Source organism: Bos indicus x Bos taurus, chromosome X (genome assembly GCF_003369695.1).
Source record: "Bos indicus x Bos taurus breed Angus x Brahman F1 hybrid chromosome X, Bos_hybrid_MaternalHap_v2.0, whole genome shotgun sequence".
Classification (NCBI taxonomy): Eukaryota; Metazoa; Chordata; class Mammalia; order Artiodactyla; family Bovidae; genus Bos; species Bos indicus x Bos taurus.
In genome coordinates this window covers 67,959,864-68,248,221 of record NC_040105.1, presented here as the reverse complement: position 1 = coordinate 68,248,221, position 288,358 = coordinate 67,959,864, and the positions used below count along the sequence as shown (strand labels likewise).

General features: G+C 38.9%; 1 protein-coding gene and 1 pseudogene across 2 annotated transcripts; one reads left to right on the top strand and one right to left on the bottom strand.

The window, feature by feature from the left end:
* The first annotated feature begins 71,021 nt into the window (after window positions 1–71,021).
* Window positions 71,022–280,044, top strand: NEXMIF (neurite extension and migration factor). Of its 2 annotated transcripts, none has more exons than XM_027533474.1 (4): window positions 71,022–71,093; window positions 268,475–268,600; window positions 269,299–273,189; window positions 274,268–280,044. In XM_027533474.1, exons 2-4 carry the CDS (start codon window positions 268,522–268,524, stop codon window positions 274,288–274,290), a joined length of 3,993 nt encoding a protein of 1,330 aa, XP_027389275.1. In that variant the 5' UTR covers window positions 71,022–71,093; window positions 268,475–268,521; the 3' UTR covers window positions 274,291–280,044. The 2 variants fall into 2 exon arrangements, with proteins under 2 accessions (XP_027389275.1, XP_027389274.1); XM_027533473.1 differs by having other exon boundaries at window positions 269,299–273,670.
* Window positions 119,271–120,961, bottom strand: LOC113886867 (annotated as a pseudogene).
* Window positions 280,045–288,358: the final 8,314 nt, after the last annotated feature.

Here is a 288,358-nt window from a genome sequence, read left to right as displayed (position 1 = left end):
CTAATAAAAACATGAAAAGATAGTCATTAGAGAAATGCATATCAAAACCACAAAGAGATACCACTTCACACTGACTATAATCAAAAAGAAAATAATAATGTTGCAGAAATGTGGAGAAACTGAAACTCTCATACATTGCTAGTAGGAATGTAAAATGGTGTGGCTGCTATGGAAAACAGTCTGACAGTTCCTTAGTAACTTAAATAGAGTTACTGTATGACCCAGAAGTTCTACTTCTAGATACATTACCCAAGAGAATTGAGAATATATGTTCACACAAAAACTCATACATGAGCATTCATAGTAACATCATTCCTAACAACAAAAAATGTAAACAACTCAAATATACACCAATTGATGAATGGTAAATATAATATTTTCTACCCAAACCATGGAATATTTTTATTGTCATAAAAAAGAACAAATCCGTGTTACTTATGGATGCTTCCCACATATTGTATGCTTTCATTCTAGAACATGCAAATCTATAAAAATAGAAGGTAGATTAGTAGTTGTTCAAGCTGGTTTTAGAAAAGGCAGAGGAACCAGAGATCAAATTGCCAACATCCGCTGGATCATGGAAAAAGCAAGAGAGTTCCAGAAAAGCATCTGTTTCTGCTTTATTGACTATGCCAAAGCCTTTGTGTGGATCACAATCAACTGTGGAAAATTCTGAAAGAGATGGGAATACCAGAACACCTGATCTGCCTCTTGAGAAATTTGTATGCAGATCAGGAAGCAACAGTTAGAACTGGACATGGAACAACAGACTGGTTCCAAATCGGGAAAGGAGTTCATCAAGGCTGTATATCGTCACCCTGTTTATTTAACTTATATGCACAGTACATCATAAGAAGCGCTGGACTGGAAGCTGGAATCAAGATTGCCAGGAGAAATATCAATCACCTCAGATATGCAGATGACACCACCCTTATGGCAGAAAGTGAAGAGGAACTCAAAAGCCTCTTGATGAAAGTGAAAGTGGAGAGTGAAAAAGTTGGCTTAAAGCTCAACATTCAGAAAACGAAGATCATGGCATCCGGTCCCACCACTTCATGGGCAATAGATGGGGAAACAGTGGAAACAGTGTCAGACTTTATTTTTCTGGGCTCCAAAATCACTACAGATGGTGACTACAGCCATGAAATTAAAAGACTCTTACTCCTTGAAAGGAAAGTTATGACCAACCTAGATAGCATATTGAAAAGCAGAGACATTACTTTGCCAACAAAGGTTCGTCTAGTCAAGACTATGGTTTTTCCTGTGGTTATGTATGGATAGGAGAGTTGGACTGTGAAGAAGGCTGAGCACCGAAGAATTGATGCTTTTGAACTGTGGTGTTGGAGAAGACTCTTGAGAGTCCCCTGGACTGCAAGGAGATCCACCCAGTCCATTCAGGAGATCAGCCCTGGGATTTCTTTGGAAGGGATGATGCTAAAGCTGAAACTCCAGTACTTTGGCCACCTCATGTGAAGAGTTGACTCATTGGAAACGACTCTGATGCTGGGAGGGATTGGGGGCAGGAGGAGAAGGGGACGACAGAGGATGAGATGGCTAGATGGCATCACTGACTCGATGGACGTGAGTCTGAGTGAACTCCGGGAGTTGGTGATGAACAGGGAGGCCTGGCGTGCTGCGATTCATGGGGTCGCAGAGAGTTGGACACGACTGAGTGACTGCTCTGATCTGAGAGATAGTGTGGTGGGGGTGTAAATGGGAAGTTACTGATAACGGATACAGGATAAGTGTATTGACTATAGCCTGTGTTGTGTGGTTCATGACACAGATGTGTTTTGTACATATGCTGACCCTGTAGTGTGTTGCTAGTGTTTTACTTCTGTATTTCAAGAGGTGCATTGAAGTAAGAAATCAGTAGCCTCAGTTTTTCTTCTGGTCTCAGTTATACAAATCTTCAACTGCTATTTCCAAAGGTTCATTTACCTACTTAAAATATTGATGATATATTTTTTTTAAAAAAACCTCTAGTATCGTACATCGAACCTGGACTGGCAACTCGTTTCATATATGATATTATACATGTTTCAGCTGGTGCACTGGGATGACCCAGAGGAATGGTACGGGGAGGGAGGAGGGTTCAGGATGGGGAACACGTGTATACCTGTGGCGTATTCATGTTGATATATGGCAAAACCAATACAATATTGAAAAGTTAAAAAATAAAAAATAATAATAATAAAGCATCAAAAATATTTCAAAAAAAAAAAGCTTCTACAGATGCTGCCTTTAACAGTACTCATGAAACATGAAAAACAAACCCTTCTCCCACCAGTAATATTATATGCCAGGTTGTCTATAAATAAAAGCCACTACATAAATTAGATGCTGTAAGTTTAAAAATAGGATGCAATTATAGTTAATACTTTCAAAATTAATAGTCTCATAGTTATATAGATGATCAGAATTTGATGAAATCTCAGGTGGTTTAGTCCAGAGTTCAACAAACTTTTCCTGTAAAGGCAGTATCTAAATATGCCACACTCCTGAAATTTTCTGGTTTTTCCCATGTTTGACTCCCGTAATTTAGTTCATAGGTTTTCTAGCCTTGTATGTTCCCACCTTGTGTTTATTTTTCTTTTAATGCAACACATCACTCATTTGTACAATAAATAACTGTCACTAAAACAGTGAACCTCAGGGTGGTCAGGAATTGTCATAAATACATGAAATTCATAAAAAAAATTAAGTCCCATTTCAATTTCCTATCTACCACCAGATTTATTAACATATGAAAATCAGTTGCTTATCGTTTCTTTTATCTCACTTTAGCCTAGTGATAATGGGGGGGGGGGGGAATGACAAAATGACCAAAGGTCAATACACAAAGGAAGAAGTTTAGGCATTGATAATCTGAGAATAAAATTTTCAGCTATAGAATAATTAGGAATTAACTAATTGAGTACTTAGTTGAGCCAGTTGTTCTCCCAACTGACTTCCCTTCCTGTTAAAACTCTGGTGTTAAGGCTTTTGTAAGCAGAGCACTCAATGAAAAGAACAGCTTTCTAGACTTGTTGCTGAGTGTCCTTTTCAAAAATAATATTTCACTACAGGATTTTGGTTTCCCTAAGGAAAAAGCAAGAGATTTCCAGAAAAACATCTGTTTCTGCTTTATTGACTATGCCAAAGCCTTTGACTGTGTGGATCACAAGAAACTGTGGAAAATTCTGAAAGACATGGGAATACCAGACCACCTGACCTGACTCTTGAGAAACCTATATGCAGGTCAGGAAGCAACAGTTAGAACTGGACATGGAACAACAGACTGGTTCCAAATAGGAAAAGGAGTACGTCAAGGCTGTATATTGTCACCCTGCTTATTTAACTTATATGCAGAGTGCATCATGAGAAATGCTGGGCTGGAAGAAGCACAAGCTGGAATCAAGATTGCCGGGAGAAATATCAATAACCTCAGATATGCAGATGACACCACCCTTATGGCAGAAAGTGAAGAGGAACTAAAGAGCCTCTTGATCAAAGTGAAAGAGGAGAGTGAAAAAGTTGGTTTAAAGCTCAACATTCAGAAAACTAAGATCATGGCATCTGGTCCCATCACTTCATGGCAGATAGATGGGGAAACAGTGGAAACAGTGTCAAACTTTATTTCTGGGGACTCCAAAATCACTGCAGATGGTGATTGCAGCCATGAAATTAAAAGACACTTACTCCTTGGAAGGAAAGTTATGATCAACCTAGATAGTATATTGAAAAGCAGAGACATTACTTTGCCAACAAAGGTCCGTCTAGTCAAGGCTATGATTTTTCCAGTGGTCATGTATGGATGTGAGAGTTGGACTGTGAAGAAGACTGAGCGCCAAAGAATTGATGCTTTTGAACTGTGGTGTTGGAGAAGACTCTTGAGAATCCCTTGGACTGCAAGGAGATCCAACCAGTCCATCCTAAAGGATATCAGGCCTGGGTGTTCATTGAAGGGACTGATGCTGAAGCTGAAACTCCAATACTTTGGCCACCTGATGTGAAGAGCTGACTCACTGGAAAAGACCCTGATGCTGGGAGGGATTGGGGGCAGGAGGAGAAGGGGACGACAGAGGATGAGATGGCTGGATGGCATCACCAACTCAATGGACATGAGTTTGAGTGAACTCTGGGAGTTGGTGATGGACAGGGAGGTTTGGCGTGCTGCAATTCATGGGGTCACAAACAGTCAGACACAACTGAGCGACTGAACTGAACTGAACTAAAGGTCCTGCCATTTCTATCTGCATTTTTAAAAAAGAAATGAAAAGTGTAATAATATCAAGTGAAGCTTTCATAATAATTTCAAGTGGTTATGCCCTCTGTAAGGTCTCAGAGGTATTAACACTATTCTTCATATTTTAAGATCACATGAAATCTATTAGTGTATCATTTAACCTCTAGCTCAGAATGCGTCTTGTTTGTGTGGTCTCTGCCTCCATTTGTGTAGCCATCCTAATTTAATGTTTAAAATTATAGTTAATGTTCTAAGATGATTAACATAACCAGCTCTAACACAAGTGTGGTAAAGTGTTTTAATGAACTCCTCCTGGTTAACAATGAAAAGTTTTCAGGCCCTGGTAAATAGGGTTTGTGTGAATATCACTCATTCATTAAATATGACAGAAAAATGTGAAAACGTGAGGACAGACACAAGGAGAACATAGCCATTTGATGACAGAGACAGAGATTAGAGTGATGACACCTGCATGCCAAGGAATGCCCAAGGCTACCAGAAACTGGAAAAGGCAAGACAGAATCCTCTCCCAGAGGTTTGGGAAGGACCATGACACTGCTAACACTTTGGTTTTGGACATCAAGCCTCCAGAACTATGATGAATTTGAGATCTTGAATCACTGAACAACAAGCCCAGAGTTAGCCAACTGAAAACAAACAGAGCTAGAATCTGCTCCACATCAGTTCAGTTCAGTTCAGTCACTCAGTTGCGACCCCATGAACTGCAGCACACCAGGCCTCCCTATCCATCACCAACTGCCGGAGTCTACCAAAACCTGTGTCTATTGAGTCGATGATGCCATCCAACCATCTCATCCTCTGTCATCCTCTTCTCCTCCTGCCTTCAACCTTTCCCAGCATCAGGGTCTTCAAATGAGTCAGCTCTTCGCATCAGGTGGCCAAAGTATTGGAGTTTCAGCTTCAGCATCAGTCCCTCCAATGAACACCCAGGCCTGATCTCCTTTAGAATGGACTGGTTGGATCTCCTTGCAGTCCAAGGGACTCTCGAGAGTCTTCTCCAACACCACAGTTCAAAAGCATCAATTCTTCAGCACTCAGCTTTCTTTATAGTCCAACTCTCACATCCATACATGACCACTGGAAAAACCATAGCCTTGACTAGATGGATCTTTGTTGACAAACTAATCCACATCAAATGATCCGCTAAGGCTATTCAATTACGTTGGAGTCAAGGAGTGGTTCTCAACTCCTTCAATCCTGGATACATATCTGAAGAACCTAGGACAAATAGGTGAGAATTTCCAAGGACAGCGTCAAAATATGAGCAGAAACCACTGGGGAATTCTGTTTTCAGTACATTCAGAAAGCATCATACTGCAAAATTAACTAAGGTTTTTTCACAGAAGTAGAACAATGCTAAAATTTGTATGGGTCCACAAAAGACCCTGAATAGCAAAAACAATTTTGAAAGAATGAAACTGAAGGCTTTTCCTGATTTTAAATCGCCACTCCAGTACACTTGCCTGGAAAATCCCATGGATGGAGGAGCCTGGTGGGCTGCAGTCCATGGAGTCGCTAGGAGTTGGACACGACTGAGCGACTTCATTTTCTCTTTTCACTTTCATGCACTGGAGAAGGAAATGGCAACCCACTCCAGTGTTCTTGCCTGGAGAATCCCAGGGACGGGGGAGCCTGGTGGGCTGCCATCTCTGGGGTCACACAGAGTTGGACACGACTGAAGTGACTTAGCATAGCATAAAAACAAACATGTAGACCAATGGAACAGAATACAGAGCCCAGAAACATACCCAAGCATATATGATCAACTGATTTTCAACAAGGATGCTAAGAATACACCATGAAGAAAGAACACTCCCTTTAATGTTAATAAATGGTGCTGGGAAAACTGGATAGCCACATGCAAAAGAGTGAAATTAGACCCATTCTTACACCATACACAATAATAACTACAAAATGGATCAAATACTTAAGTGTAAGACCTGAAATCATAAAACTCTTAAAAGATAACATAAGGAAAAATCTTCTTGACATTGGTCTTGGCAATGATTTTTTGCATGTGGCTATCCAGTTTTCCCAGCTTTATTCTTTCTCAATTGTTTTTGCTATTCAGGGTCTTTTGTGGACCCATACAAATTTTAGGATTGTTCTATTTCTGTGAAAAATGCTATAAGACTTTGTTAGGGATTACACTGAATCTGTAGATTGCTTTGGGTAGTATGGACATTTTAACTATTAATTCTTCTAGTGCCTGAAAACAGATACCTTTACATTTATTTGTGCCTTCTTCAGTTTTGTCACCAATGTTTTTTGGTTGAGAGTGAACAGATATTTCACCTCCTTAGTTAAATTTATTCCTAAGCTTTTTGTTTATTTTTTTGGATGCTATTTAAATGGGATTTTCTTCCTTTTCAGATTGATCACTGTTGGGTTAAAGAAATCCAACAGATTTTTATATGTTGGCTTTTTATCCTATGACTTTACTAAGTTGGTTTCTTAGTTTTAAGAGTTTTTAGTGGAGTCTTTAGGGTTTTCTATATATAAGGATTATGTCATCTGCAAACAGATAATTTTCCTTCTTCTTTTCCAATTTTGATGCCTTTTATTTCTTTTTTTTTTTTTTTTTTGGTCTGATTGCTCTGCTAGTACTTTCAGTACTATATTGAATGGAGACTGGGCATCTTTACTTTCTGATTTTCCCTAATTATGATGTGAGGTTTTCATAAATGGCTTTTATTGTATTGAGGTAAGTTCCTTACATACCTATTTTTTTGTGAGCTTTTATCATGAATGGATGTTGAAATGTGTCAAATAATTTTGCTGAACCTATTGAGATGATCATGTAGTTTTGATTCCACTAATGTAATGTATCTTATTGATTGATTTGCATGTGTTAAACCAACCTTGAATCTCAGAGTTAAATCCTACTTGGTCTTTTTTTATGTGCTATTGAATTTAGTTTGCTAGTATTTTATTGAGAACTTTAACATCTACATTCATTTTTTTAAATGTGGACCATTTTTAAAGTCATTATTGAATTTGTTACAATATTGCTTCTGCTCTGTGTTTTGAGTTTTTTTTTTACTGCAAAGCGAGTGGGTTCTTAGCTCCCTGACTCAGGATCAAACCTGCAGTCCCTGCATTTGGAAGGCAAAGTCCCAACCACTGGACTACTAGAGAAGTCTTTCTTCTTTTTTAATGTAGGCATTTTTCACCATAAAATTCCCCCTTTGTACTGCTTTTCCTGCATCTGATACATGTTGGTATCCTGCATTTTTATTTTTGTCTCAAAATCATTTTTAACCTTTTGATTTCCTACTTGACCCAGTGGTTCTTTAAGAGTATGTCATTTAGCTTCCAAATATTCATGAATTTTTCCATTTCTTACTGTTACTGATTTCTAGTTACATTCTACTGTGGCTGGAAAAGATACTTGGTATGATTTCAATATTCTTAAACTTATTAAGACTTGTTTTGTGGCATAACATGATCTGTCCTGGAGATGTTTCATGTGCACTTCAAAAGAATGTATTCTGCTGTTCAGTAGAAAGTTTTGTATACATCTGTGATGTCCATTTAGTCTATAGTGTTGTTTAGATAAACTGTTTATTTTCTGTCTGGATATTCTATTCATTATTGAAAATGAGTTATTGAAATCTACTATAATTGCATTGCTGTCAATTTCTCCTTTCAGATCTGTCAATATTGCCATATATACTTAGGTGCTCTGATGTTTGGTGCAAATATTTATATTTGCAATATTTTCATTTTGAATTGACCCTTTTATCATCATATATTGACCTTTGTCTCTAGAGACAGTTTTTGACTTAAAATATTTTGTCTGCTGTAATTGTAGTCACTCCTGCTCTCTTTTTCTTACCATTTGCTAAGAATATAATTTTCCTTCCATTTACTTTCAGCCTATGTGTGTTCTTGAATCTAAAGTAAGTTTCTTGTAAGCAACATACAGTGAGATCTTGGTTTTTTAGTCCATGTAATCACTCTGTATCTTTTTATTAGGTATTTTAGTCCGTTTACATTTAAAGTAATTATTGATAGGAAAGGATTTACTATTGCCTTTTGTCTTGTTAACTGTTTTCTGATTGTATTGTAGTTCTTTTATCCCTGTGTAGGGGGCATGATCAGTCCTTGTAGCCTGGTGGGCTACAGTCCATGGGGTCACAAAGAGTCAGACACGACTGAGTGACTAACATCAATGAATAGTAAGGATTGGTTAATTAAGGATTAATTGTCTGCTGAAGCCAAGTGGCTCATTGTTGAATTTTATCCATGTTGTTTTCTACCTGGTATGGGCAATATTGCCTCCCAATCTGCCCTGTTGTTCCTTTGGGTAATTTGAGAATTTTCTTTTTGGTGCCCACGGCAGTGAATGACTGCTAGTAGTTTTGGCTTTTTGAGCTGCTTCTGGGAGATGTAAAATCTCAGCCCCATACAGAGGAATTTTGTGTATTTATTTTTTTTTTTTAAATTTTATTTTATTTTTAAACTTTACATAATTGGATTAGTTTTGCCAAATATCAAAATGAATCCGCCACAGGTATACATGTGTTCCCCATCCTGAACCCTCCTCCCTCCTCCCTCCCCATACCATCCCTCTGGGTCGTCCCAGTGCATTAGCCCCAAGCATCCAGTATCGTGTATCGAACCAGGACTGGCAACTCGTTTCTTACATGATATTTCACATGTTTCAATGTCATTCTCCCAAATCTTCCCACCCTCTCCCTCTCCCACAGAGTCCATAAGACTGTTCTATACATCAGTGTTTCTTTTGCTGTCTCGTACACTGGGTTATTGTTACCATCTTTCTAAATTCCATATATATGCGTTAGTATACTGTATTTATGTTTTTCCTTCTGGCTTACTTCACTCTGTATAATAGGCTCCAGTTTCATCCACCTCATTAGAACTGATTCAAATGTATTCTTTTTAATGGCTGAGTAATACTCCATTGTGTATATGTACCACAGCTTTCTTATCCGTTCACCTGCTGATGGACATCTAGGTTGCTTCCATGTCCTGGCTATTATAAACAGTGCTGCGATGAACATTGGGGTACACGTGTCTCTTTCCCTTCTGGTTTCCTCAGTGTGTATGCCCAGCAGTGGGATTGCTGGATCATAAGGCAGTTCTATTTCCAGTTTTTTAAGGAATCTCCACACTGTTCTCCATAGTGGCTGTACTAGTTTGCATTCCCACCAACAGTGTAAGAGGGTTCCCTTTTCTCCACACCCTCTCCAGCATTTATTATTTGTAGACTTTTGGATCGCAGCCATTCTGGCTGGTGTGAAATGGTACCTCATAGTGGTTTTGATTTGCATTTCTCTGATAATGAGTGATGTTGAGCATCTTTTCATGTGTGTGTTAGCCATCTGTATGTCTTCTTTGGAGAAATGTCTATTTAGTTCTTTGGCCCATTTTTTGATTGGGTCATTTATTTTTCTGGAGTTGAGCTGCAGGAGTTGCTTGTATATTTTTGAGATTAGTTGTTTGTCAGTTGCTTCATTTGCTATTATTTTCTCCCATTCTGAAGGCTGTCTTTTCACCTTGCTAATAGTTTCCTTTGATGTGCAGAAGCTTTTAAGGTTAATTAGGTCCCATTTGTTTATTTTTTATTTTATTTCCAATATTCTGGGAGGTGGGTCATAGAGGATCCTGCTGTGATGTATGTCAGAGAGTGTTTTGCCTATGTTCTCCTCTAGGAGTTTTATAGTTTCTGGTCTTACGTTTAGATCTTTAATCCATTTTGAGTTTATTTTGGTGTATGGTGTTAGAAAGTGGTCTAGTTTCATTCTTTTACAAGTGGTTGACCAGATTTCCCAGCACCACTTGTTAAAGAGATTGTCTTTAATCCATTGTATATTCTTGCCTCCTTTGTAAAAGATAAGGTGTCCATATGTGCGTGGATTTATCTCTGGGCTTTCTATTTTATTCCATTGATCTATATTTCTGTCTTTGTGCCAGTACCATACTGTCTTGATAACTGTGGCTTTGTAGTAGAGCCTGAAGTCAGGTAGGTTGATTCCTCCAGTTCCATTCTTCTTTCTCAAGATCGCTTTGGCTATTCGAGGATTTTTGTATTTCCATACAAATTGTGAAATTATTTGTTCTAGCTCTGTGAAGAATACTGTTGGTAGCTTGATAGGGATTGCGTTGAATCTATAAATTGCTTTGGGTAGTATACTCATTTTCACTCTATTGATTCTTCCAATCCATGAACATGGTATATTTCTCCATCTATTAGTGTCCTCTTTGATTTCTTTCACCAGTGTTTTATAGTTTTCTATACATAGGTCTTTAGTTTCTTTAGGTAGATATATTCCTAAGTATTTTATTCTTTCCGTTGCAATGGTGAATGGAATTGTTTCCTTAATTTCTCTTTCTGTTTTCTCATTATTAGTGTATAGGAATGCAAGGGATTTATGTGTGTTGATTTTATATCCTGCAACTTTACTATAGTCATTGATTATTTCTAGTAATTTTCTGGTGGAATCTTTAGGGTTTTCTATGTAGAGGATCATGTCATCTGCAAATAGTGAGAGTTTACTTCTTCTTTTCCAATTTGGATTTCTTTTATTTCTTTTTCTGCTCTGATTGCTGTGGCCAAAACTTCCAAAACTATGTTGAATAGTAATGGTGAAAGTGAGCACCCTTGTCTTGTTCCTGACTTTAGAGGAAATGCTTTCAAATTTTCACCATTGAGGATAATGTTTGCTGTGGGTTTGTCATATATAGCTTTTATTATGTTGAAGTATGTTCCTTCTATTCCTGCTTTCTGGAGAGTTTTTATCATAAATGGATGTTGAATTTTGTCAAAGGCTTTCTCTGCATCTATTGAGATAATCATATGGTTTTTATTTTTCAATTTGTTAATGTGGTGTATTACATTGATTGATTTGCGGATATTGAAGAATCCTTGCATCCCTGGGATAAAGCCCACTTGATCATGGTGTATGATCTTTTTAATGTGTTGTTGGATTCTGATTGCTAGAATTTTGTTAAGGATTTTTGCATCTATGTTCATCAGTGGTATTGGCCTGTAGTTTTCTTTTTTTGTGGGATCTTTGTCAGGTTTTGGTATTAGGGTGATGGTGGCCTCATAGAATGAGTTTGGAAGTTTACCTTCCTCTGCAATTTTTTGGAAGAGTTTGAGCAGGATAGGTGTTAGCTCTTCTCTAAATTTTTGGTAGAATTCAGCTGTAAAGCCGTCTGGACCGGGGCTTTTGTTTGCTGGAAGATTTTTGATTACAGTTTCAATTTCCATGCTTGTGATGGGTCTGTTAAGGTTTTCTATTTCTTCCTGGTCGAGTTTTGGAAAGTTGTACTTTTCTAAGAATTTGTCCATTTCTTCCTCGTTGTCCATTTTATTGGCATATAATTGTTGATAATAGTCTCTTATGATCCTTTGTATTTCTGTGTTGTCTGTTGTGATCTCTCCATTTTCATTTCTAATTTTATTGATTTGATTTTTCTCCCTTTGTTTCTTGATGAGTCTGGCTAATGGTTTGTCAATTTTATTTATCCTTTCAAAGAACCACCTTTTGGTTTTGTTGATTTTTGCTATGGTCTCTTTTGTTTCTTTTGCATTTATTTCTGCTCTAATTTTTAAGATTTCTTTCCTTCTACTAACCCTGGGGTTCTTCATTTCTTCCTTTTCTAGTTGCTTTAGGTGTAGAGTTAGGTTATTTATTTGACTTTTTTCTTGTTTCTTGAGGTGTGCCTGTATTGCTATGAACTTTCCCCTTAGGACTGCTTTTACCGTGTCCCACAGGTTTTGGGTTGTTGTGTTTTCATTTTCATTCATTTCTATGCAAATTTTGATTTCTTTTTTGATTTCTTCTGTGATTTGTTGGTTATTCAGCAGCGTGTTGTTCAGCCTCCATATGTTGGAATTTTTAATAGTTTTTCTCCTGTAATTGAGATCTAATCTTACTGCATTATGGTCAGAAAAAATGCTTGGAATGATTTCTATTTTTTTGAATTTACCAAGGCTAGCTTTATGGCCCAGGATGTGATCTATCCTGGAGAAGGTTCCATGTGTGCTTGAGAAAAAGGTGAAATTCATTGTTTTGGGATGAAATGTCCTATAGATATCAATTAGGTCTAACTGGTCTATTGTATCGTTTAAAGTTTGTGTTTCCTTGTTAATTTTCTGTTTAGTTGATCTATCCATAGGTGTAAGTGGGGTATTAAAGTCTCCCACTATTATTGTGTTATTGTTAATTTCTCCTTTCATACTTGTTAGCATTTGTCTTATGTACTGTGGTGCTCCCGTGTTGGGTGCATATATATTTATAATTGTTATATCTTCTTCTTGGATTGATCATTTGATCATTATGTAGTGACCTTCTTTGTCTCTTTTCACAGCCTTTGTTTTAAAGTCTATTTTATCTGATATGAGTATTGCTACTCCTGCTTTCTTTTGGTTCCTATTTGCATGGAAAATCTTTTTCCAGCCCTTCACTTTCAGTCTGTATGTGTCCCCTGTTTTGAGTTGGGTCTCTTGTAGACAACATATGTAGGGGTCTTGTTTTTGTATCCATTCAGCCAGTCTTTGTCTTTTGGTTGGGGCATTCAACCCATTTACGTTTAAGGTAATTACTGATAAGTATGATCCCGTTGCCATTTACTTTATTGTTTTGGGTTCGAGTTTATACACTGTTTTTGTGTTTCCTGTCTAGAGAATATCCTTTAGTATTTGTTGGAGAGCTGGTTTGGTGGTGCAGAATTCTCTCAGCTTTTGCTTGTCTGAAAAGCTTTTGATTTCTCCTTCATACTTGAATGAGATCCTTGCTGGGTACAATAATCTGGGCTGTAGGTTATTTTCTTTCATCATTTTAAGTATGTCTTGCCATTCCCTCCTGGCTTGAAGAGTTTCTATTGAAAGATCAGCTGTTATCCTTATGGGAATTCCCTTGTGTGTTATTTGTTGTTTTTCCCTTGCTGCTTTTAATATTTGTTCTTTGTGTTTGATCTTTGTTAATTTGATTAATATGTGTCTTGGGGTGTTTCTCCTTGGGTTTATCCTGTTTGGGACTCTCTGGGTTTCTTGGACTTGGGTGATTATTTCCTTCCCCATTTTAGGGAATTTTTCCACTATTATCTCCTCAAGTATTTTCTCATGGTCTTTCTTTTTGTCTTCTTCTTCTGGAACCCCTATGATTCAAATGTTGGGACATTTAACACTGTCCTGGAGGTCTCTGAGATTGTCCTCATTTCTTTTAATTCGTTTTTCTTTTATTCTCTCTGATTCATGTATTTCTACCATTCTATCTTCTAATTCACTAATCCTATCTTCTGCCTCTGTTATTCTACTATTTGTTGCCTCCAGAGTGTTTTTAATTTCATTTATTGCATTATTCATTATATATTGACTCTTTTTTATTTCTTCTAGGTCCTTGTTAAACCTTTCTTGCATCTTCTCAATCCTTGTCTCCAGGCTATTTATCTGTGATTCCATTTTAATTTCAAGATTTTAGATCAATTTCACTATCATTATTTGGAATTCTTTATCAGGTAGATTCCCTATCTCTTCCTCTTTTGTTTGGTTTGGTGGGCCTTTATCCTGTTCCTTTATCTGCTGAGTACTCCTCTGTCTCTTCATCTTGTTTAAATTGCTGAGTTTGGGGTGTCCTTTCTGTATTCTGGCAGTTTGTGGAGTTCTCTTTATTGTGGCATTTCCTCACTGTGTGTGGGTTTGTACAGGTGGCTTGTCAAGGTTTCCTGGTTAGGGAAGCTTGTGTCGGTGTTCTAGTGGGTGGAGCTGTATTTCTTCTCTCTCCTTTCGAAGAGTTGGGTTGCTTTTCTGGGTGCCTCATGTCCTCTGCCGGCATTCAGAAGTTGTTTTGTGGATTTTACTCAACGTTTAAATGCTCTTTTGATGAATTTGTGGGGGAGAAAGTGTTCTCCCCGTCCTACTCCTCCGCCATCTTGGCTCCTCCCCGAATTTTTTGTATTTAAAAGTCCTCTCTCTTTCCGGATATCTTCATAGGCATGTAAAACAAAGAAGGCGTATTTTGAGTCTGTATATATATGTTTATAATTTTCTCTTCCTCCAAGGTTAAAGCTCAAGTTACAGCTATTAGCTCAGTACTCTGGTCTGAAGAGTTACGTGGCAAAAGTTTTGCTTCTGTAATGCTATAAGCACTCAGAAAAGCATACCTTGCCCTTCTGACTCCATCTTTAATGAAACTACTGCCATTAGTAAACCATTCTTCCTCAGGCTTTTCTATGGCCTGATCTGTTATGTCAGGCCTCTAGGCTTCAAGCTCGTCTAGGATTTCAAGGAATGTGTTAGTTCTGGGCTTTCCAGAGGCATTAGTTTAGCTGGGTTGAGGGTGTGGCAAGTTTTGAGGGTTACCTCTGAGGATTCAAGAAGTAAAGCCTGATACTTATTAAGTCAGTCTCCAGTTAGCCCGTGGTGGCCTTTAATCTCCAGAATCCTTTGGAAGTCTGGACTTCCAGTGGCTGTCCAAAGGTAAGCTTGTTAGCTTCTTCCACTAATAAAGCAATGCCAGCTACTGCCTGGAGACAACCAGACCAGCCTTGGACCATGGAATCTAGCTGTTTGGAAAAATAGCCTATAGACTGAGGAACTTCTAGTAGCTTTTGTACAATGATCCCTAAGACTGTCCCAAGTTTTCAGCCATATACCAAATAAATTATTTTAAATTGGGGAGACCCAGAACAGGAGCTCTGGTGAGGGCTTGTTTGATATTATTTAAAGCCTTTTCTTGTTCTCCAGTCCAAAGTAATGGTTCTGTATCTAGGCGTTAAGTGGATTCATATAGAAGCTTAGCCATTAGTCTGAATCCTGGAATCCAAATTCTGCAAAATCCTGCCATGCCTAAGAAAGTATGAAGGGTATTTTTTTTTTAGGTCTATAGGGCACTTGGGCCTAATATAGCTTGTTTTCTATCTGAAGATGAATGTCAGGGTTTATAATATATCCCAGATATTTAACTTGTGGCTTTGAGATCTTGTGCTTTTTTTTCTGGGAGATCCTATAGCCCTGGGCCTCAAGGATATTAAGAACTTGAATGGTATTCTGATCTGAGGCCTCCATGGTGGGACTACATAATAATATGTTATCTCCGTACTATGTACACCTACATACCCTTTCTTTTATTTGAGTCCTTTTCTTAGGGCCTAGACAAACAAGTGTGGGCTGTCCTGAAACTCTTGAAACAATAATACTATCCAGGTATATTGTTGCATTTGGCCTGAGTCAGGGTTAGTCCACTCAAAGGCAAACAGATACTGAGATGAGGGATAAACTGGTATGCAAAAGAAGGCACCCTTGAGGTCAAGCACAGTTAAAGCATTTGGCATCTCCAGGAATCTGGACTAATATAAGTGTTAGCCATAACAGGATGTATAGGGACCACTGCTTCATTTACTGCTCTAAGGTCTTATACCATTTGATATTCTATATTTGGTTTAACAACTGGTAGAATAGGGGTATTGCATGGAGACTGCTGCTGCTGCTGCTGCTGTTGCTAAGTTGCTTCAGTCGTGTCCGACTCTGTGCGACCCCATAGATGGCAGCCCACCAGGCCCTGCCATCCCTGGGATTCTCCAGGCAAGAACGCTGGAGTGGGTTGCCATTTCCTTCTCCAATGCATGAAAGTGAAAAGTGAAAGTAAAGTTGCTCAGTCATGTCCGACTCTTTGCGACCCCATGGTCTACAGCCTACCAGTCTCCTCTGTCCATGGGATTTTCCAGGCAAGAGTACTGGAGTGGGTTGCCATTGCTTTCTCTGGCATGGAGACTGACAAGGCACTAAAAGAACATGTTGTAAGTATTTTTCTATGAGGGTTTTCAAACCTTTGTTTGATTCCAACTTTATGGAGTACTGTCTCTTGTTAGGACAAGCAAGTTCTGGCTTAAGGTTAATTTTTACAGATTGGGCACTTATGGCCCTTCTGGGAATTCTTTTGTCCCAAACTGCAGGGTTTACTGGGTATAGAATATGACTAGGAATAAAACCTTGCTCTTGTAGATTATTTATCTTAGAGTAAAGAAAAGGGGCTGCTTTGGAGCTTCCTAATTATAATATGGCTCTGAGGGAGTCCAGAAGGTCTCTCCCCACTAGTGGGGTAGGACATTCAGGCACAACTAAAAAGACATGTGAGATCAAACACTCTTTAAACTCGCAAGTGAGAGGCCCAGTGAAGAAATGAATGTGAGGCTTTCTGTCAACACCTGTCACAGTACAACTTTTGGAGGAAAGAGGCTCAGTGAGAAAGATCAGGACAGAATAGGTAACTCCTGTATCAATTAGAAAAGCTGATTTTCTTACCAGCCACATCCAGGACCACCTGGAGCTCCTCAGTGGAGATAGACATCTCATTGGTGGGAGCCACCAGAATCCCTTGGCCACCTCAGTCATCCAGCATGGCTATCTTAGGAGTGGAGGCCCCCCTTCCCTTTGGGACTGAGGACATTTTCCACTTCCACTGACCTGTTTGTTGGTAGAGTGGGCATAGACAGGAGTCTCTTTCTGGCATTTTCATCCCCAGTGGCCAGTTGACGTACATTTGAAGCATTCCCCTTTTCTGGTTTATCTCCAAGCAAATGGTTAAAACTTCCCTGGCCTCCCTGGGTTGTCATGAGGTTGCAAGGCATGGATGACAGCTATGGCCATCAGTTTAGCTTAAGCCCTGGCCTGCCTGTTTTCATGTCAGTTTCTCTCTTCCTCCTCAGCTTGATCTCAATTATTAAATACCCCAAAGGCTACCTCTAGGAGTTGGGGCATTGGGGTTTGTGGGCCTGATTGTAACTTTTGGAGTTTCCACCTAATATCAGGGGCAGAGTGGCTGACAAAATGTTGTCCCAGCATGGATTGATCCTTGGGAATGGACTGGTCAATGTTAGTAAATTTTCTAAAAACTTCCACAAATTGTCCCTAAAAGATGGCTAAATTTTCTTTTTCTTCTTGGGTCACTCCTTTAACCTTATAGTTAACTGGCTTTTTTATATACTTTCTTGTCCCTTCTAATACATATTGGATCATGTGCTTCCTGGCTTCTGTTCTCTCCCAGGAATTATAATTCCAATTAGGCTCCTGAAGTGGGATTGTATCTCTACCCATAAAGCAATATTTGGATTAGTCCTTGGTGAGTTGGTCAGCGTACTCCTGGGCTGCGGCCAAAATTCTCTGTTTTTCCTCAGAGTACAGCAAGTAGATGGCACTATTTGGATATCCTTTCAATTTAAATCAAAGGCCAGAGTTAGGATCTGAAACCCTTCAGCAAACTTACAAGGGTCTTCAGAAAACTTGCCCAGACTCTGTTTGCATTGGGCTAAATCAATTAAAAGGAAGGGCATATGAACATACTCTGATTGTCCCTTTTCCATTTGCCACTTCCTTAAGATAGCATACTTTTCCTGATCCTGGGTGACAGGAAGTTCTGCTAAGAGTTAACCCTGGAGGAACTAGTCCCTCCCTTCTGGAGTAACAGATAAATCCATTTACCTAATTAAATATAATCCAACCTTAGAAAATCCTGACCATATACCTAACTCTTTTCTCAGTGTTCCTCTTCCACAAACCATCTGCAACTTTGAAGCCATACTTTGTCCCTTATTCTTTCCACTTAGAAATAACTGGCTTTAGGACAAAAATCACCCTTTTTTTCCCTTTAACAAAATACTTTTCCATTCCTCCTTTCTGAAAACACAATTCTACTTTTCTTAAGCAACTATGAACTATCTTTTTCATTAGCATCCTATAGATTGGTGGAGAACATCTCAAGGTGGCACAAAACAGCTTAATTTCTCTCTCACAAGAAGACAAAAGTAGGTAAATTTAGACCTGTTAATAATTAAAGTTCCAGTATTTTATCTTATTGAAATGGCCTGGATATTTAATGCATTACTATCATTTTAACTTAGCTTCGATTTACCAAGATTTGGAGAGACTGTTTTAGATGGGCAGTTCCAAAACATAATTATTGCTCTAGAGTTTACCAAAAAGTTCTTATCCTAGTTACATTTACTGCCAGTCCAGGTTCGATGCATGATACTGGATGCTTGGGGCTAGAGCACTGGGACGATCCAGAGGGATTGGTATGGGGAGGGAGGAGGAGGAGGGTTCAGGATGGGGAACACATGTATACCTGTGGCAGATTCATTTTGATATATGGCAAAACCAATACAATATTGTAAAGTTAAAATAAAATTAAAAAAATTTAATATCAGGTTATTTTCCCTGTTGACAAATTTCATAACAAAAATAATGTGCACTTACTGACTTTCAGTAATCATAGGTATAATAAAAGTATTATACTTAATGTTGATGACTCTTAAGACAGGCCTGTATTAAACCCACAAGCTTAAGCTAGCTCTAATACCAGATATTTATTAAATATTGAATATTTACCAGTTCACATGAACACAGAATATATTCTGGTGAGCCTCCTTTATATTTCTGAAAATGTATATAAACACTCATTTCCTTTCCAGTTAAATACTGTCATTTACAAGTTAATTTTTACATAAGGACAGAAAGAATCAGAGATCTCATCGTTATCCCACTTGAATTTGAAACGACCCTTTTCCCCTCCTCAATCTGGGGACCACAGATGAATTAGGTAGTTCCTGAGAGCCCAGGCAGAATAGTTACACTGCAGAAGCAGAAGAGAGAGATACAAGCTCCTGGAGCCCAGGTAGAACAGTTATTAATACATTGTAAAAGCCGAAGAGGGAAAAATGCAAGCTCTTTCTTTTCTATTTATTCTTTAAAATCCTACCAAGCAGCCCAAGGCTAGAATCTCAGGCAATGTGGAGTGCTTTTGTATTTCAAGGTTTAAATGCTCCACTATGCCCACAACTGTGGCAGAGATTTTCAGGAGCAGTTGGACAGACAAAACTACATAAAAGAAAGAAACCAGGACAGAAAGAGGAGAAGATAGAGAAGAAGCAGATTTCAGCAGAGGGCAAAGGACAGGAGGAGGGAGAAGTATTGCCTAAATGAGGGTACTGAGGCCACCAGGAGCCAAGAAAGTAGACTTATCAAATGTGGTGATGTTGAAACAAGGGGTTCAGATGTCACCATGGGGAAGCTGCATTCAGTGCTGCTGGAGGTGGCTAAATTCTTTCCCCAGAAGGGGACACCTGCCTCATGGTGGGTGCCATAAATCAGATATTGGCCAGGGTTTTTGGCTGTCCCCAATCAATAGAAATCAACTAGAGGCCAGACAAGAAATTCAGGCAAGGTTTTATTGAGGTCCCTGCTGAAGCAGTAGGGAGTAAGAACAAGTAACAGTTTCCCTTGCTCACTTGCTAATGGGGAGTATGTGCTTGTTCCTTATGTGGGAAGAAGGTAGGGGTGTCTCCAGGGGTCAGGCTAGAGGAATGGCTTAGGTGGTTTGCTCACCCCTCGGGTGGGTTGAATACAGGGGTCATGCTCAATACCTTGATTTTACTCAAATACCCTGTTTTAGCACCAGGCTCTTCAGAAGTGGCAATAGGCTTTTTTGGTCTTGTTGCACATACATGACATTATTTTTAGTCCCATATAGTTTCTTTTTATTTTGTTGCTCCAGGAGAGTTATGTCCAGGTGCAGGCATTGCAACACTGCAGCAAAGTATGCCAGGTCCCAGTTTACCTCACTCAGACATTATTTGCCTTTTTCATTTTCATCCTCTCCTAAGTATAGTGTTTTCCAGAGTGTACATGATATACAATGACATAATTGTTCAGATAGTTAATGTGTATTTTATTGTGTTTTCTAGAATTTTCTAAGGTAGTAGGTTTAGGATACAAATATGGTTATGTTGATTTGGTATTTATGTTGGTATTATTTGGTATTTATGTTTATCAGTCAGTTCAGTCGCTCAGTCATGTCCAACTCTTTGTGACCCCATGAACCACAGCACGCCAAGCCTCCCTGTCCATCACCAACTCCCGGAGTTTACCCAAACTCATGTCCATTGAGTTGGTGATGCCATCCAACCATCTCATCCTCTGCCATCCCCTTCTCCTCCTGCCTTCAATCTTCCCCAGCATCAGGGTCTTTTCCAATGAGTCAGCTCTTTGCATCAGGTGACCAAAATATTGGAGTTTCAGCTTCAGCATCAGTCCTTCCAGTGAACACCCAGGACTGATCTCCTTTAGGATGGACTGGTTGGACCTCCTTGCAGTCCAAGGGACTCTGAAGAGTCTTCTCCAACACCACAATTCAAGCATGAATTCTTCGGTGCTCAGCTTTCTTCACAGTCCAACTCTCACGTCTGTACATGACCACTGGAAAAACCATAGCCTTGACTAGATGGACCTTTGTTAACAAAGTAATCTCTCTGCTTTTTAATATGCTGTCTAGGTTGGTCATGACTTTCCTTCCAAGGAGTAAGCATCTTTTAATTTCATGGCAGCAGTCACCATCTGCAGTGATTTTGGAGCCCCCCAAAATAAAATCTGACACTGTTTCCACTCTTTCCCCATCTATTTCCCATGAAGTGATGGGACCAGATGCCATGATCTTAGTTTTCTGAATGTTGAGCTTTAAGCCAACTTTTTCACTCTCCTCTTTCACTTTCATCAAGAGGCTCTTTAGTTCCTCTTCACTTTCTGCCATAAGGGTGGTGTCATCTGCATATCTGAGGTTATTGATATTTCTCCCGGCAGTCTTGATTCCACCTTGTGCTTCATGCAGCCCAGTGTTTCTCATGATGTACTCTGCATATAAGTTAAATAAGCATGGTGACAATATACAGCCCTGATGTACTCCTTTTCCTATTTGGAATCAGTTCAGTTCAGTTCAGTCACTCAGTCGTGTCCAACTCTTTGTGACCCTGTGAATCACAGCACGCCAGGCCTCCCTGTCCATCACCAACTCCTGGAGTTCACTCAAACTCACGCCCATCGAGTCAGTGATGCCATCCAGCCATCTCATCCTCTGTCGTCCCCTTCTCCTCCTGCCCCCAATCCCTCCAAGCATCAGGGTCTTTTCCAATGAGTCAGTTCTTCGCATGAGGTGGGCAAAGTATTGGAGTTTCAGCTTCAGCATCAGTCCTTCCAATGAACACCCAGGACTGATCTCCTTTAGTATGGACTGGTTGGATATCCTTGCAGTCCAAGGGACTCTCAAGTCTTCTCCAACACCACAGTTCAAAAGCATCAATTCTTCGGTGCTCAGCTTTCTTCACAGTCCAACTCTCACATCCATACATGACCACTGGACAAACCATAGCCTTGACTAGACGGACCTTGTTGGCAAAGTAATATCTCTGCTTTTGAATATGCTATCTAGGTTGGTCATAACTTTCCTTCCAAGGAGTAAGCATCTTTTAATTTCATGGCTGCAGTCACCATCTGCAGTGATTTTGGAGCCCCCAAAAATAAAGTCTGACACTGTTTCCACTGTTTCCCCATCTATTTCCCATGAAGTGATGGGACCAGATGCCATGATCTTCATTTTCTGAATGTTGAGCTTTAAGCCAACGTTTTCACTCTCCTCTTTCACTTTCATCAAGAAGCTCTTTAGTTCTTCTTCACTTTCTGCCATAAGGCTAGTGTCATCTGCATATCTGAGGTTATTGATATTTCTCCCGGCAGTCTTGATTCCAGCTTGTGTTTCTTCCAGTCCAGCGTTTCTCATTATGTACTCTGCATATAAGTTAAATAAGCAGGGTGACAATATACAGCCTTGATGTCCTCCTTTTCCTATTTGGAACCAGTCTGTTGTTCCATGTCCAGTTCTAACTGTTGCTTCCTGACCTGCATATAGGTTTCGCAAGAGGCAGGTCAGGTGATCTGGTATTCCCATCTCTTTCAGAATTTTCCACCTTTGATTGTGATCCACACAGTCAAAGGCTTTGGCATAGTTGATAAAGCAGAAATAGATGTTTTTCTGGAACTCTCTTGCTTTTTCGATGATCCAGCAGATGTTGACAATTTGATCTCTGGTTCCTCTGCCTTTTCTAAAACCAGCTTGAACATCTGGAAGTTCACGGTTCATGTATTGCTGAAGCCTGGCTTGGAGAATTTTGAGCATTACTTTACTAGAATGTGAGAAGAGTGTATCAGTCTGTTACAAATAATTCCATTTGTTCTCATTCTTTATACTGTTTCTTACTGGCCATCTGTGGTTATGTGCTCAGTTGTGTCCAACTCTTTGTTGCCCCATGGACCTATGGACTATAGCCCACCAAGCTCCTCTGCCCATGGAATTTTCCAGACAAGAATACTGGAATGAGGTTCCATTTCCTACTGAAGGGGATCTTCCCAACCCAGGAATCAAACCTGCATCTCTCGTATCTCCTGTATTGACAGGTGGATTCTTTAGCCCTATTGCCACCTGGGAAGCCCAACTATGGTTATACCTTCAATAATCTCTGTAATCTCCTTATTATCCACCAAATAGTGATTTAAAAATTCTAAAGATTCCCCAATACCTATGTGGAAGCACAAGAAGGAAGTACACTTTCTTTTGTGCAATTAAATTTTTTTAAACTTTCAAAACCTTCTAAATTTTTACATTTTATCTAAAGCTTATTATAGAATGTAATAATATTTATACTATTGGAGAAGGCAATGGCACCCCACTCCAGTACTCTTGCCTGGAAAATCCCATGGACAGAGGAGCCTGGTAGGCTGCAGTCCATGGGGTCACTAAGAGTCAGAAACGACTGAGCAACTTCACTTTCACTTTTCACTTTCATGCATTGGAGAAGGAAATGGCAACCCACTCCAGTGTTCTTACCTGGAGAATCCCAGGGACGGGGCAGCCTAGCGGGCTGCTGCCGTCTATGGGGTCGCACAGAGTCCGACACGACTGAAGCAACTTAGCAGCAGCATACTATTAGAAAGTCATATTTATATTTTTCTTAGTGATGGATCATTGACTTATAATAAGGAGCCTAGTGAAATCACTTTCTCAACCTATAGCTGCTCCAACCATTTCTAGAGATATTGAAAATATTTTTATCTTGAAACTGACATCACAATTGAGTTATAGAGTTTTTTGAGTCAAGGAAGTGAGGACTATACTCCAAAGAAACTAGGTGAAACTGTAAATTAAATATGATGAAAACTGTTTCTCTTGGCATCAGTTCAGTTCAGTTCAGTTCAGTCGTTCAGTCGTGTCTGACTCTTTGCGACCCCATGAAATGCAGCACGCCAGGCCTCCCTGTCCATCACCAACTCCTGGAGCCTACTCAAACTCATGTCCATCATGTTGGTCATGCCATCCAACTATCTCATCTGTCGTCCCCTTCTTCTCCCGCCTTCAATCTTTCCCAGCATCAGCGTCTTTTCCAATGAGTCAGTTCTTCGCATCAGTTGGCCAAAGTATTGGAGTTTCAGCTTCAGTATCAGTCCTTCCAATGAATATTCAGGACTGATTTCCTTTGGGATTGACTGGTTTGATCTCCTTGCAGTTATCATAAACTGACTAGCAAAACACACACAGTAACTAAGAGACTAATTAAGCCTTGTACGGTTGACATTGCTTAATGAATGCCTACTAAATGAAAAGTCAGTAAAAGAAATAGTGGTACAGACACTTTCCAATGATACAGTAAGCCTCCTTATTTATTGCCTTAAAAATGCCTGAATCTAAATGTGGCTGAAGTTGATGAAAATTCATGGAAACACATACAAGTATTAATAATATGGAAGTGCTGCATGACTTTTTTTTTTTTTTTGCTGCAAAACCTTTTTGAGTCTCATGGTTTATCCTAGAACAACCATGTTGACATTTGTCCTGATGGTGCAATAGCATTAGGAGGTAAAACTGCCAGTCCCTCAGCATGAATCAAGACAGTGGCACCAAACTATACCTAGACATTGTATTCTTCATCATGTGCGGAAATAAATGTGCTAGTTTCATTTCAGAATATCCTTAATAAAGTAGTAAAGGTCAGTTTATTAATTCAACCCTTGAGCACAAGTTTTAAAAATATTCTTTAGGATGAAATGGAGAGTATACACAAAGCACTTTCAGTGTACACTGGACTGTGATAGTTGTCTCCAAGAAAAGCACTTTTACACTTATTTGAACTGAGAGACAAATTAGCCACTTTTTTCCCATGGAACACCACGTTTACTTGAAAGAAGGACTGGTAGAACTATGGTTATTCAGATTTGAACATTTGACAGATGTTTTCTTGAAAATTAATAAAGTGATCAAGGAAAGCAGTGAACCATATTTATTACCAGTGATAAATTTTGAGTTTTCAGGAAAAAATTAGAATTTAAAAAAATTATATCTACCACTCTAAACCTGACAGCTTCCCAATACTTAGTGACTTTTTTGATGAGATCAATGGTGATACTAACAAATGTGATATTTTGGATGTTTTTTAATGGAATGTATCAATGTTTGGAATACATGCATAATTCAGTGAACTGATAATTAATATTTTCCATATGAGTGATATAACAAAATCACACATAGGAAAAAGATACATTCAAAGGGCAAGATAGACCAATGGATTTCAGTGTAACTGAGTCTAAATTCATCTATATGGTTTGAGATTCTACAATGTGTCAACTCTAAGAAACTTCTGGGCTTCCCTGGTGGCTTAGTGGTAAAGAATCTGCTCGCCAATGCAGGAGACATGGGTTTGATCCCTGGTCCAAAAAGATCCCATGTGCTACAGAGCAACTAAGCCCATGTACCGCCACTATTGAGCCTGTGCTGTAGTGCCCTTGAGCCACAACTACTGAGCTCACGCACAACTATTGAAGCACACACACCCTAGAGCCCATACTCCACAATAAGAGAAGCCACCACAATAAGCCCATGCACAGCAACTAGAGAGAAGCCCACACAGCAATGAAATCACATCACAGCCAAAAATAAAATTATTTTTTAAAAAAGAAACTACCACTGGTCAAATTTTGTTGTAGAATCAAAAGAGAATATCCACAATTATCTGAAAAAGCTGTTAAAATACTACCCCCTTTTCCTCTGAGTAAGGCTGAATTTTCTTCAAAACAGCATATCACAGTAGATTGAATACAGAGCAGATAGGAGAATACAGCTGTCTTCTGTTAAGCCAGACGTTAAAGAAATTTGCAAAGCTGTAAAACTGTGCCACCCTTCTCACTAATTTGTTGTAAACTATATTTTTCACTACAATGTTATATTATTTCTGTCATGTGATAAGTTTATCATTTTAAAATAAATTAATAAACAGATATATTGCATTTTTCTCAGATTTAATTTCCAATACAGTAAATATTGATAAATATAACCAATATGAACAAAAGCTATTTGGAGTCCTCTGTACTTTTGAGTTCTAAAGTGGTACCGAGACCAAAATATTTGAGAAGTGTTCTACATATAGAATTTTGATTTATGACTTGAAGCTCCAAGCATTATTAGAAATGTGATCTCTTGTCAAGGAAATTGGTTTCTAGACAGAGACGGAGTCATGGTCTCAACAGTCACTTGGAGTGAGCTATATGAACTCTGTGCAAAATAAGTTAATCCTTGAAAATAAGTGTGGGAAAACAAATTTGTGGCATGTGCTGTCTTTGGACAAAGCATATACTCAACATTTTTTAGTGTTTTATCATTAGCAAGGCATTTTCACCCTCATATCTTTCCTTCAAGATTAAAAGTGTTTTTAAGATCAAATCCCAGACTTTCATTTTTATAGATGAAAAAACTCAGGCCCAAGAAGAGAGGTGATTTACTTCAAGTCACACAATAATGTTTGTTCACCATTGTATCCCCAATAACTAGCACAGTGTAGACACTCAACATGGGCTTCCCTGATAGCTCAGTTGGTAAAGAATCTGCCTGCAATGCAGGAGACCCCAGTTCGATTCCTAGATCAGGAAGATCTGCTGGAGAAGGGATAGGCTACCCACTCCAGTATTCTTGGGCTTCCCTGTGGCTGAGCTGGGAAAGAATCCACCTGCACCGTGGGAGACCTGGGTTTGATCCCTGGGTTGGGAAGATCCCCTGGAGAAGGGAAAGGCTACCCACTCCTGTATTCTGGCCTGGAGAATTCCATGGACTGTATAGTCCATGGGGTCACAAAGAGTCAAACATGACTGAGCGACTTTCACTTTCACTTAGACACTCAATATATATTTGCTGTATGCATATCTGAATGAATGAATTATTGAATGAATGAATGAATAAATGGCAAAGCCTGTAAAGGCCAGGACTCATCATGAGTTCCTCCTTTTCTAAATTTTGCATGAAGTGAAGTGAAGTGAAGTAGCTCAGTCGTGTCCGACTCTTTGCAACTCTGTGGACTGTAGCCCACAAGGCTCCCCCGTCTATGGGATTCTCCAGGCAAGAATACTGGAGTGGGTTGCCATTTCCTTCTCCAGGGGATCTTCCTGACCCAGGGATCAATCCCGGGTCTCCCGCATTGCAGGCAGATGCTTTAACCTCTGAAACTTTTGCATAGCCCCTCATAATATTATTCAGAACAAGAGTTAATGTCTATTACTGCAGGAACGACTTAGATTATTCATAGCAAAGAACTTTTTGGCAATTTAAGACTCTTTCTAGACTTTTATCTCAATCAAGATATGGAGTATACCCCCACAACTTTTATGAATAGGAGAATTTGTATTTTATCCTCCTGGAAACCCTACTGGTGTATGTATATGTATTTCCTGGTGGCTCAGACAGTAAAGAATTTGCCTGCAATGCAAGAGACCCAGGTTCAATCCCAGGTTGGGAAGATCCCCTGGAGAAGGGAATGGCTAACCACTCCAATATTCCTGCCTGGAGAATTCCATGGACAGAGGAGCCTGGCGGGTCCATGGGATCGCCAAGAGTTGGACACGACTGAACAACTACCACTTTCACTTTCACATATGTGTGTGTGTATATACATAGTGTGTATACACACACACACACACACACACACACAAATTGTAACCATCCACACACCACATTCAAGAACTTACAGTCTAAAGAAAGAAGAACTGTTTGGTAACCAGATCTAGATTTCCAATTTCTCTTTGTTTACAGGTGTCCTGACTTGGTAAATTGTGAAATTCTAATTTATGTCATGCCTAGCACATAATAGGAAACTCAGTGTGTTGACTGACTAATCTTATAGGGATATGATTTAAACAGGCATCTGGGAAGTAGTAATTACCATATCAAAGTGGGCTCCAGTTTTTAAGGAAAAGCAGCTGCCAAGCTCAGTTTTTGCCCTTCTCTTTGGTGAATTCACAGGGAATATCACACACCTCAGGCTTATAAAGTCCCTAGTAATGGTGGGGTTTATTGGGAATTCAGTCTACAGACACTTCCAAGTCTGCCTAGACTTAAAAATCCATCTCCAATAAATTCCAGTGCAATGTTTTTTTTTTTTAATTTTATTTTATTTTTAAACTTTACAATATTGTATTAGTTTTGCCAAATATCGAAATGAATCCACCACAGGTATACCTGTGTTCCCCATCCTGAACCCTCCTCCCTCCTCCCTCCCCATACCCTCCCTCTGGGTCATCCCAGTGCACCAGCCCCAAGCATCCAGTATTGTGCATCGAACCTGGACTGGCGACTCATTTCATACATGATATTATACATGTTTCAATGCCATTCTCCCAAATCTCCCCACCCTCTCCCTCTCCCACAGAGTCCAAAAGACTGATCTATATATCAGTGTCTCTTTTGCTGTCTCGTACACAGGGTTATTGTTACCATCTTTCTAAATTCCATATATATGCGTTAGTATACTGTATTGGTGTTTTTCTTTCTGGCTTACTTCACTCTGTATAATAGGTTCCAGTTTCATCCATCTCATTAGAACTGATTCAAATGTATTCTTTTTAATGGCTGAGTAATGTTTTTAATATATTTACAGGGACTAAGATTTAGAATGAGCAAAAATGTCATAAACAAAATATAGTTGCGTGTGTGCTCAGTCATGTCTGACTCTTTGCAACCCTCTGGACTGTAGCATGCAGGCTCCTCTCTCCATGGGATTTTTTCAAGCAAGACTACTGGAGTGGGTTGCCATTTCCTACTCCAGGGGATCTTCCCAACCCAGGGATTGAACCTGTGTCTCTTGTGTCTCCTGCATTGGCAGGCAGATTCTTCACCACTGTGTCACTTGCTGCTGCTACTGCTGCTGCTAAGTCACTTCAGTCATGTCCGACTCTGTGTGACCCCATGGACAACAGCCCACCAGGCTCCTCTGTCCATGGGATTCTCTAGGCAAGAATACTGGAGTGGGTTGCCATGTCCCTCTCCAGGTATTCATAGTATTCTCATAATCTTTTTTTTTTTTTTTTTCAGTGAGATAGATAGCAGTTTTCCCCTTTCATTCCTGATTATAGTAACTTGAGTCTTCTCTCTTTTTTCCTTAGTCTATCTAAAGTGTTGTCAGTATTTTGGATCTTTTTAAATAACCAACTTTTTGTTTTATTTTCTCTATTGTTTTTCTATTCTCTGTTTCAGTTATCTCTAATCTTTATTATTGCTTTTCTTATGCTAGCTTTGTGTTTAATTTCCTCTTCTTTTTCTAGTACTTTAAGGTGTAAATTTACATGTTACTTTTAGATTTTTTTTTAAGACATGGGCTATTTGTTTTTGTTTTGTTTGTGCCTCAAGGCTTGCTGGATCTCAGTTCCCCAACCAGGGACTGAATCCACACCCTTGAGAGTGAAAGCCTGGGATCCTAACCATTAGGCCACCAGGGAATTGCCTGAGATCTGTTATTAATGCAGGGATTTGCAGCAATAGATTTCGCTTGGAGTACTGCTTTTTCAGCATCCTCTAAGTATGGGTATGTTGTGTTTTTGTTTTCATTCACTAAAATACATTTTCTAGTTTCCTTTGTTATTTATTCTTTAACCCATTGATTAAGAATGTGCTGTTTAATATACACATACCTGTAAAATTTCCAGTTTTATTTCTGTGATTGATTTCTAGTTTAATTCCATTGTTGTTGGAGCACATACTTTGTGTAGTTTCAGTCTTTTGAAATTTATTCAGACTTATTTTGTAAGTATGGTCTACCCAGAGGAATTTTCATTTACACTTGAGAATAAACATGTATTCTGCTGTTGTTTAGAATATTCTGTATTTGTCCATGTCTATTAGGTTGACTTATAGTGTTGCTTAAGTCCATTATTTACTTATTATCGTATGTCTAGTTTTTCTATCCATTACTGAAAATGGATTATTGAAGTCTTCAAATACTATTGTAGAAATGTCTATTTTGCCCTTCAATTTTGTCAATTTTATTTTATTTTTTAATTTTTATTATTATTAGTTTTTTTTTACTTTACAATATTGTATTGGTTTTGCCATACATCAACATGCATCCGCCACGGGCATACACGTGTTCCCCATCCTGAACCCCCCTCCCACCTCCCTCCCCATCCCATCCCTCTGGGTCATCCCAGTGCACCAGCCCCAAGCTTCCTGTATCCTGCATCAAACCTGGACTGGTGATTCGTTTCTTATATGATATTATACATGTTTTAATGCCATTCTCCCAAATCATCCCCCCTCCCTCTCCCACAGAGTCCAAAAGACTATTCTATACACCTGTGTCTCTTTTGCTGTCTCTCATACAGGGTTGTTGTTACCATCTTTCTAAATTCCATATATATGCGTTAGTATACTGTATTGGTGTTTTTCTTTCTGGCTTACTTCACTCTGTATAATAGGCCCCAGTTTCATCCATCTCATTAGAACTGATTCAAATGTATTCTTTTTTAATGGCTGAGTAATACTGCACTGTGTATATGTACCACAGCTTTCTTATCCATTCATCTGCTGATGGACATCTAGGTTGCTTCCATGTCCTGGCTATTATAAACAGTGCTGCGATGAACATTGGGGTACACGTGTCTCTTTCAATTCTGGTTTCCTCAGTGTGTATGCCCAGCAGTGGGATTGCTGGGTCATAAGGCGATGGCACCCCACTCCAGTACTCTTGCCTGGAAAATCCCATGGATGGAAGAGCCTGGTGGGCTGCAGTCCATGGGGTCGCGAAGAGTTGGACACAACTGAGTGGCTTCGCTTTCACTTTTCACTTTCCTACATTGGAGAAGGAAATGGCAACCTACTCCAGTGTTCTTGCCTGGAAGAATCCCAGGGATGGGGGAGCCTGGTGGCCTGCCGTCTATGGGGTCGCACAGAGTCGGACATGACTGAAGCGACAGCAGCAGCAGCAGCAGCATGGCAGTTCTATTTCCAGTTTTTTAAGGAATCTCCACACTGTTCTCCATAGTGGCTGTACTAGTTTGCATTCCCACCAACAGTGTAAGAGGGTTCCCATTGTTTGTCAATTTTAGTTTCATATATTTGAGGTCTCTCTTGTTAGCTATGTGTATATTTATAATTGTTATACTTTCTTTATTGATTTATCCTTTCATCAACATATAATGTCCTTCTTTCTCTCTTATAACAAATTTTCACTTAAAGTCAATTTTTTCTGACTTTGCTATGGCCACGCCAACCCTCTTTTGGTTACTGTTTGCGTCAGATATCTTTTTCCAATTTTTCACTTTCAACCTATTTATGTTTTTGAATTTAAGTGAGTTTCTTGTAGGCAGTGTATAGTTAGTTGGCTCATGTTTCTTCCTTTTTAACTGGAAAGATTAATTTATTTACATTTAAAGTAACTACTGATAAGGAAGGACTTACTTCCGCCATTTTGCTCTTTGTTTTCTGTGTCTTATGCCTTTTTTTTATTCATTGACTTCAACACTGTCTTCTGTATTTAACTGATTTTTGCTTTGTATTGTAACTTTGATTCCCTTCTCTTTTCCTTTCATGTGTTTTTAGTTATTTTCTTAATTATTACCCTGAAGATTACAATCAATTTCTTAAATTTATCACAATCTAGTTTTAGTTAATACAAACTTTGCTTCAGTCCTACACAAAATTCTCCTCCTATACCACTTCTTCCATCCACATTTATGTTGTTATTGTCACAAACTGGGGCTTCCCTGGTGGCTCTGATGGTAAATAATCCACCTGCAATGCAGGAGACCTGGGTTTGATCCCTCGGTTGGGAAGATCCTCTGGAGGAGGGCATGGCAACCCACTCTAGTATTCTTGCAAGGAAAATCCCCATAAACAGAGGAGCCCGGTGGGCTATGGTCCATGGGATTGTAAAGAGTTGGACACAACTGAGCGACTAAGCACACAGCACATTGTGTTTGCCTATTAACATAGATTTATAATTATTGCTTCATACATTTTCCTATTTAATCATATAATGGGGAAAATTCAGTTTGAATTTTAATGTTCATAACACACACAATTCTTGGGTAGCATGTCTGTATTCTAAATAGTACCTTGCACATTCAAGTCATTGTCAAGTATCACAGTGTCCTTGTCTAGAACATTTGTCAAATCTAAGTTCTTAACACATTTCATACTGATCTGAATAGCTTGTTTAGATCTTCCAAAACTATTACAGTTGTTTCTGATCTCTTTTGTGTCAAGCACACATAGAAAAATTCTAATATTTTCACAGCTTCCTAAGATATGTGACCAAGACAGCTCATAGCTTGAGTCCACTAAGCTTAGGGGCTCATTCACCCCAGACTCTGATTTATCTTGCCAAAGATTGAAGGAATCAATATCTGACCTTACATATTACCTGTTCATGCCATATCAATTGAGAAGTTATGATATATTAATACTTCAGCCTTCATTCTGGATGGAGAATAAGGCATTCAAGGAAAATTAGAAAGAAAAAGTGTGTCCTGTTGTAGGTGGGATTATAAAATATCCCTCAAGATTTCCCTCTCCCTGGTGTTCATGTCCTGAATAGTCCCAAGGACTGTGAAAATGATGCATTTTATGCCTATGATTAGGTTATATCCTATGGCATACTTGATCTTAAATAGGGAGATTATATAGTGGGCCTGTCCTAATCACACGAGCACTTTTAAAAGTAGAAAGTTTTCTCCAAGGAAGAAGTCAGAGAGTGAACTCCAACTTGTCTGGAATAAAGCAAACATCCATGTTGTGAACTGCCAATGGAGAGGGGCAGCTTCTAGTAGCTAAAAGGATTCCCCAGCCAATAGCTAGGAGGAAAATAGGGACTTCTGTCCTATAGCTTCAAGGAAATAAATTCTCCAACAACCTGAATGAGTTTGGAAGCAAATTCTTTGCTCAAGTCTCCTGCCAAGATCATAATTTGAGCCTTTGAGCAGAGAACACTGCCACACTATGTGTGGACTTCTATAGAATTGTGAGGTAATAAATGAATGTTTCTTTAAGTACCTAAGTTTGTGGTAATTTGTTACACAGCCATAGAAAAATCATATAGTCCTTTCCCCCGAGTTCACACTTTTGTCTGTAAGAGAAGACCCTGTTACAGACAAATACGTGAGAACATGCCGTATAACTCTAAGTGATGTTATGGTTACTTTGTGGGATTCTGTAGCAAGAGATCTTAAGGCTTTATGGTACTGCCACAAGCATACTTTGGAGATATTGTAGGTTCCATTCCAGATGACAGCAGAAAAGTGATTATCGCAATAAGGTGTGTCACACCAATTTTTTGTTTTCCAGGGCATATAGAAGTTATGTTTACCCTATACCATAGCTCATTAAGTGTGCAAAACAGTATGTCTAAAAAGCAATGTGCATACCTTAATTTTTAAAATGTTTAATTGCTTAAAAAATGCTAACCATCATCTGACAATGCAGGAATGGCAAAACCTTTCGTTTGTAAAGACTGATATCTGCAAAGCAATAAAGCAAAGTGTAATAAAATGATGACAGCTTACGGTGAACGATGTCGGATTCATGATCTCTGAAGATTTAGCTTCAGGACCAGGGACCAGGCTTGATGACTCAAGAGCTTTTGTGTGAAAGTGAAAGTCACTCAGTCGTGTCAGACTCTTTGCGACCCCGTGGGCTATAGAGTCAATGGAATTCTCCAGGCCAGAAATCAGGAGTGGGTAGCCTTTCCCTTCTCCAGGGTATCTTCCCAACCCATGGTTTGAACCCAGGTCTCCCACATTGCAGGCAGATTCTTTACCAGCTGAGCCTGTGTAGCAGAGTTTTATTAAAGTGAAAAGGGTCAGAGAAAGCTTCTGACATAGCATAAGGGGGATGGAGAGTACCCCACTTGCTAGTCTTAGAAGGGAAGTTATATGGTTTTCTAATTGATTATTACAATAAATCAAAAGAATGTCTCAAGGTTGTAAAAATTTTGCCAGACCCACTCCCACAATTTACATTTTAAGATGACAGGATTAGAACTAACTACAAAGATCTTACCAGACCCATTCCCATAATATACATTTTAAGATAAAAGGATTAGTCAGAAGGTTTTCAAAAAGGAGAAACAGTCCTCAAGCAGGATACATTGTTGTTATATAATCCGTAGTACAGAGTTTAAACAGTTGTTTTGTTGTGTTAAAGAAAAAAAAATTTTATGTGACTAAGACAAAGGACTATGGGGGTGGGGGGGGAAGTTTGTCCCTTTCTCCTTCTTGAGAATTCCAGACCCCTATCTCCTCTTCGAGAGCCCCAGACCCCTCTCTCCTCAGGGACCCTGGACTTCTTATCAACCTACCGAGAAACTGACTCTCAGTGAGGTGTGCTTATGTATTATTGTTCAGGGTCTCAACTGAAGGATGAGAATACTAGTTGTTTTAGTCACCAATAAGTTGTGGGTATAACGTTAGATGGGAAACTATAACTGAGGCCATATAGACTTGAGGGTGTGGAGTACTTGATGGAAGAAAGGAAAGGAATAGGTAGCAGGAAATATAGTGACACTTGCCATATGGAGATTTGGAGGGTGAGTAAATAGTCAAGGTATCTAGGAATTGTGGTAATCACTGTCTAGACGCTTAAGCACAAGTAGCTAAGGAGACAGAATAAAGCATGGGATATGGCTTAAGAGCCTTGTAAGCAAGTTAAGTCAGTTCAGTTCAGTCACTCAGTCATGTCCAACTTTTTGTGACCCCATGGACTGCAGCATGCCAGGCTTCCCTGTCCATCACCAACTCCCGGAGCTTATTCAAATTCATGTCCTTCGAGTGGGTGGATTTAAAAACAAGTTTTTTGGAAGCTTGATTTTTTTGTGTGTATGTTTTGTGCTTCTTTATTTTCCTTGTGTTCTCCCTTCATTTTTTTTTTTTTTGTCTTTTAAAAATTTCAGCCTTTTATAGCTGTGCTAAGAGAAACCAACCAAAGAGAAAAATTTTCACACTTGTACCAGAGACTAATGAGAAAACAGTGTTCCTCTGGAGGTCAGACATGGCAGTTTGATCTGGAAGAGGGATTTCAAGAGAGTATTTCCTAACAGAGGCCACTTCAGAGAGGTTAAAATTTAGTTAAAACTGAACACTTCTGGTGTGACTGACTATAAAAGGGTAGCATAAGGGAACTTATTTCTGGTGATGGAAGGTTTTTGTATCCTGATGGTAGTGGTAATTTTCATGCATAAGATTTCACTTAAAAATATCCAAATAAATGAATGCATGTAAAATTTGATAAAATCTGAATAAAGCATGTATGTAGTTTATAATATTGTGCCAATGTCATTTTTCTAGTTTTGATAATGTACTATGGTTATATAGTATGTTATCATTGGGGAAAGCTGGATGTAGAGTACATGGGAACTCTATATTTTTGCAATTTCTTATAAGCCTACATATTTCAAAATTTAAAATGTTTAATTGAAAAAAACCACCCTTGGATTTCTGACACCAGCCAGAACTTGCTTCTTGACATTGCTAGCCTGATCCAGACTATTAGTCAAATGAATAGTGTTTTTAAAAAATTCTAACAACCATGTGACACCCACTAAACCCCAGCTTATGACAGAATCACAAAGCACCTGGATGTAAGAGACTCTGCCTAAGACTGCTCTGTCAATATCAGGGCTATGAACACATTCTAAAGAAATAATAACCATGTTTCTCAATTGTCTGACTTGCCCTTCACCTTCCATCCCTAAACAAGCCAATTCTCCTATGGGAATTAATACCAAAAATGAAGGGCAGAGGAGGTTAAGCAAAGGCCAACAACACCGTTATTGACCTGATTTCAAGCAAAGCCCTCAGGCCTCTGATTTACTGTCCTGCACTAGTATGTTGTACACCAAATTGCTTTGCTTATTGTCATTTCTCTTGTATCTCTATGTGACTCGATAATATGATGCACTGTCTCAAAAGCTAATACTTGACATAGAAACATTGAGAGACCCAAGTAGCAGAAAGCTTTCTATGCACTAAGCACCTGTTCATCATGGCTACCTCCCTCCACTGAGAGAATGCAGGCACCTAACACATTAGCTTCTTGTTTTACCATCCAAGTGAACCAGTTTTTGTAGATGTCTGCATTTTCTTTCTCTCCATTTCTTTTTATATCTTTAAAAAATATTTATCCTTGCTCTTCTTTAAATCCAGGCTTGAAGATCCCTCAAAACTATGACATTCACCCCTGATTCAAAACAAAGGGAAAAGAAAATGCATTTTAAAGGAAGACAGCAGTGATATAATATCACCCCTTTGCTTAGACTAGTATTGGTTTAAGGTAGTTTAAAAAAAAAAACAGCTTGCATTCTAAACTTAACCAGATGGAAATATGTGCCTGCTGAGAGTTGGACCTAATTAAAAAAAAGATGGTTAGCCAATAGACAATCCAGTTTAGATCAGAATGTGCCAAAAATGGTCAATCAAGTTGTCCCAAGTGTGACTCCCCCAGAGCAGATGTCACACTGTCTCTGAAGGCTTTTGAGTGTCATCATCCTTTAGCAAGAGGTGGTTTTATATGTGTACACATACACATAAATAAAGCTTAGGCCTGTAGCTACCCTTTATTTTATTTTACTGTGGTCCCATCACTCTATCAGAAAAAAAGTGAAAGCCCTCTCCTTCTCTTCTGGCTTTTAAATGAATAGAAATGTTGCAACTCAAACAAAAGCTATGAACATACGCAATTAATTCCAAGCAACTATCTTTACTTTTCTCATTTTTATAGTTTTCTATTGTAATAACAGCAGAAATCTGAGACCATAATTGCCTACTTTCTCATCACCTAATAAAAGTCAATATTTTTATTTGTCCACATTGGCTATTCCTTCCCTTCTGCTTATTCAATTCTGACATTTTCAATTTTCTTTCATATGGATCAGAAATGGAAACTTGCCCTCCTAAAAACAGGAAGGCTCTGCTTCCCCAAATCTGGACAGTAAAGGGATACCCAAAATGCAATGATAACCTTGTGAAAACCTGTAGTAAAATATCTTAGTCTGTGCATGGAGTAGGAGTTGCTCAGTGGATTGGTTCTATGTTGTGTTAATAAACAATATTAAAACAAAAATGTACCTAATGTTTCAAAAGGCCCACTCACATCCATTGCTTCATTACGTCCTTATGATAAGCTTGAAAGGCAGACAGGACTCATGTTGTTTAGTTGCTAAGTCACGTTAGACTCTTTGGGGACCCCCATGGACTGTAGCCCACCAGGTTCCTCTGTCCATGGGACTTCCCAAGAAAGAATACTGGAGTGGGTAGCCATTCCCTTCTCCAGGAGATCTTCTCAACCCGGGGATCAAACCCAGGTCTCCCACATTGCAGACAGATTCTTTACTAGCTGAGTCACCAGGGAAGCATAAAATGAGTAAGTTGGACTATTTCTAAAGCCCTTCACATCTTCAACACTATTTATCATCATCATCTTCTTGCCCCCATCCTGTACTATGCTAACAAAAAAACCCACCTCTGAGATGGTGGGAATTTTGGCTTTTTATAAAGAGAGAAATCAGAAAAAGTGATCACCGGGTCCTAAAATATTTCATCCAGATGAGTAAACTGCAAGTGTTTAAATGAGAACCTGCAAGCTTTCTTTAGATATTCACAACCCCATTGTGATAAAAAGAAATCAATTTAGATGAGAAATCCCAATAATTGTAAAGATGCTCTGGACTGGAGGAAGACCAACTTGCTTTCAAAAACAAAATGACTCCCCAAACCACATGCACACAATTGTGTAGATTATGAAACACTTTCACATTTCAGTCTCACACCAACTCTGTGAGATTATTGTTACTAGCCCCATTTTTACAGATGAAGAAATGAAGACATAGAGAGGAAAATGATTTTTACAAGGTCACACAGCTGGTTAGTAGTAGAGTTAGTACTCAAACCTGGCTCTCTACTATTCTTACCACCACAGATCACTATGTCCACTACATCAATAAGAGATCTAGCAACCAATTAATTTGCTCAATTTAATTTGAAGAGGCAGATGGTACCTGCCAGAGAAATGGCAGCCCATTTGGCTCTCTGTAATTATACCAATAATGATAGTGACAACAGAGCTTTGTGAGAAAGCAGTTGCAACAATTACCAAAAAAGTGAGATCTTTTGCTAATGTGGGAAGTTTCTGCCCTTCTCAATTTGCTTGGAAAATTGAAGGTGGACCCAAGCTCTGTTTGTGTTGAGAACAAGTAGATAGAAGCAAGATTCTGGGTCTTCAGTTAAAATGCATGGATTAATATTTTAAATGAATAAAGAATACTTGCTATGTCAAGAGATAATGTTTCAAGGTATTAGGAGAAATTGACCACCCTTTGTGCTAATCTATTTGCATTCAGCAGACTGAATCTTGCTTTTAAACTTATGTTTTCTAAGTATAGGCCAATGTTTTTAATGAATATAGATGCAAAAATTCTCAACAAAACATTATCAAACTAAATCAAGCAACACATAAAAAAGATCATACACTATGAGCAAGTGAGATTCATCCCAAGTTCACAAGGATGGTTCAATATACACAAATCAATCAATGTGATATACCACATCAAAAGAAGTAAAACCATATGATCATCTCAACAGATGCAGAAAAAGTACTTGACAAAATTGAACATACATTCATTATATTTTAAAAAAAAAACCCTCTTACCAAAGTGGATATAGAGGGAACATAACACAATAAAAGCTATTTATGACAAACCCACAGCCAATAGAATACTCAACCATGAAAAGTTCAAAGCCTTCTTGCTAAAATCTGGACAAGGATTCCCACTTACCACTTCTCTTCAATATAGTATTAGAAGTCTTAGTCACAGTAATCAGATAGGAAAAAGAAATAAATCGTATCCAAATTGGAAGAAAAAAGGTAAAACTGTCATTATATCCAGATGACATGATACTATTTATGAAAAAAACCTAAAGACTTCACACAAAAACTATTAGAACTGATAAATGAATTCAACAAGGTAGCAGGATACAAGATTAAATACAGAAAGCAGTTGCATTTCTTTATACTAATAATTAAATATCAGAAAAAGAATGTTATTTATATTTATATATATATATATATACATATATATATCTTTTAAAATCACATGAAAAAATATCTAGGAATAAACCTGACCAAGGTGGACAAAGATTTATATGCCAAGAACTGTAAAACATTAATAAAGGAAATTAAAGATTATTCAAAGAAATAGAAAGATATCCTATGCTCTTGGATTAGGATGATTAATATTATTAAGATGGCCTGGTAAGAAGTTATATATTACAGGGAGCCCAACTTGGTGCTCTGTGATGAGCTAGAGTGGTGGGATAGGAGATGGGAGGGAGGCTCAAAAGGGAGGGGATGTATGTATAATTATGGCTGATTCATGATGTTGTATGGTAGAAACCAACACAACATTGTAGAGCAATTTTCCTGCAATTAAAAAGTAATTTAGAAAAAAAGATGAACATACTACCCAAAGCAATGTACAGATTTAACTCTATCAAATTACCCATGACACTTTTCACAGAACTAAAACAAATAATCCTAAAATTCATATGAAACCATAAAAGGAAAAAAGAACAAAGCAGGAGGCAGAACCCTCCTGGACTTCAGACAATACTACAAAGTTACAGTAATCAAAACAGTGTGGTACTGGCACAAAAACAGACATACAGATTAATGGAAAAGAACAGAGAGCCCAGAAATAAACTCACATATCTATGGTCAATCTTTGACAAAGGAGGCAAGAATATGAAATGGGGAAAAGCCTCTTCAGCAAGGGATGCTGGGAAAGTTGGCCAGCTGCCTGTAAATCAATGAAGTTAGAACACACCCTCACACCATGTACAACAATACACTCAAAATGGTGTAAAGACTTACACATAAGACATGACACCATTAAACTGCTAGAAGAGATCCTAGGCAAAACATTCTCTGACAGAAACCTTACCAATGTTTTCTTAACTCAATCTCCCAATGAGATAGAAATGAAAACAAAAATAAACAAATGGAACTAATCAAACTTACATGCTTTTTGCAGAGCAAACTGTAAACAAAATGAAAAGATAATCTACAGAATGGGAGAAAATATTTGCAAACAATGTGGCTGACAAGGGCTTATTTTCCAAAATAAACAAATGGCTCATATGACTCAACAACAATAAAAATAAAAAAAAAACTGAAAAATGAGCAGATCTAAATAGACATTTTTACAAAGAAGATATACAGATGGCTAATAGGCATATGGAAAGATGCTCAACATTACTAATTATTAAGGAAATGCAAATGAAAAGTACAATGAGGTAACACCTCACACAAGTCAGAATGGCCATCATTAAAAAGTCTACAAATAACAGCTGGAGAGGGTATAGGGAAAAGGAAACCTTCCTACACTGTTGGTGGGATTGTAAGTTGATGTAGCCACTATGGAAAACAGTATGGAGACTTCTCAGAAAACTAAAAATAGAGTTACCATATGATCCAGCAATTGCACTCCTGGGCATATATCTGAACGAAGCTATGACTCAAACTATACACACACCTCTAGGCTCATAGCAGCACTATTCACAATAGCCAAGACATGCGTCTATACTAAGTCATTGCAGTCATGTCTGACTCTGTGCAACCCCATGTACTGTAGCCTGCCAGGCTCCTCTGTCCATGGGATTCTCCAGGCAAGAATACTGGAGTGGCTTGCCATTTTCTCCTCCAGCCAACACATGGAAACAACCTAAATGTCCATTCACAGATGAATTGGATAAAGAAGATGTCATATATATATATATATATATATATATATATATTACAATGGAATACTACTCAGCCATAAAAATAATGAAATAATGACATTTGTAGCAACATGGATGCAGCTAGAGATTATCATATTAAGTGAAATAAGACAGAAAGAAAAACAAATACAATATAATATCACTTATATGTGTAATCTGAAATGTGACACAAATTAATCTAATCTATGAAGCAGAAACAGACTCACAGAGAACAGACTTGTGGTTGCCAAGGTGGGGGTAGGGTGGGGGTGGGGAAAGGATGGACTGGGAGTTTGGAGTTAGTAGAGGCAAACTATTACATATAGGATGGATAAGCAACAAAGTTTTACTGTATAGCACAGAGAACTATATTCAATATTCTATGATAAACCATAATGGAAAAAAATATGAAAAAGAATGTGTGTGTGTATATATATATATATATATATATATATATACACACACACACACACTCATATATAACTTAGTCACTTTGTTGTACAGCAGAAATTAACGTACATTGTAAATCAACTATGCATGCTAAGTCACTTCAGTCATCTCCGACTCTTTGCAACCCTATGGACTGTAGCCTGCCAGGCTCCTCTGTCAGTTGGATTCTCCAGACAAGAATACTGGAGTGGGTAGTCACTCCCTTCTCCAGGGGATCTTCCCAACTCAGGGATCAAACCTGCGTCTCTTATGTCTCTTATGTCTCCTGCCTTGGCAGATGGGTTCTTTACCAATACTGCCACTTGCAAAGGCCAACAATACTTCATTTTAAAACAGTTATGTTTTCTTACCTCATCCACAGAACTATAAGCTCCCCAAAAGCAAAGAGGGCATCTTCCTCATCTGGGTTCCCTATAGTGGGAATTTGCCTTGAACTTTGCACATTAGAGACACTAGATAAGTAATTACTTATTCAACAAATCAGCCTGCTCTTTTTGTTGGCTACAACTTAAGTCAGTGATTTTCATCCTGTTTCCTATTTTTGTGAAGTGAAATGAAAGGCCATCTTGTTCCCTTCCACAGTGAAAAAAATCATTGAGTGAAATTGTTTGTAACTCCACTTGCATGTGTGCTCAGTCACGCCTGACTCTTTGCAACCCCATGGCCTGTAGCCTGCAGGCTCCTCTGTCAATGGGATTTTTCCAAGCAAGAATACTGGAGTTGGTTGCCATTTCCTACTCCAGGAGATCTTCCCAACCAAGGGATCGAACCTGCATCTCTTGTGTCTCCTGCGTTGGCAGGCAGGTTCTTTACCACTGTGCCACCTGGGAAGCCCCTTATAAATCCAAGTGAACAGCTAAAATCTCTAGCCACCCTCACAGGCTCACATTTGTAGTCTTTAAAAGTTCTGGCCCCTTTTTTGTTTCTCTCTTTATGTAAGAAAAATAAAACAAAGTTTTATGAAAAGGTAAAAACAACAAAAAAAAGGAAGATATGTTTAATTGAGAAAGCCCTACAAAGTGAAGACTCAAGCAGCTCTAAATGACAATGATCATTTGCGAGCTGCACCCTAATAATACCAACCATTATTGATCATTTATTATTGGAAGAAAGTTATCTCACCTAATCCTTATTACAACCCATTTTATAACTAGTAAAACTTTACTTCAGTTCATAAGGAGCTAACCTAAGGTTATAAGAGATCTGAATCTCCAAGACTGATACCAGAACCAGTGACCTTGACTATGCTATATTCCTCTCAAAGCCTTGCTGGAGGTTTTCTACATCTAGAGGAAAGCCATCAGGTGGGAAAATTAACCCTAAAAGAAATCACAAGATAATTGTTTTAAAAGATAATATATCCTGTGTATCAAAAAGTTTGTAACTTTAAATTATAAGCAGCTCAAAAATATTAATTAAATAAAAAATAGTTCAATAGTTTGCTATTTTAAAAGGATTTACTAGAGGTAGGTAGTTTCTGACCTTATGCTAATTTTTCTAATGCAAGATACTATTTGTACTGTTTGATTTGTACTGAGTAGTACTATTAATACTTTATCAGAAAATGACCTTTCCCTCCCCCCTTGTCACTGTCACTTGAAAAGACTTCTTGCATTCTTGAGTGTGTGTTTTTAAAATTATCATTTGGTCCCAATTTTCCCTATTATGAAAGTCCATCTCTGGTTTTGTAATGAAAGACATACAAATGTGCTTTGTAGTAAAGCAGTTTTTATTTAAAATAAATATATTTAAATCACAGGCTAGGAAGACTTTGTTTCATGGAACTATAAAATATTGGCAATGGAAGGAAATAAGGGAAGGGAATGGAAGGGAAATAAGAGGTCATTGAGACCAACCCTCTATCTGTCTGATTCATGAATCAGATTATTAACTACAACATCGTGACATTTTTCATGGAAAAATGTTTTCTTGTTTGCTATAGTATTAACACAGGTTCTGCAACTCAGCAGTAGATGTAGGCTTCATTTTATAAGGTACACACCAAGACACTCTGAAGTAATGACATATTTTTCCTCTTTTCAGATTGATTTTGCACCTACATATGCAAACTATGTGATGAAATTTTTTTTATTTGCTATGGCTAATTGAAGCAGGTACTTGTGAGGTCACTAGGAGACAAGTCATCTACTATTCAACAGGTTAATCATGAATATTGGTGTTATTTTTTGCCAGACTGTATTAAAAAAGAGAATTAAGGTGTTTTATTTCAACAAAAACAACCATATTTTTTTCCCTTTGCTAAAACACATATAATTATTTTAATACAATGTGAATATGAACTCTCAAATTGCTTATTTAATGATTTGTGTGTGTGTGTGTGTGTGTAATTAAGCAAAATTTTATATTTTTTTGCATTTTTATATTTTCAATTCCATTTTTAAAATTAACTTATTTTATTTATTTTTTTATTTATTTATTTTCCGATTTATCATTTATTTATTATTATTATTTTACTTACAGTATTGTATTGGTTTTGCCATACATCAACATGAATCTGCCACGGGTGTACACATGTTCCCCATCCTGAAGCCCCCTCCCACCTGCCTCCCCATACCATCCCTCTGGGTCATTCATCCCAGTGCACCAGCCCCAAGCATCCTGTATCCTACATCGAACCTGGACTGGTGACTCGTTTCATATGTGATATTATACATGTTTCAATGCCATTCTCCCAAATCATCCCACCCTCTCCCTCTCCCACAGAGTCCAAAAGACTGTTCTATACATCTGTGTCTCATTTGCTCTCTCACATACAGAGTTATCGTTACCATCTGTCTAAATTCCATATATATGTGTTAGTATACTGTATTGGTATTTTTCTTTCTGGCTTATTTCACTCTGTATAATAGGCCCCAGTTTCATCCACGTCATTAGAACTGATTCAAAAGTATTCTTTTTAATGGCTGAGTAATATTCCATTGTGCATATGTACCACAGCTTTCTTATCCATTCATCTGCTGATGGACATCTAGGTTGCTTCCATGTCCTGGCTATTATAAACAGTGCTGCGATGAACACTAGGGTACACGTGTCTCTTTAAATTCTGGTTTCCTCGGTGTGTATGCCCAGCAGTGGGATTGCTGGATCATAAGGCAGTTCTATTTCCAGTTTTTTAAGGAATCTCCACACTGTTCTCCATAGGGGCTGTACTAGTTTGCATTCCCACCAACAGTGTAAGAGGGTTCCCTTTTCTCCACATCCTCTCCAGCATTTATTGCTTGTAGACTTTTGGATCGCAGCCATTCTGACTGGCGTGAAATGGTACCTCATTGTGGTTTTGATTTGCATTTCTCTGATAATGAGTGATGTTGAGCATCTTTTCATGTGTTTGTTAGCCATCTGTATGTCTTCTTTGGAGAAATGTCTATTTAGTTCTTTGGGCCATTTTTTGATTGGGTCATTTATTTTTCTGGAATTGAGCTATAGGAGTTGCTTGTATATTTTTGAGATTAGTTGTTTGTCAGTTGCTTCATTTGCTATTATTTTCTCCCATTCTGAAAGCTGTCTTTTCACCTTGCTTAGAGTTTCCTTTGTTGTGCAGAAGCTTTTTAGTTTTAATTAGGTCCCATTTGTTTATTTTTGATTTTATTTCCAATATTCTGGGAGGTGGGTCATAGAGGATCCTGCTGTGATTTATGTCAGAGAGTGTTTTGCCTATGTTCTCCTCTAGGAGTTTTATAGTTTCTGGTCTTAAGTTTAGATCTTTAATCCATTTATGAGTTTATTTTGTGTATGGTGTTAGAAAGTGTTCTAGTTTCATTCTTTTACAAATGGTTGACCAGTTTTCCCAGCACCGCTTGTTAAAGAGTTTGTCTTTTCTCCATTGTATATTCTTGCCTCCTTTGTCAAAGATAAAGTGTCCATAGGTGCATGGATTTATCTCTGGGCTTCCTATTTTGTTCCATTGATCTATATTTCTGTCTTTGTGCCAGTACCATACTGTCTTGACTACTGTGGCTTTGTAGTAGAGCCTGAAGTCAAGCAACTTGATTCCTCCAGTTCCATTCTTCTTTCTTAAGATTGCTTTGGCTATTCGAGGTTTTTTTGTATTTCCACACAAATTGTGAAATTATTTTAATTGGGGGCTAATTACTTTACAATATTGTAGTGGTTTTTGCCATACACTGACATGAATCAGCCATGGGTGTACATGTGTCCCCCATCCTGAACCCCCCTCCCACCTCCCTCCCCATACCATCCCTCAGGGTCATCCCAGTGCACCACCCCTGAGCACCCTATCTTACACATGGAACCTGGACTGGTGATCTGTTTCACATGTGGTAATATACATGTGTCAATGCTATTTTCGCAAATCATCCCACCCTCACCTTCTCTCACAGAGTCCAAAAGTCTGTTCTTTACATCTGTGTCTCTTTTGTTGTCGCTCATATAGAGTTATTGTTACCATCTTTCTAAATTCCATATATATGTGTTAATATACTGTATTGGTGTTTTTCTTTCTGACTTACTTCACTCTGTATAATAGGCTCCAGTTTCATCCACCTCATTAGAACTGATTCAAATGCCTTCTTTTTAATAGCTGAGTAATATTCCACTGTGTATATGTACTACAGCTTTCTCATCCATTTGTCTGCCAATGAACATCTAGGTTGCTTCCAAACATAATTTTAAATAAAGTCCCTTTCCATCCAAAAGACTGAAAGTATTTTCTGAAATGAATACAGTTTTCATCTTTAGCTTCCTATTTGTTCATACATGTGAAATCCTAATATTCTTTTTAAATATTTTTAAAAATTCTTCTCAAAAGTGAATTTGTCTAGTGGGAGAAAATCCCTTTTTATCTGTAGAAGAAGCTTTCTGGTACTAAAATCTAGATCTATCACTGTGAGCATCTGAATCCAGGTGTTCATGAGGTTTCTGTCTATTTGCTAATGTGACTTTGCTGAAAGCCCCAATAATAAGACCATACTGTTTGTTGAAGGATTGATTGTTGACAAAGATTTTCTTAATGTCTGCTTTGTACCAAGTGCTGTGCTAGAGGCTGGGGATGTAAAGATGATTCCAATATACACCCAATTTCCACCACTGAGTTTAGTGGAGAGTCAGAGATGTTAGAAAAGCAATTATAACACCATGTGCTTATAACAGTGAATTGTACATGACATAGAGAACTAACTGATTACCTCAGGCTTGAAAAGTCCTCACAAAAGAAGTGACTTGTGAACTAGAATGATAGATAAATATGAGTTCACCAGGCAGAGACCATGGGAAGGAGATGAAATAAGATGTACAAAGGCATGGGGTATGAATAAGCATAGCATATTAGGAAAATTTAAGAAGGTTGGTGTGGGGAGAGAGCAAATTAGCCAAGATGGTGTGTTCAGGCTCGTTCGCCCCACGTTTTGTAAATAGTGACTAACAACTGAGATCATCTGTAGCACTGCACATGTGTGTAATGAGGTACTCAAGCTTGGTCACGAGCTACTTTGTTCTGTAGGGATATGTGAGCTCCAGCCATAAATCGGCGACATTACTGCTGCGTCACGGTTGTGTCCATTGGGTCAGCCACAAGAGAAGAGATTATAGTGTGTCTACTGCTACAGCTGATACATCAGCCAGGAGAGAATACTGTTATGGCTGCTGTGTCAGCCAGGGAGAGGTTGTGTTCTGTTAGGTTATGCTATGGCTGCTGCTACTGCTGCTGCCTCAGCCAGGAGAGAATAAACGTGTCTGCAGTTCTATGGCTCCTCCAGCCTTCTTCCAGCCTCTTAGCTCATGCCTTGCCTACCGCGGGTTCAGCTAACACTGTGGACAGTGTGAACAGCAAGACAATTGGCATCACAAACAGGATGATCAGCAATACAGTTGATATGACTGGAGGGTATACATGTGGGAATTAAGTGGTAAGGAGAAGAGGTGCTGAAAAGATAGCTAAGATATAGGTCATGTAAAGCTTTGTATGCTAAAGATGTAAGGATGCTTTTACTGTCAGCATTGAAATGCCATTAATGGTTTTTAAACAAGGGAATGATAGGATGAGTTTTACATTTTTAAAAATACCATGCCAGCTGTGATATGGAAAATCACATAAGGTCAACAAAAGCAAAATAGCAAAACTGATGAGGTTTCTATAATAGTCTAGAATCAAGGTCTGACCTAGGGCAGTGGCTGTAGGAACAAAAAGAAGGTGGGAGGTGTGGGGCAGGGAGCATATTCAATAGAGACTGCTGAGGTAGAATAGATTTGGATGAAGGCAAAAGGGAAGACAAGGATGACTCTGACGTTTCTAGGGGACAGGGTAGAATTGTAGAGAAAGTAACAAATTCATTTTGAAGTACCTGTAAGATAGCTAGGTAGAGAGGGCATGTTGGCACATTTATGCAGTTCAGAGATATATTCCAGATAGTCTTATGGCAGGATACTTGCTAGACATTTATGTCAGAGTCTCTCTTTCAGTTTTGGCTAGGACCAACTACTGAAAATTCTGAGAGATAGAGCCACATGCTCTAGTATGAAGGTTCTTTGTAAACTTTTGAGACCTATTGATTTGCTGAGAAAACTTTTCTAAACTGTTTTACTCCGGCTCAACTGGTAAAGAACCTGCCTGCTAGTGCAGGAGCCACAAGAGATGTGGGTTCGATTTGTGGGTGGGGAAGATCCCCTGGAGAAGGAAATGGCAACCTGCTGCAGTGTTCGTGCCTGAGAAATCCCATGGACAGAGGGGCCTGGTGGGCTAAAGTCCACAGGGTTGCCAAGAGTCAGACACGACTGGGTGCCCACATGCACACACAACCCCAATTTGTTCTACAGGTCTCTATGAAAATCCAAGCTGGATTCTTTAGAAAAATTGACAAGCTGATCCTAAAATTCACATGTAAATTCAATGAACCAAGAATAGCCAAAACATTCTTGAGAAAGAGCAAAAGTTGGAGGATTCACACTTTGCAATTTAAAAACTTAGTACAAAGATACAGTATTCAAGACAATGAGGTACTGGCTTAACGACAGAAATGTAGATCTGTGGAATTCATTTGAAAGCCCAGAAACAAACACATTTACACTCACCTGACTTTCAATAAGGGTACCAAGACAAATGAATGGGGTGGGGAATAATGGTGTTCTCAGTACATGGTACTGGGACAAACAACTTGGGTATCCTCCTACAAAAGAATGAGGCTGGAACTCACCTCACACCATATAAAAACATTAACTTAAAATTGAGCAGAGATCTAAAAGTAGGTGCTAAAACTATAAAACCCTTAGAAGAAAATATGAATAAATCTTCATGACCTTAAATTAGACAGTAGTTTCTGAGATAAGACATCAAAAGCACAAGTGATGATGGAAAAAATAGATAAATTGAACTTCATCAAAATTAAAATCTTTCGTGTTTCAAAGGACATCATTAAGAAACTGAAATGAAAACCAAAAGAATGAGAAAATACTTGCAAACCACATTTTACATAGAGAAATCTTACAACACAATTATAAAATCATATAACTCAATTAAAAATGGGTAAAGGATCTGAATAAAGTTTTTTCCAGAGAAAATACACAAGTTACCAATAAGTTCATTAAAAGATGTTCAATGTCATTAGCCACTAGGGAAATGAAATGACAACTACAGTGATATACCATTTCACAGTCTCTAGGATGGCTACTGGCTTCCCAGGTGGTGCTGGTGGTAAAGAACCCGCCTGCCAATGAAGGAGACATAAGAGATGTAGGTTCAGTCCTTGGGTTGGGAAGATCCCCTGGAGGAGGGCATGGCAACCTACTCTAGTATTCTTGCCTAGAGAATCCCATGGACAGAGGAGCCTTGTGGGCTGCAGCCTGTAGGGTCACAAAGAGTCGGACACGATAGAAGCAACTTAGCACAGCACAGCACAGCATGGCTATAATCAAAAAGACAAATAACAAATGTTGGTGAGAATGTGGAGAAATTAGACCCTTCATATATTCCTGGTGGTAATGTAAAATGGTACAGCTTCTTTGGAAAACAGTCTGGTGGCTACTCCAAAGATGTAATATAACCATATATAACCCAGAAACTGTTCTTCCAGATATATACATAAGATAAATAAAAACAAAAACTAGTCTGAATGTTTATAGCAGTATTATTCATAGCAGCCCCAAAATGGAAAAACCTAAATGTCCATCAATTGATGAATGGATAAATAAAGATAAATATCTATACAATGGAATATTATTTATCAACTAAAAGGAATGAAGCTCTGATACATGGTACAGCATGAATGAATTTTGAAAACATTATAGTAAGTGAAAGAAGGCAGTCACACATTGTATGACCCATTTAGTTATATGAAATGTTCAGAATAAGCAAATCTATAGTGACAAAATAGATGAGTGGTTGTGTAGGCTCAGGGGGAGATAAGGGGAAATGGAACATTACTGCTGATGGGTACAGAATTTCTTGTTTCTTCTGTGGGCAATGATAATGTTCTAAAAGTGATTTACATCTCTGTGAATATACTAAAACCACTCAGTTGTACACTTTAAAATGATGAATTGTTGAGGGACTTCCTGGAAGTCCAATGGTTAAGATTCCTTGCGCCCCCTGCAGGGGATGCAGGTTTGATCCCTGGTTGGGAAAGTAAGATCTGACATGTGTGGTGCAGCCGAAAACAAAATGATCAATTGTTATGTTACTTATATCTCAATAAAGCTAATAACCGGTTGAAGACATTTCTCCAAAGAAGATATACAGATGGCTAACAAACAAATGAAAAGATGCTCAACATAGCTCATCATTGCTGATGCTGCTAAATTGCTTCAGTTGTGTCCGACTCTGTGTGACCCCATAGACGGAAGCCCACCAGTCTCCCCCGTCCCTGGGATTCTCCAGGCAAGAACACTGGAGTGGGTTGCCATTTCCTTCTCCAATGCATGAAAGTGAAAAGTGAAAGGAAGTCGCTCAGTCGTGTTCGACTCTTAGCGACCCCATGGACTACAGCCTACCAGGCTCCTCCATCCATGGGATTTTCCAGGCAAGAGTACTGGAGTGGGGTGCCATTGCCTTCTCCGAGCTCATCATTAGAGAAATGCAAATGAAAACCACAATGAGATATCACCTCACACCAGTCAGAATGGCCATCATCAAAAAGTCTACAAACAATAAATGCTGGAGAGGGTGTGAAGAAAAGGGAACATTCTTGCACTGTTGGTGGGAATGCAAATTGATACAGCCACTATGGAAGACAGTATGAAGATTCCTTAAAAAAACTAGGAATAAAACCACCATATGACCCAGCAATCCCACTTCTAGGCATATACCCTGAGGAAACCAAAATTAAAAAAAAACAACAAACAAACATGTATCCCATTGTTCATTGCAGCACTCTTTACAATAGCTAGAACACGGAAGCAATCTAGATGTACATCGACAGATGAATGGATAAAGAAGCTGTGGTACATATACACAATGGAATATTACCCAGCCATAAAACGAACACTTTTGAGTCCGTTCTGATGAGGTGGATGAACCTAAAATCTATTATACAGAGTGAAGCGAGTCAGAAAGAGATAAATATTGTATCCTAACACATATATATGAAATCTAGAAAAATGGTACTGAAGAATTTATTTACAGGTAAACAATAGAGAAACGGACATAGAGAATAGACTTACGGACATGGGTAGAGGGGAGGAGAGGGTGAGATGTATGGAAAGAGTAACATGGGAACTTACATTACCATAAGTAAAATAGATAGCCAACGGGAATTTGCTGTATGGCTCAGGAAACTCAACAGGGGCAGAGGGGTGGGATGGGGTGGGAGATGCGAGGGAGGTTTAAAAGGGAGGGTATATATGTATAGCTATGGCTGATTCCTGTTGAGGTTTGACAGAAAACAACAAAATTCTGTAAGGCAATTATCCTTCAATAAAAAATTAAATTAAAAAAAACACAATCAGTTGAAAGAATGGAAGGAGAGAGATGTGAATGTTGCTGAAAATTGCTGGCATGACTGGGGCAACTGAGGCAAATTGTCCCTGGTTATTACCAAAAGAAACAGAACATCCTAGACTTGGCAAAATAAATTCTACAAACTAAATTACTAGATAGGGATTAGAATATTGTAACCTAATTGTGTTTAGATGTTGCCAAGAAATGTGCTCACAAACACCATCCTTTCAGTTGAAACTTATCTCCACCATTTTCTTCTTCCTCAGGGGACTTAAACTGCAGGCATCTTATATTCCAGAGCTGCTGCAGCCACTGCTGGCATCCCTGTCACCACAGCCAATGTCTGCCAAAGATGGTGCTGCCACCAGGAGCTGATGTTAAGGACCTTATTTTCTGCACCATGAGTCTTCTTTTTTTTTTTAAATATATATATTTTATTTAAGTATAGTTGACTTACAATGTTTCAGGTGCACAGCAAGGTGATTCAGTTATACAAAGATAAATATATTATTTTGAAATCATTTTCTATCATAGGCTATTACAAGATATTGACTATAGTTCCCTATGCTATACAGAAAATCTTTGTTGCTTGTTGCATATCTATTTTTTAATTAGAAATCTAACATTCTATTCATACTAAGTCAAACAAGTGGACTCAAAAATGTCATCAATTTTTTTAGTTAGGCAAAAATTCATAAGTTTTCTAAAATATATATACATATATATATGTATATATATGTATACAAAAGCTTTTCTATTACACCTGATAAAGGCTTGAGAAAGAACATCAAAAAAAAAGAAGAGATTTAGACATTGGAGAACATAAACCAAATTAAATGGGAGCACTGAATAGAAAATAGAAAAAGTGAAACAAGCTAGATATAAAAGTAAACAATCATCATATAGTCCAGTTTTTTAAAACATGACTGCTAATTAGAAACATATCTGGAGCTTTAGAGAAAAAAAGCAATACCTGAGCATTTGTATTGTTCAACTAATATGCATCTGGATTTTAAAAAGTGATTACAGGTTTTTCTATTAGATCCTAATTTTGGTGATATAAAGTTCTATTATTTTTCTGTTGATGAATCATGATACAATGGTATTAAGTGAGTAATAGTTACATAATCACAATAGTAAAAGATGTTTATCAGTTTTCACAATCAATAGCCAGGAAAAAAAGACAGATAACTGCAATTGCAAGCCATTATGGGAACATGATTAACTTAACAATATAAAACAATAACATACAATTTGTGGGGGTGGGTAAAGCAGAGTGATATGGTAAGTGGAAGTTCATACATGCACATGTTTTCATCCCCCCAGTCAGTCTAATCCACTTACATTTAAGGTAATTATCGATATGTATGATCCTATTACCGTTTTCTTAATGTTTTGGGTTTATTTTCTGTAGGTCTTTCCCTTCTTTTGTGTTCCCTGCCTAGAGAAGTGCCTTTAGCATTTGTTGTAAAGCTAGTTTGGTGGTGTTGAATTCTCTTAACCTTTGCTTGTCTGAAAAACTTTTGATTTCTCCATCAAATCTGAGGGAGAGTCTTGCTGTGTAGAATATTCTTGGTAGTAAGTTCTTACCTTTCATCACTTTAAATATATCATGCCATTCCATTCTGGCTTGCAGAGTTTCTGTTGAGAAATCAGCTGACAGCCTGATGGGAGTTCCCTTGTGTGTTATTTGTTGTTTTTCCCTCGTTGCTTTTAATATTTTATCTCTGTCTTTAATTTTCATCAGTTTGATTACTATGTGTCTCAGTGTGTTCCTTCTTGGGTTTATCCTTCCTGGGACTCTCTGTGCTTCTAGGACTTGATTAACTATTTTCTTTCCCATGTCTGGGAAGTTTTCAGCTATTCAAATATTTTCTCAGGTCCTTTCTCCCTTTCTTCTCCTTCTGGGACCCCTATAATGTGAATGTTGGTGTGTTTAATGTTGTCCCAGAGGTCTCTTAGGCTGTCTTCATTTCTTTTCATTCTTTTTTCTATATTCTGTTTTATGGCAGTGACTTCCACCATTCTGTCATCCAGGTCATTTAATCATTCTTCTGCCTCAGTTATTCTATTCTTGATTCCTTCTAGTGTATTATTCACCTCTGTTTGTTTGTTCTTTAGTTTTTCTAGGTCTTTGTAAACATTTCTTGCATTTTCTCAATCTTGCCTCCATTGTTTTCCTGAGATCCTGGATCATCTTCACTATCATTATTCTGAATTCTTTTTCTGGAAGGTTGCCTATCTTCTCTCCATTTATGTTTGTTTGTTTGTTTGTTTTTTCCTGGGATTTTATCTTGTCCCTTCATCTGGGACATAATTATCTGCTTTTTCATCATGATTAACTTTCTCTACTTTGGTTTTTGTTTTAGCTGCGGTGAGACAGTACTTCTTGCTTATTCTGTCTGCCCTCTGATGGATGAGGCTAAGAAGCTTGTGTAAGCTTCTTGATGGGAGGGACTGGTGATAGGAAAAACTGGGTCTTGCTCTGGTGAGCAAGGCCTTGCTCAGTAAAGCTTTAATCCAATTATCTGCTGATGAGTGGGGTTTCATTCTCTCTCTGGTAGTTGTTTGGCCTGAGGCAACCCAGCCCTGGGGAGTCTACAGGTTCTACAGGTTAATGGCAAACTCCAAGAGGGTTTACGCCAAAGGGGACCTTCCAGTGCCCCCATCCCTGTGGTGAGCCCCTGCCAACCCACTCCTCCACAGGAGGCCCTCCAACACTAGCATGTAGTTTTGGTTCAGTCTCCTGTGGTGCCACTGCTCCTCTCCTCTGGGCCTTGGTGCATACAAAATTCTGTTTGTGCCCTCCAAGCCTGGAATTTCTGTTTCCCTCAGTCCTTTGGAAGACTTATAATCAAATCCCACTGGCCTTCAAGGTCAGATTCCCTGGTGATTCCCAGTCCATTTGTCGGATTTCCAGGCTGGGAAGCCTTGCATGGGGTTCAGAATCTTCACAACAGTGGGAGAACTTTTTTGGTATTATTGTTCTCCAGTCTGTGGGTCACCCACCAGGCGGGTATGGGATTTGATTTTATCATGATTGTGCCCCTCTTACCATCTTACTGTGGCTTCTTCTTTGTTTTTGGACATAGGGTATCTTTTTTTTGTGGGTTCCAGCATCCTCTTGTCGATGGTCATTCAATAGCTAGTTACAATTTTGATGCTCTTGCAGGAGGATATGAGTTCATTTCCTTCTACTCTGCCATCTTGAACTGGAAACCACCATGGGTCTTCTTGTAGCTCCATGTTTAGGCTGTATTTAATAAGAAAGCTCCCAAAGCAGGGCTACACCATGTTTTTAAAATCTGCTGTTTTTGGCAAAAGAGCTGTCACTGGTTTTCCTCCCATCACACACTTTTTAAAACTCAGGCTTGAGTGTCCCAAGACCTGGGACAAAGAGCAAACTAAGTGGTAGACACTGCAACTAATGTTCTATTCAGTTTTACCTTTCTCATGCTATCTGTCCAACCTTGTCAGCTTCCATTCTGTTTTTCCTTAGGCTGAATTATTTCCCAGAAGTCTCAATCCCTCATCTAAATAGATCACTATTTATTTATTTATTATTTAGTTTTAGTCTAAAAACACTAATCCACCACTCTTCTAGACATGTCTGAATTCTATGCTAAACAGTAAATGCTAAAATTGAGACCCTTTGTTCCATTCCATAACTGACACAACTTCCATTCAGTCATTCATACCTTATTTACTAAGCTCCTTTTATGTGTCAGGCTCTACTATAGATACTAAGGATATAGAGGTGAACACAGTGTAATCTTTGCTGACATGGAGTGTCTGTCTTGAGAGGGACAGACAACAAATAAGATAGAATTTGTTATTTAGTTAATTGCAAGTGTGTTCTATAGGAAAAGCATAGGCTGTAGTAACAAGATTTGATAGGGTGATACAACCAACATTAAGGCAGCAGGAAATCTTACTTGAGGAAGTGATACTTCTGCTGCATTCTAGAGGTTGTGGAGGAGGTTGAGACATATAGATGAGATTTTTCATACAGAGAGAGCAACAGTCATCATTCAATCATTCATTCATCCCTTCCTTTGTTCAATAAATAATTATTGCAGACTCACAGACATAGAGGACAGACTTGTGGTTGCCAAAGGGGGTGGGGGAAGGATGGATTGGGAGTTTGGGGTTAGAAGATAAAAACTATTTTTCACAGGATGGATAAACAAGGTCCTACTGTATAGCAGAGGGAACTATATTCAATATCATATGATAAGCCATAACGGAAAAGAATGTATACATAAACTGAATCACTTTGCTGTACAGCAGAAACTAATACAGCATTATAAATCAACTATGTGTCAATAAAAAACAAATAAGTAAAGGTAACCATCATACACAAAAAAATAGTTATTGAACACCTATATATATCGGGCAAGATGTTCCAGGTGCTGGGATACAACAGTGAAATCAAACAAACAAACTTCATTCTCATATTGCTTACATTCTAAAGAGAGAGGGACCAAAAAACCCCATAAACATGTAAAACAATTAGTATTAGTAAGTGCTATGGAGGTCAAAAAACAACAAGGCATGATAAGGAGTGCTCATGATAGGTATTGGGGTGGAGGGCAGAGTACAGCTTACAAAGATCAAAGGTAGGGAAGCCCCTACAGAAACTGAAAGTAGGCAAGAATGGCTGTGAGGCCAAGAGTGGATGCTTCTACTGCTCTTACTACTATCTTCTATTTATATATCACTTTGTTTTCATGTACATCATTTCACATACTGCCCAGTCTTGCCCAGTCCTAGGTAACACAGCACAGTTGACCCTTCTTCACCAAGAGCTTTGATTCAGTGTGTTGTGGGGACAGTTTCCATGGAAACATGCTGTTAACTTTATAATGGAAGTCAATAGAGAATTAGAATTTTCTTTACATAAATGTGTTTTTAACCAACTTTGCTGGGTTATAAGTGTGTTTGTGGAAATTAATATTTTAGAGCTTTAGATTATAGCTGATTAGGCCAGACAAAAGTGAAAGCATGTTGGCAGGATGACCAAATGTGCAAAGAAAGAGACTTCTGATTTCTGGAGGAAGACAATATTTGATGACTTCTGCAAAGCAGGAAGTGGTAGATCTAGCTTTCATAGAAGGTGATAGATATGTAGGTGAATGTTCAGAGTCATGTCTCCTCTAACAAGTAGGCTCAAAATCCATCAGCATATCTGTAGAGAATGAGTCTATATTGCATTTCCAGAATGAGTTTCTGGCACAGCTGACTATTGCATGGCATTCAATGAAAAGCACTGAGAAACAGTGCAGGTATTAGGGTTTAAAGTGGAGGAGAAGAGGGACACATTGAAGCTACTGAGAAAACACCTTTTAGTCTGGGCTCTGTCATTTACTACCTATAGGAGTCTAAAAAAGCCTGAGCCTCAGTTTTCTTAACTGTAAAATGAGAATGGAATACACGTTTCACAAGATGCTGTGAAAAATAAATGAGATGGTAAGTGTAGAAAGTATTTTAGGATAACAATAGGTAATTTTTTTGAGATCTTAGTATCTACCAGAAACAATTTTAAGCATTTGACATAAATTAACTCAATTAATCCTCACAACAACCCTAGGACATTGGTACTATTTTTATTCCTCCCACTTTTGAAATGGGGAAACTAGGGCTCTGAAATGTTAGGTTACACAATAAACCAGGTTTAAAATTCCAGAGACCATGCTTCTACTTCTTATATTGTACTTCCTAGGTAGCACTTCAAAGGGTGACAGAGTTAATTCTCAGAAAGAGGATGTAAAATCCAGCTGGTAATGGCAGAACTAGGGTTCAAACCTTGATTTGTCTCTGATGTCTGTGTTTTTTCACTATGCAGCCTCCTGAAAGCACATAATAATAGTAGCTATCATTTGTTGACCTCCTATTTACCAAGCACTTTATGTATAGCACCACTAATCTTTGTAAGGTAAATAATCTTTCAAAGTAGATATCATTCTCATCTTAAACATGAGGAAAATGAGCCTCAGAAAGTTGTTCTATGCCCAAAGTCACACATCTCAGGACTTGAATATATATTTGCCTCACACCAAGAGGCTATGTCAACTGTACCTTGCTACTATTCTTGCAAAGTGTAAAGGGCACAGGTGCTCATTGTTAGTCAGAGTGCATGACTAGAATTCAATGGATATCATTTTACATTAGGATGGCACAATTAGCTAATACCTAAAACATCCATCATCTGATTTAAGGTGGCACATCTGCTTATTTCTGTTACCCCTCCTTCCTAGCTCTTTCTCCCCCCACCCCATCTTTCCCTCCTTGTCTTCTTTCTCTTTCCTTCCCTACTGTCCTTTTTGCTCTTCCTATTTCCTCTTCTAATCTCCCCTCCCTCTCTATGGCCATTTGACTTCAGGAAAGGAGACATGAGGGCATCTTCTATGGGATGGGTTATCTTTAGGGTCACACCAACCCTGGAACTTTACCTCTTGTAGAGACAGTGGTCCTGGTCAGGGTGACCTCATATTGAATGAGGAGCCAGCAATTAGCCCAGCCTTATCTGATTGTTGATATACATGTTTACCAAACTAGGCTCAAAAAAGAATCAACTGTTCTTTGGAAAAATCCATTAGGAGCGCTCATCTGTGTGGCCATGGTTGGTATAAAAGTATGCATAAAGTCTTCAGCTCATTCACTAATTTAAATATTTTATTCCACAAATATATGCCTGAAGAATGGAGAGACAAAGAGAAGGAAGCAAGTTTCCTGCCCTTAAGGAGATAGGAATTCTCAGTTCAGTGTGAGAGTGGACACATGCCCAAATATTTGTAATACACATTTTGCATGGTAGCAAGGTAATGCTCCAAATCCTTCAAGCTAGGCTTCAATAGTACATGAACTGAGAACTTCCAGTTGTACAAGCTGGATTTAGAAAAGACAGAGAAACCAGAGATCAAATTGCCAACATCTGTTGTATCATAGAAAAAGCAGGGAAATTCCAGAAAAACATTTACGTCTGCTTCATTGACTACACTTAAGCCTTTGACTGTGTGGATCACAACAAACTGTGAAAAATTCTTAAAGAGATGGGAATACCAGACCATCTTACCTGTCTCCTGAGAAACCCATATGCAGGCCAAGAAGCAACAGTTAGAACTGGACATGGGACAATGAACTGGCTCACAGTCGGGAAAGGTGTATGTCAAGGCTGTATATTGTCACCCTGGTAATTTAACGTATATGCAGAGTACATAATGCAGAATGCCAGGCTGGATGAATCACAAGCTGGAATCAAGATTGCTGGAAGAAATATCAACAACCTCAGATATGCAGATGACACCACCTTAATGGTAGAAAGCAAAGAGGAACTAAAGAGACTCTTGATAAGGGTGAAAAAGAAGAGTGAAAAAGCTGGCTTGAAACTCAACATTCAAAAAATGAAGATATGGCATTCAGTCCCATCAACTCATGGCAAACAGATGGCAGAAAAGTGGAAACAGTGACAGATTTTATTTTCTTGGACTCCAAAATCACTGCAGATGTTGACTGCAGCCATGAAATTAAAAAATACTTGCTCCTTGGAAGAAAAGCTATGACAAACCTAGACAGCGTATTAAAAAGCAGAGACATCACTTTGCTGACAAAGATCCGTATAGTCAAAGCTATGGTTTTTTCAGTAGTCATGTACAGATGTGAGATTTGGGTCATAAAGACCATTGAGATCCAAAGAATTGGTGCCTTCAAACTGTGGTGCTAGAGAAGACTCTTGAGAGTCCCTTGGACAGCAAGGAGATCAAATTAGTCAATCCTAAAGGAAATCAACCCTGAATATTCACTGGAAGGACTGATGCTGAAGCTCCAATATTTTGGCCATCTGATGCAAAGAGCCAAATCCCTGTAAAAGACCTTGATACTGGGAAAGATTGAGGGCATGGGGAGAACAGAGAGACAGACAGTGAGATGGCTGGATGGCATCACTGACTTCAGTTCAGGTCAGTCACTCAGTTGTGTCCGACCCTTTGTGATCCCATGAACCAACTCCTGATATCCATCACCAACTCCCGGAGTCCACCCAAACTCATGTCCATTGAGTCGGTGATGCCATCCAACCATCTCATCCTCTGTCGTCCCCTTCTCATCCTGCTCTCAATCTTTCCCAGCATCAGGGTCTTTTCAAATGAGTCAGCTCTTCACATCAAGTGGCCAAAGTATTGGAGTTTCAGCTTCAGCATCAGTCCTTCCAATGAACACCCAGGACTGATCTCCTTTAGATCAGTCCTGGACTGGTTGGATCTCCTTGCAGATCTCAAGAGTCTTCTCCAACACCACAGTTCAAAAGCATAAATTCTTCAGTGCTCAGCTTTCTTTATAGTCCAACTCTCACATATATACATGACTACTGGAAAAACCATAGCCTTGACTAGACAGACCTTTGTTGACACAGTAATGTCTCTGCTTTTTAATATGCTGTCTAGGTTGGTCATGACTTTCCTTCCAAGAAGTAAGCATCTTTTAATTTCATGGCTGCTATCACAATCTGTAGTGATTTTGGAGCCCCCCAAAAGAAAGTCAGCCACTGTTTCCACTGTTTCCCCATCTATTTGCCATGAGGTGATGGGACCAGATGCCATGATCTTAGTTTTCTGAATGTTGAGCTTTAAGACAACTTTTTCACTCTCCTCTTTCACTTTCATCAAGAGGTTCATTAGTTCTTCTTCACTGTCTTCCATAAGAGTGGTGTCATCTGCACATCTGAGGTTATTGATATTTCTCCTGGCAATCTTGATTCCAGCTTGTGCTTCCAGCCCAGTGTTTCTCATGATGTACTCTGCATATAAGTTAAATAAGCAGGGTAACAATATACAGCCTTGACGTACTGCTTTTCCTATTGGGAACCAGTCTGTTATTCCATGTCCAGTTCTAACTGTTGCTTCCTGACCTGCATACAAGTTTCTCAAGAGGCAGGTCAGGTGGTCTGGTATTCCCATCTCTTTCAGAATTTTCCACAGTTTATTGTGATCCACACAGTCAAAGGCTTTGGCATAGTTGATAAAGCAGAAATAGATGTTTTTCTGGAACTCTCTTGCTTTTCTGCTGCTGCTGCTAAGTCGCTTCAGTCGTGTCCGACTCTGTGCGACCCCAGAGACGGCAGCCCACCAGGCTCCCCCGTCCCTGGGATTCTCCAGGCAAGAATACTGGAGTGAGTTGCCATTTCCTTCTCCAATGCATGAAAGTGAAAAGTGAAAGTGAAGTCTGCTCAGTCGTATCCAACTCTTAGCGACCCCATGGACTGCAGCCTACCAGGCTCCTCTGTCCATGGGATTTGCCAGGCAAGAGTACTGGAGTAGGGTGCCATTGCCTTCTCCGCTCTTGCTTTTAATGGGCATGAATTTGAGCAAACTCTGGGAGATAGTGAAGGACAGGGAAACCTGATATGCTACAGTCCATGGGGGTTCAAGGAGTTGGGTACAACTGAGCAACTGAACAACAACAACAACAAAATGACTTCTCACTTATCTTTGACAGTAGTCCCTCAGTCACACCTATCTGCAGATGCTTGTATATGACCTCATAAATGTCATATGTGTATATGTTTCCTTTCTGGATAGACACTAAGCTCATAAAGGGAAATATGTATATCTTGTGGATTTATGTATCTCTGTGTCATGCCTAGCATAACAGTTGGCACATAGTCAGTCAGTTAAATATGCTAAAGGAGAAAGTATAGTTTGAATTGGTAATCCTAAAGAAATTCTTGCTGCTTGGATTATAATACTGCAAGGAATAACAACTGCCTCCTGGAGATGGGGGAGCCAATACTTTTCTAGAGGCACTTACTCTACATCATAACTCTGATAAATAGTACTTTATTGCTCCAGCCTGCCTTCCACAGCTGCTTCCCTCTATTCCAGAAGTAAAATGTTGACCATTTAAAAATGTTGACAATAACCAACTGAACATCAACTATATGTCAGGCATTGGGATAAGTGATGACTTACACAGAGATGAATAAGACATAGTCCCTGGCATTGCAAAATTTGCCCCCAGGTCAGAGAGACAGAATTCTATTCACAAACCTCTAATATATATTACAGAATATGATGTATAAGGTCAAAAGAAAGGTATATTGATTTAGTCTTGGAGGATGTAGTTGGTTGAATGGTGACCTCCTCAAAAAGACATACCCAAGTCATAACCCCCTCAAACCCGTATATGTGAATTTATGTGGAAAAGGGTCTTAAGTGATGACATATCTCTCAATGACATCATCCTGGATTGACTAGATAGGATCTAAATCCAATGACAGGTGTCCATATAAGAAGATGAGCAATACAGAGATACAGGTAAGAAGGTCACATGAAGATGAAGGCAGAAATTATGGTCATGCTGCCACAAATGAAGGAATACCAGGAATGCCAGAAATTGGAAGAAGCAAGAAAAGATACTCCCTTAGACCTTTGGAGGGAGCATGGCCCTGCAGACAACTTGATTTTGGAATTCTGGCCTCTACTGTGAAACAATGAATTTATGTCATTTTATACCACCAAATTTGTGGTAATGTGTTGCAGCAGTCCTAGGAAAATAATACAAGGGGATTTAAGAAAGACATTAGATAGGACATGACACTTCAAGGACCCTAAAGGAAGAGAAGGATTTTGATGTGCAGAAGTGCAGAAAGGGCATTCAAGGCTGAGAGAAAAGTATGAACAAAGATATGGACATATTAAATGGAAGATGTTCTTGTGATTGCAGCACCAGCTACATAGAACTGGAAAGATATTGGAACTGTTTCATGGCTATCAGCCTAGGGATTTTGACATTTTATTATTCAAACTTTAGGAAGCAATTGAAGATTTGAAGTAACAAGAGAGAATACCCTGTTTTGTTTTTTTTTTAAACAAAGGTGAGGACACTCACTGACTGCTCTGGGTGCGTATTGACTCCATATTTCCTAGATGCCAATTGATTGGTTTGTATTTAGCCAAAAAGAGTGCTCAGGGAGCATTTGTGTTAGATGGGTGGGAACATCTCTTTTCTTGCATTATTCTGCACTTACCCTTTTGAAACACATCTTCCATTCTGGGCAGGATCTACTTAGACAACACATTTTGCTGCATAATCCCCAGTGCAATGTCCTTGGGGATTTGACATGATTGCCTATATGGATGGACCTGGATAGGTTAGTTCAGGGAAGGTCAGGGCTCAATCTCAACCAGAGCTAGTTTCCTTCCTAGCTTCTCTCACTCTCCCTTTATCTGTATCATTTGTCCCATGATCTGAGGCAGTCATTATTTACCACATTGTACTATCACCATCATTATCTCACCATCATCACCACCATTATCAACATCAACAACAAGAGTATCAGCTAATAACAGAGTAAAAGGAAGATACAATAGGAACTACTAGTGTAGACAGAAGGAAACTCACAACTTCATCAATGACTTAGGAAAGATTTACTGCAGAAAGGGAGATTTCAGGAACTTCTAGAATACATGCACAAGCAGACACATTTATTTTATACTTGTATATGCCAAGCCTTACTCATAAACTTCTTTCTGTGAGGTAGAGATTATAATTGTTATCTCCTTTTTACAAATGAAGAGATTGTGGCTTTGAGAAGATTCTGTAAACTGTCCAGGATTATATTAGTAAGGGTCAGAACTCGAGGTCATTTGTTTCAAGTTTAGTGTTTTTCTACTATAACACAGCTCACTTTGCTTTCTTCTTCCTGGGTTGGTGGCAGTTGGGGAATGAGGCAAACTCTGGAGTACTGGATTTTATATGAAGAGGAGTCCTTCCGGTTCCTTTCTTTAAAGGAGAAGAGGGAACCATGTCCAAGAAGCCCTGAATCAGATGTTTCTAGGGTTTCTTGAGCTCAGTCTGGCTCTTCTCCTTATTCTAGGACTACTGTTCAAACCAGAAGACTACACTGAAGTTTCCAACAGTGTACAGTTGACACTACTAATACCTCCCACACTAAATAAGGCCTGTGAGCCTGTCCTGAGAGGGAGATCACACTGTACAGGGCACTCCGATTGTGCCCAACCCAAGGAAGCCCAAAACCCACATCACACATTCCAAACATTATCCACAGAACACAGAATGTACAGCCACATGACGGAGGGCTGCATTTCACTGTGGGATCTGGTTAAAGATGCCTGCTGATCTCTGTCCATGGTCCTGTTCTAAGTCTGGACACTTCCTCACCACTCACCCATACCCCTGTGCTGTGCTGTGCTGTGCTGTGCTAAGTTGTTTCAGTCGTGTCCGACTCTTTGTGACGCTATGGACAGTAGCCCGCCAGGCTCCTCTGTCTGTGAGATTCTCCAGGTGAGAATACTGGAGTGGGTTGCCATTCCCTCCTCCAGGAGATCTTCCCAACCCAGGGATTAGACCTGTCTCTTTCGTCTCCTGCATTGACAGGTTTCTTTACCACTAGCATCACCTGGGAAGCCCCCACCTTACTTAGGGCCTATGGTTTCATCTAGGGCTTCTCCAATGGCCCATGGCAACTGAAGATGGAAATGGTTTTCTACAAACCTCAGTTCTCTAACGTTAAGTCACTCAGCCTGTCTTAGCATATTTCAAAGGCTTATCCTGAGAAAGCGCTCAGTGGGAGAAGTTGTCATTGCTTAGGCTGGCTTTGAATACAACAGCCAAGGCATCTGAGCATGCTGGGAAAGTGGGACAGGACACCCTAGATACACTTGATTGGAATCAGTACTTCACTCATTTGGCTCTGATCTGTGAGCCCAGATGTTACAACCCAGCTCTACCTTTGAAGAACAATGAACTCAATCAACAGGTTTTGTTTGTTCATTTTAAGGCTTCAAAGAGGGGAATGTCCACAGTGAGGCACTGTTTTTTTTAATAGATATTCATGAAAGAATGACATGATATATGTCATTATGATGAAAGTCCATCATAAATCACAAATGTTTACCATTGCTATAATCTGAACACTAAGGTTCAGTGCCTCATCTAGCTACCTAATGTGTGACCATGATCTTTATTTTCCACATTTATTCAGTATAAAGTAGAGAACAAGAATTCAAGGGTAAAATGCTGTACAGTTCCAAAGCCTCCCCAATTTGGACCCATTCAACGCATCCAAATTTGGCTTCCTCCTTAGAACAATCCCTGTCCATGATGGACATGTTGCTGGCTCCCAAATACGCTGTTGACCATTCCTCCTTGGCACTTCCTCATGCTCTTCTCCTCACTGCCTAGCACAGTCCTTCTTCTCTCTCAGGGCCACCCCTACCTGGCACATGCCCAGGGACCTTCAAACCTCTTTGGTCTCATGACCAAAAAGGCCCTGACTTATTCTCATCTCTCTCTCAGCCCTCATTCTGCATTGTCTGGGCTGGATGAAGCACAAACTGGAATCAAGATTGCCCAAAGAGATAACAACCTCAGATATGTAGATGGTACTACTCTAATGGCAGAAAGTGAAGAGGAGTTAAAGAACCTCTTAATGAAAGTGAAAGAGGAGCATGAAAGAGCTGGCTTGAAACTCAACATTAAAAAAACTAAGATCATGGGATTCAATCCCATCACTTCATGGCAAATAGAAGGGGGGAAAGTGGCAGCAGTGGCCGATTTTATTTTCTTGGGCTCCAAAATCACTGCAGACAGTGACTGCAGCCATGAAACTAAAAGACACTTGCTCCTTGGAAGGAAAGTTATGACAAACCTTTGTTGTTCAGTCGCTCAGTAGTGTCTGACTCTTTGCGACCCCATGGACTGCAGCATGCCAGGCTTTCTTGTCCTTCACCGTTTCCCAGAGCTTGCTCAAACTCATGTCCATTGAGTCAGTGATGCCATCTAACCATCTTGTCCTCTGTTGTTGCTTTCTCCTCCTCCCTTCAATCTTTCCCAGCATCAGGGCAATGAGTCAGTTCTTCGCATCAGGTGGCCAAAGTATTAGAGCTTCAGCTTCAGCATCAGTCTTTCTAATGAATATTCATGATTGATTTCCTTTAGGATTGACTGGTTTTGATCTGCTTGCAGTCCAAGGGACTCTCAAGAACCCTTCTAGGGAAAGGGAAAAAAGGGACACATCTGTCTATTGTCAGGATGGAGAAAGCTATCATTTCTTAAAGCTGTTTAGGACAAAGGAAGGAAGTACTGAGGAAATTTGTCAGTTCCATTATATTTAATGGGAGCCCTTAATGTGCTGGGTGCTGCCCCTCAAACAAGAGGAACAGCTAATGTTGGTTTTAACTCACTGCTCTCTCAAATTTGGACCTCCTGAGTTCCTTTGGGCCATTCTTTGGAATTCGTCAGGGAAAGGTGCCATAAAGTCCCAGCCGGAGTCTGTTATTATGATTGTTACATAGTCTCTGGGCACAATGGTGATACATTATATGCAAAGTAATAAGGTATTTTCTGCCCTTGTATATGCATGTGATACTATGATAATGTTATTCTGTCATTCACCTTATTTTATCCCTATGGTAGAACACAAATTTGAGTTGAAAAACATCCTATGTCTTTCCTCAGCATGATGGAAAGAAACTTTCTGGGTCCAACTCCAGTATAGAAACCCCTCTTATGTCTTCAAAGTTTCCAGGCACTATAGTTCCCTTCACTGCTTCACTGGGAATAGGTTGAATTGTGGAACTTTTAGGGAGTATGGCAAGCTGAAAAACCTTAATACTCATGGCACTTGCTTGGCATTGGAAGGGCTGTGGCCATTTTGGAACACCAGTTCCAGAGGTTAAGAGTCATCCAAGCATGCAACATGGAAATAATGGAAGAAGTAAATATTTTTACTAAAGAGAAACTCCAGTAAATACTCTTTAATTTTTGTTATCAAGCTCTATTAGCTGGTGAATAAAGAGATTACGCTCTATATATTTCCCCCATGGAGAAATTGAAGGTCAGAGAGGTTCAGTGACTTGCTGAATACCACGGTCTGTCAACAGCAAAATTAAGGTCAAAACCTAAGGTCTAGGTCCTAGTTTCCTTCATTACTCCACTTTGTCCCAATGGAAATGTTACAATTGACTGTTAAATGGCAGAGGCTAGTTGTTCCCAAATGGCACCTTCCTGCATTGAAGTCTTATGGTGATTCTTTTAGATCTACCACACAGGGAGAACACTATGTAAGAGATCTTTTGTTACTTTTTTCAGTAAATAAAACCCCAGAGAAAGGGGCAATGTGAGCTAAGACAAGATAGCTACTTTGACCTGAGTTCCACTCCAGACAAAGCAAAGCATGCACTGAAAATCCAATGAATACCTTTATATGCAGAACTTCTATTGTGCTGGGCACTGTGATAAGACATGGGCACCAAAGTTACAAGTATCTGATTTCAAGTGAAATTAGTATCTTGAAGATATCCATGTTCATTTCAAAGAAACAGCCTAAATATCTGTCAATGGATGATTGGATAAATAAAATATCACACACACACACACACACACACACACACATATTCACAATGGAATATTATTTAACCTTACAAAAGAAAGAAATCCTGCCACTTGTGACAACATGGATAAACCTAGAGGACATTATTCTAAGTGAAATAAGCCAGAAACTGAAACACAAATACTCCATGATCTCATTTATATGTGGAATCTAAAAACATTGAACTCAAAAATGTGTTTGGTAGGGGCTGAGTATGGTGGAAATGGGGAGCTGTTGATTAAAGGGTATAAAGTTTCAGTTATGCAGGATGAATAAGTTCTTAAAATCTAATGTACAGCACAGTAACTGTAGTTAATAATACTGTATTTTATACTTGAACTTTGTTAAGAGACTTGATATTGTGTTCTCACCATATCAAAAAAAAATCATAACTATGTGAGGTAATGGATGTGTTCACTCAGTTCAGTCGCTCAGTCATGTCTGACTCTTTGCAACCGCATAGACTTCAGCATGCCAGGCTTCCCTGTCCATCACCAACTCCCAGAGCATGCTCAGACTCATGTCCATCGAGTAGGTGATGCCATCCAACCATTTTGTCCTCTGTCATCCCCTTCTCCTCCTGCCCTCAATCTTTCCCAGCATCAGACTCTTTAAGAGTCAGTTCTTCGCATCAGGTGGCCAAAGTATTGAAGTTTCAGCTTCAGCATCAGTCCTTCCAATGAATATTCAGGACTGACTTCCTTTAGGATTGACTGGTATGATCATTGACTGGTTGATGGATGTGTTAATTAGCTTGATTGTGGTAATCATTTCAAAATATATACATGTATCAAAATATAACATTGTACACTTAAATATATAGAATTTTTATTTGTAAATTTTAAAAGTACCTACTCTCCCCTTTATAACTGAACAGTATATAAAGGGAAGAAGACACATAAGCAGATAGCATCAGTATCGTACTTTGAGTATAGTGATTAAGGTAAACATAGGCGCTGTAGGAACATAGAGGAGGACACCCAGGCTAGCCTACAGGTAAGAACGGGGCCTCTGAAGTTTTTTTTTTGGAGTGACTACAGCTAACAATAGTGCCTGGCCCACTGAAAGCACTCAATGAAAGTTATCTGTTATTACTATGGCAATAGACAGTATCCCTGTCCTCAGGGAAGTTATAGTCCAGTAAGAGAGAGTGTATCAACACCTGCTGCTGCTAAGTCACTTCAGTCGTGTCTGACTCTGTGCAACCCTATAAGCGGCAGCCCACCAGGCTCCCCCATCCCTGGGATTCTCCAGGCAAGAACACTGGAGTGGGTTGCCATTTCCTTCTCCAGTGCATGAAAGTGAAAAGTGAAAGTGAAGTCGCTCAGTCGTGTCTGACTCTTCGTGACCCCATGGACTGCAGCCTACCAGGCTCCTCCACCCATGGGATTTTCCAGGCAAGAGTACTGGAGTGGGGTGCCATTGCCTTCTCCAGTATCAACACCTAACTACATGTAATTCATGCTAAATAGTATGTTGGAGAAGAAATAAATGGATAATAGCCCATATTCAATGAATGCTGCTTGTGTTGCAAGCCCTGTTCTAAGAACATTATGTATATTCCTCTGTTTATAGTTCCCACAACTATTCTATGTTTAATTTCCTTCAAGTATAGGTAAGACAACTGAGGCACAGAGAAGTAACTTGCCTAAGGCCAAGTTAGTTACAACTAATGAATGGTGTTAAGTAGTCACATGTGAGAAAGGAAAAAAAGCAGCTCTTGACGTCTGAAAGCTGGCCTAGCACTCACAGGTAGGCACAGGTAGGCCATGTTGTTCTCCTGCTGGATGTAAACAATCTCACAAAATACCCACATCAGACAGTGTTACCCTGAGAACATGATACAATGAAAGAAAGCAAATCTGCTTCATCATTTAGTCTAAGCACAGACAAAGACAAGGTCACTGTGCCACCCACAAAAGATTAGTTCTCACTTTCATCTCACTATAATCACCTTCCCTATAGATAAGATATATTAAGATGCACAATCATAGAATTGCCCTTGCTTTCTTATAGCATTCAATATAGAATGAACCCCTACTTTCTTAGACTCCCAAATCACCCAACCAAAGCCCAAATCCTGTAATAAGTCCTTTCCACCACTGCTTTACAAAGATGTCTCGTAGTTTCATATCGTATTAGTCTGCTAGGACAGTCATAACAAAATACCATAGACAAAGTGGTTTAAATTTTTTATCACAGTTCTATGGTGGCTAGAAGTCCAAGATCAAGGTGCTGGCATATTTGGTTTTTCCTGAGGCTTCTTTCTTTGCCTTGCAGATGGCTGCCTTCTTGTTGTGTCTGCACACGATCTTTTCTCTGTACTCACGTGCCCCTAGTGTCTCTTTGTATGTCCAAATTTTCTCCTCTTATAAGGGCACCAGTCATATTGGATTTGGGCTCACCCTAGCCACTTCATTTTAGCTTAATCACCTCTTTGAAGATCCAACTCCAAATACATTCTGAGGTATTTGGGAGTTAGGGCTCAACATATGAATTTGGAAGGGGAAACACTTCAGCCCATAACATCTATGGTGTGCATTCTCCCTCACCATAACAAGTAGTAAACCTAACTTGTTCAACTTTGGGTGTGTTCCTGGTACTCTCTAGGTGAAAGTCAGTGACGCAAATTAGAACTGGTAACTAAAAAGTGACTAATTCTAAAAGGAAAACTAGCATATGTGGTTAATACAGGTGAAAACAACGTGCTTTCCAACAATGGGAAAATAGCAATCCATTGTGGCCACTGAGATCCAGCCAATAGACAGGCGGCATTTCACATGTTTAACCTTTTTGTTTGCTTTTGAGGGAAGAGGCCAAATCTTATTTTTCTTCACATTTACCCCGGTGCCTGAAAGATGCAAATATATTCTCACAGTGCATGGCAAATGTAAGATAAAGAAGATATTCTTTTTATTCTCAAGATACATATATATGTACCTTCTTTGTGACTCAATTTTCTCATCTGTAAAATGGGAATAATAAAATTGTGTTTGTTGTGAGGCTTAAATAAAATAATTCGTGTAAATTGCTTAGCATAGAATTTGGCACATATTAGGAGCTCAATAATTATCAATTATTTGTAGATAAGCTATTATTTATGGATGATTTTAACAGATATAAAATGATAGGGAGAAAGGACAAGAGTGTTCCAAGCAGGTGGAATGGCAGAACCCAAGGCATGGAGATGAGGAATTGTAAAAGCACTCCCTGTGCTCAGACTCTTTACTTCTCAGTGAAGAAAGACTCATGGAGAGTGCCCCAGACTAGAAAAGGTAACCCAGACCTTGTTGGCAATGGGATATCTAGAACATTTGTCTTTCCTGCTTTGCCAGGGAAAGGGAAACAGACCCTCCCAATCTGTGCTTTTCTGAGGAAGGGTTGTGTGACAGGTCATAGAGGTTCTACTGAGGGTGATAGTGAGAGTTGCATATATAAGGTCTCAAAGCCTGAACCTTGGCAGCAAAATGAGGTTGCAGCTGTGGCAGCAAATACATCTGAAATTGGGCCCTGCCAGATAGGAGAAACTGTGCTTTGGTAAAGGCTTGCTAGAATAAGTGCACAGAAAGTAGCTTAGTTTTGTACCTTCTGTTCTAGAACGTAACCTTTCCATCATTTGCCCTGGTTCTTAGTGATGATGACTCAGGGGCTTAGGCCCCAACCTTACACTCAGGGTTCCAGGAGTGCTGAATGGCCCCTTCTAAGTTGCTCTCGAACCGCTGGCTTTTCCTGTTGGGTTCCCATGAATTCCGATGGTAAATGACCACCTAAGGGATTTCTCTAGGACAGCAGTCAGGTACATCCCATTTCCTTCCAGGCATATTCATGTTCCCTCCTTCTCTTCTTCTTTATTACAAAAAAAAAAAAAAACAAAAAACACAAAAAACCCCAGCCATCTCCAGTTCTCTGGAAAATGGCCCTCCATCCAGCCCTTCCAACACAACCCACCCTCCTGAGGGCCTAGACTCTGAAGTTAAGGGTAGGTAGAGGTTGAATGGTTAGACGCTTGGTGGGAGAAGCGTCTCCTTTGAACATTGAAATATTCTTCCCCAAACTTCAGAGCGCCCTCTCTGTACACATAACTACCCTAAAAGGCATGGAAGAGTGATGTCCAGCTGTGTGTCTGCCAGGGAAGAACGCGCCACTGGCGCGGTGGACTGGACTGGCTGCGAGAATAAAAGTGGGGGGCGGGGTGGGGGTGGGGAAGGGGGTGCGCGCCCTTTATGACAGGTGGCCGCGCAGTGCGCGCTCCCGGGTGCCTGAGGGGAGGGAGGGACAGACGGACAAAGTGGGAGGGGGCACATGGGAAGGGACTGTAAAGAGGGTAAAGAGAGCGCGGGAGGAAAAAGGAGGGCTGTGGTAGGCAAGGGAGGTAGAGGGGGGAACGGGTCCAGCAAGAACAGCGGTGTTGGCGGAAACAATGGCAGGGGCAATAGCGATGGTGGCAGCCGAGGCAATCCCACTCTGGGCACCTTTCTGAATGGGCAGAGGCAGCTCACGGAGAAGAGGAGACCAGGCAGCGCCCGCAGAGGCTCTGAGAAAAGCGGCGAGGGAGGAGAAGGGGGAGGAGGAGGAGGTGGAGAAAGTGAGCGGGGTGGGGGGGGGGAGGAGTGGGGAAGAGGCAGGGGGAGAACCCGGGAAGGAAAACCAGTAGCATCAGCAGCAGCAGCAGCAGCAGCCGCCGCCACAGCAGTGGCAGTAGCGACAGTAGCAGCATTTAGCAATAGCTTTAACAGCGATAGCGGCAGTAGCAGCCGCCCTCCTCTCTCCCTCCTGCGGACGGCCGCAGCCACGGTACTCAGCAGGCTCCAGCGCCGTGCGCGCAGCCCACTGGTGAGATAGCCCGGGCCGGAGCAGGCGGCGGTGCACTACAAGAGCGGACCTCAGGAGCAGCCGGCGGCCACTGAGGCGCTGAGTTTTAGGGCCATAACCAGACAGCCCTGAAACCATCCAGCACCGCCGCGGCGGCGGCGCCTGAGGGAGAGAGGCGCGTCCACCTGGCGGGCCCGGCGCATGGAGCTGAGGCAGAGGCGGCGGCGGCGGCGGCAGCAGTAGCAACAGCGGCGGCGGGGACAGCTTGAGCAGCTGCGGCGACGGCAGCAGCCCAGCCTTGACTGCGGCCGCGCTAGCCCCAGCGCCAGCTGCCTGAGTCCGCCGGCGACGCGTGTCTCCGGAGTCGGCCTGGGAGGTGAGTACAAGCGCTGCCATCCAGCCCCTGGCCTTTCTCGCCGGCTTCCCGGTTGACGCGGGGTGGCGGCGGCAGGGGGTGGAACGCGTTGGGGGAAGCCGAGCGAGAAGAGGAAGAAGGGGAAACAGAAGGGAGGACGTCTGTGTGAGAATGGCGTGCGTGTGTCTGTCTGTATATGAGGGAGTGAGGCCGCGAGGGCGAGAGATCCCGGTTAGCCCCGACAGGCACTGTAATCTAGGAAAGGCCTGTGTGCTTGCGCCGGGGGAGGGGGTGGCGGCGAGGGGGAGGGGAAGCGAGCGGGCCGGAGCCACAGCGCTCAGAGCGGGGCGGCGGGGACCAGCTGAGTGCCGCCTCCTTGCGGGCCGGCGCCGGGAAGATCCTGGCTGGGGAACGGGCAGTAACACTGCACTCTCCGGTGTCAGCGGGCAAACCCACGAGGCGGCCGCGACCAAGAGTCAGGGCCAAAGGTGAGAAGCGCCGTCGCCGACACCTTCCATGCCCGCTGGGCTGCACTGGCGACCACAGAGCGCCACTGAACACTCGCCACCGGACCAGGGCCATGGGCAGGTCTAAGTTGGGAGCCCTATAGAGCCCCACGCGGCATGTCACCTTTGCGTAATTGGCCCATTGCCCCTTCCCGCTCTCGGTGGCAGTCGAATCGACGCTTTCCTGCGTGGCTTCTGGCGTTTCACTCTGCCGCTCCCGGCAGCACACCGCCGCTCCGCTCTCTCACACCCGGTGGGGCGGGGAGGCCTCGAGCCCACACGGGGAGCCGGGCCAGGCTCTGGGAAAGTGTGGAAAACGCGCCGCTGAGTTGGCGCCGTTCTGCTGAGGAATCCAATGGTTTCAGCATGACTGCTTCTGTCTGATCCATGAGGGATCGAATAACCCGCCCAAGGTTTTCTGTCTTTTTTCTAAGAGGAAAAAAAAATGGCATCCCCATTTCTACACCAACACATTTGATTTTCTTCGAGCTTCTGTTTGCATTTTGGAGTAAGTGGGTTTGGTATTTTGCTTCTGGGTTTCGGCTCCCAGCATATTGTTGAATTCTGTGCACAGCAATATACTTAGCTCTGTGGCCTTTTCCTAGCGTTTCATTTTCTACACTGTTATCTGCAAAGACATGATTTGTGTGTAGGCCTCCCAGGGCTGTTTTTAAAAAGCATCTAAAACACTTTACCCTGGGATTTGAATATCTCTTCTGTTGTTTTTGATCGTGGAGAAGAGTGTGCTGATAGTTGCTGAGATATTTTGCTTGGTGAGAGAATGTGCTCCAATGGTCTTCTCTGAACTATAGAGACCATTCGGGTTTCGAGGGATGAATCTCTCTTACATCTTTTACACATAGGTTAACATGACCAAACGTTTTACTTACAGCCATGAAATTCTCATGGCTGAGGAGAATTTATACTTATTTAAAATATATTTTTAGAAGGTAACAAAAAAGCCCTAAGTAACTGTCATTTTACATATTAACTGGGAAACCGGCTAATCAAATAAAACTGGCTGAGTGTCTGAAACTCTATCCCAGTGAAATATGTGGCTGTGAATATAATTAACCATCTGTCTAGTGAGCAATTTAAATTTGGGCTGGTACATTTTTATTACAGTGTCTAATTTCTGGAAGACTTGTACATTTTACCCAACAGTAACAACACAAACGTATTTGCTTACTAGGTCAGAGATTCACTTGTGTGATGGTGGGATTTCCCTTCCTCCCTCCCACACCTCATCTTTACTAGTCCCCACGCTTCTTGACCTGGGAGGTCAAAACAAGCCTCTTGCCTTTGCAGTTGGCATATTTACAGTAGAGGAACTCAAACTAGGCATGGCAGCTAGTGATTAAACATTTTTGTTTCTTGGAAATACCTTCTAATATTTTACCTCCCACAGAACCTAGATAAACTGAATGCATTTGAGTTGAAAAAATATAATTCTTTCTGCACATGTATTCAGATGGAGAAGGGTGATTCAACAAATTTGTTTTGAAATTTGATTCCATTTACTTTCTCTTATTTTAATTACCCACCTAGCTCTCCCATTGCTGTTCCAACTGCTTTTCCACACCCCACAGACACACATCCTCAACACACACACAATCATACTTTTTGTCCTTATAGCCAGTTTTTTAGGTTATTAATATTCAGATCTGTGATTTTAGCAGAATGTTGAGAAACTGCATTTTTTCTGGAAATCAAAAGTGTAAAATAGCATAACATGAAAAAGCATTATACATAGTTTTTAAATGTTCCCTATGATGTGATTTTAACCAGCAATTTATTACAAGGGGAAAAAGAAATAGATTTTGGGTGGAGATGAAATGGCCCTAGAAGATGAAATTTCAGAGACCTCCACCAAATAGCTGTTGTTAACATAATGTAACATAACATTACATAATTAAAATGAACCATGGATTGATTGTGCAGTGGGCTAGAGAAAGTCATTTAAAGGAAAATGCTTTTAAAACAAATATTTGGCTAAATAACAGCTCTGATAAATGGGTAACAATTATGTAAGCACATGGTAGAATCTGACATATATCAAGTCTGTTAAATAAATCAACCTGTTCAGTGAATAAATATTCGATGCATCAATGCTTTTTGAAACACACACACACACACACACACACACACACACACACAAGCAAACCTATTACACCCTGTTGCCAAAGTCAAACAAGTACAGCACACTGCTGCTTTCTCTCCGTTTTATTCAGTCTGACTCTCTTCCCTTTTTCTTTTTTTTCACAATTGTCTGATTACCTGTAAACTACTCAGTGAACAGAGACAGCTAAAGATGTGGTGGTGTTGCCTGTGTTTAGGAGGTGAGAGAAGAGAGATGAAAAAAGTGATAAGGGCTGGGTTTTAAACATACATGCTCATGACTTTCTGACACAATCACTGGTAGAGATCCCAGTTGCACAGAAGAATTTGCTTAGGAGAGGTACCAGCCTAACCAAAGAACCATTGATTGCAGTTTCTGTGTTCCTAAGTCCAGTTCTAGTGAATACTTTGTTTTTCTCCAAACCCTTAGTAAAGGGATAAAAGGAGATTCTAATTGGCCTTTGATTCTGTTATATTATCTTTAAACTTATTTATCTGGTGGCACATATATGGTTTAGGTGTTCCTTCTTGCAGTAAGCAAAAGGAGAGAAGAACCAAAGTAGATGATAGCGAAGGGAAATGATATACTAAGGAATAGGTCATCTGGCTTTCCTACTTTTCCTATCATAAAAACTTCAGAGTTGGACATTTTCTTTTTTTTTCCCCCATTGCCTCCTCTGAAAAGTTGCCCATCAGCTAGCTCCCTAATTGACAGTTTCTCAACCAGAAAACACCTTTTCAAACCCAATGTCATATGGTTAGACACAAAGAACTTGGTTGGGCTCTTCATGCCACTTCTCCAAGGCTGCTTGGAAACAAAACAAAGGGGACTGGACAAAACAGTATCACTCGAGGCTACCTTTAACCTCAGACCTCTTCTCTCTCCCAGAAAATTTCATTTTAGACGGAGGTGAACTTTCCTCTCTTCTCAAACAACACTGTCCTTGTGTCACAGTAGCACATTAAATGTTGGGAAATGTGGTCTGGGGTGGGGTCAACCAGGAAAGTGGAGTGTGGGAGGAAGCTGCCTTTTACTGATGGTAAGACCTTTTCTGGGCCAGCTACAGCTGAGGGTGAGGCCAGTCCCTCATTGCCTACTGTGGTTTGCAGGCCTCTGCTAAGGAATGTGTTCCTTTTGGTCTCATTTTCTGTAGATAAGCACTGTGGCTCAATGTCTTTCCCTCTCTTGTTCTCCTGTAGAAAAAGGACTGATGTCTTCAGGATCCTACTATGAACATAATTTTAATTTTTCTAAAAGGAATTTCAATAAGTCATTTCTCCATCTTCAGTAGGGTGATTTTGATATAGTTAATTATTTACAATTTTCTCAAAAACCCCAAAATCCCATTTAAAAGTTATACCTCTCTGCCTCAATAGCCTATCTTAAGTTTTATGTGGCTAGCCTAAGCAAGAAGTTGCTCCTAATGTTTAACCTGGGGAGGTTTAGAGGTTAGAGAACAAGATTATACTGTGGACATGACTACTAGAGTAGTGTTAAGCCATCCTCCATTGACAACAAGGAATAGAGATTCATTTTGTTGAGGGTAAGTTAAAGCGTTTCCTCTATGGAAGACTGGAAGTAGGGTGGCCATATGTTGTTGATTATACCTGGTTGTCCCAGCATACTTATTTTACTCTCAAGTGTCCCATTTTGGACAAAAAGTTTCTATGGTCACCCTAACTGTAGGTCACTTTTAAATCAAATATGCTTCTTGATTTAGGGAGGTGGTTATATTTGTAAAATCTGAATGAGCTTTGAAAATGTCATAATCCCTTAACTAGTTCAGTCTGTCTTTTTCCTAGCTAAGAAGTCTGTCTGGAGGATAAGAATACAAGAAATAATTCAAACTTTGGGCTTGATGGAATTAGATTATTGGGTCTAAAGATATCCCTCCAAAATGCATTTGTGAATGTACACACACACACATGCACACACAAACAGGTGTTGTCTGCTCACTGGAGAGTGGCTGTTCTTTCATGAAAGACTGGTAATAGTTTACAGGCTTAAAGCATATCAGAAGGCATTTAGGTTTAGAAAGATCATCCTGACCATAGTATGAATAGTTGCAAAACAAAAAAGGGTGGTAGCAACTGAGGTGTGAATTCTTCTTTTCTAAATATTTATTTAGCCCTCCCTGTAGCATGTAGCATCTTAGTTCCCTGACCAGGGATCGAAACCAGGGCCCTGCAGTGAAATCATGAAATTTCCTGAATTTTTCTTTTTTAAAAAAATTTTTTTGAATTGGAGTATAGTTGATTTACAGTGTTGTGTTAGTTTCTTTTTAAAACATGTTTTGAGAAGTTCACAGGTACTTCTGTGTCCAGAATAGTTTGCCAAATATTGGTCTTGCCAAATATACAAATATATGAATGAAATATATATATATATATTACATATATTATGTATATTTCCATTTGTTTTTTCTGTAATGGACAAGATGACTTTTTAAACTGCCTTCCAGTCTTAAGTATCTATGATTGGTTTTCATTGATCTAGGGCCAGAGTCAAAAGAGACTATAGCCCACAGGCCAAATCTGGCTTGCTATGGAAAAAGAAATAATGTAGACAAGAAGAAAATGTGAAGCCATTTAGAGTTGCTTTTGCAAATGTTTACAAGCTTTCCCTTCATAATTGAGCATTACCTAGGCCACTGTCAAAATGAGTCCACATTTCCTGAACACATACCTATCAGCTGATATCTAGGGCTTGGGAGACTGTCCAGAACCTGGTGAGGTGGCAGGAGGATGATCCCAAAGGTGAAATCCACATGTGAATTTGAGTTGAAATGTCAATAATGATCTTTTCTCTCCTGCCTATTGCAGTAACTTAAATTTTGTGGTGCTAATGAATTCTTCCCATCGTCCTTTCCAATATTTTCCACGTCATTCTAGGCATCCATGTGATTTATTCACCCAGAGACCAGGTCTCTGCAACTTGCTTGAACAGAGACCCTCTGTCTCTTTATTTACTAAGTTACTAGAACACATTCTAAAGAAGAGTTTTACTAAGTAGGGGAGTAGAAAAAATGGGCCATTACTGTCTAGCTCAGTGGTTCCTAACCTTTTTTTTGGCATGAACCCTTTTGAAAATTTGATGAATGTCAAGGATACACTCTTCAGAATTGTGCTAATTTAAAAGTATGACACTTTCAAGTGTTTTCAGGGAGTCCAACCATACATTGTGAGTTAAAAACCTTTGCACTAGCCTTTGCCCTGTTGTTACATGAATTCCTGTTGCATGACTGTCATTGTCAAGGTAACTTGAAAGGGGAGACATGAAGACGACTTTTTCAAAAAAGCCTGTTATTAGTATACTTGTGGTTCACAGCTCTCAGCTACCGTTATAAGCATTTTTCTGATTAGCCTTCACAGGCATTTTTTTATTATGAAAAACAGTCACTTATTACTCATTCTGCCATTACTGTTCTCACCAAAGGCAAGTCAGGGCTAGTTTCTCCAAATCTTTGACTTTTTAACTTTCAGATTTTGTTCAACACTCAACCTCTGCAAGTTCATTATTAATATATAAAATACATTACATAAAAGCTCATTCACACTTACTTGCCTTCATTGCTCTCTCTTCAGTTCTCTATCTCTATATATTTCTCTTAGCCAAAGAGAAGTTTTATCTTGACAAAAATAGGAAACTCTTGCTAGCACTGATCGTTAAGTGTGTTGATGGAGCCAGACAAGGAGGTGGTGTCCAGATATCTTCATAAGGACCATCGGGACTCATGGGCCTTTTGCAATGTTAGCCATCCTGGAAATCTAATGTTATATATTAAAGGCAATGCTCCTTAACCTCTGCAAGCATGCCACATATGTGCTATGCAAATGCAAGGGTAAGAATACGTGGTATTCCTATCTATGAATAAATGTTTCTTGCCTGTCCCTTTGTTTCTATTCTTAGCAGTTTGGAGTATGGCAGAGTATGAAGACTAATGGAATTCTAAATCTGAAAGGATCCATTAATGATCATTTCTAATTCAATTCAGCAAACATTTATTGAGCATCTACTACATGCTAAGCACTAGGATACTGAGGAAGAGAAAAGAATGAAACAGATTCTCCTGTCACATAAAAAATTAGCTTTGATTCTGCTGAGGTTTTTTTTGTTTTTACCAACTTTATTAACCCCATCCTTTTTCTAATTTAATGCATTTTTTCTATGATTTCTATATTCCCCCTGTTAGAAAATAAGTATAAATGCCCTCTTTACTAACACAAGAGAAAATTCTCTGACAAATAGTTAACCTCTAGCTAATTGCCAATATCTGCTGGATCATCGAAAAAGCAAGAGAGTTCCAGAAAAACATCTATTTCTGCTTTATTGACTATGCCAAAGCCTTTGACTGTGTGGATCACAAGAAACTGTGGAACAGTCTGAAAGAGATGGGAATACCAGACCACCTGACCTGCCCCTTGAGAAACCTAAATGCAGGTCAGGAAGCAACAGTTAGAACTGGACATGGAACAACAGACTGGTTCCAAATAGGAAAAGGAGTACATCAAGGCTGTATATTGTCACCCTGCTTATTTAACTTATATGCAGAGTACATCATGAGAAATGCTGGGCTGGAAGAAGCACAAGCTGGAATCAAGATTGCTGGGAGAAATATCAATAACCTCAGATATGCAAATGACACCACCCTTATGGCAGAAAGTGAAGAGGAACTAAAAAGCCTTTTGTTGGAAGTGAAAGAGGAGAGTGAAAAAGTTGGCTTAAAGCTCAACATTCAGAAAACGAAGATCATGGCATCTGGTCCCACCACTTCATGGGAAATAGATGGGGAAACAGCAGAAACAGTGTCAGACTTTATTTTTTGAGGCTCCAAAATCACTGCAGATGGTGATTGCAGCCATGAAATTAAAAGATGCTTACTCCTTGGAAGGAAAGTTATGACCAACCTAGATAGTATATTGAAAAGCAGAAATATTAACTTTGCCAACAAAGGTCCGTCTAGTCAAGGCTATGGTTTTTCCAGTGGTCATGTATGGATGTGAGAGTTGGACTGTGAAGAAAGCTGAGCATAGAAGAATTGATGCTTTTGAACTGTGTGTTGGAGAAGACTCTTGGGAGTCCCTTGGACTGCAAGAAGGTCCAACCAGTCCATGCTAAAGGAGATCAGTCCTGGGTGTTCATTGGAAGGACTGATGCTGAAGCTGAAACTCCAATACTTTGGTCACTTCACGCGAAGAGTTGACTCACTGGAAAAGACCCTGATTCTGGGAGGGATTGAGGGCAGGAGGAGAAGGGGATGACAGAGGATGAGATGACTGGATGGCATCACCGACTCGATGGACATGAGTTTGGGTGAACTCCGGGAGTTGGTGCTGGACTGGGAGGCCTGGCATGCTGTGATTCATGGGGTCACAAAGAGTCGGACACAACTGAGCAACTGACCTGAACTGAACTGAAACTGAAACAAGATTTCCAGCCTCCATGGCACAAATACTTCTATTCTTATGTTTGCATTGGCTTAGCAGGCCCCACTTAATACGGAGTAACATGTTTCTTTTCCCTGCAATTCTGAGGCAAGATTTGTATTATTGATATCATTGGTGATGTGGAATTGCAGATTGCATTAGCCATGGTATATAGCCATGGTCAATATATATAATATATACAACTCAAGATTACAATATATATAACTCAAGATTACAGTCCTTAGTTATTAACTTCTGACTAATGAATTGAATGTACTCTGCAAAAAGCCATCTTTGAGTGGGTTAGTTTTTAACTCCTAGTTGGTGATTGTATTAGTTTTCTGTAGCTACTGTAACAAATTACCAAAAGCTCAGTGGTTTAGAACAACATAAATTTATTATCTTACAATTCTAGAGGTCACGAATCTGCAATAGGTCTCACTGGGCTAAAATTAAGGTATGAGCAGGGCTGTATTCCTTTCTGGAGGCTGTAAGGGAGACTCCATTTCCTTGTCTTCCAGCTTCTAGATTGTGCCTACATTTCTTGTTTCATGGCTTCCCTACATTCTCAAAGTCAGCAATAATGAATTGATTCCTTACATTACATCACTTCAATCTTGCTTCCATTGTCATGTCTCCTTCTCTGACAGCTCACTCTCCTGCCTCCCTCTTCTACTTTTAAAGACCTTGGTAATTACATTGAGTCTACTTGGATGAATGCTGCTGCTGCTACTAAGTCACTTCAGTCATGTCCGACTCTGTGTGACCCCATAGACGGCAGCCCACCAGGCTCCCCCATCCCTGGGATTCTCCAGGCAAGAATACTAGAGTGGGTTGCCATTTCCTTCTCCAATGCAGGAAAGTGAAAAGTGAAAGTGAAGTCACTCAGTCGTGTGCGACTCTGTGCGACCCCCTGGACTGCAGCCTACCAGGCTCCTCCATCCGTGGGATTTTCCAGGCAAGAGTACTGGAGTGGGTTGTCATTGCCTTCTCCGACTTGGATGAATAGTACAGAATTATTTCCCCATCTCAAGGTTAGTTGATTTGCAAACTTAATTCCACCTGCAACCTTAATTCCCCTGTGCCATATAACCTGGTATATTCACAGGTTATAGTAGTGACAGTGACTTGATTTTTTTTCTTTCCATTTTGAAATAATAGATTCACAGGAAGTTTCAAGGACAGAGAGGTCCTATGTACCTTTCACCTAGTTCCACCAATAGTTAAATCTTACCTAACTATAGTTTAAGACCAAACCTTGAACTTGATGTTAGAACAACAGGTTTGTTTAGTTCTATGTCATTTTATCACGTGTAGATTTGTGTACCACTAACATCATCAATATAAAGTACTGTTCCATCACCAAAAAAGATCTGTCTTGTGCTACCTATTTTTTTTTAACAGTCACATTCACCCCCTCATGCCCTCTATCCCCAAACCCTGGCAGTCACTAATATTTTTTAAAAAATGAATCTATAGTTATGCCATTTCAAAAATGATAGAGTCATGGAGTATGTGACCTTTTCAGGTTCGCTTTTTTCACTCAGTATAATGCCCTTGAGATCTAAGTTGTCTTGCATATAAATGGTACATTTGTTTATACTGTTGAGCAGTATTCCATGGTATGTATATATTGCTGTTTGTTTAACCGTTTACCTGTTAGGAACATTTTGGTTGTGTCCAGTTTTTGGCTATTGCAAAGAAAGCTGTACAGGTTGCATGTATGTGTACTCAGTCACTCAGTTGTTTCCAACTCTTTGTGACCCGATAGACTACAGCCCACCAGTCTCTCTGTCCATGGGATTCTTCATGCATAAATACTGGTAAATACTGGAGTGAGTTGCCATTTCCTTCTCCAAGGGATCTTCCTGACCCAGGGATCAAATCTGGGTCTCTTTTGTTTCCTGTATTGGCAGGTGGATTCTTTACCACTGAGCTACCTTGAAACCTGTTTGTTTAATCATTTACCTGAGGAACATTTTGGTTGTGTCCAGTTTTGGGCTATTACAAAGAAAGCTGTACAGGTTAGTGTAAAGTTTTTTGTATGAACATGTTTCCACTTCTCTGGGGAAAATGCCCAAGGGTATGATTACTAGGTCATATGGTAAGTGTATGTTTAGTTTTTTAAGAAACTGCAAAACTGTTTTCCAGAATTCCATTACCTAACTTATCACGGTCTACTAGTATCAACATTTTACCTGCTTAAATAAACCTTACCTCTCTTTAAGTCCTGTATCCTCCCTCACTGATAATATTATAGTCCTAGATATTTCCTTTATATATATTTAGAACTACATCAGACAGTGTCATGATTTTTGCTTCAACTGTCAAACATAATTGTGAGAACTCAACAGGAGAAGCAGTCAATTGTATTTACTCTTACTTTTACTCTTTCTGTTGTCCTATCTTCCTTCTTGAGGTTTCAAGATTCTTTCTTTATATTTTTCTTTCTGTTTAGAGACCTTCCTTTAGTCATTCTTTTAGTGCAGGTTTGTTAGCAACACATTCTCTTGGTTTCCTTCATCTTAGATTTCTTGGTTTCCCGTGTGTTCCTGAAGGATATTTTCACTGCATATACTCTTAGCTTCCTGAATCTGTAGGTTTATGTCTTTTGCCAAGTTTGGAAAGTTTTCAGCCATTATTTATTTGAATACTTTTTCTGTCCTGCCTTCTTTATCCTGTTGTTCCAGGCCTCCTCTAATGACAGGAAAGTTAGATATTTCTTTATAGTCCCACAGAGACCCTGTTCATTATTTTTCAATTTGAGTTTCTTTGTTCAGATTGCATAATTTCTATCATTTGGTCTTCAAGTTAGCTAATTCTTTCCTTAGTCCTCTTCATTATATTTTAGAGCCCATATATTGATATTTTTTAGAATTTTAGTTATTGTATTTTTAATTTCTAAAAATTCTAATTGGTCCTTAAACATGTATCTTATATTTCTTTGCTGAGACTTTGTATTTTTCATTTGTTTTAAGAGTATTTGTAGTTTATTACTGAAGCATTTTTATCACGGCTATTTTAAAATCATCTCTAGTTAATTCTAATATCTGTCGTCTTAGCTTTGACATCTATTTATTTCCTGTTTTCATTCAGCTTGAAATATTTCTGGTTCTTGGTATGATGAGTGATTTTTAATAGAAACCTGGACGTTTTTGTATTACATTATGAGACTCAGGATCTTATTCAAACCTTCTGTTCAGCTAGCTTTTTCTGACATTGCTTCAGCAGGGGAAGGGAGTATGATGCCTTTGTTACTGCCAGGTGGAAGTGCAAGTTCAGGTTCCCCACTCAGCCTCTGTAGACACTTGGAGGGCAGGGCTTCTCATTACTTCTGGTGAGGGGTTGGAATTCAGTCACATTTCAAGTGCTTAATAAGCATATGTGGTTAGTGGCTACCATACTGAACAATACATACATAGATGGCTGTCATAGGAAGACCAGAGGTGAGGAAGGAAGGTTGGTTCTATAACAACTGAGGTTTGGTGTGAGATACTGTGGCATAGGTAGACTACAACAAGGACCTAGTTATTGGATTTGAGGTCTGTGGCTGGGGTTTGTTTCCAAAGCCTGTGGTGCTATGAATACTACAAAGATATGTGTACAAGGAACTCAACTGGACATTATCAATATAGTAGAGTTGATAGATGGTGAAACAGTGGAAACAGTGGCTGACTTTATTTTTTGGGGTTCCAAAATCACTGCAGATGGTGATTGCAGCCATGAAATTAAAAGATGCTTACTCCTTGGAAGGAAAGTTATGAACAACCTAGATAGCATATTGAAAAGCAGAGACATTACTGTGTCAACAAAGGTCCGTCTAGTCAAGGCTATGGTTTTCCCAGTGGTCATGTATGGATGTGAGAGTTGGACTATAAAGAAAGCTGAGCGCCGAAGACTTTATGCTTTTGAACTGTGGTGTTGAAGAAGACTCTTGAGAGTCCCTTGGGCTGCAAGGAGATACGACCAGTCCATGCTAAAGGAGATCAGTCCTGGGTGTTCATTGGTAGGACTGATTTTGAAGCTGAAGCTCTGATACTTTGGCCACCTTATGCGAAGAACTGACTCATTTGAAAAGACCCTGATGCTGGGAAGATTGAGGGCGGGAGGAGAAGGGGACGACAGAGGATGAGATAGTTGGATGGCATCACCGACTCAATGTACATGAGTTTGGGTAAACTCTGGGAGTTGGTGATGGACAGGGAGGCCTGGCGTGCTGTGGTTCATGGGGTCACAAAGAGTCGGACATGACTGAGCGACTGAACTGAACTGAACTGAGAGTTAATAGAAACTATACCAAGTATTAAATATGTTTCTTCCTCTCAATCTTTGTAAGAGAGGTGGAGTAGCATGTTGCAGATTCCTGTCACTCTTCATTTTGTTAAAGGGAAATTCTCTCCTATTGGGGAGAAGTTTGTTTATTCAAAGCAACAAACTTCACTCTATGGCTGAAGTAACTGTTGATTGAGGAAATATTATCAGAAAAGAGTAGGTTATGAAAAGGGCATTCTGTTGATTTGTAGAATCTAGGGTTTATTTGGCATCTTGGTGGCCCCTGTTATGTCATTTATCTCCAACATGCTTAGCCAGTTTGCGTTGGGGCGACATTTGTGACAGAGCTCTGTCCTTAACAGAGCTGGGTTGACTTGTTGGCACTTTTTTGTCCAAGGCCCAGAGAGTCAGTAGACCCTGTTACACAGCTTCTTTGCACACTGTTGCCTTCTCAAATCTCTCTTTGCTTAGATTTGTAGGAGTTTCCTTAACGTGGAGTCAGTGTTTTCAATTTCCTCTTGGGGTAGTTCAGTAACATTTTCCCTTCTTGGATCTCTATATTTGTGAGTACATCTTCAGGTGTTTGCGTAGGGCTGCCTATGTACTTTACATCTCAGTAAGAGAAGAGGTGCACCCATTGTCTATTTAATGTATGTCATATGTAGAGTCTATAAGTCACATTGCATTTTCCCATAACAAATCCTATATGTGTAAAGTTGTGGCCTTGGTATGTTAAGATGTTTCATAAATGACATAGTCAAATTCATTTGGCTAAATAAGTAAAAGAAAAGGGAGTTATTCAGTGCTACAATGAGTTTTTTCAGATTTATGTGGTTTGACTTAAAGCTAAACAAAAAGACAGTCATCTGAGGAAGAAACAGTTTGAAAGTTACACTGTGAAAACAGAGAGGTAGGCATACTTGATAACACAAGATCAAGGTGTAGGTTGTAAATCCAGGACCATGGCTCACCTAGATCCTTCCATATGTGCATTTGTGGGGAAGAGGTGAGTATTCCCGGTCTGTTACTCAGACATATGGAAATAATACAGTAGGAGCAACCAGAATCCAAATTTATCATGTTGTCTCTCAAGGAGGCTGCAAATACACCAGTTAATTTTGAAGACAGTGGTCACTGGTTAAGCAGAGGGGCCAGGATCAGGATATTGCTATATAAATCTGGGAAGAGAACCTAGAGTTAGCCTTCCTTGTCATTTATCTCACCCTTTCCTATAAGCCACTGTTTTTTTGCTCTATTTCAATAATGCTTTGGTTGCTACATGTACATATATTTAGCACTTGAATAAATGGAAAAGCCCATTTGTTTATTGTCCAGATAAGTTGGTAATGTCATGATATTGCTGACCCTGATAACTCATGATTCATAAGGGACAAGCCACTTTTAGCCAACTACTGAAAGATGCTGAAAAGCAGGTAGGTGGACTAATCTCTCCTTTTTGATTCTCACCTCTGCCATTCGACCCTCAGATATGACTTTTATATGTTCCAGTACTGAGCACCGTTGGTTAATAGAGGCCTAAAGTGGATTCAGCTAATGCCAGGAATGGGATTCTTTTATTTTCTGAAAAATCAGCTTATTATACTTAAGAATCCAGAGTTCTGAGTCACACAGCCAGGCCATGTACTAGAGAGGAACACTCTCAAATTACTCTTTTAAATGAAGAGCCACTTTGGCATAGTATGCACTGAAAGAAAAAGTGTGATCCTAGGTATGCTTTTTATTTTTCCCTCTGTCCTTTTGGTTTTCTTCAGCCTTTCTCTGATTTGCATGGCTCTGTTCTGACTCCCAAGATCCATCTAAAGGCCCTTTATAATGAGCGTCTCCCTTCTCCATGTGTCCTACTTATGGCATGGAAGTGCTGGATGTCACACGATGTAAGGCAGTATTGGCTACAGTGAGTTCAGAGGAGGACTCTGGGGCTACCAGTTGTTTCCAGACTGTCAGATAGAAGGAATGCTCAAGCAGCTGGGATAGTTTGAGGTGGTAGAAGCAGCAGTGGATAATAGGGCAGAGAGCTGTTGTTTGTGCTTATTGCTGAGATGGCCAGCTGAGAGAGACAGCTGTGTGTTCAGTGGTCCTGAGGAAGTTAAAACTAAGATTGGTGTGTCTTCATTCAGGAGATAGTTATGTTAAGGGACCAAAGGCACTAAGGCTGCCAAAAATAACACCTTAGAATTCTATAGCCCCTCTCTTCTCGAGGGTTAGAAGGGCTCCTATGTTTTATTTCATGTGGCCTCACAAACAACCTTATGGAGTTAAGAAAAGTAAATATTGAAGACCACATAGGACAAGTTGCTTCCCTTTCCTGGGCCTGAGTTTTCAAACTGTGAAATGAGGGCTTGGTCTAGAGCTAATCTCTAAGATCTTTTCCCACAGCAACAATTTCCATGATGGTAACATTTTCCAGATGGGGGAATTGAGTCTCTGGCACTTTAAAGTGAATTTCACAAAGCCATACTGTAAATCAGGGACAGAGTGATTACTATAGACCAAGCCCTAATCCCTTCCCTTAGATTGCCCTGTCAGTGGTCTCTGAATTGTGAGGTAAGAGGGACTATCACTTCTGAACACATGAAGCCTGTGTTCATCCATTCCATTTAACTCTTCCTCGCCTTCATAGCCTACCCTCTTCACTTATCAGCAGGGCCTTCAACCTTCCACTTGATGTTGCCCATGATCCATATCTCCTTTGGCTATAGCTGCTTTCCTGGCATATTGTGTGGCTGGATACAAGGTCACTGCTACCCTTAGAGAGTTAAGTCTGGAACCAGCACTTCAGTTACATCAACTAAGAGCTATGGCTCCTACGTGTAGCGGAAGGTCAGGATAGGAAGAGCCATTCAAAAATATCATATTGTGAGGTGCCCATGGAAAGCAAGGAGGGCTAGGGGGAAAGAGCTGACAAAGGGGCCATGGGAGAAATCAAGAGACAGTGAATTGATAAAAGCAAATGGATCAAATTGTCAATCAGTATGCAGCAAAGAACCAAGATGACTGAAATTTCTTCAGAGTTGTAGGATAAAATGGCATTTCTGACTATGAGGGGGATTTAGCTTGGGGAAGGACAATAGAGGAAAAAGGAAAAGCTTTTATCTTCAGCAGGTTCAACTTTTACAGTAAGACATTTAGTTTAAAAAATATTGTGAGCTGAGTACTGTGAGGGAATAAATTTAGAAAGTCATATTCCCCATATGATTTCTGGAAATCAGTAGGAGTTTGGCTCAAGAAAGGATGGCAGAAGGTGATTTGTGGTGTTGTAGCAGCCGCCTTGGAAGGCAAGATGGAAATTTTGTCCCTGAAAGGCTAGGTAATTGGAGGAGACTCACTGGAAGTTTCTGTCTGCAGAAAATCAATGAGACAGAGTGGGGTTTTAAATACGTATGGTAAGGGGTGGGGGATGGAACACCCAAAAGCCCCCATCTTGCAATAGGTCCGTTTGTTAAATCTTTGGCTTATGGAGTTTGTTGGTTACTTTTGGGCCAAAAGTTCCTGAGGCTCCCAGGGCTTCTCTGTATCTCATTCTGGTGACCCCTTCTTTCATTTTTCTTTGTCCCATTACTTTTTTCTCTTTTTCATTTCCCTGGTTTTGAGATTAAATTAATTTACCATATATCAAAATAATCTATGAACATTTAACAGATTTTGAAAAATATGGAAAAGAAATAATCAACCTTTTGCTTTTAAAAATGGCATGTTTTATTTTGAGTGATTAGAAAAATAGTGAAAAACATTGAGAATCAATAATATAACAAACACACCTGGATCTTGACTCAGAATTGACAAACTTAACATTTTTTTTATTGTGGTAAGAACACTTAACATGTCTACCCACTTAACAAATCTTTAAGTGTACAGTATTGTTAACTCTAGGCACTATGTTGTATAGCTGATCTCCAAACCTTATTCATGTTGCACAACAACTGTTAGCATTTTCAACACAAGGTTTGCTTTAGATCTTTTCCCAGTGGCAGAAATAACACATTATAGACAAGTCAAATTCAATCCCCTATTCCTCTCCATTCATTCCCAGAGGCAAAGATTAATTTGGTATGTATTCTTCCATATAATTTATATATCCATATGGGCTTCCCTGGTGGCTCAGATGATAAAGAATCTACCTGCAATGCAAGAGACCCAGGTTCGATCTGTGAGTTGGGAAGATCACCTGGGAGAAGGGAATGGCTACCTACTCCAGTATTCTTGACTGGAGAATTCCATGGATAGGGGAGCCTGGTGGGCTACAGTCTATGGGGTGACAAGGAGTCAGACATGACTGAGGGACTAAAGAGAGAGAGTGAGAAGCAATATATAGAATTGTCCTGTGTGTCTTTCTTAATTTACATAAATAATAATATCCTAGTGTATGTGTTATTCTGCAGCTAGCTTTCTTTTCCTTCACTCAACATCTTGTTTAGGGATGTATTCCATTTTCTTTTTTACATTTCTTTTTCCCATTCTAACTGTATTGTAGAGTCAATTACATGTACCTTACTTTTTCATGATATTTTTCATTATAAAGTGATACCTAACTACATTACAGGAAAATTGGAGAATCCAACTAATTGATAGCTCTTAGGACCAGAGAACAATTTGCAAAGGCTTTAGGCAGCTCAGCCAGCTCAGTGATTTTGGCTATAAAACACTGAAGAGCAAAATTGGAAGGGTCTGTAGGGATACTGCCTTGTCAGTCACCTACCTCATGTTTTGAAGGAATAATAGAAGCCCAGAGAAGGAAAATTGCTTAACAAGGCTACATGTCCATTTAATTTATTTGAGACCCCTGACTCCATATCCTGTACATGAAACCTTTCCATGGTGAAAAAAAAGAAAAAAGAAACCTAAAACTGAAATCATTTGTTATAAAAATTCCATTTTAATAAGGTGTGGGAAATATGGAAGAGTGTAAAAATGAAGAAATCAAGGACTGCTTAATTTAATATTTTTATCTTCTGAACTTTTTTTCCTGTGTGTTTTTAATGTTTCTGTGGTTGTACCTTGCTTTTTTCCCCACTTAACATTATAATGTCATAATGCACAGTTTTCAAAAGACAGATTTGTACATTGAAATCTTGCCAATGAATAATTTTTAAGGCACACTTTTGCTATATAACCATTAAAATATCGATAGCATAGGGAAGGACTTATGCAGAGAAGAAACAAGGACCATGCTATATTCCCCAGCAAGATGGTTCCTGTCCTTTGACTAGATCTTGTTCTTCTACACAACAACAACAAAATCTAGGTTGACATTTTCAGGGCTCCTGCTCCTGAATTATTCATACATAACAGTTAGAATGTGGTCAGAAATTTGGAGTGTGACCAAGAGATACCCTGACACACCCCTCCACCTCCAAGGGTAGGCAGTGCCCCTCAGGCCCATGAGGAGTGAATTCTCAGGCTTCCAGGCTCAGAAGAAGCCACCCCAAGGAAGAGATAGTGATTGTTTTCCCTGTTCTATGAGGGTGAGATCAGGTGTTCAATTTTTCCAAGCTGCAGAACATACAGGACAATAGTGTTTAAAACTTCCTCAGCATTTATGTGAGAGGGGGCTCCATCCCTGACTAAGCCACATCACTTCTACACACATGCACATACATGATTGGAATTGTTGAGTACAATTTTGGTTGCACTCATTGTTGTATATGCAAAACTACGTTCAACTATCAAGACCTGCAGGAAGAGAGGTGATGGTTTGTCACTCTAGACAGTTCAGTGTGTTTGAACCAATGAAGCACCGAAAGATTAAGCTACTCACTCAAGGTTACACAGCAAAAAAAAAAAAAAAAATCAGAATGCTGAAATTACAAAATAAAATAAAGTTAAATGGAAGCACAGTTATTCCTGGTCGTCTTGGGTCTTAGAAAGTCAGACCTTAGCTCACTGAAGCTCACCATGCTTCTGCTTTAATCAGTTTAGTTCATTGCTAACTTGCCCTTGCTGCCTGTGATTTTCTTTAGGTGGGCCAAATGTCAATTCACAGTAGTTGTTCAGAAGCACTTGACAGGTTCAATTTTTCAGTTCCAGGCTCTATTCTTTCACACAGGGCTGGAAAGACAGGAGTCACGCTAGTGGCTAACTGCATTTCTGCCTCAAGCTCACGCAGGGCTGGTGTGTGTATGTGTGTGTGTGTGTAAGTGTCTGTGTGTGTTCATGAGTGAGTGTATGCTTGCAAATTAGTGAGGACTGCAGGATTAAAAATGTTCAAGATTTTAAATTGAAATAATTAAGCAAATTCCTCTAAAAAGAGCCCTTTCCCCTGCCAAAAGATTTTCTTTTTAAAGATACTTATTTCTGCAGTTGATTGAGGTTTAGAAATAGGCAGGACGAGACTCAGCAAATGTGTATTTTGCTAGGACATAGGGTGCTCTTGTTTCCAGGTTATAGAAGCCAGTGTTGGACCACGTCCCAGCTGTGTTTACCCCCAGATTCAAGTTTCAATTCAAGGGAGCTTCTTTCCACACCTCTCTCCCCTCCCCCCAGCAAAAGCTGCAGAGCTAAAGCTGCCTTTATAACAAGGAGTGGCTTTAGGCACTGAGGAGCTTTTCTCCTTCAAACTGGGCAGACAACTTCTCTGTGGGAGTCTGAACCTGCTACACCTATCAAAGGCTTTGGGAAATGTGAAGTGGCACTTATAGCATCTAAACTGCAGTGAACTTGCCTGTATGCTGGCCAGCTTGGCTATGGGAAATCTTGCCTTTTATTGCCTATGTAAAGCCCCCCCACTTAACCAATCAGGTCTGAATGTGTGGGTGTAGGGGACATAGGAGGATGTTTCTGCAAAGAAACATCACAGCTGTCCTCAGACCCAAAGAGGGTGGCAGACCAAGAAGTCCGTTATTAGTCTGTTTCCAGTGTCTCAGTTAGGGGAAGACTGTAGTCTTCACTAGGAAAGATAAGAGAGGCAAGTAGATATGGGACCTGGAAGAGTTGCAAGGGACCTCAGCCACAGATCAGTACTTGCCAATGTTTTCAAGCCCTCCCAAACCCTTTTCTAATCATTTTTCATAAGGCCTAGTGCTTCGAAGAGGTTGTTATTTCTTCTGAAAATGTTACATTTATTAAATAATAGTTCTCTGTGTTCATATACAACACATATGTGTATGTCAGAGCTTCTAATCAGCATAAATAAGCAATATTATTGTGCTTGGTTGCTGTAATTCCAGGGAAAAGCAAAGAAATTTGGCGTTTAGATAACTGGGGCAGCTGTATGACAGTTAAGTACTCTGTTTTCTTTAAAGGTTTGAAATATTAAAAATGACTTGAGGATCCCGATGATTACCGTTGTGGTCTGTTAAGACCAGGGACCTCAGGTTGGGAACCACTGATCTAGTTAATTACTACCTTCCTATTTTTGAGTTAGCAAGTAAGGCTTTGGCCAAATAGAAAGTTAATCTTTGACCTGAAATTAAACTCACCCAATTGGGGATAGGTTTGTATCTGTATACTTGGCTTCCCTTATGAGTCTTCTGGCCTGTAACTTTGAATCATTTATGATTAAATATTTTAAATGTCATGAAGGGGACTTTTGGTCAAAATCTGTATTAGTCAGGATTCTCCAGAGAGAAAGAATCAATAGTGTGTGTGTGTGTGTACATACAAAATAAGTAATTGGCTCATGTGATTATAGAGGCTGAGAAGTCCCAAAAAATTCTGTCTGCAAACTGGAGACCCGGTAAAGCCAACAGTGTACTTCCAGTCTGAATTCAAAGGCCTAAGAACCAAGAAAGCCAACTGTGTAAGTTCCAGTCCTAGGACTTGAGAAGACTAATATCCAAACTCAACAGTTAGGCAGAGAGAGGCCGTAGTATACATTAAAGGCACTTATGGTGGTTTGGAACTGCCTTGATATTTGAGACAGGCCCTTAACTTCTGGGAGGGGTATTAAAGGGGCTTTCTCATTCCATTTATTTGAAGTTCAAAGTCATTCATAGATATTATATACTTAAAGAATACCTACTAGGTATAGGATACTGTAGCTGGGACAAGGGAGGTGGTAGGAGTAATAATGGAGTGGTAGGTGAGTAAAATATCCCCACATTTTAGGGAAATTGTGTTTTACTAGGGGAGAGCTATGTGTACAGGACTATTTCTAAGACTGGGTATAAGATAGTTGTGCTCTGGGGATTATAAATTGCATATGCAATACTTTCTTCAGCAGGATTCCCTGGGACTGAAAGGTGTATAGTGGAATCAGGTAAACCAACAATTGCATAATTTCTAACTGCCTGCTAACGGAAGACAAGTATAAGTTGTGCCTCACTGGTGCTTTGTGCAGCAAATCACAACATTTAGAAGCACTACCACCCTGGACATTTGTATGTTTACTCATTAAACCTTACATTGACACCTTGGCCACAATTTTTTTTTGCCTCTTGGAAATAACTAGGAAGTCATCTAAATAATTTTTACTTGCTACATAAATTATTTTTTCTAGATTACCTTGCCTAGATGTATCTACAGGCAGGTAACTGCTCCCAAAGGCAGTCCATTCCAGATGCTCATTCTTTTTATTTTATTATTTTTAATTGTGGCAAAATACACATTACAAAAATGTGCCATCTTAACCATTTTAAAGTATACAGTTCTGTGGAGTTAAGTACATTCACATATACAACCATCACCACCATCCATCTCTAGACCTCTTTTCATCTTGTAAACTAAAACTCTGTATCCACTGAACAATAGCTCTCCATTTCTACCCTCTCCCCAGACCCTGGCAATCACCATTATACTTTTTGTCTCTATGAATTAGACTCTTCAAGGTTTCTCACGGAAGTGGAGTCCTGTAGTATTCATTTGTCCTTTTGTAACTGGCTTATTTCACTTAGCATGAAGTCCTCGAGATTCATCCATGTTGTACCATGTGTCAGAATTTACTTCCTTTTAAATGTTGAATAATATTCCATTGTATGTTTATATCACATTTTGTTTATCCATTCATCTGTCAATGGACATTTGACTTGCTTCACTTTTTGGCTATTTTGAATAATGTTGCTGTGAATAAATACTGCTTTCAATTTTCTTCAGTATGTACCCAGAAATGAACTTGCTAGATTATATGGTAATTCTATTTTTATTTTTTTAAGAATTGCAATACTGTTTTCCATAGCAGCTGAATCATTTTACATTCCCACAAACAGTAAGAGTTCCAAATTTTCTATATCTTTGTCAACATTTATTATTCTCAATTTTTTTAATAATAGCCATCCTAATGTTTGTGAGGTGGTATCTTGTGGTTTTAATGAGCATTTTTCTGATGATTAGTTACATTGAACATCTTTTCATGGGCTTATTGGCTAAATTATAAGGGTTCTTAATTTATTCTGGATATGAATACTTCTTCAGATTATATGATTAGCAAATATTTTTGCCCATTCCATGAATCTTGTTTTTACTTTGTTGGTAGTTTCCTTTGATTCACAAAAGTTTTTAATATAGTCTAAATTATTTTTTTTTCTTTTCTTGCCTGCTTTTGATATCATATCCAAGAAATCATTGCCCGGTCAAACATTATGACACTTTCCTCCTATGTTTTCTTCTAAGTATTTTATAGTTTTAGCTCTTACAATGATCCATTTTGAGTTAATTTTTGTATATGATATAAGATAAGGGTGCAACTTCCTTTCTATGTGGATATCCAGTTTTCCCAACACAATCTATTGTAAAGACTTCCGTTTTCCCATTGAATGGTCTTGGCACCCTTCTTGAAAATCTTTTAACCATATAGTGAAAGCTAATTTCTGGGTTCTCTGTTCTATTCCATTGGTTTATATGTCTGTCCTCATCCCAGTACCATGTTTTTTTTTTTTTTTAATTACTGTAGCTTCGTAGTAAGTTTTGAAACCAGTAAGTGTGATGCTGCCAGCTTTGTTATTCTTTTTGAGATTGTTTTGGCTATTTGAAATTCCACATGAATTCTAGGATGAATTTTTCTGTTTCTGCAAAAAATGTTATTGGGTTTTTAAAAAATATAAATTGAATTGAATCTATAGATTGCTTTGAGTGGTTTTGATATGTTGACAATATTAAGTCTTATAATCCTTGAACATGAATGTCTTTCTGTTTATTAGTGTCTTTAGTTTCCTTCAGCAACATTTTGTTCTTTTCAGTGTGCAAGTTTTTCACCTCCTTGGTTAAGTTTATTCATAAATATTTTATTCTTCTTGATGCTAGTATAAATGGGATAATTTTTTTAATTTGTTTTTTGGCTTGTTCATTTTTAGTATATAGAAGTGCAAGTTTTGCATGTTGGTTTTGTGTCTTGAAACTTTGCTGAATTTGTTTATTAGTTCTAGCAGGTTTTTTGTGGAATCTTTAGGTTTTTCTTCAGGACTTTCCTGGTGGCTCAGATGGTAAAGTATCTGCCTATAATGCAGGAGACCCAGGTTCAATCCTTGGGTCGGGAAGATCTCCTGGAGAAGGAAATGGCAACCCACTCCAGTATTCTTGCCTGGAAAATCCCATGGACGGAGAAGCCTGGTAGGCTACAGTCCATGGGGTCGCAAGAGTCGGACATGACTTCATTTTCACTTTCACTTTAGGTTTTTCTATATATATAATCACATCATCTGTGTATGGAGATAAATTTATTTCTTCCTTTCCAGTTTGGATGCCTTTTATTTTTTTCAGAAAGCCTGTTCTTAAATTGAACTGAAATATGTTTTCTTGTAGCTTTCCCTGTTTTTCTTTACAACAGTTTTAGAGCTACAGAATAATTGTGAAGAGAGTAGAGAGTTCCCATATAGTGAACACCCAGTTTCACCTGTTATTAATATCTTCCATGACTATGGCACATTTGTCATAATTAACAAACCAATGTTACTACATTATCATTAACAAAAGTCTGTATTTGTATTTTCTTAGTATCCTCATATCCTTTTTTTGTTCCAGTATCCCATTCAGGATACCACATTACATTTAGTCATCATGTCTCCTTTGTTCCTCTTGACTGTGACAACTTCTCACACTTTTCCTTAACAGTTTTTAAAAAATTATTTATTTATTTTTAGTTGGAGGATAATTACGATACTGTGATGGTTTTTGCCATGCATCAATATGAATCTGCCATAGGTATACATTGTCCCCTCCATCCTGAACCACCCCCCCCGACACCTCCCTCCTCACCCCTTTTGGACTCAGTAGGAGAAGGAAAGCATGGGATTATTTGAGAGAATAGCATTGAAACATATACATTACCATATGTAAAATAGATGAACAGTGCCAGTTTTGATGTATGATGCAGGGAACCCAAAGCTGGTGCTCCCTTAACAGTTTTGAAGATTCGTGGTTATGTATTCTGTAGAATGCTCCTCAGTTGGGATTTGTCTGATGTTTTTATCATGGTTAGATTGGGATACTGAGTTTTTGAGAGGAAGACCACAGAGGTAAAATACTGTTCTCATCACATCATATCAACATACTATCAACATGATTTATCACTGCTGATGCATGATTACCTGGCCGAGGCAGTGTTTGTTAGGTTTCTCCAGAGTCAATTTACTTTTTCCTTATTTCCATTATGTACTGTTTAGAAGGAATTACTTTGGGCAGTCTACACTTTAAGACTGGGGCATTATGCACCACTTCCATGAGGATGGAATGTCTACATAAATTATTTGAAATTTTTATGCACTGGAGATGTGCTATTCTCTCTCATTTATTTATTAATTTATTTATTCAGTCACTTATTTGTATCAGTATTGGCTCATGAATATTTATTTTAAACTTTGGGTTATATTCCAATACTACTTTATTTGTTTCTCAAATTGTTCCAACTTTGGCCATTGGGAGCTTTTTCAGTTGACTCCTGTGCCCCTTTGACATATTTCCATCATGTGGGTTAATTTTTTTCATTTTGAGCCTGGTTGATTTTTGGTCTGCCTTCCACTATGAAAAAACTTAATCTCTCTTGTGTGTGATAGGCCTTTAGATTTTTTTAAACAGTCATCATTAGTTCCTGTAGTCTGCTCCAGACTAAACATTTCCCACGCATTCCTTCAGACATTCTTCATGTGGCAGATTTATTGACTCCTTTCTCTCCTAGTTGCTTTCTTTTGGAAACATTCCATTTTGTCAGTTACTTGAACTGCCTCCTCTCACTCTTCTTACCCTTCAAAACTTTGCATTATAAAATTTGAGAGAGGGAGTTCCCTGGAGGTCCAGTGGTTAGGACTCGATGCTTTCACTTCCATGGCCACAGGTTCAATCCCTTGTCAGGAAACTGAGATTTCAGCTTGGCAAAAAAAAAAAAATATATATATATATATATATATATATATATATATATATATATATATATTTGTATAAGAAAAAAAAAAACTTTTAGAGAAATTGAAAGTAGTTCCACTTCTGGAATCTATTTGTGATACTACATAGTACACAGAGTTTATCACTGAATGAAAAAATGACCCTGTATAAGAATGAAGACGCTTATGGGAAATATAATGCTTCTGCTTTGAGCACCGCTTAATATTTTTCAAAATCATTTAGAAAGTAGTTTCTTTGATCCTTCTAATCCCTTTGTGAAGCAGGTAGGGCATGTAGTGGTATACCCAGAAAAGAAAGTCTCAAAGAGAGGGAGCCTTATCCAAAGTTGCCATATGAGTTAGACCCAGTTCTCTTGACTCTTACTCCAGTAACCTTTTGTTTAAATTTTGACTGTGTAGGCTAACAATTGTTTGTCAGACCTTCATCCTTAATCAGAATTGTCTGTACATTTTCATATGGGCTGAACTTAGCTCCTTGATATAAAATGAAATATGAAAACTAAGTCTGAAAGGTAAACGTTTATTAAATACTTTAAAAAAAAATCATTTGTGTCTGCTAGTACATGTCAATTAGGTGGTCAAGCCAAAACCTAGAAAGCATATGGTTAGTTTGGGAATAGAAGTATGAACAGGACAAAAATGAATGTTTTCTAATTGTCCTTGCTTGCCACAGATATTAGGCAGCTAGCTTTGTCTCTTTTTCACCAACTATCAAATTCTAATGGAAAGGTGCTGAGGTGCAGCTAATCCCAAATAGTATATAACCCCCAAATAATTTATACAGCAATATTTTGTCACACATACACACTCCAGTGCCCAGTTCCTGTTCTTCTATTTTGAAGGTTTCAGAGATTGTACTGGGAGACTTGACAAAAGGCACCAACTTTTATTCCTAGGATATTTCTGTTCATTCATGAACAAGGCAAGAAGATATTAATAGTAAGTCTTGTCATGCAGGCTAGAACTGATGTGGAGAAAAAAAAGAAAGCAAGAACACTTTCCATGTTTCTACTTGATCACTCCCTTAATCTTAAAATCGTTTGTACAAACCAGAAATTGTGCTTTTTACAAAGTATTTCAGATCATAACTCTCCAGAATCAACTTGCCATACCCAAAGAGCCTGCTGCCAAGGAGTTGAAGAGTGAGCTAACTGTCTGCAGCGCCACCTAATGGCCATGATGGGCTGAAGAAAGTTGTTCAGTCACTAAGTTGTCAGACTGTTTGCTATCCTGTGAACTGTAGCACACCAGGCTCCTGTGTCCTCCACTATCTCCCACAGTTTGCTCAAATTCATGTCCACTGAGTCAGTGATGCTATCTAACCATTTTATCCTCTGCCACCCCTTCTTTTGCCTTCAGTCTTTCCCAGCATCAGGGTCTTTTCCAATGAGTCAGTTCTTCACATCAGGTGGTATTGGAGCTTCAGCTTCAGCATCAGTCCTTCTCATGCTGAAATAAATTCAGGGTTAGGATTGACTGGTTTGATCTCCTTACAATCCAGGAGATTCTCAAGAGTTCTCCAGCACCACAATTTGAAAGCATCATTTCTTCATGGCCCAACTCTCACATCCGTACATGAATACTGGAAAAACCATAGCTTTGACTATATGGACATTTGTCAGCATAGTGATGTCTTGGCTTCTTAAGACACTATTTAGCTTTGTCATCGGAGAAGGCAATGGCACCCCACTCCAGTACTTTTGCCTAGAAAATCCCATGGACAGAGGAGCCTGGTAGGCTGCAGTCCAGGGGGTCGCTAGAGTCGGACACGACTGAGCGACTTCACTTTCACTTTTCACTTTCCTCCATTGGAGAAGGAAATGGCAACCCACTCCAATGTTCTTGCCTGGAGAATCCCAGGGACGGGGGAGCCTGGTGTGCTGCCGTCTATGGGGTCGCACAGAGTCGGACACGACTGGAGTGACTTAGCAGCAGTAGCAGCAGCTTTGTCATAGCTTTCCTTCCAAGGAGAAAGTGTCTTTTAATTTCATGGCTGCAGTCACCATCCTCAGTTACTTTGGAGCCTAAGGAAAGAAAATCTGTCACTGCTTCCACTTTTTCCCCTTCTATTTGCCATGAAATGATGGGATCGGATGCCATCATCCTAGGTTTTTGAATGTTGAATTTCAAGCCTCCTCTTTCACTCTCTTTCACCTTCAAGAGACTTTTCAGTTTCTCTTCACTTTCTGCCATTAAAGTGGTATCTAATATCTGAGGTTGTTGATATTTATCCTGGCAATATTGTTTCCAGCTTGTGATTGATCCAGCCCAGCATTTCACATGATGTATACTGTGTAGAAGTTAAATAAACAGGGTGACAATATACAGCCTTGATGTTCTCCCTTCTCAATTTTGAACCAGTCAGTTGTTCCATGTCCAGTTCTATCTGTTGCTTTTTGACCTGCACATAGGCTTTTTTCAGGAGACAGGTAAGGTGGTCTGGTTTTCCCATCTCTTTAAGAATTTTCCACAGCTTTTTGTGATCCACACAGTCCAAGGCTTTAGTGTAGTCAGTGAAGCAGAAGTAGATGATTTTCTAGAACTCCCTTGCTTTCTCAAATGTTGGCAATTTGATCTCTGGTTCCTGTGCCTTTTCTAAACCTAGCTTGTACATCTGGTTCTTGGTTCACGTACTGCTGAAGCCTAGCTTGAAGGATTTCAAGCATAACCTTGCTAGCATGTGAAATGAGCACAGTTGTGCGATAGTTTGAACATTCTTTGGCACTGTCCTTCTTTGGGATTGGAATTAAAACTGATCTTTCCAGTCCTGTGGCCACTGCTGAGTTTTCCAAATTGGCTGGCATATTGAGTGAAACCCTTTAACAGCATCATCTTTTAGGATTTCAAATAGCTCGTCTGAGATTCTATCACCTCCACTCACTTTTTTCATAGTAATGCTTCCTAAGGGCTTCCCTGATAGCTCAGTTGGTAAAGAATCTGCCTGCAATGCCGGAGAATCCAATTTGATTTCTGGTTTGGGAAGATCTGCTAGAGAAGGAATAGGCTACCCACTCCAGTAATCTTGGGCTTACCTTGTGGCTCAGCTGGTAAAGAATCCACCTACAATGCAGGAGATCTGGGTTAGATCCCTGGGTTGGGAAGATCCCCTAGAAAAGGGAAAGGCTACCCACTCCAGTATTCTGGCCTGGAGAATTCCATGGACTGTATAGTTCATGGTGTCGCAAAGAGTCAGACATGACTGAGTGACTTTCACTTTCACTTTCAAGGCCCACTTGACTTCACACTCTAAGATGTTTGGCCATAGGTGACATCATGGTTATCCAGGTCATTAAGACCTTTCTTGTATAGTTTTGCGTATTCTTGCCACCTCTTCTTAATCTTTTCTGTTTCTGTTAGGTCCTTACTGTTTCTGTCCCTTATCATGACCATCCTTGCATGAAATATTCCCTTGGTATCTCCAATTTTATTGAAGAGATCTCTAGTCTTTTTCTTCTATTGTTTTCCTCTACTTGTTTGCATTGTTCATTTAAGAAGGTCTTCTTTTCTCTTCCTGCTATTCTCTGGAACTCTGCAGTCAGTTGGGTGTATCTTTCCCTTTCTCCCTTGCTTTTTGCTTCTCTTCTTTCCTCAACTATTTGTAAAGCCTCCTCAGACAACCCGTTTGACTTCTTGCTTTTCTTTTTCTTTGAGATAGTTTTGGTCACTGCCTCCTGTACAATGTTATGAACCTCTATCCATAGTTCTTCAGGCACTCTGTCTACCAGATCTAATCCATTGAATCTATTCATCACCTCCACTGTATAATCATAAAAAAAATTTGATTTGGGCTTCCCAGGTGGTGCTAGTTGTAAAGAACCTGCCTGCCATGCAGGAGACGTAGGAGACGTGGTTTTGATCCTTGGGTCAGGAAGATCCCCTGCAGAAGGAAATGGCAACCTGCTCCAGTATTCTTGCCTGGGAAATCCCATGGACAGAGGGGCCTGGCAGGCTAAAGTCTATGGAGTCGCAAAGAGTTGGACACGACTTAGCATCTAAACATACCCGAATGCTCTAGTGGTTTTCCCTACTTTCTTAATTTAAGCCTGAATTGTGCAGTAAGGAGTATTTGAAAGGAAGTGGTTTTAGGTTTGGCTGGCAAATGGGAAAGGCTGAGTTTCAGGACTGAGGGAGGGTGAGTACCCAGAGAAGGAGGAGGATAGCAAAGGGACTGAGAACCAGACTTTTCAACTCTGGTGATAAAGGATGGGGCAGGGAGTAAGTGGGCTTAGACACAAATACCTACTCAAGTGTAGAGAGGTTGGTGAGAAAGTTCTCTTAGCTTTAATATTCTATGGATCTCTGAGATGGAGGGATGATGGAGAAACCTGGAAGCATGACTGAGTAGTTGAATCAGCTATAGTAAAAGGGGAGCTGGGACTGGCTTTTAATTATTTGAACCTATGAACTTTACTTCTTTGCTATCTGCAAGAGGTTCTGAGGTGAATTGAGTGAGGATTATGAATTCTGCTGATTCTTTTTACTTAAAGAAAAGCTAAGTCTTTTGGAAACTTGGACTTTTAAAATTCTCCTTTTCCACCCAAAGTATTAGTCAATGTAAATGCAATCAATATGCTCCTTCCCTAGATAAGGGTATCTAAGTTAATGACAGAGCCAGGTAATGACTCCAGGTCCACATGGCCCTGACTGACCCTGGTGGCTGGGCAACTTTGAATAAATGTAGGAGATATGAATATTTGCAAAGGGTCTGATGAGCCTAAGTTAAGACTTCGAGGAAAAGCTTCCACACCATCCATAGATGTTATCTGATTATGTGTACATGGGTGCTGGATAAATTTAAAATCTTCCAACTTATCTGAACCCAGTATTCCCACTTCCATCTTGGGTGCCATATCTCCTCATTCTCTCATCTCTTCTCTCTCTCTGTGTTTGTTGAATGCACAAGATTAAGTGTAATAATGTTGCTACATAGAACAAAATGGCTTGCTTAGCTGTGACTTTAAGGCCACACATAAGATAGTCTGTATAAGTCTTAGCTCCCTCATTAGATGAGTGCTTTAAGTCTTTTAAAAAAAATGTGAGGGTGAGAAACAAGAAAACTTTTAGATGGTTATTCTTCCGTTTGTTTTGCAGCCTGAGGATTTAGAACTCAATGGTAAAGATAGATACTAAACTTTTTAAAAAGCCAAGCCCTTTTATTTGGACTCTTGTTTCTTCATCCTTCCACTGTTCACTGTCACTTCTCCCAAAATACACATCAGATCAGATCAGTCGCTCAGTCGTGTCCGACTCTTTGCGACCCCATGAATCACAGCACGCCAGGCCTCCCTGTCCATCACCAACACCCGGAGTTCACTGAGACTCACGTCCATCGAGTCAGTGATGCCATCCAGCCATCTCATCCTCTGTCGTCCCCTTCTCCTCCTGCCCCCAATCCCTCCCAGCATCAGAGTCTTTTCCAATAAGTCAGCTCTTCGCATGAGGTGGCCAAAGTACTGGAGTTTCAGCTTTAGCGTCATTCCTTCCAAGGAAATCCCAGGGCTGATCTCCTTCAGAATGTACTGGTTGGATCTCCTTGCAGTCCAAGGGACTCTCAAGAGTCTTCTCCAACACCACAGTTCAAAAGCATCAATTCTTTGGCACTCAGCCTTCTTCACAGTCCAACTCTCACATCCACACATACATGTGTATTAATGTTGTTGTTAGTCACTCAGTCATATCCGACTCTGCGACCCCATGAACTATAGCCTGCCAGGCTCCTCTGTCCATGTAATTTTCCAGGCAAGAATACTGGAATGGGTTGACATTCCTTTCTCCAGAAGATCTTCCCAACCCAGGGATTGAACCTGGGTCACCTGCATTGCAGGCAGATTCTTTACCGGCTGAGCCACCAGGGAAGCTCTCTCTCTCTATATATATATATATATTTCTGATTCCAACAGAAGAGCAGTGCAATGCTTAGACATGTAGGGGAAAAACAGAAAAATGTAGGGGCAAAAATCAGTCCACTTTCTAATACTTCCTTGACACCTAAATCACCATATATAAAAAATTATTTTATAATAAAATAAAAACTATATGTATATTCTCTCCTTTTCCCTCTCCTCTTCTACCCTCCCTCCTCAGCAAATCTGGTGGACAGAGTAGTCTGACACCTCACAAATACTCTAATTCTAAAAAAGAAACTAAATTCTGTCTCTGACATTCCATTTCCCCTATGATTTTGATTAGGTATAAATTCTCCTATGCTTGCTTTGAAACATGCCTCAGGATCTTAGTGAGATGGCAGGCAGATGGGGTATTAATTCAGGGTGATATTTCTCACTTCATGGTGCCCATGCAACATTTATTGTCATTAAAGTAGTGTCATTCAAATGAGGTGGCTGATGTTGGAAAATAAATGCAAAGTTGATCATTGTTCTGTGGATTTAAGCTTTGATGAAGCTGAATTAGAGGCAGCACTTCAATTCTGCTTATGCAGTATGCATCTGTATCACTCACTAGTAAAACTCTGGAGACTCTGACAGGAGGACAAACCCTCTAAGGTATATTAGGGTGGTGGAGAATACCTACTTCTCCTATTTTAATAGGCTATGAAGAGGATGAAGAATATACTATGTGCACAGTAACCTGAGTGCCCAGAAAGAAAAATGTAGATGTTTTGTTAGTCCTGTGTAAGATCTTCGGTTAATTCCGCAGAGCCCTGTGGAATCCTGAAAGCCTTGTAACCAATTTCTCTTTTCCCTCCTCAGGATTTTGTTTTCCCCTGGTGCCCAAGTTAAAAGAAAAATTGATTCCTTTCTATCTTATGTTTAGCTTTTGTCCCTCTGCATTGAGGCTTTGAAATCTGAAAACCTCTTTGGTATGGCTGTCTACTGATGGTTAGGCTTAAACATTAAACAACCTTACAGAACTAATTAGGTTTTATGGCCTATGGCCCAGTCAACTAATTTTGCTTCATAGAATTTCTGAGAAAAAAAAATACACATTTAGGACTTAGTAAAACTTCCCTCAAAATAGCTCCTTGTACATGCAAGTGTTGCTGACCCTGGGGAAATGTTTTGTACTAGCCCAGCTTGTGAACATGCAGGTTTCTGTGCTATTCTTCACCATGTCACTCCAGGTTGGGCTTTGGAAGGTGAGGGGAACAGCAGCCATTTTTGAGAATTAGAATAAATTAATCAAATGTCTAAAGAACACAGCTTGATTAATTCAAAATGGAAGCCCTAGACTCCCTAGACTCCCCAGTCTTATGCGTCACATCAATAATTTCTCTTTGGCCAGAGACCTAAGCATCTGTGTCCAAATGTCATACTGTTTCCTGGACAGATTCATCAAGTCAAACTTTGAATTGCTTGTTTTTTTCCTGCATCATCCCCTATTTAAGTTAAGCTTAAGCTTTAAAATGAGAGCTATTAAATAGTAAAAACAAACAAACACACAACAATAATAGAACATTATGTCCTGGCCCTCAGAAGTCAATTTAATGTGATTAACAGCGTAAAACTTCACAAAGGCTTTTGCTGGAGGATTACCAGAAACAGCATCATTCAGTATGTTGCCACACACTGCCATTCTTCCATGTTGGCATTATTTACTGATGTAGTAGAAGTACAATATTTGTACCTATTAAACCTTTTAGTTTCCTTTCAGCTTTTTCTAAGTAAAAGTGGAAATGCACCATTATTGTTAAAACCCTTCTAAAGGCCAAAAAACCTCCTGAATATTGTTTACATCCCTGGTTACAGAGGTAAGTACTGAGGCAGAGCTGCTCTGTCTGCTTTGATTCATATCAAGGGCAACACTATGTGTGCGTGTACGTGTGTGTGTGTGTTCATGAAGGAGTGGGTAGTGAATGGAGCAAGAGTTTTAAGGAAGGAGGAAGAGGGGGCTGGAAGGGAAAAAAACTCAATGAGTTGAAGCTGCATAATGAAAAGATTCTGAAATTTAATTTACAAAAATGGCTGTGTTTTTTCTCTCACCTCCTCCTCTCTCTCCTTTCTTCCTCCCCACTCTGCCCAAAAGCACTGAAGTAAAATGAGACTGTCGGATTGAAGCCACACACCCACTCTAGGTCTGTTTTGAGAAAGGGATTTTTTTTTTTCCTCTCTCCTTATTTACTTTGTGGCTCTGGCAGAAAGGATACTGCAAGATTCAGTTTCGGTGTGTAGATTTGCCACTGTTTGGCTTGTTCCCCTACCTTGTGCTGCTCTTTGGTCTGGCAAGCAGGGTCAAAGCTTAAAAAGCTGGCTATGGCCACATTTCTCACCATCTCTTGTGGCTTCACAGTTAGCCACTGAGTATTCAGTCACTGTCCCTCTGCCATATGGCCTGAAAGAGTTGAACATTTAGTTTCCAAATTTGGAAATCCTCAAATGTTGCAATGGAAGATGAGTTTGTCCTTGTGGCTGGAGGTTCTGTTGAGAATTTTTGGAAAAGGAATAAAATGTCTTTCTAACCTAGTAATCAAGAATAAGTTTGTGAACATGTACATAATTCAACTGATGCATTTTCAGGAACAGCCACATTATTTAATATTGGGGTTTCCCTTTTTAATGTTTGTCTGGGACTCTTTAGAGTTCCTGCATTTGACTCCACTCATGTTTTTTTCAGGCTAGTTGCCAATTTCCAACTGCTGTAAAATGTAGATTCTGGATTTTCTTGGTCTCGCTTGGCTTCTATTCTTCTATAGTTTGTGTTCTTTCCTCAAAATAAAATTGCACCTAATTAAAAAGGTAGATGGGTATTCAGTTTTAATACTGTTCATGAAACCCTATATCCTATACCTACTCTGTTAGGAATATCTTCCTCACATGCAACATATACCTCTCCTGTGAAGTACAGGAGAGACATGTAGGTCTAGGATCTAAGACCTAGGATTGGATCAAGTCATCTGGCATGCACTTAGATGGGGGCAGGAAGCTATGGGACAAGAACTTGAATGTGTAGTATAGTGAGCTGAGGAACAGAGGAGGAAACTGAGTCCACCTTTGGTAGAAGAAGAGAAAAATTGAGTCAGAAAGGACCTGCAGCAGGCAGACAGTGAGAAGGAAACTAAAGCAGACTCAAGAGCAGTGTGTCTTTGGTTATAGCTGTACATTGAACACTCCTTGTTGCTCCCTCAGTTCTTATTGTTATCCTTCTGCTGTCTCTGATTTGTACATAACTTAGATCTTTCAACTCATTCTTTTAATGAATTTCATCACATTCGTCGTCTTTTTTAGCTCTGTCTTTTTCATGGCCTTTGGGAGCCCAGAACTAGATGTGCTACCTTAGGAAAAATTTGATCAGTGCTCTGGGAAGATGGATTCATCATTCTGGCTTGTATTTTTTTTTTTTTTCTTTTTCTTTTTTTTCTTTCTTTTTTTTTTTTTTTTAATTCTTCCAATTTTATTTTATTTTTAAACTTTACATAATTGTATTAGTTTTGCCAAATATCAAAATGAATCCACCACAGGTATACATGTGTTCCCCATCCCGAACCCTCCTCCCTCCTCCCTCCCCATACCATCCCTCTGGGCCGTCCCAGTGCACCAGCCCCAAGCATCCAGCATCGTGCATCGAACCTGGACTGGCAACTCGTTTCCTACATGATATTTTACATGTTTCATTGCCATTCTCCCAAATCTTCCCACCCTCTCCCTCTACCACAGAGTCCATAAGACTGTTCTATACATCAGTGTCTCTTTTGCTGTCTCGTACACCGGGTTATTGTTACCATCTTTCTAAATGCTTTCACATGTATGCTCAGCAATCACTTTACTGACTCACTTTCTTTCTAGTCCATTTTGATTCTGAAATCCTTTGAGTGTTACATTTCTCAGTCTGATCTTGACAAAGAGACAGAAAGAAAGGAAGATAGATTTAGAGATAGGGTTCTCAGGTCAGATATGTTAAAGGATATAATGGGTTAAACAAAATAGAACAATCTCTTTACTACATATCTTTCCAGTCTTTCTGTTTATGTATACTGTGACTCTATAGTTGAAACTTCTCCTAAACTCATTTGCTGAAAACATCTATTAGTATTCATATTTTGAGAAATACTTGTGTTTCGAGGCACACAGTTTGAGAGAGAATGATTTTTGAAATTTAGAGGACTTAAAGTTTTAAGTAAAATGATGTTTCCTTTATAATTTTGCTTCCCATGCCCATTTGATATTTAAAATTTCTGTGCCCTAACTACAGGAAATCTTTTACCATCTGATGTTAGTACTTGGCATACATCCATCTCACTGTGGATTTCATTTTCAAAGCCCAATAAGTTGTTTTCCCATCCCATTCTTTTCTACCTTTCCACTATGGCCCTGGGAATTAGAATATCCAATCCTACCTCATGAGAGCTTATTTCTTCCTCTCAGTTTTGCAAACCTGGAAATTAGTGGAAATAATAAACATAATTGTATGGGGCTTTGTATTTTCAAGGTACTTTCACACTCATTATCTCATTTGATCCTCTCTACACCTCAGTAGATAAGCAGAGCGTGGATTATTAGCCCATTCTAGTTCATGACCGAACAGCTAGCTGAAGATAGAGCCAGTAATGTTTTTTAGATAAATAAGCTCCACTACACTTAACTCATCATCAGTTCTTTTTTCTAAAAAGCTTCATTTAGATATAAAACACATACCATACCAGTCAGTCATTTAAAGTATACAGTGGCTGTTAGTATATTTACAGAGAAGTGCAACTATCAGCTCAGTCCATTTTAATAGCTAGAAATTTCTTTTAAAGAATCTTTTTTCATGAAATTTGAACAAAACCTGTACTTTAGTTAATAATACTGTATCACGTGTTCATTTTCTAGTTTTTACAGCATAGTATTTCTTTATATTCTCAGAATTAGAAGTTTCAAGCCTCATTCAATTTTTTTTAAATCACTAAGATGAATTTTCTAGACTTTTAGCAGTAATACTAAGTGCCAGAATACATAGAACTATGTCAAAGTCTTGAGTGAATATAAATTAGAAATCTAGCATTCTGTTCATGCTAAGTCAAACAAGTGGAATAAAAATGTTATGAATTTTATTGCTAGGTAAAAACTCATAACTTTCTAAAATACGCATATTATGTATAATACATATGTGTATGCAAAAGCTTTTCTATTATGCTTGATAAAGGCTTGAGAAAGAACAAAAACAACAAAAAAGAGATAGAGAAATTGGAAAACATAAACTAGATGAAATGGGAGCACTGAATATGAAATAGAAAAAGTGAAACAAGCTAGATGAAAGTAAAACATCATCATATAGTCCAGTTGTTTTTAAACATGATTGCTCATTAGAAATATATCTGGAGCCTTGGAGAAAAAAAGCAATACTTGGGTATTTATTTGCATTATTCAAAAAATTCCAAGATAATTCTCTTATGCATCTGGATTTTAAAAAGTGATTACAAGTTTTTCTATTAAATAATTATTTTTTAGTGATATAGAATTCTATTATCTTCTGTTGACCAATCCTGATACAATGGTATTAAGTGAATAAGAGTTACATAATCACAATAGTAAGAGATGTTTATCATTTTCACAATCAATAGCTAGACCCAAAAAAAAAAATAGATAATTATAACTGCAAGCCATAATGGAAACATATTTAACCTAATGGTATAAAATAATTACATACAATTTGGGGGGTTAAGTAGAGTGATGTGGTAAGTGGAAGTGCATACATACAACCATTCTCATCCACCCAGCCAATTTATGTCTTTTGGTTGGTGCATTTAATGCATTTACAGTTAAGGTAATTATCCATATATATGATCCTATTACCATCTTCTTTTTTTTATGAATTTTTTTTTCAGATTCTCTCAGGATCCTAATTTAGTTTTTTTCCCCCCCTGTGATTTTATTTTATTTTTTATTTATTTATTTTTTTTACTTTACAATATTGTATTGGTTTTGCCATACATCAACATGCATCCACCACGGGTGTACACGTGTTCCCCATCCTGAACCCCCCTCCCACCTCCCTCCCCATCCCATCCCTCTGGGTCATCCCAGTGCACCAGCTCCAAGCTTCCTGTATCCTGCATCGAACCTGGACTGGCGATTCATTTCTTATATGATATTATACATGTTTTAATGTCATTCTCCCAAATCATCCCCCCCACCACAGAGTCCAAAAGACTGTTCTATACATCTGTGTCTCTTTTGCTGTCTCGCATACAGGGTTGTCATTACCATCTTTCTAAATTCCATATATATGTGGTAGTATACTGTATTGGTGTTTTTCTTTCTGGCTTGCTTCACTCTGTATAATAGGCTCCAGTTTCATCCACCTCATTAGAACTGATTCAAATGTATTCTTTTTAATGGCTGAGTAATACTCCATTGTGTATATGTACCACAGCTTTCTTATCCATTCATCTGCTGATGGACATCTAGGTTGCTTCCATGTCCTGGCTATTATAAACAGTGCTGTGATGAACACTGAGGTACACGTGTCTCTTTCAATTCTGGTTTCCTCAGTGTGTATGCCCAGCAGTGGGATTGCTGGATCATAAGGCAGTTCTATTTCCAGTTTTTTAAGGAATCTCCACACTGTTCTCCATAGTGGCTGTACTAGTTTGCATTCCCACCAACAGTGTAAGAGGGTTCCCTTTTCTCCACACCCAGCCAATTTATGTCTTTTGGTTGGTGCATTTAATGCATTTATAGTTAAGGTAATTATCCATAATATGATCCTATTACCATCTTCTTTTTTTATGAATTAAAAAAATTTTTTTCCTTCTTAATTGTTTCGGGTTTATTTTGGGTAAGATCATTTCCTTGTCTTGATTCCTGGCTAGAGAAGTTCTTTTACCATTTGTTGTAAAGCTGGTTTAGTGGTGCTGAATTCTCTTAACTTTTGCTTGTCTGGAAAGCTTTTGAATTCTCTGTCAAATCTGAACAAGAGTTTTGCTGGGTAGAGTATTCTTGGTTGTAGGTTCTTCCCTTTCATCACTTTAAATATATCCTGCCATTCATTCCCTCTGGCTTGTAGAGTTTCTGTTGAAAAATCAGAATGATTATCAGCTGATAACATTATGGGAGTTCCCTTGTATGTTATTTGTCATTTTTCCTGTGTTGCTTTTAGTATTTTATCTCTGTCTTTAATTTTTGTCAGTTGGATTATTATGTGTCTTGGTGTGTTTCTCCTTGGGTTTATCCTGCTTGGGACTCTCTGTGCTTCCTGGACCTGGTAGACTATTTCTTTTCCCATGTTAGGTAAGTTTTCAGCTATTATCTTTTCAAACATTTTCTCGAATCCTTTTTCTCTCTTTTCTCCTTCTGGGACCCCTATAATGCAAATGTTGGTGCGTTTAATGTTGTCCCAGAGGTCTCTTAGACTGTCTTCATTTTTTTTTCATTCTTTTGTCTATAATCTGTTTTGCAGCAGTGATTTCCACCATTCTCTCCTCCCAGGTACTTGTCGATTCTTCTGCCTCAATTATTCTGCTATTGATTCCTTCCTGTGTATTGTTCATCTCTGTTTGTTTGTTCTTTAGTTCCTGTAGGTCTTTGGCAATATTTCTTGCATCTTCTCAATGTTTGCCTCCATTCTTTTTCTGAGACCCTGGATCATCTTCATTATCATTATTACGAATTCTTTTTCTGGAAGGTTGCCTATCTTCACTTCACTTGGTGTTTTTCTGGGGTTTTATCTTGTCCTTTCATCTGGATATAACTCTCTGCTTTTTCATTCTAATTAACTTTCTGTGATGTAGTTTTCATTCTAGCTGCTGTTGGATTGTGTTTCTTCTTGCTTCTGTCTGCCTTCTGGTGGATGAAGCTAAGAGCCTTCTGTAAGCTTTCTGATGGGAGGGACTGATGGTGGGAAAAACTGGGCAGGGCTCAGTAAAGCTCTAATCCAGTTATCTGCTGATGGATGGGGTTGTGCTCCCTCCATGTTAGTTGTTTGGCCTGAGGTAACCCAACCCTGGAGTCTGCCAGATCTATAGAAAGGTTAATGGTGACCTGCAAGAGGACTTACACCAAGGGGCCCCTTCCAGAACTGCTGATGCCAGTTCCTCCATCCCATGGGGAGCCACTGCTGACCCATGCCTCCACAAGAGACCCTTCAAAACTTGTAGGTAGGTCTGGTTCAGTGTCCTGTGGGTCACTGCTCCTTTCTCCTGGTCTTTGTCCACTCATGATTTTGTTTGTGCCCTCCTAGAGTGGAGTTTCTGTGTCCCCCAGTCCTATAGAAGTCCTGAAATCAAATCCCACTGGCCTGAAAAGTCAGATTCCCTGGAGAGTTCTCAGGCCCTTTGCTGGTTCCCCAGGCTGGGAAGCCTGACGTGGGGCTCAGAACCTTCACAATAGTGAGAGAACTTTCTTGATATTATTGTTCTCTAGCTTGTGCATCACCCACCTGGTGTGTATGGGATATGATTTATTATGATTGCACCCCTCATACCATCTCATTGCAGCTTCTTTGTCTTTGGACATGGGATATATTTTTTTGGTGGGTTCCAGTGTCCTCCTGTTTATGTTATTCAACAGCTAGTTGTGATTTTTGTTGTTCTCACAGGAGGACCACGTCTTTCTTCTCCACCATGTTGAACCAGAAGCCCATCAGTTCTCTAGTCTAATTCCTTTCCTGTTATTTTTGGAAATATATATATATATATATATATATATATATTCACATCTATATGAATTTGCTTGACAAATATGAAAATTTGATGACAGAGCAATTGTGGAAAATTATTTGGCAGGAAACCACATGTGGAGAGGCCCACTGGGTCACTTGGTGCTTGAACACTATGTGGGAAGTTGTCAGAAGAAAGCCAAGACAATCTTAGAATAGGCTGTCATAGAGGATGCTCATTACTAGGTGGCAGGGATACTTTCTTTTTGTTGAAAGGGACTTCTGGTTATGAAAATCTCTAACCTCCCTGACTCTGCTAAAAGTATTGACTAGTTAATCCTGCATATATTTTTGTAATGTGGCAATTTGTGCACTGGTTGGAGCCATGCTGGGCAAACCCTTTTGGTCTAAGTTGGTGATCTTCAAGAGGAAAAATTTGCCATTTCAGACATTTAGCAATGTCTCAAGACATTTCTGGTCATAACTTGGTGGAGGGGTTGCTACTGGCATCTAATGGGAACAGGGCAGGGATGCTTCTAAACCTTATACAATTGATGAGAGAGCCTTGCCATTGCCACCCACTCCCCCTTCCCATGACAAAAGATTATCTGGCTCATATTAGCAGTGGCCATCTTGAGAAACTCTAATCTAGGTGAGGAGCCTGGGTCTGATAGAAGTTGTTTTGATTTGGTCTCTGCTTTTTCCCCCGGTACTTGCTGTTTGTCTTTCTCTTTGTGTATGTGCATGCAGACACACATGTACTATACATGTGTGTATGTTGGCAATTATCCATGGAAGTAAATATAGGAAAGACTCTCAGAGCACCTGAATAGTATCACTATACTGTGAAGAAATTAGTGTGCATCATGTTGAACTTAAAGGGACATTCACTTGAGGTACTGGGTTCCTCTGGGTTTGTAGATACAGTGCACAGCTGAGGACCAGAATTACCTGCCAATGCTTGCCTGGATATGTCTCTTTGTCTCTGTCTCACTTCTGACTAGTGATTCCCAGACTTCATATGCCTCAATTCCTACTTGTAGAGCAGGCATCAGGGGCTGCTGTCAGTTTTAGGATACAAATCTGGCTGGAAGTGCCTAGAAGCTGTCTTAAGAGGTGCTCCTGGGATTTTAGGAAAGATTGGATTCTTTCTCTTAGATTGAGCTGAGAGGAAAAGTGGGGGGTGGCACTTGTGATGATTGCCTAGGCTTTCCCCCAACAGTCTTACACATAAAAAGATACTGTGATGAACCCAGGCACTGCAGTTGTGCACACGCAGGATCCAAGGAGAGAGCAGTGCACATTGGAGGAAGGAGTGCAGCCATTTGGTGTACAGAAGGGATGCCAGAGCATCTGGGTATGTGTTTGTCATTTTGTATGTGGGCTTCAATTCAGAACCCTTTCATTTGTGTGATAGATAAGTTCCTATCTGCTCCTTATTTCCATTGACTAATGGTGATTAACCTTTTCAATTTTGACATTATAGGTAAGGAATGAAGCTCATTCTTTTAGGCTTTACCACAGTGCTGATGTTTGAGTAGAAACAAAGACTGGAGTAAGAATTCCTTTAGTGTAGCCCTGAAGGGATTGCAAATTCTTGTAAAACCTCTACCTACAGTGTGCAAAAGGCTAAGATTTGTAACACAGGGATGGGGCTCTGGGAATGACCAAATGTTGTACCAAGAGCAAGTGTTGGAAAGTCCTGGAAACCTGGCCCTTTTCAGTTTCCCTCTTTTTCTCTTCTCTTAGGCCATCTTCATTATGTCAGATGAGATTCACAGATGGCACAATGCTGAATTCTGAGTTCTGCTGATGGAAGTGGGAGTTTAGTCTGTGGACTTCCTTGGGAAGTTATGTTTGATTTCTGTTCTTCCTCCTCTGCTGCCCCTCTGAGTTTGTGTGGGGTTTCTGCATTGGGAGGGCACTTAAGTTCCTGAAGGTCAGGAGTTGTAGTTGAGTCTTCAGCCATTAACATATATGATACAGTTCAACGGTGATGCATAATGTTGAAGATATTTTCTTGGTTTGATAAAAGAGAATCCATTTGAATATCAATATATGGTTGTTTCTCTATTATCTATGACAAAGGAGAAAAGTGATGGAACAAGTAATCCCAATTATCATATGATTTACATGTTTTTTCTGTTGAGTTTTATAATATATTATTGTAGTTTTTTAAAAAAAAATGAGCTTCACCTACATGTCATTAGATTATGGGAAGTCAGAGTGGGATTAAAAAGAAGATGAAATATCCAATAATTGTGCAAGGGGAACAACTATGGATGACCACTAGTTCAATTATGTAGTCTATAGATATTATGACCAATGTTCAGCAATGGCTCAATATCAGACCACTATTCTAAACGCCACTACATTCTTGAAATGGGAGTGTTCTTTACTGTATATTCTTTATATGGCTTTCCTGAAATTTACTTCCCTGATTTTTTCACATACTAAATACTACAGCCCTGATCTTTGAGTGATAAACAATCATATAAAATTCTAACTTTTTTCCCCTGGATTTTCTCTTCCCTTTTTTCTCACTAGCCTTTTCCCTCCCATTTCTATGCCAGCATTTAAATAAAATAATCCTGATGAATTTATCATAGGTATATAATATGTCTAGCTGCAAAGGTCTTTGGGTCTATCCTACTTGGAATTTGTGAGCTTTTTGGATGTGTTGATTAATGTTTCTCATCAAATTTGGAAAGATTTTGGCCAGTATTTCTTCAAATATTCTCTCTGCCCCCTTTGTACTGTCTTTTCTTCTGGGGCTCCCATCATGTGTATATTGGTGTCTCTCAGGTCTGTAAGGCTCTGTTCATTTTTCTTCATTTTTTGATCTTTCTTTTCCTTAGACATGTTAATCAAAAATTAACCTATTTTCAAGTTCATTGCAGAGTAGGCAATTGCACCCCACTCTAGTACTCTTGCCTGGAAAATCCCATGGACAGAGAAGCCTGTAGGCTGTGGTCCATGGGATCGCTAAGAGTTGGACATGACTGAGCAACTTCACTTTCACTTTTCACTTTCATGCTTTGGAGAAGGAAATGGCAACCCACTCCAGTGTTTTTGCCTGGAGAATCCCAGGGATGAGGGAGCCTGGTGTGCTGCCATCTATGGGGTCACACAGAGTTGGACACGACTGAAGCAACTTAGCAGCAGCGGTAAGTTCATTGATTCTTTCTTCTGCTTGCTCAAATGTGCAATCTTGCTCTTCTAGTGAACTTTACATTTCATTTTTAGTTTTCAGTTTCAGAATTTCTGTTTGGTTCATTTCATAATTTTTATGTCTATATTGACATTCTCTATTTGGTGAGATATTGTTCTCATACTTTCCTTTAGTTGTTTAGATATTATTTACTTTAGTTCATGAAAAATACTTTTAGTAACCAATTTAAAGTCTAGTAAATTCAACATTTGAGCTGCCTCAGGAACAGTTTCTATTGATTGCTTTACTTTTTATCCTGTGTATGGGTCATACTTTCTTGGCTTTTGGTAATGATTTTTTTGTTGTTGTTGAAACTGGATGTTTTAAGTAACAGTGGCATATCTGGAAATCATATCCTCTACTACCTTCTCAGGGTTTGTTGTAGTTGTTTATTTTCTGAATTAATCTGTAGAGTCTGTATTCTTTTTTGTACTTGGGCACTTAAGTCTCTGATTGGCTAGCTTAATGCTGAGCTAATGATTAGACTGAGATTTCCTTAAAAAAATTTTTTTTATTGGAATAAAATTGCTTTACAATGTTGTGTTAATTTCTGCTGTACAACAGTGTGAACCAGCCATATGTATACACACATCCTCTCTATCTTGAGTCTCCTTCCCATCCCTGCCATTCCACACCTCTAGGTCATCACAGAGCCCTGAGCTGAGCTCCCTATGCTTTCTAGCAGCTTCCCACTAGCTATCTACTTTACACATTGTAGTATACATATGTCAATGCTGCTTTTTCAGTTTGTCCCACCCTCTTTTTACCCCAATGTGTCCACAAGTTCATTCTCTATGTCTGTGTCTCTATTATTCCCCTGCAAATAGGTTCATCAGTACCATTTTTCTAGATTCCATATATATGCATTAATATATGACATTTGTTTTTCTCTTTCTGACATACTTCACTCTGTATGACAGGCTGTAGGTTCATCCACATCACTATAACTGACTCAATTTCATCCCTTTTTTATGACTGGGTAATATTCCATTGTATATATGTACCACCACTTCTTTATCCATTCATCTGTTGATGGATGTCTAGGTTGCTACTTGGAACCAGTAAATCTCCCAGTCTTTGCTAAGGGGCTCTTTGTGTGTGTTGGGGGCATGTCTTCAACACTTAAGCAGGTAGTTGACATCTTTACTTTAGCTTTCACTCCCTGCTTGTATAGAGGCTCAAGGTCAGCCAGATGTGAGAGCTGAGACCCTTCTCAGGTATTTCCTGAGCATGCACATAGCCCTGGGCACGATCACAGCTCTATACATGAACATGGCCATTGAGATTCCCAGGAATATGTCAGAGTTGTTCAAACGCCCATAGATATTTCCCCAGATTTTCCTTTTAAGCTTTTTCATTAGCCTATTGTTTGCCCCATGTGTTACCCATTGCCTTAGAGAACTATGATGTTAAACAACTGCCACAGATTGTTTTCAACAAATGCCCCTGGGGAAAAGGACATTTGTACTGGGGGAGATCTCAGTCAGCTTAAATAAAAACAAGGCTTGTGAGTGGGATATTACAGGGAACCAATAAGTCAAATAATGGTAATTATCTGAAAATGGAGCTTTGAAAAAGCTCCAATCCCATTCTACACTCTCCTGTGACTGCTGGTTTTCACTGTAATTGTGGGCTCCTAGTTTTTAAGACTAGTTTGGAGTTGGGGATGGGGATGGGAATAGGGAAAATTTAAAAACTACCAAATCTCAATCTTACTAAGATACAACCATTTTTCTTGAATAAATGTTTGCTGGATTTTCATTTCTACCTCTTTTTTTAAAAAATTGAAGTATAGTTGATTTACAATGTTATGTTAGTTTCAGGTATACAGCACAGTGATATATACATATATAATTATTTTTCAGATTCTTTTCCCTTATAGGTTATTACAAAATATTAAGTCTGGTTCCCTGTCCTTGTTGCTTATCTATTTTATATATAGTACTATGTATATGTTAATCCCAACCTCCTAATTTATCCCTTCCCCCTTTCCCCTTTGGTAGCCAGAAGATTATTTTCTATGCCTGTGTGTCTATTTCTGTTTTGTAAATAAGTTCATTTGTATCTTTTTCTTAGGTTCCACATATAAGCAATATCATATTTGTCTCCCTTTGCTGTCCACCTGAAACTATCACAGCACTGTTAATCAGTTATAATCCAACACAAAATGAAAAATGTAATTTAAAAAAGATATTGTTTTTCTATGTGTGGCTTACTTCACTTAGTATGATAATCTCTAGATCATCATGTTACTGCAGATGATCTTATTTCATTCTTTTTTATGGCTGAGTAATATTCCATTATATATATATGTGTGTGTTTGTGTGTGTATGTATATGTATGTGTGTGTGTATATATATATATATATATATATATATACACACCACATTTTTGCCTGTTCATCTATTGATGAATGTTTAGTTTGCGTCCATGTCTTGGCTATTGTAAACAGTGCTGCAGTGAACATTGGGCTGCATGTTTCTTTTCAAATTATAGTTTTCTCTGGATATATACCCAGGAGTGAGATTTAAGGATCGCATGGTAACTCTATTTTTAGTTTTTTAAATAACACTTCCTGGATTGCTGCAAGCCTTTGGTTAATTTTCCAAGTTCCAAAAATCTTAATTAATAACAGTGTTTGCCAGTGATCTCATTGGTTGGATGAAGGAAGGGATTTTTCTGAGATCTTTATCATTCCTGCTGATACCACTTTGAATTCCTCAATATATGACTTTTCTGTTGTTGATGGAGAAGTGAATAGTCCTTTTAAATAATTTCAAGTTTATAGAAATTTTGCAAAAAATAATACAAAGAATACCTGTATATCCTTTATCCAGATTCGCTTATTGTTAATATTTTGCCTCACTTTATTTATCACTTTTTCTCATGTATGTGCATAATCTTTTTCCATTTTAGAATAATTTGCATACATCATGTCTCCTTAACCTAGCTACTTTAGTGTATGTTTCCAAAGAATAAAAAAATTCTCTTAAATAATCACAGTTCAGTAAACTTAACATTGAGATAATATTTTATCTTCTGTATTTCTATTTTGTCAATTGACCCAATAATATTCATTACTTTTTTTTCTAATTCAGGATCCATTCTAGGTTCATGTACTACATTCAGCTGTGATATCTCTTTTGTCTCTTAAATGGATCCCCCTATTTGCTTGCAAATTCATAAGAAAGAAGACCATAGTAATTTTTCTAGGAATAATATTTCAAAAGATCGACTTAAATGGTAGCCTAGAAAACTCTCTATTTCTTCATTCTGAAACCTCCCACCCCAGATCCAAAAAAGTCATCAAGTTAGCAAAAAGAGAGATATGTAGCCCTCAGGATTCAGGTATATTCGGAGAATCTTCCTAGTCAATGGCATTCTCCTGTTTCTCTCTTTTAGTTTAATATCTCAAACTTATCTCCTTCCTCTTCTGACTGCTATCCCTTTGGTACTAAACACATGACAGATACCATTTGCTCAGGTTTAATTTGTCACAGCATACCTGAGTGAGGAGCTTCACAAAATAGCTGGGGACCACAGTGAGCTTTCCTTCTAAGAGATGTTAATTAAATTTTGTATAAAGGACCCCAGGTGCACTAGCAAAGATCTTTTCTTTCCAAGCCAAAATGTAGCAGACATTTCCCAAAGAGACCTCATCTATGCACTTCTTTGTGAAAATTAATTAGTGTTATGAATGTCTGATAACTTTCCTAAAACAAAAATCTGTCTTGATGGTAAAGTCTATGAGACAGATCTTTCTACTTTCATTCCTTTGGCCCTCAGTTATCTTCTTGAATATTCCACTCCCCAAATATTAATTTGAAGTGGTTATTTTCTAGCACATCAGACCATTTGCCAGTGCTGTAACCTAGCCCTCCCAATGTTTTTTCCACCCTTCATTGTCTTACCTGCCTCCCCCAAGTATGCACACACATTTATGGCCTGAAGCTTATGACTTCCTTGGGTATGGAGTCTTCCATAATCTGCTTACCTATGGTACCATAACCTACCTGTCCCTTTGTAAATTATCTTAACCAGTAAAAATCTGGTTATAATTAGTCCATTTTTTATTTGTGTAAAAATGCCTTTTAAAACTAATTTTAATCCTTATCTAATTTTAGTTTATTCAATACAAATTTGCTATCTAACAGAATTCTGTAGCTTTTTTTTTTCTGTAGCTTTAACTTAGTGTTTTTCAGCACTATATCCATTGTACTTTAGAGATCTAACAGATTAGGTGTTTCAGTTTGAAGCCTTTCAGTTTTATAACACTTCTAAATGGTTAAATGTCACGTATCCTGCTTTTGGATGACTTGTTCTTCATTTGTTATGTTCTTGCCTTTTTCTGCCTCTTCCCCTCCCCCCAGGTCCATACTATTCTATCCATCTGTGAACTACTCATCTTTCACCTCTGACTAATGAAATCTTTACTATTCTTATCCTCGTTAACCAAATTATACATGCTGAGAAGATAGAGACCTTGTTTTGTTTCTTTTGAAATCTTACATAGCACTAAGCAATGGTGCCTTGATACTTACTGTTATGTGCTAAATGATACATGCCTAGATATTAACTGAATTGCATTGAAAAACTGAACTATACTTCCATGAAGCTTTCCTTGGTAATGTGAACAATGATGTCCTTGTTTGTCTAAATGTCTATTTCCCTTTTACCTCTCAAGGTACTATATCACAAGCTGTATTGAACTATATGTATACATGTATATACTTGAATTTTTTTCCTGAAACCCTAAATCCATAAGGTTAAAAGTCATCTGGAATGAGTCTTCATTAAAAGTAAAACTTTTATAGCAAATACATATAAATGAAACGGACAGTACCTTTTTAATTAGTTGACATGCCTATAGATCAGTATTAATTATTGCCAGAGTATGACAGGCTTGGCATTAGTTTTCTTTCTTTCTTTCTTTCTTTTTTACACAGAAAAAGAAACTTTTATTATCTTGAATGCTGGTGCATAACCAAAAAACAAACTTAATTAGAGGAGGAGACAGAGGGAAACTTCAGATACTGAAGTGGATTTCCTGGCAGATTAAAAACTTTTAAGGGTTGTTCATAGTGTCTTTTTTAGATGTAGGGCTTTCCTTTTACTGGACAATTTTCACTTAACAGTTTTTATATTATGAAGTTCAACCAGAGTCTTTTGTCTGTAAAGTTAAATGAAAAAAAGAGCAAGTGAAACAGAAAATTCTCTAGTATATACTGATATTTGAAATAGTTTGTGTTCTTTATACTTTCATGTACATTTTACTGTCTAAATTTGAAACTTTATTAATGGTGTCTTAAGTTTTGACTTTTAAAAATGTTCAAGGCAATGATTTTTCTTGAATTAAAGATTACAGTAACTTTAAAAATGATCAAGATACATGTACAAACAAAATCTCAGTTGTTCTTGGAAACACATTTCAAGATATAGCACACATGACACACACTTCTTTTGGGACTTTATTATTCTTTGGGATACTGAAGAATAGTTGGTAGAAGATTTATTTTACACTAAAAATTTACCCTTTGATAACCACAGCTTGGATAGATCACAAAGTTGAGTCTTTAAAGTTTTCTCAATATTCTTTCAGTCCAAATAACTCAAAGACATCTCATGTCCTAAGGTGGATAAATCAGTTACTTTTTCTCATATAATTAATATCAGTGGGCTCTTGTACTGGAAGTCTGTCTTGGTCATAACATTCTTGCAAAGCTATTCCTTACAGTGAAACATGAAAGATATTTCCCTCAATGCAAAGAAATTAATCTGAATAAACAACAACATCAAAGCCTTAAGTGTCTCAGGACACTCTTCAAAACAGGATTCAACAGTACTAAGATACTTTTCTTTAACAATTTTCTTCCTTTTTCTTAACTGTGCAGTCACTACCTTATTATACTCTGCAAAAAAAAAAAAAAGATCAAGTTTTTCATTGTCATGGAACTACTTGGAATGAACCCAAAAGATAGTGGAATGCTGGCTCTCTCCTCAAGCAGCGTCCTCCTCTCTTAACAGCATTTAACTATTCTCTATCAATAATCTCACTACAACCGAGTTCTTTGATCAGATGATTGACAACCATAAGTGAAAGAAGCTCTTTGATAAAAGCCAATTGATCAAACGGGGTCTTCTCATTATGCATCTGAAACCCGCCATCCAGAGCTGCTTCTCTGGCTCTGGAGGTTCTCAGAAACATCTTGTTGGCTTCTTCAAGTGCTGCTGATACTCTGTAGCCCGCACCACTGAGCGGCTTCTCTTCCTGATGGTCATCGCTCTCGAAATCAGTGCCTGTGATCTCGCCTGGCTGCTCCCCAGGGCTGGGCCGGCTAGCTAGGCCTCGGGGCCCCTGTGGCTCCCTCATTGGCTGGGCTGCCTCCTCCTGCATTGGGCCTTCCTCCGAAGGGGTTCGGGGATAGCTTCCGGCTCCCTCCGCTTATGTGGAAGGTCGCTCTGGCCAGGCATCACATCCATCTGCAGGTCGTTGCTCTCCTCATAGAGCTTGGACAGCTCATTCATATCAGACATAGTGCAAGCAGCTCAACCTCCCTGCAAGGCATTCGTTTTCCACCTCTTTATGTTTTTTTAGATATAAATGATCATAATCTTGCTTGTGTAATGAAATGGGAATGGAAATTTTGTTTATCATTGTTACCCAATTCTTTGATCTCCTTTCAAGTTATTTTACACAAATTACAATGGTCTATTATCAAAAATTATTTTAATAATTTATAAGCTGAACATTCTCCTTTAATTTTGCTCAAAGAATTAGATGCTATCTGCCTTGCAAAACTATGTTTTGCCCAGTTAATAGAATAATTGACTTTTTTAGCATCTACACCAATATTTGGAATTATTCCTTTATTTAGTGCCTTGGAGATTTTTATACCATGGGACTTTGTGCACAGGTAAGAAGTATGCATTTCTTTAGTAAAGATGGGGAAGGGCCCATAGTTAGAGACCTTTTTTTTTAGATTCTCAGGCAGTTCAGATTTATGAAAGAATACAGATGGATATTTAAGATCTTCGAGTGGATTCCCTTGAAACTATCATTGTTTCCTTATTCACTGAAAAATCTTCATGATACAGGCTACAGTTTTAAGACCACTGCTCTATAGCATTTAGCACATTCCTGTGTTTTCTGAATATTCAAAAAAAAAAGTAAATGAGTGGCAACACTAATTAGAACTGTGGAATGGAAGTATTAGTACTAGTGAGTCATAATCATCAAGGTGGGTCGAAGATACCCTACCTTAACCCCAAGTGGATGAGAGTATCACTTGTTTTTAAAGATATCTCTGGATCAAAGATGCCTTGCCTTCTTCTTGCTTTCCATACTTATGCCTAGCATCTTTTATTCTCAAGATAATATCTCATTGAAAGTCTATAGTTTTATAGGCTTATCTTTATTGTTTTGAAATGGTGACATTCCTAGTTGTACTATCTTTATAGGCAGATGTAACTGAAAAGATAAATTTTGTGCCTATTTGTATATTCAACTATTATCTCTATTGTCTTGGTAAGCATATTAACAACCACTACTATTTTTTACATATTCAGTTTTTCTAACAAAATCTTCCTTATTAGTTTTTTAGCTATTTTGAAATTTTTATGAGATTTTAATGTGTCTTTATTTTTTTTGACTGTGTCTTTCTTTTTTTATTTAAATTTATTTATTTTAACTAGAGGCTAATTACTTTACAATATTGTATTGGTTTTGCCTTACATCAACATGAATCTGCCATGGGTGTACATGCATTGATCATTATAGTGGGTTAAATGGTACCCCTCAAGAAGATAATTTATTAATAATACCCTTAATCCCCAGAACCTGTTAAAGTTACCTTATTTGAAAAAAAGAGTCTTTGTAGATGCAATTAAGAATCTCAAAATGAGGCAATCACCCTGGATTATCTGGATGGGCCCTAAATGCCATCACATGTGTCCTTACAAGAAAGAAGCAAGGGAAGATAGCACAAGCACACAGAAGAAAAGAGACATGTGGAGAAGTAAATGTGAAGATGGAGCAGAGAAAGATGCAACCATAAGCCAAGGAATGGCATTAGCCACCAGAAGCTGCAAGGAATGGACTCTCCCCTGGAGCCTCCAAAGGAGAGTGTGCCCTGGTGACAACTTGATTTTATACTTCTTGAACTGTGAGGGAGTGAATTGCTGTTATTTTATGCTACTCTTTTGTGGTAATTTGTTATAGCAGCTACATTAAACTAATATAATTATTAATGTGGTTCAAGTCCATGGTACTTTGAGGAAATGGGACCAGTATTAAACATCTGATTTTGTCTGCTGACTTGGATTTGGTTTGTTTATCATGGGGGAGTAGGTCATTTGTATTAATTACATTCCCAACCAGTAGTTTCCCTAAAGGTAATTATCAATTTTTAAATAAATAATGACACTTTTTTTTTAACCACAGGAGAAAAATAAGACATAGAGAATAATCCTAACCTTTGAATGTTATTCAGAAGGAAAGGCTTCTGTCTATGGGAATGCAGAATAACATTGATAAATAAGCAGTCCAGACTTGACATGAGCTGTTATCAATGACTAAAGGCAAAGAAATAATTCAGCCTTAGAACTGAACAGTTCAGGTAGAGGAATGGGGAAGTGTTAGTTAAGCCTCTAACTGAGTTGCCTGACCATTCAGTTCACTAAAGAGGCATTTAATGCATAGGATGAATCTATATGCTCAGCAAGTGTCTTATATAAAGTATGTATTCTAATTTTAATTTTATATTGTGTTATTCTTATTACTACTATTATTATTACTATTTAACTCATAACCTTCAGTTCAGACGGATGTCTTTTAAGATCTATGAAGAAGGTGTTAACATACTGTGCAAGCTGCCACCTTGAAAAGTGTCCTTGCCAATAAGCACTTGTAATTGAGGTCAAGAGACAAGATATATGGGCTGTGGTTATAAAGTAATCAAGGGGCTTCCTTGGTGATCCAGTGGTTAAGAATCTGCCTTGTGGAGTAGAAGGACATGCACTCATCTTCTCCTGCAAGAGCACCAAAATCACAACTAGCTGTGAAACAACCATCAACAGGAGGATGCAGGAATCCACCAAAAAAAGATACCCCGTGTCCAAAGACAAAGAAGAATCAGCAACAAGATGGTTGGAGAGGTGCAAACATGATAAAATCAAGTCCCATACCCACGAAGTGAGCGACCCACAATCTAGAGAACAATAATACCAAAGAAGTCCCCGCACTCCCCCACTGTTGTGAAGATTCTGGGCCTCACATCAGGCTTCCCAGCCTGAGGATCTGGCAAAGGGACTGGGAATCCCCAGAGAATCTGACTTTGCCGGCCAGTGGGATTTGATTTCAGGACTTCCACAGGACTGGGGGAAACAGATTCCACCCTAGGAGGGCACAAACAAAACCTTGTGTGCACCAATATGTAGGGGAAAGGAGCAGTGACTCCACAGGGGACTGAATGAGACATACCTGCTGGTTTTGGAGAGTCACCTGTGGAGGTGTGGGTTGGCAGTGGCTCCCCACAGGGATGGAGGCCCTGGCAGCAGCAGTCCTGGAAGGGGCCCCTGGCATAAGTCCCCTTGGAGGTCAGCATTAACCCTACTATAGAGCCTGTAGACCCCAGGGTAGGGACACCTCAGACCAAACAACAAACAGGGAGAGAGCACAACCCCATCCATCAGCAAATAATTGGATTAAAGTTTTATTGAATATGGCCCTACCCACCAGAGTAAGACTCAGTTTTTCCCACTATCGGTCCCTCCAATTAGGAAGCTTATAGAAGCCCCTTAGCCTCATGAACTAGAGATCAGACATAAGAAGCAAGAAGAAACATAATCCAACAGCAGCTAGAATGAAAACCACATCACAGAAAGTTAATCAGAATGAAAAAGCAGAGGGTTTTTGTCCCAGATGAAGGAACAAGATAAAACTCTAGAAAAACAACCAAATGAAGTGGAGATAGGCAACCTTCCAGAAAAAGAATTCATAATAATGATAGTGAAGATGATCCAGGGTCTCAGAAAAAGAATGGAGGCAAATATTGAGAAGATGTAAGAAATGTTTGCCAAAAGACATAGAGGAACTAAAGAACAAACAGAGATGAACAATACACTGCTGCTGCTGCTGCTAAGTTGCTTCAGTCGTGTCCGACTGTGCGACCCCATAGATGGCAGCACACCAGGCTCCACCGTCCTTGGAATTCTCCAGGCAAGAACACTGGAATGGGTTGCCATTTCCTTCTCCAATGCATGAAGTGAAAAGTGAAAGTGAAGTCCCTCAGTTGTGTCTGACTCTTCGTGACCCCATGGACTGCAGCCTACCAGGCTCCTCCATCCATGGGATTTTCCAGGCAAGAGTACTGGAGTGGGGTGCCATTGCCTTCTCCAAACAATACACTACAAGGAATCAATAGCAGAATATTTGAGGCAGAAGAATGGACAAGTAATTGGGAGGACAGAATGGTGGAAATCACTGCCACAGAACAGAATATAGATAATGAAAAAAATGAAGACAGCCTGAGAGACCTCTGGGACAACATTAAATGCACCAACATTCACATTATAGGGGGTCCCAGAAGGAGAAGAGAGAAAGGACCCCAGAAAATGTTTGAAGAGATAATAGCTGAAAACTTCCCTAACATGGAAAAGGAAATAGTCAACTAAGTTCAGGAAGTGCAGAGTCCCAGGCAGGATAGACCCAAGGAAGAACATACTAAGACACATGGTAATCAAAATGACAAAAATTAAAAACTAACATGAAATATTAAAAGCAACAAAGAAAAGTGACAAATAATATACAAGAGAACTCCCATAATGTTATCAGCTGATTTCTCAGCAGAAACACTACAAGCCGGAAGGGAATGGCAGGACATATTTAAAGAGATGAAAGGGAAGAACTTACAAGCAAGAATACTATTCCCAGCAAGACTCTCATTCAGATTTGACAGAGAAATCAAAAGCTTTATAGACAAGCAAAAATTAAGAGAATTCAGCACCACCAAACCAGCTTTACAACATGTACTCAAGGAACTTCTCCAGGCAGGAAACACAAGAGAAAGAAAAGACCTACACAAAATAAACCCCAAAGAACTAAGAAAATGGTAATAGGAACATATATATGAATAATTACCTTAACTGTAAATGGATTAAATGCACCAACCAAAAGACATAGACTGGCTGGATGAATAGAAGTATTTGCATATATGCCCATCCACTTACCACATGACTCTACTTAACTCCCCAAATTGTATGTAAGTATTCTATATTGTTAGATTAAACATATTTCCATTATTGCTTGCAATTGTAATTATCTTTTTTCTTGGTCTGGCTATTGATTATGAAAACTGATAAACATCTTTTTATCACATGATTATGTGATTTTACATATTTTATGTGATTTTACTATTGTGATTATGTAGTTATTAATTACTATTAATTAAGTGAATACACTTAATACCACTGTATCATGATTGGTCAACAGAGGATAATATAATTATATATCACTAAAATTACCATTTAATAGAAAAAATTGTAATCACTTTTAAAATACAGATGCATAAGAGAATTTTTATGCATCTTGGAATTTTTTTTAAATGCAAATAAATGCCCAAGTATTGCTTTTTTCTTCCAAAGCTCCAGATGTGTTTCTAATGAACAATCATGTTTAAAAACAACTATACTATATGATGATGTTTTACTTTTATCTAGCTTGTTTCACTGTTTCTATTTCATATTTAGTGCTCCCATTTCATTTAGTTTATGTTTTCCAATTTCTCTGTTTTTGTTGTTGTTTTTTGTCAAGCCTTTATCAAGCACATAGAAAAGCTTTTGTGTGTATGTGTATGTGTGTGTGTGTGTGTGTGTGTGTGTATATAAAATGTGTATTATATTTTAGAAAATCTATTAATTTTTGCCTAGTGAAAAAATTTATGACATTTTGATTCCACTTGTTTGACTTAGTATGAATAGAATGTTAGATTTCTAATTTATATTCACTCAACTTTGATATAGTTCCATGTATTTGGGCATCTCGTATTACTGCTAAAAGTCTAGGAAATTGGGCTTCCCTGGTGGCTTAGTGGAGAGGAGTCTGCCTGCCAGTGCAGGAGACACAGGTTTGATCCCTGATCTGGGAGGATCCCATGTGCCCTGGAGTGACTGAGCCCATGGGCCACAACAATTGAGCCTGTGTTCTAGAGCCCACAAGCCACAACTACTGAGCCCACTGGACACAACTACTGAAGCCCATGAACTTAGAGCCTGTGCTCCACAGCAAGAGAAGCCACAGTGCTGAGAAGCCTTCACACCTCAACTAGAGAGTAGCCCCTATGCAGAGAGAACTAGAGAAAACCCATGTGCAGCAATTAAGACCCAGAGCAGCCAATTAATTAATTAAAATTGTATAAAAATAAATTAAAATAACAAAGTATCAGATTTTCATTAAAATATTTTAAAAATAATCAATATTTTCTTTAAAAAATCAACAATTACATATGTAAATACATCTTTCCCCTTTCAAATCGGTCACTTTAGGAAACATTATTCTCAAAAAACTGACATTGCTTAAGTGTTTTGTGCACTTCTCCCTAGAGATTGTCTCCGGAGCCTGCAGCATGTTGCTGAGAATCTACCCTAAGGTGACAGGCCCTCATCCTTTGACAGTGGAGCAGCTTCATCATTTGGAACCAAGTTCAAGTTTTCTAGGGTGATTTCTTTGAAAGTCAGATGGTGACTACAGCCATGAAATTAAAAGACGCTTGCTCCTTGGAAGGAGAGCTATGACAAATCTAGAAAGTGGGTTAAAAAGCAAAGGCTTCTCTTTGCCAACCAAGGTCTGTGTAGTCAAAGCTATGGTTTTTCCAGTAGTCATGTATAGATGTAAGAGTTGTACCATAAAGAAGGCTGAGTGCTGAAGAATTGACACTTTCAAATTGTAGTGCTGGAGGACTTTTGAGAGTCCTCTGGACTGCAAGGAGATCAAACCAGTCAATCCTAAAGGAAATCAACCCTGAATATTCATTGGAAGGACTGATGCTGAAGCTGAAGCTCCAATGCTTTGGCCACCTGATGCAAAGAGCTGACTCATTGAAAAAGACCCAGATACTGGGCAAGATTAAAGACAAAAGGAGACAGGGATGACAGAGGATGAGATGGTTGGATGGTATCATTGAAACAATGTACATAAATTTGAGCAAACTTCGGGGGATAGTGAAGGACAGGGAAGACTGGCATGCTATAGTCCGTGGGTTTGCAAAGGGTCGGACATGATTTAGCGACTGAACAACAATGACAATCATGCTATACACATGAAACTAAGTATATCAACTTGTCTTCCATTAAAAAAAGAAAAAATGAAGATGGTTTTGCCCTATAAAGCTAGAAGTATAAAGCTAGCAGTTGAAGCAATTGAAGGTGGCTGGGAGAATCTATGGTTTTGGCAAAGTAGAGCCTTTAGCTTTGGGAAAGAAGATGCTAATTACAATGGGTGCTAATTGTTTCTATTTGAAAATTCTGAAAGCAGGATTTCTGAAAACACATTAAGTAAGCCTTAGGTGGATAACTAAATTGCTGTCAGGAAAGAATCTTCTCTACAACTTGTGCAGAAAGATTCAGTTGTGAAATGAAATAAGCTCGATGCCTCCTCTTCTTTTACACTGTTCTTGTTTGTTTAGTCGCTGACTTGTGTCTGATCCTTTTTGCGACCCTTTGGACTATAGTCCGCCAGGCTCCTCTGTCCATGGGGTTTCCCATGCAAGTATACTGGAGTGGGTTGCCATTTCCTTCTCCAGGGAATCTTCCTGTCCCAGGAATTGAACCCCTGTCTCCTGCACTGGCAGGCAGATTCTTTACCACTGAGCCACGTGGGAAGCCCTGTACTGTTCCTGGGAGCTGCTAATTGAGAATGTTTTGAGAAAGAAGGGTTTAGAGGATTTTGTATATAGTTTTTTCCCCTTTGAATTGTTATTGTTTATTTTTAAAGCATATTATGAGTCACGTTTAAGTAGAAACTCAGTTTTTGTCAGTGGTCAAATATATTGTCCACTTGAATTCTTGAATTACATCACAAGTGAGTTTGTATAATGTTGGAATAGCTCTGTGTATACTGGAAACAATAGAACTTGATTCATTTGTTAGCTAGCTAGCCATATAGTCCCATATGCTTAGCATCTTCACTTTTCCTTCCTCTCTTGCTGACTATCTCCTTCATTCCTGCACCCCTTCAATATACCTTGAGCTCTTGATCTATATTTGTTGTATACTATAATGTTTGAATCTTTATTGGGGTTTCTAGCACTTACCCCAAACAAGGGGGAGAATGTGAATTATTTGAACAGTGTCTCAATTGAGAATTTGCCTTTTTTGGGGGGATGCAGCAATTTTATTTTTAATTTGATCCATGTGTATCCTCACAGAGATTCCTGAAGGAGGGAAACAAGGCATAGTATATTAGTGGTAGAGCAAGGGGGTATGGCCTCTATTTTATATCATAGGGAAAATTATGATTGGATCATCCTTATTTATCATTGCATCCACCTCTCTTAGTAATTCCTCCCCTTCAGCACCAATTACCAAGTCATGCACATAGGAGATATTAATAAGTTAATAAATAAGATCTAATTAAGATCTGATTCAGGGATTCTATTTCCTGTAGTCAAGGGGCACTTAATTACTTGATAGTTAACAATAGTTAATAATAGATTACCATTAATTATCTTTACAAATAATTGTCCTGGTGGGGTTTATTTATTTATTTAGCTACCCCAATTGTTATATCTGCAAATCTCTAACCAATCAGGACAATCCCTGGCCCATTTAAAGCATTCATATCCAACTGTTTTTTCTGAAAAAAAATAGTGCAGGATATATTACTAGGTACAGTTAAGGTGGTATCCTAGTCTCTTGTGTTTGTATTCCTTCTTATCTCACCTTGTACATAGGAGGCATTCTGAAAATGCTTGTTGAATTACTGAGTTGAATCACAGATCTAATAACTCTCAAATTATTCTCTTCCAAAATATTTTGGAGCTTTGATATAGTTACAGCCAAAAGTATAGAGAAGCTATTTTGGTTTAGATGAATAACCAAGCTTCCTTAGTTCACTTAAAGAGAGATCAGGCAAATCATCTGTGAATGAGAAATTTCCTCAGTCTCTCCTCTCTAGCCCCACTGTATTAGGTGTTCATGAGGCTCGCCAGGGGAGTTAAGGAGCTTTACTGCAAGCCACTATTCTTTGTTGTCTTGAGGCAAGTGGTGTAGGGAGGAAGGAGACTTAGGGGATGGGGGAAAGTATTGAAAACCCAAAACAGGACCCATAAGTTTTGAGAGCTTTCATTAATATTGATGATTTAAAGTCCTAGATAGAGCAATTAAAAATGCTACACAGTTACAGTTAGAACTGTACTCTGTGGTACTGCCTCAGTGGTACTGCCCAAAGAAGAGTCTGGGGCTGGGACTGTTCTCACAGATCCCTAGGAGAAGACACAAAAGGTTATTCTTAACTGGCATTGAATACTTAGTATGTGAAAAGCTCTGTGGGGAATGCGAGATAAATTGCCACCTAGTTGCATCTTGCCACCACCTAGTTTTTAGTCTAATTAGGTTAAGAGAAATAAAGAACAATGCGAGGCAAATTATGTTAACTGTTATAATGGCACAAAGTGCTGAGAAGAGATGAATGATCTATAATAACTCAGTGAGTGAGATTATCAAAGGGTAGGGAATATATATTTACTTTTCCCAGATAATTATTTTTAATGACAACTGGACTTAGTTCATAGTGACAACAGACTGCACTCTTTGAAGAAAAGGAGGAGAATTATTTATATCTCAAGTAAGGCTTGAGCAGGTTACTAGAATTCTGTCACAAACCTATACAGAAGAATTAAAAATTTAGGTTTATACTTATACATATTTACAGGTTTTTAATTAAATTTTTGCTGTCCATATTCTCTTTATACCATAATTATATGTGAATGTGTGTGTGCTCAGTTGTGTCCGACTCTTTGTGACCTCATGGACTGTAGCTTGCCAGGCTCCTCCGTCCATGGAATTTTCCAGGCAAGAATACTGGAGTGGGTTGCCATTTCCTACTCCAGGGGATCTTCCCGACCCAGGGATCAAACCAGGGTTTCGTGTTTCCTGCATTGGTAGGCAGATTCTTTATCACTGTGCTGCCTGGGAAGCTAGTAATTATATGTGAGGATGATACTGAATGACGTATGAAAACCCTGTTTTCTTTATACCCAGATATGTTAGGATGTGGGCTTCCCTGGTAGCCCAGCTGGTAAAGAATCCACCTGCAATGCCAGAGACCAGGGTTCGATTCCTGGGTTGGGAAGATCTCCTGGAGAAGGGATAGGCTACCCACTCCAATATTCTTGGGCTTCCCTGGTGGCTTAGACAGTAAAGAATTCACCTGCAATGTGGGAGACCTGGGTTTGATCCCTGGATTGGGAAGATCCCCTGGAGGAGGACATGGCAACCCACTCCAGTATTCTTGCCTAGAGAATCCCCATGGACAGAGGAGCCTGACAGGCTACAGTTCATGGGGTCACAAAGAGTCAGACATGACTGAACGACTGAGCACAGCCCAGCACAGCATGGTAGGATGCAGTTTGTTGGGGAGAACTCTTCAGTTTCAGCATGACTGAGAGCTTAAGGCAGAGCTTATTGATGCTTTTGAACTATGGTGTTGGAAAAGACTCTTGAGAGTCCCTTGAACTGCAAGGAGGTCCAACCAGTCCATCCTAAAGGAGATCAGTCCTGGGTGTTCATTGGAAGGACTGATGCTGAAGCTGAAACTCCAGTACTTTGGCCACCTCATGCGAAGAGTTGACTCATTGGAAAAGACCCTGATGTTGGGAGGGATTAAGGGCAGGAGGAGAAGGGGATGACAGAGGATGAGATGGCTGGATGGCATCACCGACTCGATGGACGTGAGTCTGAGTGAACTCCAGGAATTGGTGATGGACAGGGAGGCCTGGTGTGCTGTGATTCATGGGGTCACAAAGAGTCAGGCTTGACTGAGCGACTGAACTGAACTGAAAGAAAAGTAAGGATCCTGAAGCAGAACAAAAGTTGTGCCCTGTCTAGAGCTTTCAAAGTACACCCACGCATTGTTGCCGTATGTTGTTAATAGCACCTATCGACTTCCCCTTCACTTTTCACTTTCATGCATTGGAGAAGGAAATGGCAACCCACTGCAGTGTTCTTGCCTGGAGAATCCCAGGGACGGGGGAGCCTGGTGGGCTGCCATCTATGGGGTCGCACAGAGTTGGACAAGACTTAGCAGCAGAAGCAAGGAACAGCCTATTGGCAAATTGGCTGTTGGGCATGACCATTTCAGATATAGAGAAAGAATCATTGGGAACATAGTAATATGTTAATCAAAAAATATTATTACATGTTTTCAAAACTTGCTTTGGAAAACAAATTAAAGGTAAAATTACTCCACTTTGATTCTGTTGTTTTAAACAAATTTTATATTTAACTTCATATATAGTATTATAAGGCTTTCCTTTATAGAATAGCTTTTGAATTTAAAAATATTTCTTTATTAATTAATTAATTTATTCATTTATTTGCTTTTCCCATGTTTAGTCTGGTTAGTTATCACTCAGATTGTAGGTACTGTGTTCCTCCATATTCAGGTTTTAACACATTGTGCATACACATGCACCTATATCAAAACATCAGAGCTTTCTGGGTTCCACTTTTCATTATTTTTAATTAAAATTTATACTTACTCATATTCCAGTTTATTCTGGACTAAAACTAGTTTTTTACAGGGCCGAAGTTGGTATTTGCTACTTGGGACCTGTTTTGATTACTTCTTCCATCTACAGTGATTACCACTCTCTTCTTTTTCATCAGTTATTTGGAAGACACACAGACATATACATATATATACACATACATATTTATAGACTATATCTATGTGCTATGCCATTTAAATAAGAAATCGCTGTGTCTTTCTTATAAGCTCAGAATTTATTTTTTCCTCTCAGTGTCTCACTTAAACATTTTATTATGTTCCCAATGAAGATTTCCCTTCCGCTTATAAAAAATTAAGTGGATAGTTACATATAATCCTTGTCCTCATGGATGACTACTCTGATAACCCGACCCTTTCATTTTCAGACCTGCACTGTTACTCTTGGTTTGTTTTCTTCACAGTAGTTCACAATCCTTCTCTGGTGTTTGCATTTTTACCTTTGTAGATGGAAGAGTACTTTTTAAAAAATGCACAAGTGGTAGGAAGAAAGAGGGCAGGAAAAGACAGTGAAGAAATTCTTCTTCTGTTCATTATCTTTCTGTTGCATTGGCTGAACTGTGGAATGTGAGAAAAGCAGGAAACAGAACAATTATGATTATATAGTCTGTTTGTATAAGGATGTAATTAATATGTATTAATACTTCCCTCTTAGGTAGCCACAGTGAGAATCTTGTCAGTGTAAGGGAGATTAAAAAGACAGTTCTTGCATTTGCTGGCATGTAGGACTATTGGAATGTGTATAAGATTGGGGGGAAATTAATTTCTGTCCTGTCTAAAACTATCATGTGTGCCTTTTCTAGATGATTGTGCAAGGTGGATTCTCAGTATGTGCAGGTGTGGTAAATCATGAGCTGTTTTAATTTTAGATACATAGGAGAAATCATGGCCCCTAATGGGGACTGTTGGCTATTGACTCCATTAGCACTGATAAGGAAAGAGAAGACTAGAAGGGGGACAATTTCAGGGGCTGTGATAAAGATGAGATTTTCCACTTCTTTGTAAGGCTAGGATGACAAAAACCTTAATGTAACACTTTTTCTACAGTGGTTTGTTGCCCTAAGTGACTTCAGCTTAATTTATTATGTCACAATTGCCTGGTAGGCAAGAAAATCACTAAAATCAGGAGTAATAATAACCCATTTTATCCTTGAGATGGAGGGTATTACTATAATTTAAAGTCTGCTATTTTGGAGGAGAAATCAGATGTCAATAAACGAGAAACTGACCTGAAATTGCACAGCAAGTTAGTAGCATTAATTTTATAATAATACCAATCTAGACTTCCATTTCCTTTCCTACTCTTTCTTTAAACATATTTTTTTGGCCATGCTATGCTGCTTATGGGATCTTAGTTCCCCAACCAGGGATTGAATCTGGGCCATTGGAGTGAAAGTATGGAGTCCTAACCCCTCGAGTGCCAGGGAATTCCCTCCTTTCCTACTCTTGAAAGCCTAGAGTAGGTTAGTTATATGGTCAATTATATGGTTATCAGCATAACTGTTTTAACTTCTACTGGATACCTGGAGCACAGCAACAAAATAGGAGTCTTTGAAATGATGTAGTACTTGGAAATTTGCATGGTGCATACTGTATTCCTACAACCATTCTGTCATCTCTTTCAACATAGTACCTCAAATACCTTCCACTGCAGTTTAAGCTCCATTTTCTTTTTCTGTCCTCATTGGAGATTATTAGGTAGTCACACTTCTCCTCCTTTTATCTCCTCCAATACAGGTTAAAAACCTTTCCTATTAAAGAATGATTTTCCTTTCTACAAACCCACTCCCTTTCTTTCTCTACTCTACAACATTCTCTTTTGCAAGCTGAAAGATCCAAGTAACTTAAACCTGTCTCCAACCCTTGTTTTCATCATTTTCTTTGTGGGTTTTTTTTTCTGTAATTTTGTCTTCTCACTAAAAATGTAGTAGGGGACATACTATTTTCTTCCTTATGTAATTAAGAAACTACATGCATCAATTGTATGGGATATCTCTTTGTTTTAATCTGTCTTTTGTGTTGTCTACCCATGAAGGAAACAAGACAAAATGTCTTAGGAATGATTTTCTTTCCCTAGGGAGTGGAGTGGGGTGGAGAGGAATCTGTTTTAATTTATTTCCAGCCTATATCCAGTGGTGTGTTGGAGCTGGCTTGAATCAGCTCTTGACAACCATTTGTGCACATTGCTTCCCAGTTCCAAGCTTATGTTCAGTGACAAGTTCATGTACAGTGATTGGTAGCTTGAAATTAGCTAGAGTGGAGGTATTTGTCCCATGGAAATCAGCAAAGGCAACAAATTAGTCCTCCTCACACCTCAAAATGGTAGTTAAACATTTACCAGTATATGACTACCTGTTTCATAATCATTCTTGATCAAAAAGTTTATCAAAGTACCTGTCTGCCTCTAGTACTTTGTGAACATGGTAAAAAAGTAGTTTCTGGAAGCCACATATCATTATCTGTATATCTGCCTATCTATTTGCATATTTGAGTCTGGAAGATATAAAACAGGCCTAAGAAATCAGGCAAGTAAGCATTATAATGTGAGTAGGAAAGATCATCTACAACTCTAACACTTTATCCTTAAAACTACATTAGTAGTTTCGGTGGGCCTAGGATAGCTACTGTTTAATCGAGCAGATAGGTATTAGATACCAAGAATGAGTTAGATGTTTATAAGAGCCTTTTTAAGGTAAATGAGCCATTTGAGGTGCTCCATATTTGGATACAAAAGATAATATTGGAAAGAATGAAACTGATTCTATATTGACAGCATTTATCTTCAAATTACAGATTATATATGACAGGCAAACATGTCCAGAACACATTCTTATTCTGATGTTTGTATTATTGTGTCTCTAACATAAGCAGCTCCTCTGCAAACAATTTCAGGTTGCAACAGTATTCTTCAGAGCAAACATATTTTTTCTTCCAGTTTTATTGAGATATAATTGACATTTAGCTCAACATTCAAAAAACTAAGATCATGGCATGCAATCCCATCACTTCATGGCAAATAGATGGGAAAACAATGGAAATGGTGAGAGGCTTTATTTTCTTGGGCTCCAAAATCACTGCAGATGGTGACTGCAGCCATGAAATTAAAAGATGCTTACTCCTCGGAAGAAAAGCTATGACCAACCTAGACAGCATATTAAAAAGCAGAGACATTACTTTGCTAATGAAGGTCCGTCCAGTCAAAGCTATGGTTTTTCCAGTAGTCATGTATGGATGTGAGAGTTGGACTGTAAAGAAAGCTGAGTGATGAAGAATTGATGCTTTTGAACTATGGTTTTGGAGAAGACTCTTGAGAGTCCCATGGACTGCAAGGAGATCCAACCAGTCCCTCCTAAAGGAAATCAGTCCTGAATATTCATTGGAAGGACTGATGCTGAAGCTGAAACTCCAATACTTTGGCCACCTGATGTGAAGAGCTGACTCATTGGAAAAGACCCTGATGCTGTGAAAGATTGAAGGCAGGAGGAGAGGGGACGACAGAGGATGAGATGGTTGGATGGCATCACTGATTCGATGGACATGAGTTTGAGCAATCTCCAGGAGTTGGTGAGGGATAGGGAAGCCAAGCCTGGCGTGCTACAGTCTGTGGAGTTGCAAAGAGTCAGACACAACTGATCGACTGATCTGAACTGAATGTTATAGAAGTTTGAGGTGTACCATGTGATGATTTGATAGATAGATGTATATATTGCAAAATGATTGCTGCAATAAGGTTAATTAACACATCCATCACCTCACATAATTATCATTTCTTTTATGTGATGAGAACATTTAAGATCTACTCTTTTAGCAACTTTCAAGTGTATAATACAGTATCATTAACTATAATCACTATGCTGTACATTAGACCTTTAGAATTTTTCATCTTATAACACTAAGTTTGTATCTTTGATCAACAATCTCCCTATTTTCTCTACCCAGACTCCTGACAACCATCATTCTACTCTCTAATTCTTTGAGTTCGACTTTTTCAGTTCCCAGATATAAGTGCCTCCTGAAACCTACAAAAGGACAAACTCACCTGACTTTTAAAATTTAGAACCAGTGAAGGTAAATATCACAAATAATTTAAATGTTCTTCATGTTGCATGATGGCCAGTTACAGAATAAAGAAGAAAGGAGAAGGAGAGAAAGAAGATAATGTTGGATAAGGAATGATGGAGGTATATGAAGAAAAGGCAGAATGGGGTTCTTAAAAGAAGTAGTTGTTTTCTACCAAAGCACAGAGATTAAAGTTACCTTTTCTACTGTGTAACATCACCTAAGACTAAAGAAATCAGGGTTATTATTATTAAGAAAGTGGAGTTATAGAAAAGACTAAAGGAGTAAGGTTGTTTACCTTAAAAAAAAAAAGAGAAAATTGGAAAGAGGTGGCATGATTTCTGTATTTATATATATCAAAGGCTTGAAAGACAGAGGAATTAGATGTCTATTATATGGCCGAAGCTATAGGGAAAGAAAGTTTGTCTCAACATACATGAGCATCGGAGAAGGCAATGGCACCCTACTCCAGTACTCTTGCCTGGAAAATCCCATGGATGGAGGAGCCTGGTGGGCTGCAGTCCATGGGGTCGCTAAGAGTCGGACACGACTGAGCGACTTCACTTTCACTTTTTCACTTTCATGCATTGGAGAAGGAAATGGCAACCCACTCCAGTGTTCTTGCCTGGAGAATCCCAGGGGCAGGAGAGCCTGGTGGGCTAACGTCTATGGGGTCACGCAGAGTCAGACACGACTGAAGTGACTTAACAGCAACAGCAACATGAGCATGGAATTTGATAACTACTTTCAGAAGATAGTGAGCATACTCTTCAATGGAAGTACTTCAGCATCAGATAGGGCTTTAATTCAGGTAGACTTTTGAGGTTTACCTGACCAGCAATATGTGGACTGTTAAAGGAATCTGGTGTATTTTCTTTCACTATTCATAAAAGATGGTGTGGGAAGGTTTTATTGTCTTGCTTTAGTCTTCTGGAATGTGGACCATGATATATAAACTGTGTGATGACTAGTGTAATGTGGGGCTTCTTTAGTAGGAACTGATAGTTTAAGACCAGCCATAGCCTGGATGGTACATTAATCTTCCATTCTTTTGAGTCTGTTTGTAATGGCTAAAGACTAAGAATAAAAATAGCAAATTGATGTATTGAATTACTGTTTAGCTTTCTATTCCAAATAGTAATTATTTGTTTCACTGAGGGCTTTGCCTAGATTAGAAACCTAACTAAATAAAATATCTCTGAATCTCTCAAGTTTTTATATTTCACAACAGTGAATAAAATATACTTTCATATTCTAATAGTACAAGAATAATTTGAAATGAAATGAAAAAGAATAATTTAGGTGGATAAATCAGATTTCAAATTGGGCTCTAAAGTGTATTAAAATGCATTGTGTAAGAGGTCTACATACAAAAATATATTTTAATGTCTTAATGCTTACAGATTTAATTATATTATCATTTAAGTTGTTGGGAGAGTTTAATAGGTCACAGCAGATGCTATGCTATGTCAAATTCATTTTCACACCAAGTCCTCAACTGCTGGAGAAAAGGAGTTACTTGGATATTTTGCTGTCATCCCTTCATATAAAAGTAAGAAATTTCAGGGTTAGGGACAACTCATTAGAAATTTATGTTTACTGATGAGGTTTTAAAGAAAGTCATACCAAGTGGAGAGGAACACACTTAAAGCAGGAGGATTATCAAAAACCATTAAAATGTTAATCTAGCTTTTAAAAGCAGTGCTTTTATCTCTAAGTATAGAATGTTTGCTTATTCATTATATATTAATTATAAATAGAATAAACCATTTGGGAATTAAAAAGTAGGAATTCATTTTTTCCAATCTATAAAGGAAGAGGCTGAAAAATTAGCTACAAAAGCTAATATTTTAATTTATTCTAATATTGATGGTACTTGAATTTCTTAAAAAAAAAAAAAAACACCTTACCTTAGATTTTTAAGATTGAAAGATATGTTCACTTAATTTAACACATAGATGACTTTGCTCTAAGTAAAGATAGCCTAAATGCTTCTTGTTTGGTGAGAAACAATCAACAAAATGAAAAGGCAACCTATAGAATGAGAAAAGATATTTGAAAATCATATATCTGGTAAGGGGTTAATCCCAAAAATATATAATGTACTGACAGAAGTCAATAGTAAAAAAATAAAATCCAATTTTAAAATGAGCAAAAAAACCTGACTAGATATTTTCCCAGAGATGTTCAAATGACCAATAGATACATGAAAGTATGCTCAACATAACTAATCATCAGGGACATGCAAATCAAAGCCACAGTGAGATGCCACCTGACACCTGTTAGAATCAGTTCAGTTTAGTTCAGTTGCTCAGTCGTGTCCGACTGTTTGCAACCCCATGAACTGCAGCATGCTAGGCCTCCCAGTCCATCACCAACTCCCTGAGCCAATTGAGTCGGTGATGCCATCCAACCATCTCATCCTCTGTCGTCCCCTTCTCCTCCTGCTCTCAGTCTTTCCCAGCATCAGGGTCTTTTCCAATGAGTCAGCTCTTCGCATCAGGTGGCCAAAGTATTGGAGTTTCAGCTTTAGCATCATTCCTTCTGAAGAACACCCAGGACTGATCTCCTTTAGAATGGACTGGTTGGATCTCCTTGCAGTCCAAGGGACTCTCAAGAGTCTTCTCCAACACCACAGTTCAAAAGCATCAATTCTTCAGCACTCAGCTTTCTTTATAGTCCAATTCTCACATCCATACATGACTACTGGAAAAACCATAGCCTTGACTAGACAGACCTTTGTTGGCAAAGTAATGTCTCAGCTTTTTAATATGCTATCTAGATTGGTCATAACTTTACTTCCAAGGAGTAAGCATCTTTTAATTTCATGGCTGTAGTCACCATCTGCAGTGATTTTGGAGCCCCCCAACATGTCCAAAACACAAAAAGTAACAATTCTTGTTGAAGCTGTGGAAGTAAGGGAACCAGTGTGCACTGTTGGTGGGAGAGTAAATTCGTTCAACCACTATGGAAAACAGTATGGAAGTTCCTAAAGAATTAAAAATATAACTACCCTTTGATCCAGCAGTCACACTTCTGGGTATATATCCAAAGGAAATAAAATAAGATAAAATCTGAAGTAAAATCAGAGTCTTGAAGAGATATCTATCTGCATTCCCATGGTCATTACAGCATTATTCACAATAGCCAAGATATGGGAACAATATGTGTCTGTTAACACTGATGGATAAAGATGTTTTGTGTGTGTGTGTGTGTGTGTGTGTGTGCTGTGCTCAGTTGTGACTGACTCTTTGTGATACTATGGACTGTAGCCGACCAGGCTTCTCTGTCCATGGGATTCTCCAGGCAAGGATATTGGAGTGGGTTGCCCTTTCCTCTTCCAGGGAGTTTTCCCAACCCAGGGATCGAACCCATGTCCCCTATATCTCCTGCACTGCAGGTAGATTATTTACCCGCTGAGCCATCTGGGATTCCTGCCATTTGGAACAACATGGGTAGACTTGAGGGCATTATGCTAAGTGAAGTAAGTCACACAAAGACAAATATTGTATGATCTCACTTATATGTGGAATCTGAACAAGATAAACTCATAAAACAGAGAGTAGGATGGTGGTTTTGAGGGGCTGGGTGGGGGGCAAGGGGTGGGGAGAATGGAAGATGTTGGTCAAAGAATAAAAAATTCCAGTTATAAGATGAACGAGCTCTGGAGATCTAATGTAAAGCACGGTGATTATAGTTAATGATTTTGTATTGTACACTTGAACTTTGCTAGGAGAGTAGGTCTTTAATGTTCTCACCACAAAAAGAAATGGTAGGATGGCAGAGTAGAAGGATGTGTGCTCACATCCTCCTGCAAGAGCAGCAAAACCACAAGTAGCTACTGAACAACCATTGACAGGAGGACACTGGAACCCACCAAGAAAAGATACCCCACATCCAAAGACAAAGGAGAAGCCACAGTGAGACAAGTAGGAGGGTGCAATCATGATAAAATCAAATCCCATACCTGTTGGGTGGGTGGCCCACAAACTGGAGAACAGTAATACCAAAGAAGTTCTTCCATGCTTGTGAAAGTTCTGAGCCCCATATCAGGCTTCCCAGCCTGGGGATCCAGCCAAGGGACTAGGAATCCCCAAGCAATCTGACTTTGAAAGACAGTGGAATTTGATTACAGGACTTCCACAGGACTGGGAGAAACAGAGGCTCCAGGCTTGGAGGGCATAAACAAAACCTTGTGCATACCAAGACATAGGGTAAAGAATCAGTGACCTCACAGGAGACTGAACCAGACCTACCTGCTAGTTTCAGAGGGTCCTCTGTGGAGGCATGGATCAGCAGTGGCTCACTATGGAGATGGAGATGGGGACCCTGGCAGCAGCAGTACTGGAAGGTCCCCCTTGGTGTAAACCCCCTTGGAGGTCATCATTAACTCTACCATAGAATCTGTAGACTCCAAGGCTGGGTTGTTTCAGCCCAACAAACTAACAGGGAGGGAGCACAACCACACCCATCAGCAGAAAGTCGGATTAAAGTTTTACTGAGCATGGCCCTCCCCTCCAGAGCAAGACCCAGTTTTCCCCACTGCCAGTTCCTCCCATCAGGAAGCTTACCCACAAAGGGCAGACAGAAGGAAGCAAGATGAACTACAGTCTCACAGGGGCCAGAACAAAAACCACATTACAGAAAGTTAATAAAAATAAAAAGGTGGACGATTATTTCGCAGATAAAGGGACAAGATAAAACACCAGAAAAACAATTAAATGAAGGGAAGATAGGCAATCTTTCAGAAAAAGAATTCAAATAATGATAGTGAATATGATCTAGGATCTTGGAAAAAGAATGTAGAAAATGCAAGAAATGTTTACCAAATACCTAGAAGAACTAAAGAACAAACAGCAATGAACAATATACTAGAAGGAATCAATAGCAAAATAACCTAGGCAGAAGAATGGATAACTGACCTGGAAAACAGAATATTGGAAATCACTGCTGCAAAACACAATATAGTAAAAGAATGAAAAAAATTAAGACAACCTAAGAGACCTCTGGGACAACATTAAACACACCAATAGTCACATTATAGGAGTCCCAGAAGGACAAGAAAGGAAGGACCCTAGTAAATATTTGAAGAGGTAATAGGTAAAAACGTGCCTAACATGGGAAAGGAAATAGTCAACCAAGTCCAGGAAGCACAGAGAATCCCAGGCAGGATAAACCCAAGGAGAAACACACTGAGACACATAGTAATCAAACTGACAAAATTTAAAGCCAGAGATAAATGATGATGTATGGCAAAACCAATACAATATTGTAAAGTAAAAAAAATAACAATTAAAAAATTAAAAAAATAAAGACAGATAAAATATTAATAGCAGCAAGGGAAAAATGACAAATAATATACAAGGCAACTCCCATAAGATTACCAGCTGATTTCTCACAGAAACTACAAGCCAGAAGGGAATGGCATGACATATTTAAAGTGATGAAAGGGAAGAACCTACAACCAAGAAAACTCTACCCAGGAAGACTCTCATTCAAATTTGACAGAGAAATCAAAAGCTTTTCAGACAAGCAAAAGTTAAGAGAATTCAGCACCACCAAACCAGCTTTACAAGGAACTTCTCTAGGCAGGAAACACAAGAGAAGGAAAAGATCTAACCAAAATAGATCCAAAACAATGAAGAAAATGGTAATAGGATCATAATAGTTAAAGTGTTAGTCTCTCAGTCGTGTCTGACTCTTTGTGACCCCATGGACTATAGCCTGCCTGGCTCCTCTGTCCATGGAATTCTCCAGGCAAGAATACTGGAGTGGGTTGCCATTATCTTCTCCAGGGGATCTTCCTGACCCAGGGATCGATCTTGGGTCTCCCTCATTGCAGGCAAATTCTTTACTGTCTGAGCCACCAGGGAAGCCCAAAGTGTTAGTTGCTAAGTTGTGTCCAACTCTTTTTGACCCCATGGACTGGAGCCTGCCAGGCTCCTCTGTCCGTGCCTCAGGCAAGAATACTGGAGTGGGTTGCCGTTTCCTTCTGCAAGGGATCTTCCCAACCTAGGGATCAAACACCTGTCTCTTGCATTGTGACCAATTCTTTACCATCTGATATATATGGATTAAATGCACCAACCAAAAGACATAAACTGACTAAGTGAATGACAGTATCTGTATGTATGCACGTCCACTTACTATATCACTCTACTTAACCCCCAAAATTGTATGTAATTACTTTATCAGTTCAGTTCAGTTGCTCAGTCATGTCCGACTCTTTGTGACCCCATGGGCTGCAGCACAAGACTTCCCTGTCTATCACCAACTCCCGGAGATTGCTCAAACTCATGTCCATTGAGTTGGTGATGCCATCCAACCATCTCATCCTATGTTGTCCACTTCTCCTCCTGCCTTCAATCTTTCCCAGCATCGGGGTCTTTTCCAGTGAATCAGTTCTTCGCATCAGGTGGTCAAAGTATTGGAGTTTCAGCTTCAGCATCAGTCCTTCCAGTGAATATTCAGAACTGATTTCTTTTAGGATGGACTGGTTGAATCTCCAAAATAAAAATTACTTTATACTGTTAGGGTAAACATGTTTCCATTATGGCTTGCAATTCTAATTATCTTTTATTTTCTGTCTGGCTATTGATTGTGAAAACTGATAAACATCTTTTACTACTGTGATTCTGTACCTATTATTTGCTTAATACTGTTGTGTTATGATTGGTCAACAGAAGATAATAGAATTCTATAATGCTAAAACTACCATTTTATAGAAAAACCTGTAATCACTTTTCAAAATCCAGATGTGCATTAGAATTTTCTTGGAATTTTTTTGAAAAATAAAAATACCCAGGTATTGTTTTTTTCTCCAAAGCTGCAGATGTGATTCTAATGAGCAGCCATGTATAAAAACAACTGCACTCTATGATATATTTTACATTTATCTAGTTTGTTTCACCTTTTCTATTTCATATTCAGTGCTTTCACACCAGTCAGAATGGCTGCGATCCAAAAGTCTACAAGCAATAAATGCTGGAGAGGGTGTGGAGAAAAGGGAACCCTCTTATACTGTTGGTGGGAATTCAAACTAGTACAGCCACTATGGAGAACAGTGTGGAGATTCCTTAAAAAACTGGAAATAGAAAAGCTTTTGTATACATACATATATAGTATGTACAATATCATATAAGGAGAGATAAGAAAGCCTTCCTCAGTGATCAATGCAAAGAAATAAAGGAAAAGAATAGAATGGAAAAGACTAGAGATCCCTTCAAGAAAATCTGAGACACCAAGGGGACATTTCATGCCAAGATGGGCTCAATAAAAGACAGAAATGGTAGGGACCTGACAGAAGCAGAAGATATTAAGAAGAGGTGGCGAGAATACACATAAGAACTGTACAAAAAAGATCTTCATGGCCTAGATAATCACGATGGTGTGATCACTCACCTAGAGCCAGATATCCTGGAATGTGAAGTCAAGTGGACCTTAGGAAGCATCACTATTAACAAAGCTAGTAGAGGTGATGGAATTCCAGTTGAGCTATTTCAAATCCTGAAAGATGATGCTGTGAAAGTGCTGCACTCAATATGCCAGCAAATTTGGAAAACTCAGCAGTGGCCACAGGACTGGAAAAGGTCCGTTTTCATTCCAATCCCAAAGAAAGGCAATGCCAAAGAATGCTCAAACTACCACACATTTGCACTCATCTCACACGCTGGTAAAGTAATGCTCAAAATTCTCCAAGCCGGGCTTCAGCAATATGTGAACTGTGAACTTTCAGATGTTCAAGCTGGTTTCAGAAAAGGCAGAGGAACCAAAGATCAAATTGCCAACATCCACTGGATCATGGAAAAAGCAAGATAGTTCCAGAAAAACATCTATTTCTGCTTTATTGATTATGCCAACGCCTTTGACTGTGTGAACCACAATAAACTGTGGAAAATTCTGAAAGAGATGGGAACACCAGACCACCTGACCTGCCTCTTTAGAAACCTGTATGCAGGTCAGGAAGCAACAGTTAGAACTGGACATAGAACGACAGACTGGTTCCAAATAACAAAAGGAATGTGTCAAGGCTGTGTATTGTCACCCTGCTTATTTAACTTATATGCAGAGTACATCATGAGAAATGCCAGGCTGGATGAAGTAAAAGCTGGAATCAAGATTACCAGGAGAAATATCAATAACCTCAGATATGCAGATGACACCACCCTTATGGCAGAGAGCAAAGAGTAATTGAAGAGCCTCTTGATGAAAGTGAAAGAAGCAAGGGGGAAAGTTGGCTTAAAGCTCAACATTTGAAAAACTTAGATCATGGCATCTGTTCCCATCACTTCATGGCAAATAGATGGAGAAATAGTGGAAACAGTGACAGACTTTATTTTCTTGGGCTCAAAATCATTGCAGATGGTGACTGCAGCTATGAAATTAAAAGGCGCTTGCTCCTTGGAAGAAAAGCTATGACCAACCTAGATAGCATATTAAAAAGCAGAGACATTACTTTCCTGACAAACGTCTGTCTAGTCAAAGCTATGGTTTTTCCAGTAGTCATGTATGGATGTGAGAGTTGGACCATAAAGAAAGCTGAATGCCAAATAATTGATGCTTTTTGAACTGTGGTGTTGGAGAAGACTCTTGAGAGTCCCTTGGACTGAAAGGAGATCCTACCAGTCCATCCTAAAGGAAATCAGTCCTGAATATTCATTGGAAGGATTGAGGCTGAGACTGAAGCTCCAATACTTTGGCCATTGATGTCAAGAGCTGACTCATTGGAAAAGACCCTAATGCTGGGAAAGATTGAAGGCGGGAGGAGAAGTGGACAACAGAGGATGAGATGGTTGGATGGCATCACCAACTCAATGGACATGAGTTTGTGGAAGCTCTGGCAGTTGGTGATGGACAGGGAAGCCTGGTGTGCTGCAGTCCATGGGTTCACAAAGAGTCCGACATCTGAGTGGCTGAGCTGAACTGATGCTGCAAATAAATAGGAAATTAACAAATGATGCAGTCTACATTGTATTTAGTTGCATTAAGCAGCTTCAGCTGCGTGCAACAAACTCTGATAAATTTTCTTTTCATTTTATTCTGTTACAAATAGTTTCTAATTTTCCTTGTTATGGCTTCTTAGATACACCCATCATTTTAATTACCAAATACATGGATTTTTTAAATGTATCCTTGATATTAATTTCTCATTAATGTGCTTTCTTCTCTGCAGTCACCCTCTGTGTTTTTTCAGTCTTTTAGTTTTATTGAGGGTTTCAATGGCTAAGTCAAATATCTCTCTTGGTAAATGTCACATTGCACTTGAAAATATATGGGTTGTTTTCAAATATCTTTTGATGCTGATTCATAACATAATTCCACAGTGATAAGAGAATAGACTCTGTATTATCTCAATGGCTTTAGACCATGAAATTTTTTGCACCTTGTTTTATGTCCCAGGATATGTTCCAGTATCTCCTGGTTTATAGTCTATGGGAACTGCAATAGAATTTGTATCCTGTTGTTGTGTGAAAAATGTATAATTCTTAATTATGTTGAATTGGTTCTTAGTGCCTTTCATGTCTACTATATCTCTCTACTTTTCTGTCTATTCATACTATTCATTTTTGAGAGTTTGATATTGAAACTACAACTAAAAATCTTAGTTTATCTACTTAAAAATAACTGTAATATATAGTAGAACTATATGTAACTTTCTTCTGTATGTTTCAAGTCTCCTATAAATGTGTTATCATACTTTGATAATTAAAGAAATTAAAAAAACCGAATGGTAGTTATGTGAGGTTTTTGAAGTGTTAACTAATGCTACTATGGTTAATCATTTCAAAACATATTATAAATAAGTGAATTAAATCAACACATTGAACACCTTAAACTTCCACAATGTTATATGTCAGTTATGTCTCAATAAATCTGGGGAAAAGTTTTAAATAGATCAATTTTAAAAGTAAGAAAAATGTAATTGTGAGCTAAAGTATTGAAGAAAACTTTTTGAAAAAGATAAGACTTGAACATGATGGGCTTCCTGGGTGGTGCTAATGGTAAAGATCCTGCCTGCCAATGCAAGAGATGTAAGAGATGCAGGTTCAATTCCTGGGTCGGGAAGATTCCATAGAGGAGGGCATGGCAGCCCACTCCAGTATTATTGTCTGGAAAACCCTATGAACAGAGGAGCTTGGTGGGCTACAGTCTGTAGGGTCACAAAGAGTTGGACACAACTGAAGTGACTCAGCAAGCACACACAAGACTTGAACATGATAGTGAAGGACATCTGCAACTCAAGGAAAAGAATGGAATTCTCTCTATTGTCAATGAATAGTGTTAAGGTGCTGAGACAGAAATGGAAATACTGTCACACGGGGGGAGGTAGTAAGTGCGACAATTGTTTTGGGGGCAAGAATTTCATATTAGGGTGTAGTGGTTGAGGATGTTGAAATGCACTAGGTTTAAATCATAAAGCTCCTTAATATGAAGCTAAAGTCGCTGTGAGAATTGGGTAACCACTGATGGTTTTTGCGAGGGGAGACGAGGACATGTGCAAAGGGATATTTTTCAAGAGAATGTTTTGCTAGCAGTGTAGAAAATGTTTTCAAGGCAAAGAGGGCATCTAGAAACCTCTTGCCTTAACCCAACTTTGAGGAAACAAGGTCTTACTATTGGGCACTATTAGCACTGGTAATGTTTGATAGAGATTAGATTTGGTGACTCTGGTAGATTTTAGGGCATAGGAATGGCTCCAATTCACTCAGATTTGAAACCCTGAAAGGATCATACCTTTGACACTAATAAGATAGTGGCCTTCAGTTCAGTTCAGTCGCTCCATCGTGTCTGACTCTTTGCGACCCCATGAACCGCAGCACACAAGGCCTCCCTGTCCATCACCAACTCCCAGAGTTTACTCAAACTCACATCCATCGGGTCGGTGGTGCCATCAAGCCATCTCATCCTCTATTGTCCCCTTCTCCTCCTGCCCCCAATCCCTCGCAGCCTCAGGGTCTTTTTCAATGAGTCAGCTCTTTGCATCAGGTGGCCAAAGTATTGGAGTTTCAGCTTCAACATCAGTCCTTCCAATGAATACCCAGGACTGATCTCCTTTAGAATGGACTGGTTGGATCTCCTTGCAGTCCAAGGGACTCTCAAGAGTCTTCTCCAACATCACAGTTCAAAAGCATCGATTCTTCGGTGCTCAGCTTTCTTTATAGTCCAACTCTCACATCCATACATGACTACTGGAAAAACCATAGCCTTAACTAGACAGACCTTTGTTGGCAAAGTAATGTCTCTGCTTTTCAACATGCTATCTAGGTTGATCATAACTCCTTGCATCCAAGGAGTAAGTGTCTTTTAATTTCATGGCTGCAATCACCATCTGCAGTCATTTTGGAGCCCCCCAAAATAAAGTCTGACACTGTTTCCACTGTTTCCCCATCTATTTCCCATGAAGTGATGGGACCAGATGCCATGATCTTCGTTTTCTGAATATTGAGCTTTAAGCCAACTTTTTCACTCTCCACTTTCACTTTCATCAAGAGGCTCTTTAGTTCTTCTTCACTTTTAGCCATAAGGGTGGTATCATCTGCGTATCTGAGGTTATTCATATTTCTCCTGGCAATCTTGATTCCAGCGTGTGCTTCATCCAGCCCAACTTTTCTCATGATGTACTCTGCATATAAGTTAAATAAGCAGGGTGACAATATACAGCCTTGATGTACTGCTTTTCCTATTTGGAACCAGTCTGTTGTTTGATGTCCAGTTCTAACTGTTGCTTTCTGATAGTGGCCTTAATTCCACATATTTCCAAATGATCATGTAAGAATTTATTTCAGTTACCTTTGATGCATAAAATAAAAAGTTCATCATTCAGTTTCATGATGAAGCTGAAAATTAATCTTAAAAATGTAACATATAAATCACTGCTTTAATTGTATACCTACATATCTTCTAAAAATAAATCCTGCATCTGAATTGTAAAGAAATATGTATTAGGATTAAGGAAGTATGCATTCTTTATAGAAATATTGATTAAACTGACTCTTCCTGATTAGTGATTTAAATTGACACAATTCATACCATTGATGTAAAGATTCTGTGCCCTCTAGGAGCCTCTCTGGAAATGCGAGGCAACTTACTAACAGTAGGAACTGGAACATTGTCAAACCAGACCCAGAGCTCAGCCCACTTTATCTAGAAATTAAAGCAAATAGAAAATTTCCTGAGGTTCCATAACAACACAAATATGTATGGGGTGTCATTTATGAACCAACATAGAGTTAAAAACAGGAAGTTAATTATATATTTAGTCTTAATTGTTCTGTAATTGTCTCATGCCAATTATATATTGAGTCATGTAATGTTGGCTTTGTGCCAGTTATACTGTCTACCTTCTATTATTGTCAAATTGTTTCACATGCATCAGACACAGCTTTCCTAGATAAACTAGAAGCTCCCCAGGGACAGGGGCTATGCTTCTCTTTTGCCTGCTCCCACTCCCACCCACTCTTATCCTTATCCATCAGAGGGCAGACAGAATGAAAACCACAATCACAGAAAACTAATCAAATTGATCACATGGACCACAGTCTTGTTTAATTCAATGAAACTATGAGCCATGCTGTGTAGGGCCACGCAAGACAGATAGGTCATGGTGGATAGCTCTGACAAAACGTGGTCCACTGGAGAAGGGAATGGCAAACCACTTAAGTATTCTTGCCTTGAGAACTCTATGAGCAGTATGAAAAGGCAAAAAGATAAGACACTGAAAGATGAACTCCCCAGGTCAGTAGGTGTCCAATATGCTATTGGAAGACACTGGAGAAATAACTCCAGAAGAATGAAGAGACAGAGCCAAAGCAAAAACAGCACCCAGTTGTGGATGTAACTGGTGATGGAAGTAAAGTCCAATGCTGTAAAGAACAATATTGCATGGGAACATGGAATGTTAGGTCCATGAATCAAGATAAATTGGCAGTGGTCAAAAAGCAGATGGCAAGTGTGAACATCGACATTTTAGGAATCAGTGAACTAAAATGGACTGGAATAGGTGTATTTAACTCAGATGACCATTATATCTACTACTGTGGGCAAGAATCCCTTAGAAGAAATGGAGTAGCCCTCACTGTCAACAAGAGTCTGAAATGCAGTACTTGGGTGTCTCAAAAAAGACAGAATGATCTCTATTCGTTTCCAAGGCAAACCATTCAATATCACAATAATCTAAGACTATGCCCCAACCAGTAATGCTGAAAAAGCTGAAATTGAACAGTTCTATGAAGACCTACAAGCTCTTCTAGAACTAACACCTAAAAAAGATGTCCTTTTCATTATAGGGGACAACAGAATGGGAAAGACTAGAGATCTCTTCAAGAAAACTAGAGATACCAAGGGAACATTTCACACAAAGATGGGCTCGATAAAGGACAGAAATAGTATAGACCTAACAGAAGCAGAAGATATTAAGAAGAGGTGGCAAGAATACACAGAAGAACTGTACAAAAACGATCTTCAAGACCAAGATAATCACGATGGTGTGATCACCCACCTAGAGCCCGACATCCTGGACTGTGAAGTCAAGTGGGCCTTAGAAAGCATCACTATTAACAAAGCTAGTGGAGGTGATGGAATTCCAGTTGAGCTATTTCAAATCCTGAAAGATGATACTGTGAAAGTGCTGCACTCAATATGCCAGCAAATTTGGAAAACTCAGCAGTGGCCACAGGACTGGAAAAGGTCCGTTTTCATTCCAATCCCAAAGAAAGGCAATGCCAAAGAATGCTCAAACTACCGCACAATTGCACTCATCTCACACGCTAGTAAAGTAATGCTCAAAATGCTCCAAGCCAGGCTTCAGCAATACGTGAACCGTGAACTTCCAGATGTTCAAGCTGATTTTAGAAAAGGCAGAGGAACCGGAGATCAAATTGCCAACATCTGCTGGATCATGGAAAAAGCAAGAGAGTTCCAGAAAAACATCTATTTTTGCTTTATTGACTATGCCAAAGCCTTTGACTGTGTGGATCACAATAAACTGTGGAAAATTCTTCAAGAGATGGAAATACCAGACCACCTGACCTACCTCTTGAGAAACCTATATGTAGGTCAGGAAGCAACAGTTAGAACTGGACATGGAACAACAGACTGGTTCCAAATAGGAAAAGCAGTACATCAAGGCTGTATATTGTCACCCTGCTTATTTAACTTATATGCAGAGGACATCATGAGAAACGCTGGGCTGGAAGAAGCACAAGCTGGAATCAAGATTGCTGGGAGAAATATCAATAACCTCAGATACGCAGATGACACCACCCTTATGGCTAAAAGTGAAGAAGAACTAAAGAGCCTCTTGATGAAAGTGAAAGTGAGAGTGAAAAAGTTGGCTTAAAGCTCAGCGTTCAGAAAACGAAGATCATGGCATCTGGTCCCATCACTTCATGGGAAATAGATGGGGAAACAGTGGAAACAGTGTAAGACTTTATTTTCTGGGGCTCCAAAATGACTGCAGATGGTGACTGCAGCCATGAAATTAAAAGACACTTACTCCTTGGAAGAAAAGTTATGACCAACCTAGATAGCATGTTGAAAAGCAGAGACATTACTTTGCCAACAAAGGTCCGTCTAGTCAAGACTATGGTTTTTCCTATGGTCATGTATGGATGTGAGAGTTGGACTGTGAAGAAGGCTGAGCAACAAAGAATTGATGCTTTTGAACTGTGGTGTTGGAGAAGACTCTTGAGAGTCCCTTGGACTGCAAGGAGATCCAACCAGTCCATTCTGAAGGAGATCAGCCCTGGGATTTCTTTGGAAGGAATGATGCTAAAGCTGAAAGTCCAGTACTTTGGCCACCTCATGCGAAGAGTTGACTCATTGGAAAAGACTCTGATGCTGGGAGGGATTGGGGGCAGGAGGAGAAGGGGACGACAGATGGCTGGATGGCATCACTGACTCGATGGACATGAGTCTGAGTGAACTCTGGAAGTTGGTGATGGACAGGGAGGCCTGGCGTGCTGGGATTCATGGGGTCTCAAAGAGTCGGACATGACTGAGTGACTGAACTGAACTGAACTGAAATGCAAAAGCAGGAAGTCAAGAGATACCTGGAGTACCAGGCAAACTTGGCCTTGGAGTACAAATGAAGCAGGGCAAAGGCTAACAGAGTTTTGCCAAAAGAAAGCACTGGTCATAGAAAACACCCTCTTCCAACAACAGAAGAGAAAACTACACACGGACATCACCAGATGGTCAATACTGAAATCAGACTGATTATATTCTTTGCAGACAAAGATGGAGAAGCTCTAAACAGTCAGCAAAAACAAGACCAGGAGCTGACTACGGCTCAGATCATGAACTCCTTATTGCCAAATTCAGATTGAAATTGAAGAAAGTAGGGGAAACCACTAGACTATTAGGGCATAACCTAAATCCAATCCCTTACAATTATACAGTGGAAGTGACAAACAGATTCAAGGGATTAGATCTGATAGACAGTGTGCCTGAAGAACTATGGTTAGAGGTTCATGACATTGTACAGGAAGCAGTTATCAAGACCATCCCCAAGAAAAAGAAATGCAAAAAGGCAAAGTTGTTGTCTGAGAAGGCCTTACAAATAGATGAGAGAAGAAGAGAAGCTAAAGGAAAAGGAGAAAAGGAAAGATACCCATTTGAATGCAGAGTTCCAAAGAATAGCAAGGAGAGATAAGAAAGCCTTCCTAAGTGATCAATGCAAAGAAATAGAGGAAAACAATAGAATGGGAAAGACTAGAGATCTCTTCAAGAAAATTAGAGACACCAAGGGAATATTTCATGCAAAGATGGGCACAATAAAGGACAGAAATAGTGTAGACCTAACAGAAGCAGAAGACATTAAGAAGCAGGTTAAATAAGCAGGGTGACAATATACAGCCTTGACGTACTCCTTTCCCAATTTGGAACCAGTCTGTTGTTCCATGTCAAGTTCCAACTGTTGCTTCTTGACTTGCATACACATTTCTCAGGAAGCAGGTAATGTGGTCTAATATTCCCATCTCTTTCAGAATTTTCCATAGTTTGTTGGCAATACATAGAACAACTATACAAAAAAAAAAAAAAAACTTCATGACCCAGATAACCACAATTGTGTGATCACTCACCTAGAGCCAGACATCCTGGAATGCGAAGTCAAGTGGGCCTTAGAAAGCATCACTATGAACAAAGCTAGTGGAGGTGATGGAATTCCAGTTGAGCTATTTCAAATCCTGAAAGATGATGCTGTGAAAGTGCTGCACTCAATATGCCAGCAAATTTGGAAAACTCGGCAGTGGCCACAGGACTGGAAAAGGTCAGTTTTCTTCCAATCCCTAAGAAAGTCAATGCCAAAGAATGTTCAAAGTACCACACATTTGCACTCATCTCACACACTAGCAAAGTAGTGCTCAAAGTTCTCCAAACTAGGTTTCAACAGTACATGAACTATGAAATTCCAGATTTTTAAGCTGCATTTAGAAAAGGCAGAGGAACCAGAGATCAAATTGCGAACATCTGTTGGATCATTGAAAAAGCAAGAGAGTTCCAGAAAAACATCTATTTTTGCTTTATTGACTATGCCAAAGCCTTTTACTGTGTGGATCACAACAAACTATGGAAAATTCTGAAAGAGATGGGAATATTAGACCACATTACCTGCTTCCTGAGAAATGTGCATGCAAGTCAAGAAGCAACAGTTGGAACTTGACATGGAACAACAGACTGGTTCCAAATTGGGAAAGGAGTACGTCAAGGCTGTATATTGTCACCCTGCTTATTTAACTTATATACAGAGTACATCATGTGAAATGTTGGACTGGATGAAGCACAAGCTGGAATCAAGGTTTCTGGGAGAAATATCAATAACCTCAGATATGCAGATGACACCACCCTTATGGTACAAAGCAAAGAACTATACCTGTGGCAGATTCATTTTTATATTTGGCAAAACTAATACAATTATGTAAAGTTTAAAAATAAAATAAAATTTAAAAAAATAAAAAAAATAAAATGACTCTTGATGAAAGTGAGAGAGGAGAGTGAAAAGGTTAGCTTAAAACTCAACATTCAGAAAACTAAGATCATGGCATCTGGTCCCATCACTTCATGGCAAATACTTGGGGAAACAATGGAAACAGTGACAGACTTTATTTTGGGGGGCTCAAAAATCACTGCAGATGGTGATTGCAGCCATGAAATTAAAAGATGCTTGCTTCTTGGAAGAAAAGCTATGACCAACCTAGGAAGCATTAAAAAGCAGAGACATTACTTTGCTGACAAAGGTCCATCCAGTCAAAGCTATCGTTTTTCCAGTAGTCATGTATGGATGTGAGAATTGGACTATAAAGAAAGCTGAGTCCTGAAGAATTGATGCTTTTGAACTGTGGTGTTGGAGAAGACTCTTGAGAGTCCCTTGGACTGCAAGGAGATCCAACCAGTTTATCCTAAAGGAGATCAGTCCTGAGTATTCATTGGAAGGACTAATAATGAAGCTGAAACTCCAATACTTCAGCCACCTGATGCAAAGAACTGACTCATTGGAAAAGACCCTGATGCTGGGAAAGATTGAAGGCAAAAACAGAAGGGGACGACAGAGGATGAGATGGTTGGATGGCATCATCAACTTGATGGACATGTGTTTGAGTAAATTCTGGGAGTTGGTGATGGACAGAGAAAACTGGCGTGCTGCCGTCTATGGGGTTGCAGTGTCAGACACAACTGAGCAACTGAACTGAACTCCCACACAGTAAATAGCATGAGACCTGGCACATGGCTGAGTATTGAAGTAGAGTAAGTGTTTCAGAATATTTAAGCCTGGATCTGTATACTACTATGAGCCTCTATAACACTTCGGATTCCACAACAGTACTGTGAATGTAGAGTTAACACCAGAAAGATGACTATATGCCTTTTAGAGTTGTTCCCATAGCTACTGTTCATGTGCAATCTTGCAGGTTACAAAGTACAAAGTTGAAATGTATCAGATCAGATCAGTCGCTCAGTCGTGTCCGACTCTTTGCAACCCCATGAATCGCAGCACGCCAGGCCTCCCTGTCCATCACCAACTCCCGGAGTTCACTGAAACTCACGTCCATCGAGTCAGTGATGCCATCCAGCCATCTCATCCTCTGTCGTCCCCTTCTCCTCCTGCCCCCAATCCCTCCCAGCATCAGAGTCTTTTCCAATGAGTCAACTCTTCGCATGAGGTGGCCAAAGTACTGGACTTTCAGCTTTAGCATCATTCCTTCCAAAGAAATCCCAGGGCTGATCTCCTTCAGAATGGACTGGTTGGATCTCCTTGCAGTCCAAGGGACTCTCAAGAGTCTTCTCCAATACCACAGTTCAAAAGCATCAATTCTTTGTTGCTCAGCCTTCTTCACAGTCCAACTCTCACATCCATACATGACCATAGGAAAAACCATAGTCTTGACTAGATGAACCTTTGTTGGCAAAGTAATGTCTCTGCTTTTGAATATGCTATCTAGGTTGGTCATAACTTTCCTTCCAAGGAGTAAGCGTCTTTTAATTTCATGGCTGCATTCACCATCTGCAGTGATTTTGGAGCCCAGAAAATAAAGTCTGACACTGTTTCCACTGTTTCCCCATCTATTTCCCATGAAGTGGTGGGACAATGTATACTTATCTGTAAAAGGAAGGGATCTGACTGATTAATGGTTGGTTCTTGGCTTTTCCCTTTGGGTCTGCCAATTAAACTTGCTGAGCTCAGCGTTTTCCTACCTGCAAAATAGGACAATAATTTCTGCCTTTGGCAACTGGTTGTGATGATTAAATACAATAATATGTCAATATCCTGGCAGCACCATTTCCTTGGAGTAAGAATGGGCAGCCCATTGTCCATCTTGTTGAGATGTGCTACAGGGGTGACAATAAATCTCTCTTATAACAAATCGACTCAGAAATTCTGATTCTTAGTAGCAGTGTCCCCGACCAACGCTAAGGTACTGTTAAGCTTTGAAATGCTGTGATTATAATAACTCCAGTTGTGATATAGCTTCTAATTCTGATGTAGCTACTAGCTATGTGAAAGAAAAAGTGTATGTGTGTTTATATTCATGTATGTACATATTCTTACCTAGATGCTTTCAGAAGAACCTATTGTCTTGAATAGAATACTGGTTTAATCTCACCCATTGTCAAAGTTTACAGAACTTGCCTTTATTTTTTATATAAATTTATTTATTTTAATTGGAGGCTAATTACTTTACAATATTGTATTGGTTTTGCCATACATCAACATGAATCTGCCATGGGTATACACGTGTTCCCCATCCTGAACCCCCCTCCCACCTCCCTCCCCGTACCATCCCTCTGGGTCATCCCAGTGCACCAGCCCCAAGCATCCTGTATCATGCATCAAACCTGGACTGGCCTTTAAAATGCATAAAGTTTCTCTAGTCTCTGGTGGCACCTTTGGACAGCACTTGGTTAAAAAGTGCTTTGTCTCAAGGAGGGACCTTGGAACAGTTATTTACAGTATGAGTTTTTCCTGAATGTTATTTTAGCCATCTACCTTTCATTTTGCTGTTTTGTTTAAATTTTGAATTTAATGCAGAGTAATGTGGAGACTGAATTGTTTGCTTTTTGTCTCTATTGCAGCTCCTTAAAGAATCTCAATAGAATGAAATAATTCTTTTCTGAGTGCTTTCTCACTTCTATTCTTTAGCCTCACATCCTCCGTGAGAATTTTGGGCCTGTTGTTATGATTGCTGTTTGACAGTAGGAGGAACTAAAGTATAAAGAACATAAATAGGTAGACCAGTATTCTCTGGGAGTAAAAAGCAGTATTACTCTTAGACTTGTGATCTGTTCGTTAGAGTAGGTTTTCCTAACTCAGCTTCCGGAGATCAGTCACACCAGGAGAGAAAGCTACAGTTGTGATGCACTTGGAGTCAAAATACTTACCTTAAAATACTTGGCCTCTGTTCCTAGTTTTGCCTCTTTTATGACCTTAGACAAGCAGTTAAAGTCTCTGTGTTTCTGAAAAAGTAAGGAAATAATGATAGGCTTTTCTTGAATCTTTACCTTTAGACATCTTTCTCTAATCTTATCTTCTTTCCTTTGATTTTCTTTTACTCTCAACTTTTCTTAATTCTATTTCTTGTCCTCCTGAGACTTGTTCTGTCTCTTGTAGCCCTGACTCTGATCTTTAGCCTTCCTCTTCTCCTCTTAGTGTCATATTGCCCTATTTAATGTTTAGCTGATCAGTTTCTTGAATGAAGATAAAGCTAGCTTAATTTGGCATCTTTATAAAGGATTTGATATCTTAACTCATTACTTGTCAAAAAATATGAAATATTAAACACAGTGAAGATTAAAGATTCTAAATAACTTGATAAATATCTTTTTTAAGAAGTTAACAGAGAAGTTTGTTTAAGTATATTTTTTAAAGGAAGCTATTAAGCTAGGGAAACTATATATTAATTTGGTGTGAGGGGATGCATGTACATGGTACACAATTTTACTTAAGTTTGGAAGTTGTTTGGATCCTACGTGTCAACTGTATGTACCGAATGAATTATTGTTAGTGATTATTAATAATAGTGAATAGAATAGCTTCTGAGATGTGTTAGTCACTATTTATTGAGGCAGAATGCTAGAAATACTGACAGCATGAAATGCTACCTCCTAATTATTTCCCAGGTCCAATTCTGAACTCTATCTAATCTTCACTAAATCATTGCAGCATGTTTTTCAGCAAATTATGATTAGTTATATAGTTGAAAGAGGAGGGATTAATTGAATCATGTAAATGTTTTCTTTGAAGCTAAAATTTTCCTTCTCTTATGTTCAAATGGGTATTTGTCATGCTAACCCAACCCCTTACTTACAGATTTTTCTTAATTCCTAGAAAGCAAGGGCAAGCAATGCAGAGGCTTTATTCCTACATAACTCAGGAGTTTAGTATCCTGGAACCCTATGAGGAAACTGATAATCCTGTTACTGTGCTGTGGGTAGCCAACAAAGTGGGAAACTGATTGTATGATACTGTTCATTCCCCCTCCAAGTTTGTGGAGGGGGGCAGAGGTGGATTCAAAGAATCTAACTAGCTTACAGGCTCAGACTGATGGCTAGGTGACCCTAACTACCTTGCTGAGAGAAGTAGATAACTTTTGCTGACAGCATGTAAACGCAAACATTCTTACCTCTGACTGCTTGTCTCCTGAATCTAGGCTATGTTAAAACTGTATGGCAAAACCAATACACTATTGTAAAGTAATTAGCCTCCAATTAAAATAAATAAATTTATATTAAAATTTTTTAAATAATAAAACTGAAAAAAAAATAAAGCTGAAAAAAATAACTGCTACTAGCTAAGGAACAGAGCTGTAAGTGAATACATGAAACCAGTAGAGTGCTTGGATTTGTCTATAAATTTACTATGCTAAATATATAAATAGCAGTTTTTAATACCAGACATAGGAGAATGTTATCAACAATGAGAACCTGACATGCAAACGGCTTCTATTTCAAGTAGAATACTTTTTTATGCACTAATGGGAAGGAACCAATCCCACGACACATGAACTACCTGTGATATATGGAAGAAAAGGGAAAATGAAAGGGGAAGTCATATTGGGAGATGACACTGGAAAGGTAAACTGTGTAAGCCTTATCTTGGAAGACCATGGGTGCCAGGATGAGAGATCTTAAATGTATTGTTTATATATACAATTATAGCAAGGCTTTTTGTGATTTGGACTATATGGAGGTAGAAGAGTATATCCTAAGCTTTTGAACATAATTTGCTTTGAATTCTTCTTTGTTATGCTTACTATGGGACCATAGCTATATTGCTGCTTCTTTAATGTGCCTCACTATTTTGCTTTGTAGAATATGGATAGTAGTACTTTCTCTTGCATAGTTGATAATATTTTTATTTTATTTTATTTTAAATTTTATTTTATTTTTAAACTTTACATAATTGTATTAGTTTTGCCAAATATCAAAATGAATCCGCCACAGGTATACATGTGTTCCCCATCCTGAACCCTCCTCCCTCCTCCCTCCCCATACCATCCCTCTGGGTCGTCCCAGTGCACTAGCCCCAAGCATCCAGTATCGTGCATCGAACCTGGACTGGCATCTCGTTTCATACATGATATTTTACATGTTTCAATGCCATTCTCCCAAATCTTCCCACCCTCTCCCTCTCCCATAGAGTCCATAAGACTGTTCTATACATCAGTGTCTCTTACTTTATTTAGAAGAAAATGCAATATATAATTTTTGGCTCATTTTGTATACATATCATTTTTATGCATATTTAATTTATATTTACATTACTTCTACATGACATTTGGAATTTTTGACAATATATTTCTTTTGAAAATTCCCCTCTCCTTTGTTTTACATGAACTTATTTTCCTTTCTTAGGCTTTTTTCTTCTGGATCATCATCTTTTATAAAGTTTATTTATTTTAATTGGAGGATAATTGTTTTACAATATTGTGTTGGTATCTGCCACATTAACATGAATCAGCCATAGGTATATATATGTCCCCTCCCTCCTGAACTTCTCTCCCACCTGCCACCCAATCCCATCCCTCTAGCCTGTCACAAAGCACTGGGTATGGATTCCCTGTGTCATACAGGGAATTCCCACTGGCTATAAAGCTGAAACCCCAGTACTTTGGCCACCTCATGCGAAGAGTTGACTCATTGGAAAAGACTCTGATGCTGGGAGGGATTGGGGGCAGGAGGAGAAGGGGACGACAGAGAATGAGATGGCTGGATGGCATCACTGACTCAATGGACGTGGGTCTGAGTAAACTCCGGGAGTTGGAGATGGACAGGGAGGCCTGGTGTGCTGCGATTCATGGGGTCGCAAAGAGTTGGACACGACTGAGCGACTGAACTGATCTATTTTACATATGGTAATGTATATGTTTCAGTGCTACTCTCTCAATTCGTCCCACCCTCTCCTTCCCTGACCATGTCCAAAAGTCTGTTTTCTATGTCGGTGTCTCCATTGCTGCCCAGCAAATAGGTTCACTGGTGTCATTTTGTATATGTATATAGTGTCATTCTGTATATATGTGTTAATGCATGATGTTTATTTTTCTTGTTATGACTTACTTCACTCTGTATAATAGGCTATAGGTTCATTCACCTCATTACAGCTGACTCAAGTGTGTTCCCTTTTATGGTTGAGTATTTTCCATTGTATATATGTATCACAACTTCTTTATCCATTCATCTGTCGGTGGACATCTAGGTTGCTTCCATGTCCTCAGTTCAGTTCAGTTCAATCGCTCAGTCGTGTCCGACTCTTTGTGACCCCATGAATTGCAGCACACCAGGCCTCCCTGTCCATCACCATCTCTCAGAGTTCACTCAAACTCATGTCCTTCCAGTTGGTGATGCCATCCAGCCATCTCATCCTCTGTTATCCCCTTCTCCTCCTGCCCCCAATCCCTCCCAGCATCAGAGTCTTTTCCAATGAGTCAATTCTTCACATAAGGTGGCCAAAGTACTGGAATTTCAGCTTTAGCATCATTCCTTCCAAAGAACACCCAGGGCTGATCTCCTTTAGAATGGACTGGTTGGATCTCCTTGCAGTCCAAGGGACTCTCAAGAGTCTTCTCCAACACCACAGTTCTGTGGGGGGGGCGGGGATGATTTGGGAGAATGGCATTAAAACATGTATAATATCATATAAGAAACAAATCGCCAGTCCAGTTTCCATGCAGGATACAGGAGGCTTGGGGCTGGTGCACTGGGATGACCCAGAGGGATGGTATGGGGAGGGAGGTGGGAGTGGGGTTCAGGATGGGGAACACATGTACACCCGTGGCAGATGCATGTTGATGTATGGCAAAACCAATACAATATTTTAAAGTAAAAAAAAAATAATAATAATTTTTTTTTTTAAAAAGCATTAATTCTTTGGCGCTCAGCTTTCTTCACAGTTCAACTCTCACATCCATACATGACCACTGGAAAAACCATAGCCTTGACTAGATGGACCTTTGTTGGCAAAGTAATGTCTCTGCTTTTCAATATGCTATCTAGGTTGGTCATAACTTTCCTTCCAAGGAGTAAGCATCTTTTAACTTCATGGCTGCAGTCACCATCTGTAGTGATTTTGGAGCCCCAGAAAATAAAGTCTGACACTGTTTCCACTGTTTCCCCATCTATTTCCCATGAAGTGATGGGACCAGATGCCATGATCTTCGTTTTCTGAATGTTGAGCTTTAAGCCAACTTTTTCACTCTCCACTTTCACTTTCATCAAGAGGCTCTTTAGTTCCTCTTCACTTTCTGCCATAAGGGTGGTGTCATCTGCATATCTGAGGTTATTGATATTTCTCCCAGCAATCTTGATTCCAGCTTGTGCTTCTTCTAGCCCAGCGTTTCTCATGATGTTCTCTGCATATAAGTTAAATAAGCAGGGTGACAATATACAGCCTTGACGTACTGCTTTTCCTATTTGGAATCAGTCTGTTTTTCCATGTCCAGTTCTAACTGTTGCTTCCTGACCTGCATATAGATTTCTCAAGAGGCAGGTCAGGTAGTCTGGTATTCCCATCTCTTGAAAAATTTTCCACAGTTTCTTGTGATCCACACAGTCAAAGGCTTTGGCATAGTCAATAAAGCAGAAATAGATGTTTTTCTGGAACTCTCTTGCTTTTTCCATGATCCAGTGGATGTTGGCAATTTGATCTCTGGTTCCTCTGCCTTTTCTAAAACCAGCTTGAACATCTAGCTGTTGTAAATAATGCTGCAGTGAGCATTGGGGTACACGTGCTTTTTCAATTATGTTTTTGTAGCATATATGCCCAATAGTGTGATTGTTGGGTCATATAGTAGTTTGAGTTCTAGTTTTTAAGGAATCTCCATTCTGTCCTCCCCAGTGACAGTACCAATTTACATTCCCACCAACAGTGCAAGAGGGTTCCCTTTTCTCCACACCCTTTTCAGCACTTATTATTTCTAGATTTTTTTATGATGGCCATTTTGATCAGTGTGAAGTGACACCTCATTGTAGTTTTGATCCACATTTTTCTAATAATGAGTGATATTGAGCATCTTTTCATGTGTTTATTAGCTGTCTTTATGTCTTAGAACAATATCTGTTTAGATCTTCTGCCCATCTTTTTTTTTTTTTTTGAAGCCCAATTTTTTTATTGGGTTGTTTGGTTTTCTGGTATTGAGCTGGTTGTATATTTTGGAGACTAATCCTTTGTCAATTGTTTCATTTCCTATAATTTTCTCCCATTCTGAAGATTGTCTTTTCACCTTTCCTATAGTTTCCTTTGCTGTGCAAAAGCTTGCAAGTTTCATTAAGTCCCATTTGTTTATTTTTGTTTTTATTTCCATTACTCTAGGAGATGGATTATAGAGGATCTTGCTGTGATTTATGTCAAGGAGAGTACTGACTATGTTTTCCTCTAAGAGCTTTATTATCTCAAAAAGGCTTACATTTAAAATTTAATCCATTTTGAATTTATTTTTGTGTATGGTATTAGAAGGTGTTCTAGTTTCATTCTTTTACCTGTAGCTGTACACTTTTCCCAGCACCATTTATTGAAGAGACAGTCTTTTCTCCATTGTATATTCTTGCCTCCTTTGTGGAAGATAAGGTGCCCATAGGTGCATGGGTTTATCTCTGGGCTTTCTATCTTGTTCCATTGGTCAATATTTCTATTTTTATGCCAGTACCACCCTGTCTTGATGACTGTAACTTTGTAGTATAGTCTGAAGTCATGAAAGTTGATTCATTCAGCTCTGTTTTTCTTTCTCAAGATTGCTTTGGCTCTTTGGGGTCTTTTGTGTTTCCATACAAATTGTGAAATTTTTTGTTGTAATTTTGTGAAAAATACCATTGGCAGTTTCATAGAGATTGTATTGAACCTGTAGATTGCTTTCAGTAGCATAGTCACTTTCACAATATTGATTCTTCCAATCCACAAACATGGTGTATCTCTTCAACTGTTTATGTCATCTTTGATTTCCTTCATCAGTGTCTTATACTCTTCTGCATACAGGTTTTTTTTGTCTCTTTAGGTAGGTTTATTCCTAGGTATTTTATTCTTTTTTTTTTTTTTTTTGCAATGGTGAATGTTTCCTTAATTTCTCTTTCCAATTTTTCATTATTAGTGTATAGGCATAAGGGATTTCTGTGTATTGATTTTATATCTGCAACTTTCCTATATTCTTTGATTAGCTCTAGTAGTTTTCTGGTGGCATCTTTAGGGTTTTCTATGTATAGTATCATGTCATCTGCAAACAGTGAGAGTTTTACTTCTTTTCCAATCTGGATTCCTTTTATTTTTCTTCTCTGATTGCTGTGACTAGGACTTCCAAAACTATGTTGAGTAATAGTGGTGAAAGTGGGCACCCTTGTCTTGTTCCTGATCTTAGAAGAAATGCTTTCAGTTTTTCACTGTTGAGAATAATGTTTGCAGTAGTTTTGTCATATGTGGTCTTTAATATGTGGAGGTGTATTCCTCTATGCCTACCTTCTGGAGAATTTTTCATCATAAATTGATGTTGAATTTTGTCAAAGCTTTCTCTACATTTGTTGGTTTTTATTTTATAAAAACCATCATATGGTTTTATTTTTCAATTTGTTAATATGGTGAATCACATTGATGAATTTGTGTGTAGTGAAGAATGCTTGCATCCCTGGGATAAAGCCTACTTGATCATGATGTATGATCCTTTTAATGTGTTGTTGGATTCTGTTTGCTAGAATTTATTGAGAATTTTTGCATGTATTGGCATCAGTGATATTGGTCTGTAATTTTCTTTTTTGTGGCATCTTTGTCTGCTTTTGGTATCAGGGTGATGGTGGCCTCATAGAAGGAGTTTGGGATTTTTTTCTTCCTCTGAAATTTTCCGGAAGAGTTTGACCAGGATAGGTGTTAGTTCTTCTCTAAACTTTTCATAAAATTCAGTTGTGAAGCCATCTGGCCTTGAGTATTTGTTGAGAGATTCTTTATTACAGTTTCAGATTCTGTGCTTGTGATTAGACTGTTCATATTTTCTATTTCTTCCTGTTTCAGTTTTAGAAGGTTATACTTTCTATTATATTGGCATAAAGTTGCAGGTAGTAGTCTCTTATGATTCTTTCTATTCCTGTGTTGTCTTTTGTGACTTTTCCGTTTTCATTTTTAATTTTATTGATTTGAGTCTTCTCCCTTTTGTTTTCTTGATGAGTCTAGCTAATGATTTGTTGATTTTGTTTAGTTTTATTGATTGTTGGTATTGTCTCCTTCATTTCTTTTTCATTTATTTCTGCTCTGGTCTTTACGATATCTTAAAAACATCTACTTTTGCCTCATTGACTATGTTAAAGTCTTTGATTGTGTGGATCACAGCAAACTGTGGAAATTTTTTAAAGAGATGGGAATACCAGACCACCTTACCTGTCTCCTGAGAAACCTGTATACAGGTCAAAAAGCAACAGTTAGAACCAGATGTGAAACAATAGACTGCTTCAAAATTGGGACAGGAGTACAATAAGGCTGTATATAGTTACCCTGCTTATTTAACTAACATGCAGAGTACCTCATGCAAAATTCTAGGCTGGATGAATCACAAGCTGGGATCAAGATTGCTGGGTAAAATATCAACAACCTTAGATATGCAGATGACACCACTGTAATAGCAAAAAGTGAAGAGCAACTAAAAAGCCTCTTGACAAGGGTGAAATACAGTGAAAAAGCAGGCTTCAAACTCAACATTCAAAAAATTAAGATCACAACATCTGGTTCTATCACTTCATGGCAAATAGATAGAGAAACAGTGGCAGATTTTCTTTTCTTGGGCTCCAGAATAACTGCAGATGGTGACTGCAGCCACGAAATTAAAAGATGCTTGCTCCTTGGAAGAAAAGCTTTGACAAACCTAGAGAGCATACTAAAGAACAGAGATATCACTTTGCCAACAAACATCTGTTAAGCCCAAGCTATGGTTTTTCCAATAGTCATGTATGGATGTGAGAGTTGGACCACAGAGCAGGCTGAGCACCAAAGAATTGATACTTTTGAACTGTGGTGCTGGAGAAGACTCTTGAGAGTCCCTTGAACAGACAGCAAGGAGATCAAACCAGTCAATCCTAAAGGAAATCAACTGTGAGTATTCATTGGAATGAGTGATGCTGAAGGTGAGGCTCCAATATTTTGGCCACCTGATGTGAAGAGCCCACTCATTGGAAAAGACCCTGATGCTGGGAAAGATTGAGGGCAGGAGGAGAAGGTGGTGACAGAGAATGAGGTGATTTGATGGCATCACCAACTCAATTGACTTAAGTTTGAGCAAACTCCGGGAGATGGTGAGAACAGGGAAGCCTTGGCTTGCTGCAGTCCATGGGGTCGCAAATAGTCAGACACAACTTAGCAACTGAACAACAACTAACTTTAGGGTTTTTGGTTCTTCTTTTTCTAGTTTCTTTAGGTGTAGGGTTAGGTTGTTTATTTGATGTTTCTCTTGTTTCTTGAGGTAGGCTTGTATTGTTAAATACTTCCCTCTTAGCACTGCTTTTACAGCACCCCAAGGTCTTGAGTTGTCATATTTTCTTTCTCATTTGTTTCCAGGTATTTTTTTAATTTCCTCTTTGATTTCTTCATTGACCTTTTGGTTATTCAGAAGCATATTGCTTAGCATCCACGTGTTTGTGGGGTTATTTTTTTTACTAGTTTGTTTCCTATAGCTGGTATCTAATCTTATATTTTTGTGGTCAGAAAAGATCCTTGAAATGATTTCAATTTTTCTGAATTTACCAAGTCTTGATTTGTGGCTCAAGATATGATCTATTCTGGAGAACGTTCCTGTGCACTTGAGAAAAAAGTGAAATCTACTGTTTTGGGTTGGAATGTGCTGTAGATGTCAATTAGATCCAAGTGGTCCAATGTATCATTTAAAGCTTGTGTTTCCTTATTCACTTTCTGTCTGAATGATTTATCCATTGGTGTGAGTGGGTTTCCCTCTATTATTGTGTTACTGTCAATTTCCCCTTTCATAGTTGTTAGTCTTAGGTATTGAGGTATTCCTATGTTGAGTGCATATATATTTATAGTTATTATATCTTCTTCTTGGATTGATCTTTTTGTCATTATATAGTGTCCTTCCTTGTCTCTTGTAATGTTCTTTATTTTAAAGTCTATTTTATTTGCTATAAGTATTTGTTCTCCTGACTTTTTTGATTTCTATTTGCATGGAATATCTTTTCCCAGCCCTTCACTTTCAGTCTTTGTGTGTCTCTAGGTCTGAGAGTCTCTTTTAGACAACAATATAGGGGTCTTGTTTATATATCCATTCTCTAGTGTTTCCTGTCTAAAGCAATTCCTTTAGCATTTGCTGTAAAGCTAGTTTGTTACAGCTGAATTCTCTTAGCTTTTGCTTGTCTGTAAAACCTTTGTTTTCTCCTTCAAATCTAAATGAAATCCTTGTTGAATAGAGTAATCTTGGTTGTACCTTCTTTCCTTTCATTATTTTAAGTATACAGTGCCACTCCCTTCTGGCCTGCAAAGCTTCTGTTGAAAGATCAACTGTTTGCCTTATGGGGATCCTCTTGTATGTTATTTGTTGCTTTTCCCTCACTGCTTCTAATATTTTTCACTGTGTTTAATTTGCATTAGTTTGAATAATATCTGTCTTGGCATGTTTCTCCTTCGGTTTATCCTGTATGAGACTCTATGGGCTTCCTGGACTTGGGTGGCTATTTCTTTTTCCATGTTAGGGAAGTTTTTGACTGTAATTACCTCAAATATTTTCTCATACCCGTTCTTTTGTTCTTCTCTTGGACCCCTATAATTCAGTTGTTAGTGTGCTTTATGTTGTCCCAAGAGTCTCTGAGACTGTCCTTATTTCTTTTTATTCTTTTTCCTTTATTCTTCTCTGCTTCAGTTATTTCCACCATTCTATCTTCCAGCTCACTTATCCATTCTTCTGCCTCAGTTATTGTGCTATTGATTCCCTGTAGTGTATTTTTAATCTCAGTTACTGTGTTGATCATCAGTGATTTTCTATTCTTTATTTCTTCTAGGTCCTTATTAAACATTTCTTGTATCCTTTTGATCTGTGGCTCCAGTCTATTTATCTGTGTCTCCATGTCATTTACAAGATTTTGAATCATCTTTAATATCATTATTCTGAATTCTTTTTCAGTTAGACTACCTATTTGCTCTTCATTTATTTGGTCTTGTGGTTGTTTACCATGTTCCTTCATCTGATGCATATTTCTCTGTCTTTTCATTTTGTTTAATTTTCTGTATTTGAGGTTTCCTTTCTGCGGACTTGAAGGTCATAGTTCCCCTTATTTGTGGAGTCTGCCCCCCATGGGTGGGGTTGGACCAGTGCCTTGTGATGGTTTCCTGGTTGGGGAGACCTGCGCTTGTGTTATGGTGGATGGAGCTGGATCTTGTCTATCTAAATGGCAGTTCTGTGTCCAGTAATGTGTTTTGTGGTTTCTATGGGCTTGATATGGCTTTGGGCAGCCTGTCTGATAATGGGAAGGTTTGTGTTCCTGTTTTACTGAAGGTTTCACGTGAGGCATCTGGCATTGGAGCTTGCTGGCCTCTGGGTGGGGCTTAGTGTTGAGATGGGAGCGTTTGGGAGAGCTCTCTCTGGTTAATGTTCCATGGGATTGGGAGATCTCTGGTGGTCCAAAGTCCTGAATTTAGGTCTCCCACATCAGGAGTTCAGGCTTTACCCCCATAGCACTGAGACCTCACAGGCAGAGAAGACAAAACCCCAAGACTAATGGTGAAAGTAATGCTCAACAGCCCAGAATAGCCAAATAAACTCACACACTTATAAAGAGAAAAGAAAAGACAAAAAAGAGGAAAGAAGATAAAAACAGGAATGAAAAGAGAAGAGAGAAATCAAACCAACGAACAAACTCAAAAGTGAAAATGAATACTAAAAACTAAACTAGCAAGAATACAACATCAAAAACATGGAAAAAATGCAATATAACTAAAGAGTACTGTAAAAATAGGAAACAAAATGAATTTATTTAAAAATAAGATATTTTTAAAAGGAAAAAGGTTATAAAAATTAAAGTAAAAATACAGAAAGAACATTAGAATAATGTGACAAAGAAAAAAAAAAAAAAAAAAAAAACCAGAGTCGTAGTAAGACAGTGTCCTTACTACAGTTTGCTCCAATCTGCCTACACAGAAAGTTCTCCAGTATTTCTAGGAAGGTCTGTGGACCTGTTGCGGGCAGTGTGGTGTCAGCTCAGTCTCAGATCTTGCCTTACTCCAGCTTGTACTTGCTTCCAAAGTCCACAATTGCCCCAAAGCCCATAGTCTCAGGCTAATTGCGGGGATTTAATCCACTGCGCTTGCAATTTCCCTGTCTCTCCTTTGCTCACACAGCCTCCCTGTTAGTCCACTTTGGTTTTGGCCCTGCCTCTGCTTGTAGGCCACCCTCCTGTGTCTGTTGCCTGCCCAGGCAGGAGGGGGTGAAAGTAGCAGCTTATTGGGGCTCACTTACTTAGTTGAGCTGGGGAGAGGGAAAGGTACAGCAGACATAGTTGGGATATGTGGGGAGTGCCCGCCACAGCCGAGACCTGCAGGAAGTCACCACAGTCTGAGGCGGGTTGTGTGCTTCCCCAGGGCGGGGTTGGCCCTGGGTTGTGGGTTCCTTGGCAAAACTAAGCTGCTCAGGCTCCCAGGAAGGTATGGACAGTGACCCATGCCTCTCACAGGTTGGTGGCAGCTGAGACCCCTGGGGTTGGGGCCATAGTGGCCTCCTGCCCTCCGCCCCTGGCACCCATGCCAGCTCTGGCACTTAAGCAGCTTGTGTTCCCCGCTCTGGTATCACAAACTGCAGTTGTGCTAGCTTTTCTACCTCTGGAGTCGCAGACCACAGCCAGGTCATCCCACCTTTGGCACTCAGGAAGGCAGGGTCCTACCATCTGTGAGTGTGGAAAGTTAGAGGGTCCCCACGACAATGATCTCTTGCTTCTCAGATGGGCCCAGGCTTTTGTCTGGACTCCCTCAGCTGTGTTGTATTAGCCCCCTGAGAATATCTTCACAGTAGTCAACTCTGGTTCTCTCCCTGGGGTCTAACCCCCCACCTCAACGCTTGAACCTCAGTGCCCAGCCCCCATTGGCTGCAGTGGGCACATAAACTGCTTCTTGGCTGAGAAGTGCTGTTAACTTCTCTGTGGTGAGTTATCTCCATTTTGCCTTCCAAGCACCTGTTGTTGTATTCCCCTCTGAGGTTCTGAAACTCTCCCCATCCCTGCCTGTGAGCGGTTTTCTGAGTGTGTGGAAACTTTTCCTCCTTCATGACTCCCTCCCTGAGGCACAGGTCCCCATACCAAATCCTTCGTCTCTTATTTTATCTTTATCTTTTTCCCTACTCATTCTGAGAAGGTTGGCTTGCCTTTTCAGAAGTCTGGGGTCTTCTGCCAGTGTTCAGAAGTTGTTCTGTAGGAGTTGTTACACTTGCAGATGAATTTTTGATATATTTGTGCAAGGAAGGGGGGAAGGTACTCTCCCTGTCTTGTTCCTCCATCATCTTGAATGTCTTAGTTGTTAATATTAAATGTTGTAAATATTATGTGAGATAATGTATATAAAGTTCAGTGCTTGGCATAAGTACTTAATAAATATTAGCTGTTATGAGTAATCCTTGGACTTTGTGTTACAGTCCTTTGATTCCAGTTTGATCATTGGAAGAACAATCTAGTTTGAGTTTTGGAAGAAGTAAATGAGGTTGCTCTGCTGAGTCATTATGTCACTTCTAATTCATAGAGCAGTTGATAAACTTTATTTGTGTTATTTCATTTGATCCTCACATTGACCCTTAGAAGTTGTTAGGACCATTTTAGACATGAAAAAACTAAGGCCTAAAGGAGAAATGAATTGCCTAAGGTGACATAATAATGTCTTAGATAGGACTACAACCCAGAGCCACTAATGCTCAATTTAGTGCTCTTTTATTGCAGCATACTCCACCAAACTCGAGCTTAGGTTACTTTTACTTTGATCTGTTTCTGCCAAGGCTATGGTAGACCATATTGCGTAGGTTTTAAAGTTAGAGCTATATGATTGGCACAAGATTAAGCAAGAACAGTAATTTACATACTAATGTATGGTATTTAATGTAAACCCACTAGAAAGCCTCCACCCCCACATCTCTCCCCATTTTATCCTTGAAGTCGAGCATTTATTAAAAATTAAAATAAATTAAAAGGACTCTTATCCTTGAGACAAGCTTTCTGTAATTGTAATTTTCTTTAAAATCCTAATTACAAAGGAATGCAGTTTTCAAGTAGTACAAAGATGATTCAGTTTATAAATTGCACTCATTATCTTTCTCTGTCTAGAGAAGAAAGCACACTGAAATTTTCTTCTTTTCAAAATACCAAAGTGATGTCGATATATTTTCTTTCTTCCTCTTGATAGAGCCTCCTCTTGTAGAATTATTTTGTAATCCTGTTTAAAAACCAGTTCCCCCAAGCTGGCTTTGATTTTCCTGGGTTCCACTCTGATTTCTGCTCCTTCAGTAGTAAACTGAACACGCTCATCATTCGGCCAAACAGTGAGTACCTACTGTGTGATAAACTCTGCATGAGATGAAAGTGTGATTGGTACTGGAAAGTCTTGAAACGTAGGCACTGTGTATGGATATTGAGGAGGACTGCAAAAGCAGTGTGTATTATACTACAGTAGAAAGAACAATGGATTTGGCATCAGGAAACCTGAGCTCAAGCTCCAGCATGTTAATAGGAATCATTTCTTTATCTGTTAAATGAGGCCACTGAACTAAGGTCTCTGCTTAGTGTTCAGTGTTGACCCAAAATTTCTGGTTGGATATTTTAGGCTGTTGAACTATTAAGCTGGGGGTGACTAGCTCCTCTGAAGTTTCCACAAATAAAGAAAAAAGCAATGTAAATTCAGTTCTGTGACTTTTCTGGTGATTTTCTGTTCAGATTTCTTGTGTAACAGAGTTCCATGTTTCATAGGTTCCAAGTCATACCCTGAAGTGAACAGTTGCCTCTGCCCCATCTGAGCACAGGAAAGGTCCTACAATTTAATTATATTATTACTTTTATTTTTACATTTTATTCCTACTAGAAATAATGTTACAGATGTGACAGAAAAGTGTTAGAACCTTTTTTAGAAGGCAGAAATGTACTCCCTCCTCCAACAACAAGAAAGCTCCTTTCTATTTCATTTGAAGGGGTCATCTTTGTTTAGAGATTAGAGAGCCATGGAATGCCATATGTAAAAGGTAATAGAGCCTATATAGCTATTGAAGAAATGGAATCAGTAGTTTACCTTCCTAAACAGAAAACACCAGGACCATATTGGTTCACTGATGAATATAACCAAACATTTAAGGAAGAAACTGTACAATCTCTTCCAGAAAATTGAAGTAGGGGGAATACTTACTAAGCCATTTTATAAGGCCAGCATTATCCTAATACCCAAACCAGACAAAGACCAAGAAAGGAAAGCTATATACCAGTATCTTTCATGGACATAGATGTAGGAATCCTCAAAAATATTAGCAAATCAATCCAATAATGTATACAAAGAATTATACAACACAACCAAGTAGGTTTTATTCCAAGTATACAAGGCTTTTTCAACATTCGAAATACAATTAATGTACTCCATCACAGGCTAGAACATCCATGAACAGGCTAGAGAAGAGAAATCATATGATCACACCAATAGGTGATGAAAAAGCATTTATCAAAATCTAACACTGTTTTTTGATTTAAAAAAAAACTTTTAGTAAATTAAGAATAGAGGGGAATTCCTTAATTCGATAAACAACAACTACTGAAAATCTACAGCTAATATCACAGCTAATGGTGACAAACTAGATGTTTTCCTGCTAAAATGGAGAACAAGAGAAGCCACATGTCCACTCTCACCAGTTCTATTAAACTTTTTACTGAAAAGTTCTAGATAATACAGTAAGACAAGAAAAGAAAATAAAAGGCATTAGGAAGGAAGAAATAAAACTATATTTGTTCACAGATGACTTGATTGTTTATGTAGAAAATCCCAAAGAATCAATAATGACAAAAAACCTTCTTGGAAATAATGAGTGATTATAGCATAGCTATAGGATACAAGGCTAATATACAAAAGTTAACTGCTTCCTTATATACCAGCAATAAAAAGCTAGAACTTGAATTTTAAAATACAATTTAAATTAGCACCAAAAAATGAAATACTTATGTATAAACCTAACAAAATATGTACAATATATAAAATATAATCTATATAAAGTGAAGTGAAAGTCACTCAGTCGTGTCCGACTCTTTGTGACCCATGGACTGTACAGTCCATGGAATTCTCCATGCCAGAATACTGAAGTGGGTAGCCATTCCCTTCTCCAGAGGATCTTCCCAACCCAGGGATCGAACCCAGGTCTCCCGCATTGCAGGTGGATTCTTTACCAGGTGAACTATTAGGGAAGCCTGATCTATATGAGGAAAATAACAAAGATACAACGAAAGAAATCAAATGTCTAAATAAATGGAGAGATATTCCGTGTGTATGGACAGAAAGCCTCAATAATATCAAGATGTTGGTTCTTCCTAACTTATGTATAGAGTTAACCCAATCTCTGTCAGTTATTTGGTGATATCAACAAACACTCTAAAGTTTATATGCGAAGGTAAAAGACATAGAATAGCCAACACATTATTGAAGGAGAAGAACAAAGCTGGAAGACTGACACTATCCAACTTTAAGGCCTACTTATCCAACTTTAAGGCCTACTATAAGGTTACAGTAGTCAAGACAGTGTGGTATTGGCAAAATAATACACAAATAGATGAGTAGAACAGAATACACACACACAAATACAGCCTACTGATCTTTTACAAAGAAGCAAAGGCAATTCAATGGAGAAAGGATAGTCTTTTCAACAACTGCTGGTGGGACAATTGGACATCCATGTGCAAAAAAGTAAATCTAGACACAGGCATTACATCTTTTTCCAAAATTAACTGAAAATGTGTTATAGACCAAAATGTAAAATGCAACTATTAAACTTCTAGATGACAACAAAAGAGAAACAATAGGTAACATTATTTGGTGATGACTTTTTAGATACAACACCAAAAGCATGAACTGTTAAAGAAAAGTTAGTAAGTTGGGCTTTATTAAAACTTAGAACTTCTGCTTTGTGGAAGACACTATTAAGAAAATAAAAAGACAAACCATGGACTGGGAAGAAATGTTTTCTTTTAAAGGCCAGTGTCCAAAATATATTAAGAATTTTAAAAACTAAACAATAAGAAAACAAACAACTTAATTTAAAAACAGGTAAAAGATCTGAACAGAGTATTTACCAATGGCAAATAAGCATATGAAAAGATGCCAAATATTTTATATCATGAAGGAATTGCAAAATAAAACATCAGTGTGCACATCCATGTTCAGAACAGTACTATTCACAATAGCCAAGAGGTAGAAGCAACCCAAATTGTCCATCAATGGATGAATGAATAAGCAAAACGTGGTATATACATGCAATGTAATACTATACATCATATAAAAAGGAAGGAAATTCCATCACATGCTACAACATTGATGAATCTTGACAGCAAAGTGAAATAAGCCAGTCACAAAAAGACAATACTGTTTAAGTACAATTATACAAAATATCTACAATAGTCAAATTCATAGATATAGAAAATAGAATGATAGTTGCCAGGGGCTGGGGGAATGGAGCAAAGAGGAGTTGTTGTTTAATGAGTATAGAGTTTCAGTTCTGCAAGGGTCTGGAGATCAGTTTCACAACAGTGTAAATATACTTGACACTACTAAAATGCACTTAAAATGGTTTATATGGTAATCTTTTGGATATGTGTTTCTTACTACAAAAAGGATCAGCTTTTAAAAAACAACAATGAGATAGCAGTATATAATATAATAGATACACCTATTAGAATGGCAAAAATCCAAAACATTGACAACACCAAATTCTGGCCAGGATGTGGACCAACAGGAGTTCATTGCTTATGGGATTGAAAAATAGCACAACCACTTTGGAAGACAGTTTGACAGTTTAAACTAAGCATATTCTTACCATATGATCCAGTAATTATGCTACTTTGTATTTATCAAAGTGAGCTGAAAACTTATGTCCATACAAAAACTTGCACACAAGTGTTTATAGCAGATTTATTTATAATTGCCAAAACTTAGAAGCAACCAAGATGTCCCTCAATAGGTGAAGAATAAACACACCATGGTACATCCACACAATAGAATATTATTTGGCAATAAAAATAAATGAGCTCTCAAGCCATGAAAATTGCTGAATACCAAGTTAAAAAATAAAAGGAGCTTCTATGGAAAGTACTAGAGGGAGGAAAGTAAGACTCATTATTTGAGGATTTGGTGCTCTCAAAAGAAGAAACCTTTTATATGACACTTATGCAAGCTAGTTGCTTGAGATTTGCACATCGGTCTATGAGGAAGACTCATAAATGCCTCAGCAAACCCCTTAAATGTCTATTTCTAGGTGAAAGAAGTCAACTTGAGACTTCTATGTGTCTCTAATACTAGAGACATATGTGCTCTAGTATTCTAACTATATTCTGGAAAAGTAAAAACTATGGAAATACTAAAAAGATCAGTGATTGCCAGAAATTCGAGGTGAGGGAAGGAAGAATGAACAGGTGGATCACAGGGAATTTTTAGGGCAGTGAAACTATTCTGTATGATACTGTAATGGTGGATCCATATTGTTATACATTTGCCAAAATCCATAGAATATACAACAAAGAGTGAACCCTAATGTAAACTATGGACTTCAGTTAATAATGTATCAACACTGACTCATAAAAAAGAAGAAAAACTATGTTAAAATATTATTTGTCTTCAAAGAACGATAGTACTGGCCTTATTTACATGTCAGAATGTGGGGAGGTACTAATGAGATTGAGAAAAGTGTCTTAGATTTGAGTTTGAATTCTTCCTCTGCTTCAATAATTATTGTGCTGTGTGCTCAGTTGCTTCAGTCATGTCCAACTCTTTAAGACCCTATGGACTGTAGTCTGCCAGGCTATTCTGTCCATGGGATTCTCCAGGCAAGAATACTGGTCAGTAATTTTCATGGCTTGATAGCTTATTTATTTTCATTGCTGAATAATATTCTATGTTGAAGCTGAAACTCCAATACTTTGGCCACCTGATGCGAAGAGCTAACTCATTTGAAAAGACCCTGATGTTGGGAAAGATTGAGGGCAGGAGGAGAAGGGGACGACAGAGGATGAGATGTTTGGTTGGCATCACCGACTCGATGGACATGGGTTTGGGTGGACTCCGGGAGTTGGTGATGGACAGGGAGGCCTGGCGTGCTGCGGTTCATGGGGTCGCAAAGAGTTGGACACGACTGAGCGACTGAACTGAAATGAATATTCTATTGTGTAGATGTACCATGATGTGTTTATTCTTCACCTATTGAGGGACATCTTGGTTGCTTCTAAGTTTTGGTATTTATAAATAAATCTGCTATAAACACTTGTGCACAAGTTTTTGTATGGACATAAGTTTTCAGCTCACTTTGATAAATACAAAGTAGCGTAATTACTGGATCATATGGTAAGAATATGTTCAATTTAAACTGTCTTCCAAAGTGGTTTGATCTTCCTGACCCAGGGATCAAACGCAGGTCTCCTGTGTCTTCTGCTTTGCAGACAGATTCTTTACCACTGAGCCACTGGGTAAGCCCATAATGATTATTGGCTGTGTGATTTGGATGAGTTACTTAACTTCTGGTGAGATGGGTTTGTGTTTTTTGTTTGTTTGTTTTAGAAAACAGAGTTAATTGTGGGTACCTTGCAACATTATGGGGATGATTATAAACAGGAATGGATAAAGGAAATTTATTTATAGCATGGGGCCTGGCACAGAGTAAGTGTTCAACATCTGAAAGCCTTTGAAGCAAAATATTGGAAACAAAATGTCTGTTCGCAGGGGATCAGCTAAATAAATTCTACTATATGATCTATTTTTGCAAAAAGTATTTTGTAACTGTAAAGAGAATAAGACATTCTGAAAAAGATAAATCCATAGGGACAGAAAACAGATCTGTTGTTACCAGGGATTAGGGAAGGATTGCCTCCAAAGGGAGAGCACAAGGCAATTTCTTGAGTGATGGAACTGTTCAGTATCTGAATTGTTGTGGTAGTGGGTATATCACTATGTGTATTTATCAAAACTCATTGAACTGTAGAAGAAAAGTGATTTTCACTGTTTATAATTTTTAATTAATTATTTTTAATCGGAGGATAATTACTTTACAATATTGTGATGGTTTTTGCCATACATCAACATGAATCAACCACAGGTACACATGTGTCCCCCCCATCCTGAATCTCCCTCCCATCTCCCTCCCCATCGTATCCCTCTGGGTTGTCCCAGAGTACCAGCTGCTTCATGTATCAAACTTGCAATGGCCATCTGTTTTACATATGGTAATGTACATATTTCAGTGCTATTCTCTCAAATCATCCCACCCTGGCCTTTTCCCCACTGAGTCCAATTCTAAAAAGTAAATAAGAACAGGATGAGGAATTTTTTTGAAGTTTTTAGAAAAGCTAATAATAGCTTTACAATTGTGAAAGTCCTCAGAGCACTCAGGGTATTGCTTTCAGTGGACAAATATTTCACTTACAATCAAATTTTCCATGATAAAAGTGTCCTTAAAGACCATTAAGCGACCCCCTCCTTCCACATATACTGTTATTTTACAGAAGGAGAAACTGGGGGCCAGAAAGATGGGATTTTATCAAGGTCACCTGCAAATTAGTGGCAGGCTAGGTTGGGAACTAGGTTGAGTCCCAATTCAGGACTTTTTCTCCTACATTTTTATCTGTAACAGTTTGCCTAATTGGTTTTGAGTCTGTTAAGCAATGTAAGCAGGGGGAGTTTCATTCCAAACTCTTTCCTGAAATTCAGTAAGCTGTGAAAATTTTAAAAGCTGAATTTTTCACTGTTTTAAAAAATTGAGGTAAAATTAATATAGCATAAAATTCACCATTTTAAAGTATATGGTTCAGTGGTATTTAATATGAACATTCACAGTGTTGTGCAACCTTCACCACTTTCTAGTTCTAGACATTTTTATTACCCCAGAATGAAACATCATACCCATTAAGCAGTCACTCCTTATTTCCCCTTCTCCTCAGGCCCTGGCAACCACTAATCTGCTTTCTGTCTCTATGGATTTCCCTATTCTGGATATTTTATGTTGGTAGAATCATACAACAAATGGCCATTTGTGGCTGACCTCTTTCACTTAGGGGCTTCCCTAGTGGCACCGTGATAAAGAATCTGTCTGCCAATGCAGGAGACACATGTTCACCCTCTGTTGGGAAGATTCCTTGGAATAGGAAATGACAACCCACTCCAGTATTCTTGCCTGGGAAACTCCTTGGACAGAGGATCCTGGTGGGCTATAGTCCACAGTGTCACAAAGAGTTGGACACAACTTAATGACTAAACAACAACAAATCTTTCACTTATAATATTTTCAAGGTTTATTCTTGTTAAAGCTTGTATGAGTACTTCATCCCTTTTTGTGGTTAAATGATATCCCACTGAATGGATAAACCACACAGTATATTCATTTATTAATTGATTACCTTGGGGTTATTTTCACTTTTTGGCTACTGTGAATAGTGCTGCTATGAATATTCATGTACAAATTTTTATTTGAACACTGCTTTTGATTCTTTTAGGTATACACCTAAGAGTGGAATTACAGGATTGTTTGGTAATTCTAACTTTTTGTGGAACTGCCAAACTGTTTTCTATAGAGACTGCAGTGTTTTACATTCTCACCAGCACTGTGTCAGTATTCGAATTTCTCTATCCTCAACAACACTTGTAATTTTCCTTTTAAAAATTATAGCCGTCCTAGTGGGTGTGAAGTGGTATCTCATTGTAGTTTTCATTTGCATTCCTCTAATGACAAATGACATAGAGCATCTTTTCATTTGCTTGTTGACAATTTGTAGCTCTTCTTTGGAAAAATATCTGTTCAGGTCCTTTGCCCAAGATTGTTTGTCTTTTTGTTGTTTAGTTGTAAGAGTTCTTTATATATTCTGGATACTAGACTTGATATATGATTTGCATATATTTCTTTCCATTTTGTGGATTGTATTTTCACTTTCTTGATAGTGCCCATTGAGGCACAAAAGTCTTTAATTTTGATGAAATCCAATTCATCTATTTTTTTTTCTTTTGTTACTTATACTTTTGGTGTTATCTAAGAAACCAATGTCAAACCCAAGGTCATGAAGATTTATGCCTTTCGTTTTCATCCAAGAGTTTTATAGGTTTGGCTCTTACATTTAGGTTTTTGATTCATTTTCATTACAATTTTTATATGGTGTGGAGGTAAGGGTACATCTTCATTCTTTTGCATGTGACTCTCCAGTTGTCCCAGCAGCATTTGTTGAAGAGACTATTTCCTCATTGACTGGCCTCAGCACCCCTGTTGAACTCTAATACATCCATGGGTTTATTTCTGAAATCTAAACTATATTCCTTTAATCTATATTTCTTTCCCCATGCCAGTATCACACTATTTCATTTACTGTTGCTTTGCAGTAAGTTTAGAAATGGAAAGTGTGAGTCCTCCAAATTTGTCATTCTTTTAAAATATTATTTTAGCTATTCTGAGTCCCTTACTATTACATATGAATTTTAAAATTACTTGTATATTTCTGCAAAAAGGTCACTGGGATTTTTACGAGGGTTGCGTTGATTCTTTAGATCTTTCAATATTGCTATTTTAACAATATTAAATCTTCCCACACAGGAACACAGGATATCTTTCTATTTACTTAGGTCTTATTTAATTTCTTTAAATGTTGTTTTGTAGTTTTCAGTGTACAAGTCTTGCACTTCCTTGGTTAAATTCATTCATAAGTATTTTATTGTTCTTGATACTATTGTAAATGAAATTGTTTCTTTTTTGTTCATCACAGTATCCTGATTTTAAAAATTGGCAAGTTAACTTATGTTATAAAGAAATAAACATACTGTAGTCTATTCAAAGGATAGAATTTTTTCTATATAACAATGAGAGGATAAAAATCTCTTGAAACATTAATAAGTGCAAAATCTTAGGTACACTAAAATAATTTTACAATGCATGTATCATTCAACAAATACAATTAATTACATGAAATTGTTTTTTAATTTCCTTTTAGAATTGCTCATTAAGAACATAGCTGGAAGGGAGGTTCAGGAGGGAGGGGACATGAGTGTACATATAGCTGATTCTTACTGATGTATGACAGAAACCTACAAAATTCTGTAAAGCAAATATCCTTCAATTTAAAAAATAAAGTGGAAAAAAAGAATACAGCTGATTTTTGTGTGTTGATTTTGTATCCTGAAACTTTCCTGAATTTGCTTATTAACTCTACTGGTGTTTTGGAAGTTTTTTTAGGATTTTCTATATAAACAGTCTTGTTTTCTATCAATGGAGATAGTTTCCTCCTTTGCAACTTGGCTGCCTTTTTATTTTTCTTACCTAATTTCTCAGGCTAAAACTTTTAGTACAATGCTGAATAGAAGCTGTGAAAGTGGACATTCTCATCTTATTCCTAATCTTAGGGGGACAGCTTTTGGTCTCTCACCATTGAGTTTGGTACTCTATGGATTTTTCATTAAACTCCTTTACTATAGAAGAAATTCTTTTCTGTTCCTAGTTTGTTGAGTGTTTTTTTTAAATCACAAAACTTGTTGGGTTTTGCCAAATAATTTTTGGCATTCATTGAGATGATCGTGTGATGTTTTTTCCTTCATTCTACTTATGTGGTATATTATATTGATGGATTTTTGTATGTTGAACCACACTTTCATTCCTGGAATAAATCCCACTTGGTCATGATGTGTAATCCTTTTAATATGAAGCTGGATTGTGTTTGCTTGAAGATTTTTGCAGCTATATTTCTAAGCAATATTGTTCTGCAGTTTTCCTGTCATACCTTTGGCTTTGGTATCAGAGTAATGCTGACCTCATAGAATGAGTTAGGAAATGTTCCCTCCTCTTCCTTTTTTGGAAGAGTTTGAGGATAATTGGTGTTAAATAACTCTTCTCTAAATGTTTGATAGAATTCAGCAGTGAAGCTGAATTCTCTTTTAGGAGTGTTTTAATTACTGATCCAATCACTTTACTTATGAAATTAAAAGATGCTTGCTCCTTGGAAGAAAAGCAATGACAAACCTAGACAGCATATGAAAAGCAGAGACATTACTTTGCCTACAAAGATCCATGTAGTCAAAGCTATGGTTTTTCCAGTAGTCATGTATGGATGTGAGAGCTGGACAATAAAAAAGGCTGAGCACTGAAGAATTGGAGCTGGAGAAGGCTCTTGAGAGTCCCTTGAACAGCACAGAGATCAAACCAGTCAATCCTAAAGGTAATCAACCCTGAATATTCTTTGGAAGGACTAATGCTGAAGCTGAAGCTCCAATACTTTCACCACCTGATGAAAAGGGCAGATTGATTAGAAAAGACCCTGATGCTGGGAAAGATTGAAAGCAGGAGAAGGGGACGACAGAGGATGAGATGGTTGGATGGTATCACCGACTTGATGGATATGAGTTTGAGCAAACTCCAGGAGATGGTGAAGGACAGGGAAGCCTAGCATGCTGCAGTCCATGAGGTTGCAGAGTTGGACACGACTGAGCGACTGAACAACAACAACAATTTTGGTAGTTTTGTATGTTTCTAGGAATTTGTCCTTTTTATATAGCTTATCTACTCTGTTGGAATACAATTATTCATATTATTTCTTATGGTGCTTTTCATTTCTGTTAAGGCTTGTAGTAACGTCTCTACTCTCATTTCTGATTTTAGTAATTTGAGTCTTATCTTTTTTCCTTATCAGTCTAGCCAATGATCTGTAAATATTGTTGATCTTTTCAAAGAACCAACTTACAATTTTGTTGATTCTCTTTCTCTATTCTCTCTTTAATTTACCTGTACTCTAATGTTTATTATTTCTTTCACTCTACTCTCTTTGGGTTCAGTTTGCTATTCTTTTTCTAGCTCTTTAAGTTATTGATTTGAAATCTTTCTCAAGGATTTACATATAGGCATATATAGCTATAAACTACCCTGTAAGCACCATTTTCACTGCATCACATAACTTTTGATATGTTATGTATTTTTTATCTTAATTTCTTTTTTGTCCTATTGGTTTTTAAAGCATGTGTTGTTTAATATCTACTTTTGTGAATTTCTAGTTTTCTATTTTTGATTTCTATTTTGGAAAAGATACTTTGTATGATTGTCATCTTTTTGAGTTTATCAAGACTTGTTTTATGGCCTAACATATAGCCTAGTTGGAGAGTGTTCCATGTACACTTGAGAAAAATGTATTCTGCTGTCGTTGGGTCTAGCATTCTTTATGTTTCTGTTAGGCCTTAAGGGTTTATGGCTTTGTTCAAGTCTTCTATATCTTCATTGATCTTCTGTTTAGTTGCTATATCCATTATTGAAAGTGGGATACTGGATTCTCCAAATATTATTATAGAAATGTGTAGTCCTCCCTTCGATTGTCAAGTTTTGCTTCATATATTTTGGGATTCTGATGTTATGTGTGTACATATTTATAATTAGTATATTTTCCTGATAAATAGATTCTTTTATCAATATATGATGTTCTTTTACTGAGTTTTAAGAGTTCATTATTGTTTTGGGCCCCCTAAATCCCCAAATTTAAGGAAGTGTTTGTGTGTGTGTGTGTGTGTGCGTGCATGCACATGTGCTACTGGCCAGTGGGGTAAATAGCAATGGGGATAGGGGGCCACTTGACCTTTAATTCTGTGAGAGATTGAAAGCATTTTCTGTTGGGAGTTCTGAAACCAGTTTGAATTTGTATCATTAACTACCTGCTTTAATAAAATCCTATAGCTGGGTTGAAAATGAGTCAGTGGCTCTTTCAATTCTGGTTTCCTCAGTGTGTATGCCCAGCAGTGGGATTGCTGGGTCATAAGGCAGTTCTATTTCCAGTTTTTTTTTTTTTTTTAATAGAACAGTCTTTTGGACTCTGTGGGAGAGGGAGAAGGTGGGATGATTTGGGTGAATGGCATTGAAACATGTATAATATTATATATGAAATGAATCGCCAGTCCAAGTTCGATGCATGATACTGGTTGTTGGGGCTAGTGCACTGGGATGACCCAGAGGGATGGTACAGGGAGGGAGGAGGGAGGAGGGTTTGGGATGGGGAACACATGTATACCTGTGGCGGATTCATGTTGATGTATGGCAAAACCAATACAATATTGTAAAGTAATTAACCTCCAATTAAAATAAAAAAAAGAAAGAAAGAAAATGAGTCAGTGGACTTATTGTGAAGGAGAGCCAGGCCTTCATCTGGCCTTTGTGAAAATCTCCCTCTATGCAAAAATAGCAGTTGGAATCCAATCTGTTTCATACCCAGCAACAAATGTTCTTAGGTCTACAGTATAGCTACTCAATAAAGTTAAAAAGCAGTGGCATGTTGAGGCTTTTCTTCATTGCTTTATTGTCTCACTATCATCTTTTTCCTTTACTTCTTGTTTCTTCTGTTTTTCAACTATTTTATTTCCCTTTTTTCTTTCCATCTTTCCTTGTTTTTCTTCTCCACTTTCCCTTTTCTTTGCCCTTCTCTCCCATGGAACTTTCTCTCTGATTTCTCCTTTTCTCTATTATTCCATTTATCCTGAGAATGTTCCATTATTGAACACTGGCCATGAGACTATGTATTTTAAGTTAGCTTCAATGGGAATATGTTAATAGAAGGAATAACCATAATTTTTTTCTTTGTGGGGAAAATTGTAGAAATTAAGATTAAAAAACCTGTACTCTATTGTCATCTAACTGGCGCTTCTCTGTTGGCAGCAAATGTACTGGGGTAAAGCATTAAAAAAGTTTTTTTACCTGGTAAGAAAATTACAGTAACTGGGCACAAATATTCCCCTTGCTCTTTACAGAAATTCTCTAAATACAAAGAAGGAAGCAAGATGCTACTCTAAGAACACCTTCTGCAGAAAGCCCTTTTCACTTCAAAGCCATGAATTTCAGGCAAAACCCAGTGTTTCTCAGGTTGTTTGTCACACTGGCTATTGGGCTCTTGAAAGTGCTGATTAAGGGAAGAATGAAATATAAAGGCAGCTATTATGTTTAAGCACAGCTGAATGTGGTGGTGGCAGAATAGCCTTGTGTTCCTATCCAAGTGAGGCACTCCTTACTTCTCTTGCAGGTTGATAAGATTTGGAAATGATCCAAAATCTTGAAATCAAAATGGAATCACAGATAAATAGCTTGGAGACAAGGATTGAGAGGATGCAAGAAAGGTTTAACAAGGACCTAGAATAAATAAAAAAGAGTCAATATATAATGAATAATGCAATAAATGAGATCAAAAACACTCTTGAGGCAACAAATAATAGAATAACAGAGGCAGAAGAGAGGATTAGTGAATTAGAAGATAGAATGGTAGAAATAAATGAATCAGAGAGGAAAAAAGAAAAACGAATTAAAAGAAATGAGGACAATCTCAGAGACCTCCAGGACAGTGTTAAATGCCCCAACATTCGAATCATAGGAGTCCCAGAAGAAGAAGACAAAAAGAAAGACCATGAGAAAATACTTGAGGAGATAATAGTTGAAAACTTCCCTAAAATGGGGAAGGAAATAATCACCCAAGTCCAAGAAACCCAGAGAGTCCCAAACAGGATAAACCCAAGGTGAAACACCCCAAGACATATTAATCAAATTAACAAAGATCAAACACAAAGAACAAATATTAAAAGCAGCAAGGGAAAAACAACAAATAACACACAAGGGGATTCCCATAAGGATAACAGCTGATCTTTCAATAGAAACTCTTGAAGCCAGGAGGGAATGGCAAGACATACTTAAAGTGATGAAAGAAAATAACCTACAGCCCAGATTACTGTACCCAGCAAGGATCTCATTCAAATATGAAGGAGAAATCAAAAGATTTACAGACAAGCAAAAGCTGAGAGAATTCAGCACCACCAAACCAGCTCTCCAACAAATGCTAAAGGATATTCTCTAGACAGGAAACACAAAAAGGGTGTAAAAACTTGAACCCAAAACAATAAAGTAAATGGCAACGGGATCATGCTGCTGCTGCTGCTAAGTCGCTTCAGTCGTGTCTGACTCTGTGCAACCTCATAGACAGCAGCCCACCAGGCTCCCTTGTCCCTGGGATTCTCCAGGCAAGAACACTGGAGTGGGTTGCCATTATCAATAATTACTTTAAATGCAAATGGGTTGAATGCCCCAACCAAAAGACAAAGACTGGCTGAATGGATACAAAAACAAGACCCCTGTATATGTTGTCTACAAGAGACCCACCTCAAAACAGGGGACACATACAGACTGAAAGTGAAGGGCTGGAAAAAGATTTTCCATGCAAATAGAGACCAAAAGAAAGCAGGAGTAGCAATACTCGTATCAGATAAAATAGACTTTAAAGCAAAAGCTGTGAAAACAGACAAAGAAGGACACTACATAATGATCAAAGGATCAATCCAAGAAGATATAACAATTATAAATATATATGCACCCAACATAGGAGCAACACAATATGTAAGACAAATGCTAACAAGTATGAAAGGAGAAATTAACAATAACACAATAATAGTGGGAGACTTTAATACCCCACTCACACCTATGGATAGATCAACTAAACAGAAAATTAACAAGGAGACACAAACTTTAAATGATAAAATAGACCAGTTAGACCTAATTGTTATCTATAGGACATTTCACCCCAAAACAATGAATTTCACCTTTTTTTCAAGCACACATGGAACCTTCTCCAGGATAGATCACATCCTAGGCCATAAATCTAGCTTTGGTAAATTTAAAAAAATTGAAATCATTCCAAGCATCTTTTCTGACCAAAATGCAGTAAGATTAGATCTCAATTACAGGAGAAAAACTGTTTAAAATTCCAATATATGGAGGCTGAACAACACGCTGCTGAATAACCAACAAATCACAGAAGAAATCAAAAAAGAAATCAAAATTTGCATAGAAATGAATGAAAATGAAAACACAACAACCCAAAACCAGTGGGACAATGTAAAAGCAGTGCTAAGGGGAAAGTTCGTAGCAATACAGGCATACCTCAAGAAACAAGAAAAAAGTCAAATAAATAACCTAACTCTACACCTAAAGCAACTAGAAAAGGAAGAAATGAAGAACCCCAGGGTTAGTAGAAGGAAAGAAATCTTAAAATTTGGAAATCTCCATTGAATTTTATTTTCCACCTCTAATATTTTTAATCTTCCCTCAGGCTGTAGTCAGTCTAGAATAGGCTAGGAAGACTTTTGGCAGTTTAAATCTTTTATAAGATGGTGATATGGCCCTTTAGTTTTGAGGTTGGTACACTATGTGTGAATATATATGGCATAAAAATATGACATAAAAAGAGACAAAGGATTTCAGGACAGGAACTTGTGCCTCAAATGAGGGAGGGAGTTGTGAAGGTGTACTGTGTGTGTGTGTGTATATATATATATATATAAATATATATATTTATCACACAGAGTCACTATCTTTGAAAGTCACTATCTTTGCACCCTCAGGTGCACAGCTTTTTCAGCCATCTCTTTCCTACAAAGCCTTTGAAGTGATGTCAAGGTATGAAGCTAGCACATTCTGGTTCTTGGGAATTAACTGTTATTTCCTTGAAGAGTCAAGCCTGACAAATGGCCTTCAAGAGCAGGGATAATAGTATTATGATTGCCCTGAGTGACTCCAACTCTCCTTGGGAGGTAGGCATTACTCGCTTTCAAATATTACCTCTCCATATCTAGTGAGCAGAAAGAGTGATATTTTGAAGGCACTTTGGTTTGCTGGCAATGTGTTCTTCTTAGCCAGTGTGATTGAGTGGCTATGGCTTAACAAGAAGCAACATGTATTTTAACCATAGAAATATAAGTTTTGGTTCATAACCATAGAAATATAAGTTTTGGTTCATTCTCCCTTTTTAAAAACACTACATATAGATGGATTTCACATTACCTTCATTTCTTATAGAATATAGAACTCTACCCAGAAAGGAGGCTTATGTGGTTTCATCCTGCTTCTTACTGAACCCATCTCTATGGGATTTCTGGTGATTGGAACTCACATGGAACATTCTGCTTTGAGCTTGTTTTTGGTAAAACAGCTGGTATTGTAAAGCAAACCCAAGGGAAGCTCTTAGGCTGTGTTCCTGCCTTTCACACAGCTAAAAAGGAGCTCAGAATGGGTAGATCTGAAAGGACATTTGGAGACCATCTTGTTCTACCCTTCATGGTACAGATGGAAAATTCAAGCCCCGAGTTGAAGAAAGGAACTTCCTTAAGGTCACACAGTAAGATAATGGTGGACCTCTGTCTTCAGAAGGCTGTTATCCCTCCTTGGTCGTATGTTAAGGAGGAATCTGACTGGTATATCTATTTAAACTAATTCTCTCTGTGTGAAAACATTTTCATATACTCCATGTGGTTTAACTTTAAAATTTTTATTTTAAATTAAATTTATATTTACAGAAAAGTTGCAATCATAGTACAGGGAGTTTCCATACACTCACTCAGTTTCTGATAATGTTATTATCTTATATTACTATGGTATATTTACCAAAACTTACACTGGTGAGATGGAAGAAGATGGCAGAGGGGTAAGTTGGGGATATCACCTGCCTCTCTACAAGTATATCAAAAATTCATCAGAATTTGGAACAACTCCTGCAGAACAACTTCTGAACAACAGCAAAACACCTGAAACCTCCAAAAAGGCAAGTCAGTCTCCTTAGAACAAGATAGGACAAAGGATAAAGACATAAAAAGAGACAAAGGATTTCAGAACAGGAACTTGTGCCTCAAGTGAGGGAGGGAGTTGTGAAGGAGGAAAAGTTTCCATGCATTAGAAAACCCCTTCACAGGTGGGGCCAAAGGGGAACTACCAAACCTCAGAGTGCCATGCAACAGTGCCAGCTCAGAGGGCAAAACACAGAGAAAATTCACAGAAATCACTGCTGCTGTCAAACACCTTTTCTCAGCTGATAAGCAGCTCACAAGACTCAGCCCAGACCAGAGGCTGAGGCAGGAAGCCAAGAGAAGTGGCTAGCAAGACTCAGCCTACATCAGAGGGTGGGGGCGGGGGGCAGAGGCTCCAGCAAAGGTTCCAAGGAGAGGTCGGGGGCTGGTGGCCATGAGGATATTCTGAGAAGACTACTTCCATACAATTGGGGAATTAGATGTGCCTGCCAATGCCAAAGCCTGAGGCAGGAAATAAAACATTGCTGACGCAGTCCTGATCCCAAAGTTGTCAGCTACCACCAGGCTGTGAGCAGGCACAGGTTACTGCCTGCACCTTGATGGGAGCTTAAACAGCTGAGCTCTTTCTAGGGACCCCCAGCCTGGGGCTTTTTCCTCTGGGGAACTCACAACCTGCCTCATACTGTAATAGCATCCAACAGGTCTCTATGGCCCCAGGCACTCCCCAGTACATCCCAGTTGTGGCTGCTATATCCTCCCCTCTCCCCAGCCCAAGAAAGCACGAGCCCTGATGAGCCTCATCCTTTACCCCCTCATGCCCAGGAGGAAACAGACCGTGGACTTTAGGGGCAACTGTGAACTTTAAGAGCAAGTACAAGCTGGAATAAGGCCAGAACTGGGACTGAACTAACACCGTGGTGCCCACAACAGGTCCAGAAACCTTCTTAGAAATATTAGAGGATTTTTGTGTAAGTCTTGCTAGATGTTCTTAGCTCCTGAATATTCGGGACTTGTCTTCTGTGCTGTGTGGCTTGTGAGATCTTGGACTACAGAGGGGTAGAGCCTGAAACCCTGAGGTGGGACACCCGAGCCCAAGACTTTGCTCCCCCAGATAAATGATGACACCAGGGAACATTAATAGGTGACAGCCTTCCCAAAGGCCCCCATCTCCACACCATAACCAAGCCCACCACCCAAGGACCAGCAAGCTTAGTGCCTTGATGCCCCACACCAGTGCTTCAACAAAACAGAAACACAGTGCTGCGCATTAGCAGACAGGCTGCCAAAGCCATACCAAGCATACCAAATACATAGACACCCCAAAACTCACTACTCGACATGGCACTGCCTTTCAGAGAGACAAGATCCAGCTCCATCCATCAGAACACAAACACAAGCCCCCCCCCCCCCCAACCAGGAAGCTACTACACACTGGTCCAACCTCACTCATGGGGGGCAGACTTCAAAATTAAGAGGAACTACAACCTCCCAGCCTGCAGAAAGGAGACCCCCAAGCACAGTAAACTAAACAAAAGGAAAAGAAATAGAAATATGCTGCGGGTGAAGGAACAAGGTAAAAACCCACCAGACCAAACAAGTGAGGAGGAAATAAGGAGTCTACCTGAAAGAGAATTCAGAATAATGATAGTAAAGATGATCCAAAACCTTGAAAACAAAATGGAAGCATGGTTAAATAGACTAGAGGCATGGATCAAGAAGATGCAATAAATGTTTAACAAAGACCTAGAAGAATTAAATAATAATCAACAATGAAAAATGCAATAACTGAGATTAGAAATACACTAGAGGGAACCAACAGTAGAGTAACTGAGGCAGAAGAATGGATAAGTGAGCTGGAAGACAGAGTGGTGGAAATAAATGAAGCAGAGCAGATAAAGAGAAAAGAATAAAAAGAAATGAGGACAGCCTCAGAGACTCCTGGGACAACATTAAGTGCCCCAACATTTGAATCATAGTTGTCCCAGAAGAAGACAGAAGGAAAGGGCATGATAAAATATTTGAGGAGATTATAGTTGAAAACTTCCCTAATGTGGGGAAGGAAATAGCCACCCAAGTCCAGGAAGCCCAGAGAGTCCAATACAGGATAAACCCAAGAAGAAATACGCTAAAACACATATTAATCAAACTAACAAATATTAAACACAAAGGACAAATATTAAAAGCAGCAAGGGAAAAGCAACAAATAACATACAAGGGGATCCCCATAAGGATAACAGCTTATCTTTCAACAGAAACTCTGCAGGACAGAGGGAAAGGCAAATATATTTAAAGTAATGAGAAGGAAAAACCTACAACCAAGATTATGCTATGCAGCAAAGATCTTATTCAGATTCTAAGGAGAATTCAAAAGCTTTACAGACAAGCAGCAGCTAAACAAATGTTAAAGGAACTTCTCTAGACAGGAAACACAGAAAAGGCCTATAAAACAGACCCCAAACAATGAAGTAAATGGTAACAGGATCATACGTATCAATAATTACCTTAAATGTAAATGGGCTAAATGCTCCAACCAGAAGACATAGACTGGGTGAATGGATACAAAAACAAGACCCCTACATATACTGTCTACAAGAGACCCACCTCAAACCTAAGGACACATACAGACTGAAAGTGAGGGGCTAGAAAAATATATTCCATGCAAATAGATATCAGAAGAAAGTGGGAGTAACAATACTCATATCAGATAAAATAGACTTTAAATAAAAATCAATACAAGAGACAAAGAAAGATACTACATAATGATTAATCCAAGAAGACATAACAATTATAAATACATATTCACCCAACATAGGACCAGCTCAATACATAAGGCAAATGCTAACAACTATTAGAAGGGAAATTGACAGTAACACAATAATATCGAGGGACTTTCATACCCCACTCACACAATGGACAGATCATTCAGACAGAAAATTGATAAGGAAACACAAACTTCAAACAATACAATGGACCAGCTGAATCTAATGGATATATATAGGGCACTTCACCAAAAAACAATAGACTTCAATATTTTCTCAAGTGCACATGGAACATTCTCCAACAAATCTAGCCTTGGTAATTTAAAAAAAGTTGAAATCATTTCAAGCATCTTTTCTGATCAAAACTCTGTAAGTTTAGATATTAACTACAGGGGGAAAAAACTATAAAAAACACGAACACATGGAGGCTAAACAATACACTTATGAATAACCAACAGATCACTGATGGGAAGTCAAAATATGCCTATAAATAACTGGCTGAAAACATGACAAGTCAGAACCTATGGGATGCAGTAAAAGTAGTGCTAAGAGGGAAAGTTATAGCAATATAAACCTACCTCAAGAAACAAGACAGATGTCAAATAAATAACCTAAACTTACACATAAAGCAACTAGAAAAAGAAGAACAAACAAACAAACAAGAAAACCCAGAGCTAGTAGAAAGAAAGAAATCATAAAGATCAGAGCAGAAATAAATGAAAAAGAAATGGAGACTATAGCACAGATCAATAAAACTAAAAGCTGGTTCTTTGAGAAGATGAACAAAATTGACAAACCATTAGGCAGAATCATCAAGAAATCAAGGGAGAAGACTCAATAAAATTAGAAATGAAAAAGGAGAAGTTACAACAGACAACAAAGAAATACAAAGGATCATAAGAGACTACTATGAGCAACCATATGCCAATAAAATGGACAACTTGGAAGAAATTGACAAATTCTTAGAAAAGTAAAACCTTCTAAAACTGAACCAGGAAGAAATAGAAAATATGAACAGACCAATCACAAGAACAGAAATTCAAACTGTAGTAAAAAAATCTTCCAACAAACAAAATCCCAGGGCCAGATGGCTTCACAGGCAAATTATACCAGAAATTTAGAGAAGACCTGACACCTATCTTGCTCAAACTCCTCCAGAATATTGCAGAGGAAGGAAAAATCCAAAAGTCATTCTACAAAGCCACCATAACTCTGATACCAAAAGCAGACAAAGATGCCACACACAAGAAAGAAAGAAGATTACAGGCCAATATCACTGATGAACATACATGCAAAGATTGTCAATAAATTTTAGCAAACAGAACCCAACAACACACTAAAAAGTGTATCGTGATCAAGTAGGCTTTATCCCAGGGATGTGAGTATTTTTCAGTATACACAAATCCATCAATATGATTCACCATATTAACAAACTAAAAGACAAAAACCACATGATCATCTCAATAGATGGAGAGAAAACCTTTGATAAAATTCAGCACCATTTATGATAAAAAACTCTCCAGAAAGTAGGCACAGAAGAAACATACCTCAATACAATAAAGGCCACAAACAAAGAACCCACAGCAAACCTTATCCTCAATGGTGAAAGAGTTAAAGCATTTCCTCTAAATTCAGGAATAAGGCAGGGGTGCCCACTTTCACCACTGGTATTCAACATAGTTTTGGAAGTCCTAGTGACAGCAATCATAGGAGAAAAAGAAATAAAAGGAATCCAGATTGGAAAAGAAAAACTAAAACTCTCACTGTTTGCAAATGACATGATTATCTACATAGAAAATCCTAAAGATACCATCAGAAATTTACTTAGTGCTAATCAATGAATATAGGAAAGTTGTAGTATATGAAATGAATACATAGAACTCCTTTGCATTCCTATATACTAACAATGAAAAATCAGAAAGAGAAATTAAGGAAACAATCTTATTCACCATTGTGACAAAAATAATAAAATACTTAGGAATAAATTTATCTAAAGAGACAAAAGACCTATATGCAGATACCTATAAGACACTGATGAAAGAAATCAAAGATGACACAAAAAGATGGAGAGATATACCATGTTCTTGGATAGGAAGAATCAATATAGTGAAAATGACTATACTACCAAAACCAATATATAGATTCAATGCAATCCTTATCAAACTACCAACAGTACTTTTCACAGAACTCAGTTCAGTTCAGTTCATTCACTCAGTCATGTCTGACTGTGACCCCATGGACTGCAACAAACCAGGCTTCCCTGTCCATCACCAACTCCCGGAGCTTGCTCAAACTCATATCCACTGAGTTGGTGATGCCATCCAACCATCTTATCCTCTGTTGTCCCTTTCCCCTCCTGTCTTTAATCTTTCCCAGCAACAGGGTGTTTGCCAATGAGTCAGTTCTTCACATCAGGTGGCCAAAGTATTGGAGTTTCAGCTTCATCATCAGTCCTTCCAATGAATATTCAGGACTGATTTCCTTTTGGATTGACTGGTTTGATCTCAATGCAGTCCAAGGGACTCTCAAGAGTCTTCTCCAACACCACAGTTTAAAAGCATTAATTCTTTGTCACTCAGATTTCTTTATAGTCCTACTCTCACATCCATATAGGACTACTGGAAAAACCATAGCTTTGACTAGATGGACCTTTGTCAACAAAGTAATGTCTCTGCTTTTTAATATGCTGCCTAGGTTGGTCATAGCTTTTCTTCCAAGAAGCAAGCATCTTGTAATTTTGTGGCTGCAGTCACCATCTTCAGTGATTTTGGAGCCCAAGAAAATAAAATCTGTCACGGTTTCCATTGTTTCCCCATCTATTTGCCATGAAGTGATGGGACCAGATGACATGATCTTCATTTTTTGAATGTTGAGTTTTAAGCCAACTTTTTCACTCTCCTCTTTCACTTTCATCAAGAGGCTCTTTAGTTCTTTGCTTTCTGCTATAAGGGTGGCATCACCTATGTATCTGAGGTTATTGATATTTCTCCCAGCAATCTTGATTCCAGCTTGTGCTTCATCCAGCCCAACATTTCACATGATGTACTCTGCATATAAGTTAAATAAACAGGGTGACAATATAAAGCCTTGACATACTCCTTTCCCAATTTGCAACCAGTCTGTTGTTCCACGTGTGGTTCTAACTGTTGCTTCTTGACCTGCATACAGAACTAGAACAAGTAACTTCACAATTTGCTGCTGCTGCTAAGTCGCTTCAGTCTTGTCCGACTCTGTGCGACCCCATAGACGTCTGGCAGCCCACCAGGCTCCCCCGTCCCTGGGATTCTCCAGGCAAGAACACTGGAGTGGGTTATTTCCTTCTCCAGTGCATGAAAGTGAAAAGTGAAAGTGAAGTCGCTCAGTCGTGTCCGACTCTTAGCGACCCCATGGACTGCAGCCTACCAGGTTCCTCCATCCATGGGATTTTCCAGGCAAGAGTACTGGAGTGGGGTGCCATTGCCTTCTCTGTCACAATTTGCAGGGAAACACAAATGACCCTGAATAGCCAAAGCAATCTTGAGAAAATAGAATGGAACTGGAGGAGTTAACTTTCCTGACCTCAGACTACACTACAAAGCTACAGTCATCAGGACAGTGTGGTTAAAGCACAAAAACAGAAGTATAGACCAATGGAACAAGATAGAAAGCCCAGAGATAAATCCATGCAGCTATGGGCACAATATCTTTGACAAAGGAGGCAAAAATATACAATGGAGAAAAGACAATTTCTTTTCTTCAACAAGTGGTGGTAGGAAAACTGGTCAACTATGTGTAAAAGAATGAAATTAGAAATTAGAACACCATACACAAAAATAAAATGGATTAAAATTTAAATGTAAGGCCAGAAACAATAAAGCTCTTACATAAACTCTCTTACATAAACCACAGCAAGATCCTCTGTAACCCACATCCTAGAATAATGGAAATAACAAGAATAAGAAAATGGGACCTAATTAAGCTTCAAAGCTTTTGTGCAACAAAGCAAACTATAAGCAAGGTGAAAAGATAACCCCAAGAATGGTAGAAATTAACAGCAAATGAAACAACTGACAAAGAGTCAATCACCAAAATATACAAGCAGGTCATGTAGCTCAAGCAGGTCATTTAAACAAACAACCCTATCAAAAACTGCCAGAAGACCTAAACGGACATTTCTGCAAAGAATTCATACTGATGCTCAATAAACACATGAAAAGATGCTCAACACCACTCATTATTCAGTTCAGTCACTCAGTCTTGTCTAACTCTTTGTGACCCCATGGACTGCAGCATGCCAGGCTTCCCTGTCCATCACCAACTCCTGGAGCTTGCTCAAACTCATGTCCATCGAGTTGGTGATGCCATCCAATCATCTCATTCTCTGTCGTCCCCTCTCCTCCTGCCTTCAATCTTTCCCAGCATCAGCATCTTTTCCAATGAGTCAGTTCTTCACATCACTCAGTATTAGAAAAATTCAAATCAAAACCACGGTGAGGTATCATCTCACACTGGTCAGAATGGCCATCATCAAAAAATATACAAACAGTAAATGCTGGAGAGAGTGTGGAGAAAAGGGAACCCTCTTACACTTTTAGTGGAAATGCAAATTGATACAGCTACTATGGAGAATAGAACTTTTAAAAAACCTAGGAGTAAAGCTTCTTCTCCAGGGGATCTTCCTGACCCAGGGATTGAACCCAGGTTTCCCGCATTGCAGGCAGACACTTTAACCTCTGAGCCACCAGGGAAGCCCTTTCTTTCTTTTCTTTCAGGAATAAAGCTACTATACAACCCAGAAATCCCACTACTTGGCATATACCCTGAGAAAACCATAATTGGAAAAGACCCATGTACTCCAATGTTCATTGCAGCAGTATTTACAATAGCTAAGACATGGAAGCAATGTAGATATCCATTGTCAGATGAATGGACAAGGAGGTTGTGGTACATATACACAATGGAATATTACTCAACTATAGAAAGGAATACATTTGAGTCAGTTTTAGTGAGGTGGATGAACCTAGAGCCTATTATACAGAGTGAAGTAAATCAGAAGGAGAAAGTCAAATACTGTACATGAATGCAGATATATAGAATCATCCTATTTTCAGGGCAGCAAAGGAGACACAAACATTTTGGATACAATTAGGGAAGGAGAAGGTGGGATGAGATGAGAAAATAGCATTGAAACATACACATTACCATATGTAAAATATATATCCTGTGGGAGTTAGATGTATGACAGAGGGAACCCAAAGCCACATAGAGGTGTTAATACCTAGAGGTTTGGGATGGGGAGTGGGTGGGATAGGAGTTCAAGAGGAAGGGGGCATGTGTATACCTAATGATGATTCATGTTGAAGTATGGCAAAATCATCACAGTATTTAATGTAATTATCCTCTAATTAAAAAAAACTTACATTGATATATTACTACTAATTTCACCAGTTTTCCTATTAATGTCCTTTTTTAAAAAGTACTAGAATCCAGTCCAAGGTTTAATCAGTCCATTGCATTTAATCATCATGTGTTGTTACTCATCTCTGATCTGTGGCAGTTTCTCAGTTTTTCCTTTTTTTTTTTCTTTTTCATAACTCTAACATTTTTGTAGAGTACTGGTTAGAAGTTTTGTAGAAGGCCTCTCAATTTCTGTAAGTCTGATGTTTTTCTCATGAGCACACTGGGGTTATTGGTTTTGTAGAGGACTGTTGTTATCATTGTTCAGTCACTAAGTCATGTCCAACTCTTTTGTGACCCCATGGACTATAGCTCAACAGGCTCCTCTGTCCATGGTATTTCCTAGGCAAAAGTACTGTAACGGGTTGCCATTTCCTTCTCCAGAAGATCTTCCCAACTCAGGGATTGAACTCATGTTGCCTGCATTGGCAGGCAGAGTCTTTACCAAGAAGCCCCTAAGGAAGACCTTTTGGAGAAGACTACCACAGAAGTAAAGTGCCATTTTTATCACATTATATCAAGGAGGGTACATAATATCCCCTTCATGGATCACAGCCTTGTTGTGACTAAGAGGCTTGCATAAATCAATGAACCTATGAGCAATGCCACGCAGGGACATCCAAGACAGATGGATCATAATGAAGAGTTCTGACAAAACGTGGTCCACTGGAGGAGAAAATGGCAAACCACTCTTGCTGTGAGAATCTCATGAACAATATGAAAAGGCAGAAAGATTTGACATTGGAAGATGAGCCTCCCAGGTCAGAAGGTATTCAAATGCTACTGGGGAAGAGTTCAGGCAATTACTAATAGCTCCAGAAAGAATGAAGCAACTAGGCCAAAACAAAAATGATGCTCAGTTGTGGATGTGTCTGGTGGTAAAAGTAAAGTCCATTGGATAGGAACCTGGAATTAGGTCCATCGATCAAGGAAAATTGAATGTCATCAAGCAGGAGATGTTAAGATTGAACGTCAACATCTTAGGAATCAGTGAACTAAAATGGACGGGAATGGGCAAATTTAATTCAGATGACCATTATGTCTAATACTGTGGGCAAGAATCCCTTTGAAGAATAAAGTAGCCCTCATATTCAACAAAGGAGTCTGAAATGCAGTACTTGGGTGCAGTCTCAAAACACGACAGAATGATCTCAGTTCATTTCCAAGGCAAATCATTCAACGTCACAGTAATCCAAGTCTATGCCCCGATCAGTAATGCCAAAGAAGGTGAAGTTGACAGGTTCTATGAAGACCTATAAGAACTTCTAGAACTAACACCAAAAAAAAAAAAAATGTTCACTTTATCACAGGGGATTGGAATGCAAAGGTAGGAAGTCAAGAGATACCTGGAGTAACAGACAAGTTTGGCCTTGAAGTACAAAACGAAGTAGGGCAAAGGTTAACAGAGTTTTGTCAAGAGAACACCCTTTTCCAACAACACAATAGACAATTCTACACACGGACATTACCAAATGATCAATACAGAAATCAGATTGATTATATTCTTTGCTGCTAAAGATGGAGAAGCTCTATACAGTCAGCAAAAACAATACCTGGAGCTGACTGTAGCACAGATCATCAATTCCCTATTGCAAAATTCAGGCTTAAATTGAAGTAAGTAGGAAAAACCACTAGGCAATTTAGGTATGACCTAAATCAAATCCCTGACACTTATACAGTAGAAATGATGAATAGAATCAAGGGATTAGATCTGGTTGACAGAGTGCTTGAAGAACTATGGACAGAGGTTCCTAATATTGTGCAGGAGGCAATAACCAAAATCATCCCGAGCTAAAAGAAATGCAAGAGGCAAAATGGTTGTCTGAGGAGGCTTTACAAATAGCTGAGGAAAGAAGAGAAGTGAAAGACAAGGGAGAAAGGGAAAGATATACCCAACTGAATGCAGAGTTCCAGAGAATAGCAAAGAAAGATAAGAAAGCCTTCTTATGTGAACGATGCAAAGAAATAGGGGAAAACAATACAATGGGAAAGACTAGAGATCTATTTTAAAATATTGGAGATACCAAGGGTATATTTCATGTAGAAATGGGCACAATAAGGAACAGAAATGGTAAGGACCTAACAGAAGCAAAAGCGACTAGGAAGAGGGGGCAAGAATACAGAGACGAACTACAGAAAAACAGTCTTAATGACCCAGATAACCACAATGGTGTAGTCACTCACCTAGAGCTGGACATCCTGGAGTGCAAAGTCAAGTGGGCCTTAGGAGGCAATGCTACAAACAAAAGTAGCGGAGGTGATGGAATTCCAGCTGAGCTATTTCAAATCCTAAATGATGCTGTTGTTAAAGTGCTGCACTCAATATGTCATCAAATTTGGAAAACCTAACAGTGGCCACAGGACTGGAAAGGTCAATTTTTATTCCAATCCCAAAGAAAAGCAATACCAAAGAATGTTCAAACTACCATATAATTGCACTCATTTCACATGCTAGTAAGATTATGTCAAAAGGCTTCAAGCTTGGCTTCATCAGTATATAAACCAAGAACTTCCAGATGTACAAGCTAGATTTTTAAAAGGCAGAAGAACCAGAGATCAAATTACTAACACTCATTGGATCATGGAGAAAGTAAAGGAGTTCCAGAAAAACATCTACTTCTTTTTCATTGATTACACTATTCATTGACTGTTTTAATGACTATGCTGTTGACTACACTATTCGTACACTGCTTCATTGACTACACTAAAGCCTTTGACCATGTGGATCACAAAAAAACTGGAAAGTTCTTAAAGTGATGGGAATGCCAGACCACCTTACCTGTCTCCTGAGAAACCTGTATGCTGGTTAAGAAACAACAGTTAGAACTGAACATGGAACAACTGACTGGTTCAAAATTTGGAAAGGAGTAGGACAAGGCTGTAAATTGTCACCATCTGTATTTAACTTCTGTGCAGAGTACATCATGTGAAACGCTGGGCTGGATGAATCACAAGCTGGAATCAAGATTGCCAGGAGAAATACCATCAACCTCAGATATGCAGATGATGCCACTTTAATGGCAGAAAGTGAAGAGGAACTAAAAAGCCTCTTGTTGAGGGTGAAAGAGGAGAGTGAAAAAGCTGGCTTAAAGCTCAACATTCAGAAAACGAAGATCATGGCATCTGGTCCCATCACCTCATGGCAAACAGAAGGGGAAAAAGTGGAAGCAGCGACTGATTTTATTTTCTGGGCTCCAAAATCACTGTGGATGGTGACTGCAGCAATGGAATTAAGACACTTGCTCCTTAGAAGGAAAGCTATGACAAACCTAGACATTGTATTAAAAAGCAGAGATATCACTTTGCTGAAAAAGTTCCATCTAGTCAAAACTATGGTTTTTCTAGTAGTCATATATGGATGTGACATTTGGACCATAAAGAAGGCTGAGTGCTGAAGAAGTGATGCTTTCAAATTGTGGTGCTGGAGAAGACTATTGAGAGTCCCTTGGACTGCAAGGAGAACAAACCAGTCAATCTTAAAGAAAATCAACCCTGAATATTCATTGGAAGGACTGATGCTGTAGCTCCAGTACTTTGGCCACATAATGTGAAGAACTGACTCAGTGGAAAAAACCCTGATACTGGGAAGGATTGAAGGCAAAAGGAGAAGGGGGCGGAAGAGAATGAGATGTTAGATAGCATCACAGACTTAATGGAGATGAATTCGAGCAAACTCCAGGGGATAGTGAAGGACAGGGGAGCCTGAAATGCTACAGTCCATGAGTTCACAAAGAATCAGACACAACTTAGTGACTGAACAACAACAATAACATATATCAACAAGATGTATCACTAATATCACTACTTAACTTTGATCACTTTGTTAACCTAATATTTGCCATTTTTATCCAAAGTAAAGTTTCTTTTTTTGCCTTTCCATTCTCTATTCTTTGGAAGTAGCTCACTAAGTGTAGCCCCCACTGAAGCTTGTCCTTCAGGAAGGGAGAAAGATATTATATACATATTATTTGGAATCATCCGTAAAGAATATATGTATCTTTTATACCTTAATTTATTCTTACATTTATATGTGTATGAACTCACATATATTTATTTTATACTTTGAGTTTTAATCCAATATTACCTCATTTATTTTGTTACTCAAAATTCTCACAGCTTTGTCCATCAGGAATTCTTTGAGTTTGGCTCCTGTGGCCCTTTGAAATGTCCCCTTCATGTTATCTTTTCAGTACTGCCTTATTTTCTGGTACTACAAGATACTTCAGGCTTATTTGGTATTTTACTTTCCCTAGTCCTAGAATTCACCAATTCTTCAAAGAACCCTAGTTCCTTTTATTGGAAAATTGTATTTAAAAATGAAGGTATGGGAGCGAAAGAAATCTTAAGAAAGAAGAAAGCTGGAAGTGTTATGACTTCTGACTTTATACTTTAAAGCTACAGTAATCAAAACAGTATGGTACTGGGACAAAAACAGACACATAAATCAATGGAATAGAATAGAGAGGCCAGCAATAAACTCAAGCTTAAATGGTCAATTAACATACAATGAAAGAGGCAAGAATATGTAATATATATACAGATATGTGTATATATGATACAATTATATTCAGTAAATGGTATTGGGAAAACTTGACAGCTATATTAAAAAGAATCAAAGTGGACTACTTTCTCACATTATACAAAAATAAATTCAAAATGGGTAGAAGATGTAAACGTAAGACTTGAAACCATAAATCTGCAAGAAATATAGACAGTACATTTTTAACATTAATCTTAGTGATATTTTTTTATCTGTCTACTCAGGCAAAGGCAACAAAAGCAAACCCATGAATGGGAGAAGATAGTTGCAAATGATATATCTCATAAAGGGTTAATATCCAGATTATACAAGGAACTCATTTAACTCAACCAAAAAAAAAAAAAAAATGAGCAGAGACCCTTGACAGATATTTTTCCAAAGAAGACATACAGATGGCAAAGAGTCATAAGAAAAAATGCTCAACATGACTACTCATCAGGGAAAAGTACAGCAAAACCACAATGAAATATCACTGCACAACTGTCAGATTGGCTACTATCAAAAACAAAATAAATAACAAATAATTATCAGAGTATGGAGAAAAGAGTACCTTTGGGCACTATTCATAAGATTGTAAATTGTTGCACCCATTTTGGAAAACAGTATGGGAGTTCCTCAAAACATAGAAAATAGAACAGCCATAGATCCAGGGATTTCACTTCTGGGTATTTACCTCAAGAAAACAAAAGCACAAATTAAGAAAAATACAAGTACACCAGTGTTCATGGCAGCATTACTTACAATAGCCAGAGTATGGAAGCAACCCAAGTGTTAATCAATAGATGAATGAAGAATGTGTAACATATGTATATATTGTTATTGTTGTTCAGTTGCTAAATCATGTCCAACTTTTTGCAATCCCATGAACTTCAGCATGCTAAGCTTCCCTGTCCTTCACTATCTCCTGGAGCTTACTCAAACTCATGGCCATTGAACTGATGATGCAATACAACCATCTCATCCTCTGTTGTCCCCTCATCCTCCAGCCTTCAAGCTTTCCCAGCAGCAGGGTCTTTTCCAAAGAGTCAGTTCTTCCCATCAGGTGGCCAAAGTCCTGGAGCTTCAGTACCAGTCCTTCCAATGACTATTCAGGACTGATTTCCTTTAGGATTGATTGGTTTGATCTCCTCGCAGTCCAAGGGACTCACAAGAATCTTTTGCAGCACCACAGTTTGAAAGCATCAATTCTTTGTCACTCAGCCTTCTTTATGGTCCATCTCTCACATCTGCACATGACTACTGAATAAACCATAGCTTTGACTATACAGATCTTTGTCAGAAAAGTGATGTCTCTGCTTTCTAATATACTGTCTAGGTTTGTCATAGCTTTTCTTCCAAGGAGCAAGTGTCTTTTAATTTCATGGCTGCAGTCACCCTCCGCAGTGATTTTGGAACCCAAGAAAATAAAATAGGTCACTGTTTCCACTTTTTCCCCATTTGTCTGCCATGAAGTGATGGGACCAGATGCCATGATCTTCATTTTTTGAATGTTGACTTTTAAGCCTGCTTTATCACTCACCTCTTTCACCTTTATCAAGAGGCAATTTAGTTCCTCTTTGCTTTCTGCCATTAGAGTGGTATCATTTGGATACCTGAGGTTATTGATATTTCTCCTGGCAATCTTGATTCAACCTTATGATTCATCCCACCTGGCATTTTGTATGATATGCTCTGCATAGAAGTTAAATAGGCAGTGCGACAATATACAACACTGACATATTCCTTTCCCAATTTTGAACCAGTCAGTTGTTCCATGTCTGATTCTAACTGTTGCTTCTTGTCCTGCATACAGGTAAGGTGGTCTGGTATTCCCATCTCTAAGAATTTTCCACAGTCTGTTGTTATCCACGTGGTCAAAGACCTTAGCATAGGCAATGAAACAGAAATAGATGTTTTTCTGGAATTCCCTTGTTTTTTATGTGACCCAGCAGATATTTGCAATTTGATCTCTGGTTCCTCTGCCCTTTTATAGTCCAGCTTGTACATCTGGAATTTCTTGGTTCATATACTGCTGAAGCCTAGCTTGAAGGATTTTGAGCATAATCTTGCTAGCATGGTGACTGAACTGAACTGAACTGAACTTGATAGCATGTGAAATGAGCACAATTGTATGGCAATTTGAACATTTTTTGGCATTGCCTTTCTTTGGGATTGGAATGGAAACTGACCTTTTTCAGTCCTATAACCACATGGGAATACCAGACCACCTGACCTGCCTCTTGAGAAACGTGTTTGCAGGTCAGTCAGTCAGTTCAATCACTCAGTCGTGTCCGACTCTTTGCGACCCCATGAACCGCAGCACGCCAGGCTTCCCTGTCCATTACCAACTCTCAGAATCCACCCAAACCCATGTCCATTGAGTCGGTGATGCCATCCAACCATCTCATCCTCTGGCATCCCCTTCTCTTCCTACTCTCAATCTTTCCAAGCATCAGAGTCTTTTCCAATGAGTCAGCTCTTTGCATCAGGTGGCCAAAGTATTGGAGTTTCGACTTCAACATCACTCCTTCCAATGAACACCCAGGACTGATCTCCTTTAAGTCCTGGCTAGATCTCCTTGCAGTCCAAGGGATTCTCAAGAGTCTTCTCCAACACCACAGTTCAAAAGCATCAATTCTTCGGTGCTCAGCTTTCTTTATAGTCCAACTCTCACATCCGTACATGACCACTGGAAAAACCATAGCCTTGACTAGATGGACCTTTGTTGACAAAGTAATGTCTCTGCTTTTTACTATGCTGTCTAAGTTGGTCATAACTTTCCTTCCAAGGAGTAAGCATCTTTTAATTTCATGGCTGCAATCACCATCTGCAGTGATTTTGGAGCCCAGAAAAATAAAGTCTGACACTGTTTCCCCATCTATTTGCCATGAAGTGATGGGACCAGATGCCATGATCTTCATTTTCTGAGTGTTGAGCTTAAGCCAACTTTTTCACCCTGCTCTTTCACTTTCATCAACAGGCTCTTTAGTTCTTCTTCATTTTCTGCCATAAGGGTGGTGTCATCTGCATATCTGAGGTTATTGATATTTCTCCTGGCAATCTTGATTCCAGCTTGTGCTTCTTCCAGCCCAGCGTTTCTCATGATGTCCTCTACATATAAGTTAAATAAGCAGGGTGACAATATACAGCCTTGACGTACTGCTTTTCCTATTTGGGACCAGTCTGTTGTTTCATGTCCAGTTCTAACTGTTGCTTCCTGACCTGCATATAGGTTTCTCAAGAGGCAGGTCAGGTGGTCTGGTATTCCCATCTCTTTCAGAATTTTCCACAGTTTCTTGTGATCCACACAGTCAAAGGCTTTGGCATAGTCAATAAAGCAGAAATAGATGCTTTTCTGGAACTCTCTTGCTTTTTCCATGATCCAGCGGATGTTGGCAATTTGATCTCTGGTTCCTCTGCCTTTTCTAAAACCAGCTTGAACATCCGGAATTTCATCGTTCACGTATTGCTGAAGCCAGGCTTGGAGAATTTTGAGCATTACTTTGCTAGCATGTAAGATGAGTGCCACTGTGTGATAGTTTGATCATTCTTTGGCATTGCCTTTCTTTGGGACTGTAATGAAAACTGACCTTTTCCCGTTCTGTGGCCACTGCTGAGTTTTCCAAATTTGCTGGCATATTGAGTGCAGAACTTTCACAGCATCATCTTTCAGGATTTGAAATAGCTAAACTGGAATTCCATCACCTCCACTAGCTTTGTTCATAGTGATGCTTCCTAAGGCTCACTTGACTTCACATTCCAGTATGTCCAGCTCTAGATAAGTGTGAGTGATCACACCATTGTGATTATTTGGGTCATGAAGATCTTTTTTGTACCATTCTTCTGTTTATTCTTGCCACCTCTTCTTAATATTTTCTGCCTCTCTTAGGTCCATACCACTTCTGTCCTTTATTGAACCCATCTTCACATGAAATGTTCCCTTGGTGTCTCTAATTTTCTTGAAGAGATCTCTAGTCTTTCCCATTCCATTCTTTTCCTCTATTTCTTTGCATTGATCACTGAGGAAGGCTTTCTTATCTCTTCTTGCTATTCTTTGAAACTCTGCATTCAAATGGGTATATCTTTCCTTTTCTCCTATGCTTTTTGTTTCTCTCCTTTTCACAGCTATTTGTAAGGCCTCCTCAGACAGCCATTTTGCTTTTTTGTATTTCTTTTTCTTGGGGATGGTCTTGATTCCTGTCTCCTGTACAATGTCAGGAAGCAATAGTTAGAACTGGACATGGAACAACAGACTGGTTCCAAATAGGAAAAGGAGTATATCAAGGCTGTATACCGTCACCCTGCTTATTTAACTTATATGCAGAGGACATCATGAAAAATGCTGGGCTCGATGAAGCACAAGCTGGAATCAAGATTTCTGGGAGAAATATTAAAACCTCAGATATGCAAATGACACCACACTTATGGCAGAACATGAAGAAGAACTAAAGAGCCTCTTGATGAAAGTGAAAGTGGAGAGTGAAAAAGTTGGCTTAAAGCTCAACATTCAGAAAGCTAAGGTCATGGCATCTGGTCCCATCACTTCATGGCAAATAGATGGGGAAACAGTGGAAACAGTGGCTGACTTCATTTTTCTGGGCTCCAGAATCACTGCAGATGGTGATTGCAGCCATGAAATTAAAAGACTCTTACTCCTTGGAAGGAAAGTTATGACCAACGTAGATAGCATATTAAAAAGCAGAGACATTACTTTGTCAACAAAGGTCCATCTAGTCAAGGCTATGGTTTTTCCAGTGGTCATGTACGGATGTGAGAGTTGGACTATAAAGAAAGCTGAGTGCCGAAGAGTTGATGCTTTTGAACTGTGGTGTTGGAGAAGACTCTTGAGAGTCCCTTGGACTGCAAGGAGATCCAGCCAGTCCATCCTAAAGGAGATCAGTCCTGGGTGTTCATTGGAAGGACTGATTTTGAAGCTGAAACTCCAATACTTTGGCCACCTGATGTGAAAAACTGAGTCACTGGAAAAGACCCTGATGCTGGGAAAGATTGAAGGCAGGAGGAGAAGGGGATGCCAGAGGATGAGATGGTTGGATGGCATCACTGATTCAATGGACATGAGTTATGTAGGCTCTGGGAGTTGATGATGGAGAGGGAGGCCTGGCATGCTGTGGTTCATGGGGTCACAAAGAGTCGGACACGGCTGAGCGACTGAATGGAACTGAACTGACCACTGCTGAGTTTTCCAAATTTGCTGGCATATTGAGTGCAGTGTGTGTGTGTATGTGTGTGTGTGTGTGTATATATATATATATATATATAATTAATACACATACAATGGAATTTTTCTCAGCTGTAACAAAGAATGAAAGCTAAGCATCCCATAGTTCAAGCAATCTATCATGCATTGAAACCAATGTGAGTTAAATTCGATAAAAAAAAAAAAAAACAGCTCTAAACAACACCTTTCCCCTATATTATTGATGCCACAAATTTTATATTTTAAATCTTGTAGAAAATATTAATAAAATGTAGAGTTAGAAATAAAAATTTCAAAAATACTGGTTTATACATTTGCTCACTAGTTTAACTTTATTAAAAGTCTTTATGTCTTTATATGGCTCTAAGTTACTTTGAGTTTTGGCCTTTATTTTCGATCTGAGAAACTCCCCTTGGGATTTCCTGTAGGGTGGGTTTCGTGATATGAATGTCGTCAGCTTTTGTCTTTCTGCTCTTTTAGTTTCCAGTCAAAACAGGATTTTCCAAAGTTAAGTCACATATCCTCACCTAGTGCAGTTATTTCACACATTTGTAACAGAGATTCCTTTGTCACAGTCTTCATTGCATCCTTTATCTCTTGACATCCTGGTTGAACTTTTAATGTGCATACCCTAAGGCTCATTATGTATGAATTATGGATTTATAGATTTTGACAAATGCATAGTATCATGTATTCATGACCCCCAAAACCACAAAGAAGAGTTATGTCACTCTCAAAATTCTTCTGTGTATCCCCTTTGTTATCAACTACCCTTTTTCCCGACACCCAGAAACTACTGATGAGAATCCCATCCCTATGGTTTTACCTTTTCCATAGTGTCATATGAATATAATCATAAAATATGTAACTTTTATGTATGCTTTCTGTCTCTTAGCAAAATGTACTTAAGGGCTATCCATGTTGTCACACCTGACAGTAATTCCTTCAAATAGTTCTTTTAAATAGTTCCTCTTTATCATTAAATAATACTCCATTGTAAAAATGTTTACCATTCTCTTATTGAAAGAAATCTTGATTGTTTATAGGTTTTAGAAATTATGAATAAAGTTTCTATAAACATCACATGCAGGTTGTTTTGTGGACGTAAGTTCACTTTGGTATATACCTTGGAGTGCATTTGCTGCTATGATTAAACTATATTTAATTCAATCTCTTTCCAAGAAGTCTGACTGGAAAATGTGTGTATCATTCAGTAGGATATCTGCTACTGAGCTTGATTGGAATAGTGATCACTCTCATCCCATATTGCCTATGGAAGGAAAATGCAATATATCCAAAGGATGTTTCCTCTCACGGGTACCAGAAAGATGAAATTTCTGTAAATGACCACTAGATGGCAGGGTACTTGCTAGCCCCATGGGAGTCAGAAGTCTTCGGAAGTTTCTGGGAGACTATTAAAATTGTATCATCCTCTCCTCTTTTCTTAGTAAAGGGATATTTGAGTCAAAATCAGGAAATATAATCAATATTTATGTGTCACAGCATGTACCTCACTACTAATTCAGGAAACTAGGCTTGGGTTTCATGTTGGCTAGTATTTCAACAAATAAACTTGTGTAATTATAAACTTTGGGTTAGATAATGAGTTTTTTTTTTTTTTTTTTCATGGTGTATGATCTTTTTAATGTGTTGTTGGATTCTGATTGCTAGAATTTTGTTTAGGATTTTTGCATCTATGTTCATCAGTGATATTGGCCTGTAGTTTTCTTTTTTTGTGGGATCTTTGTCAGGTTTTGGTATTAGGGTGATGGTGGCCTCATAGAATGAGTTTGGAAGTTTACCTTCCTCTGCAATTTTCTGGAAGAGTTTGAGCAGGATAGGTGTTAGCTCTTCTCTAAATTTTTGGTAGAATTCAGCTGTGAAGCCGTCTGGACCTGGGCTTTTGTTTGCTGGAAGATTTTTGATTACAGTTTCAATTTCCGTGCTTGTGATGGGTCTGTTAAGGTTTTCTATTTCTTCCTGGTCGAGTTTTGGAAAGTTGTACTTTTCTAAGAATTTGTCCATTTCTTCCTCGTTGTCCATTTTATTGGCATATAATTGTTGATAATAGTCTCTTATGATCCTTTGTATTTCTGTGTTGTCTGTTGTGATCTCTCCATTTTCATTTCTAATTTTATTGATTTGATTTTTCTCCCTTTGTTTCTTGATGAGTCTGGCTAATGGTTTGTCAATTTTATTTATCCTTTCAAAGAACCAGCTTTTGGCTTTGTTGATTTTTGCTATGGTCTCTTTTGTTTCTTTTGCATTTATTTCTGCTCTAATTTTTAAGATTTCTTTCCTTCTACTAACCCTGGGGTTCTTCATTTCTTCCTTTTCTAGTTGCTTTAGGTGTAGAGTTAGGTTATTTATTTGACTTTTTTCTTGTTTCTTGAGGTGTGCCTGTATTGCTATGAACTTTCCCCTTAAGACTGCTTTTACTGTGTCCCACAGGTTTTGGGTTGTTGTGTTTTCATTTTCATTGGTTTCTATGCAAATTTTGATTTCTTTTTTGATTTCTTCTGTGATTTGTTGGTTATTCAGCAGCGTGTTGTTCAGCCTCCATATGTTGGAATTTTTAATAGTTTTTCTCCTGTAATTGAGATCTAATCTTACTGCATTATGGTCAGAAAAGATGCTTGGAATGATTTCTATTTTTTTGAATTTACCAAGGCTAGCTTTATGGCCCAGGATGTGATCTATCCTGGAGAAGGTTCCATGTGCGCTTGAGAAAAAGGTGAAATTCATTGTTTTGGGATGAAATGTCCTATAGATATCAATTAGGTCTAACTGGTCTATTGTATCGTTTAAAGTTTGTGTTTCCTTGTTAATTTTCTGTTTAGTTGATCTATCCATAGGTGTGAGTGGTGTATTAAAGTCTCCCACTATTATTGTGTTATTGTTAATTTCTCCTTTCATACTTGTTAGCATTTGTCTTACATACTGCGGTGCTCCTGTGTTGGGTGCATATATATTTATAATTGTTATATCTTCTTCTTGGATTGATCCTTTGATCATTATGTAGTGACCTTCTTTGTCTCTTTTCACAACCTTTGTTTTAAAGTCTATTTTATCTGATATGAGTATTGCTACTCCTGCTTTCTTTTGGTCCCTATTTGCATGGAAAATCTTTTTCCAGCCCTTCACTTTCAGTCTGTATGTGTCCCCTGTTTTGAGGTGGGTCTCCTGTAGACAACATATGTAGGGGTCTTATTTTTGTATCCATTCAGCCAGTCTTTGTCTTTTGGTTGGGGCATTCAACCCATTTACGTTTAAGGTAATTACTGATAAGTATGATCCCGTTGCCATTTACTTTATTGTTTTGGGTTCGAATTTATACACCATTTTTGTGTTTCCTGTCTAGAGAACATCCTTTAGTATTTGTTGGAGAGCTGGTTTGGTGGTGCAGAATTCTCTCAGCTTTTGCTTGTCTGAGAAGCTTTTGATTTCTCCTTCATACTTGAATGAAATCCTTGCTGGGTACAATAATCTGGGCTGTAGGTTATTTTCTTTCATCATTTTAAGTATGTCTTGCCATTCCCTCCTGGCTTGAAGAGTTTCTATTGAAAGATCAGCTGTTATCCTTATGGGAATTCCCTTGTGTGTTATTTGTTGTTTTTCCCTTGCTGCTTTTAATATTTGTTCTTTGTGTTTGATCTTTGTTAATTTGATTAATATGTGTCTTGGGGTGTTTCTCCTTGGGTTTATCCTGTTTGGGACTCTCTGGGTTTCTTGGACTTGGGTGATTATTTCCTTCCCCATTTTAGGGAATTTTTCAACTATTATCTCCTCAAGTATTTTCTCATGGTCTTTCTTTTTGTCTTCTTCTTCTGGAACCCCTATGATTCGAATGTTGTAGCGTTTAATATTCTCCTGGAGGTCTCTGAGATTGTCCTCATTTCTTTTAATTCGTTTTTCTTTTATTCTCTCTGATTCATTTATTTCTACCATTCTATCTTCTAATTCACTAATCCTATCTTCTGCCTCTGTTATTCTACTATTTGTTGCCTCCAGAGTGTTTTTAATTTCATTTATTGCATTATTCATTATATATTGACTCTTTTTTATTTCTTCTAGGTCCTTGTTAAACCTTTCTTGCATCTTCTCAATCCTTGTCTCCACGCTATTTATCTGTGATTCCATTTTAATTTCAAGATTTTGGATCAATTTCACTATCATTATTCAGAATTCTTTATCAGGTAGATTCCCTATCTCTTCCTCTTTTGTTTGGTTTGGTGGGCATTTATCCTGTTCCTTTATCTGCTGGCTATTCCTCTGTCTCTTCATCTTGTTTAAATTGCTGAGTTTGGGGTGTCCTTTCTGTATTCTGGCAGTTTGTGGAGTTCTCTTTATTGTGGCTTTTCCTCACTGTGTGTGGGTTTGTACAGGTGGCTTGTCAAGGTTTCCTGGTTAGGGAAGCTTGTGTCGGTGTTCTGATGGGTGGAGCTGTATTTCTTCTCTTTGTTCAGTCGCGCTGTGGGGAGGGAGGGAGGGATGCTGCAAACAAATAACACTGGCGTGCGCTCGCAGTGCCTCAGCCACACTGGGTCTGCCCCCGCTCACGGCGTGTGTAGCCTCCCTGCCCACACTGCTCGGGCTCTAGGTTGTTCCGCCGGGAACAATCCGAGGCTGGCCCTGGGCTGCATGTACCTCCCAGGTCCAAGCCACTCAGGTTCAGGCACTCGGGCAGTCCTCAGAGGCGCAGACTCAGTTGGGCCTGAGTTTTGTGCTCTTCCCAGGTCCGAGCAGCTCAAGTGATGAGGTGTTTGGCGAGCGCCAATGCTGCGACTTATCGCCTCCCCGCCACTTGGTTATCTGGGTGTAAAACCGGCGCACCTTCTCAGGCAGATGTTAACCGTCCAGACCCCCAAGAAGTTTTAGTTAGCAAAGAAGCCTGCTTACAGTTTTATAGATAATGTCTCTCTGGGGCTGCGATTGCCCCCTTCCGGCTCTGCCTGCCTGTCACCGGAGGGGGAAGGTCTGCAGCCAGCTATCTCTGTTCAGTTCTTTGTTCCGTGCGCGGGCCTGGCGGTGTCTTAGGTTGGGGCTGGCTTTTCGCGTGGTAGATATCCCACAGTCTGGTTTGCTAGCCCAAATTATTTCGCTCAGATAGTGCTCAGGGTATTCAGGCCAGATTCTTACTCTAAGCGATGCAGCCTGCGCTGCACCTCCCTGCTCAGCCCCCGCTTGCTAATGGCGCATGCAGGCATCTGCGATGCTTCTCCGCTGGGGGAGTTACTGTAGAACTCGCAATCTTCGAGTTTTAATTGTTTATTTATTTTTTCTCCCCGTTATGTTGCCCTCTGTGCTTCCAAAGCTTGGCACAGATTCAGCAGTGAGAAGGTTTCCTGGTGTTTGGAAACTTCTCTCTTTTTAAGACTCCCTTCCCGGGACGGAACTCCGACCCTCCCTCTTTTGTCTCTTTTTTTGTCTTTTATATTTTTTCCTACCTCCTTTCGAAGAGTTGGATTGCTTTTCTGGGTGCCTGATGTCCTCTGCCGGCATTCAGAAGTTGTTTTGTGGAATTTACTCGACGTTTAAATGCTCTTTTGATGAATTTGTGGGGGAGAAAGTGTTCTCCCCGTCCTACTCCTCCGCCATCTTGGCTCCTCCTCCAGATAATGAGTTTTGACCTGGAAAGGAGTATGCAGCATCTCATCATGTTCGTGTCCCTTGCTGTATGTGTGCGAGCTCAGTCATGTCTGACTCTGCAACCCCGTGGACTGTAGCCCACCAGGCTCTTCTGTCCATGGAATTTTCCAAGCAAGAATACTGGAGTGGGTTGTCATTTCCTACTCCAGAGTATCTTCCTGATCCAGGAATCAAAGCCACGTCTTTTGTGTCTCTTGAACTAGGAAGCAGATTCTTTACCACTAGTGCCACTTCCTCTACAAAGCAGAGGAAGCTTGGAACATTGATACCTGTATTCTAATGCCAGCTATCTAGTGCTCAGCCTCTCCTAGCCTTCTATCCATGACATTTTTAAAATGAGGACAACACCTACCCATTCACATGTAGAGTTATTGCTAGGGATCAACATAAGATGAACAATATGAAATATATTAGTACATTATAAATTTATCACACAAATGTGAATTATTAAATTTTAATAATCATATTAGACAGAATATACAATGATACATATATTAGATGGTATCATACATTTGAAAATTAATCTCGGGGACTTCCCTGGTGGCCCAGTGGCTAGGGCTTCACGCTCCCAATGCAGGGGCCTGGGTTCAATACCTGGTCAGGAAACTAGATCCCATATGCTGTAACTGAGTTCACATGCTGCAACTAAATATCCAGTGCAGTCAAATAAATAAATAGGAGACTTCCCTGGTGGTCCAGTGGTTAAGAGTCTGCCTTGCAATGCAAGGGGCATGGGATTGATCCCTGGTCAGGGAACTAAGATCCCACATGCTACAGAGCAACTAAACCCACACACTGCGACTGGAGAGATGGTATGCTGCAACCACTGAACCTGCATGCCTCAACTAGAGAGTCCTGTGCTCTGGAACAAAGGGTCCCACATGATGCAATGAAGATTGCGTGTACTGCAACTAAAACCGAAACATCCAAATAAATAACAAATGAATAAAACACAAAAATAAGTAAATATTCTTTAAAAGAAAATAAAGTAAAATAAAACTCAGTCTTGAAGACATGATCTGTTTTTCCTGCATCAGGACAGGTAGATATTTAGTTATTAAAGTGACCCAGTATTTAAAAATTTTTCTTTTTGCTTTAGCAGTGTTGAAAATACATCAACTTGGAAAAAAAAGAAAAGAAAAGAAAATACATCAGCTTCATTTCAAATGGAGCTAATTTTATAGCTTCCTTACCCTCACAAAATCAATACTACTTCAGTTTACAAAGTAAATATTGGCATATTCAGTACATATTACTGTTTGGGGTTTCATATGGAATTCTTGATTGACTTTGGTACTTTGGGCTAGGTTGTTCCTTTATAACCCAGAGTATCAGTATTGGCCTTGGAGTACAAAATGAAGCAGGGCAAAGAATAACAGAGTTTTACTAAGAGAACATACTGGTCATAGCAAACACCCTCTTCTAACAACACAAGAAACAACTCTACACGTGCACATCACAAGATGGTCAATACCGAAATCAGATTGATTATATTCTTTGCAGCCAAAGATGGAGAAGCTCTATACAGTCAGCAAAAACAATATTGGGAGCTGACTGTGGCTCAGATCATCAACTCTTTATTGCCAAATACAGGCTGAAATTGAAGAAAGTAGGGAAGAACCACAGAGAAGGCAATGGCAACCCACTCCAGGACTCTTGCCTGGCAAATCCCATGGATGGAGGAGCCTGGTAGGCTGCAGTCCATGGGGTCGCACAGAGTCAGACACAACTGAAGCGACTTAGCAGCAGCAGCAGCAGGGGAAAACCACTAGACCATTCAGGTATGACCTAAATCAAATCCCTTATGATTGTACAGTGGAAATGACAAATAGACTCATGGGATTAGATCTGATAGGGTGCCTGAGAACTATCGACAGAGGTTCATGCCATTGTATGGGAAGCTGTGATCAAAACCATCCTGAAGAAAAAGAAATGCAAAAAGGCAAAATGGTTGTCTGAGGAGGCCTTACAAATAGATGAGAGAAGAGAAGCAAAAAGCAAAGGAGAAAAGGAAAGATATATCCATCTGAATGCAGAGTTCCAAAGAATAGCAAGGAGAGATTTAAAAAAGCCTTCCTCAGTGATCAATACAAAGAAATAGAGGAAAACAATAGAATGGGAAAAACTAGAGATCTCTTCAAGAAAATTAGACATAGCAAGGGAACACTTTATGTAAAGACGGGCACAATAAAGGACAGAAACAGTATGGACCTAACAGAAGCAGAAGATGTTAAGAAGAGGTGGTGAGAATACATAGAAGAACTATAGAAAAAATATCTTTATGACTCAGATAACCAGGATGGTGTGATCACTCACCTAGAGCTGACATCCTGGAGTGTGAAGTCAAGTGGGCCTTACAAAGCATCACTATGAACAAAGCTAGTGGAGGTGATGGAATTCCAGCTGAGCTATTTCAAATCCTGAAAGATGATGCTGTGAAAGTGCTGCACTCAATATGCCAGCGAATTTGGATAACTCAGCAGTGGCCACAGGACTGGAAAAGGTCAGTTTTCATTCCAATCCCAAAGAAAGCAGTGCCAAAGAATGATCAAACTACTGCACAATTGCAGTCATTTCACACACTAGCAAAGTAATGCTTAAAATTCTTCAAGCTAGACTTCAACAGTACATGAACCAAGACCTTCCAAATGTTCAAGCTGGATTTAGAAAAAGCAGAGGAACCAGAGATCAAATTGCCAACATCTGTTGGATCATAGAAAAAGCATGAGAATTCCAGGAAAACATTTACTTCTTCATTGCCTACGCTATAAGCCTTTGACTGTTTGGAACACAATAAACTGTGGAAAATTCTTAAAGAGATGGGGAAACTAGACCACCTTACCTGCCTCCTGAGAAACCTGTATGCGGGTCAGGAAGCAACAGTTAGAACCGGACATGGAACAATGGACTGGCTCAAAGTTAGGAAAGAAGTATGTCAAGTCTTTATATGGTCCCCTTGCTTATTTAACTTATATGCAGAGTATCATATCATATCATATCAATAACCTGAGATATGCAGATGACACCACCTTTATGGCAGAAAGTGAAGAAGAACTAAAGAGCCTCTTGATGAAAGTGAAAGAGGAGAGTGAAAAAGTTGGCTTGATGGACATGAGTTTGAGTAAGCTCTGGTAGTTGGTGATGGACAGGGAAGCCTGGTGGGCTGCAGTCCATGGGGTTGCAAAGTGTTGGACACAGCTGAGCGACTGAACTGAACTGATGCAGATGATGCCACCCTTATGGCAGAAAGCAAGCAGGAACTAAAGAGCCTCTTGATGAAGGTGAAAGAAGAGAGTAAAAAAAAAAAGCTGGCTTAAGACTCAGCATCTTAGCAAATAGATGCGGAGACAATGGAAACTGTGACAGACTTTATTTTCTTGGGCTCAAAATCACTGCAGATGATGACTGCAGCTGTGAAATGGAAAGACGCTTGCTCCTTGGAAGAAAAGCTGTGACCAACCTAGACAGCATATTAAAAAGCAGAGACATTACTTTGCCAACGAAAGTTCATATAGTCAAAGCTATGGTTTTTCCTGTAGTCATGTATCGATGTGAAAGTTGGACCATATAGAAGGCTAAGTGCTGAAGAATTGATGCTTTTGAACTGTGCTGTTGGAGAAGATTCTTGAGAGTCCCTTGGACTGGAAGGAGATCAAACCACTCAATCCTAAAGGAAATCAACCCTGAGTATTCATTGGAAGGACTGATGCTGAAGCTGAAGCTCCAAATCTTTGACCACCTGATGGGAAGAGCCAACTCTTTGGAAAAGACCCTGATGCTGGGAAAGATTAAAGGCAGGAGGAGAAGGGAATGACTGAGGGTGAGATGGTTGGGTGGCATCACCGACTCAATGGACATGAGTTTGAGCAAACTCTGAGAGATGGTGAAGGACAGGGAAGCCTGGTGTGCTGAAGTCCATAGGGTTGCAAAGAGTTGGACATGACTGAGTGACTGAACAACAACAGCAACAACAAGGGTCCACACTGTACAACTAACTCAACATTCTCCACATAGACAAACAGACTTCTTTTCTTCATGATATAAATCTGTGAAGATCCCCAAACATTGTAATGAAAATGGACTTGCCAACGCCAAAATCAGAGCAGCAAGATCCTTTAGTAAAGATCCTTTATCCAAAGATAAACATTGATTGTTACACAGGTGGGTGTCTTCCCATTTTTCCTGTTCAGTGGAAAATCTTGCAGAGCATTGCAAAGCAAAGCTCAGCCCAGGTTTTTGAAACTCACCCAATGATATTTTAATGTTGGGGAAAGAAGCAAGATTGCAGCCTAATTTATTCATTTACTTTATTGTTCTATTTAAAATATATATCATATTTTATAAATATTAAGTTTCACGAAAGGGCAGGGGAATTCAATGGCAGTCCAGTGGTTAGGATTCTGAGCTTTCACTGCTGGGAACCCTAGCTTGATCCCTGGTTGGGGAACTAAGATCCCACAAGCCTCACAGCATGCCCCCCCCAAAAAAAAATCCAAAATAAGAATTTCATGAAAGGAGATTTATTTCATAAGTTTTATATTTTATGCTATGTAGGCACAATCTCCTCCCCCACCATTTGCAGAACATACAGATATAGTTAGTGAGACAGACTACACAGATGTGTATGTCCTTTGGGAATTTAGAGCAAGGCAACATTATGCTGGCAATATCAGGTCAGAGAAGGCTATAAACTTTCCCTTCCATTCGGGTTTTCCTGGTGGCTCAGATGGTAAAGAATCTGCTTGCAGTGGGGGAGACCTGGGTTCGATCCTTGGGTTGGGAAGATCCCCTGGAGAAGGACATGGCAACCCACTCCAGTATTCTGGCCTGAAGAATTCCATGGACTTTATAGTCCATGGGTTCTCAAAGAGTCAAACATGACTAAGCGACTTTCACTTTCACTTACCCTAATAGTGATACTGAACAAATCTAGCCAGGGTCTTTCTCGTATCCATGTGTAGAGTTTTTTTTGTTTTTTTTTTTTTAATCAAGGATTAGACAAAACATCTGGGGGAAAGTATGCATAGCAGAACTAGTCATTCTTTAAAGTATAGTATTTTCCTTGCCCGTGACTTCTTGTAGACTGTCAGTAGAGCCTCGGACACTCTAGGACAGAAATGATGTGTGCAATATGGGGATAGAAAGAGATGACCTGAATGAACTCTGAATTTTAAAAGTTGTATAGTGCTGACACAAAGATAGAAATATAGATCAATGGAACAAAATAGAAAGCCCAGAGATAAATCCACACACCTATGGAAACCTTATGGACACCTTATCTTTGACAAAGGAAGCAAGAATATACAATGGAGAAAAGACAATCTCTTTTACAAGTGGTGCTTGGAAAACTGGTCAACCAGTTGTAAAAGAATGAAATGAACACTTTCTAACACCATACACAAAAATAAACTCAAAATGGATTAAAGATCTGAATGTAAGACCAGAAACTATAAAACTCCTAGAGGTAAACATAGGCAAAACACTCTCTGACATAAATCACAGCAGGATCCTCTATGACCCACCTCCCAGAGTAATGGAAATAAAAGCAAAAATAAACAAATGGGACCTAATTAAACTTTAAAACTTTTGCACAACGAAGGAATCTATAAGCAAGATGAAAAGACAGCCTTCAGAATGGGGGAACATAATAGCAAATGAAGCAGCTGACAAAGAATTAATCTCAAAAATATACAAACAGCTCATGCATCTCATTTCCAGAAAAATAAACTACCCAATCAAAAAATGGGCCAAAGAACTAAACAGACATTTCTCCAAAGAAGACGTACAGATGGCTAACAAACACATGAAAAGATGCTCAACACCACTCATTATCAGAGAAATGCAAATCAAAACCACAATGAGGTACCATCTCATGCCAGTCAGAATGGCTGCTATCAAAAAGTCTACAAACAATAAATGCTGGAGAGAGTGCAGAGACAAAGGAACCCTCTTACACTGTTGGTGGGAATGCAAACTAGTAAAGCCACTATGGAGAACAGTGTGGAGATTCCTTAAAAAAACTGGAAATAGAACTGCCATATGACTCAGAAATCCCAATGCTGGGCATACACACTGAGGAAACCAGAATTGAAAGAGACACATGTACCCCAATGTTCATCACAGAACTGTTTACAACAGCCAGGACATAGAAGCAAACTAGATGTCTGTCAGCAGATGAATGGATAAGAAAGCTGTGGTACACGATGGAATATTACTCAGCTATTAAAAAGAACATATTTGACTCAGTTCTAATGAAGTGGATAAAACTGGAACCTATTATACAGAGTGAAGTAAGTCAGAAAGAAAAACACCAATACAGTATATTAACACATACATATGGAATTTATAAAGATGGTCATGATGACCTTATATGCGAGACAGCAAAAGAGACACAGATATAAAGAACAGACTTTTGGACTCTGTGGGAGAAGGCAAGGGTGGGATGTTTTGAGAGAATAGCGTTGAAACATGTATATTAGCATATGTGAAATAGATGACCAGTCCAAGTTTGATGCATGAAACAGGGCACTGAAAGCTGGACAATTCTGAGGGATGGGATGGGGAGGGAGGTGGGAGGAGGGTTCAGGATGGGGGACACATGTACACCCATAGCTTATTCATGTCAATGTATGGCAAAAACCACCACAATATTGTAAAGTAATTAGCCTCCAATTAAAAAGAAAAATTAATTTTTAAAGGTTGTACTTTTTTTATGTAGGCTTCTGGATATACAGTTATGGGCTGTCAGAGCTGAAAGATACCTGATACCATTTTATCTACCTCTCCAAGCTCAACAAAATTTACTTAGTGTTGTAGGGAAAGAATGAGATTTGGAGAGAATAGTTTTCTAGTTTCAGCTCAAGCATTAACTCCACTCTTGAAGAAGTCTTTTGATTTCTCTGAAACTCAGTTTCCTTATATGTAAAATGGAAGTGATAATCCTCATGACATTGTAAGATTGTATTGTTGAATTCCAAGTTCACCCCTAGATTCATTGGTGTGATAGAAGGATTTGCAGGACTCAGAAGTCATTACAGTCAGGCTACAGTTCATTTCAGCAAAGGGATTAAAAGAAGGATCAGTAAAGGAAAATGGTAGATCAGACACAAGTTGGAGCATACCAGGTAGAAGCTTCCAAGAGTCCTCTCCTAGTGGATTCACACAGGACATATTAAATCCCCCAGCAATGAACTTCAGAAATACATGCAAACTGTTTTTTGCCAGGGAAGTTTTATTTTGCCTAATAGTCTAGGGTTTTTATTTGGGTAACTCTAGGAGAAGGCAATGGCACCCCACTCCAGTACTCTTGCCTGGAAAATCCCATGGACGGAGAGCCTGGTAGGCTGCAGTCCATGGGGTCGCTGGGAGTCAGACACGACTGAGTGACTTCACTTTCACTTTTCACTCTCATGCATTGGAGAAGGAAATGGCAACCCACTCCAGTGTTCTTGCCTGGAGAATCCCAGGGACGGGGGAGCCTGGTTGGCTGCCGTCTATGGGGTCGCACAGAGTCGGACACGACTGAAGCGACTTAGCAGCAGCAGCAGCAGTGCTGATTGTAGGTACCAAAACTTCAGAACAACCTCCACCCCAAAGAAAGAAAACAGATGTTCAGCATAAATTACATTTTTTACACAAACTATCCACACAAGTTGGTATAATGTGGTTCAAGACTTCAGGCATGCACAGTGCCCTAATCAGTAGTATAGGGAACATTCTAAGACCTCAGTTCCTAGGAGCCAGCCAAAGTCTAGTCATACAAGTAGGCCCTTCTGAGAATGTATACAATTTGAGTAATGCGGGCCTGCTGGGTTAATTCTTCACAGACAGGTATTAAATTATTGTCAATGTAATGTACTGTGTATACATATATGATACAGCAGTATATTATAAAATACATACGTTAAATTATAATTAAATATAAATATATATAAGGGCTTCCTTATATAATAAATATATAAGGGATTTTTAAAATATATATATTTATTTATATAAATAAATATATAAGGGCTTCCTTTGTGCTCAGATGGTAAAGAATCTGCCTACAATGCAGGTAGACCTGGGTTCGATCCCTTCAGGAAGATCCCATGGAGATGGAAATGGCACCCACTCCAGTATTTTTGCCTGGAGAGAGGAGCCTGATGGGCTACAGTCCATGGGATTGCAAAGAGTCAGACATGACTGTGTGACTAATTTCACTTCATATATGTTATATGATACACAGGATAAACAGTACCTTAAATGCAAGGTATTATTATTACAAATAAGTAATGAAGACTTAAGTAATGAAGGCTAGAGCTGTCCCTAATGTCTGAGGAGAGAAATAATGGACATTTGCAAGGTAACTCTTCAGAGCAGTAAATGGAAGGCTGTGAAAAAAATTCCAAATTGAGGAGTTTTTGTCTGTAATGGAGAAATATTTTGTCCTTCTTCAGTTTGACACTATATGTTCTCATCATTAGCTATATATTTCTTGAGGAGGGGTGCACAAGCCAAATTTTTCCACCACCCATGAAGGACTTTTGGCAAGTATCTGACCCTTCCAAGGAAGGCGTAGAATCGAATGTCTGGAAAAAGGCATAGGCAGGTGCTTCCTAACAAACCCTGAGCACAGCCCAGTAAAAGACTATCAGTTCGGTTCAGTTCAGTTCAGTTACTCAGTCGTGTCCAACTCTTTGCGACCCCATGAATCACAGCACGCCAGGCCTCGCTGTCCATCACCAACTCCCAGAGTTCACTCAGACTCACGTCCATCGAGTCAGTGATGCCATCCAGCCATCTCATCCTCTGTCGTCCCCTTCTCCTCCTGCCCCCAACCTCCCAGCATCAGAGTCTTTTCCAATAAGTCAACTCTTCGCATGCGGTGGCCAAAGTACTGGAGTTTCAGCTTTAGCATCATTCCTTCCAAAGAAATCCCAGGGCTGATCTCCTTCAGAATGGACTGCTTGGATCTCCTTGCAGACCAAGGGACTCACAAGAGTCTTCTCCAACACCACAGTTCAAAAGCATCAATTCTTCGGGGCTCAGCTTTCTTCACAGTCCAACTCTCACATCCATACATGACCACAGGAAAAACCATAGCCTTGACTAGACAGACCTTTGTTGGCAAAGTAATGTCTCTGCTTTTTAATATGCTACCTAGGTTGGTCATAACTTTTCTTCCAAGGAGTAACCGTCTTTTAATTTCATGGCTGCAGTCACCATCTGCAGTGATTTTGGAGTCCCCCAAAATAAAGTCTGACACTGTTTCCACTGTTTCCCCATCTACTTCCCATGAAGTGATGGGACCAGATGCCATGATCTTCGTTTTCTGAATGTTGAGCTTTAAGCCAACTTTTTCACTCTCCACTTTCACTTTCATCAAGAGGCTTTTTAGTTCCTCTTCACTTTCTGCCATAAGGGTGGTGTCATCTGCATATCTGAGGTTATTGATATTTCTCCTGGCAATCTTGATTCCAGCTTGTGCTTCTTCCAGCCCAGCGTTTCTCATGATGTACCCTGCATAGAAGTTAAATAAGCAGGGTGACAATATACAGCCCCAACGTACTCCTTTTCCTATTTGGAACCAGTCTGTTGTTCCATGTCCAGTTCTAACTGTTGCTTCCTGACCTGCATGCAGGTTTCTCAAGAGGCAGGTCAGGTGATCTGGTATTCCCATCTTTTTCAGAATTTTCCACAGTTTCTTGTGATCCACACAGTCAAAGGCTTTGGCATAGTCAATAAAGCAGAAATAGATGCTTTTCTGGAGCTCTCTTGCTTTTTCCATGATCCAGCAGTTGTTGGCAATTTGATCTCTGCTTCCTCTGCCTTTTCTAAAACCAGCTTGAACATCTGGAAGTTCATGGTTCATCTATTGCTGAAGCCTGGCTTGGAGAATTTTGAGCATTACTTTACTAGCATGTGAGATGAGTGCAACTGTGCGGTAGTTTGAGCATTCTTTGGCATTGCCTTTCTTTGGGATTGGAATGCAAACTGACCTTTTCCAGTCCTGTGGCCACTGCTGAGTTTTCTAAATTTGCTGGCATATTGAGTGCAGCACTTTCACAGCATCATATTTCAGGATTTGAAATAGCTCAACTGGAATTCCATCACCTCCGCTAGCTTTGTTCGTAGTGATGCTTTCTAAGGCCCACCTGACTTCACATTCCAGGATGTCGGGCTCTAGGTGGGTGATCACACCATCGTGATTATCGTGGTCTTGAAGATCTTTTTTGTATAGTTCTTCTGTGTATTCTTGCCACCTCTTCTTAATATCTTCTGCTTCTTTTAGGTCCATACCATTTCTGTCCTTTATCGAGCCCATCTTTGCATGAAATGTTCCCTTGGAACCTCTAATTTTCTTGAAGAGATCTCTAGTCTTTCCCATTCTGTTGTTTTCCTCTATTTCTTTGCATTGATCACTGAGTAAGGCTTTCTTATCTCTCCTTGCTATTCTTTGGAACTCTGCATTCAGATGCTTAGATCTTTCCTTTCTCCTTTGCTTTTCACTTCTCTTCTTTTCACAGTTATTTGTAAGGCCTCCCCAGACAACCATTTTGCTTTTATGCATTTTTTTCCCCATGGAGATGGTCTTGATCCTTGTCTCCTGTACAATGTCACAAACCTCAGTCTATAGTTCATCAGGCACTCTATCTATCAGATCCAGTCCCTTAAATCTGAAAGAGGAACTCCCCAGGTTGTTAGGTGCCCAATATGCTACTGGAGATTAGTGGAGAAATAACTCCAGAAAGAATGAAGGGATGGAGCCAAAGCAAAAACAATACCCAGTTGTGGATGTGACTGGTGATAGAAGCAAGGTCCGATGCTATAAAGAGCAATATTGCATAGGAACCTGGAATGTCAGGTCCATGAATCAAGGCAAATTGGAAGTGGTCAAACAAGAGATGGCAAGAGTGAATGTCGACATTCTAGGAATCAGTGAACTAAAATGGACTGGAATGGGTGAATTTAACTCAGATGACCATTATATCTACTACTGTGGGTAGGAATCCTTTAGAAGAAATGGAGTAGCCATCATGGTCAACAGAAGACTCTGAAATGCAGTACTTGGATGCAGTCTCAAAAATGACAGAATGATCTCTGTTCATTTCCCAAGGCAAACCATTCCGTATCACAGTGATCCAAGTCTATGCCCCAACCAGTAACGCCGAAGAAGCTGAAGTTGAACGGTTCTATGAAGACCTACAAGACCTTTTAGAACTAACACCCAAAAAGGATGTCCTTTTCATTATAGAGGACTGGAATGCAAAAGTAGGAAGTCAAGAAACACCTGGAGTAACAGGCAAATTTGGCCTTGGAATACGGAATGAAGCAGGCCAAAGACCAATAGAGTTTTGCCAAGAAAATGCACTGGTCATAGCAAACACCCTCTTCCAACAACACAAGAGAAGACTCTACACATGGACATCACCAGATGGTCAACACCAAAATCAGATTGATTATATTATTTGCAGCCAAAGATGGAGAAGCTCTATACAATCAACAAAAATAAGACCAGGAGCTGACTGTGGCTCAGATCATGAACTCCTTATTGCCAAATTCAGACTTAAATTGAAGAAAGTATGGAAAACCACTAGACCATTCAGGTATGACCTAAATCAAATCCTTTATGATTATACAGTGGAAGTAAAAGACTATAATTAATAATAAAACTAATACCAGTGGTGAATTTGTGTCTGAATGAAATTTAATTTAGGTGAGTTTATATGAACCTGGATACTGTTGGAATATCATTTTGAGCTAAATATTGGACTAGATGGCCAGCCAAACCTTGTTCCTCCCCCGCCCCCCAAAAATGTCCTCTAAGGATGAAGAAAAAGACTATGGAAATGAAATTTAGCATTGTACATTAGAATGATTTCCTTGTGTAGAGGGGGAGAAGGAGGGTCATCCTGAGGAGACACACACATACTCATACCTAAAACTGCTGAAAGCATTTACCAAAGGATGGTCTGTATTATCTGAACCCAGTTGGTGGTTGCAACCAGTAGACTGGAGAATCACTTAGAGGAGGGAGGATCTTACTGATGGACAACAAGCCTCTTGCTGGAACTTTGGTGAGAGAGTACATGTGTTCAGAGTATTTCAGCTGCTGTCAGATTCCTCCTCTGCTTTATACCTATGTAGCTGTTGTAGTGCCCCCCCCAACTGCTTAACAGTGGGGCCTGAGACAGTTGCCCTTATCCTGAATGTAAGATAAAAATCAGCTCATTCATATTGCTGGTATGTTCTTTGAGGTATGTGAGGCATAGCAATGCTTCTCTTCAAATTGGCCATCTGCTGCCAGTTACTGAGCATTATTTGAGGCTCTTTCTGAGTCCCCTGCTGCAGGTGGCTCTGGAAAGTTTTCATGGACTACAATGTAATGTAGGCTCTTTTGTGTGCTGGCAGAAAAGGGCAACTCTGACATCAAGGGAGCCCATTGCTTCTTCTGAAGAAAAGTATTTGGCAGATTGTAATAAGGGACTGAAGCACTCGTTGCTCCACTTTATCATTCCGTGGAACAGCTTCTCCTCCCACTCACCCCAGTTAAAATACTACTGGCCTTTGCATTTGTATGGCATTTTTCTATGTATTGTTTCCTAACACTTTCCTATATATGTTTTGATCCTTAGAATACTTTTGGAGAAGGCAATGGCACCCCACTCCAGTACTCCTGCCTGGAAAATCCCATGGACGGAGGAGCCTGGAGGGCTGCAGTCCATGGGGTCGCTGAGGGTTGGACACAACTGAGCGACTTCATTTTAACTTTTCACTTTCACACATTGGAGAAGAAAATGGCAACCCACTCCAGTGTTCTTGCCTGGAGAATCCCAGGGATGGGGAGCCTGGTGGGCTGCCGTCTATGGGGTCGCACAGAGTCGGACACGACTGAAGTGATTTAGCAGCAGCAGCAGAATACCTTTGTTCATGCAAGTTCCAGTGCTATTTTCTACATAGAGAAATGCAAACTTCCTATAACCTCTTGAGGAACTTTCTATGACGCTCTCTTAATATTTAACCACTTTTCCTATTTTTACTTCTAATTGTTTATATACACATCTCATTTAGTAGACTGTAAAATCCTTAATGGAAAGATTTAGATAGGTTTCAACAATAAGCATAGGGTAGACGAGTAATGAATAATGGAGTAGAAATATAATAAAACACAAATAATTGAAGTTTAGATAACATTGTCAAAGTCATTTATTCTATTTACTGGCAAACCTGCAACTTGAATTCAAAATTTCTCCTAATCTTCTAGTACTATTTTAAATTCTCCATCACACTGCTTCCATTATTCTTACTACAGATCACATTTACTCTTCAGATATGAGGGAGATCAATCAAGTGTCTAATAGTCAGGAAAGACTTCAAGGAGGAGATGGACTTTGGCATATGGGTATAATTTCACTGGGTGAGATACAGAGGAAAGGGTGTTCCAGATAGAGCTATCAATGACAGCACATAGGAAGATAGGAGGAAGAGCATGTCTGTGGAGTAATAAAGCCAAACCTAATAACCAGGGCAGCAGGAATTGTTTGGAGGTAGGTCTTGAAAGCCATGTAGAAATGTTGGGACATGATATGGTAGGAAATAAGGCCCATGTAGGTGGCCTCGTATTGGGGAATGGTATATAGTAGGGGGACTTAGGGTTTTCTGGTTTCTGTGGACACTTGGATTTAGAAATGATGGCCCCTTCTGCCTTCTGGCTTGTTCAACTCTGAATATGAAATTTATTCTATCAAAATATTCTAAATTACTAAGTAGTATAATATGTTAGTTGACAAATTTCCAAACCTAAGCTCAGAAGGAGTCCTCTTCTGGACTCCTTGAAACTCCTTGAAACTCTTTGAAAGAGTTTCAGAATTCTTTGTCATGGTAATAAGGATTTTGCCTTCCTAGGAGATGCTGCCAGCTCCTAGACACCTCTCTTTGGCATCGTAAATTAGAAGAATTTAAAGTAAATGGAGCTACTGAGGGAGAGATGCACCCTTAAGCCACTTTCCCTTCTCTTGACCTTTTTAATCTCTGGATTTAGCAGAAAATGGGGTTCTCTGGTGGCTCAACAGTAAAGAATCCACCTGCCAATGCAGGAGATGCAGGTTCGAAGAAGTCGAAAAGATACCCTAGAGAAGGAAATAGCAACCCACTCCAGTATTCTTGCCTGAGAATCCCATGGACAGAGTGGTGTGGTGGGCTATAGTCCTTAGGGCCACAAAAGAGTTGGACGTGACTTAGCAACTAAACAATAGCAGCACTGTCATTTAGCCACCATTTTGGTTCAGGGCACTCAAGTTCTTACCTACTGTTACACTTTACAGACTTTCAGATATTCATGTCACTTTGTTGGCTCCCTATATTGCGAAGACTTACAAAATTCTCAGTTAGTCCATCCCTGCCTTGTCCTCAAGGACAAGTATCAATAAACCACTGGCCTCCATAAACAGAGCTGTACTATATCCTGGTAAGAGAGTAAATCTTAGTATAAATTTCATATACACCAAACCTAAGATTTCTCTCTTGTTCTCTCTCCCTCTTTTCCTCCTCTACCTCTTTCTCCATGTACTCTTCCTTTGACTCTCTCTTCCAAACATACTTCTTATAGTTTTATATTTGGTAATTTGGTAATGGACCAAAATACAAAGTTCCTGCTCTCATATATTCACATCACTAATTTCCTGATTTGGTTGTCTCTGCATGAGACCCTAGCATCCTCTCCCAATATTCCTTTCCAACTAATGTGCTCTTATTCTTTGTCTGGAGCCATAGGGCTTCAGCAGAGTCTCTTCTGTAGTTATTTCAGAAGGTGGCCTCTGAGCACCAACGAGAGAAGAGACAGAAGGTGGTGACTGGGAACTGGATCCTTGCAACAGAATTGTAGGAAAAGGAACATTAGGTGTGAAGACTTTGGAACTTAGTTTTCTATTAACTAACAGTTGTCTAGACTTTATATATATTTCTCACACATTTATGTGCCTGTAGGGTAGGACTGTGGTTCATATTTGTGTCATCTGACAGTACCTAGCACACAGCTGATGTTCAGCTAAAGTTACCAGGCACCTCTTGTGCTTCACTGTCCCTTCCCCACCCAGTTTCTCTGTACATAGGTTTAGGCCTTGTTTCTTTCTTCTCCTGGCTCAAGGCCTTTCTTAACTTTTCTGGCTCTGAATTTGTTTCACTTTACACAAAAGAGAGATAATATCTGTTTTATAGTTTTATTACAGAGATCAAACAAAATAACAGACATGAAATATTTTATAACCTATAAACTATTGTGAAAATGTAACAGTTTTATCAGATTGGTCAAGAAATGTTGAAAGCACACAATTTTATCACATATGTGAATCATGCTTCCAACTAGATTATGTTATAGAATTCCAGGCCTCATTATATGCCCACGTTTGCTTAGGTTTAGCTCATTTGTACACTTTGATTAAAGTTAACATTAAGAAAGAAAACAACTCAACCTTTATCTGTGTTTGATACAAAGGCCAATGGCGATTACATCATTTAAATGTAGTTAGATTTCATTTTCCTTTGGTATCTTGGTGGAATTCCCTAAAGAATGCCCAGGAATAATTAAAGGAGACTGACTCTGGTGGAGGAAGTACATTAAAGGGAATTAGTAAAATGTAACAAACAGATCAAAACTGAGTCTATCTTCTCCCAGACATTTCCAAGTATAAACTATATAAATCTGTGTTCTAAATTCCCCAAAGGAAATATTTTTTTGGAATCAAGCAGTGAGGATCTAGTGATTCCTGTTGCATACCCAGAACTGTGTACAGGTATGGTATGGCAGTAGATGTAAAATCCTGAAAACCTGCTTTCAGGAGCACAAATTCTGGTTGGGTCCACAAAACATAAGGGAAAAAAAAAGGTTTTATTGTTAGTGGTCTGGGCCTTGGAAGGTGGAATTTAGAGAGGCAGAAAGGAAAAATGCAAGGAAACCTTGTGTATATTGGGACAGTAAGCATGTCAAGTGCTGTGCATAGTGCTAGGTATGGCTGCTGAGGTATGGTGGAGCCAGATTATGGAAATCCTTGAAAGCCTTGTAGAGGTGACTGGATTTGATATAATAGGAGGTGATGATTCATTTTGAGTAATTGAGCCAGGATATTGATGAATAGTTTGGTTGGAAACAATGTGCAGGGTGAATTAAAGTAGAGATAGGCACCTACTATCAAAAACCCATTTGTTAGCTCCCCTTGTAGGATGATGATGATAGACATGAAGAATGACTATTGAAAACAATATATTGGCTAAAAAATAAAATAAAAAGAACAAGAACAATGGGCCATAATAAAAGTCAGGTTGTATCTCAGTTAAAACTCTGACATCATAGGTGACTTTTGTGGGGGAAAAAATTGTCTGTTCCTTTATAAATACATTTTAACAATAAATGATTATTTCACCTATAGGCTGAAAATATAGTGCATTCCCAGAGTTGGATCAATGAGTGGTTTCTGCAACTGACCTGTTTCCAGCAGCAAGCATGGGCAAGAATCTTTTCTAGGCTTTCTTAGAGCTGGAAGACTCAGCATTTATGTTTGTGTGCCTGGATTAAAATGAAGGACTCTTTCATCTCTGAAAAGAAATTAAGAAAGTTCCAAAGACAAACTGAACACTAGCACAAATAGACTGTAAACGGAGGGGAAATTACATGAAGAGAAAAACATTGAAGTAGCAATGTCCTTAGTTACTTAGCAAAGTATTGTTCACTTTTACACACACATACACATCTCTCCCTGCTATTAAAATTTCTGTATGTGGCCTGAACATATTGTCTTAGCACCAGTAATAGGCTGTGTGCATTTGAGCAAATTACCTTAAACTCTCTTAGAAGCTTCAGTTTTCTAATTTATAAAATAAAAATGTTAATTCCTTCTTATTTCACAGGGCTTTTATAAGGGTTAAATGCAAATAATATCAACCTTCTAGTATACAGTAAGTGATGGATAAATATTAATACCCTTATCATTAGTCATCATAAGGTGATAAGTCATTTTAGTTTTTTGGACTCACTTGCATTCATCTGAAGGTAGTCAAAGTATTCTCCAGCCTGCTCTTTAAGCAGTTGCAAATGTGTGGAATTTAACTCAGTCCTATCAGTAGCTGCTTAAATAGCAGCTTGGGTTTCAGTTCATATAATTTCCTGCAGTTGGGTTGGGATTGTGTTGGGAGAGTGGTCAGCAGCTAGTAAATCTGATGTATAACTTGTCCAGGGTAAATACTATATTTTTAACCTTAAAAAGTTGACTTGTTCATCATATATAAGTTAATCTTGAAGAAAAAAAGTGTTAGTCGCTCAGTCGTATCTGACTTTATGTGATCCTATGAGTCTGATCCTGTGATCAGACTCCTCTGTCCATGGGATTCTCCAGGTAAGAATACTGGATCGGGTTGCCATTTCCTTCTCCAGGGGATCTTCCTGACCCAGGGATGGAACCTGGGTCTCCCGCATTGCAGGCAGACTCTTTACCATATGAGCCACCAAGGAAGCCGGGTCCACAAGGAAGAGTAAGTTAATCATACTCTATGAATAAAGTGAGGCCACTCCTAAGGGTAATGTGATTCCAGTTTAACTGGTTCAAAATCTACCTCCCTGTATTTCCTCATGAGCCTTGACTATGGTGTAGCTTCACTTGGAAGAGCTCAAGAAAAAATGAAAGAAAGCATATGAGAGATGTTGGCAGCAAGAGCTGTTTATTGCCATTCACCTGTGAGTGCTGTCTGTACCACCCAGTCAGGCATACTAGAACAAGAACACCCTCTATTTATCTGCAGTACATGATGAAATTTTTTGCATGTTCATATTTTTGGAGAAATTGAGAAATTCTCCTTCTGCTTGAATGGGTTTCCATCTCTGTTCAATAGGGCCAGGATTTTATCTAAGATAGTACAAATGCTTCCAAGCCATTTCCAGGTAAAGTATCCTGTACATCTTGTCCCCTGGTCCTTGATCACTTTTATGGTTAAATAAATAAATAAGCCAAGTAAGTCCATGCAAGCATGCTAAGTTGCTTCAGTCATGTCTGACTCTGCAGTGCTATGGACCATAGTCCATCAAGCTCCTCTGTCCATGGGATTCTCCAGGCAAGAATACTGGAGTGGGTTGCCATCCTCTCCTCCAGGGGTTCTTCCCGACCTAGGGATGGAACTTGTGTCTCTTAACGTCTTCTGAATTGACAGATGCGTTCTTTACCATTAGCGCCACCTGTAAGTAAATAAATATATAAAGTATGTGTTCAGTATAAATCTACAGAAAAATACCAAAGAAATCTTACTTAGCTGTAATTAAATATTTGGAAATCATTGGCTCTAAAGTATTACATAATTCTCCATAGTAATTTAGCAGATATTACAATTCTGAGGCTACTGTGGCTTCTCCATCGAAATAGAATAAAATCACAAATTGCCTTATCACTCCAAAGCTTCTTGATGACAAATGGATTACAGCAGAGGTTTAGATAGTGTCAGCAGCTAGACCCGCCACCATAAGGTAACAGGATTGAGCCCTAGTATATCCAAGCTGGGGGCAGAGGTAAGAAGTAGCAACAGACTTTGTCATGTTAACCTACTGAAAAAATTTTCAACTCTCCATACCCATTGAATGGAAAACTCCAACTCCTTGTCTCAATTCTTTATATTTCAAGAACCCAAGAAGACCTCTCTGGCAGAGAAAGCTCAGTAGTGAGCAAGGCATGAGCAAAATGGCAGACTCTAAACTGATTCTGTGTTGTATTTGCAAACAGCAAAGTGCCTTTTATTAGGTAGTATCAGTGGGAGTTCTGAACTGTTAATAACTTGAACACATTTCAGACACTGTCTTTATAATACTGGCTTTCATCTTTTCAAGCCCCAGTATTCTGGCAGAAAAGAACCCATAAATTCAGAAAAATTGTTAGGGAGGATGTGGGGTTACCCTATCTGAATGTGAACAATTATTTCAGAACTTTTATAAATATTTTGGAACATTTTGTGACCAGAAGAGGTGAATGATAGCACAAAACTGGTTGAAACAAGAAAATTGGGAAGATAGACCAAAAGTGAAAGGGGGCCAGTAAGAGGTGGAGCAAGAAGAGGGGAATAAAGAAAACACGGGTTAAAATAACAATCTCCTTTCTCTCCCCCAACACCTTGTCATAGATGCCAAGATGCTGCTGCTTGTCTATAGCCCACAGGCAAGCCTAATATTGGACTCGTTGGTCTAAGACTTTTATCTAGATATGTTATGAAAGTTAATTAAGCTGTCTGTGTACTGGGAAAAAATTAAAATGTGAGATTTACTTCCTCTTCATCCTGCACCCCATGATGGCAGATGTTAGGAGGCATTATGCTATCTGTCTCTCTCCTGTGATTCATAAGCTTGCTCTGCCTGCCTTCTTGCATATACCTTGATCTTTAAATGAGGCTGCTTCCTTTGGATCCTAGTGAGTTCTGAGGAAACTCAGGTTAGGTAAAGAGGTAGCCAGATGAGAGTCAGCAATTCTATCACATTCATCATATTCTTAATTCAATAAAGGTACCTAATTCAAAACAACAATGACATATCACCTCATACCTGTCAGAATGGCTATTATCAAAAAGAACACAAATAAAAATGTTGGTGAGGATGTGGAGAAAAGGGAACCTTTATACACTATTGGTGTGAATGGAAATTGGTACAGCCACTATGGAAAACAGTATAGAGGTTTCTCAAACAACTGAAAATAAAGCCACCATATGATATGTGAACCGTGAACTTCCTGATGTTCAAGCTGGTTTTAGAAAAGGCAGAGGAACCAGAGATCAAATTGCCAACATCCGCTGGATCATCGAAAAAGCAAGAAAGTTCCAGAAAAACATCTATTTCTGCTTTATTGACTATGCCAAAGCCTTTGACTGTGTGGATCACAATAAACTGTGGGAAATTCTGAAAGAGATGGGAATACCAGACCACCTGACATGCCTCTTGAGAAATCTGTATGCAGATCACGAAGCAACATTTAGAACTGGACATGAAACAACAGACTGGTTCCAAATAGGAAAAGGAGTACGTCAAGGCTGTATATTGTCACCCTGCTTATTTAACTTATATGCAGAGTACATCATGAGAAACGCTGGACTGGAAGAAACATATATATAATGGAATATTACTCAGCCACAAAAAAAGAACAGAATTTTGCCATTTGCAGCAACATGTATAGAAGGAGGATATTGTGTGAAGTGAAACAAAGTGTTTCACTTTTGAAAGTGTCTCTTTCTCAGACAGGGAAAGACAAATAATGTAGGATATCACTTATATGTGGAATCTAAAAAAATAATGCAAATGAATGTATATAGCAAAACAGAAACAGACTCACAGATGTAGAAAACAAACTGATGTTTACCAAAGGGGAGAGAGAAGAGGGCAGGGACAAAGTAGAGGTATAAGATTAACAGTTACAAACTACAATGTGTAAAATAGATAAGCAATTAGGATATATTGTATAGCACAGGGAATTATATCCACTGTCTTGTAATATGCTATCAGGTGTGCATGGATGCTCAGTCATGTCCGACTTTTTGCAACCCCATGGACTGTAGCCTGCCAGGCTTCTCTGTCCATGATATTTTAAAAGCAAGAATACTGAAGCAGGTTGCCATTTCCTCCTCCAGGGGATCTTCCTGACCCAAGGATCAAGCCCATATCTCCTGCATTAGCAGGCATATTCTTTACCGCCTGGGAAAGGCTGTAATAGGCTATAATGGAATGTAATCTGTAAAAATACTGATTGCTATGCTGTACACCTGAAGCTAATGTAATATTGTAAATCAACTTTGTTGTTGTTGTTCAGTCATTAAGTCATGTCTGACTCTGCGGCCCCATAAGCCATAGCATGCCAGGCTCCTCTATCCTCCACTTTCTCCCAGAGTTTGCTCAATTTCGTGTCCATTGAGTCAGTGATGCTATCTAACCATGTCATTCTCTGCTGCCCCCTTCTCCTGTTGTCTTCAGTCTTTCCCAGGATCAGAGTCTTTTCCAATGAATCAGCTCTTCACATCTGGTGGCCAAAGTATTAGAGTTTTAGCTTCAGCATCAGTCCTTCCAATGAATATTCAGGATTGATTTCGTTTAAGATTGACTGTTTGATCTCCTTGCAGTCCAAGGGACTCTCAAGAGTCTTCTCCAGCACCACAATTCAAAGGGATCAGTTCTTCCATGCTCAGCCTTCTTTATGGTCCAACTCTCACATCCATCCGTATCTGACTACTGGAAAAAGCATAGCTTTGACTATATGGACATTTGTCTGCAAAAGTGATGTCTTTGCTTTTTACTATGCTGTCTAGGTTTGTCATAGCTTTTCTTTCAAGGAGCAAGCATCTTTTAATTTTGTGGCTGTAGTCACCATCTGCAGTGATTTTGGAGCCCACGAATATGAAATCTGTCACTGCTTCCACTTTTTCCCCTTCTGTTTGCCATGAAATGATGGGACCAGATGCCATGATCTTAGTTTTCTGAATGTTGAGTTTTAAGCCAACTTTTTCACTCTCCTCTTTCACCCTTTTTCATCAAGAAGCTCTTTAGTTCCTCTTCATTTTCTGCCATTAGAATGGTATCATCTGCATATCTGATGTTGATATTTCTCCTGATAATCTTGATTCCAGCTTGTGCTTCATCCAGCCCAGCATTTCACATGATATATTCTGTGTTAAATAAGTAAGGTGACAATATATAGCCTTGTTGTACTCCTTTCCCAATTTTGAACCAGTCAGTTGATCCCTGTCTGGTTCTAACTGTTGCTTCCTGACCAGCATACAGGTTTCTCAAGCGACAGGTAAGGTGGTCTGGTACTTCCAAGTATATCAACTATCCTTCAATTTTAAAAAGTACCTAAACTATCCAAAAGCTTAGAGCATATTTTTAGGTCTTATTTCTTCACTAAGAATGTTTTAGATTGTCATGACTGTGTACTTAGGTACCATAAATGACAACAGAATGAATGATCCTCCAGAAATATTTATTAAAAACTGACTAATTTCTCTAGTCACCAAGGATCTGATGACATATTCAGCATATTTATATCCATTATTTCTCTCATTTGAGTCCCCAAGAGTCCTGTTAAAGAAAAATGGCGGGGAGATTTATCTTCCTTTCACACTTTCACAGGTTAATAAAGGTGATAAAACTATGACTAGAACCCAGAGCCCCTGGCTTCTGGTCCAACATTCCTCTCTGCTACAGCTCTGTTGATCATGTCACTCCCCTACTTAAAACTGTACTGAAGAAACAATAGCATTCACGACTTCAGGGCCCATCCTGCCCCATCTCAACAACTTTATGTTATTACTTCCCTGGTCCTTAGTTTTCTCATCTGTAAACAGAGATGATGATGCTTATTTTCCTGACTCACTGGGTGGTAATTTTCAGGATATTATTTTTGTAATAATTGCATGAAACTGTCAAGTCCTCTATAGCCCCATCATCATATTCACTTAATTCCTTCAGTTTAATTAGGACTGGTCATGGAAAAATAGTATATATTACTTTCTTAGCTGTGAAAAAGTCTGTTCTTAAGACAGTATTGTGCTGGGGGTCTTTTGGTAAGTTTGACCTAAAAAAAACCTTCAAATGAGTGCTGGTTCTTGATTTCAGGTATTTTTCAAATTGGGAACCTGGTGCAACCTCTTCTCTCCTTTCCTTCTTTATTTCCTTCCAAGGAATGTTTTATATGTAGAGTTCAAGTGGATTGTTTATAGCAGCACGTTACTGAATTAAAGCTGTCTTATCAGTCTCAGGGTGAGTTAGTCCGCTTTTATGGTCCCACCAAAGACCGAACCCTAGCCCTCAGCCCAGGCATCTTGGAAGAAGCCTGTGATGAGTGGAAGGACTGTGAGCTTTGGAGAAACTCAGTGCTAGGTTTGAATCCTGATTCCCTTCCTGCTAGCTAGGTGGGCCTGAAAGAGTTAACTTTCTTCTGTGTCTCAATTTTCTTATATACTAAAGAGATTATAATATATATCTCACAAGACTGTTTGCTGCTGCTGCTAAGTCGCTTCAGTCGTGTCCGACTCTTTGCGACCCCATAGACGGCCTCTTACCAGGCTCCTCTGTCCCTGGGATTCTCCAGGCAAGAACACTGGAGTGGGTTGTCATTTCCTTCTCCAATGCATGAAAGTGAAAGTGAAGTCGCTCAGTCATGTCCGACTCTTAGCGACCCCATGGACTGCAGCCCACCAGGCTCCTCCATCCATGGGATTTTCCAGGCAAGAGTACTGGAGTGGGGTGCCATTGCCTTCTCCACACAAGACTGTTTAAATTAGGATAATAAATATATTTATAGTACTTGGTAGAATTCCACTAAATAAATGTTAGTTTCTTTCCCTTCCTATACTGTGGATATAGAGTAACCCGGTGAGGTTGTAGATGGATCAGTGTAGAATCTCCCAGTCTTGGAGAAAGTCCTTCTGAGTGCATATCTTAGAGATGGGGAGCATTCTCAGCATCATATCTGAATACTAATAACAGCATTATTATAGATACACATGCACAACAAAGACATCATCTTTAACAGCTGTGTTTAGTTAAGTATCAGATTTAGAAAGTAAAGACTTTAATCTATGTTTTCTCCTTGGATTTGATTACCATCTGATTTGTTTTTTTCTGACTAAAAAATGTAATTGTAACTTGACCCCTCCCATTCCCCCTCCTCCAGCACACACATACCAGTCAGAATGGCATTGAAACATGTATAATATCATATAAGAAATGAATTGCCAGTCCAGGTTTGATGCAGGATACAGGAAGCTTGGGGCTGGTGCACTGGGATGACCCAGAGGGATGGTATGGGGAGGGAGGTGGGAGGGGGGTTCAGGATTGGGAACACATGTACACCCATGGCAGATTCATGTTGATGTATGGCACAACCAATACAATATTGTAAAGTAATAAGCCTCTAATTAAAATAAATAAATTTAAATTAAAAAAATAAAAATAAAAAAACTCAGCATTTGGAAAACAGGAGGTAGTCGATACCTGAGGAAATAAGGAGTTAAGGACTTTGGAATGAAAGCTTTAATGGCATGTTTGTTTGTTTTCCCCAGAAGGTCCTGTTTCCTTCATATTTGTTGGGAACAGATACTATATCAAAGCTTGATGGATAACTAGGTGAGGCAATAAGCAAGATAGAAATTGTCATTGAATATAAGAAGTTCAGTAGAGGTGTGAGTGCGTGCTAAGTCATCTCAGTCATATTGGACTCTGCATCCCTATGGACTGTAGCCCACCAGGCTCCTCTGTCCATGGGGATTCTCCTGGCAAGAATACTGGAGTGGGTTGCCATTTCCTCCTCGAGGTGGTCTTCATATACAGGGATCGATCCCACCTCTCTAAGTCTCCTCATCAGAGGCAGGTAACGTAAATAGAGGGTTTTCTTTTTCCCCAAGGAGAGGTTGGAAGGGAAAGGTAACAGAGGCTTTTGTCATCAACTTTCTGGAGGCAAAACCCTCTTTCCTCCCTCCACCTAAATTCCCAAATGGTTTCTGGATTCGACCTCAGGCTGTTTTGAGATTAACAGCATCAGCTTCTCAGGACATGGGGGAAAGGCAAGATTCAGTCACCAGGATAGCACTAGTAGGGAGGGGAAGGGGGGAATAAAAAGTAGAATTATACTAAATCAATGAAAAACCATCCAGTCTACAGCCATGGGGGAGCTCAGTTGCATGGCAGAGGGCAACGTTTTTAAATTTATCTTAAACCATGTCACATCAGGTTCTAAAGCACTCCCCAACTTAGGAATACTTTTCAGGCACCAAATAGATCAATCATAGGAACTTTATCATTCCCATTGCTCTAAGTACCACAAAATATCTTAGAGATCAACAGGAAAGATAAAGAAAGGACAAGACTGCCCCATTTAGGTAGTTCTCTTCCAACCTGTTGAGTTGCTTCAAAGCTGGTTTCTGTGCCTCCTGCCTTGAATTACCTCCAAAGATCCTGGGGATTTCACCTACCAACTTAAGAGTATACTGCCAGAATTTTTTTAAATCGTACTCTGGGCTGAGGAGGGAGAAGAAGATAACTATACTTTTGAGGACCCACTGTGAACCAGGTGCTGTGCTACTTTATGTATATTCATAAACCAGTTAACTCTCACATTAACCCTATGAGGTAACTATTACATGTATCCCTCACTTTTTGAAAATTTGCTTTCCACCACTTCACTTTTATGAGAGACCTACATTAGTACCTGTTTCCACAAACTGAAGTAAATCAGAAGACGATTTTCACTTTTACTGGAAAAAAAAAAAAAAGAAAATCAAAAAGTGTTCAGTGTTTGTTTGCAGAGAGATATTACAAGAGGCGGTGTGCACCCAGATCAGTAAGAGTGGCACTATCAAGCTCCTTTCCAGGAACTACACTCAGTATTTCAACATCACACCACCATAGTGTTGAACTGTGTCTGTGAGCATCTGTGCTTTATCTTTATTTTGTGTATCAATTAGCAAGATGTGTGCTAAGGTAATTGCTTCTTCCTTTTACACCATTTTGACTTACAAAAGGTTCTCTAGGAGTACTCTTCTTTCAAATAGCAGGGAAACCTGTACTCTTGTTTCACAGATGAGTAAACTGGAGCTTGGCAGGTTTAAATGATGTCCCCAGAATTACATAGCTGAGACTAGCAGCCAGCCTACTAACTTCATTCAATACTGATTAATTTATTTTCCCCACCCCTACTTTTATCCATCTCTGAAGGAAGATAGCACTACTTAAGTATTAGCTATTATTATTATTATGTACCACCTGCCTCTGGAACTGAAATAGGTGTAGAGAGAAAGAGGGAGAAAAAGAAACTGATATTTACTAAGCCCTAGTCTAGTAAGCCCTGGGCTTACTAGGCACTGAGGGGATGTATAACAGTAACTGGTAACTACTTTCGGACTATAGCCTTTAAGGTTGATTTGGGATCTTTGATTCCACAGACGGGATTTATTGAAATAAATCTGATCTGTGTAATCAGGGATTTCAAACTAACCAATTCTGATGCTAGAAACTACCACCATACTGGAGCAATTCCCTAGGCCATAAAGTGTCTTTTGTCCTGTCAACACACAGGTGAGACCTAAAGATTGTGAATAGTCATCTTTACTGGGTGGCTAGGGCAAAGTATGTTTGTTGTTTTGGAAAACTAGAGCAACCACGTGTCACTAAATAAAATTTATGAAAGCAACGTTGGCACCTTCATTATAAATGTGCTAAAACATAAACAATTTGATAAAGATATAGAGTATGCAGATGTGGGAGATGATGGAATATTATATAACAGGACTGGGACTGAATTGCTAGGCTAAAAGCACATTCATGTATCTGTCTTTATTCAACACTTCTGAAGAAGCTGTGAGTTTCTTTTCATTGTATTGACATTTGGTTTTCATTTTCAGGATATGTTTGTACTTAACTGGCAATGCAACAGGTTTCCTGCATGTTGTGTGCCTTCTGCAAACCTTGATTATAATCAAGTCTGGGCTAGAAGGGAAACTGAAGAGTACAGCAGGCAATAAAATCCAGCCAAGTGGAGTGTCATGTCATTGAGCTTTCAAACTCTGGGCAGAGCCCTGGAAAAATGTGTCAAGGCCTTCCTGGAGAAAACACTCTTTTTTTAGGTTGGGAGAGGAAGTAGTGCCAATGTATTGAAGGCAAGAATCCTTATCTACCTAGGCCAATTTGCATGTATACTAATTGCTTTGGAAAAACTGTCATGACTTTGGCTGAGGAAAAAAAACTATAGATTGGTTCTTTAAGACTTCATTTTTTAATAGCATTTCTCCAGTACCCAAAGCTCCTTGTTCCTGAGAGAGTCTCTCTGTGCTTTATAAAAACTTGACTCAATATGGCTTGAGTCCATGGACAGGCCATGTTCCTTGCTGCTACGGGCCCATATCCAAGGTGGTATTGGTGTCAGAGTGTGGGAATGTCTTCTGTTATTCTCTTTCTCACACATATTATGGAGTAGCTTGAGTAGGACCCAATTTTATTGGCTTTGCTGTATTTTTTTTATATATCTTTAACAGCTCATTGAATTTGTTTCTGCTGCTGCTGCTAAGTCACTTCAGTCGTGTCCGACTCTGTGCGACCCCATAGACGGCAGCCCACCAGGCTCCCCCGTCCCTGGGATTCTCCAGGCAAGAACACTGGAGTGGGCTGTCATTTCCTTCTCCAATGCATGAAAGTGAAGTTGCTCAGTCGTGTCTGACTCTTAGCGACCCAGTGGACTGCAGCCTACCAGGCTCCTCCATCCATGAGATTTTCCAGGCAAGAGTACTGGAGTGGTGAATTTGTTTCAGATTTGTGCAAATGATTTTCTTGCTATCACATTGAATTATGAAGTATTCAAATCATCTAGTCCAGCTTCTCCATCCAATACTCACATCTGTTCTTTAATATTGCTGAATTTTTGCCTGGCCTCTGCTTGAATACAGCCACTGAGCTCACTCTTTCTCCTGTGCTCCTCCCTCAATGCCCATTTTGTCTCTGGACATCTCTGTTTATTCATATGTTGAACTACAGTCTTCCTCCCTCAAGTTACTTCCCACTGTGGTCTGACTAAATGAATCTAGCAGATGCAAACTATTATACATAGGGTAGATAAACAACAAGGTCCTACTGTATAGCACAGGGGACTTATTCAATATCTTGTGATAAACCATAGTGAAAAAGAATATATATAGAATCCACCAGCAATGTGGGAGACCTGGGTTTGATACTTGGGTTGGGAAGATCCCCTGGAGGAGGAAATGGCAACCACTCCAGTATTCTTGTCTGGAGAATCCCCTTGGACAGAGGAGCCTGGCAGGCTGCAGTCTCTAGGGTTGCAGAGTCAGACACAACTGAGCCACTAAGCACACACAGCACATGTATGTAAAACTGAGTCACTTTGGTGTACATAAGAATTTAAATACAACATTGTAAATCAACAATACTTCAATAAAAATTTTAAAAAGACATCTGAATGCCACTGGGTAGGAAATAGGGGAAAAATCACAAATTTAGTTTCACTTTTTTGTGATTGGTCTTCAAGCATTGGAAGACAGAAAACGCATCTTGAATTTTCTTCTCTGAGTTCCATCAGTTTTCTTCCATCAGTTTTGGATCCCCTTGTCCTGGACTTTTTCCTCTAAATGAGTTCCTGTTTGTTTCATCCCTTATCAAAGATGATTAGTCCCTTTCTGCCACCATAATGACATCAGGTATCCCCTGTTCAATTCTTTCTTTGTATCTCTATAGAGTAATCATTTTTTAAATGATAGGTCATTAATACTGAAAGATGATTTTAATTAAAGCACATACCTACAACCTCTCCTTCCCACCAATCCTCCTTCCTACCCAGGAGACAAACATTCTAATTTGGCATGACATTATCTGGTCTAATAATGCCTGGCATATGAAGTGTCTAAAATGTCATCTTGCATTGTTTTAGCCTTCTGGAGTAGTTGAATTAAGTTCAAACTCAGGATGATTTTGAAATCTTAAATCTCTCTGGAGATGTTTTCCATAATATCTTCAAACTGGATAACACTACAATAAATGAAGTATGCTGCATTGAATTAAAAGGTTATTTCCCTAGTGTGTCAGGCTAACACAAAGCATGAACCGTCCCACTAGGTGCTGACTGTCTCTGGCTATCAGTGCAGCAATCCTGTGTCCTGTTAGGTGTCTAACCCCCACTGCTCAGTGAAAACTTTAGCCAGGAAACTGCCTATTGAACTGAATCTTGAGTGACAGCAAGGCAAAGAAAAGGAGTTACAGGAAGACTCAGAAATAAACAGAAGAGATAAGGAACGTAACATGAGTCCAGGTAATAGGAACCAAAGACTAATGAAAGAAACATTTCAAATCAAGAATAGGGAAGAAACCTCCTATAAGACAAGAGCCAAGCAAAAAATGGACAGTGACCATTAACAGGCAAAAAGGAATACCAGTAAGTTACACTATTGAAGGGTAGGACAAGAGTGTGTTCCAGAGAGTGAAGATACCCACAATTAAAAGTGAGGTCATATATTCAAATTACAAGTATTTTTTATATGATTTTCGTTGAAGATGTTCTGTGAGCCAGGAATTTCTGCCAGGAGTTCTATAAAATGCTAAGACAGGCATCCTACTGTGCTGTGCTAAGTTGCTTCAGTCATGTCTGACTCTTTGCCACCCTATGAGCTGTAGCCTGCCAGTCCATGGGATTCTCCAGGCAAGAATTTTAGCACTAGAGCCACCTAGGAAGCCCAAGCCAGGAATCTTAGATTTTATAATTATAATGAGAGCAAATAGGTTAAATGTGAAAAAAAATTAAAAAAAAAATAGGTTAAATGTGATGGGTGAATACCATAGAGCATTATGCAGCAGATAAAAACAACAGATTAGATATACATATAGAAGTATGGATGAACCTTAAAAACATGATTCATAGTAAAATTAAAATAATGAACTCTATAGCATGGTATCATTTTAATAAAATTTTATAATATACACATAAAACAGTATGTTCTTTAAAAAGAACACATACAAAAATAGACATTCACCACATTGCAATGATTAACTATGGAAGAGTGTAGGAATAAATGAAGAATGACAAAAAAGAAGCTTTATTTTGATTACTGATGAATTGAGGAATATGATGAGATCAATTCTTTTTTGTGAGACCAGTAAGATAAATAAAATGCTAAAAATTTATTTAGAACATGACTAGATGATTGGGGAGTAAGAATAACAGTTCTATCTTGTAGAATGTTCTTTGATAATGAAAATGTTCTATATTTGTGCTGTCCAATATGGTAACCAGTAGCCACATATAATTACTTAGAACTTGAAATATGACTCATGTGACTAGGGGACTGAAATTTTAATTTTATTTAATTTGTATTTTGATTTAAATAACTACATGTGACTAGTAGCTACTGTATTGGATGGCTCAGGTTAGAAGTTGCACATGAGCCCAGATATTGGCATAGAAAAGATAAATAGTTGCTGTCATTTCAGACAACAGTCCTTCTGAAAAACACTTGACCCTGCCAGTAGATGAGGAGATAGCAAAGGAACCTAAGAAAGGATCACTAGGAAAGAACAGCATTTATCCTTGCCTTTTCCAGGACCTGGGTTTCTCATCAGTAGGTGCACCTCCAGAACGTCTGGCCCTGCGGGTTCTTCCCTGCTGTTGACTTGGCTGCTGGAACTGGGACAAGTCTTACAGAGCTGACTGCTGCTGCTCAACAAATGTAGGCTTTGGAACTGCACATGCAGTGTGGTGCTTCCTATTTAGACTTTAATGAGCACAGTGTCCCAGAATGCCATCTTTACAGCTTTATCCAGGATTGGCTTGAGCTGAGTGCTATTTCACAGATTCTGTTGCTATGAGGGCTTTTTTGCTGCCTTGGCTATGGGTTACAGTAATGAATTTCCAGAGGCCAGACTAGAGAGATAATAGTGATAGATGATTACTAGGCTGTTGTTGCAGAACTCCAACTAGAATGGCAACATATGTATTCTTAGATTCAACCCCTCTTCTTTTGTGATGTATCCCCACCTTGTACACCTATCATTTCTATTGTTCCCTTGGATAACCTTTCCTGGCCCAATGTAGAAAATTAAAAGAATATGACAAAAATCCTTCTGATTGGAAAGAGGTGTGTAGTCTGTGAATATATGGCATTGGATTGCTGGGTGCTTTTCTGGGGTTATTGGAATTTTTCCTTCCTGTGCTGAGTAAAACTATAGCAGTTATAAAAATACTATTGTAAATGGTCAAACTCATCTTAAAGTATTTTTCTCTACATATAAGTAACTATACAAAGAGACTCTGATGGAGTCTACTTATTGGTGAAGGATGTCTGGGACCTCTGATCTTTGGTAGTGACAGATCTTCTGGTTGTGAAAAAATCCAGCCATTTACCAGCCTATCAGTTTGAGAGTGAGTGTCAAGCTCTGCCTACTACAAGCATATGTGCAAAAGGACTGTGAGGAGGGTGGGGTGGGATTTGAAACAGTAGTCTCACCACTTGCTAAGGGTTGCCTGGCAGCTGTGTATTTAACAAGAACAAGTCCAGAGTCAAGTGGGAAGCTGCACTTATCTTCATGGAGTGATCCAAGATGGATCATTTTTCTAAGCCTTGGGCATATGGATCAGGGGGAAATTTTCCCCCTTAGTGAAGAAAATATTAGTTGGACCAATATCTGAAAGACCTGTCATGGAGATTAATAAGGCTAGCAGAATAGTTTGAGAGTAAAGTCAACATAGAGAAGTAAATATTTGAGCCAATCTAAGAGTAATCATGTCTCCTGCATGGCTAAGATGGTAAAGAATTTGCCTGCAATGCGGAGACCTGGGTTCAATCCCTGGGTCGGGAAAATCCCCTGGAGAAAGGAATAGTAATCCACTACAGTATTCTTTCCTGGAGAATTCCATGGAAGAGGAACATGGTGGGTTACAGTCCATGGGGTCACAAAGAGTCATACACGACTGAGTGACTAACATTTTCACTTTTCAAGATTTATCACACTGAGAGATACCTGCTATACCAAGTATGCTCCTACATCTCCTAGACTATAAGTGGCTGGGCAGTAGATTTTGTGCTTCTCACTTCTCTTTTTCTCATGGTATAATCTAACATATAAAACAGGTATTTAATAGTTGTGTAAGTAGCTAGCATATGTTCACACTTGTGACAGTCCCAGCCTTCCAACCAGCTGTTTGTTCTAGTTTCCACATAGCCAAAAGATGCAAGGAAGTAGGTACTCAACAAAGCCCCAGATCCATAGATATTCATCAGTGGTGAACTATACTGTTCTTCACTGGTTAGAATAGAGGACAGGTACCCCTTTTTCAAGTATACATACTGGGAAAGCCTTGAAACTATCTCTGAAATTAGGAAGGAAGGCCAGAGATTTTATCATTGGTAAAAGTAAAGAACCCAGTTAGCTATAACAGCTAGCTCATCATCTCATGGGATGACTCCAGTAGGACCATGATTGATTCCAAATTCCTGGGCCAGGTTAGTGGTATCACTTTAGCTTATGGGATGTTTTGTATTTGGTTATGTGTTGTCTTCAATTTACTTGGAACCATTTATAGATGAGTGACTGAGCACACATACTTGTCTACTTACTAAAAATCTCTATCTATCCGAAAATGAGTAGATTTGTAATTCCTTAGGGGTTCTAAATAAACATAATAGTTGATTTAATGTTTATATTCTTGTTATCTGCTTTGGGGATTAAGATGCTGTAAAAGATAAGTAAAAGACTATGATCACTTGGGACTTTTTCAAAAGCCTTTTTACTTGTCTGGTATCTCTGGTCCCTCAAATCCACATATAAAATTTCAACTGGTGTTTTGACTAGGTATTATTAAGTAGTTGAGTTTATCTCAGCACTTTCAGATCAAATGAATTCCCACCTCTGCATATCTTCCAACTCTAGTTTAATATGCATCATTATACTTTTACAATGAGAAAAGACACTATGATTTTTTCTGAATATACATGAACATTATGCGTGTGTGTGAGAGAGAGAGAGAGAGAAAGATGTTTCTGGAAATGTTATACCTATACAAAGCCCTAGAATCCAGAGGTTGGAAGACCAGTGCTTCCTTCCCAGATGGGTTTGGGGTTTGGCTTTTTCTCCACTCCCTTCCACTCCCCACCTTGGGATAAACAAAGACATTTTTCTTATTTGTGACAGTATTCCCACTGGTAAAGACAAAAAGTTGGTAGTCCTCTGATTGGTGGTTATTTCTATTTATAAGGTATATCTTACCTTATGTGTAACATGGTGCCATGGGGATTTTTCAAAGAATGTTTTGTGTTACCATCTCACCATGTGACATTGACTGAGAAGTTTCTCCTTTGTGGGACTTGGTTACCCCATTGTAAAATGGGGATTTAGGGATTTGACTGTCTTCTAAGATCTTTTCAGCTCTGTGTTTCGATGATTATATTTCTTAAAATAATTTAATAATAGTTTTAAAATTCCTTTAACAGTCTAGATTAGTAATAAGAAAAGATATTAGAAACCATACAGAGAAAGTTAAAAGATAATTCAGCCTACAATTATTGTACTCAAGCTTTAAATGTAACTTAGTGCAGCCTGGCAATGAAGGACAAAATTCTTATAAAAACACAATTCTTGTATAAACACAATTCTTCTATTCTCACAAACAAATTCTTCTATTCTCTCATCTTTTACACATCAATGGGTGTTCCAGGTTAGTCTCCCTGTAATTAATGTGCCATTACACTTCCTGTATGGGTCTGACAACAAGAAGAAAGGGACTCTTTGAAAATAAGAATAAAGAGTAAATAAATATACTGACAAACAGTGCCTGGGCTTCTTTACTACTTGTTCCTTGTACTTGAGAGAGAGATCAGGCAGAAGTCTTGAAAATATAATTATTTCACAAAAGTAAAGGAACTCTGAGCTGTGCCAGTTGAGCTACCTATGGCCTAAAAGTTTATGAGTTAAGAGGACTCAAGATGGCAGGGGTGTAGGAGGTCATGGAGTTGACCTCGTCCCACAAATGCATCAAGAATACATCTACATAAGAAAATGGCAATAGGAACACACACACACACACACACACACACACACACACACACACATCAATAATTACTTTAAATGTAAGTGGATGAAATGCACCAACCAAAAGACACTGACTGGCTGAATGGACACAGAAACAAGACCCATATGTATGCTGTCTACAAAAACCCACTTCAGACCTAAAGACACATATAGACTGAAAGTGAGAGGATGGAAAATATATTCCATGCAAATGGGAAGAAAAAAAAGCTGGAGTAGCAATCCTCATATCAGACAAAATAGACCTTAAGTAAGATTACAAGAGATAAGGAAGGACACTACATAATGATCCAGGGATCATTCCAAGAGGAAGACATGACAATTGTAAATATCTATGCACCCAGCATAGGAGCACCTCAATACATAAGACTGACACTAACAGACATAAAAGGAGAAATTGACAGTAACACAATAATAGTAGGAGACTTTAACACCCCACTCACACCAAAGGACAGATCATCAAAACAGAAAATTAATAAGGAAACACAAGTCCTAAATGATGCATTAGATGAGATGGATCTCATTGATATCTTCAGGACATTCCATCCAACTGCAGAAGAATATACCTTCTCAAGTGCACATGGAACATTCCCCAGGACAGACCACATCTTGAGTCACAAATCAAACCTCAGTAAATTTAAGAAAATGGAAATCATGTCAAGCATCTTCCCTGACCACAACACTATGAGACTAGATATTAATTACAAGAAAAAAACTGTTAGAAACACAAACACATGGAGATTAAATAACACGTTTCCAAATAACCAACAGGCTACTGAAGAAATCAAAAGGGAAATCAAAAAATTTCTAGTAACAAATGACAATGAAAATATGACAACTCAAAATCTATGGGATGAGGCAAAAGCAGTCCTAAGAGGGAATTTTACATTAAAACAATCATACCTCAAGAAACAAGAAAAACATTGAATAGACAACCTAACCTACCTTCACACCTAAAACAACTGGATAAAGAAGAAGAACAACAACAAAAAAAACCCACAAAATTAATAGAAGGAAAGAAATCATAAAGATCCAAGCAGAAGTAAATGAAAACGAAATGAAAGAAACAACAGTAAAAATTAATAAAACTAAAAGCTGATTCTTTGAGAAGATAAACAAAATTGACAAACCTTTAACCAGACTCATCAAGAAAAAAAGGGAGAAGAATCAAATCAACAAAATTAGAAATGATAAAGGAGAGGTTACAACAGACAGTACAGAAATACAAAGAATTATAAGAGACTATTATGAACAACTATATGCCAATAAAATGGATAACCTGGAAGAAATGGACAGATTCTTAGAAAAGTTCAATCTTACAAGACTGAAACAGGAAGAAATATAAATTATGAACAACCCAATTACAAGCACTGAAATTGAAGCTGTGATCAAAAATCTCCCCAAAAACAAAAGCCCAGGACCAGATGGCTTCACAGGAGAATTCTATCAAACATTTAGAGAAGAGCTAATGCCTATCCTTCTAAAACTCTTTTCAGAAACTTGCAGAGGAAGGAACACTTCCAAACTCATTCTATGAGGCCACCATCGCCCTGATACCAAAGCCAGACAAAGACAACACACAAAAAGAAAACTATAGGCCAATATCACTGATGAACATAGATGCAAAAATCCTCAACAAAATTTTATCAAACAGAATTCAGCAACACATCAACAAGGTCATACACTATTATCAAGTTGGTTTTATTCCAGAAATGCAAGGATTCTTCAATATATGCAAATCAATCAGTGTGATATACCGTATTAACAAATTGAAAGGTAAAAACCATATGATAATTTCAATAGATGCAGAAAAGGCTTTGACAAAATTCAGCACCCATTATTGATTAAAACTCTTCAAAAAATGGGCATAGAATGAACCTACCTCAACATAATAAAGGCCATATATGATAAACCCACAGCAAACATTACTCTCAATGGTGAAAAACTGAAAGCATCCTCACTAAGATCAGGAACAAGACAAGGGCATCCACTTTCATCACTGTTATTCAACATAGTTCTGGAAGTCCTAGCTACAGCAATCAGAGAAGAAAAGGAAACAAAAGGAATCCAGGTCAGAAAAAAATCTTAAAGGTAGTATCAGAAAATTGCTAGAGCTAATCAGTGAATTTAGCAAAGTTTCAGGATACAAAATCAATACACAGAAATCACTTGCATTTCTATATACTAACAATGAAAAATCAGAAAGAGAAATTAAAGAATCAATCCCATCCACCATTGCAACAAAAAGAATTAAATATCTAAGAATAAACTTACCTAAGGAGACAAAAGAACTGTACACAGAAAATTATAAGACACTGATGAAAGAAATCAAAGATGACATAAACAGATGGAGAGATATTCCATGTTCCTGGGTAGAAAGAATCAATATTGTGAAAGTGACATACTACCAAATGCAATCTACAGATTCAATGCTATCCCTTTCAAATTACCAATGGCATTTCTCACAGAAATATAACAAAAATTTCACAATTCATATGGAAACAGAAAAGACCCTGAATAGCCAAAGCAATCTTGAGAAACAATAATAGAGCTGGAGGAATCAACCTTCCTGACTTCAGGTTATACTACAAAGTCACAGTCATCAAGACAGTATGGTACTGGCACAAAAACAGAATTATAGACCAATGGAACAAGTTAGAAAGCCCAGAAATACACCCATGCACCTCTGAGTACCTTATTTTTGACAAAAGAGGAAAGAATATACAATGGGGACAAAGACAGCCTCTTTAATAAGTGGTGCTGGGAAAACTGGACAGCTACATGTAAGATAATGAAATTAGAGCACTTCCTAACACCATACACAAAGATAAACTCAAAATGGATTAAAGACCTAAATGTAAGACCAGAAACTATAAAACTCATAGAGGAAACCATAGGCAGAACATTCGATGACATAAATCAAAGCAAGATCCTCTATGACCCACCACCTAGAGTAATGGAAATAAAAACAAAAGTAAACAAGTGGGACCTGATTAAACGTAAAAGCTTTTGCACATCAAAAGAAACTATAAGCAAGGTGAAAAGACAACCCTCAGAATGGGAGAAAATAATAGCAAGTGAAACAACTGACAAAGGGTTAATTTCCAAAATATACAAGCAGCTCATACAACTCAATGCCATAAAAACAAACAACCCAATCAAAAAGTAGGGAAAAAACCTAAACAGACATTTCTCAAAGAAGACATACAGATGGCTAACAAACATATGAAAAGATGCTCAACATCACTCATTATAAGAGAAATGCAAATCAAAACCACAATGAGCTATCACCTCACACCGGTCAGAATGGCCATCATCAAAAAGTCTGCAAAGTGTAAATGCTGGAGAAGGTGTGGAGAAAAGGGAACACTCTTGCACTGTTAGTATGAATATAAATTGACACAGCCACTATGCAAGATGGTGTTGAGATTCCTAAAAAACCTAGAAATAAAACCACCATAGAGGAGAGTGAAAAAGTTGGCTTAAAGCTCAACATTCAGAAAACTAATATCATGGCATCTGGTCCCATCACTTCATGGCAAATAGATGGGGAAACAATGGAAACAGTGTCAGACTTTATTTTGGGGGGCTCCAAAATCACTGCAGATGGTGACTGCAGCCATGAAATTAAAAGATGCTTACTCCTTGGAAGGAAAGTTATGACCAACCTGGATAGCATATTGAAAAGCAGAGACATTATTTTGCCAACAAAGGTCCGTCTAGTCAAGGCTATGGTTTTTCCAGTGGTCATGTATGGATGTGAGAGTTGGACTGTGAAGAAAGCTGAGCGCCGAAGAACTGATGCTTTTGAACTGTGGTGTTGGAGAAGACTCTTGAGAGTCCCTTGGACTGCAAGGAGATCCAACCAGTCCATTCTAAAGAAGATCAGTCCTGGGTGTTCATTGAAAGGACTGATGCTGAGGCTGAAACTCCAATACTTTGGCCACCTCATGCAAAGAGTTGACTCGTTGGAAAAGACCCTGCTGCTGGGAGGGATTGGGGGCAGGAGAAGGGGACGACAGAAGATGAGATGGCTGGATGGCATCACCGACTCGATGGACATGAGTTTGAGTGAACTCTGGGACATGGAGAGGGGAGGAGAGGGTGAGATGTATGGAAAGAGTAACATGGAAACTTACATTACCATATGTAAAGTAGATGGCTAACAGGAATTTGCTGTATGGCTCAGGAATCTCAAACAGGTGCTCTGTATCTACCTAGAGGGGTGGGATGGGGAGGGAAATGGGAGGGAGTTTCAAAAGGGAGGGGATATATGTACACCTATGGCTAATTCATGTTGAGGTTTGACAGAAAACAACAAAATTCTGTTAAGCAATTGTCCTTCATTAAAAAATAAAAAGAAAAAAAAGAATACATCTACAAATGGAACAATTCTCTGTAAGCACCTGCTAAACACTACCAGAGGACCTCAGACACCTAAAAGCAAGACAGATCTCTGTGTAACCAGGTACAGTGAAGGAAACCAGAAAGGAAAAGGAAGAGGAGAGGAAGTGGGATGGAACCTGTGCCCCTGGGGGGTTGCTGAGGAAGAGGCTAGGTTCCTGCATCTGGGGAAACCCCCTCACCAGTGGGGAGATTGCTATAACAGAAGGGGAGCTTCAGGGGCTCAGAGGAGAGCCCAGCTACCGGTCTGAGGCAGGCTGGACAGAGTGAGACCTATGCAAGTGGTCTGCCACAGCCATGTGCTCCCCAGCCTAACATGTGTGTCTGCCAGTGCAGATGGGGAATAGGTACCGGAAAATGGGGTTTGGAGAGAAGACCTGGGGAGGGGACTACTGTTGGCTATGAGAAGGCAGCCTTAGGGGATAGTAGTGAGGAGCTCTGTAATGAGGATTGCTCGTGAAAGAAGCCTGGACCACTGTGAAAATGAAGCACCATTGAGTGACATGCAAAAGGAAGGGCCACCATTGCAGCCTGTCTCCCTGTGTGCTAGCCCCTGCATACCCAGGCATTAAGAAGCACTCCTGCTGGGGCAGACTCTCACACCCCCAACTTCCATGTCCTCCTTTGTGCCCAATCCCCAAAAGGATGGGCTCTTATACCCCAGTCACCACCTTCTCCTCTACACCTGGTCCTGCCCGGATGGGGTCTCGTGCTCTTGACTGCCACCTCCTCCTTCACACCCCCTCCTCATATGCTCCAGGGCAGCCTCAGGAGCAGATACCTGTGGGTAGCCCACAGAAAGAAGTGGGGCTTAATAAGTAATTAAGCTGAACCCCAAGAACCTTGCAACCAAAGAAAAAGCTGCACAAACTGTAAATTTATACCTTCACAAACTGCAAATTTATACCTCATGGCTGCACAAACTGCAAATTTATACCCCTGCAACTGACTTGGTAAACTCAGCACCTGCAGAACATCTGAATGGACAATGAGTGCTCCCACAGCCAAGACAAATCTGGCTTTAGCAACTGTGAATTTTATGGGCATGTGCACGTGGGGGTTGGCCATGCCAGAGTGTGAGCCCAATAGTGCCCACAGCAGGTCCTGTTCCACACTTAATGCAATCCTGGGACCTGAATTCAGTGGATCAATGCTGATGGCCTGGTGAAAACAACACCTGAGAGACACCAGGGCCAGTTGCCAGCATATACACTGTTAAAGTGAGGCTGAGAGCAGTGCCACCAACCTTGTAATCTGAGAGCTCACACAGTGGGTGAAAGGTGACACAACAGAGCACACTCACAGGTGAACAGCTCTAGAGAAGGAATACTCAGTGACTTCTTTTCCAGTGGGAGTGCTCCAATCCTACCTACCTCACACTGCAGTGACTCAGTGTGACTCACTACCACACACAGGCAGTGACAACCACAGCACAACAGAGATGCCATGCTCAATACCCAGTGCAGGCTGTGGTCACCACATCAGTCACACCTCCTATCAAGGGAATAATGATCAGAATACACCAAGGACAGTGGTGGCAGATATCTAAAAAACAGTTTTTGCACCAAAAAATATCAAACACACATAGAACATGTGTCCCCACATAAAAATAGTCCTCCAAGGAAGTCTGAGGGTCTGGCATCAAGAGGGAAAACCCTGAAAGCATTTAGCCTTGAGGCAAGTGGGGCGTGAGTGCAGGAGCTCCACAGGGTTGGGGAAAACAGAGATTCCACTCTTGGAGGGTGCACCACAAGGTCTCACATGCACTGGGACCCAGCGCAAAGCAGTATCTTCATATGAACCTGGGCTACACCAAACTAGAGGTTTTGGAAGATCTCTTGGGAAGGCAAGGGTTAGATATAGCTCACTTGTGGGGGCAAAGACACTGGTAGCAGAGGCCCCAGCAAATAGTAATTGGTGTGAGGTCTCCACTTCAGCAAGAAGACCCAGGCACACCCAAGAACCTACAGGCTCCAGTGCTGTAAAGCTTCAGGCCAAACAACAAATAAGATAGGAACACTGTCTCAACTATTAGAAGACAGGTTGCCTAAAGTCATACTGAGCTCATAGCCACCTCAAAACTTACCTCTTAATGTGGCCCTGCCCACCAAAGGGAAAAGACTCAGCCTCACCCATCAGAAGGCAGGCACCAGTCCCTCCAACCAAGAAGCCTACACAAGCTCCTGGTCCAACCTCACCCACTGGGGGCAGACACCAGAAGCAAGAGAAACTACAAGAGTGCAGACTGCAGAAAGGATACCACAAGAACAGAAAGTTAGACAAAATGAGACAACAGAGAAACACGTTACAGTTGAAGGAACAAGGTAAAAAACCCACAAGAACAGCTAGACGAATAGGAGATAGGAATTCTACCTGGAAAAAAATTCAGAGTAATTATAGTAAGGATTACTCAAAATCTCAGAAAAAGAATGGAGGCACAGTTTGAGAATATACAAGAAATGCTTAACAAAGAGATAGAAGATTTAAAGAACAAGCAAACAGAGGTATAGAGATGAACAACACAATCACTGAAATACAAAATACACTAGCAGGAACCAGTAGCAGAATAACTGAGGCAGAAGAAAGAATAAGTGAACTGGAAGGCAGAGTGGTGGAAATCACTACCATGGAACACAATAAAGGAAAAAAGAATGAAAAGAAAAGACAGTTTCAGAGACCTCTGTGACAACATTAAATGCACCAGCATTCATATTATAGGGGGCCCCAGAAGAAGAACAGAAAGGGAGAGGGTCTGAGAAAATAATTGAAGACTTTATAGCCAAAAATTTCCCTGACATGGAAAGAAAACAGCCACCCAAGCTCAGGAAGTACTGAGAGTTCCTAGGAATGCTGGAGTGGGTAGCCTATTCCTTCTCCAGCAGATCTTCCCAACCCAGGAATCAAACAGGGGTCTCCTGCATTGCAGGTGGATTCTTTAACAACTGAGTTATCAAGAAAGCCCACTGAGAGTTCCAGGCAGGATAAACCCAAGGAGGAACATGCTGAGACACATATTAATCAAACTGACAAAAATGAAATACAAAGAAAAATATTAAAACTAACAAGCGAAAAGCAAATATAATATACAAAGCAATCCGCATAAGGTTATCAGCTGATTTTTCAGCAGAAACCATGCAGGCCAGAAGACAGTGGTATGATATATTTAAAGTGATGAAAGGGAAAAACCTATAACCAAGAATATTCTACCTGAAAAAAAGAACAAAACACTCTACCCAGCAAAGCTGTCATTCAGATTTGATGGAGACATCAAAAGCTTTACAGACAAGCAAAAGCTAAGATAATTCAGCACCACAAAACCAGCCTTACAACAAATGCTAAAGGAACTTCTCTAGGCAGAGTGAGAAAGAGGCCACAACTAGAAACAAGAAAATTACAAATGGGAAAACTCATTAGTCAAAGCAAACATGAAAAAATAATATTAGGAAATCATCAGTGCATAAATATGATATCAAAACCAGCAAGCATGAGAAGAGGAGAATACAAATGTAAGAAATGCACATTGCATTTGAAATTAAGAGACCAGCAAATTAAAACAACCCTGTACATATATAGACTTCTATATCAAAACATCATAGAACCTGCAAACCAAAAAACTAAAATAGATACACACACAAAAAAGAAAATGCAGCCCAAACACAACACTAAAGATAGTTATAAAACAGATAGACAAGAGAACAAAAGAAGGGAAGAAAGAAGACCAACAAAACAAATCCAAAAAATTAAGAAAATGGCCATCAGTTCAGTTCAGTCGCTCGTCGTGTCTAACTCTTTGTGACCCCATGAATCGCAGCACGCCAGGCCTCCTTGTCAATCACCAACTCCCGGAGTTCACTCAAACTCATGTCCATCGAGTCGGTGATGCCACCCAGCCATCTCATCCTCTGTCGTCTCCTTTTCCTCCTTCCCCCAATCCCTCCCAGCATCAGAGTCTTTTCCAATGAGTCAACTTTTCGCATGAGGTGGACAAAGGACTGGAGTTTCAGGTTTAGCATCATTCCTTCCAAAGAATAGCCAGGACTGATCTTTAGGATGGACTAGCTGGATCTCAATATTGCTACTCCAGTTTTCTTTTGATTTCCATTTTCATGGGATATCTTTTTCTATTCCCTTATTTTCAGTCTGTATGTGTCCCTAGGTCTGGTGTTGGTCTCTTGTAGACAGTATATATCTGTGTCTTAGTTTTGGATCCATTTTTTAGTTTTTTTCCCCTGTAATTTACTTCTACTCTCACAGTATTTTGGTTGGAAAAGATGCTTCTTTAAGATGGAATGCCCTATAGATATCAGTTATGTCCATCCAGTTTAATGTGTCATTTAAGTCTGTGTTTCTTTATTGATTTTCTGTCTGGCTGACCTGTCCATTGATGAAGGTAGGGTGTTAAAGTCCCCTACTGTTATTGTGTTACTGTTGATTTCCCCTTTTATGGCTGTTAGTATGTGCCTTATATGTTGGGGTGTCCTATGTTTGGTGCATATATATTCACAATTGCTATATCTTCTTCTTGGGTTGATGCCTTGATCATTATGTAGTGTACTTCCTTGCTTCCTGTAACAGTCTTTAATGTCTGTTTTGTTTGATATGAATATTGCTACAGAATATATTTTTTTTTCCTCACATGCACATGGAAAATTCTCCAGGATAGATCACATCTTGGGCCACAAAACAAACCTCAGTAAGTTTAAGAAAATAAAAGTCAAGCATCTTTTCCAACCAAAATACTGTGAGAGTAGAAGTAAATTACAGGGGAAAAAAACTGTAAAAAAAAAACTACCACAAACATGTAGAGGCTAAACAATATGTTAATGAATACCCAATGGATCATTGAAGAAATCAAAGAGGACATTAAAAAAGTACCTAGAGACAAATAACAATGAAAGCACAATGGTCCAACGCCTAAGACATGCAGCAAAAGCAATTCTAAGAGGGAAGTTTATAACAAAACAGCCTTACATCACAAAACAAGAAAAACCTTTAATAAACAACATAACCTTACACCTAAAACAACTGGAGAAAGAAGAACAAACAAAGCTAGTAGAAGGAAAGAAATCATAAAGATTAGAGCAGAAATAAATAAATAAATAAAATTGAGATGAAGAAAACAATAGCAAAGATCAATGAAACTAAAAGCTGTTTTTTTGTGAAGATAAACAAAATTAATAAAACTTAGACACATTAAGACAAAAGGTAGAGAACTTAAATCAATAAAATTATAAATGAAAAAAACAGTTACAACAGACACCACAGAAATACAAAGTATCATAAAAGAATACTACAAGCAACTATATGCCAATAAAATGGACAAACTAGAAGAAATGGACAAATTCTTTGAAAGGTACAACCTTCCAAGACTGAACCAGGAAGAAATAGAAAATACGAACAGACCAATCACAAGTTTCAGGGCTTCCCTGGTAGCTCAGCTGGTAAAGAATCCACCTATAATGCAGGAGACCCCAGTTCAATTCCTGGGTTGGGAAGATCTGCTGGAGAAGGGATAGGCTACCCACTCCAGTATTCTTTGGCTTCCCTGCATCAGCTGGTAAAAACTCCGCCTGCAATGCAGGAGACCTGGGTTCAATCCCTGAGTTGGGAAGATCCCTTGGAGAAGGGAACATCTACCCACTTCAGTATTCTGGCCTGGAGAATTCCATGGACTGTATATAGTCCATGGGGTCATAAAGAGTTGGAGACAACTGAGGGACTTTCACTGTCACAATCATAAGTATTGAAATTGAAACTGATTAAAATATTTCAATGAACAAAAGTCCAGGATTAGATGGCTTCACAGGCAAATTCTATCAAACATTTAGAGGAGTTAACACCTACCCTTCTGAAACTCTTGAAAAAATTGCAGAGGAAGGAACACTCCTAAACTCATTCTATGAGGCCAACATCACCCTGATACCAAAAACAAAGATATCACACAGAAAAAGAGAATTGCAGGCCAGCATCACTGATGAACATATACACAGAATACTCAACAAAATATGAGAAGACTGAACCCAAAAACACATTAAAAGGATCATACACCATGATCAAGTTGGAGTTATCCCAGGAATGCAAGATTTTTTCCACATCTACAAATCAATCAGTATGGTATACCACATCAACATATTGAAGAATAAAAACCATATGATCATCTCAATAGATGCAGAAAATGTCAATTTATGATTTTTTAAAGAACTCTTCAGTAAGTGGGCATAGAGGGAACCTACCTCAACATAATAAGAGCCATATACCACAAACCCACAGTAAACATCATTCTTAATGGTGAAAAACTGGAGCATTTTCTCTAAGATCAGGAACAAATCAATGATGTCCACTCTTGCCACTATCATTCAATGTAATTTTGGAAATCCTCACCGTGGCAATCAGAGAAGAAAAATAAATAAGAGGAATCCCAAAGGGAAAAGAAGTAAAACTGTCATTGTTTGCAGATGATATGATACTATACACAGAAAATCCTAAAGATGCTATTAGAAAACTACTAAAACTCTTCAATGAATTAAGTAAAGTTGCAGCATACAAAATAAACACACAGAAATCTCTTGTATTCCTATACACTAACAATGAAAAATCAGAAAGAGAAATCAAGGGGAAAAAAATCACATTTACCACTGCATCAAAAAGAATAAAATACCTGGGACTAAATCTACCTAAGGAGGCAAAAGACCTATATTCAGAAAACTATAAGATAACTGATGAAAGGAATAAAAGATGACACAAACAGATGGACAGACATACCATGTTCTTGGATTGGGAGAGTCGATATTGTGAAAATGACTATACTACCCAAAGCAATATACAGATTCAATGAAATCCCTGTCAAATAACCAAGGGCATTTTCTCAGAACTAGAACAAAAAGTTTTACAATTAGTATGGAAACAAAAGGGACCTCAAATAGTCCAAGCAATCTTGAGAAAGAAAAACAGAGCCGGAGGAATAATGCTCCCTGACTTCAGACTGTACTACAAAGTTACAGTAATCAAAACAGTATGGTACTGGCACAAAAAGAGAAATATATATCAATGGAACAGGATAAAAAGTCTGGAGATACAGCCATGCACCTATGGTCACCTAATCTATGACAAAGGAGGCAAAAATATACAATGGAGAAGAGACAATATCGTCAATAAGTGGTACTGTAAAAACTGGAGAGCTACATGTAAAAGAATGAAATTAGATCACTGTCTAAAATCATACACAAAAATCAACTCAAAATGAATTAAAAAGCTCAATGTAAGGCTGGATACTATAAAATTCTTAGACAAAAATGTGGGCAAAACACTCTGACATAAATCACAGCAATATATCTTTTTGATCCACTTCCTAGAGTAATGAAAATAAAACCAAAGTAAACAAATGGGACCTAATCAAACTTACAAGCTTCTGGAGAGCAAAGGAAACAATAAACAAAATGAACAGATGACCCACAGAGTGGGAGAAAACATTGGCAAATGAAGTACCTGACAAGGGATTAATCTCCAAAGTATAAAAACAGCTCATGCAACTCAATATAAAAAAAGCAAACAAATCAGTCAAAAAATGGGCAGAAGATCTAAATAGACATTTCTCCTAAGAAGAAATACAGATGGCCAAAAAGCACATGAAGAGATGCTCAACATCACTAATAGAGAAATGCAAATCAAAACTACAGTGAGGTATCACCTCACACTGCTCAGAATGGCCATCAGCAAAAAGTCTAAAAACAATAAATGCTGGAGAGGGTATGGAGAGAAGGGGACCCTCCTACGCTGTTGGTGGGAATGTAAATTGATAAAACCACTATGGAGAACAGTATGAATGTTCTTTAAAAACTAAAAATACAGTTATCATATGATCCAGTAATCCCATTCCTAGGAATATATCTGGAGAAAACCATAGTCTGAAAGGATATATGCACCCCAATGTTCACTGCAGCACTATTTACAATAGCCAACACATGGAAGCAACCTAAATGTCCATTGATAGAGGAATGGATAAAGGTGTGGTACATATATACAATGGAATATTACTCAACCATTAAAAGGAATGAAATAATGTCCTTTGCAGCAACATGAATGGACCTAGAGATTGTCATACTGAGTGAAGTAAGTCAAGCAGAGAAAGATAAATATCATATGATATTGCTTATATATGGAATCTAAAAAAATGATACAGTTGAACTTATTTACAAAACAGAAAACGATTCACAGACATAGAAAACAACCTTTCAGTTTACAAAGCGGAAATGAGGGGAGGGATAAATTAGGATTTGGGGATTCAAATGTACATACTACTATATATAAAACAGATAACTAACCTACTGTATAGCACAGGGAACTCAACTCAAAGGAACTCTACTCAATACTCTGTAATGGGAAAAGAACCTAAAAAAGAGTGGATATAAGTATATATGTATATAACTAATTCACTTTGCTGTACACCTGAAACTAGCACACACTGTAAATAAACAGTACTCCAATATAAATTTTTAAATATGTATTTATTTATTTATTTTTGGCTGTGCTGGGTCTTTGTTGCTGCACGTGGGCTTTCTCCAGTTGGGGCAAGCGGGGGCTACACTTGGATACCCAAGTGCATGGGCTTCTCACTGAGATAGCTTCTCTTGTTGCAGAGTATGGGCTCTAGGGTGCGCAGGCTCAGTAGTTGTGGCACATGGGCTTAGCTGCCCCATGGCATGTGGAATCTTCCTGGACCAGGGATTGAGCCTGTGTCCCCTGAATTGGCAGGTTCATCCCCAACTACTGAACAACCAGGGAAGTCCCATTAAAATTTTTTTAAGAATTAAAAATAAAATAATAAAGTTTATAAGTCTAGTGGGGAGGCTGGCCATTCCCAACTTGAGCCTATGAATGCCTCTGCTTGTTTCTGTCCACTTCTAATTCATATCATATTGCATATAAGGTTTTCTAGCATCTGTGTAGTGCTTTAACATGGACAATGCATTTTCACATACTTTCTCATTGATTTATGATCCTATGAACTTGTTCTTCCTGGGAATTTCTTTACAATGATATCAGAAAGGATGGTGCAGATAATAGTGAGGGAGGGAAAAATAAGAGGAATGGAGATCCAAATATTTAACCACTGAGCTATGCCAAAATGCAGCCACTATAGTTGCTGCCCAGGAACCTAACAGCAAAGACTCATGTCTTAGATTTATGTCTGCCAAAAATCAAAGCAGATGGAACATGCATAGCTTTGTTACCCAGCTAGTTAGTGGTTGTATTTCATCCATCCTATGATATCAGTTCTTATATGAGTTTTTGTGCATATCTTTTGAATTTTGGACTATTAATCATGAAAGACAACATAGAATTATACCATACTTCTGAGATATAGAATTTTTTAGTGTTTTACTGTGGTCATCTTTTTTTGATGTCTTTCTTATCCTTAATATTTAAAAAACTTGTATGATTCTTCATTTAAGCATGTTTTCTTAAAAGCATCACATTTCCATATATCTAACCTAGTATCTTGAAATCCTGGTAGATGTTAAAAAGTTGAATTAGTCAAGTAGCATTATGGATAACTGTGTACTCTCTGTACTAATGCTGATTCTGTCATCTGTCAGCTGACTGGAGTTGAACTGGGAAGATTTAGACTAGATAGATCTTGGCTAGGCTAACCTGGAGAACTTCTGTGGACCTGTTTACTACAACAGTCTCATTTCATTGATCCATTTCAGTTCCTAACCAAACCCGTAGTTTCTCCATCCATATCAGCTTGCTGGTCAGTTGCCTCCTTTCCAGCTAAGACCTTTTTCAGCTTCATTATAGATGTTTGACCTGATGATCAGGCTTATTACTCATCTTGCTTTATTCTCATAAACATCCTGGCACTTGTGTTTCTGAGGTTACTCTGGTCTGGAATCCAACCACCCCTAATGCTCCTTTTACAATCATTAATAACTCTTTGAGATCTTCCCTGGTGGCTCAGTGGTAAAGAATCTGCCTGCCTATACAAGAGATGCAGGTTCAATCCCTGGTCCAGGAAGACCCCCTGGAGGAGGGCATGGCAACCCACTCCAGTATTCTTGCCTAGAGAACCCCATGAACAGAGGAGCCTGGCAGGTTACAGTCTATAAGATTGCAAAGAGTCAGACATAACTTAGTGACTGCTGCTGCTGCTGCTAAGTTGCTTCAGTCATGTCCGACTCTGTGCGACCCCAGAGATGGCAACCCATCAGGCTCCACCATCCCTGGGATTCTCCAGGCAAGAACACTGGAGTGGGTTGCCATTTCCTTCTCCAAACTTAGTGACTAAACAACAATAAATTAATTCTTTGACCTCTCTACTCTCCATATGTCAACTCCTGCTCCCTCACCTGCCACATCTAAATCATTTTCCAAACTCTACAGCATACCTCTGCAATTTACTCAAATCTAAAATCTTTCCATTTTTATTTCCTCTGCCCTAATTCTAATCTTCTTGACCGCTCACCCTTGAACATTGTCTCCTAACATATTTTCTTACCTCTGATTCTCCCTCTCTCACTGGTCCTAATGTTCTAATAATAGTATTTCTCTGCTCAAAACCCTTCAGTGTTTTCTTTAAGATTTTTGGCCTCCACAGTATAGTTCTCATCTTTTCAACCATAGCTCCTTATATGTACCTGATGTTTAAAAAAAAAAAAAAAAAACACTACTATTCCCCAAATTCTCCCCCATCATTTTCTATCATTCAACATCATCTTCTAGTCAACTTTGACAGAGTATATACCATATTCTAAACACTATTTGAGCTAAGCCCTATGGAGATGAAGGGTGCATAGTCTTTTGAGGGTATCAGATATAAAGAAGTAATGTTTATAAAAGATGATAAACACGGAGAAGAGCAAAGTTCTTTGGGAACAGAGAGAAGGGAAAAAATTAATTTTGTTTGTGGTCTGGAGAATCAAGGAAAGTGTCAGGAAATTTTGAGTGGGGAATAGGAGAGGGAAATGAAACAAAAGCTGGAAAGGGAGGAGGGGAAGAATAGAGGAAGGAGAAAGAATAGGGAGAGATGTTCCAGGCACAGAGAATATCAAGCAAGATACCTGGAAGCAAAAAGTGGTCTAGAATATAAGTAAAAATATTTTGGAGTATATGGTAGAGGTGAAGAGAATGAAAGTGAGTACTGATTGAAAAGGGTATTCTCAATGGTCAGAATGGCCATCATCAAAAAATCTGCAAACAATAGACGCTGGAGAGGGTGTGGAGAAAAGGGGACCTTCTTACACTGTTGGTGGAAATGCAAACTGGTACACCATTATGGAGAACAGTGTGGATATTACTTTAAAAAACTGGGAATAGACCTGCCATATGACCCAGCAGTCCCATTGCTGGAACTATATGCTGAAGAAATCAGAATTGAAAGAGACACATGTACCCCAATGTTCATTGTGGCACTATGTACGTTAGCTAGGACATGGAAGCCAAATTCAGACTTAAATTGAAGAAAGTGGGGGAAACCACTAGACCATTCATGTATGACCTAAATCAAATCCCTTATGATTATACAGTGGAAGTGACAAATAGATTTAAGGGACTAGATCCGACAGACAGAGTGCCTGATGAACTATGGATGGAGTTTTGTAACATTGTACAGGAGACAGGGAGCAAGACCATCCCCAAGAAAAAGAAATGCAAAAAAGCAAAATGGCTGTCTGAGGAGGCCTTACAAATAGCTGTGAAAAGAAGAGAGTCGAAAAGCAAAGGAGAAAAGGAAAGATATAAGCATCTGAATGCAGAGTTCCAAAGAATAGCAAGGAGAGATAAGAAAGCCTTCCTCAGTGATCAATGCAAAGAAATAGAGGAAAACAATAGAATGGGAAAGACTAGAGATCTCTTCAAGAAAATTAGAGATACCAAGGGAACATTTCATGCAAAGATGGGCTCAATAAAGGACAGAAATGGTATGGACCTAACAGAAGCAGAAGATATTATGAAGAGGTGGCAGGAATACACAGAAGAACTGTACAAAAAAGATCTTCACGACCCAGATAATAACGAAAGTGTGATCACTCACATCACCTAGAGCCGGACATCCTGGAATGTGAAGTCAGGTGGGCCTTAGGAAGCATCAAAGCTTCAAACAAAGCTAGTGGAGGTGATGGAATTCCAGCTGAGCTATTTCAAATCCTAAAAGATGATGCTGTGAAAGTGCTGCACTCAATATGTCAGCAAATTTGGAAAACTCAGCAGTGGCCACAGGACTGGAAAAGGTCCGTTTTCATTCCAATCCCAAAGAAAGGCAATGCCAAAGAATGCTCAAACTACCACACAATTGCACTCATCTCACACGCTAGTAAAGGAATGCTCAAAATTCTCCAAGCCTGGCTTCAGCAAAACGTGAAACATGAACTTCCAAATGTTCAAGCTGGTTTTAGAAAAGGCAGAGGAACCAGAGATCAAATTGCCAACATCTGCTGGATCATGGAAAAAGCAAGAGAGTTCCAGAAAAACATCTATTTCTGCTTTATTGACTATGCCAAAACCTTTGGCTGTGTAGATCACAATAAACTATGGACAATTCTGAAAGAAACGGGAATACCAGACCACCTGACCAGCCTCTTGAGAAACCTGTATGCAGGTCAGGAAGCAACAGTTAGAACTGGACATGGAACAATGGACTGGTTCCAAATAGGAAAAAGAGTACGTCAAGGCTGTACATTGTCACCCTGCTTATTTAACTTATATGCAGAGTACATCATGAGAAACGCTGGGCTGGAAGAAGCACAAGCTCGAATCAAGATTGCCGGGAGAAATATCAGTAACCTCAGATATGCAGATGACACCACCCTCATGGCAGAAGGTGAGGAAGCACTAAAGAGCCGCTTGATGAAAGTGAAAGAAGAGAGTGAAAAAGTTGGCTTAAAGCTCAACATTCAGAAAACTAAGATCATAGCATCTGGTCCCATCTCTTCATGGCAAATAGATGGGGAAACAGTGGCTGACTTTATTTTGGGGGGCTCCAAAATAACTGCAGATGGTGATTGCAGCCATAAAATTAAAAGACGCTTACTCCTTGGAAGGAAAGTTATGACCAAGGTAGATAGCATATTAAAAAGCAGAGACATTACTTTGCCAACAAAGGTCCGTCTAGTCAAGGCTATGGTTTTTCCAGTAGTCATGTATGGATGTGAGAGTTGGACTATAAAGAAAGCTGAGCACCGAAGAATTGATGCTTTTGAACTGTGGTGTTGGAGAAGACTCTTGAGAATCCCTTGGACTGCAAGGAGATCCAGCCAGTCCATCCTAAAGGAGATCAGTCCTGGGTGTTCATTGGAGGGACTGATGCTGAAGCTGAAACTCCAATATTTTGGCCACCTGATGAGGAGAGCTAATTCATTTGAAAAGACCCTGATGCTGGGAAAGATTGAGGGCAGGAGGAGAAGGGGACGACAGAGGATGAGATGGTTGGATGGCATAACCGACACAATGGACATGGGTTTGGGTGGACTCTGGAAGTTTATGATGGTCAGGAAGGCCTGGCATGCTGGAGTTCATGGGGTTTCAAAGAGTCAGACACTACTGAGCGACTGAACTGAACTGAACTGAACTGAGGATATGGAAGAAACTTAGATGTACATCGTCAGATGAATGGATAAGGAAGTTGTGGTACATATACACAATGGAATATTGCTCAGCTATAAAAAGAAATGCGTTTGAGTCAGTTCTAATGAGATGGAACCTATTATACAGAGTGAAGTAAGAAAGAGAAAGACAAATATATATTAACACGTATATATGAAATTTAGAAATCTGGTGCCAATGATCCTACATGCAGGCAGCAAGGGAAACAGATATAAATAACAGACTTTTGGAATCAGTGGGAGAAGACAAGGGTGGAATGATTTTAAAGAAGAGCTTTGAAACATGTACAGTACCATATGTGAAATAGATGACCAGTGCAAGTTCGGGGCATGAAGCAGGGCATTGGTACTCTGGGAAAACCTAGAGGGATAGGGTGGGGAGGGGGGTGGGAGGGGGCTTCAGGGCGCGGGTATACATGTATACCTATGGCCAATTAATGTTGATGTATGGCAAAAAAAAAAAAAAAAAAAAACCCATCACAATCTTTTAAAGTAATTATCTTCCAATTAAAATACATTAATTAATAATTTAAAAAGAGGCTTCCAGTTCAAGATGGTGGAGTAAAAGGATGTGCACTCATCTCCTCCTGAAAGAGCACCAAAATCACAACTAGCTGTTGAACAACCACCAACAGGAGACTGCTTGAACCTACCAAAAAAAAAAAAAGATACGCCACATCCAAAGACAAAGACAAAGCTGCAGAAAGAAGGTAGGAGGGGCACAATTACAATAAAATCAAATCCCATACCCACTGGGTTGGGTCATCCACAAACTGGAGAACAATAATACCAAAAAAGTTCTCCCACTGTTGTGAAGGTTCAGAGCCCTACATCAGGCTCCCCACCCTGGAGACCCAACAAATGGACTGGGAATCCCCAGAGAATCTGACCTTGAAGGCCAGGGGAATTTGATTATAAGACTTCCACAGGACAGGGGGAAACAGAGACTCCAGTCTTGGGGGCACAAATAAATCCTTGCACACACCAAGACTCAGAGGAAAAGAACAGTGAATCCACTGAAACCAAACCAGAACTACCTGCTAGTGTTAGAGGGTCTCCTGTGGAGGCATGGGTTGGCAGGGGCTCACCACAGGGATTGGGCAGGACTCGCAGTAACTGTCTGGAAAGATCCCCTTTGGGGTAAACCTTCTTGGAGGTCACCATTGACCCAACCATAGAGCACATAGACAAGAGAAGACAACACAAGAGAAGACTCTACACATGTACATCACCAGATGGTCAATACCAAAATCAGATTGATTATATTCTTTGCAGCCAAAGATGGAGAAGCTCTATACAGTCAGCAAAAACAAGACTGGGAACTGACTGTGACTCAGATCATCAATTCCTTATTGCCAAATTCAGACTGAAATTGAAGAAAGTAGGGAAAACCACATGACCATTCAGGTATGACTTAAATCAAATCCCTTACAATTATACAGTGGAAGTGACAAACAGATTCAAGGGATTAGATCTGATAGACAGTGTGCCTAAAGAACTATGGACAGAGGTTCATGACATTGTACAGGAGGCAGTGATCAAGACCATCCTCAAGAAAAAGAAATGCCAAAAGGCAAAATGGCTGTCTGAGGAGGCCTTACAAATAGCTGTGAAAAGAAGAGAAGCTAAAGGCAAAGGAGAAAAGGAAAGATATGCCCATTTGAATGCAGAGTTCCAAAGAATAGAAAGGGGAGATAATAAGCCTTCCTCAGCAATCAATGCAAAGAAACAGAGGAAAACAACAGAATGGGAAAGACTAGAGATCTCTTCAAGAAAATTAGAGATACCAAGAGAACATTTCATGCAAAGATGGCCACAATTAAGGACAAAAATGGTACGGACCTAACAAAAGCACAAGATATTAAGAAGAAGTGGCAATAATACACAGAAGAACTATACAAAAAAGATCTTAAAGATCCAGATAACAATGATGGTGTAATCACTCAACTAGAGCCAGACATCCTGGAATGTGAAGTCAAGTGGGCCTTAGGAAACATCACTACGAACAAAGCTAGTGGAGGTGATGGAATTCCAGTTGAGCTATTTCAAATCCTAAAAGATGATGCTGTCAAAGTGCTGCACTCAATATGCCAGCAAATTTGGAAAACTCAGCAGTGGCCACAGGACTGAAAAAAGTCCATTTTCATTCTAATCCCAAAGAAAGGCAATGCCAAAGAATGCTCAAACTACCACACAATTGCACTCATCTCACATGCTAGTAAAGTAATGCTCCAAATTCTCCAAGACAGACTTCAACAGTATGTGAACTGTGAACTTCCAGATGTTCAAGCTGGATTTATAAAAGGCAGAGGAACCAGAGATAAAATTGCCAACATACATTGGATCATCAAAAAAGCACTAGAATTCCAGAAAAACATCTATTTCTGCTTTATTGACTATGCCAAAGCCTTTGATTGTGTGGATCACAACAAACTATGGAAAATTCTTAAAAAGATGGGAATACCAGACCACCTGACCTGCCTCCTGGGAAAGCTGTATGCAGGTAAAGAAGCAACTAGAACTGTACATGGAACAACATACTCGTTCCAAATCGGGAAAGGAGTAGGTCAATGCTGTATAATGTCACCCTGCTTATTTAACTTATATGCAGAGGACATCATACAAAATGTCAGGCTGGATGAAGCACAAGCTGGCATCAAGATTTCTGGGAGAAATATCAATAATCTCAAATATGCAGGTGACATCACCCTTATGGCAGAAAGTGAAGAAGAACTGAAGAGCCTCTTGATGAAAGTGAAAGAGGAGAGTGAAAATGTCGGCTTAAAACTCACCATTCAGAAAATTAAGATCATGGCATCCAGTCCCATCACTTCATGACAAATAAATGGGGAAATGATGGAAACAGTGACAAAATTTATTTTGGGGGTTCCAAAATCACTGCATATGGTGACTGCAGTCATGAAATTAAAAGACTCTTGCTCCTTGGAAAAAAGCTATGACCAACCTAGATAGCATATTAAAAAGCAGAGACATTACTTTGCCAACAAAAGTCCATCTATTCAAAACTATGGTTTTTCCAGTAGTAATGTATGGATGTGAGAGTTGGACTATAAAGAAAGCTGAGCACCAAAATATTAATGATTTTGAACTGTGGTATTGGAGAAGACTCTTGAGAGTACCTTGGACTGCAAGGAGATCCAACCAGCCCATCCTAAAGGAGATCAGTCCTGGGTGTTCATTGGAGGGACTGATGCTGAAGCTGAAACTCCAGCACTTTGGCCATCTGATGCGAAGAACTGACTCATTGGAAAAGACCCTGTTGCTGGGAAAGATTGAAGGCAGGAGGAGAAGGGGACAACAGAGGATGAGGTGGTTGAAAGGCATCACCGATCTGATGGACATGAGTTTGAGTAAGCTCCAGGAGTTGGTGATGAACAGAGGAGCCTGGCATGCTGCAGTCCATGGGGTTACAAAGAGTTGGACATGACTGAGTGACTGAACTGAACTGAACTGAGCAGAGCCCTACCCACCAGAGCAAGACCCAGTTTTTCCCACCAGTAGTCCCTCCCATCAAGAAGCTTACACAAGCATTTTAGCTTCCTCCATCAGAGGGCAGGCAGAAGAAGCAAGAAGAACCAAAATCCAGCAGCGACTAAAACAAAGGCACATTACAGAACGTTAATCTGCATGAAAAAGCAGAAAATTATGTCCCAGAGGAAGGGACAAGATAAACCTCAGAAAAACAACTAAAGAAGTGGAGATAGGCAACCTTCCAGAAAAAGAATTCAAGATAATGATAGTGAAGATGATTCAGGATCTCAGAAAAAGAATGGAGGCAAAGATTGAGAAGATACAAGAAATGTTTACCAAAGACCTAGAAGAACTAAATAACAAACAAATAAATGAATAATACACTAGAAGGAATCCATAGCAGAATAACTGAAGCAGAAGTACGGATAAATGACCTGGAGGACAGAAATGTTGGAAATAACTGCCACAGAACAGAACATAGAAAAAAGTATGAAAAGAAATGAAGAGAGCCTAAGAGACCTCTGGGACAACATTAAACACACCAACATTCAGATTATTTGGGACCCAGAAGGAGAAGAGAGAGAGAAAGGACCTGAGAAAATACTTGAAGAGGTCATAGCTGAAACTTCCCTAACATGGGAAAGGAAATAACCAACCAAGTCCAGGAAGCACAGATAGTCCCAGGCAGGATAAACCCAAGGAGGAACACGCAAAGACACAATCAAATTGACAAAAATTAAAGACAGAGATAAAGTATTAAAAGCAACAAGGGGAAAATGACAATATACAAGGGAACTCCCATCAGGCTATCAGTTGATTTCTCAACAGAAACTCTACAATCCAGGAGGGGATGGCATGATATATTTAAAGTAATGAAAGGGAAGAACCTACAACCAAGAATATTCTACCCAGGAAGACTCTCCTTCAGATTTGATGGAGAAATCAAAAGCTTTCCAGACAAGCAAAAGTTAAGAGAATTCAGCACTACCCAACCAGCTTTACAACAAGTGCTAAAGGAACTTCTCTAGGCAGAAAACAAGAGAAGGAAAAGCCCTACCTACAGAAAATAAACCCAAAACAATGGTAATAGGATCATGAAAGTGAAAGTGAAAGTGTTAGTCACTCAGTCATATCTGAGTCTTTGCTACCCCAATGGACTTTAGCCTGCCCGGCTCCTCTGTCCATGGAATTCTCCAGGCAAGAATACTGGAGTGGGTTGCCATTCCCTTCTCCAGGGGAATAGGATCATACATATCGATTATTACCTTAACTGTAAATGTATTAAATGCACCAACCAAAAGACATAGATTGACTGAGCAGATGAAAACATGTGCATGTACGCACTTCCACTTACTACATTACTCTGCTTGACCCCCCAAATTGTGTGTAATTATTTTATATTGTTAGGTTAATCATGTTCCCATTATGGCTTGTAATTGTAATCATCTTTTATTTTTTGTCTGACTATTGATTGTGAAAACTGATAAATATCTTTTACTATTGTGATTATGTAAGTATTACTCACTTAATACCATTGTATCATGATTGATCAACAGAAAAATTATAGAATTCTATATCACCAAAACAAACATTTAATAGAAACATCTGTAATCACTGTTTAAAATCCAGATGCATATCAGAATTATCTTGGAATTTTTGAAAAATACAAATGCCCAGGTATTTTTTTTTTACCAGAGCTCCAGATATGTTTCTATGGAGCAGCCATGTTTAAAAACAACTGGAGTATATGAGGATCTTTTACCTTTATCTAGTTTGTTTCATTTTTCTATTTCATAGTCAGTGCTCCCATTTCATTTAGTTTATGTTTTCCAATTTCTCCATCTCTTCTTTTTTTCTTTGATGTTCTTTCTCAAGCCTTTATCAATCATAGTAGAAAGGCTTTTGTATACATATATATATGTATAACTTATGAATATATATGTAAACTTATGAATTTTTGCCTAAAAAATTATGACATTTTGATTCCACTTATTTGACTTAGTATAAATAGAATGCTATATTTCTAATTTTTTAAAAATAGATATGCAACAAGCAACAGAGGTTTACTATATAGCACAGGGAACCATAGTCAATGTCTTATAATAACCTATAACAGAAAATAATTTCAAAAATAATATATGTGCTTATATATAAAACTGAATCACACATGAAAAAGAATTATATTTTTTGAAATTTAGTCATGTTTATCTTTTTACCAGTTTTTCTAAATGTCCTATGGACATCTAATAACAACTTATGAAATAACAAAATTTTGAATATATTTGTGTAGTATATGATTAATATAAATTAATTAAATGTAAATCTAGTATATTTAGATTATTAATGACATCATTCAAGATGCTTCTATTCTTGTTTTTTCTGCACTTGGTAAAATAGTCTCTGAGCAATGTTAATATGTCTCACTATGATTATATGTTTTTTCTTTTCACTTATATTTCTTCTGATTTTTGCTTTTGTATCTTTGTTTCTTTGTTGTTAAGGTTTCTTTGCTGTTAATGATTTATGATGTCTATCTTCTTGGTGAATTGTACCTTTTATTATAAAAATATTCATCTTTGTTTCATTTAAAATACATTAATTTTTAAAAAAAGAACAATGGAAAAAATAAGGAAAAGGGTGTTATATGCAAGGAAAGTGTCAGGCCTATGATTCTGTTGCAGTTGTTTAGGCTGACTGGAGTAGGGAGAGACTCATGGCAACTCATGAAGTTCCTGAAGCCTAGAATGCCTTTCTCTCCTCTATTATTCCCCATTCCTACTCCGTGGAACAGCATCCTTCAAGGTCCAAATCAAATGCTGCTATTAGTGAATCCTTCACTGGTTTACCTCCTTTCTAGAAGTGGAATAATTTCTCTCTATTTTGAACTCCTATAGAAACTTTTTCCCTCTATTTCAGTGAATAAAATATATTTATTAGTATTTGTCTATGACTTGTTTTCTCCAATAAATTCTGAGCACCTTGAGAGCAAGGATCTGGTCTCAGTAAACTACCTTTTCCACTGCAGTTTCTGGTACACCACCATGACCATAAGTAGTACATAGTAAATTTGTTGAATTAATTTAAACTGGTATCCCAGAGATTAGCACTACTCATCCGAAAGGCTATATTGTCCCAGATCCATAGGCAGAAACATGAATTACTTTCTTGCCTTATTTTTTCCCAGTTGGGAAAGGCCAAGGACAGCTCCCAACACAATCATAGGCATGGGTCATCTAGACTCTGAGACCTGAGCCCTAAAGGCCTTTGGGGAAGAGCATAGCAATCTACTAGGACAAGATCTGTGAGCCTTCTTCAGACCCAACTGAGGGAAGGTCAAGTAGGAGAGGTTGCTTTTCCACTTTAACTGATCATTTTCTTGCTTCAAAATACCTGTCTCCATGCTAATGTTATATCAGTGCCATTACACTGCATGATTTACCATGATCAGCAAAGCAGCTTGTACATTATTCCAAACGTGCTAATCAATTTCAGCTCAAAATAGATTTTAATCACCCCATAAAATTTGTTATCCTAAAATGCTGATCAACAGGGAAGAGTTAAACAAGTGCAGAGATGTTTGTATTGCAGGCATAAAAAATTATAATCCTTCTCCCAAATCTTTTTTTATAAACAGCCAAGGTATAAATTAAAATGTGCGAAAATACATGGCCTTAAGTTGTGTCATTTAGAGCTGAGATCTAAAAAGTCATAGGAACGGACTAAAGGATTTTCTGCTCGGGGTTTAGCCTTCTGATTCTGTAGGGGGAAAAAAGGCCCAAATAATTGATAATCATTGTTAATATCTATGATAGTATCTCTATTAGTATCTAAGCCAGTATCTATGATACTCAGTTTGCCCTTTTGAAAAAAATTAAGGGAATAAGGGAGCTCCCTGGTGGTCTAGAGCTTAGGATTCAGTGCTTTCACTGCCATGGTCCAGATTCAATCCCTAGTGGGGAAACTGAGATCCCAGAAGCTGCGTGGCATGGCCCAGAAAAAGAAAACAAATAAGAACCTAGTAGAGCCAAAATTACAAGGTGATTATAAGTACAAAATGAGAGAACTTCTGTAACTGTATCCAGCCTAGCACCTAGTGCTCCCTTCCTCTCCCCTTCCCAACTTATCAAACTCCCATACCAGTCTCCACCTCTGCTTTTGCCAAAGCATATTATCTCTATTCTCAACACTTTTTTTTGCATTTAATTCAGAGCAATGAATCCTGGGTGCTTGGTCAGATTTTTTCTGAGGAGAAATTTATGTTCTCAGGAGAACAACATCCCAGAATAAAGTTACAGTGGCACTTATATGTTCCATGATTCTTGTTGGAGTATACTTGTTCCAGTATTCTTGTTGTATCTGACAAGATTAGATAATTCTTGATAATTAAGTGCATTGCTCCTGTATATATTTCATGATACATTAATTTTTGCTAGTAATATTTGTCTGAAGCAGCTGTTCTTTATTTCATTACTTGAAAGGGGATATAAGTATAGGTCAGTAATCTGTGGAAACATTTTTGTAGCCTTGTTTTGGCTAGGGGTTGGAAGTGGTTAAATGTGTTACTATCTGAAAGAAGATGTAAGTTTGCCTGCTTCCTCAGACTTCTGTTTTAATAGTATGGTAGCCAAGAGGGGATAGAAGGGTCTAGAATGTATGAATGAAGTGTGAATTTCCAAACTGACTTATATGGTATGTATAAGCTATGAAACAAAACAATAGTGCCTATGAAGCCAGTCTGGAAACAGGTAAATTCCAGTAAAGCTTTTAAGACCTCTCTAGCTGAAATAACCTTAAAACAGAGAAAAAATTTAGTGACTGATATTATTATGTATTTGAAATGTGCAGGTTGGACAGCATTTGGACTTGGAATGAAACAATAAGAGGTCCCATTCATGGATAACCAACAAGATAAGGCTATTGTTGCCTCAACCAACGGAGAAAACACTATGATTAATGGGGTCAAGGAAAATGGTAAGGGAATTTAATTATAGTATGCATTAGCTCTCCCAATAGTACTTTGTTATTGCTATAGATTTTCAGTATCCACAGAGCAGGGGCAAGTTAAGTCTAGGATACCTCTGAGATAGGTGTTAATCCTAAACTTTATCCCACCAAATCTGTAACTAGACTAGAAGCGTCTCAAGGAGGTATCTAATCCAACCCCTTTGCTCTCTGAAATCATCTCTATCAAATGAATACTTAGGTTCCCCTAAATTTGTAGTGAATTAGAAATCTGCTTTGATGTGAAGTTTGAAATGTCTAGATTCCGTAGAAGCTTCCAAAACAGAGGTAAGTCTGAAGGATAGGAATATGCCTTAGAGAATTTAAAAATCATGAATATATACCATCTGAGCATTTTCCCACCCTGAAAGCTTTGACTTTCCAGTTGATCAAGCAATCCATTTTCCCCTCATTTCTGAGGAAAGTGTTGTGTGTGTCTGAAGAAAAAGCTGAATGTAAAGAAATAATTACTTTTCACTCTCATAAATGTTCAGTACAAAATCAGGGTCATTCTTTAACTTTGTAGTTTCTAGTTCTAAAGTTAGAGAAGCTGAAGCTTACCTTTTATACATTAAGATCAAGTACCAGAAACTGATCAAGGGGAAGAGTTAATGAGTCTGGTCTAAGATCTTTAACTTTATTTCTGTCATTTTCCCCCTTTTCTCTAGATTCAGAGGACCAGGATGTGGCAATGAAGTCATTTGCAGCTCTAGAAGCTGCTGCACCAATCCAGTCTATACCAGTGGCTCAAAAAGAGAACCTGATGTACCCCAGAGGTCTCCTGCCTCTGCCCTCTAAGAAGCCCTGTATGCAGAGCCCTCCCTCTCCTTTGGGCCTGATTGAAGCACCTGAGCATGCTGCTAATAGTGCTTCTGTGAATGCCATCTCCCTTACATCTGGTGTTGCAAAGGGCCTGAACACATGGTCATTGCCCAATGAGTGTGAGAAAGCTCCATTTGCCATAATGGAGCCTGCAGGCATGTCAGCTCTGAATGGGGACTGCCTCATGCAGCCAAGCCGGACTTGCTTGGGCTGCTTCATGGAATCCAAGGATTCAGTAGATCCTGAGCCAGGGATCAGTCTAAAAGTCAGTGATCTAAACAGGGATTATGAAACCTGTGCAGTCTCTGATATAGGGATTCAGTGTATTAATGCTGGAGAAAACATGAAATATGGAGAACAGCTTCTCTCAGATCAGCTCCTAGGCTTCCCCTTGCACAAATCAAGGGCAGGAGATAGACGAGAAGCTGAGAAACCTGACATTGACTTGGAGGACCCAGGTCAGAAAAGTTATTATGAGGCATTACTGTTAGATAAGTGCAATACAGAAGAGGCTTTGCTGGCAAATTCCAATCAGGATTGGGGTTACTTTGAGACTTTCATTAGTGAGAGTAAGATCGAACTACTTGACCTCTGTTCCAAGAATGAGCTATCTGTCAACCTGTTCTCCGAAGAAGATGTGGATAACTACATGTTTGATGATGATGAGTCAACACTGGGAAGTGATGTCTGCTCCCTGAAAATTCGATATGAGTCCTTCCAGGACAATGTTCGAGACAAGACCACCCTTTTGATGCAGGAAGATGCCCAGTTCAACTTTTTTCCCAGTGTCTTTACTACCTGCCCCAAGCGGGAGTCTAAGACTGGGGCCCTGAAGCAAAGTAGCGATTTTTCCCAATTCAAGGTCCCTGATGTGAGCATTATTTGGGGGGAGGAAGATAAAAACCTGGACAAGAAGAAAGGCAAAGAAGAAGGCCAGGAAGAAAAAGGTGCAGAGAAAAAAGATGGGAAGGATAATGATGAAAAATCTGCCTTAAATAAACCATGCAGTGGAACTGAAGTAGGGCAATTTAAGAATCTAAAGCAAGGCCATCTTGCCAATTCCTTGGAAGCATCAGGGAATTTCAGTGATGGTAGTTCCTTCATTGAGGTCTCATTTGATACCATGGGGGAGATCAAGGACTGTAGCCGCTATATGGCTCGGGACACTAATTCTGGCAGCTCCTCCTCCCAGCAGAACTATGGGCTACGAGCCAAGAGAAAAGTCAGGTATAGTGAAGATTATCTGTATGATGTTGACTCATTAGAGGGTGAAAAAGTAAATGAGAGGAAGGAATGGCTGCCAGGTGGTTCTATAGAAGAAGATGATGATGAATGGTGTCCCAAAAAGAGAAGAAAAGTAACCCGTAAGGAGCCCCCTGTTATTATCAAATATATTATCATCAACCGTTTTAAAGGTGAGAAAAACATGCTGGTGAAGTTGGGTAGAGTGGATGCCAGTGAAACAACAGTTAATTTGAGTGAAAATCAGCTCAACAAATATGCCAAGCTGGCTCCCTTGAAGGGCTTCTGGCAGAAGAAGAAAAAGCAGAGAAACAGCAATGCAGACTCCAGCAAAACATCCTTATGCCAAAAGCAAAGCTTTGAACCAGGTAGCTTTGAGATGTCATTTCTGCCACCTGCCCGCAAACGAAAATCTAAACTTGGCAACAGGCACAGGATTCAAAGAATTCCATCCATAGAAACGTCAGCAAGTGGTAAGCAGGTTTCGTTCTGCAATGATGAGAGGCAAGCTAATAATCGTAAAGAAGATGGAGGCCTGAAAGGCACACTGAAGTCAGCACCTCTGGCTGCCTCCAGCTGTGCAAATGGATCACATTTAAATGACATCACAGGTCCTGACTCAGAGAAAGTCAAAGCCCAAGATGGTCAGTTTAAGGCACCAGAGAGGAAAGTGCTTAACAAAATCAAATTTAAAAGTGAAGCCAGGTTAAAATCCAAAAAAATCAAAGCTGGGCAAGAAAGCAAGCCAGTTGTTCAAATGAGCCCTCTTTTGGAAAACCAATCCTCCAAGGCTAATTCAAAGAATGAACCTATTGCTGGGACCTCAAATAGTTCTCATCTATCTGAATTTCATGAGACAAAGGTTGCTAAGAATTCTACGTTCCTACCAACCAGCTGCTCTTCTGAAATGCCTCTATCATCTGCTCATGTTGCCAACAATATACCTGTTATTCCTGGAGGGTATCTACAGACATTGTTAGATGCTTCTGACTTGTCAAATAATACTGGTATCTCATACTTCAATCATCATTCTCCAGAGCAAAATGAAGACAGGCTCACTCAAACAGAAAAGTCATTTGTACCTCTCCAACCCTCCCAGGACTGTGTGCTTTCCTCACCTTCTGAGTCTGAGCTGCTTCAGTCATCCCAAAACTTCAAAATGGAATCAAGCAGCTATGGAGATGTGTGGCACAACAAACCTACTTCTGGCTCCCAGGAATTCATGGCTGAAGTCTCAAGGGAGATAGCTCCAACCCAGTCCAGTGAATTTGGAGTCTCCCAAGTAGTCTCCATGGAAAATAGCCTCACAGCTACAACATACAGTCCAATCTGTCTCAATAGTGGTGGCAGTAGTTGCAACAAGGTCATATATACCTCTGTGCAAGACACCCAGCTCTCATCTGATGACTCTTACCAATTATGTCACTTTAATAATGGAGAGGTCTGCTTTCCTTTCCAGCAGGGTCCAGTCAATATGGACAATGTGCGGCTCTTTAGCTTTGATTCCATTGCCCCACTTTCTGTCAACTCAAGCAATTATTGCTCCTTAAGCTTGAAATCTTGTGAAAAGGATGGTGATGATGATATTGCTGATGACTTCTTGGCCCACTGCAGCCCCAAGCTGGTGATACAGCAGAGCATTGATGAGATAGCACCACTAAAGGAGTCCACTGACCTCCTGGATATCTCCAACTTCACTCCTGACAAATTCCGCCACTCTTCCCTCTCAGAGATATCTCCACCTGATACTCCCAGTCTTTCCCCTCAAATTACCAGATGTGAGAATATCAAGACACTAGGAACACTAAAAGGATTTCAAGAGGGTGTCCCAGGAACACTGGGCAATATGGAGAAAATCAAGTGGGACTGCAGTACCCTTTCACAGCAGGTTCAAGTGGATGATGGGTTTACTTTACATAACCATCAGTTTCAGTTCCATATGTTCAATGATGAGGATTCTGTCAGCCTGCTCCAGAAAGCCCCTTGCTTATCAACATTTAATGATCCATCTAGTCAAATAAGTACCAGCAACAAGGTGTCAAAATCAAGAAAGAAAAGTTCACCCAGCAAGAGTGGGGCTATGAACCAAAGCTCTTCTCAGAAAAACAACAGGAAAAAATCCCCCAAAAGCAACAACAAAGGGATGGAAAAACCACCTGGCAAAACTTCCCGCCAGGTCCCTAAGTCAGCAAAGAAAGGGAAATTCATGGCTGCAATCAATGGAGAGAAAATGCAAATTGGCATCAGTCGTGGAGGAGGCCAAATCAACAGCATATCCTCCACAGGGAAGACATTGGCTGAATGTATCCAACATGGCCCTGTAGCCTCTATGAAGATGCCAAGTCAGAAGGGGCTTTCTGGAGACTGGTCTTTGGGGAAGGAAAGCAGCCCAGGCTGGAATGACATGAACATGGGCACCAGCACCAACAACCTTTTGGATGATGACCAACGGGAATTTCAGGAGCCTTCATATATCTTGTCCAACATTGCCTCTGGTATGGCAGATGTGCAGAGGTTCATGATGGCCTCCATAGAACCCCTTTGGGAACCCATGGAGCACCATGGGGACCCTAATATATTCTACTCCCCTGAGTCCAATAGTCTAAAATTAAAAACCCTCAAAATATTGGCTGGGACACCACAGGAATCTAAGAAAAAGGTCAACAGTGGCTCTCCAGGAGCCACTAAGAATCACAGGTCTATCAAGGGTGTGAGTAAAAGCAATGGGAAAGCAGCAATAGGTGATCCTGGTCGTGCAAGCATGTCTGGTTATAATGAGGACTCTCGCTCTGCCTTCTTTGATAAAAAGCTTAATAACCTGAGCACTTTAGGCAATAATGTACCAACACACAAAAAGTTATATCGTCACAAAACCAGCTCCAAGGCCCTGAGAGAAGAGAAGTGTAAGGGAAAGCGTATGGAGCGAGAACAGGTCCACAAGGATGAGGCTGGGACAGCTTCTTTTGAAAAACTGAGGTAATACTGCACCAAAATGGCTGAGATGATGCACCTTAGCTTTCCTACTCTGCTAAGCCCACAGTCCCTCATTTTTTCCCTCTTGAAAGCAAAAGTTTGCATGAAAGAAACTGTCCCATTCCTTTCTTTTTCAAATTAAAACAAAAAGAAAAACGTGCATGAAAATCCCTATACCTCTAAGCCACCAAAAAGATTGGGCAATTTTGTTGTGGCTTGACTAGGGATAAATTTTGACAAGGCTACTTTTTCTGCTAGTCAGCATTAATTTTTACTTACTGAGAAAATACAACTAAAATATGCTTTTGAATGATTTGGGGAAGGGAAGGGCTTTGCAGTAAGAAAAATTTTGACCAACAGAATTTAAAAGTTATATAGACCAAAAAACCAAGATGATTTAAACAAAAAGAGCGTAATTTGGAAAACAAAATCTCATCATAAGGCAATTAGGAGTGCTTTCTAGTGCCCCCTGCTATTGGTATCTTTTTCTGCATCATACGGCATCTAGTATGATGTAAACAAATTTAGATTGTATGATCCCTTTGTGGGACATACACTAAATCTAACTAAGATGGCATAAATTGTTTGGTTTTTCTGCAGGGATTCCGACTACAATCTCCTAAATGCAGAAACAACATTTTGGGTTTTACCTGTGTTTGAAGAAGAGACTCTCATTTTCCAGAAAGACATTTGATGTTTGTGTTTTATTTCTTTCAAAATATGCCTTGTGGTATGTATGTTGACATGTAAGTGCTTAAAGAAAAGAATTTTAAAGTGTGGGAATAAGTCTTTAGAAGCAAACTTTAATCTGATGTTCTATGTAAAAGACTTTAGAAGTCATACAGTTGCACAAGTAGTTTATGCACTATTTATCCAAGGGGAAATAAAGGAAAACATTGTGCCAAACTACAAACAGGTGACTGTATTGTATATATTTTTACTTCTATATCAACATTTGGTTGTGAGTATTTGGGGAACTTGTCCCTGTTAATTTACTAGAAACATTCCAGTGATTATTGCTATTAACCACCCCCACTTATGTGGATAGCACCTGTAGATCACAGTGGAAAAATATGTTGTGTTACACAATTTACCAAAACTTAAAGGATACTGTTTGAAATGTGCCAAATTTCCTTACCTCATCTTACATATTCACCCCCACAGTTTAAAGCTCATTAATTAATTTAAAATATAAGAATACATACCTTATTTTTAAAATTAAAATTCTACTGTCCTGTGTGGAAACATGGACCATTAAATAAGGCACAATAAAGGTTTGTTTGTTCCATTGTCTAAGGGTTAAAGTGTTGGAAAAGTCTGAAAGTCACAACAGCTAAGTCCATCAGGGACCCAAGTATATGCATTTACAGAAACTTTTACAAGGAAACAAAGCAGCTGCTTTAAAGTTTGTTTTCTAAAAGGAAAATCTGTATCTGAAAATTATTTAAAGTGCAAAGTTATATTGCTGATACTTTATATCTCAGTTTTATATATTTTATAATAGTCTGGGATAAATTATAAAATAGCTATAAAATCAAGACTACGATAAATGAAATACATAGATTGCTTTTAAGTAGTTTCATAAATGTTTTATTCCAGTTTTGTCAGAAATGCACTCATATCATGGCTTTAGTGTTAAGTGTTTAATATTGCAATGCCAATGTCATTTAAAGAAAATGTTAAGGTATCTCAGTTCGATGCCTATGAATCACATACATATATTTGATAAACTGAATAATTTGTAACAACTAATTGGGGCCATATATACTTAGTTTGAGGATAACTAGAGTATCTGATGCCACACACTAAACTTAAATCTCAATCTTTTATATACATTTTTGAAATCACATTTTTTATTTAGCCCTTTCCCTTTTTAAAAAATTTCACAGCCCCAACATCCCTCACAACTAGCTTTTTCTTCCCTTTTATTCACCACTTGACTTCTAACATTTGATCTCTTTTCCTTGCACAGTTGAAGGCCTGTGTGTCTGATGACTGATGCATTATGGCACAGATGAGATAATGGATATGAAAGCGCTTTGTAGATCGTAAAGTGCTATACAGATATAGGGGATTAATATTATTAATGTTGTTGGTTGTTGTTGTTGTTACTCTTACTATTCTTACTAATATTGTTACTAACCTATTAACTTGTGGATATATAGGCTGTGGGTGGGAGGGTGGAGAATAGGTGGGTGGGGGAAAAGGGGATTTTAAAAAAGGGAATATATTTCAAAAGGAAAATTTTAAGCAAAATATGAACCTACCTAGTCATTGCCACCTAAATATATTCACAAACAGAGAAGCAACATTTGAAAGTAGTCAGAGAGAAATGGAAGGAAGCCTGTCACATATATAAGTATACACACTTGTCCATGATTCCTTTTACCAGCCAGCTCTACTACTTACAACTAGGTAGTAAAATGAACCAACTTTTCTTCTTGATAGTGTGATTGTGTATGTCTGTGGGGAATGAGTGGGTGAAGAGCATTTCGTGAGGCTGCTTCAGGCCTATTCCTAGGTTTTGACACTAGTGTGTGGTGAGTCCTGGAAAATTACTTAATGGAAAAGTACCAGATGTGACATGTCTCCTGCTCTTCAGCAGCCATTCAAAAGGAAAAATAATCAAATGGGAACATTTTCTTCTATTTCTCCACTCTGATAGCTAGCTGTTTTTGCTAAATGCTATGGCTGGTTCCTCGGAACTGGTCTTTGTTTTGTTTTCATTTTTCTATTTTCCAGCTGAATTTAGTTTGGAATCACCAACTCTGCCTGTATTCTGATCCCCAAGACTCCAAATCTCAAAGTCACCAGCTTACAGGAATGGAGTGCTCTCTATGTAATCTAATGGTGGCAATGAAAGAAGGAATAAAGAAAATGTTCCATGAGTACAGTATGTTTTATACAAATAAATATGGGAGCAGTTGTCCCACTTTTCCTCAGTATCAGTTCAGCTTTGGCAAATGGGGTGAGGTGGGATAGAAGGACAGCCTAAAACTGTTGGAAACAATTTCCTTGTCAGAACTTGCTATCATGAATCCTTTGGAATGGATACTCTTTCAGTCGCTCCTATGGAGCCCATTAGGAGCCTAATCTAGGACATGGGTTATCCCTTTCTCCGAAGAGAACTGCCATTTTAAAGTACCTTTTTTCTTGGCCTACAGTTAATTCTATGTTTTTAAGGTTAAATTAGTGGCTTATAACCAATTGTTTTGTACTGAAACATAAAAAGGAACCGAGTTTGAGAAATGAACAACGGGATTAGGCAGAAGATAATTGTTCTCTAAATTGCATTCTATATCCCTCTCAGTATATCATGTTCTGAGGTCTTCAGTTTGGGAAGCTTTGTTGGTCTTGTCTCTGCTCTCGCAATCCTTTGCTCCCTCTAACAACATAATAGGCCTGACTTTTGGAGATTCCTTATTTAACCAGCTGCCTTAGTGGAGTGAGGACCAGTGACAGAAAGGTAGTGTTTTTATCCTATCATAGATATCTGAAATTAGCTATATGGAATTTTCCTTGGTCTGAATTTCCTGATTGCCACTCCCTTCTCTCTTCTAAGAAGCTTCTTCTTATAATTCCTCCCCCAACAGAATCCCCTTTAATCTTTTCTTTCCTGGGAGTGATATTCTCCATTATTCTCCTTACTTAATTTCAGTTCTTGATCTTAAAAATGTTCTTCTTTTATAACCTTATATTCCACCTCCCCAAGGTGTCAGACTATAAGAACTTTAGCCAGGCTACTTTCTTATGGAAGTTCAAAGGGAAACTTTCATACTCTTAATTACTTTTCATTGCCTTGGCTACTTTCAAATCTAGTTTTAAATGCAGATACACATGCACACACATGCAGAATTATATTACATGACTAAGGAAAGTTGGAAACTCCTTTTCCTTGAAGATCTATAAGGAAAGATCTGATCCCTTTCTGCCCTGGTTAGTTGTTGGACTATGAGGAGCAGGGTGCTGAAATAGTGGCCTTGACCAATGTTCTTTGAGACTCTCAGTGTTATGTTTGGTCTTTGATAACTGACTTGAACCCATGGCCTCTCCAGTGTCTCATATACCAGCTTCCTCACAGCTCTCTCTTCTGACTTGTTACTTTGTGTAGTTATGTGTTAAGGCCTTACCTTTTCCTCAATGTTTTCAAACCTCCGGCACCACCTTGACCATCACTTCTTTAGCCATCTTCCTGAAGTCCTTGGTGCTAGATGGACTTTTGTGACAACTTTCACCTTCTCTGACCTTTTTCCTTGCTTCTTAAGAAGCATCTGCATGTGTGCAGGCAGGATAGGGAGGGGACAAGTGTGCATAAAAAAAGAGAGAAGTATAAAGGATGCTCACAAGCTGTAAACAACTCTGGCTAGCATCCTTTGTCCTGTTATGTGAGATTCTGCAGTTCTAGTAAATTTCCATTTTAGTGAGTTCTAATTAGCAGTTATTGCCTAAAGGAGAAAACCCATATCCAAGAACCTCTTAACCAAGCTTGGTCTTACCAAGCTGAACCAGTCTGATGCAGATCTGCCACATCTTCAATTCACAGATGCTCTCAGAACAGTTCCAAGAATGAAAGAGAGCTAAGTTTCTGTGCTGAAGAGAATGAAGCATTAGCTAGTCCTAAATGGTGCTAGAACTAGAAGTATTGGTTCTCTCCTGTATTATTGAGAAATTGTCCAATTTAAGGAGTTTTTGTTTTCATTTAGAGATTTTTAAGTGACTACCCATCACTACAGGAATATGTCCTTTTTATGAAATAAAACTAACATGAGATTGACTTTCTAATAATAAAATTCACTAAGCCCATCATTGTGTTTGAAAGACTTAGTACCAAAATCAAGTATTTTTAGTAACAAATAGGAATCTTGTCAACAAAGTGTAGCCCAGGAATTTTGTAAAGGTTTCTCAAGGAACAAAATAAGACAGAAAAAACTTTAGGTGGGCTGTGTAACTTGGGAAACAGTATCAGCTTGAAGGTCCTCAGCCAGCACGGGCTTATTTTGATGGCAGTACTCAGGCTACCCTTTAAGGTACATTTTTTTTTCTCAGAATACTAAACAGTAGCTACAGTCGTGAAGCAGAGCTCCCTATGCAGCTACATGATACTTGAGATGTACTCTTGATTTCAGAATAATAACTAAGAGATAAAGCATTGGAGAAGGATAATGTAAAAGAAAGAGGTTTAGTTCAAAGTTTACGGTGTGAATGAGGCTTTTAAAATTGGTATCTGAGTAAATAGATATTAAAGATACTAAAGAAGCACTCATCAACATGATATGGAAAGGATGTCTGTCTATCTAACAAGCTCGGTGATTTCTGAGTCTGAGAAAGACACCCCCTTCACAAAGAAGAAAGGAGATATTTAAATCATTTTGCCTCTTTGAGAGATGCCTAGTTTTACAGCACAAAAGAAAAGGCTTAGAATGAAAACTATAAGAGGCTTTTTGTTTTTGACTCCCAGTAAGAATGAGAGAAAGCTTGAGATGCTCTACTGGGATTCCTGTAGCACTGATTAGAGTTTGCTGCCTACAGAGTTTTGAATGTACTAGTCCTTAATTTAATTTCCATAAAACTGAATGCACCTCTTTAGTAAGTTACTGATTTATGGTGCTAAATAAAATGATTATCCCCATTTTTTCTCCTCTCCCAAGCCCCTTACACATTTAAGAAAATTTAAAAGTGTTAAAGGCCCTTTTTATGAATGTAACCTAAGTTTCTGTTTGACATATGACACTGCAACTTTAAAATGTTAGGAAATTATTTGCCTTTTTCTTTTAGAGTTAAACTTTATAAATAATCTGTAGAGTCAATCGAAGAATAAAGCTTAGGGATCACTCTTAAGACGCCTACAAAATCTTGTATATTTTTAAGTGTGCCAATTTGTAACATATTTTGTAAGTGTATATTTTTCTTAGAAAAGTGCTGTGAAGTGTCTGTATGTGAGAATTTTCCTTTTTCTGCACCACTAGGTGCTAATAAAAGGATATTTACTTCAAAGTTTCTGGTTTTAGAAACCACAATACAAAGAAAAAATACACTTTTGTTGGGAATTTTGTAACACAAAACATGTTGTGAACGAGTGTAGTGATATTGTGCAAAAGAAAATGAACATTTGTGAGCTTCTTGCTGTTTTATAGATTTTCTTGTAAATTATTCTTGTAACACCTCTGGTTTTGTTGTTCTTGTTGCAAAGGTTTTAAATATTTGTGATTGAGTGTATGGTGAAACTGTCATAATGTTACTTAGCTGAGTTTTGTTATTGTTTATGGAATAAATAAAAAAGAAAAGTTTAAAATACTGCTTTAGAATCATATGTAACAGAAACCAACCATTTCTAATTAAATTCTATGTCCCAAATAAAAAGTTCTTCATTGTCTAGATCAATGTTTCTCAAACTGTCTGTGATGAAGGACCAATGTTTTCCTCCAATCCATTAAAAACTAATACTATTATAAAACACAATAAGAGTGAATTTTTAAAAGTAAAATTTAAAACGATATGCAAAATAAAAGCTCTAATATATTCAATTCAATATGTAAAATTACATTTCAAAACAAACATAACATAGGAGAAAAGGAAAGAATTGCAAAAAATTGGTACCATATTTGAGACAAGTCCACTGTGTGTGAAAGTTGCTTAGTCGTGTCCAACTCTTTGTGACCCCATGGACTATACACACAGTCCATGGAATTCTCTAGGCCAGAATACTGGAGTGTGTAGCCTTTCCCTTCTCCAGGGGATCTTCCCAACCCAGGGATCGAACCTAGGTCTCCTGCATTGTAGGTGGATTCTTTACTAGCTGAGCCACAAGGGAAGCCTAAGAATACTAGAATGGGCAGCCTATCCCTTCTCCAGTGGATCTTCCCAACCCAGGAATCAAACAGTGATCTCCTACATTACAGGCAGATTATTTATCAACTGAGCTATCAGGGAACCCCAACAAGTCTATTGATCAATGACAAATTGCCATCTAAGGTTCTAACCATGCTTTGAGTAACACTTTGAATAGGAATAGGAGTATCACCATCATCTGAGAACTCACCAGGAATGATGAATTCCAGGCTCTACAACAATTCTACTGAATCAGAATCTCAATTTTAACAAGATTCCTAGGTGATTTGTGTTCATGTTAAAATTTGAGGAGCACTGGGTAAGTTCTGTGCAGAGGGGTTTTTCTACCCCTTGAGTTGGGGAATCATTTTCTAATGTGTCTAGTCTTCAAAGGAACAAATGACGTCCTTATTTTCTGATCCAGATGGATTTTACAGAGATACAGTCGTCTCAACGTGTCAAAGCTGTTTATTGGAAAGTAATACACGTTAATTTGCCTGGTACCCAAAAGATATCAGATTTTTCATAATTCTTTTAAACTGAGACTTTCTTAAGTTCTTGTCCCACGGTGCTCAGTATATTAATATTGGCTATGTCTAGAAAACGACTTTGCTTCCAAGTGCCCAGTCCATGTGAGCCACCTATGAGAGCCTAGAGCTCTGGATAACCACAAGGTCATTGTGGCACATACAGCCAACAGCCACTTCATTGGTTTTAAATATACTCAAGGAAATTGTGAAAAAAAATGTGTATGAGAAAGTGACCCTCTATTCTCACTTAAGGATCTCATCCACTTCTACCACTTGAACTATCACTTAGATTCCCTCAAATCTCTCCTGCATTCCCATCCTATATTTCCAGTTGTAGGCTGGTTATATCCACTTGGACATTCTACAAATTCTTCAGACTTATGTATTCAAGATCATTTCATTATCCATATATCCACTGAGTATGTTCTTGCTCAGTGAATGGTGCTGCCATTCATCTAGTTAGTGACCCAAGCCAGAGAGCAAGGTTCACTAGCAATTCTTTTCTCTTCTATCCTCATATCCAATTGGCCACTCTCAATTCTCCTGCCTTTCTATCCCCCTGCTCAGTGACACTGCATTAATTCAAGCTTTCATGGTATTTCACCTGGACTATTGCAACATTGTCTTAATTCAATGGTTTCCAGACTTAGATTTCAGATTTGGGAAATTTTTAAATAAGGAAAAAGAGACGGAGGGGGAGTCTTTATAGTTACCAACTTTTTATTTTGGTAAGTAAAGACATTTAAAATAAAACTAGTCATTATCAATTCACAGAAGATCATTTTAACACCAAAAGACAATCAGGCAATCCTTTATTTAAATGCACTATATTGTCTTTTTTCTCTTCATCAGAACTATGAAAGACTGAAACCAAGGTCCCAAGCCATTGCTTTAAAGAACAAAAAGAGATTTTGAGATTCCATACCAAGGAAGTGGGGGAGGATAGAGAATGAGGGGCAGAGTAAGTAAAGCCCCCACAATTGGGCCCCTCTAATATTCTGAGTCTTTGCTTTTCCCAATTCCTATGAGTTTCCTATGTGATGGATATCACAAATGTATATTCTTCATTCTATGCAGGATTCAGAGGTGTATTCTGGTGACTATGGCCCTAGAGAAAGATTCCTCTTGAACTAAACTAATGGCATGATTGTTGTGAATAAGTGGTTCTATTCTTTTCCCAGTGATTTCACATCCTTTTCTTCCCAACTCCTGATCAAAGTTGGGACAGTACCAGAGCTCATGGGGAAGATGGCAAGTCCTTTGTCTAAAGACATTTGATACATCTTGTAGTTGAGCTTTTAATGGACTTAATTTGGGGGAGAGTGATAATCACACTCCTTTTATACAGTATTCTATTTAAACTAATTGGAGCTGTAGTTAATACATATTTCAGGCCACATACCACTTTAAGAATCTAATGAAATCAATGGGCCTTTGCCCCCTGAAAATGAACATACTCAAAAGTTTTCATAGAATTTCAGAGGATTCACAGGTTAGGAACTCCCATATTAGGGGCATGAATTCTCCAAAATATCTTCCCCACAGTATAATGGAGTTTTAGTCTATCTCCTCCTCTGCACTGATGCAAGATAATAGCTATTATTTATTGTCTATTATGTGCAAAGCACTTTAATGAATTAATATTTCTCACAACAACTCTGCAAAAGAGGCATTTTCTCCATTTTACATTTAAGAAAATTGGAACATGGAGAGGTATAGTAAACTTCCTCAAGATCATACAATGAATAGTCTTTAAAGATTTTTCACCCAAGCTGACAACGCACTCTGTGCTTGTCCCATCCAAGCCCATGTCTCTAACTCAAGACATTTATTTCTAGCATAAACTGTATTGCCTATACCACTTCAAAAATATGATTATAAGTATTAATACTGAAAATTATTCAATAAATATTCAGCTATGCCACATATTGTGCTAGATAGTAAAAAAAGAAAAGTTTAAATACACTTGACCCTTGAAAAACATAAATTTGAACTGTGCAGGTCCCCTTATATCCAGACTTTCTTCAGTAGGAGATACTACAGTACTATAGGGTCTGAGATTGGTTGAGTCCACAAATGCAGAACTGAAGATACAGAGTGCCCACTGTAAAGTTACATGTGGATTTTCAATGGGGCAGAGGGTCAGTTCCTCAAGCCCTGTGTCAACTGCATAAAGGACATGCCTTGCCTTCTAGGAGCTCACATATACAGCAGAGATATAATTTAATAAGAAAAACACCCACTGGTCAGTCTAATACTGTCACATATAGTTACTACAGGTATATACTTCAGAGATATTGCAGGCTTAGTTCCAGACCACTACAATAAAGCAAATATCACACTAAAGCAAGTCACATGAATGTTTTGGCTTCTCAGTGCATATAAGTTATGTTTAACTATACTGCAGTCTATTTCAAGTGTCCAATAGCATTATGTCTACCAAAAAAAGTACATATCTTAATTTTAAAATACTTTATTGCTAAAAAAAAAAAAAGTGCTAACCATCACCTGAGCCTTCAGTGAGTCATAAGAGTAACAATAATGATCACAGATCACCATAACAAATATAATAATGAAAAGGGTTGAAATATTGCAAGAATTACCAAAATGTGACACAGAGACATGAAGTGAACAAATGCTATTGGGAAAATTGTGCCGATAGACTTACTCTATGCAGGATTGCCCCAACTCTTCAATTTGCAAAAAATGCAGTATCTTCCAAGTAAGCTGAATAAAATGAGATCTACCTATAGTGATTTGCTGTGCTTAAGTACCTGAGCGGGGGGTGTGGGGAACCTTCCATTCATTGTTATGGAGGAAATAATGTCACAAAATGCCACTCCCAGTAATCAATATCTAATCTTCCACTCTACCCCCTATTTTGGAATCAGTTGAGAATGAGCCTAGATCCATTTAATAATTGCGAAATTTGTGATAAGTTACTTTGATAGCTCTGTATCCCAGAGTGTCTGCTTAAACAAAAAACAAACTAGTATAACAAGATTCGGAGAAGGCAATGGCACCCCACTCCAGTACTCTTGCCTGGCAAATCCCATGGACGGAGGAGCCTGGTAGGCTGCAGTCCATGGGGTCGCTAGCAGTCAGACACGACTGAGCGACTTCACTTTCACTTTTCACTTTCATGCATTGGAGAAGGAAATGGCAACCCACTCCAGTGTTCTTGCCTGGAGAATCCCAGGGACGGTGGAGCCTGTTGGGCTGCTGTCTCTGGGGTCGTACAGAGTTGGACAAGACTGAAGTGATTTAGCAGCAGCAGCATAACAAGATTATTGTTCCCATAGACTTATTGTGGATTAAAGATCACACTTGTGAAGTCTTGGAACCAAGTGGGCAGTCAGGTAATACTTATCACTTGCTATTGTTTAACAGGTATGTATAGGTGTTTTTTTTTTTTTTTAATTTTATTTTATTTTTAAACTTTACATAATTGTATTAGTTTTGCCAAATATCAAAATGAATCCATCACAGGTATACATGTGCTCCCCATCCTGAACCCTCCTCCCTCCTCCCTCCCCATACCATCCCTCTGGGTCGTCCCAGTGCACTAGCCCCAAGCATCCAGTATCGTGCATTGAACCTGGACTGGCATCTCATTTCATACATGATATTTCACATGCTTCAATGCCATTCTCCCAAATCTTCCCACCCTCTCCCTCTGCAACAGAGTCCATAAGACTGTTCTATACATCAGTGTCTCTTTTGCTGTCTCGTACACAGGGTTATTGTTATCATCTTTCTAAATTCCATATATATGCATTAGTATACTGTATTGGTGTTTTTCCTTCTGGCTTACTTCACTCTGTAAAATAGGCTCCAGTTTCATCCACCTCATTAGAACTGATTCAAATGTATTATTTTTAATGGCTGAGTAATACTCCATTGTGTATATGTACCACAGCTTTCTTATCCATTCATCTGCTGATGGACATCTAGGTTGCTTCCATGTCCTGGCTATTATAAACAGTGCTGCGATGAACATTGGGGTACACGTGTCTCTTTCCCTTCTGGTTTCCTCAGTGTGTAAGCCCAGCAGTGGGATTGCTGGATCATAAGGCAGTTCTATTTCCAGTTTTTTAAGGAATCTCCACACTGTTCTCCATAGTGGCTGTACTAGTTTGCATTCCCACCAACAGTGTAAGAGGGTTCCCTTTCCTCCACACCCTCTCCAACATTTATTATTTGTAGACTTTTGGATCGCAGCCATTCTGACTGGTGTGAAATGGTACCTCATAGTGGTCTTGATTTGCATTTCTCTGATAATGAGTGATGTTGAGCATCTTTTCATGTGTTTGTTAGCCATCTGTATGTCTTCTTTGGAGAAATGTCTATTTAGTTCTTTGGCCCATTTTTTGATTGGGTCATTTATTTTTCTGGAGTTGAGCTGTAGGAGTTGCTTGTATATTTTTGAGATTAGTTGTTTGTCAGTTGCTTCATTTGCTATTATTTTCTCCCATTCTGAAGGCTGCCTTTTCACCTTGCTGATAGTTTCCTTTGATGTGCAGAAGCTTTTAAGGTTAATTAGGTCCCATTTGTTTATTTTTGCTTTTATTTCCGATATTCTGGGAGGTGGGTCATAGAGGATCCTGCTGTGATGTATGTCAGAGAGTGTTTTGCCTATGTTCTCCTCTAGGAGTTTTATAGTTTCTGGTCTTATGTTTAGATCTTTAATCCATTTTGAGTTTATTTTTGTGTATGGTGTTAGAAAGTGTTCTAGTTTCATTCTTTTACAAGTGGTTGACCAGTTTTCCCAGCACCACTTGTTAAAGAGATTGTCTTTAATCCATTGTATATTCTTGCCTCCTTTGTCAAAGATAAGGTGTCCATATGTGCGTGGATTTATCTCTGGGCTTTCTATTTTGTTCCATTGATCTATATTTCTTAAAAGTTCTTATTTTGGATTCTTAGAAATCACTCCAACGTCTTACCCTCAAGTATTTGTCTTTTTATTAGGCTAAAAACTAAGAAAATTAGTAAACTAGCTCAAAAAACTTTTGATCTTTATTTGGAGAAAGATGCCACTTTAAAGATGAAATTGAAAGAGTCATTATATTAAACATAATAATATGTTTTATAATTGCATATGTGTAATAGTTCTGTCAGAGTTAATTTATTATCAGTAGCAGAATGAAGTAGTTAAATGTTATAAATTACTAATCAAGATACCTTGGTTCTCTTCCTGGTTTTGCCACTAAATTCAGTGTAAGAACTTAGACAAGTCACTTCCCTTCTTGGCCTCCATTTTCCATCTGGAAAATGAAGAAGTTGGGTTAGATGGCTTAGCATTTAAGAGCATGGAGTGTGAAGTAGAATGCCTGGAATTGAATTCAGTATTCCCTTCTTGTTAACAGTAAGGCTTACCTCAATTTCTCTATCAGTAAAATGGGAATAATTATGGTGCCAATCTCACAGAATTTGGGAAATGAGATAGCTATTAAAAACAGCACATTTGAATCACTTCTAATGAGGTGGATGAAACTGGAGCCTATTATACAGAGTGAAGTAAGTTAGAAAGAAAAACACCAATACAGTATATTAACACATATATATGGAATTTAGAAAGATGGTAATGATGACCCTATATGCGAGACAGCAAAAAAGACACAGATATAAAGAACAGATTTTTGGACTCTGTGGGAAAAGGCAAGCATGGAATGATATAGCATTGAAACATGTATATTATCATATGTAAAATAGATGACCAATACAAGTTCGATGCATGAAACAGGATGCTCAAAGCCAGTGCATTGGGACAACCCAGAAGGATTGGATGGGGAGGGAGGTGGGAGAGGGGTTTAGGATGGGGGACACATGTACACTGGTGGCTGATTCATGTAAACGTATGGCAAAAACCACCACCATATTGTAAATTAATTAGCCTCCAATTAAAATAAATAAATTAATTTTAAAAAGGAATTTAAAATAGTGGCTGGTACATATATAGGATACTTCATACATATCAGCTATTATTATATTGAGCTGCTGTGGCAAAATTAAAGATTACTGAAGCAACTATGGATACTTGTTCATTAATCAATTAAACAAATTATTTTGAGCACCTACTATGCCCTAGGAACTAGGCTAGGTACTGAGAATACTGATGGTGAGCAAAATTGGACTTTGACTTTCTCCTCATAAAACTTACACTAGTTTTTAAAAATCACTTTAATTATGATCATATGATTTCAAACTGATATAAGAGCTCTGAAGGAAAGGAACATAGTTTTATGAGAACCACTAATAAAGAAACCTGACCTGATACTTGGACTTGCACACCAAGGATAAGTAGGATTGACCTAGGTGAAGAGGAATATGGAAATGAGAGTAGGGAACTTCCCAGAAATACCACATACAAAGATCCTTTGGCAGAGAGAAATGTGCAGTACTTTAGGAGCTAGAAGACAGCTAGTATGGCTGGAAAGGAGTAGAGAGATGAGATCAGAGAGCAATGCTTCATGTTTTCCAATTTGATGACATTTTATAGGAATTTTAATTATGAAAATTTGAGATAGTACAATACAAAATATTGAGAGTTTGACGATGTGCAGCTTTTGAAATAGTTCAAATTTAAAAATTATCAGAAAGACCATAATTAGCTTCAAAATGGGCAAGTATGTGAAATAATCTGTTATGCTACTGTAACATTTTTATATTATTTTAGCCATTAAATAGAAATTATTTCCATCTTTAGTCAGAATTATACCAACTTTGAATTAACCACCCTTTCATGAACACACACATAAAATGAAGACATACCTCACATTGTCTTTGGGTTTGATCTTTTTTTAGATCCCACATACAAGTGCCCACTGGCTATTGTAAACAACACTGCCATGAACATTGAGGTGCATGTATATCTCCAAATTAGCACTTTAAAATATATATATATATATATATATATATACCCAGGAATGGAATTGGTAAATCAAATGGTCATTCTATTTTTCTATTTTGAGGAACTTCCATACTGTTTTCCGCAATGGCCACACCAATTCATAATCCCACCAACAGTGTACAAGGGTTCTCTTTTCTCCATATTCTTGAAGACATTTCTTGCTTGTGGATTTTACGATGATAGCCATTCTGACAGGTGTGAGGTGGTAGCCCATTATGGTTTGGATCTGTATTTCTCTGATGGTTAACAAAGTTGAGCATCTTTTCATATGGCTGTTGACCATCTGTATATCTTCTTTGGAAAAATGTCTATTCAGGTCTTCTACCCATTTTTTAACCTTAGAGTTAGCACTCTAATATATTTTTAGTTTTTTTTTTTAATTGGAGGATAATTGTTTAACAGTGTTCTGTTGGTTTCTGC

Coding starts and splice junctions, on each gene's coding strand:
- NEXMIF (XM_027533473.1), top strand. CDS start 268,522: ATGGATAACCAACAAGATAAGGCTATTGTTGCCTCAACCAACGGAGAA. Junction 268,601..269,298: donor TAATGGGGTCAAGGAAAATG/GTAAGGGAATTT, acceptor CCTTTTCTCTAG/ATTCAGAGGACCAGGATGTG. Junction 273,671..274,267: donor GCTTCTTTTGAAAAACTGAG/GTAATACTGCAC, acceptor GTTTTTCTGCAG/GGATTCCGACTACAATCTCC.